The sequence below is a fragment of the Amblyomma mixtum genome, chromosome 10, assembly GCF_055824585.1.
Source record: "Amblyomma mixtum isolate Tamu chromosome 10, ASM5582458v1, whole genome shotgun sequence".
Classification (NCBI taxonomy): Eukaryota; Metazoa; Arthropoda; class Arachnida; order Ixodida; family Ixodidae; genus Amblyomma; species Amblyomma mixtum.
In genome coordinates, this window is record NC_143021.1 from 45,570,206 (window position 1) to 45,858,563 (window position 288,358).

The following is a 288,358-nucleotide window of genomic DNA, read 5'->3' on the forward strand; positions in this document are numbered from 1 at the left end:
AATACATTCTTAAAACAGTTAGCGAATCTACAAAACAACACCCCGAGTCATGCCACCCGTTACAGCGAATACTGGGATGTAAAAACATACCGCGCAACATATAGTCATCAAACACAGCAAAATCAGCTGCCGAGGTTATTAAATAAACTAAAAAGAGAAAATGTACAGTTAGAAATACATGTATTTATTAATTTATTTATTTATACAAAATGACTGTGGCTAGAGTTCCGTCCAGACGGAACTACAATTTGCGCTAGAGTTCCGTCCGGACGGAACTGTATGTAGCGATGGGGTTCCGTCCAGTCGGAACTGTATCTGACACCATACAGTCAGTGAGAAAGGGCAATAGAGCGAGTTTTGGCTTGGGTTTGTTGGTGCGTTTGCATAATGCTTGTTGACCGTTTGTGTACGTCTTAGTCTTTTTCGCGCTACGTCATCTTGCAGCACAAACAGACAGTGCTTCACATAACTTCGCGAAGAGTTTCTGCAATCTGCTTCTAACAGTATCATTTTCCCGATCCTGCATGCATGCACGGAAGTTATACTTTCGAGGATGCAACTACGCGGAAAGATATTTTGGTGCCGTATACATGCGTAGAGAGAACATCTGGATACAGCTTTGCCAACTGGTTATTCCAGAGGCAAAGAAGTGCTTTATATGTTAGAAATCACCCATTTTGTATCGTATGGACAGTACGGACATTAGACAGTTTTAGTTTTACGTACGTAGAACCTCCACGCACTTAAACGTGAGCAGTCTACGTAGCGTACGCTCGTGTCCCTTCGTACAGTTTTAGCTACACGTACGGGAAGCAAACTGTGCAGATCTGCCATAGAACCTAAAAAATCCGCTAGCATGCTGCGCCACGCCATGCAGTACAGATAAACAAAACTAATTTTGTTTAGTCGAGCTGCTTGGAGCGGAGCTAGGCCAAGCCACAGTGCGGGCGGTAAATACTTCCCCCTTTCTTCTAACAAACGTTGAGCGATTTCATTCCACCGAACTGTATGTTGCATGTTGTATTCAAAGGGATTGCATTCCCTCACGTCCCGCAGCATATCTAAATCATCGCTTTTCGAGAAGCGAAGGCGCGCTGGTGTCCCACTCAAGTCGTTGACGTGTGCGTATGGAGCCAAAACGTGCGCCGTTTTGCTTTTCCCGCTGGCTGTGCCGAGGGTCTCGCAATATCCCGCGAGGTTTTGAGTTTCGCGTGGTCTCGCAAGACCGTCGGCACACTCGTTGCTATGACGACCACAAACGCTTCTCCGTGAGGCTTAGGAGCTGCTGAAACGGATTTATATCTGGACAACAAAAGCTAGTTCTCACCTAAAACTTCATGCGAGAGCAAGAATGGACCAACTGAAGGTAAATACAGCAGTTTACAGCCCGATACCACGTCGAGAGTTTAGCGACGAAGCTGTTATCGTTCTGCGCATGCGCACTGGTGACCCGTAAGCGCTCTACTTACGTGAGGCTTCTACGTACGTGAAACTAAAACTGTCTATTGTATGGACGGAACTCTAGCTGCAGTAAATATTCCGTCTGGACGGAACTGCAGCAGCAGCAAATGTTCCGTCTGGACGGAACGCTAGACACACCGATACAAAATACCCCTAAAGGCCTTCGAGAGGGTATTACATAGGGGGTACAGGCAATTGATCAGAATAAAACAAAACCACAAATATAAAACAGCAAAACCACAAATAAAAGACTTATCATGACATAAACAAGCAAAAGAATCAAAAGTATGGGAGCGCGGCAGAGTGAAAATTACTACAGTATGAAGATTACACAAACAGAACAACACTAATGCAAGAATCATTTTAGTAACATACCCTGCAAAAAAAGAAGCCATGAACAAATAAAATGACAATGTACGCAAAGAGTTAAGCAGTAGTTATTGAACATATAAGATTAAAATATTTAACAGGATCAGTGGTGGTTGCGATATGTGAAGGCAGAGTGTTCCAGTCAGATATTGTGCGTGGTTAGAATGAATGCGCATAGTTAAATGCTCTGCACGTGAAATGCCTAACTTTAAAGGGATGATCGCGGCATTCTAAAATCGAAGGAGGCAAAGAAAAAAAGTCGTTATGAAGTGACGGATGATGATACAGTTTATGGAAAAGTGATAGTCGTGCAACTTTGAGGCAGGGAGACATAAATCATTCAGACCTGCGCGCTTCTTCAAGGCTGTAATTCTGGTAGCAAGTTAATAATCGGAGTAAATAAAACGAACTGCGCGGTTCTGCAATCATTCAATGTTATTTATCAGGTACGATTGGTGAGGGTCCCAAATTGCCTAGGCATATTCAATTTTAGGCCGAATTAGAGTGGTATAGGCATGGGCACGGAGGTGAGGAGGAGCATGCTTTAGGCTATATTTAGTGAAGCAGCGCTACGAGACAGGGCCAAAGGGAAGAAAGGGACGAACACAGCGCTGAACTGACAACAAATGTTTATTCCGGCCATGTTAAGAACGCGGCTTGCCACATAGGCATTCACTGTCGTGAGTGCTCATGTTACCCAGAATTCAAAAACAGCCAAGTAGTTACTACACACAAGGATAAGCTCATACATGAGAGATTATCGAGGCATCTGAGATCATGAAGCTGGGTGCGAATTGTATCAGCACTCCTTCCGTTGCCATCTCGTTGAAAGAGCACAACTTCCTGATTTAAAATGATCGATGTACACGCGATACAGCTGCATGCGCATAGTGACTGGGATTGATACTTTCTGTGCTTCTCTGTTTCTTTAGTTTTTTCCAAGGTGCAAAAGTGTATATATATATATGCTGTTAGCATCCGGAATAAGCATTTGTTGTCAGTTCAGCGCTGTGTTCGTCCCTTTCTTCCCTTTGGCCCTATGCCATAGCGCTGCTTCACTAGATATGTCAGACCAACTCGCCCACCAGTTGATGTTATGCTTTAGGTTATGTTTTAAGGGACCTAATGACCGATTAGCAGATGCAAGCATACGGTTAATATGGTGGTTCCATATTAGGTCTGAATGAAGGCGAAGTCCGAGGTACTTATAAGTGGTGACTAGCTCGAGTGAGCTATTATTTAAGAAGTATGCTGTTTGAATTCGAGATATTCGGTTAGTAAAAGACATCAGTTTTGTTTTGGAATGATTAAGTTGCATAAGCCAGGTTGAGCACCATCAAATCAAATCAAATCAAATTTATTTTCCAACAAGTGGATGGTCGCCTGGGCTAAAAGCTGTACAAACACCTTGACAAAGGCCCAGGAAACCAGTACACAAAGTAGCAGGAGCAAACAGCAAATTTCGAAAGTTCATTAAAAGTGATATACAATGGATACATTACTGTAGCACGAGCTGAAAACAAAATAAAAAAGTTGATCAATAATAAAATCAATGGAAAAAGCTCAACAAGGCAGAAAGTTTGTAAATGCGAGTATAATATGTAATAGTATAATAAGTATAATAAGTAAGTATAATATGTAATAGTATAATAAGTATAATAAGTAAGAACACATGTATGGATAGATTATATTTGCACGAAGTAGGTTCTCAGTTGCTTAGGACTAAAACCAACCGTGTCTTTATATTTGTTGAGAAAAACGGGAAGATTATGAGCCAAGGATTGTAATGTGCAGTCTGTTCTAAAATGTGGTAGGGGACATGTGTCAGTGCATCTAGTGTTTACTATTGCAGTGCGGTGTTCAAGAGATGCAAGTTTTACCAAGAAATTACCCATACCTGCCGAACCGAAATAAGTTGATTGTAACAAGCGATATTCATAAATATTATCCACACGGATCATATTAAGTGATGTTATTATGGGTTGAATATTTGACTTTGGTTCTAAGTTTACGATGAGACAAGTAATTTTTCTTTGCAAGACAAGAAGCTTGTTCATAGTTGTTTTAGTTGTTGTTGCCCATACTAGAGTACAGTAGTTAACGTGAGAAAGGAACAGAGCATAGTAAATTTGCAGTTTAGCACTTATGGGGAGCAATTTGCGGCAGCGTGAGATTACACCAGCAACACTAGAGAGATATTTAGAAATATGGTTCATATGAGTGTCCCATTTAAGATGCGAAGAGAAGTATACACCTAGAACCTTATGCTCACGAACTATCCCTATGTGCTCGTCTTGGAAAATGAGTGGATCTAGGGGAGGAACTTCTTTATTATAAACTCGAAATATAATGGCTTTGGATTTAATTTGGTTTACCTTGATTTTATTTGCTTTGGTCCAGGCTGAGAGTTTAGTAAGGACATCATTAGATCTTGACACTAGTTGGCTGATATTATTCGCAGAAATAAGTAGGGTACTATCGTCGGCATAGGTTACAAATCGAACTGAGGTGTCAATGTTAACAATATCATTTATATATGCGTTAAATAAAAGGGCGCCCAGAACACTTCCTTGTGGTACGCCACATACTGCTGGTAGGAGAGATGACCTTTTGTTGCTGATGCATACACACTGCTGCCTATTTTCCAGGTAAGATTGCAGTAGAGCCAAAGCTGTTCCACGAATTCCGTAAGATGAAAGTTTATTAATGAGAATACTGTGATCGGGAGTCAAACGCTTTGCTGAAATAAATAAATATTCTGGCTGTATGTAAATTATTATCAATATTTTCCAAAATTATTTCCTTCAGGCTTAGCAAAGCAACCTCAGTCGAGCGACCCTTCCTGAAACCATACTGTGATTCTGTTAAAATTTTTTGTTATGAAAAAAGTTTGTAATACGAGAAAAAATTAGCTTTTCTAATCCCTTGGAAAACTCTGGGAGTACGGAAATTGGCCTGTAATTGGATACTAGATTGTGGTCACCTCCTTTATATAATACCGACACCCTTGCACATTTCATAGCAGCGGGAAATATACCTGACTCAAGTACCCGATTGAAAATATGAGCTAAAGGAGATGTTAGCAATTCTAATACGTATTTAACGGGTTTAATTTGAATGCCGTCAGCATCTAATGACCTACTGTTGTTTAGACCCATGAATGTGCTGTATATTTCGTTTTTATTAGTAGGATCAAAAAATATGCTTTCAACACTGTTATAAGCTAGGGCAGCTGTGTGTGATGGAGTACAAGTTGGTGTTGCCGTGTTTACAAAGTAGTGGTTGAAGTGTTCTGCCAAGTCACGATCTTTGAAATCACACCCATTAACGGTAATTGTTCTTGGAATTGAACAGGAGCCATCACGTCCAAGAACATTATTTATAATTTTTCATGCAGCGCCAAGCCGTTGTCTGTTGATATTTGCAAACAGGTTTGCATAATATGCATTATTTGCCCGCTTAATTAAGCTCCGCGTTTACTTGATTGCTTGTTTTTTAAAACTCCTTTAGCACAGCTTGGCAGCGCGATTGGAGAAATGAATGATAAAGGCGGTTTTTATTTGGAATCAATTTTAAATGCTGCCGGTTAACCCATGGTTTTCTTGTTTTATTAGATGGTTTTCCTGATACTAACGGAAAATGTTTTGCATATGTATTCACAAAGAGTTTCATAAATTCACTGTATGCCTCATTCGGATCTGTTTTGCTGAAGACCGTAGACCAATCACAAGCCATTATGTCTTGTCTGAACGATTCCAGACTAGCCTGGGTGGTGGACTGAATTATTAGCGACTCCTTGCGTTCCCTTGCTCTTGTTGAATTAGTCTGATAGATCATAAATACAGGGAAATAGTAACTTATGTCAGATGTTAGAGTACCAGAGCTGTAAACTACAGTAGTATTATTTGTCAAAATGAAGTCGAGCAATGATTGAGTACTGACAGTGATTCGTGTAGCTGTTGTTATTAAGTTGAGAAAACCAGTAGAATGCAACACTCTGTTAAAGTCCCGACTAGCTTTAGTATCATCAAGCACATTTATGTTAAAATCGCCACTGCACACAAGGCGGAAGTTGTTGCTGCATACGTGTTCGAGCAAGAGCCCAAAAAACTGCATGAAAGAATTCATGTTACCTCCTCGTGGACGATATACAACTGAGATGGTTTCATTTTTGCTCTGTAAGGTTATTATCTCATAGTCGGACGTTACTTTACTAAATTCAGGTACAAATTCACAGCTCTTACTCAGCGTAACATAAACCGCAACACCACCGCCCCGTCTGCCTGTACGATTTAGAAAGAAATTATTATAATCTTTTAACATTTTGCACCCATCACAGTACTATGTTTCTGATAACATCACAATGCTAAATTCTAACATGCTAACATCACAATGCCAAATGCTAACATCACAATGCCAAATGCTAACATCACAATGCCAAATGCTAAAGGCAGCACTGAAATGGCAAGCTCGATCTGTTTCGTTAGTTAGCTACAGGAGGGCATGGTCAATAGAAATGAACAGCAGCAGCGACAGCAGAAAAATGGAAAAAAAAAGAAAACACCGTAGTGACTGGACTTACCTGCACAAGAATAAGGGGCAACGTAGATGCTGTACACTTTGCTGTCGCCGCTGCTGTTGTGGTGATCTGCTGATGGCGGCTTGAATTTATAGACAGGGGCTCCCGGAAGGCCAGCAAGACTGTGTTGGGCGTGCGCAGTTGCAGAAAACCTTGCACGTGTCGTCGGTTCCTAAGATGATGCGGCTGGTAGGTGCTGTTAGCAGGCGAGGGCGAGGATGGGATGTGAGCTCAGCTGCGTCGGGAATCGGCCTGCACAAGAATAAGGGAATAATAGAATTATTTAATAGAATTAATAGAATGAATTTTGCGATAAATTACACAATCATCAATAAAAAGTCTGATATGGGAAGAAATGGAATCCGGTAAATCGTTGATAAATATTAGCAAAAGTAAGGGGCCAAGCACACTTCCTTGCGGCATGCCAGAGTGTACTTGGCTGAAAGAAGAAATGTGGTTATTGACAGTTGTAAAATGAGACCTGGAAAAGAGAAAATCTTTAACCCATGCAATGACAAGAGGGTGAATATTAAGCAGTGCTAGTTTCATTAATAACCGGTTGTGAGGTACCCTGTCGAAAGCTTTAAAAAATCAAGAAATATGGAGTCGACTTGAAAGCCAGCATCAATCGATGAATGTATGTCTTGAATGAATCCAGCAAGTTGCATTTCGCACGAGTAGCCTTTACGAAACCCATGTTGATATTTAAAGATAATATTATGTTCTTCAATATAGCTAATTACCTGCGAGTGAATTACGTATTCAAGAAGTTTACAAACAGTGCTAGATAGTGAAATGGGTCGGTAATTTAGTGGTGAGGAACGATCGCCAGACATGAAAATTGACACAACTTTAGATAGGCGCCAGTCCAGCGGAATCACGCCAGATGATAGAGATTGCGAAAAAATCGCGGACAAGATGCGATGAATACCATCAAATGAATTTTTGAGTATTTTGTTATTAAAACCTAGGGGATCTGATGCTGATGTCGTTTTAAGCTTCCCTAGTAATGATAAGATACCGGTCTCACTGATACATATTTCGGACATTGACGTATTAGAACCGCTGATAGAAATAGGGGGTAGAGGGAGAGATTCACGGGTAAAAACGGATGTGAATGCGTTATTGAAAAGTTCGGCGCATTCGGCCACTGGAATCCTACTGCCTTCCGCGTTCATAAGAGTAATGTCAGGGTGATTAGGGGGGTTTATTATCTGCCAGAATTTCCGTGGATTATTTGTTAGCATTGCCAGTAGATCATGTGTGAAGAAGTGCCTACGTGCAGATATCAACTCAGTGTGATATTCCTTATCACATAGTTTGTACCGTTGCCAAGATTCGGAGTGTGTGTTCTTGTCGGCCTGTCTGTAAGGACGCTTTTCTTGTCATTGAGGCGACGTAGATGCCTATTAAACCAAGGCGCTGTGTTAGTGCATGGGATACTGATGACGGGTATGAATCTGTCAATGAGAGTAGCAAGTATCACGCTGAACAGGTTCCAGTTCATTTCCACGGAGCTTGAAGAAAATGATCAGCAAAGACTGACAACTGAACGTTTATTTCACTTAAGTTTGCTTGGTTGTAGCACTTCATTTGTTTAGTACGAGTTGCTTTTTTATGGAGCACAAAATTTAGATTTCCCGTGATTATGGAATGGTCGGAAAGGCCTTCTAAGTGCGCAATGTTGGAGCAAAGGTAAGGATTATTTGTCAGTATAAGGTCGAGAATATTGGCTGTAGTGGCGGAACGACGCGTAGGTTCAGAAATAAGTTGCTGCAAAGAGAAATCGAGACAGGACTGGAGACAGGACTATATACATTCCAATATACATTCAAAACAATCAGAAAATACTGCATGTCCAAATGATCATGCCTGATTGTCACTGACATTCCGATATTACACTTGTTTTTTTGTTCCTTAATACTTGAGTTTGTTTCTATACCTATGTCCATTTGAAATGAATCATTTCTCATTGCACCAAGTTACCATGTTTACCTACCGGTTATTTTATTGTATTGTATCTATGCTATTTCCCCCTGACGAGGGAACTGTAATTTTGACCGTCTTTTCTTTCCTTCCTAGACTATAACCGCATATGCATTTTTGTTCTTATTAGTTCATAGAATTTGGTTTGGCATACCTTAAATTACGAAAATTTTATGTTCTATCCATCAGGTTGTATGTTCTATACTATCTATTAACTTATGCCGTATATCACAAAACTGTATCCTGTCTAGAAAAATGGAATTTATTTATCAGGGTACACTGAGAGCTATATTGAGTATTGTGTCTTTTTTTACGTGTAAGCGTTGCCGCTGTACCGTCGCCAAATGCATGGGGGCCTGCGGGTGTATCAAGCTGTTGTTTGTGACAGCTTTTACTGCCGGCCTCCTGTGTCGACCGTGTACCCTACGACACAAATAAAGACATTATTATTATTATTAACTTCGATAGCTCTGCTAGTTCTATCCTGTCTGTGGAGTCCTCATGCTTTGGCATTTCTTAATCAGATCTTTAGTCTCCTGAGATAGCTTGCCGGGATCCTGTCGAACCATCCTACCGCGTACTTCTACGGCGCACTCCAAAATGATAGCTGCGAGATTATCGTTGATGTTTCAACATTACGGTCGTCTCCTTCAGTTAAAGCGGAAAATTTATTCTGCAGCGAAATCCTTGATTTCTCTACTTTCCCTCATAACGCTAACTTGTAAATAGCCTTCCGCTTCACTAGTTTCTTCCGTTCCATGTTCAAATCTAAGCTAATACGAGACCTTACTATTCTGTGGTCGCTACAACGGACGTTCCCGAGGACCTCCACATCCTCTACGATGCCAGGGTGTGCACACAGTATGAAGTCTATTTCATTTTTAGTCTCACCATTGGGGCTATTCCACGTCCACTTCCTGTTTGCTCGTTTGCGGAAAAAGGTAATCATTATCCTTAAATTATTTTTGTCTGCGAACTCTGCTAATAACTCTCCCCTCCTGTTCTTAGCACCTATGCCATAGTCGCCTAGCGCCGGGTCTCCAGCCTGCTTCATCTTGCCTACCTTCGCATTGAAGTAACCCCTCAGTACAGTGTACAGTGATTTTACTTTGGTTATTGCCGATTCCACGTCTTCATAGAAGCTTTCAACGATCTGGTCATCATGGTTGGACGCAGGCGCGTAGGCCTGCACCACCTTCAGCTTGTGCCTCTTAGTAGTCCTAGATACGATAGCTGCTACCCTCTCGTTAATACTACACAACTCCTCTATGTTTCCAGCCATACCCTGATTGCTGAGGAATCCCACGCCTAGCTTCTCATCTGTCCGCTAATCCGCGATAGCACAGTACGTGCCCGCCCTTTAGTATTGTATACGTCTCATCTGTCCTCCTAACCTCACTAAGCCCTATGACATCCCATTTAATACCCGCCAATTCCTCCAACAGTACTGCTAAGCTAGGCAGTTACGACCCAACTTGAGACCCGTGATGATCACGGTGGCGGATTCAACAGCGGAAATTTCGAAAGGTCATTTGACCCCACGATGACCCCGTCGAAAAGGATGACTAGCTGGGAAGGGGTCGATGGAGCTCTTCCCACGCTCGGCTCGGTGCGAACGACCTTCCCTTCTAGAAGCGACCGACGATGGACCGACGACAAGGGAAGAAAGGATTCACCTCGTCTGAGAGGAACCGGAACGAATCAGAGGAAGCCAGCGCAGCTGCGGCCGCGGCGCCATCATGCCACACCTTTGTTCGATAGACACGTGCTGTTCGCAGTAATCTTGCACCGCAGTGCGAAAGAGCCGCAGACGCGTTTCCTCCTCGCCAGTTCCCACGCGTGGACTCTGCACCAGGTGCCTCCGTGCTGTGCTGTACTGTGCCGATCTGTGTGTCGTGTTGATTCGCCGCCTGGTAAAGGGGTAGGCTATTTAACCAGCACCGAAAGTGGGAACGGACGCTCTGGGCCTTGGGGCTCATCCAGTCGCTCGACGTCATGAACTCTTGAAATTTTGACTCTTTGCTCCTTTGTACAGTATGTAAATAAGTGCCATTAAACCTGCTTGTTTTCGTATCCCCAACCGTCGAAGCTCCAGACCGTTTCCTCATCCCGGACGAGCCCCAGGGATGCTCATACCCGCCCCGTAATAAGGCTCACTGGATAAAGTTCTAGTGTTAAGCGCTGCCAAGTTCAGTTTCCAATGGTGGGCTGTCCGGAGCCAGTGATTCTTAGCAACCTCCGCTGCGTCACAGGTCTTAAAGCCGCCTTGATCAGTTGCTCCGTAGCCGCTGGGGACTGAGGGCCGAGGGTTAATTGGTTTGTTCATGGAAGGTTGCGGCCAAGTACTGCACCAGGGTGGCCAAAACCTGTTGTGGTGAGGAAGTGCGTTGTCGCTTCTGGTCACCGAGATCAGGCCGCACCCCAGGCCTGGTTATGCAATTCCATCGACATTCTTCTAAAAAGCCGGTGGAGAATTGCGTAGCACCGGGATTCGAACACCGGTCCTCTTGCACGCGAGGCGGATGCTCTACCTCTACGCCATCGCTGCCCTTTGTTTTCAGGGTGTTGCTGCGTCTGCAGCTTTTTCCTCAAACTTGACCGTTCTCAAATGTATATTGCTAACGAAAAATAAAACACTTTTACTTTTCTTATTTACTTGCTTAATTACTTATTTACTTACTTATTCTTCTTACTGACTTGCTTACTTATTTACTTCACCTTACTGACTTTACTTACTTAGTTTACTTACTTGCTTACTTTACTTATTTACTCAACTGTAATCCCACACCTTATGTAATAGCGCCTTGAATCGGGGCCTTTAAGGAAATAAAACTGGACTGAACTGGACTCAGAGTGGAGTGTAGCAAAAAACAGTCACATTTTCCATCGGTCGACCTCTCTGCCTTTCGTGTCATTAAAATTTTCTCTCTCTTTCTCTCTGCATAAGTTTTTTTTCTTTCTTTCTGTTCATCCCAAAGGCTCCCATACATAAATGCCAGGGGTGTGATGGAACTGCTGTGAAAAAGCGCAACGGTAAACTGCAAAGAAAAGAAAAAACGGCTGTTGCAAATGGCTCGTGTGTACAGGGCTTCCGTGCCCCAGCATTGATGAAATGGTCACCGATTCAGCTCCACACTCAGCAAGAGCGAATCACCTGGTTAGTCACGTGACACAACTGGCGAGAGCGAGCGGTCGGAGCGGCGGTCGGCGCAGCGGTGGAATGAGCAGTGAAAAGTGGTATGACGTCGCAGCCACACCTCCGGCGAGCCTCCAGTTAGAGGTCAAATCCAGGCCCGATTTCACCTTAAGCTATGCGTGCGAGAATTGGAGCTTTTTACTCGAAAAAAAAGGGCGAGGAGGGGGGTCAAAGGTAGGGGAGGAAGAAAAAAAGATATTGAAATGGGGAGGAAGGCGGTGCGGAAGATTACCAGGAAGTACCAGGAGTACCAGGCGTTTCGCTAAGACCTCGAGTAGTATTAAACTTGTTGACAAAATAGGAACCGCGTTGCTCACGTTCTCGCGTGTTTTGAAGCCCCCTTGAAGAATTGTTACTTCTAGTGCGTCAAATGAGTGCTCTTCTGAGTTTACATGCTTGGATGAAGGAAGATTTCGGAGAGACTTGGTGTGGGCGCGGTGATTGTTAAACGACTGTGGAAATGAATGTCTCCCTGTCCTATGCACTGCTGGTTCCACAGAGTACATTCAAGGAGATAAATGAGTTTTATGAGTCGCAGTCGAAGTTGCCGTTAATTGTTGTGAAGGTGTAGGTTGCGCAAACACGGGACGAACCACAAAGAAAAGACACAGGGACACACACAAGCGCTTGTGTGTGTCTCTGTATCTTTTCTTTGTGGTTCGTCCCGTGGTTGCGCAACCTACACCTCCACAACAACATGTACCAATTAGGCCCAACCGAAGTTTTATTGCTGTTGATTGCATGCCGGAAACCTGGCCTCGTACTCGTTGCGGAACACGTGCTCTGCATGCGTTTGCGAACTCTGTAGCGACCTTTACCACAGCGGCGACGTCCATATTCTGGGGTCTTGTGTTCCTCAGAGTGGACTAGATGGTTTTGAATGTTTTGGTCACACCTGTAAATCACGCGGGGTGCGCATGTAAATACATTAGACAGCCGTTGACTACGTTGGAGGATAACAAAGTGCTTACTGAGAATTTTGTTTATGTTTGGTGCGTTACTAACAAAGGTGAGAATGAGATTTGTAGTGTGATAATTTCGGTTATCTTTTTCGTTTGCGTTGAGTATTTCATTACGGTTCAGATATGAAGCTCTGATTACGGCGTCAGCAAGAAAGGAAGGGGGATAGCGCTGCGTTAAGAGCACGTTGCGCATGTGTTCGGAGTTGTGGTGAACGTCTACGTCGTATGAGCAGATTGTTCTAAAATGACGGGTCTGCGAATAAGGGATGCCGGTTTTGCCCTGACGGGGATGGGACCTTGGGAAATGTAGATATTTATGGGCGTCAGTTAGTTTTCTATAAACGGTTGTACGAACTGACACCTTGTCCATCAGAATGTCGACATGAAGGAAATTCATTTCTCTGGTTGAGTACGTGGTAGAATGTGTAAACTGTGAAAACGTCAGAAAACACTTATTCAGAGAGGGCACGGCACCTGGACAATCGACATTATGTCTAAGCCTCCGATCCTGCCGTTACAGGTCCTGCCGTGGATTGTTGCCGCAAGCGTTTCCACCTGTGGAACGGATGAAACACCGTTTTTCTACGCGACCCATCACGACAGCGATATCGGCGATAACCTGTTCAAGGGGCGTCTTCCGTCGATGGCAGTGACGTCACCCGCGGCTAGCCTACAAAAGGAACTGCGCGACGCCGGAGCATTCAGAGGGAACGGCACCTGGACAATCGACAACATGTCTAAGCCTCCGATCCTGCTGTTACAGGTCCTGCCGTGGATTGTTGCCGCAAGCGTTTCCACCTGTGGAACGGATGAAACACCGTTTTTCTACGCGACTCATCACGACAGCGATATCGGCGATAACCTGTTCAAGGGGCGTCTTCCGTCGATGGCAGTGACGTCACCCGTGGCTAGCCTACAAAAGGAACTGCGCGACGCCGGAGCATTCAGAGGGCACGGCACCTGGACAATCGACAACATGTCTAAGCCTCCGGTCCTGCTGTTACAGGTCCTGCCGTGGATTGTTGCCGCAAGCGTTTCCACGTGTGGAACGGATGAAACACCGTTTTTCTACGCGACCCATCACGACAGCGATATCGGCGATAACCTGTTCAAGGGGCGTCTTCCGTCGATGGCAGTGACGTCACCCGTGGCTAGCCTACAAAAGGAACTGCCCGACGCCGGAGCATTCAGAGGGCACGGCACCTGGACAATCGACAACATGTCTAAGCCTCCGGTCCTGCTGTTACAGGTCCTGCCGTGGATTGTTGCCGCAAGCGTTTCCACCTGTGGAACGGATGAAACACCGTTTTTCTACGCGACCCATCACGACAGCGATATCGGCGATAACCTGTTCAAGGGGCGTCTTCCGTCCATGGCAGTGACGTCACCTGTGGCTAGCCTACAAAAGAAACTGCGCGACGCCGGAGCATTCAGAGGGCACGGCACCTGGACAATCGACAACATGTCTAAGCCTCCGGTCCTGCTGTTACAGGTCCTGCCGTGGATTGTTGCCGCAAGCGTTTCCACCTGTGGAACGGATGAAACCCCGTTTTTCTACGCGACCCATCACGACAGCGATATCGGCGATAACCTGTTCAAGGGGCGTCTTCCGTCCATGGCAGTGACGTCACCTGTGGCTAGCCTACAAAAGGAACTGCGCGACGCCGGAGCATTCAGAGGGCACGGCACCTTGATAATCGACAACATGTCTAAGCCTCCGGTCCTGCTGTTACAGGTCCTGCCGTGGATTGTTGCCGCAAGCGTTTCCACCTGTGGAACGGATGAAACACCGTTTTTCTACGCGACCCATCACGACAGCGATATCGGCGATAACCTGTTCAAGGGGCGTCTTCCGTCGATGGCAGTGACGTCACCTGTGGCTAGCCTACAAAAGGAACTGCGCGACGCCGGAGCATTCAGAGGGCATGGCACCTGGATAATCGACAACATGTCTAAGCCTCGGATCCTGCTGTTACAGGTCCTGCCGTGGATTGTTGCCGCAAGCGTTTCCACCTGTGTAACGGATGAAACACCGTTTTTCTACGCGACCCATCACGACAGCGATATCGGCGATAACCTGTTCAAGGGGCGTCTTCCGTCGATGGCAGTGACGTCACCCGTGGCTAGCCTACAAAAGGAACTGCGCGACGCCGGAGCATTCAGAGGGCACGGCACCTGGACAATCGACAACATGTCTAAGCCTCCGATCCTGCTGTTACAGGTCCTGCCGTGGATTGTTGCCGCAAGCGTTTCCACCTGAGGAACGGATGAAACACCGTTTTTCTACGCGACTCATCACGACAGCGATATCGGCGATAACCTGTTCAAGGGGCGTCTTCCGTCGATGGCAGTGACGTCACCCGTGGCTAGCCTACAAAAGGAATTGCGCGACGCCGGAGCATTCAGAGGGAACGGCACCTGGACAATCGACAACATGTCTAAGCCTCCGATCCTGCTGTTACAGGTCCTGCCGTGGATTGTTGCCGCAAGCGTTTCCACCTGTGGAACGGATGAAACACCGTTTTTCTACGCGACCCATCACGACAGCGATATCGGCGATAACCTGTTCAAGGGGCGTCTTCCGTCGATGGCAGTGACGTCACCTGTGGCTAGTCTACAAAAGGAACTGCGCGACGCCGGAGCATTCAGAGGGCATGGCACCTGGATAATCGACAACATGTCTAAGCCTCCGATCCTGCTGTTACAGGTCCTGCCGTGGATTGTTGCCGCAAGCGTTTCCACCTGTGTAACGGATGAAACACCGTTTTTCTACGCGACCCATCACGGCAGCGATATCGGCGATAACCTGTTCAAGGGGCGTCTTCCGTCGATGGCAGTGACGTCACCCGTGGCTAGCCTACAAAAGGAACTGCGCGACGCCGGAGCATTCAGAGGGCACGGCACCTGGACAATCGACAACATGTCTAAGCCTCCGATCCTGCTGTTACAGGTCCTGCCGTGGATTGTTGCCGCAAGCGTTTCCACCTGTGGAACGGATGAAACACCGTTTTTGTACGCGACCGATCACGACAGCGATATCGGCGATAACCTGTTCAAGGGGCGTCTTCCGTCGATGGCAGTGACGTCACCCGTGGCTAGCCTACAAAAGGAACTGCCCGACGCCGGAGCATTCAGAGGGCACGGCACCTGGACAATCGACAACATGTCTAAGCCTCCGGTCCTGCTGTTACAGGTCCTGCCGTGGATTGTTGCCGCAAGCGTTTCCACCTGTGGAACGGATGAAACACCGTTTTTCTACGCGACCCATCACGACAGCGATATCGGCGATAACCTGTTCAAGGGGCGTCTTCCGTCCATGGCAGTGACGTCACCTGTGGCTAGCCTACAAAAGAAACTGCGCGACGCCGGAGCATTCAGAGGGCACGGCACCTGGACAATCGACAACATGTCTAAGCCTCCGGTCCTGCTGTTACAGGTCCTGCCGTGGATTGTTGCCGCAAGCGTTTCCACCTGTGGAACGGATGAAACCCCGTTTTTCTACGCGACCCATCACGACAGCGATATCGGCGATAACCTGTTCAAGGGGCGTCTTCCGTCCATGGCAGTGACGTCACCTGTGGCTAGCCTACAAAAGGAACTGCGCGACGCCGGAGCATTCAGAGGGCACGGCACCTGGAGAATCGACAACATGTCTAAGCCTCCGGTCCTGCTGTTACAGGTCCTGCCGTGGATTGTTGCCGCAAGCGTTTCCACCTGTGGAACGGATGAAACACCGTTTTTCTACGCGACCCATCACGACAGCGATATCGGCGATAACCTGTTCAAGGGGCGTCTTCCGTCGATGGCAGTGACGTCACCTGTGGCTAGCCTACAAAAGGAACTGCGCGACGGCGGAGCATTCAGAGGGCATGGCACCTGGATAATCGACAACATGTCTAAGCCTCCGATCCTGCTGTTACAGGTCCTGCCGTGGATTGTTGCCGCAAGCGTTTCCACCTGTGTAACGGATGAAACACCGTTTTTCTACGCGACCCATCACGACAGCGATATCGGCGATAACCTGTTCAAGGGGCGTCTTCCGTCGATGGCAGTGACGTCACCCGTGGCTAGCCTACAAAAGGAACTGCGCGACGCCGGAGCATTCAGAGGGCACGGCACCTGGACAATCGACAACATGTCTAAGCCTCCGATCCTGCTGTTACAGGTCCTGCCGTGGATTGTTGCCGCAAGCGTTTCCACCTGTGGAACGGATGAAACACCGTTTTTATACGCGACCCATCACGACAGCGATATCGGCGATAACCTGTTCAAGGGGCGTCTTCCGTCGATGGCAGTGACGTCACCCGTGGCTAGCCTACAAAAGGAATTGCGCGACGCCGGAGCATTCAGAGGGAACGGCACCTGGACAATCGACAACATGTCTAAGCCTCCGATCCTGCTGTTACAGGTCCTGCCGTGGATTGTTGCCGCAAGCGTTTCCACCTGTGGAACGGATGAAACACTTTTTCTACGCGACCCATCACGACAGCGATATCGGCGATAACCTGTTCAAGGGGCGTCTTCCGTCGATGGCAGTGACGTCACCCGTGGCTAGCGTACAAAAGGATCTGGGCGACGCCGGAGCATTCAGAGGGCACGGCACCTGGACAATCGACAACATGTTTAAGTCTCCGATCCTGCTGTTACAGGTTCGTTATTTGACTAATATTGGAAGTGCTAGGAGTGACAACCGCTTTCTGTTAGCTCTGCCGTGCCCTGGAAAATTGTTGACCGTTTTGACTGTTTTGAGTGACTCTTGGTCTAGGTTATTGTCTTTGTTGGTTTCTGGTGATATTGAGGAAAACCCGGGGCCAAAAACTGCTGAAATGTTGCAGTTAAGTCTAGAAAACCAGGCCCCGTCGGATGCTAAAATAGATAAACTGAGAACAGAAATGACCGAACTTAATGCAAAATGCGATAGGATGACTAGATTTCTTGATATTATTGAAGAAATTAACAAACGAATGCAAAATTTAGAGACCCTTGTTCGTCAACAGGCAGATAAGTTGACTGATTACGAGAACAGGAGCAGAAGTAATAATCTTTTGGTTTTTGGTGTCAAAGAAGCAAAAGACGAATCAGATTCCGATCTGAGGGTAGCTGTGGTTCAGAAGATATTTAATGAAAAATTGGGCGTTCAGGCGAGAACTATAGAAAGAATTCATCGTATAGGCAAGAGAAAAACTGGTAGCCATAGACCTGTCATTATGCACTTTTTCGACTCTAGAGAAAGAGAGTTGGTATTTAAGAATTGCGGGAAGTTGAAAGGCGGCCCGATAAGTGTAAGCCCAGACTATGCGAAGGAAACAGTAGCAGTACGAAAAAAACTGTGGCAAAGTAGTAAAGCAGAAAGAGACAACGGAACAAAGGTCAAACTGATACATGATAAACTTAAGATTAACAACACCATTTACACATGGGATCATGAACGACAAGAGCGTTGTCTGTACCGAACCCAGCTATAGGACGACCCAAAGTTAACGATCAGTCGGCTGGTCATAGTTCACTATCCCCGGCCAAATCAACTGCAGATTCTGATGATCATAGCGATTCCTCGCAAATATAGCTCAGAATTATTCTGTTAAACGGCCGCAGTGTAGCAAACAAAACAACTGATTTAGAACATTTGCTAATTTTCGAGAACCCTGACTTATTGTTAATAACCGAGACCTGGTTACATGAGGGAATTGGTAACGATAGCATTTTCCCACCAGGCTACTAAGTTTTTAGATTGGATATAAATTCTAAAAGAGGAGGTGTCGCTATTTTTATGAAAAGCACAGTATCTGCAGTCACTCTTAACTGCAGCCTTTCTGAAATGGTGTGGTGCAAGGTTTCTTGTGGGAACCTTGTACATTTAGTAGGTGTTGTGTACAGGCCGCCTTCTACATCTCCTGAATTTTTGGATGAATTGCTTTTGTTCCTTAACTCTCATGTAAATGAGAACACCAGACTGATAATGGCTGGCGACTTCAATTTGCCACACATTAATTGGGAAACTTTGTCAACAGGTAATGTAGAAATAAGCAGTGCGAATAAAATGATGGAAATTATGTTTACTCATAACCTTAAGCAAATAGTAAAGGATTATACCTGTCGAGCCGGGTTTATCTGACCACAAGATGATCTGTTTGAGCGTGCGGTTGAACACACAAACTGTAGAAGAACTGCAGATTGGGCTAGTTGGTGTAGATTCATAGTGATGGTTCAACAGCGCAAACACACACAGACCAAGAAGGAGACAAGACACACACAGCGCTGAACTTACAACTGATTTTTTATTAGGAAGAAGCATGTCATAATATACACACACGAAAACAACACACATGAAAAAACAGCGCACATGCGCAATGTCAACAATCTCATAGAACTAAAAAAGGTAAAAACCGCTTTACAAGCACGTGTGTATCCACAGATCCACTATCCACTGTGTAGCATTTTCATTTCCCTTACAGATAATTTCATTTCATTTCATTTTATTACCTTAAAGGCCCCTTAAAAGGGGTGTTACATAAGGGGTGGCAAGAGTAAAAACACAAATTCACAATGACAGGAAGGTTTCTACGTTATCGGTGAAACGACTTGGGCAAGTGATGATGGCAACGTTGTTCGGAAGGCCGTTCCAGTCTGCGGCTGCACGAGGAAAGAAGGAATTAGAAAAAGTGACGGTGCGTGATCGTGGACGGGCAACTTGTAGGCGATGGCTGGTGCGGTGAGATATGCGTGCGGGTGGAAGAATATAAGGTGCGATGTGCATAGGGCTGTGGAAGAATTTGTGAAATGAAGACATGCTGGCAATGCGACGGCGGAGCGATAAGGGTGATAATCCGGATGCTGTTTTTAAGGACGAAACACTGATGTCATAAGAGTAGGATGAGTTCCTGTTAATGTGAAAGCCTTTCACATTAACAGGAAAGATAAAGGGTGCGTGAGTGCGCCATCTGTAACATTATCTGTAAGGGAAATGAAAATGCTACACAGTGGATAGTGGATCTGTGGATACACACGTGCTTGTAAAGCGGTTTTTACCTTTTTTAGTACTATGAGATTGTTGACATTGCGCATGTGCGCTGTTTTTTCATGTGTGTTGTTTTCGTGTGTGTATATTATGACATGCTTCTTCCTAATAAAAAATCAGTTGTAAGTTCAGCGCTGTGTATGTCTTGTCTCCTTCTTGGTCTGTGTGTGTTTGCGCTGTTGAACCATCACTATGAACACACAAGTCCGCAAAAAATCGCATGTTTTAATACTGGTCAAAGATTACAGCCGGACAGACGATACGTCTATCTTAGACGTCTTAAAAGAAAAGTTGAATCAGTTTGAAACTGCATCACACAATGAAAGCGTCGAGGAATTGTGGCAACGTTTTAAGGGCACACTAAAATATTGCATTGATAGATTTGTTCCCACTCGCTAAAAAAAATCGAAGCAGCTCAGGCCTTGGATCACTAGAGAGATCATTTAGTTAAAGCGCAAGGTAAAAAGGCTACGACAGAAAAAAAAAGCAGAACTTTCAAACATCAAAAAGAAGCTCAAAACCGTGCTACTAGATTTGAAAAAAAAACGTTCTTCAATACAACACTGACTAATTTTCTCACTAGCTCACCGCAAAAGTTCTGGCGATATTTTTCAGCGAAAAAGAACGCAATCACACAGGTAATGGATGGGAACGATGAAGTGACTGATAAAAACGATATTGCAGATCTGTTTAATGATTTCATCCAGTCGGTCTTTAGTAAGGATGATAATGACATTGAGAGCGATCATACAACAATTTACACGTTGCCATACTCAATGCACGAGATTCGCATCAACAGGGAGGGCATTTGTCAGCAGCTGCTGTCTCTGGACCCGAAGAAATCGAGCGGTCCCGATGAAATACCGACGGAATTCCTTAAACGGTATGCTGAGTGGTTATCATATTATTTGCAAATTTTATTTGAAAAGTCATGGCGGGATAATTCTTTACCTCGCGACTGGCGCAGCGCAATAGTATTTCGGTTTTCAAAGGCGGTAATCTACTTCTTGTAAAAAACTACAGGCCAGTTTCACTCACTTCCGTATGTTGTAAGGTTCTTGAACACATAATAGCTAAACACATCCTTCATTTTTTGGAAATAATGATCTATTGTGTCCATTCCAGCATGGTTTTCGGACCGGCCTTTCGACAGTGACGCAGTTAATTGAAACAGTGAACGACTTTTACAAGGCTATAGACGAACGTCAGCAGGTAGATGTGGTCTCTGTGGACAAAGTTCCGCATCATAAGCCTCTTTTTAAACTGCGCAGATTAAGAATCGCTGAAAATATAGTGCTACGGATTCAGGCCTATCTAAGTACCCGTTGTGAAGTCGTCAAAATAGAATGTGCAGTATCAGATAGGCGTGAATTTCTGTCGGGGGTGCCACAGGGCTCCGTTTTAGGTCCCCTTTTGTTTTTATTTTATATAAATGATATTTCTGCTATCGTTGAATCGCCTGTCAGAATAAAACTTTTAGCCGATGATTGTTTAATTTACTCTCCTGTAGCTTCCCCGGCAGATCAGATGAACATAAATAGGTGTCTTCAGTCGTTAAACTCGTGGGGCCTGAAATGGGGTATGGAAATAAACTTTTCAGGAGGACACAGGGGCGCAATAAAAGACACGGACATAGAAGTAGACAGGGACGCCGCCGCGGTGGCTCAGTGGCTATGGTGCTCGGCTGCTGACCCGAAAGACGCGGGTTCGATCCCGGCCGCGGCGGCTAGAATTTCTTTGGAGGAGAAATTCTAGAGGCCCGTGTACTGTGCGATGTCAGTGCACGTTAAAGAACCCCAGGTGGTCGAAATTTCCGGAGCCCTTCACTACGGCGTCTCTCATAGCCTTAGTCGCTTTGGGACGTTAAACCCCATAAACCAACCAACCAAGTAGACAGGGACGAGCGCTCACTATCAACAGGCTTTATTCGACGTAGACCGTTAATATACCTTCGCATTACCCAAGCGCCACTATGCGAATCACAAGCACGTGGGTTCCAGAGAACCCGAAAAGAATTCCGAAGGCAGGCAGATGACTGCCTGGTTCTGTTAAAGGAAGGTGATATTAGTTTTGACGAGGCCGTAGCTGATGTTTAAGATACGTTTGGAAGGAAAGGCATGGGGCTCACCTTTACCCATGAAAAGCCAAGCAGTGATAACCAACTGCAGTTTTTAGATATCACCTTAACATTTAACCCTTCACATGTTTGCTGGCGGTATTGTCCGCGCGCAAAGAAATATTTGCTACCATTTCATTCCAGTCATTCTAAGACGGTCAAAATGTATTTCTTCTGCACTAACGAAGTCCTGTCACCACGCTGTGCTCGCTGGCTTCTTGTCACAGGTCTCAAGGCTGGAAAAGGCAGGCTTCCCTGATTCCCTCATTGTTGCTGTGACGCAGTCCTTGGTAAAAAAAATTGAAGGGCAGCAAGCGCAGCAATGCGAATGACCCAACGAAGTGTTCAAGGCCGGAGGTGGTACCATACGTACACAGAACTTCCCACAACATCAACAAGGTAGCCAAGAAGTACGGAGTAGAAGTGGTTTTTTCTTCTCCGCGAAAGTTGTCCGGTCTATGTGTGGCGTAAGCCCCACGTGACCTGAAAGAAAGGAGTTGTATATGAGTTCCCGCTCACTTGCGGGAAGGTTTACGTTGGGCAAACTGGACGTTGCCGCAACCAGCGCCTTCTGGAGCACAAGACCTCTTTAAAGAAGACAGGCTCCCATCTCCCGGAACATTGCCAAGAATGCACTAAGAAGACCAAAGTCGCCTGTTTTCCCCGCTTAGCGGACTGTAAAGCATTGTTGAGAAGCCGCGATCAGATTGAACGGGAACTGCTAGAAGCCTATTACATTAGAAAAAAAGGAGATAACTGCATCAGTGATTCATCTGCGATACCTCGCCGATCTGAAATGGTTTTCTTAGATAGATTTCTGTAATCGCCTGCCTTTGGATTTCTTTTGGTGTTCTCTGGTACCCACGTGCCTGTGATTCGCACAGTGGCGCTTGGGTAAAGCGACGGTATATTTACGGTCTACGTCGAATAAAGCCTGTTGATAGTAAGCTCTCGTGCCTGTCTACTTCTATGTCCGCGTCTTTTATTGCGCCCCTGTGTCCTCCTGAAAAGTTATGAACCAACACGCCCAAATACAAGTACTTCTGATGGAAATAAACTACCAAAAATCTAATTACATGCAAGTAACAAGGAAGCAGAATGTTATGATGTTTCGATACAATATCGGTGAAAATTCCTTAGTTGAAGTAAAGTGTTTCAAATACTTGGGAGTGACACTAACAAATAATCTTGACTGGCGCACCCATGTTGAAAATGTCTATTTAAAAGCCTACCAGAAGCTCTGTTTCCTGTGGAGGAAGTTGCCGAATGCGACTAAAGAAAATTAAATTGATTGCATATAAGACGTTCGTGAGGCCAATCATAGAGTACGCAAGTTGCAGTGTGGAGTCCTCATCAAAAGGGTTTCAAACGAAAACTGGAAAGATTGCAAAGGATGTCAGCACGATTTATATGCTCTAAATACCGCCGCACTAATTCAGTTACAGCAATGCTAAAACAGTGTCAGTTAGGATCACTAGAAATAAGAAGAACAAAGCTTAAATTGAAACTTTTTTTTCTGATAGTGAATGATAAAGTCAAAATTAAGAAACAACACTATGTTACACCTCCCCTGAAGCGTTGCCCACAGAAAAATCACAGTAAGGTATTGCAACCTATTATTACACGTACTGATGTCTATCGCTACTCTTTTTTTCCCGATGCTGTTGAAATTTGGAATCCACTACCGAGTGACGTTGTGGACCAAACAGATGTAGACAAATCTGTGATAGGTGTGAACACTTTCCTGGAAGATTGCTGTGCAAATCTGTAATTCTGTGTATTTGAGTGTTTCTTAGCGAAGAGAATAGCAATTTTATCTATATATGTTTCCCTCCCTGTAATGACCCTCATACAGAGGGTTAACAGTATGAATAAATAAATAATAATAAATAATATAATGAAATTCTATGAATTAGAGTTTTCTGACGAAAGAAAATGGCGGAGTAACTGTCCAGGTGAACACCTCAACCGTGGCTTGTCAGAAGGGAGGCGTATGGAAGCGACAGAAGTGTCGGAGTGGAGGCCTGCGGAATATTTCCACCACCTGGGGACCTTTAAAGTGCACTGACATCGAGCAGCACACGGGCGCCTCTTGCGTTGCGCCCCCATCGAAGCTCGGCCGCCGCGGTCGGGTTCGAACACCGGTGCTCCGGCTCAGTGGCCGATCGCCCTCACCACTGAGCCAACGCGGCGCGTAAAATTTATGGAAGTAATGAGGTTATGGCTTCGCGATACTCACCATATTCCCAAGTGGAGGGGTTAACTGAATGTTTTGGCAAGAGAAATGTCTAAGTGTATGCGGCGCCAAATGTCTGCTCTTTCAAATAAATGACGGTTACCTTGAACCTTGAAGGATTTTGAGCAGTACGAGAGTTCAGCAAAGCATCCTTTTTTCCGATTTGTTGGTGATTACTCGTGGCACACGGTCGGCAACACCGTACAACCTTCCCCGAAACAAACACCGTACTAAGCGGCGGGCAACGCGCACACATGCTCTGGGAACTCCGTGCTGAGAAACTTTGGATGGCCTGAAACAGCTCAATGTTCTAATCGTCCGGTGATGACGACTACGTTCTACACGCATGTAGATTTGTAGTTACCTCCCCAAAACTCCAGAACTTGTCTTCTTTCAGACACTGTGCATAATCGCATAGCGAGGCAAGTGCTCCACTTCACTTGGTGTCACTGGTGTCATAACATACTGTTGTTCTCCTTTTCAGCTACCTGGAACTTCTGTTCCATGAGTGAAGTGTACAAAGGCTTTCTTCCCAAATGCGCCTGTTTGCGGCTCTGTTGGGTTCACCCTACATCCTCGTCATCACTGTGCACTGGTCACGAACATCGCCGCTGGTTTCCTTCCGCTTCTCGTGGAGGGCGAGCGGAGTGTAGAGCAAAGCGGCGAAGAGATGCAAAGCCGCCAGCAGTCGGTACATGTGGTCGTATGAGCCCAGGCTATCTCGGAAGAATCCTGGAATGCACAAGAGGTGTTCATAAGCAAAACCTTAACGGGAACTTTCGTCAGGGGCGCGTGTGGCTTCTTTGCAACGTGCGTTTTATCCTTGTTTCAAAATTTATCACTATTCACATAAAATCTGTCCTGACTGCAGTTATACTATGAATGGAACATGCACTATGCAGTTGGAACTCGCCACCATTATCCTATACAGACAAGAAGGGCAAGACACAGCCCGACTCCAGCTCTCGTGGCCTTGCGGCAAGACAGGAAGTGACTACTAAGCAATAAAAAAAGAACGAAAAATGGAGGTTGGTTTAGTGTGGATAGGCGTAATGCGAAATAGATATGGTAGCACTTTCATTTCGGTTCCGGTTGCAGGCTGGGCTTTCAAGGTCAAGCAGCGTTCAAAAAAAGATAGGAGAAATCGGTTATGACGCGATAGCTTCATTTGGTTAAACAGGGTGAGCTCACGGGCTAGTTGGTTATTCATAATAGTTTTTTCAACAGCGCATGCTAGGAAACACACACACGAGCTCTGACTGCAACTTTATTTGAGAAAAGGCGCCAACCTCAACATATATACCCTCAAGGAAGCGCCCACTAGGGTAAAACCTAAATTCACTGCGCGTGTCAAGCCACAAGCAAGAAAAAATATTCAAGAGTTAAGCATACAATACAAGGGTGACCAAGACCGCAAAAAAGAAGAAAGATTACAAGAAGCAGCGAGGAGAAATTATTTCACTTGCCCTTTTTTTGCGTAACAAACAGTGGGCAGAAATCGTTTTTAAAAGTGGTAAAAGCACAAATCGCGGTAACTAAGCATGATGATGACCGGGGCGAAAAAACATCTGAAGTGCATGAGGGCCAACAACTAACACGGCTAAAAAAGTGGTGACAAATGAGATGTAAAAAGTGCTAACACGAAGACTAAAAGAGATAAAACAGAGGTACAAAAAGGAGGGTAAAAGCAAAAGTAAAAACGAAGGAAGAACTACCGGAAAAAATCAGGTCAAAATCACATAAAACCAGACAGGAACGCTATCTCTTTGTTTGAAAGAGAAACAGAAGGCGTACTAACGCATTCACTCTTGAGGTTACAAATCTTGGCTGCTTCTATTAGTTGCAGTCAGCGCTCGTGTGTGTGTTTCCTCGTCTTGTGTCCTTGTGTAGCATGCGCTGTTGAAAAAACTATTATTCATTTGGTTAGCCCTTTAATGCCCAATGTTGCTCAGAGGTCAAAACTTGAAAAATAACTTTTTCAGAGGCCTTAAGTTTTGCTTTCTTGTATTAAGGTGGAAGCCTTTAATGCCTCATCGTTGTAAGCAGGAGTTGTCGACAGAAATGTCACGCTTTTCAATTAGTCGAAACAGTCGTGACGTCCCAGTGCGCGAGTTTCAAACAGGGCCAAGTGTACTTTGGCTAGTAACCATGCAACCAATTATAGGGATCGTATAGTGATGCTCCAATAAGTGGGACTGAGTTTAGTTAATCGCTTAATTAACCAATTAGCCTAATTAACCCTTCTAGGCAAGTCAGATAAATAAATAAAACCGAGTAGGCAATTAGTCGAGTTCGGGAATCGAACTCCGGTCTCCGGAGTGCGAGGCGAGCATGCTAACCGCACCGCCATGCCAGCCCGATGGTTCGGAATGAACAAGGCCGCGTCTAGTCAATACGGTGTTTTCTTTAACTCCCATCTTTCTCCCTTCCCGTTACGGCGAGGTTTAGGTGTCCACTCAAATATGCGAGACAGATACATTTCTTTTCCTCAAAAACCAATTTACAGACGAGCAAGGCGTAGAACCGAACGGGCGATGTCGTTCTATGGACTCCCTGTCAGCGTTGCAAGACGGACGCTTAACATCTTAACCACACATCAGTGACACAAGCAGCAACACCACGCTTAAGGCTTTCACCTCACCGCACTTTAGACCAACAAAGTGTCTCCCCCCCCCCCCCCCCCCCTCCCGGAATTTTTCCTCCTTTGGTGTTCTTCTTCCACAGTTTGATCGGGAGAGAGGGTAAAGTTTAATTCGGTGAAAAGCTCGAGTTGTCGGGGAGGAGTCCAGGACCCCAGTGGCCCGAGTTATCAGCTGGGCTCGGGTGACAAGCTCAGCATCCAAGTCCGAGCGGGACAACTCCGCCGTTACGACACCATCATATGGCTCCCTGGGCTGGAGAGCTTAGCTGGGAATGGAAAGTTCGTGGTTTAAGGTTTGTGGGGATTTAACGCCCCAAACCGACTCAGGCTATGAGGGACGCCGTACTGAAGAGCTCCGTAAATTTCGACCACCCGAGGTTCGCTAACGTGCACTGACATCGCACAGTACACGGAACTCAAGAATTTTGCCTCCATCGAAATTCGAGCGGCGGAATGGAAACTTCAGTAAAACGGCAACCACACCCTTGGCAGAAGAAACAAACTTTAAATCATGATTTATTTGACACGCTCTTTTTTTGTTTTCCGCCTTTTTTTTTGTCTGTCTCTTTTTCTTTTAAGCAAGACAGAAAAGAGAGAAAACAAAAAAAGCGCTTCAAGTAAATCATAAAGTTCGTCCCTTGTGCTAAGGGTGTTGTGTATAGAGTTCCCTTCAAGTGCGACAAGAACTATATATGCCAGACGAGAAGGTGCATGAATATGCGCTTACGTGAGCACACTTCTGTGGAACGGGCCCCTTCGTCAAACCTAGCCATGCGCTCACATGGCGCAAATTTTGCCTAGCTTATTAGATGCTGAAGAAAGTACGTCTACCCCACGTCTGCGGCGGCCTAGCTGCGACCCACCATGACTGAAGTTGACACCGTATCAGTGTTGGTGTAGCTGATGTGTGCTCTTGGTTCTTAAGAGAGTATATTTTTTGAGTTCCTTTGCAATCAACCTTAAGTTGCTAGTCAGCGCCTGTCCCGTTTTATCTCTTGTCCCTGTTGCTGCGCTGTTTTCTAGTACGTACCAACTCGCCGTTTCACTGAAGTGTATTTCTTGAACGTACAGCCCTGTTCCGTGCGTTAATCGCGCTCTATTTATCAACCAGGGCACCTTGGCGTCCCTAATGGCAGTGAGTCCCTAATGGCAGAAGCGGCCATGGTGTTAACACTTGCGAGGTAAGTAACTGTGCTTGAAAATTACTTTCAGGGTGTTGCTGTGGGATGACTAAACCGCATTAACGCAGTTGTACTCTGTTGCGCTACTTGTTTGCCACGGAGTGGAAATTGCAAGCACTATGCATTAGCTGCCGCAAACGCGTTTCTCGTGTTTGTGAAAAAAAGTTGAGACGGTGTGTAGTTGCATGGTGTGAATCTTAAGGCAATTGCGCGTAGGTTCATAATTACGATAAAACAGAATGCACGAAAAGTATAGTGCCAGGACGGTGTTAGTTTTTCAGTGCTTCGCGACTTAGTTTTTCTTACTTTTCTGTTGCCTTTGCAGTGTGGATGTGGCCCGGCTACGGAGTGTATTGGTGCCTACATTAATTATGCCAAGCCGTGGAAAGCACAGGTAGGTTGAAAATGTCATATAAAAGTTGTGCATACTTCCACAGCTTATCAATTTATTTATTAGGCTTGCCAAATGGAAGTCTCCAACCATCCACTCACTACACAGTACTTTGCACTGTGCAGTAGCATTGTTTAGTACAGCTTAACTGTCGTGTTAAATTTGCGAGCTTCAGTCACATTTTTCACTTACTTCCCAATCACTGAGTGCAATGAGCTCTTGCAGTGCTTTGGTATAACTTTGCCAAACATGTTATGCCCTCAGGGCTCAATGCTGAGCCAGATAGCAGGACCATATATGACACCCCTAGAGCCACATGTTCCTGGATTGTGACCAGACCTCTCTTCCTTACTCCTGTGCAGCTGTGGATCATCAAATATGCTGTCAGTGCCCTGATGCGTGATTCATCAGTGAACCCTGTGGGCATTGTAGTTTCGACAGAGATTGTGTTTTGCTGCATCGTTGACAACGTCCAGTATAAGGTGCTCTCTCGTACTTTATTTTCTTGTCCATACAGTGTGGATGTGACTGACCTAAGCTAGCAGCTATATAGTACCTGCAGCTTACAGCAGCAACCTTCAGGTAAGTTTGAACTACAGTGCAAGTTTCACCCTGTCACATAATGGATACTTTCCTTCTGTTTGCTCTGTGCAGCGGAGGGTATCTAGCTATACTGCAGTGTACTTGTACAATAATGGATAAAAATTTGTGGGATGAGAGTAGTGCACTGCACGGGCTCGGGCCGGCCCGAAAGCCCGGGCCCGACCCGGCCCGCGGGCCGGGCCGGGACATGATCTGTTTTGCCGGGCCTGGGCCGGGCCCGGGCCTGAAGTTGCGGGCCCGGGCCGGGCTCGGGCTTAAAGCTGCCGAAGCGAGTGGGGTTTGGGTCCGTACAGAAACGGCTGGTGTCCGACTATTCATTCGCTATTGCAGAGTGAAGTACACAACTGCGACATTGGAGCAGCGACGCGGATGAGCTATGGGTTATAGTACGCGCTGAGAAAAAAACTAAACTTTATTCATTGACTTATTGATTTCCTTATTTCCACGCCGTGGTGGCTTAGTGGTCAAGGCGCTTGATTACTGAGCCGGGGAACCAGGGTTTGCTCCTATCCTCGGCGGCCGCATTTCTGTTTAGGCGGCAAGCATGACAGCCATGTCCTTTGTAGTATCATTGCTCGTTGAGGAAACCCAGGTGGTCGAAATGATCCGGAGCCCTTTGCTTCGGTATCTCTCACAGCCTGACTCCCCTTGGGCCCTTAAGCCCCAAAAACATAGCTTTAATTTTACAGCTATATTTTTCTCATGTGAGAAAATTCACAAACTAAAGCGCGTTTGATTTTCTTTTTGATGAGCTGACCGGAACGTCTCGTAAATGAAATAGCCACAAAAGCTAACGAGAGTTTGTAAATCTCATCGAATAAGCACATCTATCTCTCCTCGCTTCTTCAGCCTGGTTGTCATGACAAGGGTTTTGCCCTGTAAGTTATAACGTCGTTCGCACGTTATCTTCTGCTCCACCAGTAAGAGTAAAATTGTTGTGTTTTGTTGGGTTTATTGGCGCATAAGCAGCTAAGGCTATCATGCGCCAAGAACAAGGTATGGAAAAATTGGCTTGAGCAGAGTGTGAAAGCAAAGTTGATAAAAACGGTGGTGTAAAGGGCCTAAAAGTTATTTTTATTACCTGGCTGATTAAATACAAACTTTTTAGAAATGGCTGTTTGCAGAAGCTTTTAAAAGTAGGTTAACCTCCGTGGACATCCTTGGCTTGCCAAGGATATCGAGGCCCCCAACTACTCATAAAAACCTCAGCCTCCTTCTCAGGACTGAGAAAGTGGCTGAGGTGTATCGTTCTAAGTAGAGAAGCACAGGGTCAGAACATTACAGGTTTTGAAGAACACCGGCTTCCCTTAAAAAGCTAAAAACATCAAGTATACTAACGGGTGCATGTTCAGCTAAAATCAACGCTGGATGAAATGGGATATGTTCTTTGTAAAATGTAGCAAAATATTTTTTCCTTAATGATTCAAGTTTTGTGCATGATAGTAGTATGTGGTTTACAGTAAGTTCATGTCCGCATTGCTCGCAAACAGGTTTGTCTTTGTTTGTTAGCAGGAAGTTGCGGGTGAGATGTGTGTGTCCAATACGGAGACGGCATAAAATAACTTCGATGAATCGTTTTTGGTGTGAGCATGATTTCCATTCGTCTAGAATGGGTTTTACTAAATGTAGCTTATTATTTCTTTCGATATTCCATTGCGACTGCCATTTATTTCTTAATTTGCACTGCACCAACTTCATACCATCTTTGTAGGGAATGTACACTTTCTTTATTTCTTTGTTCCGAGCTTTTCCAGCACATTCATCTGCCTTCTCATTGCCAGTGATTCCAATGTGACTGGGAACCCAGCAAAATTTTATGTCTTGTCCCTGTATTGTGGCGCTTGTTATGTTGTGTATGATGTCACCAATTAGTGGTGTCACTGCATTTCTATGTGAAGTGAGGTTAGTATGCTCAGAGAATCAGTGTAAATGATACTGTTTTGAATGTTCTCATTTATTATTTTTTCTACAGCCACCGAGACTGCGTAACACTCGGCGGTGAAAATAGATGCGCAGTCAGGCAGGCGTACTACTTTTTCCCAATTAGTCTGAACCACAGCACTTCCGACATATTGTGCTGATTTTGATCCATCAGTATAAAATGCTTCGTATTCTCCGTATTTTTTGTTTAGTGCTAAATACTCTTGTAATGTCTGTTCATGTGGTGTATGTTTCTTCCGAAATTGTGTTAATGTGAAGTCGCACACAGATGGTAGGCAGTACCAAGGCGGGAGTGGATCAAGTTTGCAGGCAATATTAGGTAATATGTTCATTATGTCTAGTTCTTGGCATTTCTCTTCAAAGCAGAGAAGAAGTGGCCTGATTGCGAGGGGTCTGTTGGTAAATAGTGTTCGAGATGGACACTTTGTAAAGAGTGGGTAACAGATGTGTTTAGGCTGGGAACGGATCTTTAAAATGTATAAGCATGTGAGCGTTGTTCTTCTGTCTGCAAGTGGTGATTCATTAGTTTCTACGTACAGGCTTTTTATGGGTGACGTCCTGTATGCACCAGTTGAAAGACGCCATCCCAAATTGTGCACAGGATCCAGTCGCTTCAAGAGTCGCTTCAAGTAAGAGTAAAATTCAACCGGTCTTAATTGGCCACTGAACATTCGTCATCCCAAAGTTTAGGGCGCTTATAGTCTTCAAAACACGCACCATGAAATACTCAGGTCTTTTAGCTTTTCGTTTCTGCTGAAAGGCGACCAGTTCGGCTACGATTTCAACCTGCGAGATCGCGTTCACTAAAAAAATGTCATCCCACTGCTTGCTAGGCAGCTTTAATATTTATTCTTCCGGGCGGCAAAATATAACTGATTAAAATCATGGGGGAATGCAAAGTAGTCTATTACGCGCGTATGCAGCCCTTTTTATTTCGCTTTCGGAACTTCAAAGTTTATCTTTGCGCACCTACACGAGATCACTGTCCAAAAGAGGGCCTGGCGAGCTCTACTCTTAACCATTTCCTTCTGGGTTAAAAATAACCAACTTTCAGCAAGCCAAACTGCGGTTTCAGAACCTTTGTCGGTCAGTTCCTTATCGGTCTATAGTCGGATACAACTTAAGTCTGCAGTGAAGCTCCGCCCACATTCAGCCCCCGCGCACAGAATTCCTCCACGACGAAAACGTAGTCCGCTGCTTAAACGTTTCTTGTTACGTAAACAATAAGTTTTATCACAAGAAAAAAATTATGAGCTCTAAAATTTTGATACATGGATTGTCTGATATAGTCAAACATTAAAAAGTAGATTTCGTTTACAGTTGCGATTGATCAGCGGAGTAATACAAGACGCCGCGGACCACGGCCCAGTGTTAGCAACTGCTGTTTTTTTAAGTTGTATCCTACTATAGTAGCAGTCTACTTGCTCAGAGTGAGCAGTGTACCTCAAGCGTTACTGTGAAACGGGCCGGGCCGGGCCCGGGCTGGGCTTCACTCCGGGATTCAAGGGCCGGGCCGGGCTCGCTACAGCGATAATTTATCGGGCCCGGGCCGGGCCCGGGCTTGAAGCCGCGGGCCTGGGCCGGGCTCGGGCTTCAGGTCTCGGGCCCGGGCCGGGCTCGGGCCCCAGATTCAGGCCCGTGCAGTGCTCTAGATGAGAGTTCTTTGTGAAACATTTTCTCTGTGCTGTTAGCCAGAGCAATTTAATCAAAAGCCTAGAATCAGGAGGGGAAATGGATACTCGATCTTATTGAACACATTTCAGCTGACTGCCTGGCGAGGCAATGCAAAAATAAATATTTTCGGAAAATCGACATCCAGCAAACTTTTCTCTATGAGTGTACCTTGTGCCCAACCTAAGTCATTAGCTAGCTTGCAACGATGTGGTAAGGATCCCTACTCTTGCACTTGAATTTTTTTGATCATCAGTGTGGAAGTGACTGCCTGTGGGAGTAGCTGTGGTGTCTTGCAATGTAAAAGACAAAAGAGCTACTACTGGTGCGAGTTGGAAATACATACTTGAAGGAATTGGTGAGCGCTATAGAAACACTGAAAAGGGACAAACGCACAGGACGAAGCGCTTTCTAACTACTGTTTAATCTCAGAAGAAACATGACTATATACACACATTTGACGACAAGAATGAAGGAAAAACAAGTAAAAACTATGCGCGCTTACAACAGCCGAAGATTACTGTTCTTGAGGGAGGTTAATTCTGTTCCCCCTAACATCTTGACAGTGAAAGCGCTCAAAAGGACAAGGGCGACATAGAAGGAAAGACATACAAAGCGCTTACTTTCAACTGATTTTATTTCATGCGAAAAACAACTTTATACTCATAGTAATCACTTGCGCATGCTTACAAGAACATTACCAACGAGTGATAGCTGGCACGTTCTTTCAGATAACCGGCATGCCCGATGTAAGATAGGAAATCTCTTTATCCGACAACAAAATTGACGGACCGCTTACGCAATCATCGCCCGCTCGTGCTATCTCAAGAGCCTCCACAATCTCTCTCGTTATTTGACATCTACTTTTAAAAAGTACCTTACACCTGTGAAAATCGGGACGGCAACCTTCCTTGCTTTTCTTGCTTTTCCATTTGCACTTTAGACAATGGATACTCAAGTGCCCACCTCTTTTGTTTTCCACGTTGTAACTATGCTCTCCTAACCTCTCATTTATGCATCTTCCCGTCGGTCCTATATAACATTTGCCACATGTCAAGGGCACCCTGTACACGACGCCTTCTACGCATCTGACAAATGGCTTTTGGTGCCTGATTGTGCAAGCAGCCTTTCCCTGGTTTCCAGAAGTGCTTTTCTTGCATAGGGCGCTCAACTTATTCGGGGCTGAAAACAAAACGTTTACATTCTTTCCTTTTCTGTCGTCCTTGTCCTTTTGAGCGCTTTCACTGTCAAGATGGAAAACCAACTCGCCCACTCAATTCCATTATTCAATTACCCCCTAACATCACTGAAGGGGAGCTGACGCATTGTTTATCTGGTTTGGTTTGCTTTGGTTTGGAGCAATGTGCATTGCAAAAGCTTTGATAATTTCTCGTTCCCGTCTGTTTCTAGCCGTACCTATTACCTTGGTGTTTTTTAGCAAGGGTATGCATTTACAGTGTGCGAAATGAGGTGCCAAATTCCCAGACTTTGCAAGTTGTTCACTTGATGTTTCGTGTTCCCGGAGCCTCTTGTTAAGGCATCTTCCCGTTTGCCCTGCGTAAGTTTGTCGGCAGCTGAGCGGAATGCTGTAAATTACGTTTTCGTCACACTTTACATAGGTGTTTTCGTGTTTCATGTTGCACCCTGGTTTCTTCTTGTGGTCTTCATTCTCGTTGACCTTTTTACACATTCCAATAAGCTTATTGGCAGCTGAAAAAACCACCTGGACTCCGTACTTGTTAGCTGTCCTCCTTATTCTGTGGGAGATATTGTGAACATACGGCATCACGGCAGGGCATCCCTTGTAGCTCATTTTCTTAGTTTTGTGGGTCCCAGTAACTTCTCTTAGTAAGCTTTCAGCAATGCCGCAAAGTAACTGCTCCGGATAACCGCTCTCCTTCAATTGGGAGACCTGTTGGTCTACGCTGTGAATTATCGAGTAGGGGCAAGATTTTTTTATAGCTGGTTTCAGGCAAGACGTAGCTACTGCTCGCTTTACAATACTGGAATGACTGATAATTCACAGCGTAGACCAACAGGTCTCCCGATTGAAGGAGAGCGGTCACCCGTAGCAGTTACTTTGCTGTACTGCTGAAAGCTTACTGAGAGAAGTTACTGGGTCCCACAAAACTAAGAAAACGAGCTACGAGGGACGCCCTGCCGTGATGCCGTATGTTCACAATATCTCCCACAGAATAAGGAGGACAGCTAACAAGTACGGAGTCCAGGTGGTTTTTTCAGCTCCCAATAAGTTCACTGGAATGTGTAAAAAGGTCAACGAGAATGAAGACCACAAAAAGAAACCTGGGTGCAACATCAAACACGAAAACACCTATGTAAAGTGTGACGAAAACGTCATTTACAGCATTCCGCTCAGCTGCCAACTAACTTACTTAGGGCAAACAGGAAGATGCCTTACGAGGCTCCGGGAACACAAAAGATCATGCGAACAACTTGTGAAATCCGGGAATCTGGCACCTCATTTCGCACACTGTAAATGCATACCCTTGCTAAAAAACACCAAGGTAATAGGTAGGGCTACAAACTGACGGGAACGAGAAATTATCGAAAATTTTGCAATGCACGTTGCTCCAGATAAGCAATGCGTCAGCTCCCCTTCAGTGATGTTAGGTGGAACAGAATTAACCTACCTCAAGAATAGTGTCACGTTGTAGTGACGGCAGTCCAGTGGTCAGGAAGACACCAGCCAGTCTTGGAAACGAAGCTCTTTATTTGGGCTGACTTGCGCCCGCAAAAGAACTGACTCACTCGGTGGCGGCGTAAGCAACAAGCGTGCTCGTCAATCGTCGAACTACGAATGTCCGCCGCTCGCGGCATCGCTCAATTTAAAGCCGGCAAGGAAACTTCCAGATAACAAGACAGGATCATCTACAGAAATCTGGAAAAACCTAGATGCAGCCTTTCATGGCTGCGATCAATCGAGATTAGTGTGGTCGCTTCTCGCGTTACGAACAAAAGTGATAAGAACCCTTTCCTGCAGCCTTGAGCTTGAACGAACAAACACTACAATGATACGTGGCATTACCCCCCTTCCAAAGAAGCATCGTCTCGATGCTTTATAATGAAATTAAACACGGAGAATGCTTCGAGAACTTAGAGTCCTTTAGCGTTCCTAATAAGGTGTAAGGGCAGCGGTAAAAGCTTTAAGTCTGGCCGTGTCGTCGTCGTCGTCGGTGTTGTCGTCGGTGTTGTCGTAGTTTTTGTCGTCGTAGTAGTCGTCGTCATCGTAGGGATCGTCGTCGTCGTAGGGGTCGTCTTCGTCGTAGGGGTCGTCGTCGTCGTAGGGGTCGTCGTCTTCGTAGGGGTCGTCGTCTTCGTAGGGGTCGTCGTCTTCATAGGGGTCGTCGTCGTCATAGGCGTCGTCGTGGTCATAGGGGTCGTCGTGGTCATAGGGGTCGTCGTCGTCGTAGGGGGCATGGTCTTCTGTTTTCGTCGATGGAGGATCTTAGTTCTTGCGCTCAGAAGCAACCTCACCTCCAGAGGCTTCTTTATTCAGTTTAACCTTCGGGGGCTGGGGAAGCGTCCACGCCCTGCGTAGCCTCGGCTAGGAGATACTTAGCGCGGTGACAATGGCGACGGAGAACGCGATAGGCGGCTCGGCGATGAGTATCCTTCCCGACGCAAAAAATCCTCGATTTCGGCTGGTCGCTGCTCGGGTCGGGGTCGTGGGGCGTCGTAAGGGAACCCTCGGATGCCCATTCTCCTGTATGGGCAGTACCGGAGAATGTGACCGGCTTCTCCGCAGCGGAAGCATTGTGGGCGGCGCTGGTCGGGTGTTCTCCACTCGACGCATTTCCTCGGCCGTGTACGACGCTCGTAGGACGGGCGAGTTGGGGCGAGAGGGCGGCGCTCCAGCGCAGCTGGCTAAGGGCGATAGGGGCTTGGGTCCCGTCGTCGAGGTACAGGACGGAGCACTGCTGCGGCGTAAGTCATGGTCGGAGACTCCAGAGGCTGCATGGTAGACTGGAGTCAGGTCTTCCGGCGAATAACTCAAAGGGCTGGCGTCACGACTTGCAGGGGTTGTCCGGTACCTGGAAGGCTACCCAGCACCTCCACCAGATGTCACGTTGTAGTGACGGCAGTCCAGTGGTCAGGAAGACACCAGCCAGTCTTGGAAACGAAGCTCTTTATTTGGGCTGACTTGCGCCCGCAGAAGAACTGACTCACTCAGTGGCGGCGTAGAAAGAGAAGTTTATTTTTTCTGTTTTAACATAGAAAATACAAAACAAAACAGATGAACTTAATTCTCTGATCAGTCAAGCACATGCGCAGTGACGCAGCACTGAGCACGTCAGTAATGCAGTGGCGGTGGCGGCGTAAGCAACAAGCGTGCTCGTCAATCGTCGAACTACGAATGTCCGCCGCTCGCGGCATCGCTCAATTTAAAGCCGGGAAGGAAACTTCCAGATAACAAGACAAGATCATCTACAGAAATCTGGAAAAACCTAGATGCAGCCTTTCATGGCTGCGATCAATCGAGATTAGTGTGGTCGCTTCTCGCGTCACGAACAAAAGTGATAACAACCCTTTCCTGCAGCCTTGAGCTTGAACGAACAAACACTACAATGATACGTGGCAATAGTAATCTTCGGCTGTTGTAAGCTCGCATAGTTTTTACCTGTTTTTCCTTCATTCTAGTCAGCGCGTGTGTTCCTCCCTCTTCTGTGTATGATATGAAGTCAAATGTGTGTATTTAGTCATGTTTCTTCGGAGATTAAACAGTTGTCCTGTGTGTTCATCCCTTTTCAGTGTTTTTATAGCGCTCACCAATTCCTTCAAGCTTGCAATGCACACGCATTTTTCATGAACTGGTACAAAGCTTTGCAGTGGGGCATTTGTTTTTGCAGTTTTTTTTGGAAAAGTAAAATATTTTGTATTCCAATATTCTAAGAAATATTCTCTCCTCTGTTGCTTACAACTTACCAGTTGTTCAAGATGTAAACATGCTTTCGGAGCTGCAGGTGACTAATTTACTTGGCACGGTGGAGTTACTGCATACAACTGAATGGTGTCTGTCAAATTCGCTTGCTTTAATGACATATTGTGAACTTAATGTTTACTGTTTTCTGCAGAAGACGTCCCCGGCTTGTCTACAAATTCGTCATGGTCTGTACAGTATCCTTCCTGCTGCTGTGTATGGCCGGCTTGATGAATTCCTCATGAAGACTGAAGACGGCATTTATGTCATAATAAAATCATCCCGACTGATATGCTTTGCCATTTTGGTCGATTACTTTACAGATTCATGCAGATTACATACAGCAAGGTGTATGTCCGATTTCAGACACTCTGTGGGCTTTTAATAAGCCCAGTGGGCCTGGGAGGTGCACTGATTGGTGGTTGTAGTTCTGGCTTGCCTCATAATGGTGAAGAATGCATTACCTGCAAATATCCTCAAAAGATCCGCCGGCGGATATCCGAGATGGATATCTGTCGGCAGTCTAAATAATTATATTTGTACCTCCGTCGGAGGTCCGTGTGAGAGCCGTTGGACGTCGGCGGATCTCCCACGGATATCCGTATATCCAGTAAAGGACATACCTCGGACGTCCACTGAATGTACACTGGTTGATTGGGCGTGACTTACTCCGCAGCAATGCGCTGCCCTGAACCTCGACGACAGGACCCAAGCCCCTATCGCCCTCAGCCAGCTGCGTTGGACCGCCGCCCTCTCGCCCCAACCCGCCCGTCCTACTCCTACGAGCGTCGCACACGGCCGAGGAAATGCGACGAGTGGAGAACTCCCGACCAGCGCCGCCCACTAAGCTTCCACTGTGGCGAAGTCGGTCCTATCCTTCGGCACTGCCCACACAGAAGAATGGGCATCCGAGGGTTTTCTTACGACAGCCCACGACACCGACCCGGCCAGTGACCAGCCGAAATCGAGGAGTTTTTGCGTCGAGAAGAATGCTCATCATCGAGCCGCCTGTCACGTTCTCCGTTGCCATCGTCAACGCGCTTTGTATCTCCTAGCCGAGGCTACGCAGTGCGTGGACGCTCCCCCAGCCCCCTAAGGTTAAACTAAATAAAGCAGCCTCTGGAGGTGAGGTTGCTTCTAAGCGCAAGAACAAAGATCCTCCATCGACGAAAACGCAAGACCATGCCTCATCTACAACGACAGCACCGACGACGACCACGACGCGGCCAGACTGGAACCCTTTACCGCTGCCAAGAACAGTAACATTGGAGTACGCCTACCGCAGCCTCACTACTGGACGAAGCTGAGATCGGACACCGAATACAACGTGCTTTACAAGAACGTGAACAAGTGACCTTGAAGGTACGGCCGACGGTCACGCGGTTGCTGACTACTCCATCATGAGCGGACCACTCGCTGTCCGACTGGAAAGTATCAACAACTCGGGATGGCCCGCTGATCCGCACCGAATCTTATTGTGCCTTCAGGACACTGCACCGCCAGTGTTACAGTAAATAGGCGAACCTATGCTACAACGGTGAATACAAGGGGGGTACTGCGCACAAAAAGACACGGACAAGAAGGTAACACAACAAGCGCAGACTCGCGACTCTTCCCGAGGTAACACAACAAGCGCGGGTCTGCGCTTGTTGTGTTACCTTCTTGTCCGTGTCTTTTTGTGCGCAGTACCCCCCTTGTATTCACCATGATTGACCGACTAGCCCAACAACGTACGCTCTTAAACTATGCTACAACCTTCCTTGTCTTACAGCAGTACTCGCGAGACGTGATTTTGGGAATGGACTTCCTGAATGAACATCGGGCGATCATGGACCTTCGATATAAGTCGATCAAGCTTTCCACAGAAAAAGCCATACCTGTTGCGACGAGGGCGACTGATGACGTTACCTTAATCGTCCTCGACGAAGCATTGAGCTTGCCGACCCGATCAAGGGCCGTCGCCTGCATAGGCACTGGACACATCGAAACTGCCGAAAGCGCCGTCGAGGGAAACACCCTGTTAGTCCTGGATGGAGGACTGGGCGTCGCAAGGGGAGTCGCCTAAATCCGAAATGGCCAAGCCCGGGTGCTGCTAACCAACTTCACCGAAGAATACCAGCATGTAAACAAAGGTACGACGATTGCTTTCCTCGACGAGCTGGGGCAGACATCAGAGACATATTTGCCCTACTCGACCAACCCGCAGAACCATCTCACCAAGGCCATCAACCCACGTTTGATATCAACCCAGCATTACCCCGGAGCAGAGAAGACCGAATACGCAGTCTTCTTCAAAGGTACAGCGATTGCTTCTCATCAGCGTCGAATGCGCGGCGAACCCGGCTTGCCAAGCACCGCATTGTCATAGACGAACACACCCGACCATTGAGGCAGAGCCCCTACCGCATATCGGCGCTAGAACTCCAAGCTATCTGCAAGCAAGTTGAGGTAATCCTTCGTGACGACGTCATTCAGCCATCGAGGAGCCCAGATCAGCGGCAGGCAGCAAACCGGAAGCTCTGAACAAGATGTCACATGCCTACTGATTCCGATGCTGTTTGCGGCTCTTATCCGTGCAAATCCCTCGTCAGGAGGACTCCCAGAAGTAGAAGCTGTCCTTGCAATGGAGCCGTTGGTGTCGGTCTCCTACGCTCCGCAGGGGCTTAATACCACACTTCAGTAATCATGGCTTCCACAATGAGAACTTCACCGCAGCTGACAATCCACAACATCTTTCGTACATGCACCATTTTCCAGTGGAACGCTCGCGGGCTACGCTCTAAACTCTCAGATTTCCGACAGCTCGTGCGAGCGTACCGCTTCCCCTTCATAGTCATCTGTGAATCACGCGTCGAGGAAACTTTCCGACCCCACGGATACTATTTTCATCATTCACAACGACCAGATAATGTCAGCAGATTGCTGATAGGCTTTCGCAAGGATATCCCGGCCTCGCCGGTTGATGTCCCGCCACACAGCGACAATGAATACGTGTGCGCTGTCACAATTATTGCCGGACAACAGTACACTCTGATTGGAGTTTATCTTGAGCCAGGCACGCCATTTGATGCTTTGAGACTTGAAAACTTGATAACAAGGACGCCCTCTCCACGTATTATTTGCGGAGACTTCGATGCTCATAATGAAATTTGGGGCAGCTCACATACATGTGCCCGAGGTGCCAAGCTTGCAAAACTTCTCTCCAAGCATTCAGTTCAGCCATTAAATGACGGCAGCATCACCTACCTCCGAGGCCCGACGACTACCAGCAGCATCGACGTGACGTTTGTCACAAGTTCATTCGCCCACAACTTTGGCTGGTGCACTGATTTGGAGACACGCGGAAGCGACCATTACCCAATCCTCATATCGGCTTTCCATGCGCAGAGGAACCCAACGAAATTCCTTTTTAAATCTACAAGCTGGGACGCATACAAGGACGCTGTAAGCAGAGGAGTTACTGCGGCAACTCGCAATGAGGAATTAGCATCGACAATGGCGTATTGCCTGAGAGCGAGTACACAAATTACAGCTAAGAATGATAACCTACCTTCAAATGATGACACATTCCAAAGGCTTTGCGCTATACGCAGGCGAGCTGAAAGGAAAGCTCTGTGCACAAAAAGCCTCGATGACCTACGTGCATGCCGACGGGCACAACGTCACATTCGACGCTACATGGATAAACTCAGTCAGCAAAAGTGGCGTGAGTTTTGTTCTACGCTGGATGTGCACCAACCAGTAACCAATATTTGGCTGATAGTTAGAGGTATGCGCACGCCACTTCAACAACTCCACCATTTCGCGGCACTCTCCCTTCACGAACAAAAATCTATAAAAGAAGTCTCAGAAGAATACTGCAGGCTAGTGTCGGCAGGGTCAGGGCATTCGACACTCTCCGCAGATGGTCAAACAGGCATCTCAAAGGCCAGCGTTTGACCTGCCATTCACAATGGAAGAACTATCCACAGCTATCGCGGAGACAAACAGACACACGTCTCCGGGTCATGATGAGGTGACCTATGACGCCATTGCAAAGCTACCCCACACCTCCCGTCTTCGACTCCTGGAGTATTACAATTCTTCCTGGATGGCTGGTGAGGTCCCCACGGAATGGAAGCTGGCAAAAATTGTGCCCGTTTTGAAACCCTGTAAGCAGCCAACAAGCTACGCATCATTCCGGCCCATTGCCCTACTGAGCTGCGTAGGTAAGCTCATGGAGCGCATGATCTGCAAACGCATAACTTGGTTCCTAGAAAGCCGAAATGAGTTCCCCCAAGAAATGAACGGGTTCCGTCAAAACAGGTCTGCGACTGACAATATCATCGCCCTCGTCTCATCAATTGAGGAGTACCTTCATGCTGGGTACATCCCGACAGCCGTTTTTCTAGACATCAAGGCCGCCTTTGACTCTGTCTTTCACCATGCAATTCTCGCAGCCTTTGGCAGTCTTGGCCTTGGAGGAGGGCTATACAAGTGGATTGGGCATTATTTAAAAGAACGGCAAATTTTTATGACCACTCCAAACGGTCCAACACGCTTTCACGCAGTGGAGAGGGGCGTACCACAGGGAGCGGTGCTCAGCCCTCTCCTGTTCAATATTGCCCTTATACACATAAGAAGAAACCTTCCGCGAGGGGTCCGTATAACAATTTATGCTGATGACATCTGCATCTGGACCGCAACACGTTCGCGCTATATCACCCAGCAACGTCTACAGAGAGCGCTATTGCACATTTCGATGTACCTGGCTTCCAGAGGTCTTCGTCTCTCGCCAGAAAAGAGTTGCAATGGCGTTTACAAGAAAAACGATGACCCGATATCCGCTGCTCCTAGGCGGACGATCGCTGCCATATGTACGATCTCAGCGATTCCTGGGTGTTGTAATCGACTATAATCTGTCATGGACACCTCAGATCAAAAAACTCCGCGAGAGGATCACTGCAGCATCGCAAGTGTTTAGGTTCATTGCGGGAACAAGGTGGGGTAGCAACTGCCGATCAATGATTCTGCTTGAGAAAGCCTACGTTGAAGGAACCTTGCGCTACTGTCTACCAGTGCTTCAAAGATTATCTACATCAAGCAATAACACTCTCAATACCGCACGGAACGACTGCCTGCGAATATGTCTTGGCCTCCCAAAGGGTTCCTCTGCATCAGGAACAGTAGCGGAGGCAGGATGTCTCCCACTAGAGGGGATTGCCGCCCAGGAAACTTTGTGTACCCATCTCCGCTATGTCCTGCAAGGGAAGAAGCACTTCCTAAACCATCTTCATCATCATCTACACCTGACTATACCCACTACACCCACTGCAGGGCAAAGGCCTCTCCCATGTCTCTCCAATTAACCCTGTCCTTTGTCAGTTGCCGCCACTGTATCCCCGCAAACTTCTTAATCTCATCCGCCCACCTAACTTTCTGCCGTCCCCTGCTACGTTTGCCTTCTCTTGGAATCCACTCGGTTACCCTTAAGGACCAACGGTTATCTTGCCTTCGCATTACATGCCCTGCCCAAGCCCATTTCTTCCTCTTGATTTCAATTAAGATGTCATTAACCCGCGTTTGTTCCCTCACCCACTCCGCCCTCTTCCGATCTCTTAACGTTACACCTATCATTTTCCTTTCCATAGCTCGCTGCGTTGTTCTTAACTTAAGCAGAACCCTCTTTGTTAGCCTCCACGTTTCTGCCCCTTAGGTAAGTACCGGTAGGATACAGCTGTTGTATACTTTTCGCTTCAGGGATATTGGTAACCTACCATTCATGATCTGAGAGAACCTGCCATATGCGCTCCACCCCATTCTTATTCTTCTAGTTATTTCCCTCTCATGATCCGGATCTGCGGTCACTACCTGCCCTAAGTACACATATTCTATTACTACTTCCAGCACCTCACTACCAATTGCGAACTGCTGTTCCCTTGCTAGGCTGTTGAACATTACTTCGGTTTTTTGCATGTTAATTCTTAGCCCCACCGTTCTGCTCTACCTGTCTAACTGATTGATCATGCTTTGCAGTTCTTGTCCTGAGTGGCTTAGCAAGGCAATGTCATCAGCGAATCGCAAATTACTCAGGTATTCTTCATTAACCCTTATGCCCAACTGTTTCTATTCCAGTCCCCGGAATACCTCCTGTAAGCAGGCAGTGAAGAACATTGGCGAGATCGTGTCTCCTTGCCTGACACCTTTCCGTATTGGAATTTTATTGCTGGCTTTATGAAGAACTATAGTAGCTGTGCAATCGTTATAAATATCTTCCAATACTTTCACATAAAACTCTTCTACACCCTGATTCCGCAATGCCTGCATGACAGCTGAGGTTTCCACGGAGTCAAATGCTTTCTCGTAATCAATGAAGGCTATATATAAGGATTGGTTATATTCTGCGCATTTCTCTATCACCTGATTGATAGTGTGAATGTGGTCTATTGTCGAGTATCCTTTACGAAAGCCTGCCTGATCATTTGGTTGACCAAAGTCCAAGGTTGTCCTGACTCTATTAGCGATTACATTAGCAAATACCTTGTACGCAACGGACAATAAGCTGATTGGTCTGTAATTCTTCAAGTCCTTGACGTCTCGTTTCTTATGAATTAAGATAATGTTAGCGTTCTTCCAAGCTTCTGGTACTCCCGAGGTCACAAGGCGTTGCGTATATATGCTGGCTAGTTTTTGTAGCACAATCTCTCCTCCGTCCTTCAACAAATCTGCTGTTACCTGATCCTCACCAGCTGCTTTCCCTCTTTGCATTGCTCCTAAGGCTTTCTTTACTTCCTCCTTCGTTACTGGCAGGATGTCCCATTGCTGTGCTCGACTGCCTCCCTCAGTAACTTGATGATTACATTCGCTACTGTATAGATTTGTGTAGAACTCTTCGGGTAATTCAACTATCTTATCCATATTGCTGATGACATTGCCCTGTTTGTCTTTTAGCGCATACATGTGGTGTTTACCTATGCCCAGTTTTCTCCTCACTGATTTTAGGCTACCTCCGTTCCTTAGATCATGCTCGATTTTCTCCATGTTAAACTTTCTTATGTCGGGTACCTTGCGCTTATTTATTAACTTCGATAGCTCTGCTAGTTTTATACTGTCTGTAGAGTTAGACGTCCTCATGCTTTGGCGTTTCTTAATCAGATCTTTAGTCTCCTGAGATAGCTTGCTGGTATCCTGTCGAACCATCCTACCACCTACTTCTGCGGCGCACTCTGTAACGATAGCTGTAAGATTATCATTCATTGTTTCAACACTACGGTCGTCTTCTTCAGTTAAAGGGGAAAATCTGTTTTGCAGCGACATTCTGAATTCCTCTACCTTCCATCTTAATGCTAACTCGTTAATAGCCTTTCGCTTCACCAGTTTCCTCCGTTCCCTCTTCAAATCTAAGCTAACACGAGACCTTAACATTCTGTGGTCGCTACAACGGCCCTTACCGAGGACCTCCACAAACTCTACGATGCCAGGGTCTGCACACAGTATGAAATCTATTTCATTTTTAGTCTCACCATTGGGGCTCTTCCACGTCCACTTCCTGTTTGCTCATTTGCGGAAGAAGGTATTCATAATCCGTAAATTATTTCTATCTGCGAACCCTACTAATAACTCTCCCCTATTGTTCCTAAAACCTATGCCATAGTCACCTACCGCCTTGTCTCCAGCCTGCTTTTTACCTACCTTTGCATTAAAGTCGCCCATCAGTACAGTGTAATGTGATTTTGCTTTGGTCATTGCCGATTTCACATCCTCATAGAAGCTTTCAACGATCTGGTCCTCATGTCTTGATGTAGGCGCGTAGGCCGGCACCACCTTCAGCTTGTACCTCTTATTAAGCCTAATTACGATTGCTGCCACTCTCTCGTTAATACTGTAAAACTCCTCGATGTTGCCAGCTATATCCTGATTAATGAGGAATCCCACACACTTCCTAAACCGTGTCCACCTAACTTACAGAAACTGTAGCTTTGGCCAGGCAGTACAGCTCCTGCCCCTTCCTACTATTAATCAGCCACAGAAACTACTACCTCTGGCCTTTCCTCCATGGACACTCTCTCCTCTAAAGGTGAAGAAGTCTGTTCTAGGTGGGAATGCAAAGAGCCGCATGCCACAGGCAGCGCTTCTGCAAGCTACTCTCGCCTACTTAATCGAAGAATATACGCAGCACACCCATATTTTCACCGATGGTTCAACTACTAAAGAAACCTCTTCTTGTGGCCTTTATGTGCCCTCAACAGGCCATGCCCTTTCTTACCGGCGACAGCGGAGGACATCCTCTACGACAGCTGAGCTTCACGGCATTAAGGAAGCTGTTTCTTACATCCTGCGCCGAACCGCCGGCCATTGGGTTATCTTCACCGATTCAAAAGCATCTCTGCAGATCCTGGCCAACCTGCTGAAGAAAACGAATCACCAGCCAGTTTCCCTGGACATCGGCTATATACATCACTTAGCTATTGCCACAGGCCACTGCATAACATTTCAGTGGGTACCTGCTCACTGTTGCATTCTGGCTCTAATGAAAAAGCAGATGAAGCGGCCCGTAAGGGCCATCAACATCGGAGATACATTCGAGCCTTTTTCACGAAATCTGATGCGTCCCAAATGGCTAAAAGTTTTGCTTACGAAGAAACGTATCGGCTTTGGAGTTTGCCAACACATGAGTACAAATTTCTTCACTCAATCGACCCACATCTTAGATCAAGACTCTCACCCAGAATTTCTCGACAACTGGAAACACTTTATCACCGACTTCGTCTGAATGTTGCATATACAAACGGCTTGCGATACCGTTTTGTACAAATGAACAGTCCGCATTGTGACAACTGTGCCTCGATAGAAACTGTGGAACATGTCTTGCTTGAGTGCCCTGCGTATGCTAACGAGCGTGCGTACTAGGAACATTGCATGCAGAAGCTCTGCCCAGTGCCCCTAACAATGGACAGAGTTTTAGGTTCCTTAGCCTACTTCAGGCAACAGAGACTTGCAATGAACTTTCTTTTTACATATTTAAAAGACATTGGACATTTTGATAAGCTCTAAATTCACTTGCACGTTACCTTCATGCATTTCTTCACGCAGTTAGCTTCATCTTGAGAAAAACAGCGCTTGCAGACGAAGGACCAGAACAAGAAGGACACACAACTGCGCTGACAAACAACTTTTATTTCGGAAGGGAGCCGATCCGTGCCTTTTATACAGAACTGGAGGGAATGATGCGCACGCGCAAAGATCAGCAAAGTGGGAGCACGGAAAGAGCCAACACATAGACCAACTATTCTTATCGTCACTGATAACCAATAACGCAGCCAAAACAAGCGAGAAAATAAAAAAAAAACGCGGGAAACAAAGGCAGACAGCGTAAAGAAACAATTCCAAAAAGTTCTAAAAAGATCCCGAAGAAGCCAACAACCAACACGGTTAAACGAATGACGATGAAAGGTGACAAAGATGATGGCACTAAAAATTGAATAGACTGAAGCATAAAAGGTGCAGGAAAAGCCTGCGGAAGATGTAAAAAATCGGCACGGCTAAAAGATGACGGAATTAAAAGCGTTAAAACAGATAAAAGCATAAACCTTAGAAGCCAATGAGAATAAAAACAAGCAGGAAAGGCGGTCACTAAAAAATGAAATTGAACAGACAACAGATCTCTAAAAAGAAGCAATGAATCGTAAAAACGTGTGGGCGATAAAACCTAAGCTTGGATAACAGAGAAGTTTTTACAGAAAAGTGTAAGACGGAAAACATCGTAAAAAGTGGGCGCCAACAAAACATCACGGGATAAAACCAAAAGAATGCACTGAATCAAGTCGAAGCAGAGAGGAATGAACACTCTTTGTCTAACAGGGCAACTGACGGTGTGTTAACGCACTCATCTTTTAGCCTGGTACTAGTGGCTGCTTCAATAATTTCTCGGGTCAGTTGACTTAAAGGTGCACTGAAGAGGAATCTGAACTTGTCTTCTTGCCGCGGGAACTCGATCTACATGTTCCGAGTTTTCTTAGAAACTGCGATTTACTGCCCTGTGTGGCCGATTTCCCCAATTAAATCGAATTAACGTCCCGCTCCCGGCTTTTTTTTTTTTAATTCTGCCTCGTACGGTGGGCGGAGTCGACCAACGCGCCGAGCGCCTTTCACCCAGTCCCGTGGCGGCTTGCCACTCTGACATCGGCGGAGTAATACGTAGTAGTCCGTAGTAGCAAATAGTCCGCGCGTATCTTTATTTCTTCGGGCTTATTTTGCGGCTATATTATGTGCGAATGAAACTATTTATTCATGGGAACCTAAAAAAACAATATAAAGCGAAAGCAAAGCCTCGGGACTGGGTGAAAGGCGCTCAACACGTTGGTCGACTCCGCCCACCGTACGAGGCAGAATTCAAAAGAAAAGGTGGGAGCCGGAAGTTAATTCGTTTTAATTGGGGAAATCGGCCACACAGGGCAATAAGGCACTGTTTCTAAGAATGCTAGGAACGTGTGGATCGAGTTCCCGCGGCAAAAAGACATGTTCAGAATCCTCTTCAGTGCACCTTTAAGTTTTTCGCCAAAATATCTGTTTCCTTGAAAGTGGGGGAGATGCGTCGGCAAGGACTGCAATCACGGCAGTCGATGGCCAAATTGCCGGACCTTTTATCCTCAGCATTAGCTTTATGCTCTAATAACCGCTTGTTAATACATCGGTCTGTTTGGCCGATGTACTTCCTGCCGCAGGGTTAAGGGATCGAATAGACAACGCCCGACGAGCATGCTGCGACGAGCACAGCAAGAAAGTTGTGCCAACGGTTGAACCTCGATAAACTTTCCCGCTCGATAACGGATAGCAGAAAAATGTCCCTAAGCTTATTTTTTACTGCAAAAACACATAAACCCGAGTGCCCGCTCCGTGTAATAGTTTCAGAGAATGACACTTGGCAAAAATTGGTTGCTAACTTTCTTCAAGGCAATCTCAGCTTTCTCGCCGTAGAAGACCCGTTCCTAGTAAAAACCTCAAATGATACCATCCACTTCTTGCGAGAATATAGAAGCAGGGCCTACCCAGGTTTCTCCGTTGACGTGAAAGACCTCTACTATTCCATTCCGCATGACGATATCCTCCATTGTGTGAATGATTGCATCGACAAGCACGGAGTTGTGGCCTTTCAAAATGCATGTGGCGTTTCTGCTAGTGGCTTTTTAGAATTATTGTCTGTCTATCTCAGGTCTACTTATGCTGAGTGGAATGGATCTCTTTTTATACAGAAGCAGGGCGTATGTATTGGGTCGTGCATCGCCCCTATCCTGAGCGACCTCTTCTTGGCCATGCGTGACAGAGAAGTAAGCAAAAAGATTGTAAATTTGCCGGTACAAAAGATATTCAGATATGTCGATGATTATCTTATTTTTCTCGAATGTCCAGGCAATGCTTTCATGACCGAAGTTTCCAAGGTACTAGCCATTTTTAGAGAGTCTTTTCATCCCCTCGTATTAACGTATGAAGTTCCGGAAAATAGCTGTCTTCGCTTTCTTGAACTTAAGCTGCACTTCTCACCCGATCACGTATGCTGGATCTTCAAACCAAGGGCCAATAAGCCACTTTTACCGTTTGAGTCAACGCATTCGAAATTGGTCAAACGAAACATAATCCAGGCCACCTTCAATAATGCATTACTCAAGTCTTGCGAGCACAGTCTCGAGAGCAGTTTCTTTAACCAAGCACAGAGGCTTCTCAGTTCTGGGTACCCGGCCTTACACCTGTCCTCAGTTGCTCAGAAAATGTTGAAAACGAGGCAAGGAAAGAACCTAACCTCAAGGGAAGGGCAGAGTCGTAATTAAAAGGTAGCTATAATACCCTACATCCACCAAGCGTCCCACAATCTAAAAAAAATGGGAAAAAGGGCAGGGGTAGACGTTATTTTCTCCGCTCCTCACCGTCTTTCTAGACTCTGCAGATGGGTCAACGGCTCTGGGGAAAAAATTCCAGGCTGCACAGTTAGGCATCGGGATCCGTTCGTAGCATGCTCGTCGGGCGTTATCTATTCGATCCCTTTACCCTGCGGCAGGAAGTACATCGGACAAACAGGCCGATGTATTAACAAGCTGTTACTAGAGCATAAAGCTAATGCTGAGGATAAAAGGTCCGGTAATTTGGCCATCCACTGCCGTGATTGCAGTCCTTGCCGACGCATCTCCCCCACTTTCAAGGAAACAGATATTCTGGCGAAAAATTTTAAGTCAACTGACCCGAGAAATCATTGAAGCAGCCACTATTACCAAGCTAAAAGATGAATGCGTTAGCACACCGTCAGTTGCCCTGTTAGACAAAGAGTGTTCATTCCTCTCTGCTTCGACTTGATTCAGTGCATTCTTCTGGTTTCATCCCGTGATGTTTTGTTGGCACCCACTTTTTACGATGTTTTCCATCTTAAACTTTTCTGTAAAAACTTCTCTGTTATCTATGCTTAGGTTTTATCGCCCACACGTTTTTACGATTCATTGCTTGTTTTTAGAGATATGTTGTCTGTTCAATTTCATTTTTTAGTGACCACCTTTCCTGCTTGTTTTTATTCTCATCGGCTTCTCAGGTTTATGCTTTTATCTGTTTTAACGCTTTTAATTCCGTCATCTTTTAGCCGTGCCGATTTTTTACATCTTCCGCAGGCTTTTCCTGCACCTTTTATGCTTCAGTCTGTTCAATTTTTAGTGCCATCATCTTTGTCACCTTTCATCGTCGTTCGTTAAGCCGTGTTGGTTGTTGGCTTCTTCGAGATCTTTTTAGAACTTTTTGGAATTGTTTCTTTACGCTTCCTGCCTTTGTTTCCCCCGTTTTGTTTTGGCTGCGTTATTGGTTATTAGTGACGATAAGAATAGTTGGTCTATGTGTTGGCTCTTTCCGTGCTCCCACTTTGCTGATCTTTGCGCGTGCGCATCATTCCCTCCAGTTCTGTATAAAAGGCGCGGATCGGCTCCCTTCCGAAATAAAAGTTGTTTGTCAGCGCAGTTGTGTGTCCTTCTTGTTCTGGTCGTTAGTCTGCAAGCGCTGTTTTTCTCAATATGTACCCCAACCAACTCACCCAGCAACACACCTTGCTCAGTGAACTTCATCAGCCCATTTGTCGGACTATGCACTCCATCATACCATAGGTTACATCAATACTCGCCATTGCATCCTTAGTACCCATTTCATGACCTTATTTTATCTTCGTTTTTTTTTCTTTTACCTCTTCCACGCTGCTCTCCTGTTTTTATATCCCAAATTCCCCTCCCTACGCAGAGTAGCAAGCCAGCGATATTGAAACGCCGGCTGAATTCTCTGTATTTCATTAAAGAGTCTCTCTCTTTCTCTCTCCCAAGAAGGATGTCTACCCCCTCCCCCGCATCGACGACACATTGGATCGGCTGTACAACGCTAAGTACCTCTCATCGATGGATCCGAGGAGCGGCTACTGGTAAACTGAAGTCGAAGAAAGAAATCGCGAGAAAACTGCGTTCATCACACCAGACGGACTCTTCGAGTTCAAGGTGATGCCATTCGGCCTCTGCTCTGCCCCAGCGACGTTACAGCGAGTAGTGGAGACAGTGCTCGCAGGCTTGAAGTGTCAATTTTGTCTCGTCTACTTAGATGAAAATTTTGACTCCTCCTGAAGCTTTCAAGACAACCTCAGAAGGCTTCGAATAGTGCTGGAAACAATCAAGTCTTCAGGCCTAACACTGAAACCAGAGAAGTGCCACTTCGCCAACGAGGAGCTGCTGTTCCTTGGTCACGTCGTAACTAAAGCTGGACTTCGCCCAGACCCTCAGAAGGCGGCAGAGTTTCCACAGCCTAATGACGAGAAAGCAATGGGCAGATTCCTTGGATTGTGCGCTTATTAGCGGCGATTCGTCAAGAACTTGTCGAGCATCGCTGAACCTTTGACTCAACTTATCAAGGCTGACGTGCTTTTTAAATGGGAAACGGCGCAAGTGGAAGTTTTCAAAGAGCTGAAGCGCCGCTCACAGTCCCTTCCTGTGCTCGGGCACTTTGATGAAAACGCCGAAACCAGAATTCATACCGATGCAAGCAGTGTGGGCATAGGAGCGGTCCTCGTTCGGAAAAATAGTAGAAAGGAGAATGTTAACGCGTATACACTAGCCGTTCACTGTCGAAAGCCGAAGCCAACTATTCGACGACCGAGGAAGAATGTATCGCCATTATTTAGGGCACGTCGAAATTTCGCCCCTATATGTACGGACGGCCATTCAAGGTTGTGAGCGATCACTATGCTCTGTGCTAGCTAACCAATTTGAAAGGTCATCTGGCCACTTTGCTCGTTGGAACCTGCGTCTTCAAGAATTAGAACTGCATTGTACAAATCTGGCCGCCAGCATTCCGACGCAGACTGCTTCTCGCGAGCCCCCGTCGACGAAGCACCGGAAGAGGAAGACGACGGCGCTTTCTTAGACGCTCAGCGGCAGCGCTCGGACCCTGAGTTGCAAAGCCTAGTTGATTATCTGAAAGGCAAGACCGCATCTCCTCCCCGAGGGTTCAACCACCAACTGTCATCCTTGGCCTTTCACAGTAATGTCCTCCTGAAGAAGGACTTCGCGCTCAACAGGACAGTGCATCTTCGTGTCGTGTCCAAAAATATCAGGCAAGAAATTATGCGGGCATGTCATGATGAGCCGACTGCAGGGCATCTGGGGATTACTCGCACTTTGCACCGTATACAGAAGTGCTATTGGACGCGGCTAGCTCTCGACGTTTCCCATTACGTGAAAGCGTGCAATGAGTGTCAGCGACGCAAAACGCCTCCGATTAGACTAGCCGGACTCCTGAACCCCTTACCACCTTCAACTAAGCCGTGTCAGCAAATAGGAATGGACCTCCTCGGCCCTCTTTCCGACTTCATTATCGGGTAACTAGTGGATCATCATGGACACCGCCTACATGACCCGCTGCGCCGAAGCAAAAGCGTTGCCTAACGTTACCGCAACAGAAGTCAGAAAATTTTTTGTCGAACGAACGCTCCTGCGACACGGTGCCCCCGAAGTGCTTACAGACAGAGGAACGGCATTTACAGCGGAGCTGACGCATGCCATCTTAAACTACAGTCAGACAAGCCATCGGAGGACAACTGCCTATCATCCGTAAACCAACGAATTCACAGAGCGTCTGAAGAAAACCATCGCCTACATGTACATTGACGCCGAACACAAGACGTGGGACATCATTCTGCCCTACGTGATCTTCGCCTATAACACTGCCGTCCAGGAGACAATCAGGTCTACCTCATTCCAGCTTGCATACGGCAGGAAGCCCACGACAACACTCGACGCAATGCTCCCGCAGGTTTCAGACGAAGACAACCTCGACGCCACCGCCTGCGTTCATCGCGCCGAGGAAGCCCGAAGACTTGCGCGGCTTCGCATTCAAGACCAGCAGCACACCGACACCCGACGCTACAACCTGCGCCGACGAGACACGCATTACAAGCCAAGTGACCGTGTTTGAATATGGACGCCAATTCGCCGACGTGGATTGAGTGAAAAGTGGCTGCGACGCTACTTTGGCCCGTACAGGGTTCTCCGCCACATCGGTGACCTAGACTATGAAGTCATCCCCGACGGCACGACCAGTGACGATGCACATGCCCGGAAGTCGTACATGTCGTACGCCTTAAACCTTACTATGAACGCTAAAGAACTCGAAGTTTGCATTCTCCGTGTTTATTTTCATTTTAAAACATCCAGGAAATGCTTGAGAGAGGGCTAATGCCACGTATCATTGTAGCGTCCGTTCGTTCGAGCTTAAGGCTGCAGGAACGAGGCGTTATCATTTTTGTTCGTGAGGCGAGAAGCGACCGGACTAATCTCGATTGATCACAGCCATGAAGAACTGCATCTACGTTTTTCCAGATTACTGTAGTTGATTTTGACCTGTTATCTCGAAGTTTCCTTGCCGGCTTTAAATTGAGCGACGCAGCGAGCGACGATTCGACGACTGACGACTGACGAGTTCGACGACTGACGAGCACGTTTGTTGCTTACGACGCTGCCATTCTGTTTAGTTCTTTTGGCGGGCGCAAGTGAGCTCAAATAAAGTTTTGTTTGCAAGTCTTGTTGCTGTCTTTCTGACCGCTGGACTGCCGTCACTACAACGTGGCAATACGATGTCCGAGGTCGAGTCTAGGCGCCTTGTAAGGTTTCTCATTGCAATGCATTAACACTTCTTTTTGGGCGAGTTGGTGCATACTTGATTTGAAGAAAATAGCGCCAGAGCATGCAAACCACGAAAAGACAAGGACGAGACACAAAACTCTAACTCACAACTAATTTTATTGAAACCAGGCAGCGCCTTTATATGGCGAAGTTTCACTTAAAGAAGAAGGAGGAGGGCAGGAATGGTAAAGATATCGAAGCGACCATCACAGCGAGCACACATGGGCAAGCGGTAACCAAAACAAAAACAAAAAGTGAACAAAGATTATTTAAGGGCGGCATCTAAAATTCGAACCCGGATGAGAAAAGTGAAACAGATGGGGTGCTGACACACCTATTGCCAAGTTTCCTTATGTGAAAAGCCTCCAGACATTCACGTGCCTTCTTATCTGCGCTTTTGCCAAGAATCTTAGTCTGACTGAATCGTGCCTCGCATCCGTCGCAACCCATAATGTGCGCTACCAAATGTGCATATTTATTCTTTAAATCTGATAAATTTCGGCCATGTTCCCCCAAGCGCTCGTTGATGCAGCGCCCAGTCTGGCCAACATAGGTCTTCCCACACGTTAAGGGGATAGCATGGACCACTCCTGCGGAACACATGATGAATGTTTTTGTTTTGGTTACCGCTTGCTCATGTGTGCTCGCTGTGATGGTCGCTTCGATATCTTTACCTTTCCTGCCCTCCTCCTGCTTTTTTCAATGAAACTTCGCCATATAAAGGCGCTGCCTGGTTTCAGTAAAATTAGTTGTGAGTTAGCGCTTTGTGTCTCGTCCTTGTCTTTTCGTGGTTTGCATGCTCTGGCGCTATTTTCTTCAAATCATTGCAATGCTTTTTTGTGAAGCTTGAGCGCAGACCCCGTTAGCCGATGGTGGCCGTCCTGTAAGCCAAGAAGACCAGGTAACAGGTGAAAATGCATTCCTCATAATGGCGTCGTAGGCTACGTTGTCGAAGGCCCTTTCGAGCACCCGTTAGCCTTCTTCATTTAGGAGTAGGAATAGGCCAGGTTCGAACCTTTGTACCGCGGCGGCCGCGTTTCGGTGGAGGCGAAACAAAAGGCGCCCGTGTACTGTGCGATGTCAGCAGTGCACGTTAGAGAACCCCAGGTGGTCGAAATTTCCGGAGCCCTCCACTACGGCACCTCTTTCGTCCTCTCTTCTGTCACTCCTTCATTTATCTCTGCTCTTACGGCGCAGTTTAGGTGTCTACCGAGATGTGAGACAGATACTGCGCCATTTCCTCCCCCCCGAAAAAAAAAAACGATTTTCAATTTTTGACACACGTTACCACCTACAAGAGGCAGTACGCAGGTCGGGCAAATCATCCCCTAACGACGCAAAGCGTCTATGCGCAGCCCGGTCAGCAGGCAGAAATACGGCCGATGTATCTTTTCTGTAGTGACCTGAATAAGTCTTGACCTCCTCCGTCTTACCGGTAAGCAATGCTTCAAAGCGGTTGGTTTTGGCTCGGATTTTTCGGGTAGATGGGACTGCGTAGGATTGTCTATGTCCTAGTCGTGGCCAGTGTGCCTCTCAAGGAATTACAATATTGTCGCCAGTTTAGCTGTGCCAGTTGGTTGGTGTATTTCTGTGCCTTCGCCGTGAGCAATGCAATTTAGACATTTAGTTCTTCATTTGCTTTTTGTTCTTTTTTTTCACCTTCGTATTAACCCCCCCCCCCCCCCCCCCCCTGCGCTTCCCAGAGATGCATAAGGCGCCAACACACCTCCGGGGCTTCCGTGGTCTTGGTAACCCACTGAAGTAGATAGCGAAGCTGCTTGCTTCAGGTGCCAATGGAGCTTACCAGTACTGTCTGCTTCGTAAACATTCCGGTACGCTTCCCAATCGGTGATCCTTATTTGGCCTAATGATCGCTTGGATTTGCTTGTTGCGGTCAAGATGCTGATCATGCCGGGATCACTTCCTAAAGCCTCGTTTGTGTTCCTTTAAGGCACATCTGTGGCATTCCTCGTGAAAGTAAAACCTTGGTATGCGTCTCGGCTGAGAGTTTCCCATACGAGTAGGCGGTGTGAAATCCGTCACCAGCTGAAGCCCCACGACGTCGGCGACCCTAGCTTAATTTCTGCGCTTACAGGTTTCCCTGTCGTATTCCCAGTCCTTGCCGGGAGCGATTAAGTCTCCTACAATTACTATACAGTTTCCGGCCGCTGCTACTTTGATAGCCTGTAAAAGTGGCCCAAAGTCGCATCTCGCCTGCCGGGGAGGCCTACGAACGTGAAAAAATGAAGTTCATTTTCTTGCCCCGCTTTTGCTGTACTAGCTCCATCAGGACCTGTGCCATTTCTGTCTTGAAGGCCGTGCCTTATTTAAACTTATAGCATTCGATATGAGCATGGCGACCACGGTACCCGTGTCTGCATGGCAGGCGTATAGTATCCCGAAAGAGTAGGAGGTGATCCCGTTTCCTGGAGACAGATTACGTCCGGTAGAATAAAGCATTTCTAATGTAGTGGTTTGAGCTGGCTTTCTTCACTGCGGAAGCCGCAGCAGTTCCACTTCCAGATTTCGAGGCGTTCCTGAGATTCTCGTTGGTGCCGTCGTGCCCCGGAGCCCAAAGTATGTGGTGTTTTCTTAGCGTTTTACACCGGCCTTATAGATGCCGGCCGGTTTTTAGCCAATCCTATCGGTAGTGAACCGCAGGCAAGGTTGTTGAGAGCCTGTGATAATTAGTAGTGACCGCCCATACCTGTTGTTCGCAGCGACCGCTAGAGCAGTGGCGGATTCCTCGGCGTCAGACACGGTGCAGTTAGCGATGCGGCGACCGTCCCCTTTAGCTGGGAGTCTACCACGGTCACTATCGCATCTCTTCCGTTTTCGGACAGTACCGCATCTATGTAAGTGATCTTCTTGTTTTGATGGGTCTTGGTTAATGCTTCCACGCTGGCCGTACGCCTGCTTTCATGAACGAGAGAATGTATGTGCTTGGGAGCAGGCGCTATCATGTCCGGTGTCTGCCGGCTGCTCAGTCTCCTGTATATTGTAATAATAGCCCAGTACCAGGAGGAGAGCTCGTATCGTCGTTGTTCATTGCAGCCTCATCTTTTGAGATACAAGTTTCGCTTCCATGCGCTCTTCGTACGTGTTTATGTACACTAGCTTTGCGCTTGCCGTTCTTGTTGGCAGCTTAAAAGAGGACACCGCGAACGAACGTACAACACAGGCGTTGACTTACAACTGAAGGTTATTCTAAAGGTGCACACACATTAAGTTTGATTTACTGGTGTTTAACGTGCCAAGGCGACTCAGGCCATGGACGCTGCAGTGAAAGGCTCCGGAAATTTCGACCACCTGGGGTTTTTAACGTGCACTGACATCGCACAGTACACATTAAGTTGTCTCAAGACAAGCTGTACGCCGAGTCAACGGCAGGGGCGGTGTAATGGGGCGGATAAAAGCGATAAATTCTTAAAAGCTATGAAAGTTCTAACAATAAACGATGCCTGTGGGGATAGTGGCATGAGAAAATGAAGACACAAAGATGCAGGTCACGGCAGGTTAATGGAAGCGCCAGCGCCCTCTTGTACGCCTTGAAAATCGCCTATACTGGTTCCCTATCCTTCTGGTGCAGGTGTTCATGAGAAAGAATGTAAGTTGCTGTGGTCACCTCTAGCACCCTCACTAACTTCGACGTGTCTTCTTCCTACATCCCCTTCCTTCTGTTCGTCACTCTCGCAATCCTTTTTGGTATTTTGGCCGCAGATTCAGACAGCTGCCTGGTCGTGTGACCCGTCCTCGGATTGCACTGAGTCCACGTTCCCAGGATTCTGAGCACTTGTACTTCTGGTATGCGACTTCCAGCTACATTGTTATGAGGCTCACTTTAAATTCATATATAGGTGTATTTTCTCTGAGTGGTTCAGACCTTCCGAGCGAACATGACTGCCCCATTGTCCTTCCGTAGCAGTCGACATAGGCGGCGGCAGTTTTGAGCTTCTCCATCTTGAGACCCAACGAGCGCTCCGTCGTCCAAATCTTTGTATCGTCGGCATCTCCATAGTCGCTATATTGTCCGTAAGGAAGGCCTTGAGGCAAACATGAATCTTTCTTCCCCGCTTGTATGGCTTTGGGGCTAACGTTGTCGAGTGCCCTCTCTTGAGGTCGAGGGCCATGATCACGTGCTCTCCATACTTTGGAACGTTGCTAAGAATTTCAGTGAGGAGAAGAAGGACGTCTTGAGCCGATAGCTTAGGCCGTGGCATGAGGTCATTGTCCTCCAAATAGATTTCAAGCCTCAATCCTCTCATAAAGTTTGCCTAAGGACGAGGTCAGTGAGATAGACTGAAGATTTTCGAAGCTCGGCTTCTCACTTGGCTTGGGGATGGTGCTGATCTCTTCGAGCCGCCACTCCTCCGGCGCAGTCTCTGCCTCGAGAAGCCGTTTAAAATTTCGTGATGCTCCGAAGGAGTTGCGCCCTTAGATTTCTTATAACGGAATTGCCGATCTTTCGCGCCTCCGTGTTCTTGACAGCCATTCTGACCGCCGCGCACATCTCTCCTTTCGTCAAGGAACGGTCGAGTTCCTCATTTTCAATCCCTTGATACGCTTCCGTGCAGCCGGGGATGTCCACATCTCTCACGTACTTTTTTTTATCATGTCTAATAATTACAAATCGTAACCCGGATAGTTATGGGCGATTCTGAGAAGCGCCTTGCTACTTTCCGCTTTAGATTTGGTCGGATCGATAAAATTCCTCAGCAACACGCAAGTCTTGGCCATCCCTAGCGTTCCCTTGAGTGAGTCGCAGAGTTTCCTCCAGGTTTGCTCAGAGAGCGCCTTCGAATACTGCTCTGCCTTGGCGATGATCTCGGTAATCTCTAGCTTGGGCTTCCTATTGCCGCTCTGTCTCCTCAACCTCTTCTTCCCATAAACGGAGAAGGTTACCAATTTTAGGAACACCGTCTGTCCTTTTCACGGTCTTGGTGGTTCTTTGGTACTCCTTGCGGATTCCCTTGCTCCACACTTCGATGGCTTCAATCGGATCCTTTTCGAAATCCGCTCTTAAAGCATATCAGTCTGTTATTTTTGCTTCTCCGAACCTTCAGCTGACCCTTACTGTGGCCAACGATACCATCAGGGTGGAGTCAATGCCAAGGCTCTTGGTCGTGTTTTCCCCTGAAAAGTCGTTGGTGCTGTTCTCAAAGGGGAGCCCTGGGTACGTGTCCCTTATGACACTGTTTCCAGTTTAGTCGGCTTCGTAGAATCCGTTACCAGGTCCCTGTCCGCTTGTGCAGCCGTCAGAGCCTGGTTCTTGCCCCTAGTGGTTTAGCCTACCCGTCCCCAACTCTTGTGTTCTGCGCTGAAGTCTACTAAGATCGCCAGACCATTGTCCTAGGTTATTTTTCTCGCATCTTTTATCCGTAGCTATAGACAGCGCGCCTTTTCCCTGGCGGGCTGTACACATTAAGGAATGGTATGCTCCCCTTGCATCTCTTGTGCGATATGATCTGTTAGCGCGTGCTCGATGTCCATGTTGTACTTAGAAGATCAGGAAGTTTTACTGCGCAAATTTTTTCAGTATTTTATTTATTTATTTATTTACACATACTGCAGTCATAGAGACCAAGCAGGGGGGCAACATTCAAAAAGCAAAAATAATATCAAACACTACGCAAATCCAGCGTTCCGGCAACAATAAAAGAAGAAAACCAAACAGAGGGCAATGATATTGTTAAGTTTACACATACAATAAGACACTCTTTTCAAAAGCAGCGGCATCCTGAGTCGAAAAGACATTTGCTGGCAGTGAGTTCCATGTTGTGATTGTTCGGGGAAAAAATGAGTTTTTGAACGTATTTGTGCGTGCAAAGTACGGGGTAAGGTTATGGTTGTGGCTATTGCGTGTCTGTCGGGTAGAACGGGGGGATATATAGGGAGCAGCATTAATATTAAATTGACTAGAGTAAAATGAGTACAGAAATTTAAGCCTTGCGAGTGCTCTCCTTCTTTCTAGAGTGGATATGTTCTTCGTAGACATCAGAACGGATGGCGAGATAGAGCTATGGTAAGCGTTAAAAATGAAACGGACGGCTTTTCTTTGGATCATTTCAAGTTTCTTTATATCCTTTTTTAAGTGCGGATCCCATACGACGGAAGCATACTCAAGTTTCGGACGAATTAGTGTGTTGAAGGCAAGTTGTTTAAGTTCAGAGGGAGCGTGTTTTAATTTGTGTCTTAGAAGGCCGAGGTTCCTTGAAGCAGAGGTTCCTTGAAGCAGTATCCATGTTGAACGCCGGGTGTTAGATCGCAGTCACCGTTGTGGCTAAAAGGGTCACCGCTTTCGCCGTTGTCTGATTCGAATAATGTAGAACTTCTTGCTGGGCGAGTTGGTGCATAGCTTTCTTGGGATGGCGTTGCGCACACGAACAAACGAACACAGGAAGAGGCAGAAGACAGAAAGAGCGCAAGTGCGCTCTTTCTATGTTCTGCCTCTTCCTGTGTTCGTTTGTTCGTGTGCGCAATGCCATCCCAAGAAAGTCTGATTCGAAGACGCATCGTACCCCGTTAGAGTAGGAGAGCAGCCAGCTTCCTGCAGCGATACCGGGCTTGACGAGAACCATTGAGCATGTTGTAAATGTTTGAACTGTTTAGCGTCACAAGCAATAATTTCCATTTGTGAGTATAGAACTTCTAGGACTCAAAAAATTGTTTAAGGGTCTGTGAACAAGTTTGCATCCCTGAACAATGGTGCTATGGAGGGGGATTTTTTTTAGATTTCTGTACTTTCTACGGAAGCCATGGCAGTTCCAATGCCTGATTTCTAGCCTTTCTGTCTCTCCCTTACCGTGTCTGGTCATTATGCCTGGAGCTGACTATCCTGGGTCGATTCGCTGTCGCTCGCCGTGAGCGAAGGTCTCTCCTCGACCTTTCCTTGACTTTCTTGGGGGGGGGGGGGGGGGGTATTTCTTTCGCCGAATGGTTACATTCTGCAGGAGGTCAGTCGACTGCTGCTCGGCCCTCGGGGCTTTCGCCGGTGGCGAGGAACAACATACCTTTGTCCTCTCTGTTCTCAGTGTCCATCGCTTCCTGGCACACCGCGTTATCACCCCTGCCTCTTAAAGCTTTCATTAACTAATCTGCCTTGCCAGAGAGCTAGTTACGTACACTTCACTTGCGTAACGACGAGCTCCCACCTAATACCTCCACACTCATTACACTTATATTGTGTTGTTCGCATGCTCCCACTGGCGTAGCAGTGCGCTTGAGCTTGACTAAGCGCACCGGCGACACGCACCAAAGAGATTAGGAAGAATTTCAAAGCACTGATCTTACTTCACCGTAAATTTATATAAGGAAAGAGAGTGGCGTTTCGATGCCGCTGCGAATCCATGGACGCGTGGACTATGTATTGGGCACAAAAAATCTAGTATAAAACTTTCAGAGAAGCCAAGAGCCACAGAAACCAAGGGGCACAGGGGTTTTTTAATTTGTTTACTTATTTTGTGGTGTTGATCAATTTACAATATTACTGAATGTGTCATCGCTTAAAGCTAATTGATTAGAAAAGCAGAAGAAAAAACAACCACATGCCGCCGGTGGGATCCGAACCCACGACCTCCGAATTACGCGTCCGGTGCTCTACCGCTGAGCTACAGCGACGGCTGTCAAACCTTCTGCTTTCAGGGGTATTTATGTTTAAAAATAACCTAACCTTGGGAGTGTTCACCAGCGCCACCCACGTTCTTAAGCGGCGGACGTAGCACGTCCTTTTACCGCTGATGTGACGTAGAACGCCATCGAACGGCGAGGGTGGAAGCTGTGTGAGAACCCTCTTCAGCGAGAATTCGGCCCTGCGCGTCCCTTCCTCATCCCCTCACCCGGTGTGTAGACGGGTGGGGATTGCATAAAATAAATTACGCTAATTGTGCTTCTAAGTGCCGGACAGCACCGCCATATAACCTCTAAAATGACGCAATTACGCACGCAGCTTTCAGCTTAAACGTTCACTTCTAAACTCCTGGATTGCATAGATGCAAAGATAATCTCTACCACACGTTCCCAAGCATGGTTGGATATCGCGTCATACCCGTCCTATTCATAGCGTAGCCGCACTTACCTATGATCGACGGACTAATGAGTTGCATGGGGACGAGTAGCACTCCGGCGGCCGCCATACAGATGGGAACCTGGACTGCGCCGAAGAATTCAGTCATTATAGAGCACCGCAGGGAGCTGGTGGCAGCGACGAACATCACCAGGAAGGCGTCCACAGCTATGTACGGCGCCGCCCACTGCGCGTGCGGCGCGAGCGCGTAGAGGACCGTAAGCAGCGCAAAGCACAATGTCACCAGCGTAGTACGACGGATAACGTTCAAGTCGGCGATGAGAGGTACGGCCACGTAGCCCACAATTTCCAACACTGTCGCGTACGTAACGGTCATATCGGCGTCGCTCTGTGCAGCGCCCTTGTCGACGGCGTAGTTGTCGATGGTTTCCAGGAACGCGTTGTAGCCGTATATCTCGACGACGGCGCCAACCACGACTACGTAGAACCGGGGGGCTGTTAAAATGGAGAATTTCTCAAGGAAGGACTCATCTGGTGTGCCCTCGGACCGGAACAAGGGCCACGATGCTCGAGCGCCATGTGGCCCGCTCAGGGGTGCCTCGGTGGCACTGGTTTTGTGCGCAGGCGGAGGAGATGCGCCTGCTGGCTCTGCGCGGATGGTGGCGGCCGTGTGTTCCGCTCGCAGCCATAGGAAGAAGGCCACGACAGTGACGTGCATCGACAGGCCACTGTAGATGAGCAGGGTGCCGCGAAGGCCGTACTTGAGGTCGAGGAAGGAAAGCAGCGAGGGAAATGCGAAGGCGCACAGGGTGGTACCGGCGTCCCGCACGCCGCTGGCTACGCCCAGGTACTTGTCGAAGTGCATGCCAAGGACCACCATAAGGCTCACCAGGACAATGCCTGCGCCAGCACCTGCGGCCGAGAGAATTGCCCCGTCAAGTATAGGACTAGTCCATTTCTACAGCTACCCGCCCTTGCAGATCAAACCGCAGGGTTATCTCATTACGTGTCGCTCGGCATATTGATAAGAACCCCGGTGAACAGCTTCGACAAACAATATTCATATTCGCTGCAGCAGTTGATATGAGCCCTTGACTACTTTCTGCTTCACTATATCCTCCTAAGGTCTGGAGTTGAAATTGTGTCGGCGATCTTCCTCGAGTGCGCCCCGAAACACGATTAACATATCTTTTACTAGATATAGAGAGAAATAAGGAACATCTGAAGCGCGGGGGTCAATTAGAGCCCCTTATTCTCTAAAAGTCGATGCAGCGATGGCGTAGAGGTAGAGCATCCGCCTCGCATGCAAGAGGACCGGGGTTCGAATCCCGGTGCCACGCAATTCTCCGCCGGATTAAAAAAAAAAACTCCGCGTGTCGATGGAATTGCATAACCATGCTTGGAGTGCGGCCTGATATCGGTAACCAGAACCGACAACGCACTTCCTCACCAGAACAGGATTTGGCCACCCTGGTGTAGTACTTGGCCACAACCTTCTACGAACAAACCAATTAACCTTCGGCCCTCAGTCCCCAGCGGCTGCGGAGCAACTGACCAAGGCGGCGGTCAGATCTGTGACGCAGCGCAGGGTGCTAATAATCTCTGGCTTCGGACAGGCCGCCATTGGAAACTGAACCTGGCAACGTTTAACGCAAGAACCTTATCAAGTGAGGCTAGCTTAGCAGTGCTATTGGAGGAATTAGCCGGTATTAAATGGGATGTCATAGGGCTTAGTGAGGTTAGGAGGACAGATGAGGCGTATAGAGGGCGGGCATGTACTGTGCTATCGTGGATTAGCAGATAGGCGAGAACTAGGAGTGGGATTCCTCATTAATCAGGATATAGCTGGCAACATCGAGCAGTTTTACAGTATTAACGAGAGAGTGGCAGCTATCGTAATCAGGGTTAATAACAGGTACAAGCTAGAGGTGGTGCAGGCCTATGCGCCTACATCAAGCCATGATGACCAGGTAGTTGAAAGCTTCTACGAGGATGTGGAATCGGCAATGACCAAAGTAAAATAACAGTACACTGTACTGATGGGCGACTTCAATGCAAAGGTAGGTAAAAAGCAGGCTGGAGACAAGGCGGTAGGTGACTATGGCATAGGTTCTAGGAACAGTAGGGGAGAGTTATTAGTAGAGTTCGCAGATAGAAATAATTTACGGATTATGAATACCTTCTTCCGCAAACGAGAAAATAGGAAGTGGACCTGGAAGAGCCCCAATGGTGAGACTAAAAATGAAATAGACTTCATACTGTGTGCACACCCTGGCATCGTAGAGGATGTGGAGGTACTCGGTAAGGTCCGTTGTAGCGACCACAGAATGGTAAGGTCTCGTGTTAGCTTAGATTTGAAGAGGGAACGGAGGAAACTGGTGAAGCGAAAGGCTATTAACGAGTTAGCATTAAGAGAGAAAGTAGAGGAATCAGAATGTCGCTGCAAAACAGATTTTCCGCTTTAACTGAAGAAGACGACCGTAGTGTTGAAACAATGAATGATAATCTTACAGCTATCGTTACAGAGTGCGCCGCAGAAGTAGGTGGTAGGATGGTTCCACAGGATACCAGCAAACTATCTCAGGAGACTAAAGATCTGATTAACAAACGGCAAAGCATGAGTACGTCTAACTCAACAGACAGGATAGAACTAGCAGAGGTATCGAAGTTAATAAATAAGCGCAAGGTAGCCGACATAAGAAAGTTTAACATGGAGAAAATCGAGCATGCTCTAAGGAACGGAGGTAGCCTAAAATCAGTGAGGAGAAAACTGGGCATAGGTAAAAACCAGATGGATGCGCTGAAAGACAAGCAGGGCAATGTCATTAGCAATATAGATAAGATAGTTGAATTAGCCGAAGAGTTCTACACAAATATATGCAGTAGCGAATGTAATCATCAAGTTACTGAGGGAGGCAGTCGAGCACAGCAATGGGACATCCTGCCAGTAACGAAAGAGGAAGTAAAGAAAGCCTTAGGAGCAATGCAAAGAGGGAAAGCAGCTGGTGAGGATCAGGTAACAGCAGATTTGTTGAAGGACGGAGGAGAGATTGTGCTACAAAAACTAGCCACCCTGTATACGCAATGCCTTGTGACCTCGACAGTACCAGAAACTTAGAACAACGCTAACATTATCTTAATTCATAAGAAAGGAGACGTCAAGCACTTGAAGAATTACAGACCAATCAGCTTATTCTCCGTTGCCTACAAGGTATTTACTAAGGTAATCGGTAATAGAATCAGGACAACCATGGACTTTAGTCAACCAAATGATCAGGCAGGCTTTCGTAAAGGATACTCGATAATAGACCACATTCACACTATCAATCAGGTGATAGAGAAATGCGCAGAATATAACCAACCCCTATATATAGCTTTCATTGATTACGAGAAAGCATTTGACTCAGTGGAAACCTCAGCTGTCATGCAGGCATTGCGGAATCAGGGTCTAGAAAAGTGTTATGTGAAAATATTGGAAGATATTTATAACGATTGCACAGCTACTATAGTTCTCCATAAAGTCAGCAATAAAATTCCAATACGGAAAGGTGTCAGGCAGGGAGACACAATCTCGCCAATGCTCCTCACTGCCTGCTTACAAGAGGTATTCCGGGGACTGGAATGGGAACAGTTGGGGATAAGGGTTAATGGAGAATACCTGAGTAATTTGCGATTCGCTGATGACATTGCCTTGCTAAGCCACTCAGGACAAGAACTGCAAAGCATGATCAATCAGTTAGACAGGCAGAGCAGAACGGTGGGGCTAAAAATTAACATGCAGAAAACCAAAGTAATGTTCAACAGCCTAGCAAGGGAACAGCAGTTCGCAATTGTTAGCGAGGTGCTGGAAGTAGTAAGAGAATATGTCTACTTAGGGCAGGTAGTGACCGCAGATCCGGATCTTGAGAGGGAAATAACTAGAAGAATAAGAATGGGGTGGAGTGCATATGGCAGGTTCTCTCAGATCATGAATGGTAGCTTACCAATATCCCTGAAGAGATAAGTATACCACAGCTGTATCCTACCGGTACTAACCTATGGGGCAGAAACGTGGAGGCTAACAAAGAGGGTTCAGCTCAAGTTAAGAACAACGCAGCGAGCTATGGAAAGGAAAATGATAGGTGTAACGTTAAGAGATCGGAAGAGGGCGGAGTGGGTGAGGGAACAAACGCGAGTTAATGACATCTTAGTTGAAATAAAGAGGAAGAAATGGGCTTGGGCAGGGCATGTAACGCGAAGGCAAGATAACCGCTGGTCCTTAAGGGTAACGGAGTGGATTCCAAGAGAAAGCAAACGTAGCAGGGGACGGCAGAAAGTTAGGTGGGCGGACGAGATTAAGAAGTTTGCGGGGATACAATGGCAGCAACTGAGAAAGGACAGGGTTAATTGGAAAGAAATGGGAGAGGCCTTTGCCCTGCATGGGTGTAGTCAGGCTGATGATGATGATTCTCTAAAATGTGTCCTTAAGTGTAGAGTTTCACTCTTACGAGCTACAGTAAATGTTAGCAAGGGTCTGCTTAAATGAAAGTGAATCCGCTTGCTTTCTTGGACCGTCGCCATAAAGCGTGCTCATGCTGATCTCACTTTTTTGAGAGCTGGTAATGACAAGGTTAACGATACGACTTTGAGAACCATGGTCACTAGATTGCAGCCCAAGTTCTAGAATTAGCTGACAAAGAGCAGTTTACATGCACCCAACCTCATCCCATTTCTGTGGCGCCGGCTTTTCGGTTGTCCACTTATGATGCATTCGCCATTCGAGGTCGCGGGATCTCCTGGCGGGGGTGTCAGGCATCAACCGAGGAACTGAACTGCTCCCAATGGTTCCATTATCTTATTACTACCACCACAGTCAAGGAATTGAGCAAAGAGCACTGTCCTCTCAAAAACGGTTTGTCCACCTCGAGGTACCACGAAGGGTGGTTTAGCTTTCTAGCTCAGGTAATCTCCCCTCTCCGAATGGGGGAGGGAGATAGTGCGACGAACCAAATCATGAGCTTCGATCGTGCCTTTGTGAAAGGTAATCGAAAATGCACTGTTGGACTGCTTGCTAAGCGCATGTTTGGCACGGCGCTTTGCTTGCACCGCTTCATACGAACGGACGACAAGGTGGCTTGCCTGGGCCGAGACACTGCTCTCGATTTATCTGCATAGTTCGGTTTTACTGAAGGAGAGAAGCACGCTGCGGTTTGCACATCTCAGCAACCCAATAGGACATCCCGCGCGTCTTTTGAGTTCGGCCTGAAAGCGGCTGCTTGAAAGAAATAAAGATTAGGGCGTCTGTAATGTTGGATAAAAATAAATCTATCGCTTAAAGTTGAGGTTTTCCTTGATTTTCTGTCAGGACGCGTGGGAGTGTTCTCGTAGGTTAGTGCCCTGCTTCCCGCTGTATCCATGCCGCTCGGGAGTGCGTAAATTCTGCCGCGCAGAAGAGCTTCGCCTGTCCTGAGCCAGAAAAACCGCGTTGGTCTGGTCTCCTAATTTATTATTCTTTCAAGCGCCAGCTTTGAACTTGAAACGCGTACGAGCTCCACGCCGGAGATAAGCAAACCGGACTGTTTTCTGCGTGCGCCTCAGAGCGCTGCCACGAGCGGAACGCAGGCGCGCCCTCTCCCCGCCCACAGGCGACAGATTGAACGGCGCTCCAGTTAACGCCAGCCGCCGGCAACATGACGATCTCGGCAACGCTTTTTGATGGAATCAGTTAGAAGACGGGAACCGCGAAGGCAGGCCTGTTATGTCGTAGTTTTAATCGGATGGATGGATGTTAAGATAGGCGCGTTCCCTTTTCAAACGGGGTGGTGGCAGTGGCCGCCATGCTCGGCTTTTTTATTTTCAAACGAAAGGTTCACTACGGGACCTTCGATCACGGCCAGTGTAAATTTGACCTTGTGCTGAGTTAGAGGTCAAACCAAGAAAAAGAGAAAAAGAAATTGAATCCATGACTGGGAGTGGAAACCGTGGCTGCGCGAACAGACCTCCGGTAAGGGCCGCTCAGCGAGGCAGCTAGGCTATCGCCGCTTTTTTTTTTCTTCAACATGGCATTTATTACAATGATGCGATGTTTCGTGTACATGAGCTATGTGTAAACAGTGGCACATCAACACACAAGCACGAGAAACGAGTGAATTCGGAGCACATAGCGAACACACCATGACACGACACATCTAAGCAACAAAGAACTAGAAAAAAGGCAATGAACAACACATCACTAAGAGTGAGTGCCACTTCGGTTGGTACTCGGTCTGGCCGTATAATTCTTTTAGGTGTACAATAATTCTACCAAAATGGTCTTTGGAAGAAAGAGATTCACAATGTCGGTCCATCATGCGTGTTTTCCGCAGGCTATGTAATCAAATTAAGCGAGCATGAGAAGTCATGCCAATCCGAAATTGCGGCTGCCAAGGACAAGTTTTACAATACGGACATTTCAAACATGCTTCAAACCAACACAAGAAAATTTCGGAAAATTATTAATCCCAACTACTCAACAATCCTATGCCCCTCCTGCTTGGGCCAACGCTGGCCTGCAGTATTTTGAAATAAATAAATAAATAAATAAAACAAGCATCAATATCTTTAGCAGACGAAGGGGAACTTATTTCTTCGGCCGAGGTCGCAGCCCATTTTAATGACTTATTTTGCTCTGTATTTACTGATGAGACTCCGATACCAACTGATCTTCCTTTTCCGACCCTGGATTCCTGCATGCCTGACATAACTGTCACTCCTGAAGGTATATCATCCGCCATTGATCGCCTTCCGACAAATGCGGCACCTGAACCCGACGGCATATGCCCCAAGTTACTTAAGATAGCTAAACCTGGAATTTGTTCTGTTCTTCCATCTATCTTCCAACAATCTCTCGATACAGGATGTGTCCCAAGCGATTGGAACGTTGCTCGCGTCATCCCTATTTTCAAGTCTGGTGACCCATTAAATCCCACAAACTACAGGCCTATATCATTAACTAACACATGTTGCAGATTACTGGAACACATTATTTCATCAGCTATTATGAATTACCTCGACCGAGAAGACTTTTTCTTCGTTAACCAGTATGGATTTTTGCGAATACGGAATACGAACACCATGGACAGCTGCACCGTTTATAACACTTACACGAAGTGGCTCCAAGTATAATGCGGTCAGAAGCGGAGACAGCGGGCAACTCTGCTTCACAGACGACTGAATTTGAACTGGTTGTGAGAGACAGCCATTAACAATTAAGCGCGTGTAACAGTTTTTTTTTTTAACAAAAGCGTATCCCAGTAGAAACAGCTGTACCAAGATTGACGTGATTTAGAAGAGAAAACAGAAACGACTGGGACATCCGATCGAACGCTTTTGCCAGGTCATTTGGCAGCAGTGAATTTGCAGCTAGGCTATAGCCGCATCCAACACGCCACGTGCTAAACTACGTCACACTCTCGCGCTGTGCACTGGAGAACGTCGTTTTCATCAACTTCCGTCTGTTCCGTCTCGCGGTACTGCCTGCTCACCGTCGTTTTCTACGCAGCACAAACCCGTGCTTTCGCTTCGATTTGAATGTAGTAAACATTCTCTGCAGTTTATATTTTTTGTAAATTGTTATTAAACTTCGCCATTTTCTTTCAGTATGGTTTCCTACACTTCTACACTTTCCTACACTGCATTTGAAAATGAAAAAAAAACCAGTCACACAAGACAAGGGACAAGAGGAGAGTACACGCCACAACGACTGCATTTGAGCCAGCAATCTTCCAATCGCTTTTTGCTAACTTACGCCGCAGATTTATTTACATGACCACTATTATCTCTGAACCCTAGGACCTCAGGAACTGTGACTGCGCCTACATCCACATCCGGACGGATACCATCACATTTGAGTATCAGGTGTTCAATTGTTTCCACAGATCTACCACACACTGCACATGTGTCATCTTCTTCGTTAAATTTCTTTCTGTAGCTGCGCGTTCTAAGACACCCTGACCTAGCTTCAAAAAGTAGGGCACTGCCTCTTTAGTTATCATAGAAAAATTATTTCCTGATCTGCCTTTTCCAGTATCGATATAGTTGTACACTATGTTTCTTTTCCATTGAATTCATCCAATTTTTAACTTCCGCTTTTTTAACCTGTCGTTTAATGCTCTTTCTTTCTCCGTCCTCGTGTCCGGCATACTTACTAGTTCGTTTTCTAGTTCTTTTCCGCCACTCTGAGTCAACGCTCTTTCTGTATAAGTATTTAAATACCTTAGCTGCCCACCTGTTATCGTCCAATTTCCTCAGGCGTTCTTCATATAGTATTTTACTCTTAGCTTCCCGTGCTTAGAACGATGCCCAGCCCATATCCCCCTGTACTGCCTCGCTTGTGGTTTTGTCGTGGGAACCTAGTGCTACCACATAACTGCAGCGTAAAAAATGACCACACAGTAAAACAGCGCGCTTACACGGGACGAAGAAAGAAGACACGCACACACACAGCGCTGAACTTACAACTGCATGGTTTATTGCATTGCTCGCAATAAATACCGGAAAGGAAAACAAAAAACAACCAAAGGAAGGCGAGGAGATATCCTCCTGTCGCATCATGTTGTCAAAGGTTATTCAAGATATTTAATCTCTTTTCTTGTCAGTGCCATCGATGGAGTGCTAACGCATGACGCGCCTTTCCTGTCTATGATGAATGCTTCATATAGTTCACGTTTGTGCTGATGATTGTACCGCCTCAAAATCTGGCTTCGTCCAAGGTTAGGTGTGCAATGACAGGCAGATACATGTTTTGCCAGCGTGCTGCCGTATCCCGTGCGGATGTTAATGGCGTGCTCTCGTAGACGGTCGTTTATGCAGCGTCCACTTTGGCCCACATAAGATGCGCCGCATGACAGCGGTATCTCGTAGATTACCTCCGTGTCACAGGTGGTGAACATTTTTTCATGTTTCTTACTGCACCGCGCTGGTTTTGGGGCATCTTCATTCACCATTCTGCAAAGCATATTGAGCTTTCTGGGTGCGGTTAGGACCAAGTTCACTCCAGCACGCCCTACTATCTTCTTCAACGAGTGGCTGATCCCGTGCAGATACGGCATAACAGCCATCTTCTCTCTCTCTTTGCGTGGCCTCATCGGGCGGCTAGATAGGCGGAGATCCTTCAGGAGCTTGAAGCCGATCCCTGAAATGAGGGCATCCGGGAAACCCGCTTCGCGTAGACGTTTCAGCTGAGATTCCATTCTAGCTTGCTGTCGGTGATGGCACGATCTTTTGAGGGCATTGTTCAAGGCGCCCAAAGCTATTGCTCGTTTGACAAGCTTGGTATGCGCGGACGAGTAAGGCAGAAGGCATTTCTTAGACCTCGGAGCATAGCACCAACACAGATGGTCCTCACTCGAGAACAACCGTAGGTCAAGGTACTGAAGTTGGCCTTCGTCAGGCAGTTCTTTCGTGAGTTCAAACTCACCCAAATTTTCAGAGAAGACCTTGAAAAGAGCCTCCACGTCCTTGCCTGGGTCCTGATCCGACTTTTTGTAGACAACGAGGAAGTCGTCGACAAAACGGAAAACCCTTATCACGCTGGTGTTCAGCAACGCTTCTTTTAGCCGACGATCAGCCTTCGAGATTAAAATATCTTGAGATTAAAAAAGAGATTAAATATCTTGAATAACGTTTGACAACATGATGCGACAGGAGGATATCTCCTCGCCTTCCTTTGGTTGTTTTTTGTTTTCCTTTCCGGTATTTATTGCGAGCAATGCAATAAACCATGCAGTTGTAAGTTCAGCGCTGTGTGTGTGCGTGTCTTCTTTCTTCGTCCCGTGTAAGCGCGCTGTTTTACTGTGTGATCATGTACCAACTGGCCCGGCAACTATCCTTAATGCAGTAAAAAATGACGAGCACAAAGGAAGAAACACCTACGACACGGACAAACGCTGCACCAACAACAGATTTTATTTCGCCAGCAATGGGAAATATAAAGGTTCCGCCGCGAATGTGCGGGCAGGAAAGTACACGTGCCACCATCAACAAAAAAAAAACATTATCACACCGTGAGACACATCTTATCGTGTGCCAGCGAAAAGGTCACATTCTGCTTTATACAAATAAATAGAAGTATTTGAAACAGAAATGGTAATAGCGCTGCAATAAGATGTACACAAGAAAGACTGATACAGGGCACTTTTTTCGTGAGTGAACACCAACCCCCTCCCCTCTTCTTGGATGTTGGCTAAAATTGTGCTTACACAATCCATGTAGGTCAAGTCTTTCTGTTTTTTAAAAACAACTAGAAAATCGTCAACATACCTAAATACTTTTAGTACTCCCTTCCCTGTTAAACTTAGTTTTAGGGCGCGGTCAATAAATGCTAGAAAAATGTTAGTAAGCACTGGAACTACGCAGGATTCGACGAAAATCCCTTGTCTTTGGCGGTAAAATTTGTTGTCAAATGAGGCAAACGTCACACTAAGATAAATATCAAGCAACTTGATAAAATCACAAATTGAAACGCCTGAGGACTTCTGGAATTCAACAGCACCGCTACTTTCTATGACATCCCTCACGGAAGTTAACAAGGCATCGTGGGGCACCGAATAAAACAAGTCTGCTGCATCCACGGAAAAAACATTCATCATTTTTTTTATTTATAACACACTGCGGACCAAATATGGTCCAAGCAGGAGAGGCACAGTACAAAACACTAAAGTACAAAACTTCGACCTTAAAAAAAAGAAGAAAAAACATACATAACGACGAGACAAGTATTAAAAAAGAACGACCAACACTTATACCACGCTAAATAGGCACAGGAGGAAGGAAGCAACACGCAGTGTCAACAACCCAGCGCGTCACATGCAGCGCCAACCGACGGTTGAAATTAATCAGGGGACGCAAGCAAGGGAGAATCCTGAGGCAGTGCGTTCCAATCATTATTCGTATTCGGAAAAAATGAATGCTTATAGGCATTCGTGCGGGCAAAAGTGGGTTCAGTGTAGTGTTTATGCTTATGACGAGATTTCTTAGAAGTCTGTTTAGTTATGTAATCCTGGAGGTCTATGCCTAGCTTTGAAAAATACAAACGACCAAGAAATTTAGTTCGAGCCGTTTTTCTTCATTCTCTTAAGCCTTCAAGCTTAGCTTCATGCAGCATAGCAGATGGAGAGTCCCGGCGTTTATAGCGGTTATATATAAGGCGCGCGCTAGCCTTTGAACTTTTTCAATTTTTTCTATATCTACCGTTGTGTAAGGGTCCCACACAATACAGGTGTACTCCAACGAAGGCCTCACTAGAGCTTTGTACGCCTTGCTAATCGGTTCACTTCATGATCTTCCTAGTTTGTGTTTTAAGAAGCCTAATTTTTTACGAGCTGCAGAGCATATGTTATTGATGTGCGCCGTCCATTTAAGCCTGTTTGTAATTGTAACGCCTAAATACTTATATTCCACTACTTGTTTTATCATATTGCCTGCCATGTTATAAGAAAATTAGTTTTTTCTTTTATTAGTAACACACATATGCACAGCCTTTTCAATGTTAATCATCATATCCCATTTATCACACCAATCTCTCAGGTACATTCCAGGAAAGTAAAAACAGCGCTAAATTCTACACGAAGCACACAGAAAGACGGACAGGACGGGCGCTGACTCCAACTAAGTTTATTGAAATCGACGTGTAGCATATATATAGCCCGAAGAAGGTGAACGCATGCGCATTCCTTACATGGCAAAAAACACACACACACGGACGATAACCTCTCATAATCGCATATTTTTTAACAATCTGTGCTCACTTCCTCGTAGGGAGATATAAGTGGTGCTGACGCACCTGCCACCCCTCTCTTTGATAAAAAAGGCTTCTGCCAGTTCGCGCGCTTATCTATCTTTACTTCTGGTTAGAATTTTAATGTCCTCAAGTCATGGTGCACAGTTCTTTTTATTTTTATCAATGCAAGAGCGGCAATGGGCGGGTAGGTTTTCGAACGAATCTGATGCGTTCCCTAACGACCTTCTATGTTCCCCGGCACGCTCGTTGACGCAGCGTTCAGTCTGGCCGACGTACACCTTGCCACATGTAAGGGGGATCTCGTAGACCACTCCCGTGGCACACTTTACGTAGGGCTTGGAGTGCTTCCTCCCACACCCAGATGTTTCTTTCGCACCGCTACTAATCTTGGGGCACATCTTGGCCAATTTGCAGGGGGCGGAGAAGAACATGGGGACTCCGTACTTGTTGCCAACTCGTTTCTAATTGCGGGACTCTTTGTGCATGGTTGATGGTTCATGTTTGAAAACAGCGCACAAAAGCGCACACTTTGTGCATATACGGTATCACCACTGGTTTGGCTTCACCGAAAGTTTCACCAAGAAAGATTTTTTACTGTATGATTCGGCTCAGTCTAAAACTGTCAAGAGGGCTATCGCCACCCTTTCTATGGAATCAGCACTCCTCAAGTCGTGCTCTCACATGATGCAGGTGACCTTCCAGGGCGAGGTGAACAGACTGCGTAAAGCAGGGTTCCCTGACCACGTCTTGGCTGCTGTAACCGAGGCATTGCTGCAGAAACTTAAGGGCAAGCCAAAGGGGCAGCGCCGGAAAGAAACTTTCGGTGAAGCCAAACCAGTGGTGATACCGTATATGCACAAAGTGTCCCACAGTTTGAAACGAGTTGGCAACAAGTACGGAGTCCCCATGGCCTTCTCCGCCCCCTGAAAATTGGCCAAGATGTGCCCCAAGATTAGCAGCGGTACGAAAGAAACATCTGGGTGTGGGAGGAAGCACTCAAAGCCCTACGTAAGGTGTGCCACGGGAGTGGTCTACGAGATCCGCCTTAAATGTGGCAAGGTGTACGTCGGCCAGACTGGACGCTGCGTCAACGAGCGTGCTGGGGAACATAGAAGGTCGTTAGGGAACGCATCAGATTCGTTCGAAAACCTACCCGCCCATTGCCGCTCTTGTATTGATAAAAATAAAAAGAACTGTGCACCACGACTTGAGGAGATTAAAATTCTAGAAGTAAGATAGATTAGCGCGCGAACTGGCAGAAGCCTTTTTTATCAAAGAGAGGGGTGGCAGGTGCGTCAGCACCACTTCTATCTCCCTACGAGGAAGTGAGCACAGATTGTTAAAAAATATGCGATTATGAGAGGTTATCGTCCGTGTGTGTGTGTGTGTGTGTGTGTGTGTGTGTGTGTGTGTGTGTGTGTGTGTGTGTGTGTGTGTGTGTGTGTGTGTGTGTGTGTGTGTGTGTGTGTGTGTGTGTGTGTGTGTGTTTTGCCATGTAAGGAATGCGAATGCGTTCATCTTCTTCGGGCTATGTATATGCTACATGTCGATTTCAATAAACTTAGTTGGAGTCAGCGCCCGTCCTGTCCGTCTTTCTGTGTGTTTCGTGTAGAATTTAGCGCTGTTTTTACTTTCCTGAACACAATGTCACACCAACTAGCCCAGCAAAAGGTACTGTTATACATTCCAGGGTTAGCATAATTTTAAATTAACAAATGTCTTGCACGTGGTCAGACCATTTCCTAGAACCTCGCATAAGTATATTATCGCTCTTTGCCCCCTTCCCACGTCATATCTTCCACCACATTTCCGGCCTTCTCACCCTCTCCCTTTGTTCACCTTTTTTTCTTCTTTCTCCTAATCCCCTACTATCAGTTCTCGCAAACCATGACATTCCTGTCACCCCCTCCGCCCCCACCTTCTGGCTTTCTCTGAACTCGAGCCATTCCCCCCCCCCCCCCCTGCCTTGTCCTTCCTTGGAAATGCCCCCCCTTTCTTTCTCCTTCCAGTACCAGCCTATTTTGTTTGTCGTGTTCTCATTTCCCTGTACCACGCTGACTAATCCTCTTATCTGAGTTTTTCAGGTCCACCCAGCGCCAACCCCCCGTCGCAGCGCCTTCAAAGCCTTTGTTCATTACACACCCCCCGGATATAAGTTTTTACACTATTGCAGCTTAACGAATCAAGATTCACCTCCCTCCCCTTCCTGACACGCATCCCCTCTCACACCTCTTTCCTTCCCCACCCCCGGGGCCTTCCTCCTCGGAGCGAAGGCCCTATTTAATCCCTGCCAATGTTGAACGCTTTGCCCAGACGAAGACAAGTCCCCTTGTCGAAACGTTGGCTCAAGCAACCTGAGGTTTTCCCCTCCCTTGTTCATTTTGTGATCACCATTCTGCTAGTAATTTTAGATTTGCGTTCAGCTCGAGTTGGTCCGTAACAGAATTTATGGTTTTAAAAATGACGCAGTGGTCTGCGAACAGTTTAACTGATACAGGGGTCCTGACAAAGTGGACCAAATCATTAATATAAATATTTAATAAGGCTGGTCCTATTACACATCTCTGGGGCACTCCCGAGTAGACATCTAAATTTTCAGAACAAGAGCCGTCTATGTCTATATATTGTTTTCTGTTACTCAAGTACGATATAACCCAATTGATTATTTTGGAAGGTATACCAATTGTTTTCATCTTCAGGATTAATTTATTATGAGGCACCCTATGAAATGCCTTGGAGAAGTCCAAAAATAATATGTCTACCTGGCCATTCATGTCCAGAACTTTAGCGATTTCGTTGATGGTTGCCATTAATTGCGTGTTGGTGGAAGAGCCGTGCCGGAACCCATGTTGCGCTTTATTTAGGATCTTGTTAGTATCTTAGAAGGTATTGAGATATTTCACAGTAATATGCTCGAGCATCTTACAAGAAATACACGTAAGTGAAATAGGTCGGTAGTTACAAATTTCCGCCGGGCAACCTTTCTTGAAAACCGGAACAACACGAGCCAGGAGCCAATCAGTCGGTACTTTACCAAATTTTAAAGACTTATCAAATATTATTCGAAGAAATTTACCTACCAGGTTTGCGTATATTTTAAGAAAAATGGCTGGTATTTTATCCGGACCTGTCGATTTATTTGCGTCTAGCCGTAAAAGCAGTCCAACTACACCTTCCAAAGTTATGGACAGGGTGTCTGATCCATCCGTTGCTGCTGTGAGATTACAACTATTGCGCGGCTTCGAAAACACGCTTTGAAAGTGAGAGTTAAAACAATTCCGCTATTTGCCTGGAGTCTGTAACGACATTGCCGCCTGTCACTATCTGCTCGATTCGTCGAAGACTTTTCTTCCCTAGGAACTGCCAGAATTTTCGTGGTCTGTCGGCAGCAAAACGGCCGAGAGTGGCAGCGAAACAACGTTCCCGAGACTCTCGCAACTTAACTGTGAGTATAGTTTTTAGTTCTGTAACCACCTCGTCATCAGCTCGCTGTAATTTGCTACGGCGCTTCAACCTACGTTTTCTCTGGAGCAGATCTCTGCTTATCCAAGGGTTCCCTAAACCAACCTTTTTCAACTTTTCTGGGATAAAGTTTTGTATGCAGTAGTGACACGAAGATTTGAACTTAGTCCATAATGTGTCAACATCATCGTCAGTGAGGAAGAAAAGGCATTCCTCTAAATAATTAGTAATATGAACATCATCTGCAGCAGAATAGGTTTTAACAACAACAGGCTTCGGTTTACAGGAACTCGCCTTTCTTGGAAAAACACAGGTGAAGTAAATAAGTTTATGATCGGAAATGCCATCTTAAACCTCCGTTACACGTTCCTGAATATGGTTAGAACAAAATAAAAGGTCTAAGATTGAGGAAACAGAATCTGTTACACGCGTTGGAGAGAATACTGTTTGATTAAGGTTAAATGCAAGCAACATATCAAACAACACTTGGAAACTATGGACGTCAACAGGGCCAGACTTCATTTCCGGCCAGTTAATACTGGGAAGGTTAAAATCTCCAGCAACTATTATGTTTTGATCGCGGTACTTCTCTAAGTGATCGTAGAGTTTTGACAAGAATTCTGGCGTGAAACCAGGTGACCTGTAAACACCAGCAATAATGACACTGCTGCCACTAAATTCAACTTTGCACAAAACGCTTTCATGATCTTTATCAACTGCAGGGATCGGGAAGGATAACAGTCCACATTTTACAAGAATTGCAATACCGCCACCTTTAGTTTCACGATCTTTCCGATAACAAACATATGAAGGTGGAATTATGCAACTATATGGGATATCAGCGGGAAGCCACGTTACTGTGATGATGGCTATGTGATTTTGGTTTGGCTTATGGGGTTTAACGTCCCAAAGCGACTAAGGCTATGAGAGACGCCGTAGTGAAGGGCTCCGGAAATTTCGACCACCTGGGGTTCTTTAACGTGCACTGACATCGCACAGAACACGGGCCTCTAGAATTTCGCCTCCATCGAAATTCAACCGCCGCGGCCAGGATCGGACCCGCGTCTTTCGGGTCAGCAGCCGAGCGCCGTAACCACTGAGCCACCGCGGCGGGGATGGCTATGTGAGGATCATATGATAGCAAAATGCATTCAAGCTGTTCTGGCTTATTGCGCACACTTTGCGCATTCAAACAAACGATACGAAGAAGTTTCCGCGAAGGCTCTTGCTTAGTGCAGGAGCATCATTTATCTGTTGTGTTCTTCGTACGAAGTAAGACTTTGCAGTTCCTGTTATTGTTTCACACATAGACATCGTCGTTTCCACGCGTTTGAAGATCCAGGAATCCAAAGCGCATGCCCAGGCAAACCAGGCGGATCAGGTCGGCTGAAGCTTGACGACGGCAGCACGAAGAAAAGGTTAAAAAATGCAGCGCGAAAATACGAGGACAAACGAAGAAGTGGACAGGACAGGCGCTGACTACCAACACATTTATTCAAAGAAACGAGCAGCTTTTATAATGTCATCCAAGGCCCACGTGACCAGATAAAGCAGCAGGCGCGGGAAATCTATCTAACAATGACACAACGTTGCACACAACATGGAAGTAACAGCACATCAAGGCGACGCAACGTCAACCCGGTGCCCAAAAAACTGCATGGCTAAATGACTGGGATGACCAAAAAAAAAAGAGTAACAAAAGAATCAATTACCGTCTACTGCTGTCCACTTATCGTGATGCAATTGGCAGAAAAAAACAACAAAAGCCGAAACAAAACAAAACCGCAAAACTGTGTTGAAGTCGAAGCATATCAGAGTCAAAGAGACAATACAACAAAAAGGAACGCTACGCGAAAGCTGTGTCAAATGCTGGAAGCCATACAGAGTCTAATAGAGGTCTAAGGAACATGTCAAAAAGTTCTAAAGAACAAAAGTCAAGAAAACAGAGACGTAATTAAAGCGGGCCAAGAATACTCAACCCCTTGTCTAAAAGTAAAATTGAAGGGGTGCTAACGCACTTGTCTCCAGCTTTGGCGATCAACCGTGCTTCAATGTTGACTCTTTCTATTTCGGACTTCGCTCGTGCTCTGATGACCGTGCGCTTGAAGAATGGCTCGCACCCTTGGCAAATCTTGCAATGGTCCTCTAGGTGCCCACCGCTTTTGTTGCGCACCTTCCGGCGGTGCTCAAGCAGTCTCTTGTTCAGGCACCTGCCGGTTTGCCCAATATAAACGCTCCCACACTTCAAAGGTATCTCATAGACGACACATGTAGCACACTACGTAAACGGATCAACATGTCTTATAGGGCAAACCTTTTTCTTCTGCTTTGCCAGCAAGGTACAAACTTGTGATAGTTTGCACGGGGCTGAAAAGACGAGATTAACATTGTTTCTTTTTGCGACCTTCTTTAAGTTATGGGACAGCTTGTGAAGATATGGGATTACGGCCAGGGGAGGCCGTTTAGCCTGTTCAGGTTTGCCTGCGTCTTTGCCTTGAACTTTTACCTTCTGTAGACGGGTCTCAGACACACTACGCACCAGTGCTGGTGAGTAGCCAGCACCGTAAAGACGTTGGACTTGTTTCGCAACGCTGCTCTGCATCGTATGGGCACAGATTTTCGTGAGCGCTGCCTGGATGGCGGATGAAAAAATGCCTCGCTTGATCAATTTCGTGTGTGCGCTGTCATGCGGAAGAAGTCCCTTCTTAGAGCGAGGGTTATACGTCCAACAGAGGTGATTTTCTTCAATGCTAAACAGCAGGTCCAAAAACTGTACAGCCTTGCCGCTCGGAGGTTCGCGCGTAAAATTGAGTCCTCCAGAGTGGGATTTGAAAAGGGACCTGCACAGCGATCCCGACATGGTGAAACATGTTGCTTTGATGAGCGCTGCCGTGCCCTCTGAAGTGAGCCGAAGAATCCGGGCCTTTTGTAGTCTTTTCCGTCGACGTCACGCAGCCGTGAATCCAATGCAACGTTCCATTTTAAGTGATAACAGGAGCGGTATCCTGTGACCAAGGCAGTTGTTTCCACGTGTTTGAAGATCCAGGAATCCAAAGCGCATGCCCAGGCAAACCAGGCGGATCAGGTCGGCTGAAGCTTGACGACGGCAGCACGAAGAAAAGGACCTGCACAGCGATCCAGACATGGTGAAACATGTTGCTTTGATGAGCGCTGCCGTGCCCTCTGAGGTGAGGCGAATAATCCGGGCCTTTTGTAGTCTTTTCCGTCGACGTCACGCAGCCGTGAAGCCAATGCAACGTTCCATTTTCAGTGATAACAGGAGCGGTATCCTGTGACCAAGGCAGTTGTTTCCACGTGTTTGAAGATCCAGGAATCCAAAGCACATTCCCAGGCAAACCAGGCGCGTCAGGTCGTCTGAAGCTTGACGACGGCAGCACGAAGGAAAGGACCTGCACAGCGATCCAGACATGGTGAAACATGTTGCTTTGATGAGCGCTGCCGTGCCCTCTGAGGTGAGGCGAATAATCCGGGCCTTTTGTAGTCTTTCCCGTCGACGTCACGCAGCCGTGAAGCCAATGCAACGGTCCATTTTCAGTGATAACAGGAGCGGTATCCTGTGACCAAGGCAGTTGTTTCCACGTGTTTGAAGATCCAGGAATCCAAAGCGCATGCCCAGGCAAACCAGGCGCGTCAGGTCGTCTGAAGCTTGACGACGGCAGCACGAAGGAAAGGACCTGCACAGCGATCCAGACATGGTGAAACATGTTGCTTTGATGAGCGCTGCCGTGCCCTCTGAGGTGAGGCGAATAATCCGGGCCTTTTGTAGTCTTTTCCGTCGACGTCACGCAGCCGTGAAGCCAATGCAACGTTCCATTTTCAGTGATAACAGGAGCGGTATCCTGTGACCAAGGCAGTTGTTTCCACGTGTTTGAAGATCCAGGAATCCAAAGCACATGCCCAGGCAAACCAGGCGCGTCAGGTCGTCTGAAGCTTGACGACGGCAGCACGAAGGAAAGGACCTGCACAGCGATCCAGACATGGTGAAACATGTTGCTTTGATGAGCGCTGCCGTGCCCTCTGAGGTGAGGCGAATAATCCGGGCCTTTTGTAGTCTTTTCCGTCGACGTCACGCAGCCGTGAAGCCAATGCAACGGTCCATTTTCAGTGATAACAGGAGCGGTATCCTGTGACCAAGGCAGTTGTTTCCACGTGTTTGAAGATCCAGGAATCCAAAGCGCATGCCCAGGCAAACCAGGCGCGTCAGGTCGTCTGAAGCTTGACGACGGCAGCACGAAGGAAAGGACCTGCACAGCGATCCAGACATGGTGAAACATGTTGCTTTGATGAGCGCTGCCGTGCCCTCTGAGGTGAGGCAAATAATCCGGGCCTTTTGTAGTCTTTTCCGTGGACGTCGCGCAGCCGTGAAGCCAATGCGACGTTCCATTTTCAGTGATAACAGGAGCGGTATCCTGTGACCAATGCAGTTGCGTCCACGTGTTTGAAGATCCAGGAATCCAAAGCGCATGCCCAGGCAAACAAGGCGGATCAGGTCGTCCGAAGCTTGACGACGGCAGCACGAAGAAAAGGACCTGCACAGCGATGCAGACATGGTGAAACATGTTGCTTTGATAAGCGCTGCTGTGCCCTCTGAGGTGAGGCGAATAATCCGGGCCTTTTGTAGTCTTTTCCGTCGACGTCACGCAGCCGTGAAGCCAATGCAACGTTCCATTTTCAGTGATAATAGGAGCGGTATCCTGTGACCAAGGCAGTTGTTTCCACGTGTTTGAAGATCCAGGAATCCAAAGCGCATGCCCAGGCAAACCAGGCGGGTCAGGTCGTCTGAAGCTTGACGACGGCAGCACGAAGAAAAGGACCTGCACAGCGATCCAGACATGGTGAAACATGTTGCTTTGATGAGCGCTGCCGTGCCCTCTGAGGTGAGGCGAATAATCCGGGCCTTTTGTAGTCTTTTCCGTCGACGTCAGGCAGCCGTGAAGCCAATGCGACGTTCCATTTTCAGTGATAACAGGAGCGGTATCCTGTGACCAAGGCAGTTGTTTCCACGTGTTTGAAGATCCAGGAATCCAAAGCGCATGCCCCGGCAAACCAGGCGGATCAGGTCGTCTGAAGCTTGACGACGGCAGCTCGAAGAAAAGGACCTGCACAGCGATCCAGACATGGTGAAACATGTTGCTTTGATGAGCGCTGCCGTGCCCATAACCAACAGAGGCGTTTCCCTCCAGAAGCCTAACAACATCTTTTGAACTTTTTGTAGCAAAAGGATCATGAACATTAAGCGAGCTCAGATGTTTCTGCAGGAATTTGCTGAGAACAACCTGCCACGTACCATTCTCACTGACCACAGTTCTAAAAGGTATGGATGGTTTGTGCGTTTTTGCTGTAAAAAATACAGAAAGAGCATTGCATTTATAAGTATGAGTTTATTTCAAACAAGCATGTGTGGATACATGTTTTAGGTGTATTGGAGTAAAAGCCGCTCAAAAACAGCTTGACAAAGCTCCCATTACCCTTCTATACTCGGCAGTGCAGGACAGAAAACACAGATCACACTAAAAGATAACAGATAACAAAAATCAGCCAGAAACAGTACAGTAGAACAAAATTTGTGCAAATACAACAATACAAGACAATATTATATGTGCACTTTATATTGGTACTCGTGCAATCAATTTACCGGTGCATTAGAAAAAAAGTTCGTTTAAACTTTTAAAAGAAAATGAAGACCTGGTAATATTTCGTTGTGCAACTTTAAATTTATTTAATGCGTATGGCAGTGCATAGAAAAAATGTTTCAAAGCCATAGTTTATGCGCGGATGTGGAACGTGCCAGGGTTCGCGGCATCGTGTTGTGTAATTTGAGGGATTTTCATGTAATTTAGCGATGTCTCTAAATAACATATTGTTTTCTTTAACCTGAACGTTATAGGACCTAAGAATGCGAAATTCATATATTTTTTCGGTTTTCATGATGTGGTATGTTGAGAAATGGGAGCTAATGTGGGACATAAAAGATACATTCGCTATGGCTCTCATTGCAGCCTTCTGCAATTTCAGATATTTTATTTTACACGCAGACGTTGTGGTTTCCCACACCAAGTTACAGTAGTTAATATGAGACTCGAATAAAGCATGAGATATTGCGATCTTTGTTTTAGTTGGTAATGCGGGTGGAAATTTTCTCAATACTCCTACAACACGACCCAGACAACACCAAACGTCCGCAGGACGTCCCAAAATTAACGCACGTCCCACATCCCTAACGGGACGTCTCTGGGACATCCGTATGAAGTCCGCACTGGGATTATCCCGGAAACAGTCGCGGTTATACGGACATGACGTCCGTATAAAAGCCGCGGTGGGATCATCCCGAAAACAGTCGCAGGTCGGATGTTATAAGGAAGTGTTTATAATCAGAGGGTCAGAATCGTGCAGGTGGCCATACAATTCTCATGAGCGCTCGAGTGGCACGCTCCACTGTCCTTTTCTGACGTCTTTGGCTAGCGGGCTTGATACAGCTGTTTGGAACAAGTAAACAATAATCCATGTCACAAAGTAATAGAAAACCCAGTACTTATTTTTTGAAAGAGCCAAAAAAGCCGTTAAAAGCAGGACGAAAATAAGCAATTCCAAAAACATCCATTAGCTGAAAACAGAAACCCTAAGCTTTAAAACTTCGAAATTAGGGAAGGGCGACCTAATTACTCTAACTGAACCTGGCTCAAATAGCCTAATTCTTGTTTTGTCATAGCTATCGAGGGTGTGCTTACACAATCTTCTCCTCCAAGCTCACAACATAACCACCTTGACGCCAACTGTATTCCCGCCTTCCGACCATAACAGCCACTGACGACGACGGTGACACCACAGCAAAAACAACTGGCCACCTGTTCGTGCTCTTAGAGCAGTGATTGTAAAAATTATTAACACATATCCTTTTTTGCAGTTAATTTTTGTTTTTATTTAGGATCACAGTTTTATTTTTGTCTTAGGTGCATGTTGCATAAAAATGCTCTTTGCTCATTAGCTCAGTGGCACCCCCATCGTCATCGCACTACTGAAACAATGCAAGTTATATTTGCTTAGCTTGGTTATTTGAGACGTGTATTAGCCAGTTCTCCGTTTTTTGGACCAATATTTCAGGTAATTATTGACGTTCCTACTGCATGTTGGTTGAGTAACGAGTGTATTTTTTTTACGTATTCAGCAAGGTTCAAGCGGCGGGAAACACGGATGGCACATGCGGCAAGTGAAGGTAAGTGGCAGTCGGTAGTCCTTGCCTGGTGTGTGAGCCGTGTAGTGTGATTTCTAGCTTTTGAAGTAATTTTAGCGGCGGTATTAAAGTTTAGTGATTAATGCTGGCTCAACATGAGCAGAAGCTTACTGGTGACCAGTATATTAATCTGGTGACACCTTAATGACTACGGTGCCGAGGAGTACTGCTTACAGGCGTGCACGCCGAGGGGCACGTCGTGATAATGAGGTAATAGCGTCGGCTGCTGGCGATGGTGTTGCATACAACCCTTCTTAATCTGATACGTGTGCTGCTGCAAAGCCGCAAGAGCAACTAGATCCTAGCTCGTCGCATGTTCCGTGCCTTCATCATTCGACTGAATATGCGCCTAAAGTTCCAGTTTTAATTTTGATCTCGTTTATTGGTTTGTTCGTGTTGAACGTCCCAAAGCAACTCAGGCTCTCAGGGACGCCGTAGTGAAGGGCTCCGGAAATTTCGACCACCTGGGGTTCTTTAACGGGCACTGACATAGCACAGTACACGGGCCTCTAGAATTTCACCTCCAACGAAATTCGGCCGCCGCGGCGTGGATTGAACCCGCATCTTTCGGGACAGCAGCCGAGCGCAGTAACCACTGAGCCGGGGCGGGGCGGTTTTAATTTTGTATTCTGTTTATAACTGCTGCATGCGCACAGACTTTCTTTTATTAGTTTGTAACCTAGATATATATAGTATTGAAGAGAACTGTTGCAATTTCATTTGAACTGTATGTGTTGTTTGGGCCTTTTGCATCCAAACAATGAGGACATGCATGTTTTTACATATGAATTTTTAGCTGGCGAGGGCCAAATCTGCCCCTGTGTCATATGGAGGGCTCATAATGGAGGGCATATGCATGTTTAATTGTACCACCTAGGGACACCTTACAACAGCGTGCCAGCTGCCTTCAATATGATCAAAACTGACTATAGCAAATGAGTTCCCCACACTGTTAACTTGAGAAATCCTGATTTTATTTTTTGGTCTCATTTCGAACCTAATTCTGTTTTGATCTAGAGAAATCACACGACTGTGCAAGATGGAGACACTGCAATAGAAAAGACATCTCGCATTCTGCGAAGTATTCTAACATGTTCTATTTTACGGTATAGATGATCCAGAGAAGTCGTAAACTTGGGAGGAGTCTGAACGTCTCGTAAATGACTTTTGTAAAGAAAAACTTGGGCTTACTGTTGAATCTGTTTCCAGAGCACATCGCGTGGGACGCTTTTCTTCCGAGAAAAAGCGGCCTATCATAGCCAAATTTTTTAATGAAAGGGAAGTTGACACTGTCATGAGCCGAGGCTATAAGTTAAAAAACACTAATTTAAGCATCTCGCGCGATTACTCCGAAGCCGTTCGCGAAAAACGACGGAAGCTTCTCCAGTTTTCAAAATCTATTAAGAAAGATGGGGATAAAGTGCGACTCGTTTTCAACAAGCTTTTCGTTAACGATGATCTTTACATGTGGAACACCAACGAAAGTCGAGCCATTCTTGTATCAGGGCGCGAGGATGGCGAATGACGTCCTCCCTCCGTTTCCGTTAACCTGAGTTCATCGACCACCTCACCTGCCAAATTACATTGTGGTAATGATAACGAATGGCTGTTTTTGTACACCAACATTATAAGTGTTGTAGCTAACGGTATTGCACTATCATCTTTCATTGATTCATGTCAAGCTTCTTTAGTGGTACTAACTGAGACGTGGCTGAACGACACTATTCATGATGTCAACATCTTTACCAGTGCATGCAATTTTAAATTTTTTCGCTGCGATAGACAATTGCGAAGGGGGGGCGGTGTTCTCATCGCGATAAAGGAAGATTTCATTGCCACACCTATCGTTATCGATTCTTTCCTTGAATGTGTTTGGGTTTCTTTGAATGATGGTGCATTTCATGTCATCATCGGCGTTTTCTACCGTCCTCCCGACATGTCTGGTGCGTTTTCAGATGAATATCATCGGGTGCTCAGTGAAATGTATGCGCGTTTTCCCAATTCCGCTGTTATTATATTTGGAGATTTTAATTTTCCAAGAATTAATTGGTCAACACTTTCCGTAGTGGACACAGATGCAGAAGCACATTCTTTTCTCAGCACTTGCTTTGATTTTTCATTAACACAACTCATTAACCAACCAACACGATCAACTAAAGCCTCTTCCAATGTACTTGACTTAGTTCTCACAAACAAACCTGATATATTTTCAGGCATAACTCATGAGGAACGCATCTCTGACCACGATGTTATCACTGGGCACATTAAATTTCGCGCTAGTAAAAAGATAACTACTAAAAAGAAAATAAGATGTTACGGCAAAGCAAATTTTGATCCAATTAATGCAGAATTACTAATGTTTTCTGATAAATTTTTGCATGATTTCTGCTCTCGTTCTATAGAGCAAAACTGGATCCTTTTTAAAACTGCCCTCAATGATCTCATCGACCAGTTCATTCCCATGTTAACCATTACCTGTGATAGCAGTTCTCCTTGGTTTACCAACCGTCTTCGGCGGCTGAACAACAAAAAGAAAAAACTATACAGACAGGCAAAACTGAATGGTCTTGTGAGTTCACATGACAAATACAGAGCATGTGAAAAGGATTATAAGGCACTATTAAAATCTACTCGGCGCAACTTTTTTTCTCATGACTTGTCTTCCATGCTGAAAAATAATATTCGCCGTTTTTGGCGTGTGGTAAACCCAGTAATTCGACCTGACATCACTCTTACAGATTCTGTTGGTGTTCCCATCCCTGATTCAGAGTGTGCTCAACTTCTTAACGATGCGTTTGTAACTGTGTTCACAGATGAAGATATTACTTCCTTGCCTACATTAAGCGCACTAGTGGAACTAACTATGGACGAGATAGTCATCAGTGAGCCTGGTGTTTTATCTCTACTAAACAATCTCAAAACATCTTCTAGCGCTGATCATATGGGCTTCAATAATAAAATTTTAAGGAATACATCACATAACATTTGTTCCATGTTAACCGCATTATTTTCCCAGTCGCTATCAACTGGCACCATTCCTAACGACTGGCGCATAGCTAAGATAATACCCATTTTCAAATCAGGTGATCGTGCTTCTCCGCTTAACTATCGTCCCATCTCGTTAACAAGTACAGTTTGTAAATTACTCGAGCATGTTATACATACTCAGGTCATCAACTACCTTGAAGATCATAACATTATCTTCGATCATCAGCACGGTTTTCGCAAGGGCTACTCATGCGACACCCAACTTGCCGGTTTTATTAACGATATTCATGCACTGATTGACGCTGGTTTTCAAGTTGACGCAATATTTTTAGATTTTTCTAAAGCATTTGATCGCGTTCCACACCAAAGGTTGTTGCTTAAACTTTCCCAACTGAACATTCACCCTAATATTATTGCATGGATAGCAGATTTTCTCTCATCTAGAATTCAGTTCACATCAGTTAACAACTCTAACTCATGTTACGCTAATGTTACGTCTGGAGTTCCACAAGGCAGTGTACTGGGACCTTTACTTTTCCTCATCTATATTAATGACTTACCCAATTGCGTGACGTCCAGAATCAGACTATTTGCTGACGATTGTGTGCTTTATCGACGTATAACCTGTAACACTGACAGCCAGCCACTGCATTTTGATCTTGAAGCGATAAGCACATGGTGTTCTAATAGGTTAATGCCTTTAAATCTTTCCAAAACTAAGCTCATGTCTTTCACCAACAAGCCACGTATTCCTACCGCCTACTTTCTTGATAACAATAGTGTAGAATTCACCACAAGTTACAAGTATCTTGGCATTAACCTTCAATCCGACTTATCATGGAATCATCATATTAATCTCACTCTTGCCTCCGCTAACCGTACTTTCGGACTTCTCAAACATAATTTAAAAGAGGCCGCGACACATGTAAGAAAACTAGCGTACACCACATTAATCCGTCCGAAACTCGAATACGCGTCTGCCATTTGGGATCCTCATCAGAATTATATCATCAGTAACATCGAAGCCCTGCAAAACCGTGCTGCGCGATTCATCTTTTCTGATTATTCATGTTACACCAGCGTCACCTCATTGAAGACTAAAGCCGAGTTAGATAACTTAGCACTGCGCCGAAAAATTTCCCGTCTATCACTCTTCCACAAGCTTTATCACCATCCTTCCCTTCATGATGAATTCTTTCAGCCACCGCCAGTTATCTTTCCACGTCGCGATCATCCTTACAAAGTTAAACGCATTAACTGCCAGTCATTCCATTATGCCTATTCTTTTTTACCACGCACAATAACCGAATGGAACGCTTTGCCATCAGAAATTGCCACAGAATCTGATCTAAATAAATTCCAACATCTTATGCACTCATGTTTCAACAACTAAAAAGGTATTTTTTTGAGCGTTCTTTTCTTCCGCCCTTGTCTTCTTTTTATTTTATATTTTTTTTGTACTTCAGCGCACCTTTTCCAGTGTCGTCTTTTTCTTTATTTATTTATTTATTTATCATCATACCCACAGCGCCATTGGCTGGCATTACAGTGAGGGGGTAGAAGAAAAAGTACACAAATGCCACCGCGTGCAGGTGGTTACAAAAAAAAAGATAACAATGAGATAGAAAGAACACGGAATTATTATACACAAAAAATGTCACAGCATGGAAGAAAATGAATCATTTGATAATATGGACACTACTTCCTCAGGCAGCTTGTTCCATTCCGAAACAGTTTTGGGGAAAAAAGACATTTTAAAAAGGTCAGTCCGGCACCTGTATTCTTTAACTTTAAGTGAATGATCTCTACGTAAAGACACGTAATCAGGGTTGGCTATATATTTGGTTCTGTCTATTCCAGTTCAAGAATGAAATATATTATGAAATAATTTTAAACGCAGTACCTTCCTACGTTTTTGAAGTGAGTCCCAACCCAAAGATTTTTTCGCGCTCGTTACACTAAAATATCGCCCATAGTTATTGAAAACAAAACGAACGGCCAAATTCTGAACTCTTTCTAGCTTTTGAACGTCAAGCAAGGTTTTCGGATCCCAAACTGTGCAAGCATACTCAAGTATGCTTCTAACGTTTGTATTATACAGCAGTTCTTTAGTCTTTAAAGGGAAAAGTTTAGCGTTACGTCGCAGGAAACCTAAAACACGACAGGCTTTGGCAGTAACGAAATGAACGTGACGATGCCAAGACATTGAACTTGTGAAATATACACCAAGATATTTGAATTCCAACACTGAAAGCAGTCTGCTATTATTTATGTTATAAGTGAAAATATGGGGAACCTTCTTTTTAGTGAAACACATATGTACAGATTTTTGTAAGTTAATATGCATTCTCCAGTTCTCACACCACTGGGCCACTTTACACAAATCCTGTTGTAATGCATCGCAGTCACTTTGATCGTTAATAATTCTATACAATACACAATCGTCCGCAAAAAGACGCATGTATGAAGAAATACCTGAAAAGATGTCATTCATGTAAATTATGAACAGTAATGGGCCCAAGACGGATCCCTGAGGCACCCCTGATGTTACAGCCACCTCATGCGATTGTTTCCCGTTGACAACAACACATTGACGCCTAACGCTCAAATATTCCTTTATCCACCTAATAACGTTCTCATTTATGTTGTACCAGTATAATTTTTGTATTAATAAGGAATGTGATACAACGTCAAAGGCCTTCTTAAAATCTAGAAAAATACAGTCAACAGAATATCCCTTATCTAAAGCACTTGACAGGTCATGTACAAATTCGGTAAGCTGGGTGACACACGAGTAACCACTGCGAAAGCCATGTTGATTAGTATTTAATAATGAATGTATACTAAGATGATTCATAATACTAGTATAAAACACATGCTCTAAAACTTTGCATAATACACTGGTCAAGGACACTGGTCGATAATTTGAAACAACATTCCTAGGTCCCGATTTATGTATAGGTACAACATTGGCAAGCCTCCATTCATCAGGCAAGGAGCCTTCCTGTAATGACTTTGTGAAAAGAATTTGAAGGTACCTTGACAACGCAAAAGCGCAAGAAGAGAGCAGGATCGTGGGTAAGCCGTCCGGACCGGTGGCACTGTTATCTTTTAAGCGTTCTAAGAGCGACACAATTCCTCGCTGATCAAATTCAATGTTCTCCATGGGTTCCGTACAGTTCAAGGCAAGGCGAAAATCGGCAGGGCTATTGCTGTCCTCAGCAGAAAAAACTGAGCTGAAAAACGTGTTAAAGCACTTGGCTTTCTCCAGATTATCATGAACGATACTTCCGTTGTGATCGAGTGGCGGGATAGACAATTCATCCTTTCTGTTTTTTTTTATGTACTGCCAAAATTCTTTAGGGCGATCCTGGATACGCATGTCGAAAGACTGAAAGTAGGTAAATTTAGCCTCTTTGACCGAAGCATTCATATCCTTTGCAATCTTTTTTAACTGATCCATGTTATCTTCCGACGGATTTCTTTTGAAGCGCGCATATAGTTGTTGCCTCTTTTCAACGACTCTGCGCAGCGCTTTTGTGAACCATGGCTTGCTTTTGCTGCGACGTTTCGTCATCACCCATGACGGCACATGCTGCTCACGCAAATCAAAAAGTTTGGCTGTCAGTGTGCGCCACAGCTCATCAACGCTGAGTGAATCAGACAATGTTTCGTACACATCGACATAGGATTCAAGTGCCCAGGCTATCTCGGGGAAATTTGCCTTTCGGTAACTGTAAATGCGCCGATTGCCACAGTCTTCAAGTTTAACATACTGAAAGCTCATTTCCGCTAAAACACAACTGTGATCACTGATACCGGGCACTACAAGGGTAGAACAAGCTGCCGATGGTTGGTTAGTGAATAACAAATCCAAAACATTGTTGCCACGGGTTGGCTGCAGCACTAATTGGGATAAGCTGAATGAATTGCACAGATTTAACAATTCTTTGCCTACTGCGGAATTGGCTCTAGACGGAAGACATCCTGAGCTCCAGTCTAATTCAGGAATGTTAAAGTCACCTCCAACAACTAAACAGTCAGTTTTAACAGTTTCAATCATATCAGTTAGGTCGCTGATGGGTTCAAGCTGATTTCCAGGTGGCCTGTAAAACGAGCAAACTGATAGTAATTTACCATTTAAAAGTCTAATTTGAGCCCATACTGCCTCACATGTCCCAACATCAATTTCCATCTTACGAGAACTAACTAAGACGTCCACCAGTATAAATACGCCTCCTCCGTGCCTGTCTCGATCTTTTCGATAGCTGATATAGTTACTCGGAAAAACTTCGCTATCGCTAACATCCCCATCCAGCCATGATTCACATCCGATCACAACGGAAGGTCTCGCCATGTCAATTAGACCATGTAGCTTGTCCACTTTATTCTTAATACTTCTGCAGTTTAGTACTAGAATCGACAAAACAGAGTGATCCGGCTTAACTTGTCAAGAGGCTCGAACTACCTGCCCCTGAGATTCGTCGTAAATGTACTTGACATTATTCAAGTAAAGGACATCGTATTTCAGATGTGCTTTGCCATTGGGTCCCTTGCGAGGTTTGGCGTAGTCCCATAGCATTTTCCTCTTGTTTCGTACTAGTTCAGAGAAGTCCTCTGAAATGCTAGTAGAACTTCCTTTCAATTTCTTCGCATTTGACAGAACAGCCTCTTTCTCTTTGAATGAACTAAAATTAACAATTATTGGGCGAGTTCCTTCTGAACGGAACCGTCCGAGACGATGGGCACTTTCGATTCTGGGGTCAATTCCCAGAGTAGATCTACACAAATCTAGGACAAGTTTTTCAGAAATTGGTTGTGACTCGCGTTCATCCTCGTCCTTAATTCCATAAAAGAGCAGATTGCACCGTCGAGATCGATTTTCAAGATCGTCCACTTTCTTCATCAGAGTCTGCCACTCGGAACGCTGTCTTTCACTACTCGCCCTACAGTCCTCGACAGCGGCCCTCATTTCCTCAAGACCTGCAATCTTTGCTTCTAAATTGGCCATACGGGCATTCAGATCCGACATAGCTGTTTTGTTTTCATCCTGATAACTCTCGATAGTTGCAAGTTTTTCCTTAATTTCTGTCTGGCCTTGCAAAAGCTGCTGCAGGATTGCATCGCTAGGTCCTGGGTTAACTTCTATGTCGCCGCACAAAACCAGAAGCAAAAGTAAAACGCAGCTCTTCGAAATAAAGAAAAACGACACCTTCTGCGTAACATGGGTCTGTGTGCTACAGAATGAGAAGAAACGCATGCATACAATACAGGGGGTGGAACCGGCAAAGCATACACTAAACATATATTGAAATATGTGTCACTAACCTGCGTGAAAAGCAGTAAATGCGTGAGCGGCAACGCCATTTCGGTATCGCCGGTTCCACGCCCCAACGATGAAGTGACGATTCCCGCCTTTTGTAGAGTGTAGTGGCACGGGCTGTAAAACCATGGTGGGTTGACTGGCACCGCACAATGTCCAAAATCGGCTGCGAGGCACACACAATCGTTTAAGTCGACCGTGGTTAGCACAGGTGAAAGCTTGGTGAAGGAACCAGTATCCAGCGTAGACGAATCATGCACAGCAGACAATTCCTCGGCATGAAAGCAGTGACTTGAATAACCAGCGATGAATACCTGCGTGAAAAGCAGTAAATGCGTGAGCGGCAACGCCATTTCGGTATCGCCGGTTCCACGCCCCAACGATGAAGTGACGATTCCCGCCTTTTGTAGAGTGTAGTGGCACGGGCTGTAAAACCATGGTGGGTTGACTGGCACCGCACAATGTCCAAAATCGGCTGCGAGGCACACACAATCGTTTAAGTCGACCGTGGTTAGCACAGGTGAAAGCTTGGTGAAGGAACCAGTATCCAGCGTAGACGAATCATGCACAGCAGACAATTCCTCGGCATGAAAGCAGTGACTTGAATAACCAGCGATGAATACCTGCGTGAAAAGCAGTAAATGCGTGAGCGGCAACGCCATTTCGGTATCGCCGGTTCCACGCCCCCTTTTTCTTTTTCTAGCGGTGCTGTTATTTGTGCTCAAATTTTGCTGTTATGTGCATTGTTGCGACCCTTTCTGTGAATGCCTATTTATGATTAATATTTTGTGATTTCTATTTTATTTTAGTGCAATATTTTTAACCTTATAACAATGCTTTGTACTTACTCCCCCCCCCCCCCCCCCCATGTAATACCCTCAAATGAGGGCCTTTGGGGGTATTTTGAATAAATAAATAAATCTGAACTGGCTTCAGCTACAGCTGGTATGGCGACAAGGGAAGAACAGGCTCTGTGAGCTGAATATATGCAAAATCATGTGCGGTAAATATTATTTGGAGGAAGCTATTTCAAATCTTAAAGGAACACATATATAAAATTTTAAACTCAAATAAGTGATCCGATCTGTGTCTGGGCACAAAGGATTTTACTATTCCAAATTCTCTGATTTCACTGATTCCACATGCCAAAAATCATTGACAGAAGAGCTGTTAGCCAATGCTGACATCGATCACCTATATATGGACTGGTTGGCAGAGTCACTAGCAAAACATGGGGTAAGTCCTAACCATGCCATCACATGATGCCATAATGGACTCCTGCACTGGCATTGACCTGACAGAGACCAAAAGTACTCATATAAAACAGTTTAACTTTTCACACTGTGGACTAGATATTTAAGCTCATTTCCAGGATTAATAGGCTTTTACGTCTCATTAAAAGCAGAAAAATGAACACCCCAAAACACTGTGTCTGTATCCTTTTAAGATTTCAAATATAAATCAGATCACAGAATCAATATCTACAGGAAGTGTTTATAATTGAATTTGTAGGTCTTGGTAGGATTGCGTCAAGACCACTGATATTTGCTTCGAAAAAAAAAGCCAAATTTTCATTGTTTATTTTCATTCTGCACATTCACGCACTTCACAACTAGCCACATGGATTTTTGTTGTCATCTGGTTCATTGGCTCATTGCTGCATTGCCATGAATGTTACCACAGGTTAGAACAAGCTAGAATTACAGCTTTCATAGTGTACATTTGGGATTGTTTTCATACTGCCTGCACAGAAGGTCCAGCAATGGAGTTAGTGATAAGATGTGTAGAAATATGCCATCCTTTGTTACTCAAGCCCATGCCCTTTGCCTGCTGGTTCAAAATTAAGGAAATGCAGTAAAGTTTGGCTACAAAAATTTTTAAGGGTGAGATATATTTTTCTATATTCTATATTTTCTATATTTCTATATTTTTCTATATTTATTCTATATTTTCTATATTTCTATATTCTATATTTCTATATTCTATATTTTCTATATTTTTCTATTCACTTAAAGTTAAAGAATACAGGTGCCGGACTGACCTTTTTAAAATGTCTTTTTTCCCCAAAACGGTTTCGGAATGGAACAAGCTGCCTGAGGAAGTAGTGTCCATATTATCAAATGATTCATTTTCTTCCATGCTGTGACATTTTTTGTGTATAATAATTCCGTGTTCTTTCTATCTCATTGTTATCTTTTTTTTTTGTAACCACCTGCACGCGGTGACATTTGTGTACTTTTTCTTCTACCCCCCCACTGTAATGCCAGCCAATGGCGCTGTGGGTATGATGATAAATAAATAAATAAATAAATAAATAACATATACCCTCTCATTTGTATACAGGTTGCCTAACCGACCAGCAGACCTCAACTCAGGCACAGCAAACTACGCTGAAAGAAATCGAAAAGGCAGCCATGTCATGGTTTCGGCATGCAACTGAACGGGTAATGCGCAAGAAAACTGGCGAACAAAGCTTTGCTCCTGAGCAAAACTGAATGGTGAGTGTGTTGCTTGTGCTACATTTTTTTGTCGATATTAACATCTTGGGTCGAGGATTTTTCATTAGAAACTGTTGATATTTTTCCTGTGACACTGTGCTGAGAGGTGACCGGTTTTGAGAGAGCACACAATTCAGTAGATCATTTCAATAGATACTGTCAAAACTTCTGCATATCAGCCTGTGTAGTTAGGTAGAATCATGAAATGTGTCTTTAGGTTAACTTGGGTATTCTTTGCCTGCTAAGTCCTCACGCACCTCTCTTTACTTGGCTGTCTGTTTGTGGTGGTTTTACTCCTGGAAGTATGTACATTTACTTGTGCAAGGATTAATTCCTTGCCGCAAGTACCATTTGGTGCCAACACCATGTGAAGATGCTGCAATTTGTATATTGTGCTGCAAGTTTCTTTTTTTTTTTCAAATGCAGTCAGTGATGGAAAAGAAAGGGGAACTGAATGAAGTGTCTATATGTATTGGGTCTTTTTTTGTCTTCCTTCCAGCAAGGCAGCCTATTTCAGCTTTGACCCACGTGGCAGGATTTCTGCTCTGTGTGTATACATGACTGTTCTTTTCAATGACACTACAGCAGAATCGAAAAGAAGACTGCCTAGAATGAGAAGCCAAGCAATATCTTGAAAATGTGTCACTTTATTGATACCTAGCAGTTGTAGTATACTTAACTGTCTAGAAATGCGATGCTTTGTGCATGAACAATTTTTTTTCTCTGACCAAGCTGGGCATTTTGTTGGCCATCTGAAATTTGCTTGTATCGAGCTATACTTCTTGAATAAACAGCGCGAACGAAGACGAGCACAAAAGACAAGAAAATGGACGACACAGCGCTGTGTCATCCATTTTCTTGTCTTTTGTGCTCGTCTTCGTTCGCGCTGTTTATTCAAGATGCTTAACCAACTAGCCCGCCAAAACGTGTTAGAGCTATACTTGCTGTTTTGGTCTGTAGTCTCACTATGCTTGTGTAAATTAAATTTGTTCCTGACTGCTACTACTAAAGTTATTTTTCACCCCCATAGTGCGTTTGTATTGCTGTTCCAGCAAAAAAAAAAGAGGATATGTGGATTTTAATGACTTTTATGGTCTATGTAAGAGACGACCATAATTCCTGTGGCTTGTAGCAGTCTTATAACTTGTTAAGGTTAATATCATATTATATGCAGCGTGTTTTATATTTTTTTCTTCTGGCCGTGCTAGTTGCCTTAAACCCCATCTACTCCTTGTGCACACTTGTGTGCTTTTTATTTCTAGTCCTGTGCTTGCTGAAATGTGATTCTGAATGGTAGTGCTTGTGTCAAAATTTTAACCTCTGATCTGTGTGCATGTATTGCTGTTATAGCAAAAAAAGGCTCATTTGTGATTTAATAATCTTTATTGTTTTGAGTGAGACAAGCATAGTTCCTGTACCTTGTAGCAGTCAGACAAGCTGTCTTATTTTATTCATTCCACATGCAGCTTAACTGAAGTGTTTATCTTCTGGCCATGCTAATTGCCTTGAAGGCCACCTACTACTTATGCACAGCTATATACCTCTAGTTGCATGCTTGCTGAAATTTGATCCTGACAGATAGTGCTTATGTTATTATTTTTATCTCTAACCTGTGTAGTTGGGTTGTATTGCTGTTATAGCAAGAAAGGGTCATTTGTGTTTTAAGAACATTGATTATTCTAAATAAGACAATAGCTCCTATGCCTTATTGCAGTCACATAATTTGCCTCATTTTAGCTATGCTATGTGCAGTGTGATCGAGATTTTTTCACCTCTGCTGCGTATGCTCGTATTGTTGTTTCAGTAAAAAAAAAGTTGCGTTTGTGTTTTTAGTTTGGTTTTTTGGCGTTTTACATCCCAAAGCGAACCAGGCTATAAGGGATGCAATAGTGGAGGGCTCCAGATAATTTCGACTACCTGGGGTTCTCTAGTGTGCACTGACATCGCAGAGTACACTGGCCTCTTAACTTTTCGCCTCCTTCGAAATGGGACTGCCATGGCTGGGGATCGAACCCGCGTCTTTTGGGTCAGCAGCCGAGCACTATATGACCAATGAGGCACTGAGGGGCACATTTGTGTTTTGTTGCGTTCATTATTTATAAGACAGTCATATAATATTTATGCCGTACAGTACGCCGCTACTGTTTGTTTTAATGTCATGCCCTTTGCAGTGCAATTAATATTTTTTGTTCTTACCAAGATAATCATCCCGAAGCCTGTTTAGACCTTATATGACTTATAGGTATATACCTGCTGTTTTAGCCGTATAGTTATTTTACATCTCTCTATTTTGCAACTCTGCATCTGGGGTTGGTTTGGTTGCTTATTGTATTTTAATCCAACTGCTTCAAGTTTGAAAACGTGATAATTTTGGCTCATACTAACCAGACAAGCTAAACAAAATTAATGAAGCCTATTACACACATTGCGAAGGAAGGTCTAAGTGCCCACCATCTATGACCTTGCTCTCAATAACGAGAAATGCCTGAGAGGAGCTGTTAAAGCTGTGTTAGTGCTTCCTTTATGTGAGTTGTTCTGTTTCATGTGCTGTTATTAAAAAGTAAAATTCAGCTGAGACGTAGCATTCGGCCTGATCATCAGCATGCCCCATATATTTGAATAAAACTATTTTAGCCAAAGCTTTGTGTTTTAAATCACAGTGCAGCATAATCCAGGCCTGTGTTCTAACTTTGTGTCGTTTTTACTATAGCATCGCTCTCGGCCATATGCAATTGGCTGAAATGCCAGAAGCTGAAGCTGGTTCTGTTGCGGCTATGAGGCACTGCTTCTGCTTCTGGTATTTTGGTCAGTCATGCGTGACCAGTAGCGACACCTTTGAAAAGGACACGAGGTTCTATTGGGTCCTGGCGAAGGAAAAAATAAAAATAGTAACGTCCTATTGCAGTCCGGCGAAGGTCCTAAAAATGTACTCGTCAGACATCCGAAGGACTTCTTTCGGCGTTTCACTTCGGATGTTTTCAGAATTTTTTCGGGACATCCGCGGGATGTGCGTAAAGTCCTGCCGCGGACTTCCCAAGGACGTCCTTAGGATGTAGGTGTGTTGTCTGGGCGAGCTAGCTTAGTGGTTATCAGGTCGACGTGATTGTTCCATAGCATGAATTCGTTAAAATAAACGCCTAGTGTTTTTACAGCACTAACAATTGCTATTACTGTTACTGATGCCGTTTACCAGCCTACTTAATTCTAAGTCCTTACACATCAAGATCGCCTTCCCTTTTACCCTCGTTGCGCTAGGTTTGAAAGCAACAAAGTTCTTGGCAATCGCTTCACCTGCTCTTGTTCGGAACCCTGCCTCGGGGAGCACCACGAAGTCATCACCCTTGTCAGCTTGGAGAAGCCGGCAGCAGTGCTGTCTGAAGTAGGACGCAACTTTTGCCATGGGATCCTTGCCTGGTCCAATGGAGCAGCGACTTGTAGAAGTATCGCTTACGCAAAAATCGCCCTTTTTCTTTATATGGTAAGCTTCCCGTAGTTTACGTGCAGTTTGATCTTTACTTTTGCCTAGAATCCTTGCACCTTCAAAATGCGGCGAACAATCCTGGCAAGACCTGCAATGTTTTACCAAGTTAACATCTTCATCTCTCTCTAAATTTCTTTCATGCTCCCTCAATCGATCGTTGACACATCTGCCAGACTGGCCGACATGGGCTTTTCCGCATGAAAGTGCATGGAATTTCATATACCGCTCCTGACTGGCACTGTACATGGGGCTTGGTATGCTTTTTCCCGTATCCAGCTTTAGTAGCCTCCTTACGGCAGATACGAGGGCATAGTTGGCCGAGCTTTTTCGGATCCGAAAAAACGAGCGGCACCCCAAACCTGTTCGCTACTTTCTTCAAGTTATGCGAGACTGTGCAGGTAGGGGGCAACTTCCGGCGTTCGTCCTGTTCCGGCGTTCGTCCTGTCTCGTCTACCTTCGGCCCTGTCTTTTTAGCCGCTGGAATGTCTCACAATAGAACTTCCGGTCACACAGTGCGCTCAACTTCCCTCGTCTTCGTGGACGTCGCGCTCTTCTTCACCTTTTATTGCGAAAGCATTACTACGTCAGGTGTCGCCTCTTCGTGGCACCGCAGCCCACCCTTCACGGTCGGTGGTCGGCCATGTGACTACTGACGTCGTACCAGAGCGAGAGATGGGGCACCAAGTCGGCTCTTCAGCGCGCCGCAGCTAGAACTTCGCGGCCGGTCGACCACCTGGGAACGGCGGCAAGTGATTGACGTCATACAAGTTGCAAGAGCTTGCAGGCCTTGCTGCGGTGATGGATGTGTGTTGCAGGTGTGGTATGACGTCATCCGCAGACATCCGGGCTCTATCGGGTGCAGAGAAAAGTACCGGCGCCTGCTCGCCGGTTCTTCGGTATAGCTACGGAAGACTTCGGACGCGAGTCAAGATTCTTGTGTTGTGTTACCGTTTAACCTGATGGAGGCTATGGATATCGAAGATGCTACAAGTTACACCATATTGCTTTCGCAAGGCTTAACCAAAGCTAAGCCCCAGCAATTTTTTCAGAAGGGTTTCGGCCACAGCCATCACGATCGACTGAGCATGGAAAGGGGCTGACCTTCACTTGCGAAGCTCCAAACGAGAATTTTCTACAGTTTTTAGATATTGGTTTAAAGTTCGGTGGGGATCACGTGCGTTGGCGGTACTCTTCACGTGTGCAGAAACGACTTTTACCATCTGATTCTGCACACTCTAAAATAATTAAAAGAAGCACTGCCAACTTATGCCTAGAATCTGCACTGGATAAATCGTGCGAACATGAAATGCAGGCCAGCTTTGACGGCCAATTGACAAGAATATTGGATTCGGGCTGCCCTCAGTCGATCGTGACGGCTGTTGCCGAAACCCTTTTGAAAAGGCAAAGAAGAGCGCGACGTCCACGAAGACGAAGGAAGTTGAGCGCACTGTGCGGCCGGAAGTTGCCCCCTACCTGCACACAGTCTCGCATAACTTGAAGAAAGTAGCGAGAAGGTTTGGGGTGCCGCTCGTTTTTTCTGCTCCGAAAAAGCTCGGCCAACTATGCCCTCGTATCTGCCGTAAGGAGGCTGCTAAAGCTGGATGCGGGTAAAAGCATACCAAGCCCATGCACAGTGCCAGTCAGGAGTGGTATATGATATTCCCCTGTCATGCGGAACAGCCTATGTCGGCCAGTCTGGCAGATGTGTCAACGATCGATTGAGGGAGCATGAAAGAAATTTGGAGAATGACGAAGATGTTAACTTGGTAAAACATTGCAGGTCTTGCTAGGATTGTTCGCCGCATTTTGAAGGTGCAAGGATTCTAGGCAAAAGTAAATATGAAACTCCATGTGAACTACTGGAAGCTTACCATATAACGAAAAAGGGCGATTTTTGCGTAAGCGATACTTCTATTCTTTTGTATAAAGCAGAATGTGACCTTTTCTCTGCCACACGATAAGATGTTTCTCACGCTGTGATAATGTTTTTTTGTTGATGGTTACATGTCTACGTTACTGCGCGCGCATTCGCGGGGGAACCATTATATTTCTCATTGCTGGCGAAATAGAATTAGTTGTTGAGTGCAGCGTTTGTCCGTGTCGTGGGTGGTTCTTCCTTTGTGCTCGTCATTTTTTACGGTGCAGTTATGTGGAAGCAAAGTAACCAACTTGCCCACAAGCTCGTTTTACTAAAACCTAGTGCTAATCTTCCGACAGCTCTCTGATTTACTTCTAATCTTGACTGAACTTCTGCCCTTAAGCACAGAACCGCGTTCCCGAAAGTAAGCCCCGGCACCATTATTCATTTCCAAATACCTCTCAGTACTTCATATTTGTTGTACCCTCGTAAAGCTCTATGTTTCATTATCCCGTCATCTCTTCGTCCTTTTGCCCTAAGAGACTGTTCGTGCTTTTTCGCGTAATATGTCCTTGGTTTAACCATATACCGAGGTATTTGTATTCGGCCACTCTGGGTATTTCATGGCGTAGCATTGTTAGCACCTGATCAATTGTATCGTTGGATATCATCACACCTGACTTAGTTTTCGCTAAAACTGAAAGCAAGAGCGTCTCCTTCGTCTCCACAACAATTAACCAGAGCTTCCATACCTTCCCGGCTATCTGCTCACAGTGCAATATCGTCCGCATACATTAAACTCTTCAGTCTTTGCTCAACGACATTTCGCCCTAATCTTTAAGACAGATTATAACCTAGATTACTTGCTTGTACACTTCTTTCCATATTTATCACATAACGCATGAACAGCAGCGGTGATATAGGACAACCTTGCCTTAATCCTTTGTGTACCTCTACTGTTTTTTTATTTTATTTGTTTATCAAATACTGCCAGCTGTCCTTCGGCGGCCAAGGCAGGAGGGGGTACAAACAAAAGATAATAAGAATACACTCTTGGCGTTCGCATGAAGTAATAAAAAGAACACTTCATAACCAAAAGAACAACATCAAAAGAAGTTAAGCAGTACATGGTAGATATGCTGTTGGGGGGAGAGCAGATATGAGCAGCAAGAATTGTGATGAAGCACGAAGAAAACACATGCACAAAAAACAACAAGACAAAAGGTACAGGCGCCCAATTCTTTAACTGGCGTGCGCGAGCGGCGACTATTCTGTGCGTGAGCGCCATATGACGGGACGAAGTTGGAAACAGGATGAGGCTAAGCGCATGCTCACAAAGCACGCTCGGCTGGGCCCGTCGTCTGCCAGGCTGTTCCTTCTTAAGGACGTCACCCCTTATTAGCGCGTTTCGACGAGCAGTCAGCGTGAGTAGACGAATGGTTTTGCTCGCATTTTACGTTCCGAAGAACAGCGTTGTAGAAACCAAGCGAAGAAATAAAACTGAAAGTTAGGCCGAACACTCCCAATCATGCGATAAGCCCGAGAACACATATCGTTCATGTGTTATTTGCTGACGCGAAAGCTTTTTTTCATCTGCACGAAGGGCGCTTATCAACACTCTGCGTGCTTTATGCTTCAGCGTGGCGACGAAACTAAAAGGCCGCTGTGAAACTGAAGTGAAGCTGCTCTGCAGCCGTGCTCGCAGCAGTTCGGAACAGTTATCATGATGCCACTACGTGCATGTGAAGCGACAAGGCTCTGAATTATAGGGATGTCATTGGGCGGCTCATCGCAGAAGGAGATGCTAAAGCAACTGGAGTGGCTGGGGCTTCAGTGGGCAGAATCATACGTGCCTACTGGGACGAAGGTCGGATCGAAGATGCTCCTCGCTACCTCACCAGGAAAACAAAAGAAGACTTGCAGATTGTTGCCTGAGCTAGTGATAACCCTTTCATAACGATAATGACACATGTTCTCCATTCATAATGATAACGACCCGTGTTCTCCGATGAGGAATTTAGAGCGCAAAAGAAACAAAGACAATGTGGAGACGTGGACGAGACAAGCGCTCTAACTTCTTCATCATGAACTACCCCAAGCAACCACCAATATCCTTCAGACGGCCGACAGAGGTCTATTTCGGATGTTCTGTACGTCCGCTGAACATCCGCAAATAGCCGGTAGATGTCCGTCGGCCGTCCGAAAGGTGGCCAAAGGTAAACGGTTCGCCCGCCGACGGACGTCCAGTTGAGTACGTCCATTGGCGGATTTTTCTCGAATATTCGCATATATGGTGCATGCGTGCTTTTTTCACTCCGCGCAATGCAATAAAACCAAGAACAATTTGATGCATAGCACGCATATTTTATTGTGGTTGATGATACATCAGCAGAGCAATGGGTTACATTCGGAAAATTTCTTAAATGTGACTCTTCAAGTGTGGCAAGCTTGGGACACACATCCGTAATCTTCCCACCCACAGGATTTCTGAAATAAAAAAGAACGCGGCTAACATCAGTCATGTGAAACAAATGGCACAATGCAGAAGCCCAAGTAAAAACATTGGAACCAATTAATAGAAGTGTTTAATGCTGCAAGTATAACAGACAATGCACTTTAACAAACACCTCAATAAATATAAGTCAATAAGAGCTCTCACTTTTCCACACCATATTTTACAATGTATCCGTTCTTTATTTATTATCATGGGCCTTAGGGCACTAAGCTGCGCAGCACTGTACGCGACTGTGCGCAGAAAGCCGCAAAGCTTCCGTTGCGAACCACTGCGACCTCACGTGCGAACATAGCGATGCCTTAAAGATTAACAAGATGCGAAAACACTCCGTCCCGAAACTTTGAAGAGGAGTGGGAATTAGTCGCGCGAGCTGAGGGCTCCCGCAGCTGTGTGATGTAGGCTCCCGAAAGTGTGAGAACAGCACACACTTGGGGAAGCCATCTCCTCGCGCTTACTGCTCCCACTGTCCTGTGAACGAATGTTATATGAGCATGCTGCATTGTCCTAGAAGCAAAGTTCCAAGAAGTGTACTGGATACATACCTTCGTAGGCAATCACATGTGCACTAAGCCTTCTTTACACCAAGGTGGACGCAGTACGGGATTCCGGTGTTCCAGAAGAGCTTCAGGCGCTTCCCGTATCTTTCGAATTGCTTAAGTTACATTCAACTTTCGTCCACAGACAGAACAAAGCCACATTTTATAATAACAGAGCTATAAAGATCTGCGCGGCAACACTACGCGACATATCAACAACAGCGCTACGGAGCCGTACTGATGGATTGGATTGGTCTGACCGCGAACTGACATCTATGATGATGGTGATAGCAGAATGCACGGGAGTTTTGATGCTTACGAATGGTTTCAATGGCAAGTTTAGCTAGCAAAACAGTGGACATGTCGCGCAACTCCTCTAATTTGGAGAAGTTTTATAAATATAAAACTAGTCATTGAGTTCTTGCAATATTCTGCAACACCTGCTTCTCCTCTTCGATAAATTTAGCTCGTTGGCGGCTCTTGCACTGCAGGTAGGAGTGGAATCGTACCAATTTACAAATGTCTTCGCGTCAAACCCTCCAACTGATGCAAATAAAACAGTATACATACACGAAAGACTCGAATTTTCTGTGAAATAAAAAACGTCCATACTCATGGCCTGGGATAATACTCGACCTTGCATCCTTCGGACGTCCACCTCGTCTCTCATGCGGATATACAAAAGTGGACACTGTCCGTACGTCCGGCGGATGTACGAATACGGATATCCGAAATCGGATTGTGTTCGTACGTCCGATGGACGTCCGATCTCGGCAAAGGACGTTCGGATCTAGCTCGTACGTCCGACGGATATCTGTGGTTGCTTGGGACCAACAGGCCCAAATTACTACTCTGCTGAACCATGTTCTCCGGCTTATTGCATGATTTGGTGTGTTCGGCATATCTTTCAGTTTTATTTCCTCGCTTCGTTGCTACAACGCTGTTCTTCGGAACGTAAAATGCGAGCAAAACCACTGGCCTACTCACGCTGCCTGCTCGAAGAAACGCGATAAAAAGGGATGACGTCCTTAAGAAGGAACAGCCTAGCAGACGACGGCCCCAGCTGAGCGGGCTTTGTGAGCATGCGCTTAGCTTCATCCTATTTCCAACTTCGCTCCGTCATATTCCGGTGACGAACAGAAAAGTCGCCGCTCGCGCACGCCAGCTAAAGATTTGGGCGCCTGTACAGTAGAGTGCTAGGGATCGTTTTGCCAGCTATCGGAAGGAGCACTTTCTGCAATGCTTATGTGCGCGAAAAATGAAGCAACGATATGGCGCGTTATGCGAAATGATTTTTTAGAGCAGTTAAAAATGAGTCGATCGATGACATGTTCACTATTTCAGGTGGAAGTGCATTCCATTGTGCTATGGTTCTCGGAAAGAAGGAGAAGCGGTGCGCGTTGGTTCTAGTTAGTGGCATAGAATTGTTTTCTCATATTACCATCTGGTTAATCTGGTTCTGTTAAACTGTATGAAGGTGTTAACACCCATTTTTGTTCTATTGTTGTTTATGTTATGAAGCATCTGCAACCGATGAATCCTACATCTTGTTTCGAGTGTTGGAATGACGTTTCTGTCCCTAAGATTACTGACAGATATATTGCCGCCTAGTATTGCCAGGTGGCGCATACGAAGTAGGGCGACGACGACGAAGTAGGGCTCGCGCCGTGTGGAATCTGTCGCCTTTGCTGCCCCAGCTTGCCTGGCCTTCCCTTTCGTGCCTGCTATTAAAGCCCACTTCGTCAGCAAGTACGCTACAGTCTGGTGGAGGTGCGGGGTTCCCGCGAGCCCATGCAAGAGACCCCTCCAGGCAGCCGTCGCGCCTGCCCTGTACCGCTTGACACCCCGGTACATCGCTTCAGTCGGAGGATCCAGGGACTGCCTTCGGAGGTTGGACCATTAGAGAGCGGCGCCACGGCGACAGCCGCTCCTCCTCCTCTGCAAACCGCTGCTGCCGCGCCATCCCACTACACCTTGAAGACTCCGCAGATTCCCAAAACGTCCGTGGGGAAATTTTTGAGGATGTGGAGGACTGGCTCCTCCACTTTGAACGCGTAGCTGCGTTTGACCAATGGGACGACGCAGCCAAACTCCAGAACGTTTACTTCAGCCTCGAGGATGGTGCTCGCACCTGGTTTGAAAATCGAGAGGACGTTTTAATCTCGTGGCATGAGTTCCGTCGTCGGCTGCTGGAGGCCTACACAAGCGCTGATCGTCGCGAACGAGCTGAGCGTGCGCTACCATCCCGCATCCAGCTGCCGAACGAAAGCGTTCAGATGTACGTCGAGGACATGACGCGCATCTTTAGAAGAGCTGATCCGGCCATGCCCGAAGAAAAGAAACTCCGGAATTTGATGCGTGGCGTCAAAGAACAGCTCTTCGCAGGCCTCGTGCGCAGCCCACCATCGACCGTCGCTGCATTCCTTGCCGAGGCCGCGACGATGGAAAAGGTTCTTCAACAACGTTCTGCGACTTACAACCGGCCCGTGCATGCTGCTGCAGTCACCGAATCGTTTGCCACCGCCGGGAGCCACCCTGACGATTTGCGCGAACTGATTCGCACCATAGTGCGTGAAGAGGTCCTCAAACTTTGTAGCCCTTCGCAGTCTGCGCTTGGTTCGATTTCCGCTCTTGTTCGCGAGGAGGTGCAACAGGCGTTCAGGGGTCCTACCGCCGAAACACCACCTCTGCCGGGAGACTACAGCCGCCCCACCTATGCCGAATGTATGTAGAAAACCAGCGAAAAGGACGCATTCACAAGGAGGAGAAGTACACAGTACAACGCTGGTCCGAAGTCCGAACGCTATGGTCCGAACGCTATGCCGAAGTTGCGAGACGCCCGGCTGCAGCTTCGCCACCGCCGATTCCAGTAACGCCTCCTGCACCGCTGTTCCCAGTTCCACCAGTCCCGTATTTCGACGATCGCCGAGCGCACTTCCGGAAGGCCGATGTCTGGCGCATACCTGACAACAGGCCACTCTGCTTTCACTGCGGAGAACCAGGTCATCTCTACCGCTTGAATCATATTTGCTAGCGCTTAGTAAACACACGGGACAAGAACACAAATACACAGGACAGACGCTAGTCTTCAACTGCCGTTTATTCGAAAAACAATCAATATATGACATCTCAAAAATAGCTGAACTCACACATGCGCAGTTGCAACGCCACGCCTCAGGAACATGATTTCTTTTTTTGACAGATTAACAGACGGAGTGCTGACGCATTTTGAACCTTCACTATTAATGCACATAGCTTCAAAAATTTGACGTTTCGCTTGAGTTTTCATTGTGCCTAGAATGATTGTTTCTGAAAATATTGGTGTGCAACGTACAGGGTCCGGGTCGCCAGGGTACCGTTCGATAAAACAGCGTTTGCAGTGCGCAGCGAGATTCCCCCCCGCCGATATGGATTCCGTTGCCAAGCGATGCTCTCTCAGTCGTTCATTTATGCATCTTCCTGATTGCCCAATATAAGCCTTGCCACAAGTGAGCGGGAGTTTGTAGACAACACCGACTTTGCATGGAACGAACTTCTTTTGGTGGTTCGTAGTGCACACTGGCTTTCTTACCTCGCCGTTCACGAGCGGGCACAAGCGCACAAGTTTCCTCGGGGCAGTCAATACAAGATCGACGCCACACTTCTTCGCCACCTTTTTTAGACGGTGCGACATATTGTGCACATACGGCATAGCCACAAGTTGAGTGCGTCGTTGGGGATCTTCACGGTTTTGTTGCCTCCCATATCTCACTTCCTTTAGCAGCTTTTCTGCAACAGATGTCAGAGTTTCATCCGGACACCCGGCGTTCTCTAGGCGAAGCTTTTGCAGTGTCACACTTTCAGTGATGCAATGCTCGCACGACTTATGGAGAGCAGCGCGGAAGGCATTCATGGCAATACCCCTTTTCACAAGTTTAGAGTGCGCCGATTGATAACTGAGAATTTCTTTTTTTGTTCTCGGCTGATACATTCAGCAAACGCGTGATTTTTCAAACCTAATGCATATATCAAGGAACTGTAGCCTATCGTCGTTTGGAATTTCTGTTGTGAAGGTTAGACCGAAGCTACAAGAATTAAAAACATCGAGCACATTTTTCACCACATCGTCCAGTTTGTCAGACTGAGTTAGATTTATTACTACAATGTAGTCGTCAACGTATCTAAAAATGCGTTTAACTTTGTCAGTGTTGATCCGCGCGACAATGCGTTGGTCAATGTATGCTAAAAAGACAGAGCTAAGAACAGGGGCGATGCAGGACTCAATGCATATGCCGTCCTTCTGTACATATTCTGCACCTTCATGCTTTATGACAGTCGACGACAGGTAAAATGAAACAAGGTTTAAAAAGCTTTCAATTGGCATGCCAATAGAATTCTGAAATGACAATGGGGTTCCATTTTCAATACAGTCACGCCACGCAATCATGATTTCTCCCTGCGGCATCGAGTAAAAAAGGTCTTTTACATCTACTGAAAAGGCAAAATTAACTTGCGAAGAGTCTTCGTGGTTCTTAAGATAGTCCACTACCTCATTAGAATTACTAACTAGAAACGGGTCTTCAATTTTCAAGAGACTTAATTTCTCTTGCAAGAAATTACGGTTTAAAAAACCCGACCCGGACCCTGTACCTTGCACACCAATATTTTCAGAAACAATCATTCTAGGTACAATGAAAACTCAAGCGGAACGTGAAATTTTTGAAGCTATGTGCATTGATAGTGAAGGTTCAAAATGCGTCAGCACTCCGTCTGTTAATCTGTCAAAAAAAGAAATCATGTTCCTGAGGCGTGGCGTTGCAACTGCGCATGTGTGGGTTCAGATATTTTTGAGATGTCATATATTGATTGTTTTTCGAATAAACGGCAGTTGAAGACTAGCGTCTGTCCTGTGTATTTGTGTTCTTGTCCCGTGTGTTTACTAAGCGCTAGCAAATATGATTTCAAACGTTTTCCAACTAGCCCAAGTTTCCGCCTTAATAAGTGTCATTTCTAGTACGCTACGCTCCGACCGTGAACAGATAGCACCGTCATCTGACCAAGACAGCTCCGTTTCCTTGGACATACCTGTTCTCGACGGTCACAGAGTCAGTGCATTAGTGGACACCGGGGCCGACTATTCAATTATGAGTGATGATTTGGCGAGTCTTCTAAAAAAAGTGCTTACGCCTTGTTCTGTAGTGCATCTCCGTACTGCCGGTGGTCATCTCGTTACTCCCAAGGGTATTTGCACGGCTCGCCTGTAGCGTACTTGCTGACGGAGGGGGCTTTAATAGCAGGCACGAAAGGGAAGGCCAGGCAAGCTGGGGCAGCAAAGGTGACAGATTGTTGTTGTTGTTGTTGTTGTTGTTGTAGCCTATGACAGAATGGCACATACCCACTCTGGGGGATCGGCCAAGAATCGGGAGGTAAAGGTTGGTATTCACCTGTACGTAGTAAAGGCAAAAGGAAAGCACACGGGAGAGGAACACCGGGGGAGTCTACCACAAGAAGGGCACGGAGAGGATGAAAAAATAAAAATTAAAAAATAAAAAACAAGAAAAATAAAAATAATAATGATAATTGTAAATAATAATAATAATCATAAATATATATATATATATATATATATATATATATATATATATATATATATATATATATATATATATATATATATATATATATATAAAGGAGTTTGGATCGGAGAGAGAGTGAAAGAGAGAAATGAGAGAATTATTCGAAAAATAATGAATCATAAAAAGAAAATACTGAAAGCTTTAGCAAGGTAGTCGATGAGATTCCAGCAAGAAATTTCCACACGGCGCGAGCCCTACTTCGTCGTCGTCGCCCTACTTCGTATGCGCCACCTGGCAATACTAGGTGGCAATATGCCTGCCATACGCGTTATAGATGAATCTTATCGCTCTTCTCTGGACACGTTCAATGGCATTGATATCTGATTTAGTGTGTGGGTCCCAAATAATATCGCCAAATTCCAATAAAGGACTTATTAGTGATGTGTAGGCCACTAACTTGGTGTCAGATGTGCAATGTTTCAGGCGACGTTTCAACAGCCAGAGCTTCTGAGTAGCCGCCGAAACAATATGCTTAATGTGGCTACTCCAGTTTAGAGTTGACGTAATATGGATTCTGAGATATTTGAACTCAGTGACGGCTTTAACTGCGACATCGTTTATTCTGTAAATATAGGCTAGCGGGTTCTTTTTGCGAGTTAAGGTCATTTGAGTGCATTTTGAGATATTTAGTTTCATGTGCCACGTAACACACCAACTATTAATTAAGTCCAACAAGTCATTCAGGACGAGTTGGTCAGCCGGAGTCTGTATTCTTAGGTACACTACTTGCACTAGTTGTCGTACTTTTTATCCCTTCCCAATTTGAACTTTATTATCTCGGTATATTTCCTGTATAAAATAAGTTACCGACCGATTGTCACGACTTCGCACACTTGTGGCGTGCGTTCCCGGCACCCTTCCAGCGTGTGCGGGTAGAGGTCTCAATCACAAAGGAGGTGCTCTCTGTTGAGCGTGGCAAGCTCTGACAGACACCAGCTACCAAGTGACAAGGGGGCGGCAGTTTGGTTTCCCGCTGTCGCCGGTCGAAGCCTCTGGGTCGGAGCCAAAGGTTCACAAACAAAATAATGTTTATACAGCAAAGAGACGATACAGAGGATTGCGCACGGACTAGTACGAGCACATACAAAGTGATTTGCAGTACAATGCAACTCGTGCAAAGTAACACTGGAGGGAGACTAGAATACAATTGAAATATTGCACCTAAAGTGCACTAACGCAAGATAGAGACAAAAAAGCAAAAGACAAATTGTTCACCGGGCACTGCGACAGTCCGACAGCCAGAGGCTCACGGCGAAGCCGTCCCGCAGGCTTTATCACGCTGCCTCCTTGGTCCGTGGGTCTCTAAGCTTCTTTCGTGAGTCACTGTCTTCAGCGACCCTGCCCTCCGACTGGCGAACGGCACGTGTAGTGCCACTGCCTAAATAAGGGGACTCTCTTCTCTATTGGTTACAAACTACCGGCCAATATCGCTAACCTAATTCTGTTGCAAGATGCTTGAACATATCATAGCTAACTGAGCATAGTGTGACGAAGACGTAGCTGGCAGTGGCGCGGGACGGAGCGCTCGCGCTAGGCCAGTGGCCAATAAATCATCTCTTGTTCATGGTTCATCACGCCTCGTTCTTCGGCTGGCTGCCACGTTACATTTGGTGGAGGTGCTGGAGTCCCTTCACCGCCATCCTGGTCCCGGAGCTTCGGTGTCCTGCGCCTGCCGTGGACGTCGGCCGTGAGTGGCTGGTCCGCGCCGCCCGGCCGTGCCCCAGCCCGCCCGACCTGAACCGACCTCGCCGCTCACCTCAGCCCCGTCCCCCGCCCGGACCACAAGACACGACGAACCAAGACCCGACCAACCCGAGACCCCACCGACTCAAGACCCACACGTGAAGACACCGCCCCCCTGCCCCTGCCGTTCGGTGCGTCCACGGACCTCGGCTCCTGGCAACCTCCGGCCCGGATGCTTCGTGGACCGGGACTCATCCTTCGATCATCTCATCTACTGTGGCGGCCAGCACCTCACCACTTTCTCCTTCCTGTCCCAACATTCTCCGGAGCCCATCACCATTTCGCCCGTCTGTTCGTCACCGATCGGGACGATCGCTCGGTGGCCCCGGGTAGTGTGATGAAGACGAAGCTGGCAGTGGCGCGGGACGGAGCGCTCGCGCTAGGCCAGCGGCCATTAAATCAGCTCTTGTTCATGGTTCATCACGCCTCATTCTTCGTCTGGCTGCCACGTTACAATATCACTCAGCCACCCCACCGCGGTGGCTCTGTGGTTATGGTGCTCGGCTGCTGACCCGAAAGACGCGGATTCGATCCCGGCCGCGGCGGCCGAATTTAGATGGAGGCGAAGTTCCTGAGGACCGTGTGCTGTGCGATGTCAGTGCACGTTAAAGAACCCCAGGTGGTCGAAATTTCCGGAGACTTTGTGGGTTTTTTGCGCAAAAGACACGACACAAAGGAACGAGGTAGACAGGACAAGCGCTTCACTGCAGCGTCCCTCATAGCCTGAGTTGCTTCGGGACATTAAATCCCAATAAACCAAACCATGAACAGAACTCTTCTAAACGATAACATATACTTTCACCTGTGCAGCACGGTTTTCTTAAGAGAAATTTCTTTACGGCCACACAATTGGCAACTATAATCTATTGCTTCGCTCAAATTATAGAAAAATCTAGCCAAATGGATGTTATTATTTTAGACTTCAGGAAAGCCTCTAATCTTGTCTCTCACTCTAAGCTTATAAACTTAAAATGGTTAATCTTCCATCCTTCACCATTAACTGGATCGCTGCTTACCTTATTGATCATAGAAAGTTTGTTAATTGCTCCACTTATTGCTAGACTTATTGCTCCTGTGAGCTTCCAGTAACTTCCGGTGTACCTCAGGGCAGCGTCTTAGGACACTTGCTATTTTTGATTTACATTATTGATATTCTGAGTGTAATTACAGAACTGTCCAGCAAGGATGATCAGATAGACGTAAACAATAATCTTCCAAACATTGTTTCCTTGTGCAGCCTTTGGGAATGAAACTGAACGTTAACAAAACTGTATGCATGAAAATAAACAAGAAGCTAAATAACCTTTCTTTTCTCTACACCCTAGGCACAGAACCTTTAACCGAAGTGAATGAGTATAAATACTTTGGTGTCACGCTGAGAAATAGTCTCAACTGGAATACTCACATAACTAATGTGGCGACGATGCCTTCAAGAAATTTTCCTCTCTGCGCCATTAACTAAAGTATGCTCCTGCCGAAACTAAAATTTTAGCTTATATCGCCACGGACCTGGTTCGAGCTACCTTCGCACTAAGCCGTGACGAGGACGAAGCGGTCGCGTTCGCGTGAGGCGTGCTCGAGCTGGCTCTGGTCTGGGCGATTCTGCGGTCCCCCTCTACTTCTACGACTGTGCTCCGTCTGGCCTGTGACATCTGGCGGAGGTCGCTTGGGTACTCTCGGCTGACGCTCCATCCTTCCTCGGAGAGCCGAAGCACCAGCCCAGTGCCTCTTGTGCGAACCCCCGTCCATCGTGTCAGCCGTAGGCTCCGCGGCTTGTCTCCGGAATTCGGACCCCTGCCTCAAGAGAGCGCACCCATGGCTATGCCCACGGCAGCAAGGTCAGACAGCGCCCCGTTCATTCCTGCTTGTTTTGTGAGCATGCAAAATCCCCGGATCCCGAAGATACTCGGAGGACTCCCAGGACTGGCTTGATCAGTTCGAGCGCGTTGCGCGTTTCAACGGCTGGGACGACAGTGCTAAGATCCGAAACGTCTACTTCAGCTTAGAAGACGCCGCTCGAATCTGGTACGAAAACTGCGAGACGAGTCTTCCGACGTGGGCTACAATCACCACCAGTACTAGCCCATTTTGACGATGATGCCACCACTGAAATTCACACGGACACCAGCAACGTCGGTCTTGGAGCAGTTCTCGTCCAGCGTCCGAACGGTGCCGAAAAAGTGATCGCTTATGCTAGCCGTGCACTTTCACGCGCAGAGTGTGACTACTCTACAACTGAGAAGGAATGTTTGGCCGTAGTACGGGCCATCACAAAGTTCTGCCCCTATCTGTATGGCAAGCAGTTCCAGGTAATTACTGACCACCACTCATTGTGCTGGTTGACAAACTTGAGGGACCCATGTGGCCGCCTAGCACGTTGGGCGTTACGTTTACAGGAATTTGACTTCACTATCATCTCTACAAGTCTGGTCGCAAGCACACCGACGCTGACAGCTTGTCGCGTTTACCCGTGCAACCTTACCAAGGTAACGCAGAAGACGATCCGACATCATCGCACAACAACGTGCGGACGACGAGTTGAAGCTGCTCATAGAGCATCTAGAAGGTCACCATCCCTCGATACCCTCCCACCTGGCTCGCAGGCTTCCATCCCTATGTCTTCGAGGCGGAGTGTTGTATAAGAAAAACTCCAGTGGTAATAGTTACCTCCTGGTAATACCAGCCGCCCTCCGCCACGAGATCCTCCTCGCCTGCCACGACGAGCCGACCTCTGGGCACCTTGGGTTCACGCGAACACTTGCCAGAGTGCGGCAGAACTACTATTGGCCCAACCTTGCCTCATGTGTGAAGCGATACATTCGGACCTGCCGCGAGTGCCAGCGTAGGAAGACGCCGCCTCTGAAACCGCCTGGCATGTTGCAGTCTATCATGCCTCCTAACACACCCTTTGAACAAGTCGGCATGGACCTCCTCAGACCACTTCCTATGTCGTCGGGAGGAAACAGATGGATAGCTTTTGCAACAAATTACCTGACGCGTTACGCCGAAACGCAGGCTCTCCCTCAAGGCACAGAGTTCGAAGTTGCGCACTTCTTTATGCGTACAATAGTGCTTCGACACGGCGCTCCGTCCGTCGTAATTTCAGATCGAGGGAAGGCATTCACAGCTCAGATTGTCCACGACATCTTTGAGCTGAGTGACACCAGCCATCGAACTACGACAGCATACCATCCCCAAACAAATGGGCTCACAGAACGCCTGAATAAAACACTGGCCGACATGATTTCCATGTATGTGGATGTGGAGCACAGAACCTGGGACCAAATACTCCCTTACGTCACATTCGCGTACAACACTGCGACTCAAGAAACAACCCGCTTTGCATCATTCCGTCTAGTCTATGGAAGAGAAGTGCGGGTAATGCTGGACGCCATGCTCCCGTGCGTGGATGATGACTTGACACCAGATGCGGGGTTCTTTGTCGAACAAGCCGAGCAAGCTCGCCAGCTTACTCGCTTGCACATCACAGCTCAACAAGACAGGGACTCCAGACGTTACAACCGGCGTCACAGGGAGGTTAACTACAACACCGGTGACCGTGTGTGGGTGTGGACCTCCGTCCGCCAAAAGGGATTGTCCAAAAACGGCTGCACCGATGTTTCGGACCTTATGAGGTGCTCCGTCGTGTTGGCACCGTGGATATTGAGGTTGTTCCACGTGGAACTGTGGCTACCGGTCGTCGGCAACCACGGACTGTGCATGTAATGCGACTTAAGCCATACTTGTCGCGTGAGAGCGATGACGCTCCACTTTAAACTGTGTTCGTGTTCTGCGTTTTAATTTATTTTTTTTGTTCGTTTTTTTAACATTGTCTTCCTGCTTTTCCTGGTCGTTTTCTGCTTTGTACATACCCTCGCATCGAGACGATGCTCTTTTTCGGGGGACTAATGCCACGGACCTGGCTCGAGCTACCTGCGCACTAAGCCGTGACGAGGACGAAGCGGTCGCGTTCGCGTGAGGCGTGCTCGAGCTGGCTCTGGTCTGGGCGATTGAAACCTCGGTCGTTCTGCGAACCCCCTCTACGTCTACGACTGTGCTCCGTCTGGCCTGTGGCAATGCATCAATAATAAGACCAAAGCTCGAATATGCATGCATTGTATGGACCCCTACACTAAAGCTAACATCGACGCCCTTGAAAAAATACACCGTAGGGCAGTTAGGGTTATTTTTCGAAGTACCGTGCAACTGACTCCCCAAAAGCTCTAATGAGTCAACATGGAATCCACACTCTTGAAATAAGAAGAAAAATACAGCGTCTAAAATTTATCTTGCTTCTTAAAAATAACCTTAAAATAACCTTCTTAAAATTAACACTGAACGCGCAACACGTCATCGACACCATGGCTCTCACTCCATATAGCACCGGAACAAACGCTTTTAAATATTCTTTTTTCGCCACAAACATTAAGGAGATGGTACAAGCTACCACAATCGCTACTAAGCAGTGTTGATGTCATTGAAGGTTCAAATCAATAACATCACACAGCTGCATTTTATTACTTCTCGTTTGCAATGCTTTTTTGTGTGCGGGAATATTTTACGTGTAGCTGTTGCATACGATTTCAATTCGTTTTTTAGGCATTTCCACGTCCTTTGCTCAAATACGATCAGAGCTGTGTGACTGTTTTCGCTTTGCTCTGTCCCAAGAACTGCATTTGCCATGTGTAATTGCAGTTTGTATTTCTTAATTGTATTTGATAACTCTTATGCCCCTCCTATTTGGACCACAAGGGCTGCAGTATTGAGCTAATGAATAAAATAAATGATGTCTTTCGAGATTTTTGTTTGTCTAGCTTCCATGATCTTCCCCTGTTTTCTATTACTGCTAATGGTTTTGCTTAGAAGAACTTGTTGTTGGGCTAGTTGGTAGTTATTCATAATTAAATTCAAAGGCGCCAAACCATACGCACACACACACACACAGGAGAAGAAAGAAAGACGAGACAGAGCGCCACTCACAACTGATTTAATGTGCAGAAAGACACGTACATATATGTCACTGTCGGCGCATGCGCAAGGAAGACATTCAGCTTCGTGAAGATAAGCAGCGATCAAAAAACGCTTTTTCAGCCTTATACAGGTTTATCGACGTTTCGCTGACGCACAAGTTGCCCCTCTTTTTGATATGGAATGCTTCTATCAGTTCTCTGGCTTTTGTCACACTACTCTTTGCCAAAATCCGCACATCAGAAAAGCATGGTTCACAAGTGCGCGACGGGCAGGTTCTGATGTGCACGAGCTGCTGCCGCCCTCAATGTTCGGCTTCCGACTACATTTGTCAGCACAGGACGTGCTGCTCCAAATCAATAGAGAAGCCATCGACCCCCCCCCCCCCCCCCCCCCCATCGGGAACTCGGCGGACAGGGCTATTTTGGCCCTGGACCTGAAGGGGGCTTTTGACAACGTTAAACATAGCAAAATTCTCGAGAATTTCAACGCCACCAATTGCGGCGAGGAAACATTCAGATATGTACAGAACCTTTTAAACAATAGTAAAGCTTTTATACGACTTGGCAATGAAAAATTCGGGCCCATCGAGATGGGAACCCGAGGGACGCCTAAAGGAGCAGTTATCTCTCCGCTGGTTCTTTAACGTTGCCCTCATGGGCCTCCCCGAGAGGCTCAATGCCGTGGATGGCGTACGCCACGCCATCTACGCAGGCGACACTACTATTTGGTCGTCCCGGGGCAGCGTGGGGCAGATGGAGGGGGCCCTCCAAGAGGCCGCGTCGGTAGTGCAAGACTACGCTCGGGAGTGTGGTCTGGAATGCGCTCCGAACAAATCAGAACTTCTACACATTAACACGGATAAAAATTCAGGTGAGACCATGCAAATTTACGTTAACGACACCCAGATACCAGTGGTGGAGACGCTTCGAGTATTGGGATTACAAATTAACAACCGGGGTAACAATGCGACGGCCTCGCAAAAAATAAAGTCCACCTGCTAACAAATTAGTAGGATGATTGGCAGGATATCCGGGAAGCATGGTGGACTTCTGGAAAAAGAAACCGTTCGCCTGGTTCACGCGTTCATCGTCAGTCGCGTGGTTTATGCGGCGCCCTACCTCAAGCTGAGGAAGAACGACCGCGGGAACCTCAACGCGATGTTTCGGGCAGCGGTTAAAAAAGCGCTAGGACTCCCTTCCAAAGCGTCCACTGAGCGCCTGCTCCAACTTGGTGTGCACAACTCTGTGGAGGAGCTGATTGAGGCCCACAGAACAATATTTGTACAGATATAAGGCAATGGTTACCTCTAAGCATGAGTTATTGGAAAATAGAACGTTTACACACAAATTATCGTCCTTTGAAAAATGCACTGAAGCATACATAGCCGCTAGAAACAAAAATTGATTTTCATAACTCCGCTGACAACTAACTAATAGAAAAACTGCCATTCACCTGGCCCACACTCTTGAATCGTTGCGGCAAAACTGGTGTTTTCCTTGTAAAAACAACTAAACGCTGCCTCAGCGCATTGCGTGCCTAAACTTTTTTCGTTCATATTCCTTTTGCGCTATTGTTTACAACTGTATATTTTTTCCACTTTTGTATATGCTATTTTCGTGGCTCAATTTTCTTCATCGAGGTTGTTGTAGGTGGTGTAAGTGTTAGGAATTTTTTTATATGTTAAGTCAAAAAGACTAATTTTTGCAGCTTTTATTCCCAATGCTTACTGTCGCTTTGCACACCTTCCTTAACCTGCTGTTCATCCCTCAGCTTTTACGCACAGCCTACTCCATCTTTTCAATAGAGATAAACATTTCTTATAATCAACTGATAGGGCACAGCAGTGTGCCCTATTCTTACCGTGCAGAGCGCCCAGGGCTAGTGTCAAGCACGCGATGTTGGGAGCGAAGGCGGCACCGAGAACAGGCGCCCACAGCAGGAGACTCCCAAGCAAAGTAATCTGTGACACGGTGAAGAACTTTTGAAGGATAACCACGAAGCAGCCTGCGAAGAAGGCGGTGTGATAACGTTTGGTCAGTATAAGAGCATGCCACTCAGAATGAAGAAAGTCAGCAAAATAATAACAAGCCAGCGAAAATGTGGCAGCATCGAACTTGAATTTGCAGCTTTTATTTTTTAATACAGGAATGAATTCAGCGTCAATCTTTTCACCTCGCTTTGCAAATTTTTGTCTGTCCCCCAGTAGCACAAGGTGGCGGGCCCTTGCGGGTCCGACATGGGCAATAACGGTTGGTGGCTGCCCGCAATAAACCCACATGGGTCCCCCGTGGATGCAGTGCTGGCACAAAAGGCTGGGGCTGCCCACTTCGTGCCTGAGTGGGACCCTCGTCGGCTATGCATGGGCTTAAACAGACTGGGCAGCCCATTTAGGTCCCACCGCAGATACATGCGGGCAAAGATTAAAGGGACAGTGAGGAGAGCTCTATTGATATTTTTTTAAAAGCAAAATCCGATAGTTCGGCATTTCATTGCTTTGTTGTCACCTGGCCGGCAGCGAAAGATGCATTTGTTTCTAAGAAATTTGGATTCGAAGTTGAAAAAGTTTTTCCCGCCGCTCTGATTCAAACTTGGGATTCACTTATGACGACACAGCACTAAGTGACGTGAAACATGATGTGCACATTACGTAACGTAGACTCCGTGATTTCTGGCTGCCAGCAGTGCTGCCTAGCAGCAGCCGAAAAGAAAGCTACCGCCGGCCACACGTTGAAGGCATCTATCGGCTAATTCGGCCGTCGCCAGCGTCGCTTCGTTTACGTTTGCACCGGCGTTTTGCCAGCGTTACGATGGATCCCGCTGTCGAAGTCGTCAACAAAGTTCTCGCAGATAGACACCTTTAACATACCGTGTACCTTGTTACCGTTAGCGGAATACCAGGAGCCAGCCTATTGCCGGTGAGCAGGTGCTGATTGGTCCCGATGCTGCAGGCGTGCGCGTGGCTGCCGGGTACGTGGCGCCATCTGGCGACGTCAAGGAGATTTGCACATGCATTGGCTGCGCCTCAGTGATTCCTGCCTTCTCGTGTCTTCTCGTTACTAGAACTATTGGTTCTAGCAACACTGTTTTGTCCTATGACGTCATCACGCTTGTACTTGCGAGTTTGGCCTGTGGCGGCAATACCTGTCTTTTGGTTCTTGCTCTTTTCTACGTTACAAGAGCTTTGTTGTAAGTATGAGTGGCGTTTTTGTAATCAGGAGCTGGTATTCTGTCGATACAAGCCAACTTCAATTTCTCCTCAGTGTCCCTTTAAGGTGGAGTGCGAGTGACCCCCAAAAGGGGTTGCCCGTACATCCCGTGTGGGAGCCGCAGTGGTTTTGAGTGGGCTTTGAGTATTCCTGCCTTCAACCTACATGGGTCCCTCGTAGAAAATACAGGGCCCTAAACATTTGCCTCACAGTGGCGAAGCGTGATAGGCATGTTGTTTGGGCTGTTAACAACACCTACGACGGACCCGCATGGGCTGGGCATGGGCACATTTGCCATTCCCACGTCTTCACCGCCTGTATCCTAAGTCGGGTATGCAAGGGGTAATCATGGGCTGCGTGCAGTTCATGTGCATAAAAGATGGGGCTACATTATGGTAAAGTGCGGGCACCCCCAAAAGAGGCTGCCCGTGCAGCACACAGACGGAGCCAATGGGGCTGTGTGTGGGCTAACACCAGTATTCCCGCCTGTAGCCTACAGGGTCCTGCATAGAAAATACATGGGCTGGGCGTGGGCACATCTGCCATTCCCACATATTGCCCGCATGTATCCTACACATCTGCTAGGAAAGGGCTGCGCAGTGGTGAAACATGCATTGCGGGCGTGAAAGACGCGGGCTACATGTCAGTGAATTGCGGGCAATCGCCATACGGGCTGCCCGTGCAGCACCCTGACAAAACCAAGGCGGCTGTGTGTGGGCACTCAGTCCGTATATTTCCTCCTGCAGCTTTCGTAATTCCTGCGCAGATTACTATGGCTTTAAGAATGCAGAGACGTCATGCTCCATTCTCGAGTTGCCGAGCAGCACATATCGACAGTCCCATGTACACTCGCCGTCAAAAGTAAGTGGAAGGCAACTTTGCCAAAATTTTTTTCTCGGCTAATAGAGTAAGGACAACCTTAGACTTCAATCAACCGACACTCAACACTAGACAATATTCACACTATCAACCAGTTGATAGAAAAATGCGCAGAATTTAACCAACCCCTATATATAGCCTTCATTGTTTACGAGAAAGCATTTTATTCAAAGGAAACCTCAGCTGTCATGCACGCATTGTGGAATCGAGGTGTAGAAGAGTTTTATGTGCAAATATTTGAAGATATCTATAACGATTGCAAAGAAGTGGGCTTGGGCAGGGCATGCAATGCGAAGGCAAGATAACCGCTGGTCATTACGGGTAACTGAGTGGATTCCAAGAGAAAGCAAACGTAGCAGGGGACGGCAGAAAGTTAGGTGGGCGGATGAGATTAAGAAATTTGCGGGAATACTGTGGCCGCAATTGGCGAAGGACAGGGTTAATTGGAGAGACATGGGAGAGGCCTTTGCCCTGCATTGGGCGCAGTCAGGCTGATGATGATGATGATGGTAATGATAACGATTGCAGAGCTAGTACAGTCCTCTATAAAATCAGCAATAAAAAAAATTCAGGGGGCACTTTGGCTTTCTAAAGTGCACGGCAAAAACGTTTCCTGGCGCACTGTTTGTTTCTATTTATTTTTATTGTATTTTGTTTTTCTATTTTTATTTTTTATTTTCTTGGTTTTCTTGTTTTTATTTTTCTTATGTTATTTTTATTTTCTTTATTTTATTTATGAAACCCATGCATTCACTAGATGCGCCTTTATTCATGCGCAAACGTTGAGCCTTCGTGGCGGAGTGCTAGCGTCTCCACTTGTTTCAATTTCCTGAAAATTGTGGTGCATTACAAGGAATTTCACATTGCTTCAATTTCTTTAAAATGGTGGTGCAATACCAGGAATTTCATATTGTTACAATTTCTTGAAAATGGCAGTGACCTAGTGACCTATCAGGAATTTCACATTGTTTCAATTTCTTGAAACTGGTAGTGCACTACCAGAAATTTCACAATGTTTCAATTCATTGAGAATGGTTGTGCGGTAACAGCAATTTCATAATATTTCAAATACGGGAGTAATTACTCATTGACATCCACCCGAGCGCAGCCATACGGCTACAAAGGAAAGCTATACAGCTTTCTCAGAGACTTCGTAGTTAAAAAAAATTTGTCCCGGTCCGGGGTTCGAACCCGGGACCACCGCTTCAACGGAGCAGTCGCTCTACCAACTGAGCTAACCGGGACTTTTTTTGTCTTTATTGCCTGTTTAGGGCGATAGCGAATTGATCAATAACTCGAAGTAGAAACTGTTGGTCAAATCATATTATTTCAATTACTTGAATTTAGTGGTGCGATAGGAGGAATTTCACATCCTTTCAATTTGTTAAAAATGGTGGGGCGATACCAGGAATTTTACAAAATTTCTACGACCCCCCATAGTCATCCTGACAGAAACCTGGTTGCATGACGGCATTTCTAGCGACACAATTGTTCCTCCTGGCTACAAAGTTTGCAGGCGTGACCGTGTTCTCGTGGTGGAGAAGTGGCGGTCATAACGAAGTCCTCTGTAACGGTTACTGTTTTAGACCAAATAGCTGAACATGAGAGCTTATTTTTGTACGCATCCCTATGGAGTACATGTTTTTTACTTTGTTCTGTATATCGTCCACCCGACTCTGCAGATTTATTCCTTCAAAGTTTGTATGATCACTTGTTGCCGGGGCGTGAATGTAATAATATCATATTAACAGGTAATTTCAATCTCCCTAGTATGGATTGGAAGTGTTTGGCTTATGGGAAATGTTAATCTAATAATGTGATCTTGGATATTATGGTGGCTTTGAATTTGCATCAAATAGTTCGGGAAACCACCCGTGAAAGTGCTCTTATTGATTTGTCTTTCGTGAGTGAAGTTTTTTCCGATGGCTGTTTCAGCATTGAACGAGGTATTTCCGATCACGACTTGTTATCGTTTTGTTGTCCTCTTAAGTATGAAGAATGTTCTCGGAATATACCACCTGTATGCATACGAGACTTTAGTCGAGCTGACGACACAGCTAAATTGACTATCTACAAACTTCCCTAATTAGTAGCGACAGCAACAGCATTCATGTTTTGTGGAATAGATTTAAAGAAACAGTACTGTTTGCTATTGCTAGTTTTGTTCCTCTGTGATAAATTAGACCGTATCGAAGGAATCCCTGGGTCAGCCGAGAGGTTATTCACCTGAAACGAAAAATCAAGCGTCATCGTAGGCAACACAAAAGTTCTACGGCCTGCTTTCAGGAATTAAAGCACGTACTAGCGCGAAAGTTAAAAACATCAAATAACCAGTACTACAAAATTACATTTCCGTCATTTTTAGCTTCTAATCCTTGCAGATTTTGGCGTCACCTCTGTCAGAAAAAGGAAGCGATAGATAAAATAAAAGTTAATGAAACTACGTTAACTGAGGGCCAGAAAATCGCGTAATCCTTTAATCATTACTTTTAAAGCGTTTTCACTGCGAACCCCGGCCTTAGGAAGCCAAAAGACTGCACTACTCCTTCTGATATTCATTTTATCTCAGCAGACGGTGTCTTATCATTGCTACGTAAACTTGATATTAAGAAAGGCTGCGGAGCTGACGGTATTCCAAACACATTCTTGAGAAGCCATGCTTCACATATAGCGGAATTCTTAGCCAACACGTTCGCAGCTTCCTTGCGTTCAAGTGATTTGCCTTCTGACTGGAAAGTCGCACGGGTAGTACCAATTCATAAACCGGGTGATCGATCAATTTAGTGAAATTATCGTCCTATATCAATAATTAACAGTTGCTGCAAATTTTAGAACATATACTGGCTGGTATTATAAGGGATTTTCTCACTAGCAAAAACATACTGTCACCTTTTCAACATGGATTCCGAAAAGGAATGTCAACAGTTACGCAACTTGTGACTACCATTCATGACTTATCTTGTGTTCTTGAAAATTCGGGACAAGTTGACATACTGTTCCTAGACTTTGCCAAGGCCTTCGATACGGTCCCACACAATAAACTTATTTATAAATTAGAGCTCATCGGTCTTCTTCTTTACATAATCCAATGGATTGATGCATATTTAGAAATCAGGAGTCAGTTTGTTGACGTCAGTGGTGCAGTTTCCGATTCCCTGGGCGTGACTTCTGGTGTACCGCAGGGAAATAAATGTATTGGGTCCTTTATTGTTTCTCCTGTAGATATATGATTTGCCTGGTGTTGTTCCAAATACTGTATCCATGAGATTATTTGCTGATGATTGCATATTGTTGAAAGAGATAAGGGAATCGTCAGATCATGGTGTTGTCCAGGATTCTCTGGCAGCTATTTATCGATGCTGTGTGGATTGTAGCATGGGTCTTAACATCAAGAAAACTATAGGGCTACGTGTAAGAAGAAAAAAACATATTAGCACATTCACTTATTCTCTTCAAGGCTCTAACATTCACGAAACTGCCAGCCATAGACTTAGGACTGATACTTACCAATCAATTGAACTGGTCAGCGCATATTACAAATTTGCTCTTCAGTATTCTCAACATTGTGTTTCCTAAAACGAAAACTGAATTCCGCTCCCTCTAATATTAGGCTTTTGGCATATAACAGTTTTCTTCGGACGAAGCTCGAATACGCATCTATCATTTGGGATCCGCATACGAAAAAGAACATTATTTCCATTGAAATCATTCAAAGGACACTTACAACGGACAACGTACAAGCAACTGGGGAGAGGAAGGACAAAGAAAAGAAACTCGACGAAACACCGCGAGGAGACCCAGAGAGCAAAATAAAGAGGGCTTTGGGAGACCCGCCGCTCTCCTCTCCCCCCCCCCTCAAATAGATTGGGTAGCAAAAACCAAGAAAAGAATTTTTTTCAAGGCGAAGCCATGACTTAGACATGTGACGCACTCCACCAGACACCACACCTCCCGCTAGCATCGGAGGAGAAAGGGTGCTTTTCCCATGCCGAGCCTACTCGACGAGGCGTGAGCGAGAAAAATCCCGAGGAGGGAACGGAAGGAGAGGAGAATGGCGAAGTAGTTGATTATGATGGCTGTAACTACGCTTTCGACCAGAGGGTAGTCAGTTGCCCTTAAACTGACTACGTGGACGTATTCGTGCGGAGCGAAGAGTCTTCCGCAAACCACCACACTCTTTACCGTTGTGTCACGAAAGCCGATGCTTTGGAGCCAGACACGATTCATAATCTCCTGGAAATCTGTGCCGGATCGTGGTTAGACTCCAGTCGCTGCGTGCGCATCCAACGACGACACAGCGTCGTTGCATTTTCTCCGCACACTGAACGATCGAGAGGCGCGATCGGCTCGACTACCTAAACTTGTTAGCGAGCACATCCTTTCACACATCTGTTTGTCAACCCTAGTTAGCGAGCCACTTTTTCATTTTTATGCGAAGCATATTGCTAGAGCTATGCCCCACGCCGTCACCGTGGCTGTACGCGTCCAACCACGTGACACGATGACGTCACACCACGTGACAGGATGACGTCATGACAGATGAGAAACAGGTCCCCCACCTCGCGCCGTCGCTCGGAGCTGTACGCGACCAACCACGTGACACGATGACGTCACACCACGTGACAGAGTGACGTCACACCACGTGACACGGTGATGTCATGACAGATGAGAAACAGGTCCCCCACCTCGCGCCGTCGCTCGGAGCTGTACGCGACCAATCACGTGACACGGTGACGTCACGACAGATCGCTGTCACGCGCTGGGAGAGGGAGAACGATGCCATCGCACAGACGCCGGAATGTCCTCGAGCGGCATTCCCGCGCATTTCGAACGCGCGTTCACACTCGGTGTAGGTGAAACGCTCGCTCCACCGGGCAGGCGGACGCGGCTTCCGTGGCAATCCAGGCGCTCACCCAACGCGCGTCTCGGGGTTAGTCGGCGTTCCGCTGTAGCCATGCCGTTGTCTTCCCCCACGACTAAGGCTTCTAGTGGTTGTATTAAAATGACGAAGTATTCAACCAAGGAAAGCCATGTATTACCAAGCCTAGCCATCAATATGCTTCACATTTGACAAGGCTTAACCTTAGCTAAGCCTCAGCCATTTTTTTAGGCCTCCCCATCGTTTCACAACCGGAGGGGCGGGAGTCGGTTTTGTTCGAAACACTCGGCAAAGCGCGGACCCGGCAACCGCCCGTTTGCTTTTCTCCATGTGTGTTTTTGTGTTCTGTGTGTTTGTGTCGTTTCTCCGCTCCTATAATAAGCTCATGTCGTTCAACGGAATCAAGGCGTAGGCAAGATGCACGGCGGATAAGCCGTGTGTGTGCGGAGCGGTCGAGTTTGCGAGCGAAAGGCTCCACTACACACGACACGGCATACGCACAAGTAACTAAAACCTTGTTTTGGGGGGCCTGCATGGAGGGAAAAAAACTTAAAAGGAGGGCGCACGACGTGATCACGGCGGAGAGGAACCGACTCTCACACTTTTACTATTTTTTTACTTTTTATGACTAGGGTTAAAGGCTGCCGCCGGACGCTCCCTCCTCAGTTTTTTTTCCTTCATGCGGGTTTGTAGGCATTGTTGGGATCGGGGTAGCGTGATCGGGCCGGAGAAGGGACGAGGAAGTCGTCGATGTGGTTAAGATGAAAACGAAGAAAACTTTATACAGGCTATTTACATGATTTACAGAAGAGCAACTGAGAGGGACTCTCAGTGGATGAGGACTGCTTCGCTAGCGGGAGTGCACTGGAGTCTCAAAACAAAAGCCGTTAAATAACGCACGGATTCCCCAGATCCCTGTCTGGGGAAATAGTTCGAGGAATGACGTGTCCAATCAGGCGGACCGTTGTGGATACTGTTGATACCGCCCACGGCAGGGCGGCGCTGGGCCGTGGGGCTCTCCCGCAGCTCGGTTGATGGGAGAGGGTAGAGGCTCAGTAATTAAACACTGCTGTCTTTCACTCAGCACACCACCACTCTGTTCGTTGACCTGAGGGTCGACTCGGCCACGGAACGCCGCCATCGTCGCCGCATCTTCGGCCTTCGGCGGTCTTTGACCTTCGCCGCTGCCACCTTGGTCCCACGGTCCTGGAAGTTCGCTGCCTTAATCCACTTAGGCAGGAGGGGAGGCATCACAGGCGCTACAGCACCCCTGCCGCCAGACAATGCGTCTTGAAGATGAGCCGCTCCTACGTTGCTCGGCTGACTGGACGTCCCAGGAACAAGTTTCTCTCTTGAAGTCTTCGGACGACGTTCAGCACTGCGTCTCCAGCATCGCCTCTGCTCGTCTAGATGGCCGTTTTAGGGATTTATCTGCAAGGCTAGCCAAAGGGGCTCACAGACGCCAAACCACACCCCCGGCAAAACAAGTGCCCGCAGAACCCACCCATCCAGCCAGACCAGAACTCGAAGCAAAACTGCAATTAGCTAATAAGCTACAAGTAAAACATGAAGAGAATAATCATTTTGCCTGAATGAACACATGGTGTCTGCCCGACGAAGTGTTTAAACGCGGACCTGCCCAAAGGCGTAAGGTCCCGCTTGAGGTACACTTAACAAACGGGAGGGAATCCGCTAAATGGAATCGAGCTGGTGCTCAGAGGGTACGCGGAAAGCGGTAGGCGACAGGTTTTGGCCGACGAGGCATTCAATTTTGTCCCCTAAGACCTCACAGCCAAGGTACAATACACAATGAGCTCTCCCTTATCAGTGGCAGAAAAGAAGGAAAGCGTACTCCTAACTATGCTACACGGATTACAAACGAAATGAGTGAAAAGAAAGTGGGTGGTATGCTCTCAAATAAAAAGAAAACATTTAAAAGTAGAAGAACTGGTGAGCACCCCGCCTCCCTTTTTTTTTGTAAAATCTTTACGATGCACTTAAAAAGATCGGCTTAGCCCGTCGGCATTTGTGTGGAGCTTGCCTTTCTTGTAGCGGACCACGAAGCTGTGGTGCTGGAGGGCAAGGCTCCAGCGCAGTAGACGACCATTTTTGGGCGACATATTGTGCAACTAAGTCAAAGGGCAATGGTCCGTTACTACCGTGAAACGTGACCCAGAGACGTAGCACGACAGCTTGTCAATAGCCCAAACGAGGCATGCGCACTCTTTTTCAGACGTGCTATACGCCTCTTCACGCGTGCTGAGCTTGCGGCTCAAGTATAGGACAGGCCGCGTGTGGCCGTCGTCGCCTTCTTGGCAAAGAATCGCGCCTAACCCTCGGTTGCTTGCGTCGGATTGTATGATAAAGGCCTTTGAAAAATCTGGTGCTGCCAGTACTGGGCGCTCGCTTAGAGCCGTTTTTAAACTCTGGAACGCTTTCTCCTTCCCTTGGTCCCACGAGAGGTTGGCAGGCTCAGTTTTGCGGAGTGCGTTGGTCACGGGAGTGGCTAAGTCAGAGTAATGTTTTACATAATGTTGATAATAGCCAGCTAGGCCAAGGAAAGCCCTGAGTTCAGATTTTGTGGTTGGCCGGCGGTAATCTAACACGGCGGCAACTTTAAGTTCGGAAGGCCTGCGCTGACCTTGTCCAACCACGTGCCCGAAGTAGTTCACTTCGGCGCACCCCAAGTGGCACTTCCCGGCTCTTACAGTTAAACCAGCCTCGACCAGTCGGCTCAGCACAATACGCAAGTGTTCAATGTGCTCCTCCCAGGTTTGTGAGAAAACAGCCACGTCGTCAAGATAGGGAAGGGCGAAATCTGCAAGCTCCCGCAACACTTGATCCATTAACTTTGAAAAACAGTACGGAGCATTCTTCAAGCCGAGACTCAGCATTACAGGGCGAAACGTGCCCAATGGCGACACAAATGCTGCGTACCTGCTGGCGCGCTCAGTTAGTGGCACCTGCCAGTATCCGCGAACCAGATCCAATGTTGATATGTATCTTGATTTAGCGACTGTTTCAACCCTCTCCTCGATGTTTGGGATTGGGTAGGTCTGGTCCAGTGTGATTGAATTCAGCTTCCGATAAGCAACGCAAGGCCTCGGATCCTTGCCAGGAACCTCTACAATAATGATCGGCGACGTGTAGTCACTCTCACAGGGCACTATGATGCCCAGTTAACGCATACGGCGGATCTTCGTTTCGATGATTTCCTTTTGCCTTGGAGAGACCCGGTACGGTTTGCTCCTAATCGGCTCTTCGCTGGACAGCTGAATGTCGTGTTCGATCAGCTTCGTTTTTCCTGGCTTATTGGAGAACACCGCCTCAAAGTTCCTGACGGCGTTCTTCATTTCTTCTCGCTGACTTTCCGTCAGACGCGGCTCTCTGTCGATTGAATCTAGTGATGGTTCAACAGCGCAAACACACACAGACAAAGAAGGAGAGCAGACACACACAGCGCTGAACTTACAACTACAGTTGTAAGTTCAGCGCTGTGTGTGTCTGCTCTCCTTCTTTGTCTGTGTGTGTTTGCGCTGTTGAACCATCACTATGAATCTACACCAACTAGCCCAATCTGCAGTTCTGCTACAGATTGAATCTAGCAGCTCAGTGGCTGCATGCTCATCCTCGTGTGGGAAATAGGGTATTTCTGGGATCTCTTCGTCTGGCATGTTCAGTGCCATGTTGACCAGTGCCTGACGGGGCACATAAGGTTTCATCAGATTGCTGTGCATTATCCGATTGTGCTGATTCTTGAACTGCACTTCGTAGTTGGTGTCTGAAAGTTTGGACACTACCTTAGCTGGTCCTTCCCATTGCACCTGAAGCTTGTCCTTTTTGGACGGGCGCAGCAACATCACCTGGTCGCCAGATTGAAAGGTGCGTTTACGCGCAGATTTATCGTAGTACACCTTAGAAAGTGACTGCGCTGCCTTGACATTTTCCTCCACGAGGTCTCTGGTTTTCGCAAGTCTCTCCAGTAGCTTCAAAACATACTCTACTACACAGGGATCCCCTCCGTAACCCTCCCACGACTCTCTCAGCATGCGCAATGGGGTCCTCAAGTCTCGCCCGTAAACGAGTTCAGCGGGGCTAAATCCTGTACTTTCGTGGGGAGCAGATCTGATTGCAGAGTGCAGCTGGAATGCAGCCTTCCCAATCCCCCTTATGTTCGAAGCATAGAGACCTCAGAATCCGCTTTAGCACTGAGTGCATGCGCTCGACGGGATTTGACTGAGGGTGATGAATAGAACTGCGGATGATCTTAATGCCACATCGTTCAAAGAACGTTGTTGTCAAGCAGCTCGTGAAGACACTCCCGTTGTCGCTCTGTATTTCTGCAGGGGACCCCACTCGAGAGAAAATAGACAAGAGAGCGTCTACAACGCATGCCGAATTTAGTTCCTTCAAGGGAACGGCCTCTGGAAATTTGGTAGCTACGCACAATGTGGTTAGAATATAGCGACAACCAGAGTTGGACTGCGGCAGTGGGCCGACAACATCTATCACAAGATGCCGAAAGGGCTCCGTAGTGATGGGAACAAATGTCATTGGCGCTTTCCACTTGTCCGTCGACTTGCCGACCCGTTGGCAGGTGTCGCAAGACCTAACGAGCCGTTCAACGTCTTTCCAGCAGCCAGGCCAGTAATACTCGAGTGCTAACCTAGCTTTGGTTTTCTTTATGCCCAGGTGGCCCGCCCAGGTATTTCCGTGCGCGAGTTCTATGAGCTGCCGCCGGTACTTCTCCGGTACTAGAAGCTGCTTATATGCGCGTCCCTTTGAGTCGCAGTATCTCCGATACTTAAGGCCCGATTTTGCGTAAAACCTGATGTTCTTTCTGGCTACTCCCTCCCTCACGTTGTTGCCTAGAGCTCTTAACGATGGATCGCTTTTCTGCTCTGCTATAAGTGTTTGTATCATTTGTATCACGTCTGCCTGAAATAAATAAACTTCAAGTGTTTCTCGATCCACCTTTGTCAATTCCTCCCAACAAGCCGAAGCAGGTGTTATTGTCGAACCCTCCGAGTCAGTCTCTGTTTCCCCATTCCCTGCGGAATCGACAGTTCCTTGGATGTCGGGAACTACTGTTGGTTCGGGAACGGCTTCATAGTCATGCGGTTTTGACGGATCAGTTTTCCCGCAAGAAGTCCCCGGCTGGTTGCGAGAACGGTTCAGTGCCTGCTCACTTATCGGGACGCAGTCAAGTTTCTTTGAGAGCTCTCGCGCTCGAGACCGTGTTAGCGCCATGCAAGCTAAACCCGTGGTGAAAGAGAGGCCTTTGTCTTTCAACAGCTGCTCAGATTTATTCGAAAAAAGGTAGGGCAGGTGTGTCGGCAAGTTTGCGCTAACTGCCGCTTCTGTGTCTAGTCTGCCAAAAGCCCCCTCTAGGGTCACCTTCGCTATTGGCAGGCACGCGCTCTGTTCCTCGGCGACCTGTCTAATCCAGGCGCATTCGCCGGTATAGTCCGCGGAGGAAACACAGGACGGATGTGCAACATCCATGGTAGCTGCTGAATCACGCAGTGCTCCACATTTCCTCCCATTTATTACTACGTCCTGCATGTATGGCTCCAGCAATTTCAGGTTTTCCTCGGATTCTCGCATGCTCGCGAACACAATCCTTCGCTGTTGGCAGTTCAACGATAAGTGGCCCTCCTTGTTGCAGTTATAACAGACAATGGGCTTTCGCGCTTCAAACGCGCGAGTTGCATGTCCCTGCTGCCTCGGAGAATCGACAGACTTGGGTGACTCTATCTTTTTTTCGCTATCTCCCCTTTTGATCCCAGATCCTCTGTTCGGTGATCCAGGCGTGCTGGCGGCACCCTTCGGTCAGGGATCCTTCTTGAAAAAGTTTCTCCCTTTCCTAACTTGTTATCGTGCCCTGCCTTGCTTTGGAGATTTCGGCGAACATAATACTCGTCTGCGAACTGCGTCGCTTTGTCTAGGTCCGTATCCGTCAGCCTATCCTGCAGCCATACCCTCAGATCTTCTGGAATCGCGCTGTAGTACTGCTCTAATGCGATGCACTCCAGCACCTTGTCGTGGTTTCCGTGCACCTCAGCGGTCTTAAGCCACTCTTTTAAGTTGACCTTCAGCCGGTACGCGAAGTCAGTATGCGACTCTCCGCCTTTCTTTGCCCGCCTGAATCGCTGCCGAAAGGCTTCAGCAGAAAGTCGGTACTTTTAAGCAGTGCGCTCTTTACTTTCTCGTAGTCGTCGCACTCTTCCTGTGAGAGACGAGCCACCACTTCGGCCGCCTCGCCCGGAAGGAGAGGAAGTAGCTTCTCCGACCAAACGCTCTTGTCGATGTGCGCCTTCCCGCATGCGCGCTCGAAATTTACCAGAAAGAGTGCAATATCGTCTCCCACTCGGTATGGTGAGACGCGATCCTGTAATCTCTGCCTCCCCTGCTCCTCTGCCGAAGCTACGGGGCTAGGACCCGCCGTATTCTTTCCGTTCGACGCGATTTCTAGCTCCTTCATTTTCCGAGCATGTTCTCTCACTTTTTCCTCTGCCTCACGGACCTCCCGTCTCTCTTGAGCCAAGCGAAGCTCTTCTTGTTCTTTCTTCTAGCGCAGCTCCCTTCTTTCTTCAGCCAAGCGAAGCTGTTCCTGTTCTTTCTGTTCGAACAGTTCCCGTCTTTTCTGCTCTTCTCTGCGTGCGACAATCGTTTACCGAGCCTCGTCGACCTCCTCAGCCGTTACCTCCTGCTCCTGCATAACCTCTAGAATATCTTTTTTTCTTTTCGCACAACCTAGCGAAATTCCAAGCTCCTGGCAAATTCCGAGCAGCTCCTGCACTTTTAACTTCTCCATCGTGGTTTCCACCATGCGTTACCACGCCCACTAAAACAAAAGCCTTAGCTTAATGTGAACAAAACGGTTTTCCTTAAATCAATTTCCCAGATAACAGATCCGCACCTAACATCTGCCTGTGCTAGTACGGTCTGGCGAAATGAGCGGAAAACATTGGGCACTCACCCTGCCAAGGTATAGCTGACGCCCGTCAGTCCCGTAGCTGCCGAGGACCGTTGGAGCCGGTAACTTGACGTGTCCATCCCGTAGCTGCCATCCAGTTGTTGGGATCGGGGTAGCGTGATCGGGCCGGAGAAGGGACGAGGAAGTCGGCGATGTGGTTAAGATGAAAACGAAGAAAACTTTATACAGGCTATTTACATGATTTACAGAAGAGCAACTGAGAGGGACTCTCAGTGGATGAGGACTGCTTCGCTAACGGGAGTGCCGGCGATGTGGTTAAGATGAAAACGAAGAAAACTTTATACAGGCTATTTACATGATTTACAGAAGAGCAACTGAGAGGGACTCTCAGTGGATGAGGACTGCTTCGCTAACGGGAGTGCACTGGAGTCTCAAAACAAAAGCCGTTAAATAACGCACGGATTCCCCAGATCCCTGTCTGGGGAAATAGTTCGAAGAATGACGTGTCCAATCAGGCGGACCGTTGTGTATACTGTTGATACAGGCCACGGCAGGGCGGCGCTGGGCCGTGGGGCTCTCCCGCAGCTCGGTTGATGGGAGAGGGTAGAGGCTCAGTAATTAAACACTGCTGTCTTTCACTCAGCACACCACCACTCTGTTCGTTGACCCGAGGGTCGACTCGACCACGGAACGCCGCCATCGTCGCCGCATCTTCGGCCTTCGGCGGTCTTTGACTTTCGCCGCTGCCACCTTGGTCCCACGGTCCTGGAAGTTCGCTGCCTTAATCCACTTAGGCAGGAGGGGAGGCATCACAGGTGCTACAGCATGTGCCAAAACGGAAGGCGCTGCGAAAAGCGTTGCGCAGACGACGCGACGCCCAGGCTATGCCAAACCTTCTCCCGTCAGTCAGAAGGACGCACCAATGAAATGCCTTTAGCGAAAGGGTCCCGTATGGCGCCAGACGAGTAAGAGTAGAGGGCGTGATACGTTTTCTTGCGGAAGGAAAGAACGAGCGGGCTTTCATTTTAATTTTTACAGCTTTTCGGGGCGCGCATGGCTCTAGTATTTCGTAGAGGTTATCTTCGATGCCTCGTCTATGCTGTGGGCTTGTTTTTAAAAAAATGTCCTGACACAGGGCAGGTGCCCTTTAAGGCTGATTCAGACGACGGTCCGCTCGCACGTGGCGTTACCACCCTATTGGCTCTGTTATACTCCGATGTTCTCGGCGCGCGCAAGCGCGGCGGTTGTGGTCAGACACGTCACGTCGGCGGCGCTGCGTCAGGCTGAAATTCCCCCCCCCCCCCCCTACACTCCAGCCGCGTCGACGCGAGACAACGCTGAGCGACAAGCGGTGCGCATGCGCAGAAGTCCATTCGCCCGGCCTGCTGCCTCCGAGTAGCGGAGCCGACGAGCGCGGTGCATTCTTGGTTCGCGGCTTCGACGCGCCCGGCGCAGAATAGGCACATATTCCATTTCCACGCCGGCAGCGTCAGAGCGCGCCGAATCCGTCGAGTACGTCGTTGGTCAAGCGGCGTCGGAGAGGGTCTCGCTTTGGCCAACGTGATGTGGCAGTGCCGCGCGCGCGTTACGTCGGAGTATAACAGAGTCCCAGAGAGGCGTGCTGTCGACCTGCGGACTGGTCAAGCAAGGAAGCTCAGGTGCCTCTGCCCTCGGCGGCCCGCAAGGATGCGTGCACTAGCTCTCGCAAGATGGCCCAGGTCACAGAGGACAAAGGGCCTACTCTGCACTTAAATTAAGTCTTTCTTTCATTCAGTTGCCCAGTTATGGGTCGGGAAGAAAAACCAGTTCCACCAGCGTAGCCAAACACTTCGAAATAATCTGGCAACTGTGGTACACCCAGCGTGTCGTAAGCTATTTTGGTACGTCGCATCCGCTTGACGTCCTCGTATCGCAGGCCAGTTTTTAGTGGCGTATGAACAGGAAATGCGAGCGCCGCGGGCGAACGGACCGTCGTGTGAATCGGCCTTAAGCAACCACTCTGGGCGTACTGCTTGCAAAACCGACGGGCAACGTAGCTTCTACGAATGCATTAACAGCGCGATTTCCGTGAAAGTTAAGATGAGAGTCTGTGCGTGGTTCGATAGGAGTTGTGCGCAATTCAGAGGCATTTTTGCAAGAGTGGTGCCGTAAAATAGAATTTAGGTTTGGTTTATGGGGGTTTAACGTCCCAAAGCGACTTAGGCTATGAGGGACGCGTAGTAAAGGGCTCTGGAAATTTCGACCCCCTGACATTTTTCAACCTGCCCTAACATCGCACAGTACCTGGGCCTCTAGAATTTCGCCTCCATCGAAATTCGACCGCCGCGGCCGGGATCGAACCCGCGTCTTTCGGGTCAGCAGCCGAGCACCATAACCACTGAGCCACCGCGGCGGCCTGGAAGAATTTCGTTCGAACCGTCGTGCGGGGCACACCGCGGATGCGGGCATTTCTGCACACCAGCCCGTCCTCGTCGGAGGCATTAGCCATCTTAACCCGCTACGACTCCCGCTGTCGTGGGACTCCATCGTTTCCCGCGGAGGCAGTTTGCGCGTGGCAGTATGTACAGACGTGCCCACCGGCATCTGTGGCGACCGTCACGACGTAATGGGTAATACTTGTGCTGCTGATGCTGCTGCTACCCAGCTCTGCGGTGGCCGCGATTCCATCCTGCGCCTCTGTGTGCCCGCTACGCTGCAACCCGCATCGCTCTGCTCGTTTTTGGATTGCCCTCAAACTGCTTCTTGTACTGTGTGGTGGTTGCTGCATAGCCATTGTGTGGGAACTGACTGCTGTGCGTGTGGCAGTTTGTACAGACGTGCCCACCGGCATCTGTGGCTACCGTTACGACGTAATGGGTAATACTTGTGCTGCTGCTGCTACCCAGCTCAGCGGTGGTCGCGGTTCCATCCTGCACCTCTGTGTGCCCGCTACACTGCAACCCGCATCGCTCTGCTCGTTTTTGTATTGCCCTCAAACCGCTTCATGTGCTGTCTGGTGGTTGGTGCATAGCCATAGTGTGGGAACTGACTACTGTGCGTGTGGCAGTTTGTACAGACGTGCCCACCGGCATCTGTGCGACCGTCAGGACGTAATGGGTAATACTTGTGCTGCTGCTGCTGCTACCCAGCTCTGCGGTGGCCGCGATTCCATCCAGCACCTCTGTGTGCCCACTCGCTGCAACCTGCATCGCTCTGCTCGTTTTAGGATTGTCCTCAAACAACTTCATGTGCTGTGTGGTGGTTGGTGCACAGCCATAGTGTGGGAACTGGCTACTGTGCGTGTGGCTGTTTGTACAGACGTGCCCACCGGCATCTGTGGCTACCGTTACGACGTAATGGGTAATACTTGTGCTGCCGCTGCTGCTGCTACCCAGCTCTGCGGTGGCCGCGATTCCATCCTGCGCCTCTGTGTGCCCACTCGCTGCAACCCGCATCGCTCTGCTCGTTTTTTGGATTGTCCTCAAACAGCTTCATCTGCTGTGTGGTGGTTGGTGCATAGCCATAGTGTGGGAACTAACTGCTGTGCGTGTGGCAGTTTGTACAGACGTGCCGACCGGCATCTGTGGCTACCGTTACGACGTAATGGGTAATACTTGTTCTGCTGCTGCTTACCCAGTTCTGCGGTGGCCGCGATTCCATCCTGCACCTCTGTGTGCCCACTCGCTGCAACCCGCATCGCTCTGCTCGTTTTTTGGATTGTCCTCAAACAGCTTCATCTGCTGTGTGGTGGTTGCTGCATAGCCATAGTGTGGGAACTGACTGCTGTGCGTGTGGCAGTTTGTACAGACGTGCCCACCGGCATCAGTCGCTACCGTCACGACGTAATGGGTAATACTTGTGCTGCCGCTGCTGCTACTACCCAGCTCTGCGGTGGCCGCGATTCCATCCTGCGCCTCTGTGTGCCCACTCGCTGCAACCCGCATCGCTCTACTCGTTTTTGGGATTGTCCTCAAACAGCTTCATCTGCTGTGTGGTGGTTGGTGCATAGCCATAGTGTGGGAACTGAAAGCTGTGCGTGTGGCAGTTTGTACAGACGTGCCCACCGGCATCTGTGGCTACCGTTACGACGTAATGGGTAATACTTGTGCTGCTGCTGCTGCTGCTGCTTACCCAGCTCAGCGGTGGCCGCGATTCCATCCTACACCTCTGTGTGCCCGCTACGCTGCAACCTGCATCGCTCTGCTCGTTTTTGGATTGCCCTCAAACTGCTTCTTGTGCTGTGTGGTGGTTGGTGCATAGCCATAGTGTGGGAACTGACTGCTGTGCGTGTGGCAGTTTTTACAGACGTGCCCACCGGCATCTGTGGCTACCGTTACGACGTAATGGGTAATACTTGTGCTGCCGCTGCTGCTGCTACCCAGCTCTGCGGTGGCCGCGATTCCATCCTGCGCCTCTGTGTGCCCACTCGCTGCAACCCGCATCGCTCTGCTCGTTTTTTGGATTGTCCTCAAACAGCTTCATCTGCTGTGTGGTGGTTGGTGCATAGCCATAGTGTGGGAACTGACTGCTGTGCGCGTGGCAGTTTTTACAGACGTGCCCACCGGCATCTGTGCGACCGTCACGACGTAATGGGTAATACTTGTGCTGCTGCTGCTGCTACCCAGCTCTGCGGTGGCCGCGATTCCATCCTGCACCTCTGTGTGCCCACTCGCTGCAACCTGCATCGCTCTGCTCGTTTTAAGATTGTCCTCAAACAGCTTCACGTGCTGTGTGGTGGTTGGTGCATAGCCATAGTGTGGGAACTGGCTGCTGTGCGTGTGGCTGTTTGTACAGACGTGCCCACCGGCATCTGTCGCTACCGTCATGACGTAATGGGTAATACTTGTGCTGCCGCTGCTGCTGCTACCCAGCTCTGCGGTGGCCGCGATTCCATCCTGCGCCTCTGTGTGCCCACTCGCTGCAACCCGCATCGCTCTTCTCGTTTTTTGGATTGTTCTCAAACAGATTCATCTGCTGTGGGGTGGTTGATGCATAGCCATAGTGTGGGAACTGACTGCTGTGCGTGCGGCAGTTCGTACAGACGTGCCCACCGGCATCTGTCGCGACCGTTACGACGTAATGGGTAATACTTGTGCTGCTGCTGCTGCTACCCAGCTCAGCGGTGGTCGCGGTTCCATCCTGCACCTCTGTGTGCCCACTCGCTGCAACCTGCATCGCTCTGCTCGTTTTAGGATTGTCCTTAAACAGCTTCATGTGCTGTGTGGTGGTTGGTGCATAGCAATGTGCGGGAACTGACTTCTGTGCGCGTGGCAGTTCGTAGAAATGTGCCCACCGGCATCTGTGGCTACCGTTCCGTCGTAATGGGTAATACTTGTGCTGCTGCTGCTGCTTACCCAGCTCTGCGGTGGCCGCGACTCCATCCTGCACCTCTGTGTGCCCGCTACGCTGCAACCTGCGTCGCTCTGCATGTTTTTGGATTGCCCTCAAACTGCTTCTTGTGCTGTGTGGTGGTTGGTGCATAGCCATAGTGTGGGAACTGACTGCTGTGCGTGTGGCAGTTTGTACAGACGTGCCCACCGGCATCTGTGGCTACCGTTACGACGTAATGGGTAATACTTGTGTTGCTGCTTCTGCTATCCAGCTCAGCGGTGGTCGCGGTTCCATCCTTCACCTCTGTGTGCCCGCTACGCTCGCAACCCGCATCGCTCTGCTCGTATTTGGATTGTCCTCAAACAGCTTCATCTGCTGTGTGGTGGTTGATGCATAGCCATAGTGTGGGAACTGACTAGGTGCGTGTGGCAGTTTGTACAGACGTGCCCACCGGCATCTGTGGCTACCGTTCCGACGTAATGGGTAATACTTGTGCTGCTGCTGCTTACCCAGCTCTGCGGGGGCCGCGACTCCATCCTGCACCTCTGTGTGCCCGCTACGCTGCAACCTGCATCGCTCTGCTTGTTTTTGTATTGCCCTCAAACTGCTTCATGTGCTGTCTGATGGTTGGTGCATAGCCATAGTGTGGGAACTGACTACTGTGCGTGTGGCAGTTTGTACAGACGTGCCGACCGGCATCTGTGGCTACGGTTACGACGTAATGGGTAATGCTTGTGCTGCTGCTGCTTACCCAGCTCTGCGGTGGCCGCGATTCCATCCTGCACCTCTGTGTGCCCACTCGCTGCAACCCGCATCGCTCTGCTCGTTTTTTGGATTGTCCTCAAACAGCTTCATCTGCTGTGTGGTGGTTGCTGCATAGCCATAGTGTGGGAACTGACTGCTGTGCGTGTGGCAGTTTGTACAGACGTGCCCACCGGCATCTGTGGCTACCGTTACGACGTAATGGGTAATACTTGTGCTGCCGCTGCTGCTGCTACCCAGCTCTGCGGTGGCCGCGATTCCATCCTGCGCCTCTGTGTGCCCACTCGCTGCAACCCGCATCGCTCTGCTCGTTTTTTGGATTGTCCTCAAACAGCTTCATCTGCTGTGTGGTGGTTGGTGCATAGCCATAGTGTGGGAACTGACTGCTGTGCGTGTGGCAGTTTGTACAGACGTGCCCACCGGCATCTGTCGCTACCGTCACGACGTAATGGGTAATACTTGTGCTGCCGCTGCTGCTACTACCCAGCTCTGCGGTGGCCGCGATTCCATCCTGCGCCTCTGTGTGCCCACTCGCTGCAACCCGCATCGCTCTACTCGTTTTTGGGATTGTCCTCAAACAGCTTCATCTGCTGTGTGGTGGTTGGTGCATAGCCATAGTGTGGGAACTGAAAGCTGTGCGTGTGGCAGTTTGTACAGACGTGCCCACCGGCATCTGTGGCTACCGTTACGGCGTAATGGGTAATACTTGTGCTGCTGCTGCTGCTGCTTACCCAGCTCTGCGGTGGCTGCGATTCCATCCTGCACCTCTGTGTGCCCGCTACGCTGCAACCTGCATCGCTCTGCTCGTTTTTGGATTGCCCTCAAACTGCTTCTTGTGCTGTGTGGTGGTTGGTGCATAGCCATAGTGTGGGAACTGACTGCTGTGCGTGTGGCAGTTTCTACAGACGTGCCCACCGGCATCTGTGGCTACCGTTACGACGTAATGGGTAATACTTGTGCTGCCGCTGCTGCTGCTACCCAGCTCTGCGGTGGCCGCGATTCCATCCTGCGCCTCTGTGTGCCCACTCGCTGCAACCCGCATCGCTCTGCTCGTTTTTTGGATTGTCCTCAAACAGCTTCATCTGCTGTGTGGTGGTTGGTGCATAGCCATAGTGTGGGAACTGACTGCTGTGCGCGTGGCAGTTTTTACAGACGTGCCCACCGGCATCTGTGCGACCGTCACGACGTAATGGGTAATACTTGTGCTGCTGCTGCTGCTACCCAGCTCTGCGGTGGCCGCGATACCATCCTGCACCTCTGTGTGCCCACTCGCTGCAACCCGCATCGCTCTTCTCGTTTTTTGGATTGTCCTCAAACAGCTTCATCTGCTGTGGGGTGGTTGATGCATAGCCATAGTGTGGGAACTGACTGCTGTGCGTGCGGCAGTTCGTACAGACGTGCCCACCGGCATCTGTCGCGACCGTTACGACGTAATGGGTAATACTTGTGCTGCTGCTGCTGCTACCCAGCTCAGCGGTGGTCGCGGTTCCATCCTGCACCTCTGTGTGCCCACTCGCTGCAACCTGCATCGCTCTGCTCGTTTTAGGATTGTCCTTAAACAGCTTCATGTGCTGTGTGGTGGTTGGTGCATAGCAATGTGCGGGAACTGACTTCTGTGCGCGTGACAGTTCGTATAAACGTGCCCACCGGCATCTGTGGCTACCGTTCCGTCGTAATGGGTAATACTTGTGCTGCTGCTGCTGCTTACCCAGCTCTGCGGTGGCCGCGACCCCATCCTGCACCTCTGTGTGCCCGCTACGCTGCAACCTGCGTCGCTCTGCATGTTTTTGGATTGCCCTCAAACTGCTTCTTGTGCTGTGTGGTGGTTGGTGCATAGCCATAGTGTGGGAACTGACTGTTGTGCGTGTGGCAGTTTGTACAGACGTGCCCACCGGCATCTGTGGCTACCGTTACGACGTAATGGGTAATACTTGTGTTGCTGCTTCTGCTATCCAGCTCAGCGGTGGTCGCGGTTCCATCCTTCACCTCTGTGTGCCCGCTACGCTCGCAACCCGCATCGCTCTGCTCGTATTTGGATTGTCCTCAAACAGCTTCATCTGCTGTGTGGTGGTTGGTGCATAGCCATAGTGTGGGAACTGGCTGCTGTGCGTGTGGCTGTTTGTACAGACGTGCCCACCGGCATCTGCCGCGACCGTTACGACGTAATGGGTAATACTTGTGCTGCTGCTGCTGCTGCTGCTTACCCAGCTCTGCGGTGGCCGCGATTCGATCCTGCACCTCTGTGTGCCCGCTACGCTCCAACCTGCATCGCTCTGCTCATTTTTGGATTGCCCTCAAACTGCTTCTTGTGCTGTGTGGTGTTGGTGCATAGCCATAGTGTGGGAACTGACTGCTGTGCGTGTGCCAGTTTTTACAGACGTGCCCACCGGCATCTGTGGCTACCGTTACGACGTAATGGGTAATACTTGTGCTGCCGCTGCTGCTGCTACCCAGCTCTGCGGTGGCCGCGATTCCATCCTGCGCCTGTGGGTGCCCACTCGCTGCAACCCGCATCGCTCTGCTCGTTTTTTGGATTGTCCTCAAACAGCTTCATCTGCTGTGTGGTGGTTGGTGCATAGCCATAGTGTGGGAACTGACTGCTGTGCGTGTGGCAGTTTGTACAGACGTGCCCACCGGCATCTGTCGCTACCGTCACGACGTAATGGGTAATACTTGTGCTGCCGCTGCTGCTAATACCCAGCTCTGCGGTGGCCGCGATTCAATCCTGCGCCTCTGTGTGCCCACTCGCTGCAACCCGCATCGCTCTGCTCGTTTTTTGGATTGTCCTCAAACAGCTTCATCTGCTGTGTGGTGGTTGGTGCATAGCCATAGTGTGGGAACTGAATGCTGTGCGTGTGGCAGTTTGTACAGACGTGCCCACCGGCATCTGTGGCTACCGTTACGACGTAATGGGTAATACTTGTGCTGCTGCTGCTTACCCAGCTCTGCGGTGGCCGCGATTCCATCCTGCACCTCTGTGTGCCCGCTACGCTGCAACCTGCATCGCTCTGCTCGTTTTTGGATTGCCCTCAAACTGCTTCTTGTGCTGTGTGGTGGTTGGTGCATAGCCATAGTGTGGGAACTGACTGCTGTGCGTGTGGCAGTTTTTACAGACGTGCCCACCGGCATCTGTGGCTACCGTTACGACGTAATGGCTAATACTTGTGCTGCCGCTGCTGCTACCCAGCTCTGCGGTGGCCGCGATTCCATCCTGCACCTCTGTGTGCCCACTCGCTGCAACCTGCATCGCTCTGCTCGTTTTAAGATTGTCCTCAAACAGCTTCATGTGCTCTGTGGTGGTTGGTGCATAGCCATAGTGTGGGAACTGGCTGCTGTGCGTGTGGCTGTTTCTACAGACGTGCCCACCGGCATCTGTCGCTACCGTCACGACGTAATGGGTAATACTTGTGCTGCCGCTGCTGCTGCTACCCAGCTCTGCGGTGACCGCGATTCCATCCTGCGCCTCTGTGGGCCCACTCGCTGCAACCCGCATCGCTCTTCTCGTTTTTTGGATTGTCCTCAAACAGCTTCATCTGCTGTGTGGTGGTTGATGCATAGCCATAGTGTGGGAACTGACTGCTGTGCGTGTGGCAGTTTGTACAGACGTGCCCACCGGCATCTGTCGCGACCGTTACGACGTAATGGGTAATACTTGTGCTGCTGCTGCTGCTGCTTACCCAGCTCTGCGGTGGCCGCGATTCCATCCTGCACCTCTGTGTGCCCGCTACGCTGCAACCTGCATCGCTCTGCTTGTTTTGGGATTGCCCTCAAACTGCTTCTTGTGCTCTGTGGTGGTTGGTGCATAGCCATAGTGTGGGAACTGACTAGGTGTGTGTGGCAGTTTGTACAGACGTGCCCACCGGCATATGTGGCTACCGTCACGACGTAAGGGGTAATACTTGTGCTGCCGCTGCTGCTGCTACCCAGCTCTGCGGTGGCCGCGATTCCATCCTGCGCCTCTGTGTGCCCACTCGCTGCAACCCGCATCGCTCTGCTCGTTTTTTGGATTTTCCTCAAACAGCTTCATCTGCTGTGTGGTGGTTGGTGCATAGCCATAGTGTGGGAACTGACTGCTGTGCGCGTGGCAGTTTTTACAGACGTGCCCACCGGCATCTGTGCGACCGTCACGACGTAATGGGTAATACTTGTGCTGCTGCTACCCAGCTCTGCGGTGGCCGCGATTCCATCCTGCACCTCTGTGTGCCCACTCGCTGCAACCTGCATCGCTCTGCTCGTTTTAAGATTGTCCTCAAACAGCTTCATGTGCTGTGTGGTGGTTGGTGCATAGCCATAGTGTGGGAACTGGCTGCTGTGCGTGTGGCTGTTTGTACAGACGTGTCCACCGGCATCTGTCGCGACCGTTACGACGTAATGGGTAATACTTGTGCTGCTGCTGCTGCTGCTGCTTACCCAGCTCTGCGGTGGCCGCGATTCCATCCTGCACCTCTGTGTGCCCGCTACGCTGCAACCTGCATCGCTCTGCTCGTTTTTGGATTGCCCTCAAACTGCTTCTTGTCCTGTGTGGTGGTTGGTGCATAGCCATAGTGTGGGAACTGACTGCTGTGCGTGTAGCAGTTTTTACAGACGTGCCCACCGGCATCTGTGGCTACCGTACCGACGTAATGGGTAATACTTGTGCTGCCGCTGCTGCTGCTACCCAGCTCTGCGGTGGCCGCGATTCCATCCTGCGCCTCTGTGTGCCCACTCGCTGCAACCCGCATCGCTCTGCTCGTTTTTTGGATTGTCCTCAAACAGCTTCATCTGCTGTGTGGTGGTTGGTGCATAGCCATAGTGTGGGAACTGACTGCTGTGAGTGTGGCAGTTTGTACAGACGTGCCCACCGGCATCTGTCGCTACCGTCACGACGTAATGGTAATACTTGTGCTGCCGCTGCTGCTACTACCCAGCTCTGCGGTGGCCGCGATTCCATCCTGCGCCTCTGTGTGCCCACTCGCTGCAACCCGCATCGCTCTGCTCGTTTTTTGGATTGTCCTCAAACAGCTTCATCTGCTGTGTGGTGGTTGGTGCATAGCCATAGTGTGGGAACTGACTGCTGTGCGTGTGGCAGTTTGTACAGGCGTGCCCACCGGCATCTGTGGCTACCGTTACGACGTAATGGGTAATACTTGTGCTGCTGCTGCTTACCCAGCTCTGCGGTGGCCGCGATTCCATCCTGCGCCTCTGTGGGCCCACTCGCTGCAACCCGCATCGCTCTTCTCGTTTTTTGGATTGTCCTCAAACAGCTTCATTGCTGTGTGGTGGTTGATGCATAGCCATAGTGTGGGAACTGACTGCTGTGCGTGTGGCAGTTTGTACAGACGTGCCCACCGGCATCTGTCGCGACCGTTACGACGTAATGGGTAATACTTGTGCTGCTGCTGCTGCTGCTGCTTACCCAGCTCTGCGGTGGCCGCGATTCCATCCTGCACCTCTGTGTGCCCGCTACGCTGCAACCTGCATCGCTCTGCTCGTTTTTGGATTGCCCTCAAACTGCTTCTTGTGCTGTGTGGTGGTTGGTGCATAGCCATAGTGTGGGAACTGACTGCTGTGCGTGTGGCAGTTTTTACAGACGTGCCCACCGGCATCTGTGGCTACCGTTACGACGTAATGGGTAATACTTGTGCTGCCGCTGCTGCTGCTAACCAGCTCTGCGGTGGCCGCGATTCCATCCTGCGCCTCTGTGTGCCCACTCGCTGCAACCCGCATCGCTCTGCTCGTTTTTTGGATTGTCCTCAAACAGCTTCATCTGCTGTGTGGTGGTTGGTGCATAGCCATAGTGTGGGAACTGACTGCTGTGCGCGTGGCAGTTTGTACAGACGTGCCCACCGGCATCTGTGCGACCGTCACGACGTAATGGGTAATACTTGTGCTGCTGCTGCTGCTGCTACCCTGCTCTGCGGTGGCCGCGATTCCATCCTGCGCCTCTGTGTGCCCACTCGCTGCAACCCGCATCGCTCTTCTCGTTTTTTGGATTGTCCTCAAACAGCTTCATCTGCTGTGTGGTGGTTTATGCATAGCCATAGTGTGGGAACTGACTGCTGTGCGTGTGGCAGTTTGTACAGACGTGCCCACCGGCATCTGTCGCGACCGTTACGACGTAATGGATAATACTTGTGCTGCTGCTGCTGCTACCCAGCTCAGCGGTGGTGGCGGTTCCATCCTGCACCTCTGTGTGCCCGCTACACTGCAAACCGCATCGCTCTGCTCGTTTTTGGATTGCCCTCAAACTGCTTCTTGTGCTGTGTGGTGGTTGGTGCATAGCCATTGTGTGGGAACTGACTGCTGTGCGTGTGGCAGTTTGTACAGACGTGCCCACCGGCATCTGTGGCTACCGTTACGACGTAATGGGTAATACTTGTGCTGCTTCTGCTATCCAGCTCAGCGGTGGTCGCGGTTCCATCCTTCACCTCTGTGTGCCCGCTACGCTCGCAACCCGCATCGCTCTGCTCGTATTTGGATTGTCCTCAAACAGCTTCATCTGCTGTGTGGTGGTTGATGCATAGCCATAGTGTGGGAACTGACTAGGTGCGTGTGGCAGTTTGTACAGACGTGCCCACCGGCATCTGTGGCTACCGTTCCGACGTAATGGGTAATACTTGTGCTGCTGCTGCTTACCCAGCTCTGCGGGGGCCGCGACTCCATCCTGCACCTCTGTGTGCCCGCTACGCTGCAACCTGCATCGCTCTGCTTGTTTTTGTATTGCCCTCAAACTGCTTCATGTGCTGTCTGGTGGTTGGTGCATAGCCATAGTGTGGGAACTGACTGCTGTGCGTGTGGCAGTTTGTACAGACGTGCCCACCGGCATCTGTGCGACCGTCACGACGTAATGGGTAATACTTGTGCTGCTGCTGCTGCTACCCAGCTCTGCGGTGGCCGCGATTCCATCCAGCACCTCTGTGTGCCCACTCGCTGCAACCTGCATCGCTCTGCTCGTTTTAGGATTGTCCTCAAACAGCTTCATGTGCTGTGTGGTGGTTGGTGCACAGCCATAGTGTGGGAACTGGCTACTGTGCGTGTGGCTGTTTGTACAGACGTGCCCACCGGCATCTGTCGCCACCGTCACGACGTAATGGGTAATACTTGTGCTGCCGCTGCTGCTGCTACCCAGCTCTGCGGTGGCCGCGATGCCATCCTGCGCCTCTGTGTGCCCACTCGCTGCAACCCGCATCGCTCTGCTCGTTTTTTGGATTGTCCTCAAACAGCTTCATCTGCTGTGTGGTGGTTGGTGCATAGCCATAGTGTGGGAACTAACTGCTGTGCGTGTGGCAGTTTGTACAGACGTGCCCACCGGCATCTGTGGCTACCGTTACGACGTAATGGGTAATACTTGTGCTGCCGCTGCTGCTGCTACCCAGCTCTGCGGTGGCCACGATTCCATCCTGCGCCTCTGTGTGCCCACTCGCTGCAACCCGCATCGCTCTGCTCGTTTTTTGGATTGTCCTCAAACAGCTTCATCTGCTGTGTGGTGGTTGGTGCATAGCCATAGTGTGGGAACTAACTGCTGTGCGTGTGGCAGTTTGTACAGACGTGCCGACCGGCATCTGTGGGTACGGTTACGACGTAATGGGTAATACTTGTGCTGCTGCTGCTTACCCAGCTCTGCGGTGGCCGCGATTCCATCCTGCACCTCTGTGTGCCCACTCGCTGCAACCCGCATCGCTCTGCTCGTTTTTTGGATTGTCCTCAAACAGCTTCATCTGCTGTGTGGTGGTTGCTGCATAGCCATAGTGTGGGAACTGACTGCTGTGCGTGTGGCAGTTTGTACAGACGTGCCCACCGGCATCTGTGGCTACCGTTACGACGTAATGGGTAATACTTGTGCTGCCGCTGCTGCTGCTACCCAGCTCTGCGGTGGCCGCGATTCCATCCTGCGCCTCTGTGTGCCCACTCGCTGCAACCCGCATAGCTCTGCTCGTTTTTTGGATTGTCCTCAAACAGCTTCATCTGCTGTGTGGTGGTTGGTGCATAGCCATAGTGTGGGAACTGACTGCTGTGCGTGTGGCAGTTTGTACAGACGTGCCCACCGGCATCTGTCGCTACCGTCACGACGTAATGGGTAATACTTGTGCTGCCGCTGCTGCTACTACCCAGCTCTGCGGTGGCCGCGATTCCATCCTGCGCCTCTGTGTGCCCACTCGCTGCAACCCGCATCGCTCTACTCGTTTTTGGGATTGTCCTCAAACAGCTTCATCTGCTGTGTGGTGGTTGGTGCATAGCCATAGTGTGGGAACTGAAAGCTGTGCGTGTGGCAGTTTGTACAGACGTGCCCACCGGCATCTGTGGCTACCGTTACGACGTAATGGGTAATACTTGTGCTGCTGCTGCTGCTTACCCAGCTCTGCGGTGGCCGCGATTCCATCCTGCACCTCTGTGTGCCCGCTACGCTGCAACCTGCATCGCTCTGCTCGTTTTTGGATTGCCCTCAAACTGCTTCTTGTGCTCTGTGGTGGTTGGTGCATAGCCATAGTGTGGGAACTGACTGCTGTGCGTGTGGCAGTTTTTACAGACGTGCCCACCGGCATCTGTGGCTACCGTTACGACGTAATGGGTAATACTTGTGCTGCCGCTGCTGCTGCTACCCAGCTCTGCGGTGGCCGCAATTCCATCCTGCGCCTCTGTGTGCCCACTCGCTGCAACCCGCATCGCTCTTCTCGTTTTTTGGATTGTCCTCAAACAGCTTCATCTGCTGTGTGGTGGTTGATGCATAGCCATAGTGTGGGAACTGACTGCTGTGCGTGTGGCAGTTTGTACAGATGTGCCCACGGGCATCTGTGGCGACCGTCACGACGTAATGGGTAATACTTGTGCTGCTGCTGCTGCTATCCAGCTCTGCGGTGGCAGCGATTCCATCCTGCACCGCTGTGTGCCCGCTGCGCTGCGAACTGCACCGCTCTGCTCGTTTTTGGATTGCCCTCAAACAGCTTCTTCTGCTCTGCGGTGGTTGGTGCATAGCCATAGTGTGGGAACTGACTGCTGTGCGTGTGGCAGTTTGTACAGACGTGCCCAACGGCATCTGTGGCTACCGTTACGACGTAATGGGTAATACTTGTGCTGCCGCTGCTGCTGCTACCCAGCTCTGCGGTGGCCGCGATTCCATCTTGCGCCTCTGTGTGCCCACTCGCTGCAACCCGCATCGCTCTTCTCGTTTTTTGGATTGTCCTCAAACAGCTTCATCTGCTGTGTGGTGGTTGATGCATAGCCATAGTGTGGGAACTGACTGCTGTGCGTGTGGCAGTTTGTACAGACGTGCCCACCGGCATCTGTCGCGACCGTTACGACGTAATGGGTAATACTTGTGCTGCTGCTGCTGCTACCCATCTCAGCGGTGGTCGCGGTTCCGTCCTGCACCTCTGTGTGCCCACTCGCTGCAACCTGCATCGCTCTGCTCGTTTTAGGATTGTCCTCAAACAGCTTCATGTGCTGTGTGGTGGTTGGTGCATAGCAATGTGCGGGAACTGACTTCTGTGCGCGTGGCAGTTCGTACAAAAGTGCCCACCGGCATCTGCGGCTACCGTTCCGTCGTAATGGGTAATACTTGTGCTGCTGCTGCTGCTTACCCAGCTCTGCGGTGGCCGCGACTCCATCCTGCACCTCTGTGTGCCCGCTACGCTGCAACCTGCATCGCTCTGCATGTTTTTGGATTGCCCTCAAACTGCTTCTTGTGCTGTGTGGTGGTTGGTGCATAGCCATAGTGTGGGAACTGACTGCTGTGCGTGTGGCGGTTTGTACAGACGTGCCCACCGGCATCTGTGGCTACCGCTACGACGTAATGGGTAATACTTGTGTTGCTGCTGCTTCTATCCAGCTCAGCGGTGGTCGCGGTTCCATCCTTCACCTCTGTGTGTCCGCTACGCTCGCAACCCAAACGCTCTGCTCGTATCGGGATTGTCCTCAAACAGCTTCATCTGCTGTGTGGTGGTTGATGCATAGCCATAGTGTGGGAACTGACTAGGTGCGTGTGGCAGTTTGTACAGACGTGCCCACCGGCATCTGTGGCTACCGTTCCGACGTAATGGGTAATACTTGTGCTGCTGCTGCTGCTTACCCAGCTCTGCGGTGGCCGCGACTCCATCCTGCACCTCTGTGTGCCCGCTACGCTGCAACCTGCATCGCTCTGCTTGTTTTTGGATTGCCCTCAAACTGCTTCTTGTGATGTGTGGTGGTTGGTACATAGCCATAGTGTGGGAACTGGCTGCTGTGCGTGTGGCTGTTTGTACAGACGTGCCCACCGGCATATGTGGCTACCGTCACGACGTAAGGGGTAATACTTGTGCTGCCGCTGCTGCTGCTACCCAGCTCTGCGGTGGCCGCGATTCCATCCTGCGCCTCTGTGTGCCCGCTCGCTGCAACCCGCATCGCTCTGCTCGTTTTTTGGATTGTCCTCAAACAGCTTCATCTGCTGTGTGGTGGTTGGTGCATAGCCATAGTGTGGGAACTGACTGCTGTGCGCGTGGCAGTTTTTACAGACGTGCCCACCGGCATCTGTGCGACCGTCACGACGTAATGGGTAATACTTGTGCTGCTGCTGCTGCTACCCGGCTCTGCTGTGGCCGCGATTCCATCCTGCACCTCTGTGTGCCCACTCGCTGGAACCTGCATCGCTCTGCTCGTTTTAAGATTGTCCTTAAACAGCTTCATGTGCTGTGTGGTGGTTAATGCATAGCCATAGTGTGGGAACTGGCTGCTGTGCGTGTGGCTGTTTGTACAGGCGTGCCCACCGGCATCTGTCGCGACCGTTACGACGTAATGGGTAATACTTGTGCTGCTGCTGCTGCTGCTGCTGCTTACCCAGCTCTGCGGTGGCCGCGATTCCATCCTGCACCTCTGTGTGCCCGCTACGCTCCAACCTGCATCGCTCTGCTCGTTTTTGGATTGCCCTCAAACTGCTCCTTGTGCTGTGTGGTGTTGGTGCATAGCCGTAGTGTGGGAACTGACAGCTGTGCGTGTGGCAGTTTTTACAGACGTGCCCACCGGCATCTGTGGCTACCGTTACGACGTAATGGGTAATACTTGTGCTGCCGCTGCTGCTGCTACCCAGCTCTGCGGTGGCCGCGATTCCATCCTGCGCCTCTGGGTGCCCACTCGCTGCAACCCGCATCGCTCTGCTCGTTTTTTGGATTGTCCTCAAACAGCTTCATCTGCTGTGTGGTGGTTGGTGCATAGCCATAGTGTGGGAACTGACTGCTGTGCGTGTGGCAGTTTGTACAGACGTGCCCACCGGCATCTGTCGCTACCGTCACGACGTAATGGGTAATACTTGTGCTGCCGCTGCTGCTGCTACCCAGCTCTGCGGTGGCCGCGATTCCATCCTGCGCCTCTGTGGGCCCACTCGCTGCAACCCGCATCGCTCTTCTCGTTTTTTGGATTGTCCTCAAACAGCTTCATCTGCTGTGTGGTGGTTGATGCATAGCCATAGTGTGGGAACTGACTGCTGTGCGTGTGGCAGTTTGTACAGACGTGCCCACCGGCATCTGTCGCGACCGTTACGACGTAATGGGTAATACTTGTGCTGCTGCTGCTGCTGCTTACCCAGCTCTGCGGTGGCCGCGATTCCATCCTGCACCTCTGTGTGGCCGCTACGCTGCAACCTGCATCGCTCTGCTTGTTTTTGGATTGCCCTCAAACTGCTTCTTGTGCTCTGTGGTGGTTGGTGCATAGCCATAGTGTGGGAACTGACTAGGTGTGTGTGGCAGTTTGTACAGACGTGCCCACCGGCATATGTGGCTACCGTCACGACGTAAGGGGTAATACTTGTGCTGCCGCTGCTGCTGCTACCCAGCTCTGCGGTGGCCGCGATTCCATCCTGCGCCTCTGTGTGCCCACTCGCTGCAACCCGCATCGCTCTGCTCGTTTTTTGGATTGTCCTCAAACAGCTTCATCTGCTGTGTGGTGGTTGGTGCATAGCCATAGTGTGGGAACTGACTGCTGTGCGCGTGGCAGTTTTTACAGACGTGCCCACCGGCATCTGTGCGACCGTCACGACGTAATGGGTAATACTTGTGCTGCTGCTACCCAGCTCTGCGGTGGCCGCGATTCCATCCTGCACCTCTGTGTGCCCACTCGCTGCAACCTGCATCGCTCTGCTCGTTTTAAGATTGTCCTCAAACAGCTTCATGTGCTGTGTGGTGGTTGGTGCATAGCCATAGTGTGGGAACTGGCTGCTGTGCGTGTGGCTGTTTGTACAGACGTGTCCACCGGAATCTGTCGCGACCGTTACGACGTAATGGGTAATACTTGTGCTGCTGCTGCTGCTGCTGCTGCTTACCCAGCTCTGCGGTGGCCGCGATTCCATCCTGCACCTCTGTGTGCCCGCTACGCTGCAACCTGCATCGCTCTGCTCGTTTTTGGATTGCCCTCAAACTGCTTCTTGTCCTGTGTGGTGGTTGGTGCATAGCGATAGTGTGGGAACTGACTGCTGTGCGTGGTGCACTTTTTACAGACGTGCCCACCGGCATCTGTGGCTACCGTTACGACGTAATGGGTAATACTTGTGCTGCCGCTGCTGCTGTTACCCAGCTCTGCGGTGGCCGCGATTCCATCCTGCGCCTCTGTGTGCCCACTCGCTGCAACCCGCATCGCTCTGCTCGTTTTTTGGATTGTCCTCAAACAGCTTCATCTGCTGTGTGGTGGTTGGTGCATAGCCATTGTGTGGGAACTGACTGCTGTGCGTGTGGCAGTTTGTACAGACGTGCCCACCGGCATCTGTCGCTACCGTCACGACGTAATGGTAATACTTGTGCTGCCGCTGCTGCTACTACCCAGCTCTGCGGTGGCCGCGATTCCATCCAGCACCTCTGTGTGCCCACTCGCTGCAACCTGCATCGCTCTGCTCGTTTTAGGATTGTCCTCAAACAGCTTCATGTGCTGTGTGGTGGTTGGTGCACTGCCATAGTGTGGGAACTGGCTACTGTGCGTGTGGCTGTTTGTACAGACGTGCCCACCGGCATCTGTCGCCACCGTCACGACGTAATGGGTAATACTTGTGCTGCCGCTGCTGCTGCTACCCAGCTCTGCGGTGGCCGCGATGCCATCCTGCGCCTCTGTGTGCCCACTCGCTGCAACCCGCATCGCTCTGCTCGTTTTTTGGATTGTCCTCAAACAGCTTCATCTGCTGTGTGGTGGTTGGTGCATAGCCATAGTGTGGGAACTAACTGCTGTGCGTGTGGCAGTTTGTACAGACGTGCCGACCGGCATCTGTGGGTACGGTTACGACGTAATGGGTAATACTTGTGCTGCTGCTGCTTACCCAGCTCTGCGGTGGCCGCGATTCCATCCTGCACCTCTGTGTGCCCACTCGCTGCAACCCGCATCGCTCTGCTCGTTTTTTGAATTGTCCTCAAACAGCTTCATCTGCTGTGTGGTGGTTGCTGCATAGCCATAGTGTGGGAACTGACTGCTGTGCGTGTGGCAGTTTGTACAGACGTGCCCACCGGCATCTGTGGCTACCGTTACGACGTAATGGGTAATACTTGTGCTGCCGCTGCTGCTGCTACCCAGCTCTGCGGTGGCCGCGATTCCATCCTGCGCCTCTGTGTGCCCACTCGCTGCAACCCGCATCGCTCTGCTCGTTTTTTGGATTGTCCTCAAACAGCTTCATCTGCTGTGTGGTGGTTGGTGCATAGCCATAGTGTGGGAACTGACTGCTGTGCGTGTGGCAGTTTGTACAGACGTGCCCACCGGCATCTGTCGCTACCGTCACGACGTAATGGGTAATACTTGTGCTGCCGCTGCTGCTACTACCCAGCTCTGCGGTGGCCGCGATTCCATCCTGCGCCTCTGTGTGCCCACTCGCTGCAACCCGCATCGCTCTACTCGTTTTTGGGATTGTCCTCAAACAGCTTCATCTGCTGTGTGGTGGTTGGTGCATAGCCATAGTGTGGGAACTGAAAGCTGTGCGTGTGGCAGTTTGTACAGACGTGCCCACCGGCATCTGTGGCTACCGTTACGACGTAATGGGTAATACTTGTGCTGCTGCTGCTGCTTACCCAGCTCTGCGGTGGCCGCGATTCCATCCTGCACCTCTGTGTGCCCGCTACGCTGCAACCTGCATCGCTCTGCTCGTTTTTGGATTGCCCTCAAACTGCTTCTTGTGCTCTGTGGTGGTTGGTGCATAGCCATAGTGTGGGAACTGACTGCTGTGCGTGTGGCAGTTTTTACAGACGTGCCCACCGGCATCTGAGGCTACCGTTACGACGTAATGGGTAATACTTGTGCTGCCGCTGCTGCTGCTACCCAGCTCTGCGGTGGCCGCAATTCCATCCTGCGCCTCTGTGTGCCCACTCGCTGCAACCCGCATCGCTCTTCTCGTTTTTTGGATTGTCCTCAAACAGCTTCATCTGCTGTGTGGTGGTTGATGCATAGCCATAGTGTGGGAACTGACTGCTGTGCGTGTGGCAGTTTGTACAGATGTGCCCACGGGCATCTGCGGCTACCGTTCCGTCGTAATGGGTAATACTTTTGCTGCTGCTGCTGCTTACCCAGCTCTGCGGTGGCCGCGACTCCATCCTGCACCTCTGTGTGCCCGCTACGCTGCAACCTGCATCGCTCTGCATGTTTTTGGATTGCCCTCAAACTGCTTCTTGTGCTGTGTGGTGGTTGGTGCATAGCCATAGTGTGGGAACTGACTGCTGTGCGTGTGGCGGTTTGTACAGACGTGCCCACCGGCATCTGTGGCTACCGTTACGACGTAATGGGTAATACTTGTGTTGCTGCTGCTTCTATCCAGCTCAGCGGTGGTCGCGGTTCCATCCTTCACCTCTGTGTGTCCGCTACGCTCGCAACCCGAACGCTCTGCTCGTATCGGGATTGTCCTCAAACAGCTTCATCTGCTGTGTGGTGGTTGATGCATAGCCATAGTGTGGGAACTGACTAGGTGCGTGTGGCAGTTTGTACAGACGTGCCCACCGGCATCTGTGGCTACCGTTCCGACGTAATGGGTAATACTTGTGCTGCTGCTGCTGCTGCTTACCCAGCTCTGCGGTGGCCGCGACTCCATCCTGCACCTCTGTGTGCCCGCTACGCTGCAACCTGCATCGCTCTGCTTGTTTTTGGATTGCCCTCAAACTGCTTCTTGTGATGTGTGGTGGTTGGTACATAGCCATAGTGTGGGAACTGGCTGCTGTGCGTGTGGCTGTTTGTACAGACGTGCCCACCGGCATATGTGGCTACCGTCACGACGTAAGGGGTAATACTTGTGCTGCCGCTGCTGCTGCTACCCAGCTCTGCGGTGGCCGCGATTCCATCCTGCGCCTCTGTGTGCCCGCTCGCTGCAACCCGCATCGCTCTGCTCGTTTTTTGGATTGTCCTCAAACAGCTTCATCTGCTGTGTGGTAGTTGGTGCATAGCCATAGTGTGGGAACTGACTGCTGTGCGCGTGGCAGTTTTTACAGACGTGCCCACCGGCATCTGTGCGACCGTCACGACGTAATGGGTAATACTTGTGCTGCTGCTGCTGCTACCCAGCTCTGCTGTGGCCGCGATTCCATCCTGCACCTCTGTGTGCCCACTCGCTGGAACCTGCATCGCTCTGCTCGTTTTAAGATTGTCCTTAAACAGCTTCATGTGCTGTGTGGTGGTTGGTGCATAGCCATAGTGTGGGAACTGGCTGCTGTGCGTGTGGCTGTTTGTACAGACGTGCCCACCGGCATCTGTCGCGACCGTTACGACGTAATGGGTAATACTTGTGCTGCTGCTGCTGCTGCTGCTTACCCAGCTCTGCGGTGGCCGCGATTCCATCCTGCACCTCTGTGTGCCCGCTACGCTCCAACCTGCATCGCTCTGCTCGTTTTTGGATTGCCCTCAAACTGCTCCTTGTGCTGTGTGGTGTTGGTGCATAGCCGTAGTGTGGGAACTGACAGCTGTGCGTGTGGCAGTTTTTACAGACGTGCCCACCGGCATCTGTGGCTACCGTTACGACGTAATGGGTAATACTTGTGCTGCCGCTGCTGCTGCTACCCAGCTCTGCGGTGGCCGCGATTCCATCCTGCGCCTCTGGGTGCCCACTCGCTGCAACCCGCATCGCTCTGCTCGTTTTTTGGATTGTCCTCAAACAGCTTCATCTGCTGTGTGGTGGTTGGTGCATAGCCATAGTGTGGGAACTAACTGCTGTGCGTGTGGCAGTTTGTACAGACGTGCCGACCGGCATCTGTGGGTACGGTTACGACGTAATGGGTAATACTTGTGCTGCTGCTGCTTACCCAGCTCTGCGGTGGCCGCGATTCCATCCTGCACCTCTGTGTGCCCACTCGCTGCAACCCGCATCGCTCTGCTCGTTTTTTGAATTGTCCTCAAACAGCTTCATCTGCTGTGTGGTGGTTGCTGCATAGCCATAGTGTGGGAACTGACTGCTGTGCGTGTGGCAGTTTGTACAGACGTGCCCACCGGCATCTGTGGCTACCGTTACGACGTAATGGGTAATACTTGTGCTGCCGCTGCTGCTGCTACCCAGCTCTGCGGTGGCCGCGATTCCATCCTGCGCCTCTGTGTGCCCACTCGCTGCAACCCGCATCGCTCTGCTCGTTTTTTGGATTGTCCTCAAACAGCTTCATCTGCTGTGTGGTGGTTGGTGCATAGCCATAGTGTGGGAACTGACTGCTGTGCGTGTGGCAGTTTGTACAGACGTGCCCACCGGCATCTGTCGCTACCGTCACGACGTAATGGGTAATACTTGTGCTGCCGCTGCTGCTACTACCCAGCTCTGCGGTGGCCGCGATTCCATCCTGCGCCTCTGTGTGCCCACTCGCTGCAACCCGCATCGCTCTACTCGTTTTTGGGATTGTCCTCAAACAGCTTCATCTGCTGTGTGGTGGTTGGTGCATAGCCATAGTGTGGGAACTGAAAGCTGTGCGTGTGGCAGTTTGTACAGACGTGCCCACCGGCATCTGTGGCTACCGTTACGACGTAATGGGTAATACTTGTGCTGCTGCTGCTGCTTACCCAGCTCTGCGGTGGCCGCGATTCCATCCTGCACCTCTGTGTGCCCGCTACGCTGCAACCTGCATCGCTCTGCTCGTTTTTGGATTGCCCTCAAACTGCTTCTTGTGCTCTGTGGTGGTTGGTGCATAGCCATAGTGTGGGAACTGACTGCTGTGCGTGTGGCAGTTTTTACAGACGTGCCCACCGGCATCTGAGGCTACCGTTACGACGTAATGGGTAATACTTGTGCTGCCGCTGCTGCTGCTACCCAGCTCTGCGGTGGCCGCAATTCCATCCTGCGCCTCTGTGTGCCCACTCGCTGCAACCCGCATCGCTCTTCTCGTTTTTTGGATTGTCCTCAAACAGCTTCATCTGCTGTGTGGTGGTTGATGCATAGCCATAGTGTGGGAACTGACTGCTGTGCGTGTGGCAGTTTGTACAGATGTGCCCACGGGCATCTGTGGCGACCGTCACGACGTAATGGGTAATACTTGTGCTGCTGCTGCTGCTATCCAGCTCTGCGGTGGCAGCGATTCCATCCTGCACCACTGTGTGCCCGCTGCGCTGCAAACTGCACCGCTCTGCTCGTTTTTGGGTTGCCCTCAAACAGCTTCTTCTGCTCTGCGGTGGTTGGTGCATAGCCATAGTGTGGGAACTGACTGCTGTGCGTGTGGCAGTTTGTACAGACGTGCCCACCGGCATCTGTCGCGACCGTTACGACGTAATGGGTAATACTTGTGCTGCTGCTGCTGCTACCCATCTCAGCGGTGGTCGCGGTTCCGTCCTGCACCTCTGTGTGCCCACTCGCTGCAACCTGCATCGCTCTGCTCGTTTTAGGATTGTCCTCAAACAGCTTCATGTGCTGTGTGGTGGTTGGTGCATAGCAATGTGCGGGAACTGACTTCTGTGCGCGTGGCAGTTCGTACAAAAGTGCCCACCGGCATCTGCGGCTACCGTTCCGTCGTAATGGGTAATACTTTTGCTGCTGCTGCTGCTTACCCAGCTCTGCGGTGGCCGCGACTCCATCCTGCACCTCTGTGTGCCCGCTACGCTGCAACCTGCATCGCTCTGCATGTTTTTGGATTGCCCTCAAACTGCTTCTTGTGCTGTGTGGTGGTTGGTGCATAGCCATAGTGTGGGAACTGACTGCTGTGCGTGTGGCGGTTTGTACAGACGTGCCCACCGGCATCTGTGGCTACCGTTACGACGTAATGGGTAATACTTGTGTTGCTGCTGCTTCTATCCAGCTCAGCGGTGGTCGCGGTTCCATCCTTCACCTCTGTGTGTCCGCTACGCTCGCAACCCGAACGCTCTGCTCGTATCGGGATTGTCCTCAAACAGCTTCATCTGCTGTGTGGTGGTTGATGCATAGCCATAGTGTGGGAACTGACTAGGTGCGTGTGGCAGTTTGTACAGACGTGCCCACCGGCATCTGTGGCTACCGTTCCGACGTAATGGGTAATACTTGTGCTGCTGCTGCTGCTGCTTACCCAGCTCTGCGGTGGCCGCGACTCCATCCTGCACCTCTGTGTGCCCGCTACGCTGCAACCTGCATCGCTCTGCTTGTTTTTGGATTGCCCTCAAACTGCTTCTTGTGATGTGTGGTGGTTGGTACATAGCCATAGTGTGGGAACTGGCTGCTGTGCGTGTGGCTGTTTGTACAGACGTGCCCACCGGCATATGTGGCTACCGTCACGACGTAAGGGGTAATACTTGTGCTGCCGCTGCTGCTGCTACCCAGCTCTGCGGTGGCCGCGATTCCATCCTGCGCCTCTGTGTGCCCGCTCGCTGCAACCCGCATCGCTCTGCTCGTTTTTTGGATTGTCCTCAAACAGCTTCATCTGCTGTGTGGTAGTTGGTGCATAGCCATAGTGTGGGAACTGACTGCTGTGCGCGTGGCAGTTTTTACAGACGTGCCCACCGGCATCTGTGCGACCGTCACGACGTAATGGGTAATACTTGTGCTGCTGCTGCTGCTACCCAGCTCTGCTGTGGCCGCGATTCCATCCTGCACCTCTGTGTGCCCACTCGCTGGAACCTGCATCGCTCTGCTCGTTTTAAGATTGTCCTTAAACAGCTTCATGTGCTGTGTGGTGGTTGGTGCATAGCCATAGTGTGGGAACTGGCTGCTGTGCGTGTGGCTGTTTGTACAGACGTGCCCACCGGCATCTGTCGCGACCGTTACGACGTAATGGGTAATACTTGTGCTGCTGCTGCTGCTGCTGCTGCTTACCCAGCTCTGCGGTGGCCGCGATTCCATCCTGCACCTCTGTGTGCCCGCTACGCTCCAACCTGCATCGCTCTGCTCGTTTTTGGATTGCCCTCAAACTGCTCCTTGTGCTGTGTGGTGTTGGTGCATAGCCGTAGTGTGGGAACTGACAGCTGTGCGTGTGGCAGTTTTTACAGACGTGCCCACCGGCATCTGTGGCTACCGTTACGACGTAATGGGTAATACTTGTGCTGCCGCTGCTGCTGCTACCCAGCTCTGCGGTGGCCGCGATTCCATCCTGCGCCTCTGGGTGCCCACTCGCTGCAACCCGCATCGCTCTGCTCGTTTTTTGGATTGTCCTCAAACAGCTTCATCTGCTGTGTGGTGGTTGGTGCATAGCCATAGTGTGGGAACTGACTGCTGTGCGTGTGGCAGTTTGTACAGACGTGCCCACCGGCATCTGTCGCTACCGTCACGACGTAATGGGTAATACTTGTGCTGCCGCTGCTGCTGCTACCCAGCTCTGCGGTGGCCGCGATTCCATCCTGCGCCTCTGTGGGCCCACTCGCTGCAACCCGCATCGCTCTTCTCGTTTTTTGGATTGTCCTCAAACAGCTTCATCTGCTGTGTGGTGGTTGATGCATAGCCATAGTGTGGGAACTGACTGCTGTGCGTGTGGCAGTTTGTACAGACGTGCCCACCGGCATCTGTCGCGACCGTTACGACGTAATGGGTAATACTTGTGCTGCTGCTGCTGCTGCTTACCCAGCTCTGCGGTGGCCGCGATTCCATCCTGCACCTCTGTGTGCCCGCTACGCTGCAACCTGCATCGGTCTGCTTGTTTTTGGATTGCCCTCAAACTGCTTCTTGTGCTCTGTGGTGGTTGGTGCATAGCCATAGTGTGGGAACTGACTAGGTGTGTGTGGCAGTTTGTACAGACGTGCCCACCGGCATATGTGGCTACCGTCACGACGTAAGGGGTAATACTTGTGCTGCCGCTGCTGCTGCTACCCAGCTCTGCGGTGGCCGCGATTCCATCCTGCGCCTCTGTGTGCCCACTCGCTGCAACCCGCATCGCTCTGCTCGTTTTTTGGATTGTCCTCAAACAGCTTCATCTGCTGTGTGGTGGTTGGTGCATAGCCATAGTGTGGGAACTGACTGCTGTGCGCGTGGCAGTTTTTACAGACGTGCCCACCGGCATCTGTGCGACCGTCACGACGTAATGGGTAATACTTGTGCTGCTGCTACCCAGCTCTGCGGTGGCCGCGATCCCATCCTGCACCTCTGTGTGCCCACTCGCTGCAACCTGCATCGCTCTGCTCGTTTTAAGATTGTCCTCAAACAGCTTCATGTGCTGTGTGGTGGTTGGTGCATAGCCATAGTGTGGGAACTGGCTGCTGTGCGTGTGGCTGTTGGTACAGACGTGTCCACCGGCATCTGTCGCGACCGTTACGACGTAATGGGTAATACTTGTGCTGCTGCTGCTGCTGCTGCTGCTTACCCAGCTCTGCGGTGGCCGCGATTCCATCCTGCACCTCTGTGTGCCCGCTACGCTGCAACCTGCATCGCTCTGCTCGTTTTTGGATTGCCCTCAAACTGCTTCTTGTCCTGTGTGGTGGTTGGTGCATAGCGATAGTGTGGGAACTGACTGCTGTGCGTGGTGCACTTTTTACAGACGTGCCCCTCGGCATCTGTGGCTACCGTTACGACGTAATGGGTAATACTTGTGCTGCCGCTGCTGCTGTTACCCAGCTCTGCGGTGGCCGCGATTCCATCCTGCGCCTCTGTGTGCCCACTCGCTGCAACCCGCATCGCTCTGCTCGTTTTTTGGATTGTCCTCAAACAGCTTCATCTGCTGTGTGGTGGTTGGTGCATAGCCATAGTGTGGGAACTGACTGCTGTGCGTGTGGCAGTTTGTACAGACGTGCCCACCGGCATCTGTCGCTACCGTCACGACGTAATGGTAATACTTGTGCTGCCGCTGCTGCTACTACCCAGCTCTGCGGTGGCCGCGATTCCATCCTGCGCCTCTGTGTGCCCACTCGCTGCAACCCGCATCGCTCTGCTCGTTTTTTGGATTGTCCTCAAACAGCTTCATCTGCTGTGTGGTGGTTGGTGCATAGCCATAGTGTGGGAACTGACTGCTGTGCGTGTGGCAGTTTGTACAGACGTGCCCACCGGCATCTGTGGCTACCGTTACGACGTAATGGGTAATACTTGTGCTGCTGCTGCTTACCCAGCTCTGCGGTGGCCGCGATTCCATCCTGCACCTCTGTGTGCCCGCTACGCTGCAACCTGCATCGCTCTGCTCGTTTTTGGATTGCCCTCAAACTGCTTCTTGTGCTCTGTGGTGGTTGGTGCATAGCCATAGTGTGGGAACTGACTGCTGTGCGTGTGGCAGTTTTTACAGACGTGCCCACCGGCATCTGTGGCTACCGTTACGACGTAATGGGTAATACTTGTGCTGCCGCTGCTGCTACCCAGCTCTGCGGTGGCCGCGATTCCATCCTGCACCTCTGTGTGCCCACTCGCTGCAACCTGCATCGCTCTGCTCGTTTTAAGATTGTCCTCAAACAGCTTCATGTGCTGTGTGGTGGTTGGTGCATAGCCATAGTGTGGGAACTGGCTGCTGTGCGTGTGGCTGTTTGTACAGACGTGCCCACCGGCATCTGTCGCTACCGTCACGACGTAATGGGTAATACTTGTGCTGCCGCTGCTGCTGCTACCCAGCTCTGCGGTGGCCGCGATTCCATCCTGCGCCTCTGTGGGCCCACTCGCTGCAACCCGCATCGCTCTTCTCGTTTTTTGGATTGTCCTCAAACAGCTTCATCTGCTGTGTGGTGGTTGATGCATAGCCATAGTGTGGGAACTGACTGCTGTGCGTGTGGCAGTTTGTACAGACGTGCCCACCGGCATCTGTGGCTACCGTTACGACGTAATGGGTAATACTTGTGCTGCTGCTGCTGCTGCTTACCCAGCTCTGCGGTTTCCGCGATTCCATCCTGCACCTCTGTGTGCCCGCTACGCTGCAACCTGCATCGCTCTGCTCGTTTTTGGATTGCCCTCAAACTGCTTCTTGTGCTGTGTGGTGGTTGGTGCATAGCCATAGTGTGGGAACTGACTGCTGTGCGTGTGGCAGTTTTTACAGACGTGCCCACCGGCATCTGTGGCTACCGTTACGACGTAATGGGTAATACTTGTGCTGCCGCTGCTGCTGCTACCCAGCTCTGCGGTGGCCGAGATTCCATCCTGCGCCTCTGTGTGCCCACTCGCTGCAACCCGCATCGCTCTGCTCGTTTTTTGGATTGTCCTCAAACAGCTTCATCTGCTGTGTGGTGGTTGGTGCATAGCCATAGTGTGGGAACTGACTGCTGTGCGCGTGGCAGTTTGTACAGACGTGCCCACCGGCATCTGTGCGACCGTCACGACGTAATGGGTAATACTTGTGCTGCTGCTGCTGCTGCTACCCAGCTCTGCGGTGGCCGCGATTCCATCCTGCACCTCTGTGTGCCCACTCGCTGCAACCTGCATCGCTCTGCTCGTTTTAAGATTGTCCTCAAACAGCTTCATGTGCTGTGTGGTGGTTGGTGCATAGCCATAGTGTGGGAACTGGCTGCTGTGCGTGTGGCTGTTTGTACAGACGTGCCCACCGGCATCTGTCGCTACAGTCACGACGTAATGGGTAATACTTGTGCTGCCGCTGCTGCTGCTACCCTGCTCTGCGGTGGCCGCGATTCCATCCTGCGCCTCTGTGTGCCCACTCGCTGCAACCCGCATCGCTCTTCTCGTTTTTTGGATTGTCCTCAAACAGCTTCATCTGCTGTGTGGTGGTTGATGCATAGCCATAGTGTGGGAACTGACTGCTGTGCGTGTGGCAGTTTGTACAGACGTGCCCACCGGCATCTGTCGCGACCGTTACGACGTAATGGATAATACTTGTGCTGCTGCTGCTGCTACCCAGCTCAGCGGTGGTCGCGGTTCCGTCCTGCACCTCTGTGTGCCCACTCGCTGCAACCTGCATCGCTCTGCTCGTTTTAGGATTGTCCTCAAACAGCTTCATGTGCTGTGTGGTGGTTGGTGCATAGCAATGTGCGGGAACTGACTTCTGTGCGCGTGGCAGTTCGTACAAACGTGCCCATCGGCATCTGTGGCTACCGTTCCGTCGTAATGGGTAATACTTGTGCTGCTGCTGCTGCTTACCCAGCTCTGTGGTGGCCGCGACTCCATCCTGCACCTCTGTGTGCCCGCTACGCTGCAACCTGCATCGCTCTGCATGTTTTTGGATTGCCCTCAAACTGCTTCTTGTGCTGTGTGGTGGTTGGTGAATAGCCATAGTGTGGGAACTGACTGCTGTGCGTGTGGCAGTTTGTACAGACGTGCCCACCGGCATCTGTGGCTACCGTTACGACGTAATGGGTAATACTTGTGTTGCTGCTGCTGCTATCCAGCTCAGCGGTGGTCGCGGTTCCATCCTTCACCTCTGTGTGCCCGCTACGCTCGCAACCCGCATCGCTCTGCTCGTATCTGGATTGTCCTCAAACAGCTTCATCTGCTGTGTGGTGGATGATGCATAGCCATAGTGTGGGAACTGACTAGGTGCGTGTGGCAGTTTGTACAGACGTGCCCACCGGCATCTGTGGCTACCGTTCCGACGTAATGGGTAATACTTGTGCTGCTGCTGCTTACCCAGCTCTGCGGTGGCCGCGACTCCATCCTGCACCTCTGTGTGCCCGCTACGCTGCAACCTGCATCGCTCTGCTCGTTTTTGGATTGTCCTCAAACAGCTTCATGTGCTGTGTGGTGGTTGGTGCATGGCCATATTGTGGGAAGTGACTGCTGTGCGTGTGGCAGTTTGTACAGACGTGCCCACGGGCATCTGTGGCTACCGTTACGACGTAATGGGTAATACTTGTGCTGCTGCTGCTACCCAGCTCAGCGGTGGTCGCGGTTCCATCCTGCACCTCTGTGTGCCCGCTACACTGCAAACCGCATCGCTCTGCTCGTTTTTGATTGCCCTCAAACTGCTTCTTGTGCTGTGTGGTGGTTGGTGCATAGCCATAGTGAGGGAACTGACTGCTGTGCGTGTGGCAGTTTGTACAGACGTGCCCACCGGCATCTGTGCGACCGTCACAACGTAATGGGTAATACTTGCGCTGCTGCTGCTGCTACCCAGCTCTGCGGTGGCCGCGATTCCATCCTGCACCTCTGTGTGCCCGCTACGCTCGCAACCCGCATCGCTCTGCTCGTTTTTGGATTGCCCTCAAACTGCTTCATGTGCAGTGTGGTCGCTGGTGCATAGCCATAGTGTGGGAACTGTGCTGTGCGTGTGGCTGTTTGTACAGACGTGCCCATCGGCATATGTGGCTACCGTCACGACGTAAGGGGTAATACATGTGCTGCCGCTGCTGCTGCTACCCAGCTCTGCGGTGGCCGCGACTCCATCCTGCACCTCTGTGTGCCCGCTACGCTGCAACCTGCATCGCTCTGCTTGTTTTTGGATTGCCCTCAAACTGCTTCTTGTGCTGTGTGGTGGTTGGTGCATAGCCATAGTGTGGGAACTGACTGCTGTGCGTGTGGCAGTTTGTACAGACGTGCCCACCGGCATCTGTGGCTACCGTTACGAAGTAATGGGTAATACTTGTGCTGCCGCTGCTGCTGCTATCCAGCTCTGCGGTGGCCGCGATTCCATGCTGCGCCTCTGTGTGCCCACTCGCTGCAACCCGCATCGCTCTAATCGTTTTTTGGATTGTCCTCAAACAGCTTCATCTGCTGTGTGGTGGTTGGCGCATAGCCATAGTGTGGGAACTGACTGCTGTGCGCGTGGCAGTTTTTACAGACGTGCCCACCGGCATCTGTGCGACCGTCACGACGTAATGGGTAATACTTGCGCTGCTGCTGCTGCTACCCAGCTCTGCGGTGGCCGCGATTCCATCCTGCACCTCTGTGTGCCCACTCGCTGCAACCTGCATCGCTCTGCTCGTTTTAAGATTGTCCTCAAACAGCTTCATGTGCTGTGTGGTGGTTGGTGCATAGCCATAGTGTGGGAACTGGTTGCTGTGCGTGTGGCTGTTCGTACAGACGTGCCCACCGGCATCTGTCGCTACCGTCACGACGTAATGGGTAATACCTGTGCTGCCGCTGCTGCTGCTACCCAGCTCTGCGGTGGCCGCGATTCCATCCTGCGCCTCTGTGTGCCCACTCGCTGCAACCCGCATCGCTCTTCTCGTTTTTTGGATTGTCCTCAAACAGCTTCATCTGCTGTGTGGTGGTTGATGCATAGCCATAGTGTGGGAACTGACTGCTGTGCGTGTGGCAGTTTGTCTAGACGTGCCCACCGGCATCTGTCGCGACCGTTACGACTTAATGGGTAATACTTGTGCTGCTGCTGCTGCTGCTTACCCAGCTCTGCGGTGGCCGCGATTCCATCCTGCACCTCTGTGTGCCCGCTACGCTGCAACCTGCATCGCTCTGCTTGTTTTTGGATTGCCCTCAAACTGCTTCTTGTGCTCTGTGGTGGTTGGTGCATAGCCATAGTGTGGGAACTGACTAGGTGTGTGTGGCAGTTTGTACAGACGTGCCCACCGGCATATGTGGCTACCGTCACGACGTAAGGGGTAATACTTGTGCTGCCGCTGCTGCTGCTACCCAGCTCTGCGGTGGCCGCGATTCCATCCTGCGCCTCTGTGTGCCCACTCGCTGCAACCCGCATCGCTCTGCTCGTTTTTTGGATTGTCCTCAAACAGCTTCATCTGCTGTGTGGTGGTTGGTGCATAGCCATAGTGTGGGAACTGACTGCTGTGCGCGTGGCAGTTTTTACAGACGTGCCCACCGGCATCTGTGCGACCGTCACGACGTAATGGGTAATACTTGTGCTGCTGCTACCCAGCTCTGCGGTGGCCGCGATTCCATCCTGCACCTCTGTGTGCCCACTCGCTGCAACCTGCATCGCTCTGCTCGTTTTAAGATTGTCCTCAAACAGCTTCATGTGCTGTGTGGTGGTTGGTGCATAGCCATAGTGTGGGAACTGGCTGCTGTGCGTGTGGCTGTTTGTACAGACGTGTCCACCGGCATCTGTCGCGACCGTTACGACGTAATGGGTAATACTTGTGCTGCTGCTGCTGCTGCTTACCCAGCTCTGCGGTGGCCGCGATTCCATCCTGCACCTCTGTGTGCCCGCTACGCTGCAACCTGCATCGCTCTGCTCGTTTTTGGATTGCCCTCAAACTGCTTCTTGTCCTGTGTGGTGGTTGGTGCATAGCGATAGTGTGGGAACTGACTGCTGTGCGTGGTGCACTTTTTACAGACGTGCCCCTCGGCATCTGTGGCTACCGTTACGACGTAATGGGTAATACTTGTGCTGCCGCTGCTGCTGTTACCCAGCTCTGCGGTGGCCGCGATTCCATCCTGCGCCTCTGTGTGCCCACTCGCTGCAACCCGCATCGCTCTGCTCGTTTTTTGGATTGTCCTCAAACAGCTTCATCTGCTGTGTGGTGGTTGGTGCATAGCCATAGTGTGGGAACTGACTGCTGTGCGTGTGGCAGTTTGTACAGACGTGCCCACCGGCATCTGTCGCTACCGTCACGACGTAATGGTAATACTTGTGCTGCCGCTGCTGCTACTACCCAGCTCTGCGGTGGCCGCGATTCCATCCTGCGCCTCTGTGTGCCCACTCGCTGCAACCCGCATCGCTCTGCTCGTTTTTTGGATTGTCCTCAAACAGCTTCATCTGCTGTGTGGTGGTTGGTGCATAGCCATAGTGTGGGAACTGACTGCTGTGCGTGTGGCAGTTTGTACAGACGTGCCCACCGGCATCTGTGGCTACCGTTACGACGTAATGGGTAATACTTGTGCTGCTGCTGCTTACCCAGCTCTGCGGTGGCCGCGATTCCATCCTGCACCTCTGTGTGCCCGCTACGCTGCAACCTGCATCGCTCTGCTCGTTTTTGGATTGCCCTCAAACTGCTTCTTGTGCTCTGTGGTGGTTGGTGCATAGCCATAGTGTGGGAACTGACTGCTGTGCGTGTGGCAGTTTTTACAGACGTGCCCACCGGCATCTGTGGCTACCGTTACGACGTAATGGGTAATACTTGTGCTGCCGCTGCTGCTACCCAGCTCTGCGGTGGCCGCGATTCCATCCTGCACCTCTGTGTGCCCACTCGCTGCAACCTGCATCGCTCTGCTCGTTTTAAGATTGTCCTCAAACAGCTTCATGTGCTGTGTGGTGGTTGGTGCATAGCCATAGTGTGGGAACTGGCTGCTGTGCGTGTGGCTGTTTGTACAGACGTGCCCACCGGCATCTGTCGCTACCGTCACGACGTAATGGGTAATACTTGTGCTGCCGCTGCTGCTGCTACCCAGCTCTGCGGTGGCCGCGATTCCATCCTGCGCCTCTGTGGGCCCACTCGCTGCAACCCGCATCGCTCTTCTCGTTTTTTGGATTGTCCTCAAACAGCTTCATCTGCTGTGTGGTGGTTGATGCATAGCCATAGTGTGGGAACTGACTGCTGTGCGTGTGGCAGTTTGTACAGACGTGCCCACCGGCATCTGTCGCGACCGTTACGACGTAATGGGTAATACTTGTGCTGCTGCTGCTGCTGCTGCTTACCCAGCTCTGCGGTTTCCGCGATTCCATCCTGCACCTCTGTGTGCCCGCTACGCTGCAACCTGCATCGCTCTGCTCGTTTTTGGATTGCCCTCAAACTGCTTCTTGTGCTGTGTGGTGGTTGGTGCATAGCCATAGTGTGGGAACTGACTGCTGTGCGTGTGGCAGTTTTTACAGACGTGCCCACCGGCATCTGTGGCTACCGTTACGACGTAATGGGTAATACTTGTGCTGCCGCTGCTGCTGCTACCCAGCTCTGCGGTGGCCGAGATTCCATCCTGCGCCTCTGTGTGCCCACTCGCTGCAACCCGCATCGCTCTGCTCGTTTTTTGGATTGTCCTCAAACAGCTTCATCTGCTGTGTGGTGGTTGGTGCATAGCCATAGTGTGGGAACTGACTGCTGTGCGCGTGGCAGTTTGTACAGACGTGCCCACCGGCATCTGTGCGACCGTCACGACGTAATGGGTAATACTTGTGCTGCTGCTGCTGCTGCTACCCAGCTCTGCGGTGGCCGCGATTCCATCCTGCACCTCTGTGTGCCCACTCGCTGCAACCTGCATCGCTCTGCTCGTTTTAAGATTGTCCTCAAACAGCTTCATGTGCTGTGTGGTGGTTGGTGCATAGCCATAGTGTGGGAACTGGCTGCTGTGCGTGTGGCTGTTTGTACAGACGTGCCCACCGGCATCTGTCGCTACAGTCACGACGTAATGGGTAATACTTGTGCTGCCGCTGCTGCTGCTACCCTGCTCTGCGGTGGCCGCGATTCCATCCTGCGCCTCTGTGTGCCCACTCGCTGCAACCCGCATCGCTCTTCTCGTTTTTTGGATTGTCCTCAAACAGCTTCATCTGCTGTGTGGTGGTTGATGCATAGCCATAGTGTGGGAACTGACTGCTGTGCGTGTGGCAGTTTGTACAGACGTGCCCACCGGCATCTGTCGCGACCGTTACGACGTAATGGATAATACTTGTGCTGCTGCTGCTGCTACCCAGCTCAGCGGTGGTCGCGGTTCCGTCCTGCACCTCTGTGTGCCCACTCGCTGCAACCTGCATCGCTCTGCTCGTTTTAGGATTGTCCTCAAACAGCTTCATGTGCTGTGTGGTGGTTGGTGCATAGCAATGTGCGGGAACTGACTTCTGTGCGCGTGGCAGTTCGTACAAACGTGCCCATCGGCATCTGTGGCTACCGTTCCGTCGTAATGGGTAATACTTGTGCTGCTGCTGCTGCTTACCCAGCTCTGTGGTGGCCGCGACTCCATCCTGCACCTCTGTGTGCCCGCTACGCTGCAACCTGCATCGCTCTGCATGTTTTTGGATTGCCCTCAAACTGCTTCTTGTGCTGTGTGGTGGTTGGTGAATAGCCATAGTGTGGGAACTGACTGCTGTGCGTGTGGCAGTTTGTACAGACGTGCCCACCGGCATCTGTGGCTACCGTTACGACGTAATGGGTAATACTTGTGTTGCTGCTGCTGCTATCCAGCTCAGCGGTGGTCGCGGTTCCATCCTTCACCTCTGTGTGCCCGCTACGCTCGCAACCCGCATCGCTCTGCTCGTATCTGGATTGTCCTCAAACAGCTTCATCTGCTGTGTGGTGGATGATGCATAGCCATAGTGTGGGAACTGACTAGGTGCGTGTGGCAGTTTGTACAGACGTGCCCACCGGCATCTGTGGCTACCGTTCCGACGTAATGGGTAATACTTGTGCTGCTGCTGCTTACCCAGCTCTGCGGTGGCCGCGACTCCATCCTGCACCTCTGTGTGCCCGCTACGCTGCAACCTGCATCGCTCTGCTCGTTTTTGGATTGTCCTCAAACAGCTTCATGTGCTGTGTGGTGGTTGGTGCATGGCCATATTGTGGGAAGTGACTGCTGTGCGTGTGGCAGTTTGTACAGACGTGCCCACGGGCATCTGTGGCTACCGTTACGACGTAATGGGTAATACTTGTGCTGCTGCTGCTACCCAGCTCAGCGGTGGTCGCGGTTCCATCCTGCACCTCTGTGTGCCCGCTACACTGCAAACCGCATCGCTCTGCTCGTTTTTGATTGCCCTCAAACTGCTTCTTGTGCTGTGTGGTGGTTGGTGCATAGCCATAGTGAGGGAACTGACTGCTGTGCGTGTGGCAGTTTGTACAGACGTGCCCACCGGCATCTGTGCGACCGTCACAACGTAATGGGTAATACTTGTGCTGCTGCTGCTGCTACCCAGCTGTGCGGTGGCCGCGATTCCATCCTGCACCTCTGTGTGCCCGCTACGCTCGCAACCCGCATCGCTCTGCTCGTTTTTGGATTGCCCTCAAACTGCTTCATGTGCAGTGTGGTCGTTGGTGCATAGCCATAGTGTGGGAACTGTGCTGTGCGTGTGGCTGTTTGTACAGACGTGCCCATCGGCATATGTGGCTACCGTCACGACGTAAGGGGTAATACATGTGCTGCCGCTGCTGCTGCTACCCAGCTCTGCGGTGGCCGCGACTCCATCCTGCACCTCTGTGTGCCCGCTACGCTGCAACCTGCATCGCTCTGCTTGTTTTTGGATTGCCCTCAAACTGCTTCTTGTGCTGTGTGGTGGTTGGTGCATAGCCATAGTGTGGGAACTGACTGCTGTGCGTGTGGCAGTTTGTACAGACGTGCCCACCGGCATCTGTGGCTACCGTTACGAAGTAATGGGTAATACTTGTGCTGCCGCTGCTGCTGCTATCCAGCTCTGCGGTGGCCGCGATTCCATCCTGCGCCTCTGTGTGCCCACTCGCTGCAACCCGCATCGCTCTAATCGTTTTTTGGATTGTCCTCAAACAGCTTCATCTGCTGTGTGGTGGTTGGCGCATAGCCATAGTGTGGGAACTGACTGCTGTGCGCGTGGCAGTTTTTACAGACGTGCCCACCGGCGTCTGTGCGACCGTCACGACGTAATGGGTAATACTTGCGCTGCTGCTGCTGCTACCCAGCTCTGCGGTGGCCGCGATTCCATCCTGCACCTCTGTGTGCCCACTCGCTGCAACCTGCATCGCTCTGCTCGTTTTAAGATTGTCCTCAAACAGCTTCATGTGCTGTGTGGTGGTTGTTGCATAGCCATAGTGTGGGAACTGGTTGCTGTGCGTGTGGCTGTTCGTACAGACGTGCCCACCGGCATCTGTCGCTACCGTCACGACGTAATGGGTAATACCTGTGCTGCCGCTGCTGCTGCTACCCAGCTCTGCGGTGGCCGCGATTCCATCCTGCGCCTCTGTGTGCCCACTCGCTGCAACCCGCATCGCTCTTCTCGTTTTTTGGATTGTCCTCAAACAGCTTCATCTGCTGTGTGGTGGTTGATGCATAGCCATAGTGTGGGAACTGACTGCTGTGCGTGTGGCAGTTTGTCTAGACGTGCCCACCGGCATCTGTCGCGACCGTTACGACTTAATGGGTAATACTTGTGCTGCTGCTGCTGCTACCCAGCTCAGCGGTGGTCGCGGTTCCATCCTGCACCTCTGTGTGCCCACTCGCTGCAACCTGCATCGCTCTGCTCGTTTTAGGATTGTCCTCAAACAGCTTCATGTGCTGTGTGGTGGTTGGTGCATAGCAATGTGCGGGAACTGACTTCTGTGCGCGTGGCAGTTCGTACAAACGTGCCCACCGGCATCTGTGGCTACCGTTCCGTCGTAATGGGTAATACTTGTGCTGCTGCTGCTGCTTACCCAGCTCCGCGGTGGCCGCGACTCCATCCTGCACCTCTGTGTGCCCGCTACGCTGCAACCTGCATCGCTCTGCTTGTTTTTGGATTGCCCTCAAACTGCTTCTTGTGCTGTGTGGTGGTTGGTGCATAGCCATAGTGTGGGAACTGACTGCTGTGCGTGTGGCAGTTTGTACAGACGTGCCCACTGTCACAAAATTCGGCGCATTTTAGGAACAAACAAAGAAAAACCGCCGCGCGCACGGCGTCTCGCCGGCGCGAGCCCGACGGGGGAGAGGGAAAGTCCCCGCCGAGCGCGTGCCTCTCTCTCCACCGCCGCGGAGTGCGCCGAGGAAATGAGTCATCCCCGCCGATTATTCTCGAACATGCGAGTCGGTTCTACAGCTGACGGGGGGAAGAGGGGGAAGCCTTGCGTGCACTAAGTCACATCCCCCTCCTCTGCACTCGGACGTCGGCGACGCGGCCACGACGGCGCCACGCTAGAACACGCTGGAACCTTCGCGAAACGACTCCTGACTCTGACCAATGGGGACGCGCGGCCAGTGAGAATAGAGAGGGGAGTCAGCACTGCAAATGCTGCGTGTATGTGCGCGCCTACTCTGGCGCGCTGAACAAACAGACGTGGAAGCGAGCCTATAAAAGAAGGCATTGACCGCTATCAGTCAGTCCGGACCGCCGTTTAAGCTTCGTCGAAGCGCGCCCGTTCGACTCCCTTCAAAACACCACTCGGCCAGCATCGGACCAACGAGGCAACGGTCGCCAGTCTGCGGGACGGCATCGTCGTGGAACTCTGGTCGTCGGACTGCCGCAGTGCCCGGTGAACAAATTGTGTTTTGTTTGTTACCTCTCTCTCGCGTGTTAGTGCACTTTAGGTGCAATATTGCCTTTGTATTGCATTCTCTCTCGAGTTTAACTTTGCACGAATTGCATTGTTTGATAATCACTTGGTATGTGTTTGTACGAGTGATTGTGAAATCCTCTGTATCGTATCTTTGCTGCATAAACTTGGTTTTGTTTTGTAAACCTCTGGCTCCGACCCATTCTCTGGCTGGCGACCAGCGAAAGCTGGGCACCGAACGGCCAGAACCCTCTTGTCACTTGGTGGCTGGTCTCCGCTGAGCTTGCCACGCTGAGTCGAGGGCAGCTGCTTCGAGTCCGAGACCGCTACCCCCACACGCTCTAAGGGTGTCTGGGAGCTTCCCACTAAAAGTGCGCGAAGTGTGGGTGACAATATATTCTACTGTTCTCGCACGCCAGAATGTATTGTCACCCAGACTTCGCGCACTTTTACGTGGGAAGCTCCCAGACACCCTTAGCGCGTGTGGTGGTAGCGGTCTCGGACTCTAAGCAGATGCCCTCGACTCAGCGTGGCAATCTCAGCGGAGACCAGCTACCATGTGACAAGAGGTATTTGGGCGTTCGGTGCCCAGCTTTCGCTGGTCGCAAGCCAGAGAATGGGTCGAAGCCAGAGGTTTACAAAACAAAACAAAGTTTATGCAGCAAAGATACGATACAGAGGATTTCACAATCACTCGTACAAACACATACCAAGTGATTATCAAACAATGCAATTCGTGCAAAGTTAAACTCGAGAGAGAATGCAATACAAAGGCAATATTGCACCTAAAGTGCACTAACACACGAGAGAGAGGTAACAAACAAAACACAATTTGTTCACCGGGCACTGCGGCAGTCCGACGGCCAGAGTTCCACGACGATGCCGTCCCGCAGACTGGCGACCGTTGCCTCGTTGGTCCGATGCTGGCCGAGTGGTGTTTTCCCGGGAGTCGAACGGGCGCGCTTCGACGAAGCTTAAACGGCGGTCCGGACTGACTGATAGCGGTCAATGCCTTCTTTTATAGGCTCGCTTCCACGTCTGTTTGTTCAACGCGCCAGAGTAGGCGCGCACATACACGCAGCATTTGCAGTGCTGTCTCCCCTCTCTCTTCTCACTGGCCGCGCGTCCCCATTGGTCAGAGTCAGGAGTCGTTTCGCGAAGGTTCCAGCGTGTTCTAGCGTGGCGCCGTCGTGGCGGCGTCGCCGACGTCCGAGTGCAGAGGAGGGGGACGTGACTTAGTGCACGCAAGGCTTCCCCCTCTTCCCCCCCCGTCAGCTGTAGAACCGACTCGCATGTTCGAGAATAATCGGCAGGGATGACTCATTTCCTCGGCGCACGCCGCGGCGGTGGAGAGAGAGGCACGCGCTCGGCGGGGCCTTTCCCTCTCCCCCGTCGGGCTCGCGCCGGCGAGACGCCGTGCGCGCGGCGGTTTTTCTTTGTTTGTTCCTAAAATGCCCCGAATTTTGTGACACCCACCGGCATCTGTGGCTACCGTTACGACGTAATGGGTAATACTTGTGTTGCTGCTGCTGCTATCCAGCTCAGCGGTGGTCGCGGTTCCATCCTTCACCTCTGTGTGCCCGCTACGCTCGCAACCCGCATCGCTCTGCTCGTATTTGGATTGTCCTCAAACAGCTTCATCTGCTGTGTGGTGGTTGATGCATAGCCATTGTGTGGGAACTGACTAGGTGCGTGTGGCAGTTTGTACAGACGTGCCCACGGGCATCTGTGGCGACCGTCTCGACGTAATGGGTAATACTTGTGCTGCTGCTGCTGCTCCTGCTGCTACCCAGCTCTGCGGTGGCCACGATTCCATCCTGCACCTCTGTGTGCCCGCTACGCTGCAACCCGCATCGCTCTGCTCGTTTTTGGATTGCCCTCAAACTGCTTCTTGTGCTGTGTGGTGGTTGGTGCATAGCCATAGTGTGGGAACTAACTAGGTGCGTGTGGCAGTTTGTACAGACGTGCCCACCGGCATCTGTGGCTACCGTTCCGACGTAATGGGTAATACTTGTGCTGCTGCTGCTGCTTACCCAGCTCTGCTGTGGCCGCGACTCCATCCTGCACCTCTGTGTGCCCGCTACGCTGCAACCTGCATCGCTCTGCTTGTTTTTGGATTGCCCTCAAATTGCTTCTTGTGCTGTGTGGTGGTTGGTGCATAGCCATAGTGTGGGAACTGACTGCTGTGCGTGTGGCAGTTTGTACAGACGTGCCCACCGGCATCTGTGGCTACCGTTACGACGTAATGGGTAATACTTGTGTTGCTGCTGCTGCTATCCAGCTCAGCGGTGGTCGCGGTTCCATCCTGCACCTCTGTGTGCCCGCTACGCTCGCAACCCGCATCGCTCTGCTCGTTTTTGGATTGTCCTCAAATAGCTTCATCTGCTGTGTGGTGGTTGCTGCATAGCCATAGTGTGGGAACTGACTAGGTGCGTGTGGCAGTTTGTACAGGCGTGCCCACCGGTATCTGTGGCTACCGTTACGACGTATTGGGTAATACTTCTGCTGCTGCTGCTGCTGCTGCTGCAACCCAGCTCAGCGGTGGCCGCGGTTCCATCCTGCACATCTGTGTGCCCGCTATGCTGCAACCCGCATCGCTCTGCTCGTTTTTGGAGTGCCCTCAAACTGCTTCATGTGCAGTGTGGTCGTTGGTGCATAGCCATAGTGTGGGAACTGACTGCTTTGCGTGTGGCAGTTTGTACAGACGTGCCCACCGGTATCTGTGGCGACCGTCACGACGTAATGGATAATACTTGTGCTGCCGCCTGTCGTCGCCGGGTCGCTCTGGCCGAGCATGCGGTGTCCGCGTCCTGTGCGGACTCCTTCGTGGATTATGCCGCCTGATGGCTCAGGCGACACCTTGTTTTTGTCCTTCTTCCATCCCCTTGAGCGGGGGGATTGCGTTACGGTATTACTATACTGTAATTAATAGAGGCTGACTTTAAAACCTCCTCGTGGGCATGAAAAAAGTCCCGTCAGCACCTTTTACCAGTTCCTTGAAGAAAGTAATAGTATTCCCTTTTCTTCTGGAAGGAAACCTGTCTGGGCGGGCGTAAATTATTAATGTGAGGAAAGAAATGAATTCCCAAAAGGAAATTCGCTAGAGGACAACCCTATGTGTTCATCTTTTTGTTTTGAGTTTGATGCATCGGGTCGTACCCAAGGCATTCGCGGCTTCTAACCTAAACTGCCGCAAATAGTTGTCCAGACAAAGAGCTAATTGTGGCTGACCGGAAGAGTATTCGGCGGTAGAAAAGGCTGGAGGCCTTCATTTGAGCTCAGTCGACACTTTCGCCTCCATGATTGCTGCTGCTACGCATCAACTTGATGAAATTTATAAGGGCACTTTGCCAATATTTCCATTATTGATACGTCGCATACGCGAGACCAATTTCTTACTGTCAGGCTAGTTCTATAGTGATATTTTGCCCCTCAAAAATGTGTAGCCTTGGTAAGAGTAACACGTTCTGAAAATAATTTTGAGCCTTTCATTACAAGCCGCTTCGTAGCCCATACTGCTGTGTGAGGACGTCCAAATTCATTATACTGCTGGCGAAAAGTAATCCGGCGTTCAAATAGAAGAAAACAACTATAAAAACGCTTTTATATTTTTTTCGTTTGACCGAATTTGCGGCAGAATAAAAAAATTTTGCTTGCCTCACTGGTCGTACCATTTCGGCAGTTGGCGACCAATAAAAACCACCTTGTGATTCGCAGACAACAGGTTCAAAAGGCCAATTTGACCAACTGGCACTTACTTCCCAGATATGTCATGATCGTGAACACACTGCCGGGCCAGGCGGCCTCCGTGTGGTTCGCGGTGAAGGTTTCCATGATGGCGACGAAAAAGAAGCCCGAGTTGATCTGCGTGGCGAGATTGAAGAAGGACGCGGCAGCTGCGGCCCCTGCTATGCCCCAGTGTGTGTCTTTCTGCCGGCTGCAGCGTCCCACTCTTTCCGATGACGACAGCGTGAAAACGCTGCTTGACCTGCGAGATATCAGGGAATAATGTAGACGACAACTTCTGCAAACCGTTCACTCGAACGTTAACCGAACTGCCCCATTTTTCTGTTGCTATGAAAAAACGGATTAGGTTCAGTATTTTTGAGTCGGCCAGTTAGATAACATGTGCAGTTTTTTTTCCCTGACAAACAGTATTCTTATCATTACGTCGTGTTTTCTGCACCTCTTCGGTTCAGTGATGTACAGCTTCGTTTAACATGATACGTTGGGTTTTGTGCAGCTGGGCTACTGAACTGATTGTCCGAACTGCCGGGCACTGGCTGTCGAACACGCGTGCGGCTTCGGCAGGCCCGTACAAGCATTCCCTCACATGTATGACGTAATTCGGGAGATCAAAGCATTATCTTTTCAATTTATTTATTGTTGTAAATAATTAGTGGTGCTTGCACCGTAATTGCTGATTAGGGTTCTTACGAAAAAATAAGCGAAACTGTCGCGTTAGTGGTCGTTGAAAGCAGCCATTCAAAGGGATGCCATCCGAGGACAAGTGCAGCCCAGCTATACTTACCAGCCCCTATATACTATAGCGTTCATTGATTACGAGAAAGCATTCGACTCAGTGGGCTTCATTGTGTGCTTGGCGGCACCGGCGCGAACAGAATGAACAATTCACTTCTCACCCTTCTCCAGGTGGTGGCCTATTCTGCACAAGTTCTACCGGAACATGGCCTCGTCAACGTATCAACGTGGAATACGGCTTTACTTTGCGCCGCACAAGAAACAGGAGCAGCTGCAAGAAGCTTTGACGAATGGCAATGGACCGGCAACCGCTGCGTCGGCACAGCACCAGGAGCACCGACATTATCGGCGGAGGCGTTTTCCTTGAACCTGCCTGTCCCTGATTTCGGCAGTGGGCTTGGCGGCACCGGCGCGAACAGAATGAACAATTCACTTCTCACCCTTCTCCAGGTGGTGGCCTATTCTGCACAAGTTCTACCGGAACATGGCCTCGTCAACGTATCAACGTGGAATACGGCTTTCCTTTGCGCCGCACAAGAAACAGGAGCGGCTGCAACAAGCTTTGACGAATGGCAATGGACCGGCAACCGCTGCGTCGGCACAGCACCAGGAGCATCGACATTATCGGCGGAGGCGTTTTCCTTGAACCTGCTTGTCCCTGATTTCGGCAGTGGGCTTGGCGGCACCGGCGCGAACAGAATGAACAATTCACTTCTCACCCTTCTCCAGGTTAGTGAAAAACGTCATTACAGCAGTATTAGGGACGATTGTCCTGGTTTGCTAGTGCTGCCGAGCCCACATGCCCTCTTGTCTATTGCTGTTGAGTGTTGCGATGTCATTTCTGGCATTCTGCTGTGTTGTGGCGATATTGAAACGAACCCGGGGCCCGACACGGCGGCTTTGTTGCAAACTATTCTTGATGGTCAAAACGAAATCAAGGCGGATATATCAGAAATGAAGCAGAAGTTGTCTAACATGGAAACGGTGGTATCTCATGTGACCGAATTGGCTAAAAGGCTTGAGGAGTCTGAGAAAGAACTTTCTAGTTTGCGTGCAAGCATGGATAACATGTTGAGAAAGATCGACGACCTCGAGAATCGTTCTCGTCGAAACAATGTTGTCATTCACGGTATTCGTGAGGTTCCAGATGAAACGTACCAACAGCTAAAAACCAGTGTAGTGAGCGGTGTTTTTCATGAAAAACTGGGCGTTTCCGTGGCGAGCACCGAACGTATTCATAGGATAGGACGACCAAGCACAGAGCGTCCCAGGCCTGTAATTGTGCGTTTTGGCAACTACAATGAAAAGGTAGAAGTTCTAAAAAATACCAAGAAGTTGAAGGATACAAATTTTTCCGTTCACGAAGATTTCTCAAGTATCGTCAGGAACAGAAGGCAAAACCTTTGGAAGAGTGCTGCAGATAGCCGAAAGAACGGACAAAAAGTGGCTTCAATTTTTGACAAGCTGAAAATAGATGGTGTCATGTATGCTTGGAATGACGTTACAAGCGAACGTTATCAGGTTTATCAGCCGCTATCAAATGCTTCCACGTCTGCCCGAGAGAGTGCTTCTACGCCTACCCGGGGGAGTGATTCCCCATCTTTTCAAGACTGACCGACAAGCAGAAATGAACTTCATATACTAAACATAAATGCACGCAGTCTTGTTAATAAGGTAGAGGAGCTGGAGCACGTTTTATTAGAACACCAACCTGATGTCGCAGTTGTCACGGAAACTTGGCTTCACCCTGATATTTTGGATGCGGAGATATGCCCCCTGGGTACGGAGTTATCAGATTTGACCGCAGCAGCCGAGGGGGAGGCGTAGCTATTTTCATTGACAATACGATACAGCACACGGTTATTTCAGGCCCTCATAACATCGAATCCGCTTTTTGCCGAGTCTATCGCGGAACGCATGAAATTTTAATTGGCGCTGTGTATCGTCCTCCGGGCGCAACTTCAGACGTCATTGACGCATTGAACCACTTTCTACACCATTTGCGAATTCAAAACAAAAACGCGATAATCGCGGGGGATTTTAACGTTGCGGATGGGAAATGGGATGAAATGATGCCGGGGCAACGTGAACGAGAGGCAGCGCTCGGTCTTCTAGATTTGTGCTTTTCTCGTGGGCTTCAGCAGGTAGTACGAGAGTACACAAGAGTACGGGGTAACAGCAAATCAGTTTTAGACCTTCTTTTTCTAACTCAAGGTCTTTTGTCACAGCCCGTCGAGGTAGAAGTGTTACCTGGTCTTTGCGATCATTGTTTAGTTAGTATGAAATTGTCCCTTGCTTCTTTTCGAAAGAAGACGATTGAAGTGTCATCTTATAGAGATTTTAACAGGGCAGACGACACCGCCGTACTTGACGAGCTAGATTACTGCTTTGGCCCGTTTGAAGAACTAAGCTGCAACGAATCAGTGACTGTTAATGAACTATGGTTAGAATTCAAATCTTTAGTCCATAGGTGCATAACTCGTTATGTGCCACTGGTCACAAAAAAGAAAGGTGCGTGCAGTCCGTGGATAACAAGGAACATTATTCAACTAAAAAGAAAAATCGGCAGGCGTAGGAAAAAGTACCGACGCACACTCGATCTGGCTGCGTTGAGTGACGTGCTAGCTCTAAGTAGTAATATGAGGTAATATGAGGTCACACATAAAAGAATCTAAATTTAAGTTTTATAACGTTACATTGGAAAAATTTCTACGAGAATCACCTCAAAAGTTTTGGAGACACTTGGCAGTACCAAAGAAAAAAGTCGCGGAGATAAGCTCAGAGAGCGGACCTATAAGTGATAAGACTGAAATGTGCGATCTTTTCAATAGATACTTCGCAAGTGTTTTCAGTGAAGACGATAACAAGCCAGCGGATACTAGGTTCGCTGCTGAAACACGCGCAATTGACGACATAAGCTTATCGATAGAAGGCGTACTGAATTTATTGTTGAGCCTAAAAACATCAAAATCAATGGGCCCTGATGATATTCCTAATCTGTTTTTGAAGCTATACGCAGAATGGTCAGCTAGATACCTCGTACTAGTGTTTAGGAAGTCACTATCAACAAGCACGGTTCCCGATGATTGGAAAACTAGCAAAATAGTTCCTATTCTCAAGACTGGAGATTCAAAAACGGTCAGTAATTATCGTCCCATCGCACTAACGTCAACCTGTTGTAAGCTTCTAGAGCACATTGTCTCAAAGCACATTCGACAATACTTAACAGATATTGAATTCTTGAATAGGTGTCAGCATGGTTTTCGACAGGGCATGTCGACGGTTACACAATTAATAGAAACTTTGCACGATTTTAGCGAAATCATTGACCAGAAAGGGCAAACTGACATAATATTCCTAGACTTTAGGAAAGCCTTCGATCAGGTAAATCATAGAAAACTTTTAAGCAAATTTCAATCAGTACTCAAAAACTCAAATATAGTTCGTTGGCTGGAAAGTTTTCTTGTGGGCCGCAGGCAATTTGTAAGTATTGACGGGAGCGCATCCCAAGTGTGTGACGTGACATCGGGAGTACCACAAGGCTCGGTACTCGGACCGTTATTGTTTCTTGTTTACATAAACAACCTCATTGAAGATTCAGAAATCAAGGCCAGATTATTTGCAGACGATTGCATTATTTATACTAATGTTAATTCAGTTGAAGATCAAGTTAAGCTTAATGGTTACCTGCTCGACATTAGCGAATGGTGTAGAAATTGGCAAATGTCTTTAAACCCCAGTAAAACAGTATGTATGACAATCACACACAAACATCAGCCACTCGAATTTGACTACTCAGTACAAGAAAACAAACGTAATCCAGTAACAGAATATACATACCTGGGAGTGACAATTACTTCAGACCTGCGTTGGAACACTCACGTACATAACAATGTTGCTAAAGCAAATAAAAGATTAGGATTCATTAGACGGTCACTTAAGCATGCTACACAGGATACTAAACTTACGGCTTATAAGATGCTCGTACGCCCGATAATGGAATATGCGTGTGAGGTGTGGGATCCCTACACTCAAACACTTGCAGCTGAACTGCAGCGAGTGCAGCGACGTGCACTTCGCTTTATCTATTCTCGCTTCCGAAGACAAGATCAGGTAACCCCACTTTACACTTTAGCGAACTTGCGCCCTCTTCAATGTCGCCGGAAACAAAAGAGACTCATTCTTTTCTATAAGATTATGAACAACATGATACATATCAATAAGCAGCAATACATAAGCGAAACTACTTCACGTATCACTCGGGGTAAACACTGCAGACACGTAAAAGAACAAAAGTTTTCTAAGCACTGCTACAAGCATTCCTTCTTCCTGTCCACAGCGAGAGAATGGAACAGACTGCCAGAGAATGTGGTGCTCGCATCGGGTGTGGATGTGTTCTCTGCTGGAGTTCGTGATTGGTTGGTATAGTGCCTGATATAATGCGCCTTGCATTTGTGTTGGACATGGATTTCACATTGTTTTCTGTTTCGTTGCAGCGATATTTCTGCGCATTTTTTATTTGTTGCTTAGAGGTCAATTCCATTTTTTGATATGTTAAAACTTGGCACCGACTGGATGGTGCTGGTGTTTTGTTTGTCGTGTTCCGCCTTTCTAATCTGTACCTTGTATCACTCCTATCTTGGTCCTGACCGGACTGATAGTATCTCTAATAAATAAATAAATAAATAAATAAATAAATAAATAAATAAATAAATAAATAAATAAATAAATAAATAAATAAAGTTTCATGCAAAATTTTCAACGCAGAATCGTCCACCATCTAGTTCGTAATATAAAAGCTCTCCTATATCAACTGTGGCGGCCCCGTGTGCTCCCAACCACCGGGATCTTCCTACGAAAGCTCCAACGAGCGGCCCCCTTCATCATTCAGTGGAGCAGGAGCGGTGGCGATAGCGGAGTCCCATGTACTCCCCCTAAACCTCTCTTTAAATTTCATGCAAAATTTTCATCGTCTACCACCTACTTCGTCGTATCAAAGATCTCCTATATAAACTGTGGCAGTCCAGCGTGCACCCAACCACCGGTGTCTTCCTACAAAAGCTGCAACGAGCGGCCCCCTTTACCATTCAGTGGAACAGGAGCAGTGGCGATTGCGAAGTCCCATGTACTCCGCCTAAACCTGGCTTCAAATTCATGCAAAAGTTTCTACACGGAGTCATCCAGCATCTATTTCGTCATATCAAAGCTCTCCTATATCAACTGTGGCAGCCCCGTGTGCTCCCAACCACCGGGATCTTCCTACAAAAGCTGCAACGACCGGCCCCCTTCATCATTCAGTGAAGCAGGAGCGGTGGCGATAGCGTAGTCCCATGTACTCCGCCTAAACCTGTCTAAACCGCCTAAACCGCCTAAACCGCCTAAATCGCCTAAACCGATAATGGAATATGCGTGTTAGGTGTGGGATCCCTACACTCAAACACTTGCAGCTGAACTGGAGCGAGTGCAGCGACGTGCACTTCGCTTTATCTATTCTCGCTTCCGAAGACAAGATCAGGTAACCCCACTTTACACTTTAGCGAACTTGCGCCCTCTTCAATGTCGCCGGAAACAAAAGAGACTCATTCTTTTCTATAAGATTATGAACAACATGGTACATATCGATAAGCAGCAATACATAAGCGAAACTACTTCACGTATCACTCGGGGTAAACACTGCAGACACGTAAAAGAACAAATTTTTCTAAGCACTGCTACAAGCATTCCTTCTTCCTGTCCACAGCGAGAGAATGGAACAGACTGCCAGAGAATGTGGTGCTCGCATCGGGTGTGGATGTGTTCTCTGCTGGAGTTCGTGATTGGTTGGTATAGTGCCTGATATAATGCGCCTTGCATTTGTGTTGGACATGGTGTTTTCACATTGTTTTCTGCTTCGTTGCAGCGATATTTCTGCGCGTTTTTATTTGTTGCTTAGAGGTCAATTCCATTTTTTGATATGTTAAAACTTGGCACCGACTGGATGGTGCTGGTGTTTTGTTTGTCGTGTTCCGCCTTTCTATTCTGTACCTTGTATCACTCCTATCTTGGTCCTGACCGGACCGATAGTATCTCTAATAAATAAATAAATAAATAAAAACCCCAGCAGTCATGCAGGCATTGCGGAATCGGGGTGTAGAAGAGTGCTATGTGAAAATATTGGAAGATATTTATAACGATTGCACAGCTACCATAGTTTTCCATAAAGTCAGTAATAAAATTCCAATAAGGAAAGGTGTCAGTCAGGGAGACATGATATCGCCTATGGTGTTCACTGCCTGTTTACAAGGGGTATTCCGGGGACTGAAATGGGAAAAGTTGGGGATAAGAGCTAATGGAGAATACCTAAGTAATTTGCGATTCGCTGATGACATTGCCTTGCTAAGTCACTCAGGACATGAACTGCAAAGTATGATCAATGAATTAGACAGGCAGAGCAGAACGGTGGGGCTAAAAATTAACATGCAGAAAACCAAAGTAATGTTCAACTGCCTAGCAAGAGAACTGCCGTTCGCATTTGGTAGCCAGGTGCTGGAAGTAGTAAGAGAATAGAAGAACTTGTTGTTGGGCTAGTTGGTAGTTATTCATCATTAAATTCAAAGGCGCCAAACCATACGCACACACACACACACAGGAGAAGAAAGAAAGACGAGACAGAGCGCCACTCACAACTGATTTAATGTGCAGAAAGACACGTACATATATGTCACTGTCGGCGCATGCGCAAGGAAGACATTCAGCTTCGTGAAGATAAGCAACGATCAAAAAACGCTTTTTCAGCCTTATACAGGTTTATCGATGTTTCGCTGACGCACAAGTTGCCCCTCTTTTCGTTTTGAACTTAGAAAAGCGCAATAAAAAGACAGGGACAACAAGAAGAAGAAGCACGCAGGACAAACGCTTGACATCAACTAGTTCTTTACTCGGGAAAAAACACATATATACAGATACATAGAGGGCGGAAACAAATTATAAACCAAGCAATGAATCGGCTTTATCACAAGTGTGTTTAGCGTGAACAGGTATCAAGGAAATTTCTTTCCTTGATACCTGTTCCAAAACTTGACAAGTTTATCTATTGACAACTTCTTAGAAGTGCTTCGTTTTTACCTTGCATCAACATTTGTTATTCATAACGGACAGTCTTTCCTTCAAAAAGAAGGCATATGCATCGGTTCCTGCCTTGCCCCCATTTTAAGTGACGTCTTTGTAGCCCATTGTGACAGGCGCATTAGCGACAGCCTTGATAAATCTGTTGTTGTCAAAGTGTTTAGGTATGTGGATGATTATCTTATGGTTATGAAATCGTCAGAAGGTGGCCAAAGTAGCAATGCTATAAAAAATGTCATCAAGGTGTTCGAAAATTGTTCCCACGGTCTGCAGTTTACATGTGAGGATCCTATCAAAGGCAGTCTGCAGTACCTTGACGTTTGTTTAACTGTAGATAAGGATAAAGTCTGCTGGGTGTATCAGCCGCGTACCAAAAAATGCATTTTGAACTATGATTCGGCCCACTCAAATGTAGTAAAGGGGGGGATTGCCCTAAATTGCATACGTGAGGCCCTCAACAAATCGTGTAGGCACAAAGTCTCGGCAAGTGTGCAGATGCAGTCACAGCGCCTGAAAAGGGCTGCTTTCCCAAAAGAAATCATCGCCTCTGTGGTGGAAAGCCTAGTGAAGGAGCTAAACTCTGGGAAGCGAAAAGAAAAGGAACCCCAGACTAGGCGTCCGGCGGTGATCCCCTACTTACACAACGTGTCGCACCGGCTTAAAAAAGTGGCCGAGAAGTGCGGGGTATCCGTCGTGTTTTCAGCGCCCAATAAGCTCTCACAAATGTGTCGAGCTGTCAACGAGGTGAATGACCATCCTGGGTGCACAACGAAGCATGCCAACCGTTTCACAACCTGCGTCACAGGGGTGGTCTACCAGATTCCGCTCTCGTGCAAGAAATCGTACATTGGCCAGACAGGCAGGTGCCTGAACGATAGGTTGAGGGAACACCGTCGTGCTGTGCAAGCTGTAGCAATGGATGGGCACCTAGCAGAACACTGCAAGTCATGTAAAAAATGCAAAGCAAATGAGCCGCAGTTCAATGCCACACGCACGTGCGGTAAAGGAAAAGAGAGGCTTGACAGAGAAATTATAGAGGCCTATCATATTGTAAAGAAAGCTGAAAATTGTATCAGCACTCCTTCCCTGACCTTATCACGAAAGGAAATTGCTTTCCTTGATACCTGTTCACGCTAACCACACTTGTGATAAAGCCGATTCATTGTATGGTTTATAATTTGTTTCCGCCCTCTGTATCTGTATATATGTGTTTTTTCCCGAGTAAAGAACTAGTTGATGTCAAGCGTTTGTCCTGCGTGCTTCTTCTTCTTGTTGTCCCTGTCTTTTTAGTGCGCTTTTCTAAGTTCAACATGTATTACCAACTCGCCCAACTTTCTGCATTGCTTGAAGTCCCTCTTTTCGATATGGAATGCTTCTATCAGTTCTCTGGCTTTTGTCACACTACTCTTTGCCAAAATCCTCACGTCAGAAAAGCATGGTTCACAAGTGCGCGACGGGCAGGTTCTGATGTGCATGGGTAAATGGGGGCCATCTTTATTTTGTTCTACATTTCTTTGGTGTTCTCTGATCCGCTCATTCACACATCGTCCGGTTTGTCCGATGTAGGAACTGCCGCAGGAGAGGGGAACTTCGTACACAACCCCTACCGCACATTTCGTGAACGGTCGCCCATGCCTGGTACCGCAGCCACTTTCTTTTACTTTTTCTTTTCTTTTGGCTATTCGAGAGCAAAGGCTTCCGAGTTTTTGGGGAGCGGTAAAAACGAGTGGCACCCCATGCCTACTCGCAACCTTCTTCAGGTTGTGGGCCAACTTGTGCGCATACGGCACAGCCACCGGTCTCACCTCTTCTCGAGGGACCTCCTCCTCTGCTCCTACTACCTTCTTCTTCAACTTCTGTAGGAGGCTTTCGGCAACCTGTGTCACGACCGAACCAGGGAACCCGGCTGAAGCCAGCCTAACCAATTGATTATCAAAACTCTGTCGCATCTTGTGAACACATGACTTCCCTAGAGCAGACTCAAGGCAAAGTGAAGCAATTCCTCTTTTAACTAGTTTTGAATGCGAAGAGTCGAATGGCAGAAGCCCCTTTTTTCCACGTGGAGCATATGCCCAACAAACCTGATCCATACAGAACTCAATGTTTAAATCTAAAAACTGTAAACAATTGTTTTCAGGCAGTTCATAAGTAAACTCCAAGCCTTTTCCATGTTGTCTAAAAAGGGATAAAACACTGTTTACTGTACCAGCGAAGTTAGAGCTGCCGTCCTTAGTTAAAACAATCAAGAAATCGTCAATGTATCTAAAAACTTTAAAAACATGGTTAGTTGGCAAAACCAGCAGAAGCTTTTCGTCAATTTGTGACAGAAAAATGTTGCATAAAACTGGGGCGACACACGAACCAATGCAGATACCGGCCTTCTGCAGAAAGAAGTCTTGGACAAAAAAATAAAAGTAGACTCTAAATAAAACTTTAACAAACTTAAAAAGTTATCAGTAGAAATACCAGCTGAGTTCTGAAAGGAAACAGGATCATTTCTTTCAATACAGTCCCGAAGAGAAGTAAATAGGGCATCATGGGGCACGGAATAAAATAAATCAACAACATCGACTGAAAAGGCACGCCCAATCCCAGTCTGAGATTTCAGGAAATCACAAACATCTTCAGAATTCTTGGTAAAAAACGGGTCTTGTAAATCTAGCTTGCTCAAGTGCTTCAACAAGTAGAGACTATCATGCTTCTGCCACGACCCCTTTTCCGTAACTATTGTTCTGAAAGGTAAACCAACCTTGTGTGTTTTCACCGAGAAGAACACATTCAGGGCGTTATTTTCGGTATTCTTGATTTCCTTAGCAAGGCTGGACAAGCCCAAACACTCGCACATGGATACTGCACGGTTTTTAAATTTTGTGCACTTTACAGGGACAGGCTTAAAATTCTTCTTAATCGCTTCATCTGCTTTTTTCTAGAAGTTATCAACGGACAAAACGACAAAACCACCCTCCTTATCAGCTTGAAGAAGAGTTAAAGAATTTTTGCTGAAGAATGACACGATATTTCCGCTAAACATTTCGCTGCGTTGAGTAGGTTTCGGGTAGCCAGATTTAAGAAGGCAGTCAACACCCTCCAGTAGACATTTTTCTTGCTGCTCTGAATCAGCTTTTCTAGCTATTCTACGATTCACAGCAACCAGTTCATGTGGGGGCACATTTGGCTCAACACCGAACTTTGGACCTTTTTGAAGCACGGCCTCTACCTTCTCAGGCAAAACAATGTCCCCTTCAACCACCAAGCCACTCCCACCTTTCTTCTTGTCCTTTTTTGTCACTTTGAGGAGACTGTTCAGCATGCACAACCAGAGTCGCTCGGTCATCTGGGAGGCCAACCTCTAGGCAGATCGCATGTTGTTTCCAGCAAGCCAAGGGGGATATTGCGCAAAACAAGCACAGCGAAGGAGATCGTCCAGCAGGCGAATTTGGCGCCACAGCTCAGACTTCAGAATCTTGCTTGTGCGCTTCACATGTCCCCAGGAAGGTAGCACCGGACGGTGGCGCCAAATTCGCCTGCTTGACGACCTCCTTCGCTGTGCTTGTTTTGCGCAATATCCCCCTTGGCTTGCTGGAAACAACATGCGATCTGCCTAGAGGTTGGCCTCCCAGATGACCGAGCGACTCTGGATGTGCATGCTGAACAGTCTCCTCAAAGTGACAAGAAAGGACAAGAAGAAAGGTGGGAGGGCCTTGGTGGTCGAAGGGGACATTGTTTTGCCTGAGAAGGTAGAGGCCGTGCTTCAAAAAGGTCCAAAGTTCGGTGTTGAGCCAAATGTGCCCCCACATGAACTGGTTGCTGTAAATCGTAGAATAGCTAGAAAAGCTGATTCAGAGCAGCAAGAAAAATTTCTACTGGAGGGTGTTGACTGCCTTCTTAAATCTGGCTACCCGAAACCTACTCAACGCAGCGAAATGTTTAGCGGAAATATCGTGTCATTCTTCAGCAAAAATTCTTTAACTCTTCTTCAAGCTGATAAGGAGGTGGTTTTGTCGTTTTGTCCGTTGATAACTTCTAGAAAAAAGCAGATGAAGCGATTAAGAAGAATTTTAAGCCTGTCCCTGTAAAGTGCACAAAATTTCAAAACCGTGCAGTATCCATGTGCGAGTGTTTGGGCTTGTCCAGCCTTGCTAAGGAAATCAAGAATACCGAAAATAACGCCCTGAATGTGTTCTTCTCGGTGAAAACACACAAGGTTGGTTTACCTTTCAGAACAATAGTTACGGAAAAAGGGTCGTGGCAGAAGCATAATAGTCTCTACTTGTTGAAGCACTTGAGCAAGCTAGATTTACAAGACCCGTTTTTTACCAAGAATTCTGAAGATGTTTGTGATTTCCTGAAATCTCAGACTGGGATTGGGCGTGCCTTTTCAGTCGATGTTGTTGATTTATTTTATTCCGTGCCCCATGATGCCCTATTTACTTCTCTTCGGGACTGTATTGAAAGAAATGATCCTGTTTCCTTTCAGAACTCAGCTGGTATTTCTACTGATAACTTTTTAAGTTTGTTAAAGTTTTATTTAGAGTCTACTTTTATTTTTTTTGTCCAAGACTTCTTTCTGCAGAAGGCCGGTATCTGCATTGGTTCGTGTGTCGCCCCAGTTTTATGCAACATTTTTCTGTCACAAATTGACGAAAAGCTTCTGCTGGTTTTGCCAACTAACCATGTTTTTAAAGTTTTTAGATACATTGACGATTTCTTGATTGTTTTAACTAAGGACGGCAGCTCTAACTTCGCTGGTACAGTAAACAGTGTTTTATCCCTTTTTAGACAACATGGAAAAGGCTTGGATTTTACTTATGAACTGCCTGAAAACAATTTTTTACAGTTTTTAGATTTAAACATTGAGTTCTGTATGGATCAGGTGTGTTGGGCATATGCTCCACGTGCAAAAAAGGGGCTTCTGCCATTCGACTCTTCGCATTCAAAACTAGTTAAAAGAGGAATTGCTTCACTTTGCCTTGAGTCTGCTCTAGGGAAGTCATGTGTTCACAAGATGCGACAGAGTTTTGATAATCAATTGGTTAGGCTGGCTTCAGCCGGGTTCCCTGGTTCGGTCGTGGCACAGGTTGCCGAAAGCCTCCTACGGAAGTTGAAGAAGAAGGTTGTAGGAGTAGGGGAGGAGGTCCCTCGAGAAGAGGTGAGACCGGTGGCTGTGCTGTATGTGCACAAGTTGGCCCACAACCTGAAGAAGGTTGCGAGTAGGCATGGGGTGCCACTCGTTTTTACCGCTCCCCAAAAGCTCGGAAGTCTTTGCTCTCGAATAGCCAAAAGAAAAGAAAAAGTAAAAGAAAGTGGCTGCGGTACCAGGCATGGGCAACCGTTCACGAAATGTGCGGTAGGGGTTGTGTACGAAGTTCCCCTCTCCTGCGGCAGTTCCTACATCGGACAAACCGGGCGATGTGTCAATGACCGGATCAGAGAACACCAAAGAAATGTAGAACAAAAAAAATTACCGACGATTACGTTACTTCCTAATGCGAAATTTGAGCGCAGCAAATAAGCTGTTTCACCTTTTCGATAGTGAGTCAACCCCAGCTGCGGAGTTGGTTTCAGGGACAACGCCGCCGATGCCGACACAAACAATATGATACCCTCGCTTCCGCAGCGCTAAGAACCAGGTCTAGCCGTGGGAAGGTGGTCACGTATTCGTCGACGTGCCGGGGCCTACGTGAAATAACCGGCGCGTCGGCAACTGAAGAGCACCCTATCCGCCACACAAGAACAGGGGGGGGGGGGGACCCTTTCCTCCTCTTTCTGCATGGCGGCGACGGTGTTCTATGCAGTCACGTTATCGTGACTCTCTAGCGGCGTCGGCGGCATCCAGCGGTATCAGTCGGTTGTTATCAGTCGGTCGCTGCTAGCGCTGGGGGGGATGAAAGGGGGGCGGAGCTGGTTACGAGGCCGACGACGACGCGAAACCCAGGAACGGACGCCAAAGAGCTGCGCTCTAATAAAGATGGCCCCCATTTACGCATGCACATCAGAACCTGCCCGTCGCGCACTTGTGAACCATGCTTTTCTGATGTGCGGATTTTGGCAAAGAGTAATGTGACAAAAGCCAGAGCACTGATAGAAGCATTCCATATCGAAAAGAGGGGCAACTTGTGCGTCAGCGAAACATCGATAAACCTGTATAAGGCTGAAAAAGCGTTTTTTGATCGCTGCTTATCTTCACGAAGCTGAATGTCTTCCTTGCGCATGCGCCGACAGTGACATATATGTACGTGTCTTTCTGCACATTAAATCAGTTGTGAGTGGCGCTCTGTCTCGTCTTTCTTCCTTCTCCTGTGTGTGTGTGTGTGTGTGTGTGTGTGTGTGTGTGTGTGTGTATGGTTTGGCGCCTTTGAATTTAATGATGAGTAAGAGAATATGTCTGTTTAGGGCAGGTAGTGACAGCTGATCCAGATCATGAGAGGGAAATAACTAGAAGAATAAGAATGGGGTGGAGCGCATATGGCAGGTTGTCTCAGATCATGAATGGCAGTTTACCAATATCCCTCAAGAGAAAAGTATAAAACAGCTGTACCTTACCGGTACTCACCTATGGGACAGAAACGTGGAGGCTAACAAAGAGGGTTCAGCTTAAGTTAAGAACAACGCAGCGAGCTATGGAAAGAAATATGATAGGTGTAATGTTAACAGATCGGAAGCGGGCGGGGTGGGTGAGAGAACAGACGAGCGTTAATGAGACCCTAGTCGAAATCGAGAGGAATCCCGCCGAAAAATTAGTCGGCTCGCTTTTTTGCATAACTGCGTCTCAGGTACGCTGAGGTTAAACATGCCAGACTGTGTTAAGCCACATTGTACCAGGAAAACTCGACACACACACCCTCACTCCTTGGCTCCAATTTTTGCACGAACTAATACCTATAAGCATAGTTTTTTTCCCAGGACTACCAGTGAATGGAATTCCCTGCCTTCGCACACTTTCGCAGCCAGCGACTTTGTTAAAGAACTGGAGCGTCAATTCTTGCACTGTTAATAGTACTTCGCTCGTTATGAAATTTTTGTGTGAAATTTGTTTCTGACCAGCTGCATGCTGGTTAATGTGTACTCATGTTTTTGCCGCGGATGCCCCTCCTGCCTGGGCCATGTATATGTATGGTCTGCAGTATCTGCAAATAAAAAAAAAATTTAAGAAGTGGGCTTGGGCAGGGCATGTAATGCGAAGGCAAGATAACCGCTGTTCCTTAAGGGTAACGAAGTGGATTCCAAGAGAAGACAAGCGTACCAGGGGTCGGCAGAAAATTGGGTGGGCGGATGAGATTAAGAAATTTGCGGCAGTATGGTGGCCGCGGCTGGCGAAGGACAGGGTTAATTGGAGAGACATGGGAGAGGCCTTTGCCCTGCAGTGGGCGTAGTCAGGCTGATGATGATGATGATCCATAGGAATGGCAGCAGTCTTAAAGACACGACACACAAGTTGGCCACAACACTGGTGCTATGCATCCGTACTGAGGAATGCCGCTTGTACAGGTGCTGCTGCTGCTTATCCTGGACCAGCTGCCGAGCCGAGCCTATTTCCTGGATGGGCCTAAAATGAACGTCTGGAATAGCGGCGCTGCAGTCTACTTTGCAGAGCCGTTTGACACCTACTGCCTCACCACGCGCATTACACTTCACCGCTAGCTCTGGAAGCCACTTCGCAGTTCGTCGAGCAACATGGGGCCACGTCACCTATCCCAACGTTACTAGATTACCTGGTGAATTTGCAAACTCCCCTGCAGTTCGGCGGCCAAACGCGGTCCCATTCGGCTCCCTTTCGACGCTGTTGGCCCGCTCCGGCCTGTCACACGAACTATCGCATCGCTATGAGACGAGCGCGCCGTGTTTCAAGCAACTTTCAATTTCAATTTATTTTCCCATGTACACATGGTGAGGGCCGAGGGAAAAAAGCCAGAAATTGTGGCTTGACGTGCCCCTCGGCCCCTACATTGCAGGGCAGCAGGTAGCATATAAGTGTTCTAGACAAGTAGCATCCAAAAATGCAAACAGTAGTTATCAAAAATGGTTTGGCGCATTATTAGAAAAGATGACAAGGAATGAAGTGTACACAAAAAATGGTAACAAAATAGGATACAAAAATACACGTCATCGAAAAACAGGAATTCGGTTATTCAAATCAGGTCAGCACTATACGGCAACGAAATAGATAAAGAAGCAGTGAATATAAAAAGTAGCACATACATCGTGTATATCTTTGCGGCATGCTCGCTAAAGATAAACTTTTACAGCCTGAAACTTATTTAAAAGACAGGGCAACTTGTTTGCTAGACTATGTGTGCCATATATTGTGCGGCATGTTGGAATATGCCACAGTTCGCTGTGTCTTCTAGGATAAACTTGAACATTTAGTGAAAGGTGGGCCGTGTCACGCAAGTAATACATAGTTTGTTTTATCTCCTTCTTATATCTTTCGCCGCTAATTCCTGTTTAGCGGAGATATTTCTAAGATAGGGCACAAATATTTTTCTGAATGTGCAACTACAGTGGCATTAAGGATGCGCGAACGGTCCTGGGCGGCGGAGGTACGTACGATCGGGATGTCTGAATCATTACCTATTTCGATGAGACATCTGGTTCTTGGTTGGGTATAGTGTTTTGTTTCATTTACTTCCCTAAAAACTGAATGACTCTTTGCTTACGGCGAGCCACGGCACGGTAAATTTATTTATTTATTTATTCAAATACCCTAAAGACCCGAGCGGGCATTACATAGGGGGGAACAACAGAAAAAATTTCCGATGAGTACAAAATTCGTTGGCCGGGAACACATTGTTGAAAAGCATCAAACACTCAAAATATAAAGGCACATGACAAAGAACACTCAGGTTTCCTTCAAAAGCAGTGCTTCAACAAGAATGCAAAAATATGAAGGTTACAGCTCGAAGTGACGTTTTAGAGCGGTTACAAACGCTTCGTAATCATTGGCAGACGCAATGGTGCCAGGGAGTAGATTCCATTGACGGATGGCGATGAGGAGAGGCGAATGAAAGAAGAGATTAGTTCTAGCAAAAATGGGTTCTACTTTCAGTTGGTGATCAATTCGTGGGAATATCCGATGAGCCGGCTTGATATGGTACGAAACAAAGGAAGAATGACTGTGATATAATTTGTAGAAAAATGACAGTATGGAAACCATTCTCCGTTTTTCGAGAATAGGTAAATTTAGAGCTTTTTTTATTTCAGTTACACTCGCTGATCGAGAGTAGTTCTTCGATATGAACCGGGCGGCTTTATTTTGCAGGGACTCCAATTTTGTTACTAGGTATGCTTGATGGGGGTTCCAGATCAAAGAGGCGTAATCCAATTTCGAGCGAACTAATGTAGTGTATGCTAATAGCTTTGTGCCTGGCCGCCGCGGTGGCTCAGTGGCTATGGTGCTCGGCTGCTGTCCCGAAAGACGCGGGTTCGATCCCGGCCGCGGCGGTTGAATTTCTTTGGAGGAGAAATTCGAGGCCCGTGTACTGTGAGATGTCAGTGCACGTTAAAGAACCCCAGGTGGTCGAAATTTCCGGAGCCCTCCACTACGGCGTCTCTCATAGCCTTAGTCGCTTTGGGACGTTAAACCCCATAAACCAACCAACCAGCTTTGTGCCTGGATTAGCTAAACGCAGGTTACGTCTGAGGAAGCCGAGTGTTTTGGAAGCTTTGTTAATAACTGTATCGATGTGCCTGTTCCATGAGAGGTCTGCTGCTAAATGCAAACCTAAATATTTTATGATGGGTGCCGATTCTACTCGCACATTGTTCAAAGTGTAACGACAAGGTTCGGCGCTAGATATTGTGGTAAATCTAACAACTTTTGTTTTTGAGGTGTTAATCTCCATTTGCCATTGTGTGCACCAGTCATTAATTTTGTTAAGGTCTGATTGTAGACGAGTAGAGTCAGAAGGATCAGTAATCTGTCTGTATATCACGCAATCATCTGCAAATAATCTGACCGTGGAATTTAGGTTATTACTTATATCATTAATATAAACTAAGAACAAGATAGTGAGGTGCACAATATAATGAGGTGCATGTTGCCGAAAATGTGGAAACCTAAGGCCAAGTACCATCGGTTTGAAGCAAGACAGTCAACGATGCATGCGTGCTTTTTAAAGGGAGATGCCGGACTACCACCGTGAAACTTCGACCTTATTAAAGTCATAAAACACGAAAAATGACGGTAATAGCACAGGTCAATTTGAAAGCAGTTTGTTCAATTCATATAGGAAAAAAGCATATACAACTTAATGGGAGCCACTTTTAATGGGCCAAACAGTTACAAGAGACGTGCTTTTACAAGAGACGAGACACGTGCTATAGAAAAAGTGCATTCTTTTAGCAATAACAAAATTCAGTATCTGACTACTGAATGCCGACACGTGCTCAGCACAACGCAAGCGAGCAAGGCTGCACTTCTATAGCTCTTCCAGCACTTTCCAGAAAATGTTTGCAGCCTTGGCGATGGCCAGTGTGAATTTCGGTCGCACACTGCGTAGAACGCTTATCTTGCCTTGGTTTGGGAGCAGACAGGTCGACAGCTCGGCCGCACCGAGTCACGGACGCATAGCTCGGGTGCACGGACGCTGTTGGGCTTCTGTGTTGAGTTGCAGCCGGAGCCAACGCCGCACGAGCAGCGTCACTCGAAACGCACTTATATAAATGTGGCAAGGACACCGACGAGCAGCGATCAACTTGCAGCGCAGTTTAACCCAACAAAGAAACTCCTGGCACAGAAACGCTTCGCTGTAGTCTTCGCTGACGTGGTCAGCGCGGCTACTGTATCGAGAAGCCGGTCAAACAGCGACGAGAGCGCCCCCGCTCGGCGGTACAGGCAAGGGCGACATCCGCGGCGTCGGAGTTTGCAAACTGAAAAAGTAATCTAGTAACGCTGACCTATCCGGCTGCTTGAAAAGGGCATCATTCCTGCTGACCCCGTTGGCCACGACACTGCTGCTATGCATCCCTACTCACGAATGCCGCTTGTACAGGTTAGTTATCTTGAAACTCAGTGTTATCGTGACAATAATGTCTGCCTATTTGCGATGTCGTGGCCCCCTGGTGTAGTGGATCATGTGACGTATGTTCCTGCTGCTGCATTCGGCGCCGTTTGGTTCTTGGCGGTGACGTGGAGGTAAACCCAGGCCCTATGACTGAAATGCAAGAAGACAAGCTTGACGCTGTAGCTTTAGCCGCCCAACGTCTTGAGGCGAGCAACTCAAGCCTTCTTGAATCGATAAATCAAGCCTTGAACCTCCACGTCACCCTTAGGAACGACATGGAACAGTTGACTAAAAGAGTTAATGAATTGGAATGCAAAATTGAATCTCTACCCTCCAGTCAATCTGATGCGGATATCTCTAAAACAATTCAGGGGAAAGTTGATGGTCTGGAAACTCGCTCAAGGCGGTCGAACCTATTGTTTTTTGGCATCGATGATTCTGATCCATCTGAGCCTTGGGAAGACTGGGAGCGGTATGTAAGAGAATTTTGCACGGATAAACTAACTTGGCGTTACTGTCACTTCCGTTGCCAGAGCTCACCGCTTGGGGCGTCTTTCGACTGAAAAGAAACGTCCCATTATTGCCAAATCTTATAATAATAAAGTAGAATCTGTTATTAGCCGTGGCTACAAACTAAAGAACACCAATTTGAGCATATCACGCGACTACTCTGAGGCTGTTCGTGATAAGCGCCGCAAACTGTGGCAGTTTTCTAAGACGATAAAGAAGGAGGGGGACCGCATTCGTCTGTATTTTAATAAACTTCATGTAAACGACGACGTTTATCTATGGGGCACTACTGGCAACCGGGCTGTGCGTCTAACTGAGCCTTCTACCAATTGACAACATTAAAATAATCATAGTGCTTCCGACCATGCACTGCCAATCTTGCCGGGACCGAAGTGTTTAGATAACATTTGCTTCCTATGTACTAACATCAGAAGCGTTACAGCGAAAAGTGGTGCCCTCTCCTCCCTCATCGACTCCTCTGGAACCTCGTTAATAGCATTAACTGAAACGTGGCTAACCCATTATATCTCAGATGATGACATCCTTTCATGCGAATCATGTTTTAAATTTTTTCGGTGCGACAGAAAGAACAGAAGAGGAAGTGGTGTGCTTATTGCGATTAAGCAACAGCTGAAATCTATACCAATCGTTGCTTCTACTTTCCTCAAGTGTGTATTCGTCCCCTTGAAATGTACTACTACGAACATTATTGCTGGTGTGTTGTATCGTCTACATGACCTGTGTGCTGGCTTTGCAGATGAATTTTGTCGCTTACTGGCCGATGTATGTATGCGTTTTCCAAATTCTGTCCTAATTATGTCTGGCTACTTTAATTTCCCAGGTATCAATTGGGAAACACTATCTGTTTCTCCAAATGGTAAGGATGCGCACGCTTTCCTACAGACTTGTCTTGATTTTCACCTAACTCCGCTCATTACAAAGCCCACGCGATCCTCAGGTACCACTGCAAACATTTTCGACTTGATTCTAACTAATAATCCCCATGCTTGTTGTAAAATATTTCACCTTAACGGTATTTCTGACCATGACATTATTACTGGGTGCATCAATGGCAGAATTATCGAAAGAAAAACTGCCACCAAGCTAATCGGGTGTTACAGCAGAGCTAATTTTGACCAAATGTACCATGAATTAAGCTCTTTTTCTGGGCGGTTCTTGGCTTAATCTTCATTCCGTTCCATTGAACAGAACTGGATATTGTTTAAAACTACTCTAATTAACCTCATTACAAAATACATACCGGTTATCAGAATTAAGTGCAGAAAAAGTGCGCCCTGGTTCAGTGGGCGGCTACGAATAGCTAATAATAAGAAAAAACGTTGGTTTAGGCAGGCAGTTGCTAACAACCAATTTAACTCATGGGAAAAATACAAACAAAGTGATAAAAATTACCAAAAAATGCTTAAAGCTATCCGTCGCCAGTTTTATAGTGACGTTCTTGCCCACCACGCTATGTAATAACCCCCGCGGATTTTGGAGAGTAATTAACCCTCATTCGCGTGCTGATTCTTTTTTGACAAGTTCTAATGGTGAACATTCAAGACAGGTTTCAAAGCGCGACAAGACGGAGACGAAAGGGAAAGAACACACACGACAAGTGCTTACTAGCAACAAAAAACGTTTATTGCAACGCTGTCGGAGAAGGAACGAGCGTTTTTAGATAGTAATGGCTAATCTCTTTTTCTGTCTTGTTATTTTATGGTTCTTTATGTTTTCTGTGAATCCTATTTATTCCCAGCGTTGCAATAACCGTTTTTTGTTGCTAGTAAGAGCTTGTCGTGTGTGTTCTTTTCTTTCGTCTCCGTCTGGACGCGCTTTGAAACCCATCATGAATGTCTACCAACGTGCCCAACTTTTTGCCCTCCTTCTAATGGGGACCAGCTGGACGATGTCCACTCTGCTCAACTCTTCAACAATGCCTTCTCATCTGTTTTCACTCAAGAAGTCATCACTACCTCTCCAGTTCTCAACCCATCATCAGCCTGACTACACCCACTGCAGGGCAAAGGCCTCTCCCATGCCTCTGAAATTAACCCTGTCCTTTGCCAGTTGCGGCCACTGTATCCCCGCCAACTTCTTAATCTCATCCGCCCACCTAACTTTCTGCCGTCCCATGCTACGTTTGCCTTCTCTCGGAATCCACTCCGTTACCCTTAAGGACCAGCGGTTATCTTGCCTTCGGATTACATGCCCTGCCCAAGCCCACTTCTTCCTCTTGATTTCAACTAAGATATCATTAACACGCGAATGTTCCCTCACCCACTCCGCCCTCTTCCGATCTCTTAACGTTACACCTATCATTTTCCTTTCCATAGCTCGCTGCGTTGTTCTTAACTTAAGCTGAACCTTCTTTGTTAGCCTCCACGTTTCTGCCCCGGCTGTGGCTAGAGTTCCGTCCAGACGAAACAACAATTTGCGCTAGAGTTCCGTCCAGACGGAACTGCAAGTAGCGATGGGGTTCCGTCCAGACGGAACTGTATCTGACACCATACAGTGCCGTCCAGCATTATCTGCCACAAGAGTTATGTCAAAACGGAATTAAAGCTGGCGTTAGGGATTGGGAAACCAGTTTGCTTTCAGACTTTTGCATGTCCGTTTAAAAAATAGGCAATCCTGTTCCGCCTAATGTGTGACAGGATATTCTGCTGCATTATTTTATTTTCCTAGCAGTCAGTGAGAAATGGCAATAGAACGAGTTTTGGCTTGGATTTATTGGTGCGTTTGCATAATGCTTGTTGACCGTTTGTGTACGTCTTAGTCTTTTTCGCGCTACGTCATCTTGCAGCACAGAGACAGGGCTTCACATCACTTCGCAAAGAGTTTCTGTACTCTGCTTCTAACAGTGTCCTTTTCCCGATCCTGCATGCATGCACGGAAGTTATATTTTCGAGGGTGCAACTAAACGCAGTACGCGGACAGATATTTTGGTGCCGTATACATGCGTAGAGAGAACATCTGGATACAGATTTGTCAACTGGTTATTCCAGAGGCAAAGAAATCCTTTGTGTGGGTAGACATCACCCATTTTTTATAGTATGGACAGTACGGACATTAGACAGTTTTAGTTTTACGTACGTAAACGTGAGCAGTCTACGTAGCGTACGCTCGTGTCGCTTAGTATAGTTTTAGCTACACGTACGGGACGCAAACTGTGTAGATCTGCCATAGAACCTAAAAAATGTGCAAGCATGTTATGCCGCGCCATCTAGTACAGATAAAAAAAAAACTAATTTTGTTTCGTCGAGCTGCTTGGAGCGGAGCCAGGCCAAGCCAACGTTGGCCAAGCCACAGTGCGGGCGGTAAATACTTTCCCGCTTTCTTCTGACAAACGTTGAGCGATTTCATTCCCCCGAACTGTATGTTGTATGATATCTTCAAAGGGATTGCATCCGTTCACATCCCACAGTATATTTAAAGCATCGATTTTCGAGCGATGCTTTAAGCGAAGGCGCGCTGGTGTCCCATTCATGTTGACGTGTGCGTATGCAGCCAAAACGTGCACCGTTTTGCTTTTCCCGCTGACTGTGCCGAGGGTCTCGCGATATCCCGCGAGGTTTTGCTTCGCGTGGTCTCGCGAGACCGTCGCCACACTCGTTGCTATGACGACCACAAACGCTTCTCCGTCAGGCTTAGGAGCTGCTGAAACGGATTTCTAACTGGAAAACAAAAGCTAGTTCTCACCTAAAACTTCATGCGAGAGCAAGAATGGACCAACTGAACGCAAATACAGCAGTTTACAGCATGATACCACGTCGAGTAATTAGCGACGAAGCTGTTATCGTTGTGAAGCGGGTGGGCAGGGCGCCGCCATCTTGCCAACGCCACGTACGCAAGCAGCGTAAACACCGCAACGCAAAGATCCGAATCTCACTTACGTCCGTGCGACTCACGCAGACACTTCTCGTTCTGCACATGCGCACTGGTGACCCGTAAGCGCTCTACTTACGTGAAGCTGCTACGTACGTGAAGCTAAAACTGTGTATTGTATGGACGCAACTCTAGCTGCAGTAAATATTCCGTCTGGACGGAACTGCAGCAGCCGCAAATGTTCCGTCTGGACGGAACGCTAGACACTCCGCAACAACAACGACTCCTACGCAGCCATTCGGGGCTAAAAATACTAGAAAAGCTAGGCTTCGAACCTCGAGCGCGGCCCAAACACACGGAGAATATCCCAACAGACATAAGGAACAAAATTAGAATCCCACCACTCCCAAGGAATATGCATCCGGTGCACCATGAGGGTAGGCGAAAGGACAGAGCGAAATCTCTACAGAAAACGTTAGCCAACAGACAGGACGTGGTTTACACGGACGCGGCGGAATATGAAGGCAGAACGGGTTTCGTAGCCCTAGTGACCAGGGAGGGCGGAGACCGAGTCTCGTGCTGCAGCACCCAACAGAGAGATGCAACAGCGGCTGAGGAGGTAGCCATTGCGCTGGCTTTAACTCAACGGAATGTCAGGGTGATTATAACAGATTCCAAATCGGCTATCCGCAACTACAACGTAGGCAGGGTATCTGTAGAAGCAGTCAAAATTCTGACTGCCGGCCCGACACCGGCAGAACTAATTAACCTTGTTTGGACTCCGGCCCACGAGGGCCTCCGGGGAAACGAGACAGCGCACGCATTGGCCCGAGGACTCACACACCGGGACCCCAATGCGGTCTCGTCGAGCAGAGAGCCCCTTCAGAGGGACAAGGAGCTGAACACGTACCAAGATATTCTTAGCCATTACACAATTAGAAAGACAGACACTGCCTGGAGGATGCAAGGGGCTCAGCAAAAAGGAAGAGGTCATATGGAGAAAGTTACAGGCGGGAGTTTTTCCGAACCCACTCGCACTAAGCAGATGGCATCCGGCGATCCAAGACCCGAGGTGTAAACAGTGTAATGAAATAGCAGAAATGATCCACATGGTGTGGACATGCCCTAGCCACAACGAACCAGACAGGAATATAGGGTCCTGGGAGGCTTTAATGGCCAGCCAGAAAGAAGAACAACAAAAAGAAGTCATCCGTCTGGCCCTGGACACCGCTGAATCCCAAGGGATCCCAGCCTGCTGAAAGGGGAGGAAGATGGCGGCGGTCAAGGCTCAAGTCTTCATCGCCCTCTGATTTCTTGACGGGTGCAAATAAAGTTATTTCATCATCATCTATCACCTGATTGATAGTGTGAATATGGTCTATTGTCGAGTATCCTTTGCGAAAGGCTGCCTGATCATTTCGTTTACTGAAGTCCAAGGTTGTCCTGACTCTATTAGCGATTACATTGGTAAATACCTTGTAGGCAACTGTCAATAAGCTGATCGATCTGTAATTCTTCAAGTCATTGACGTCTCCTTTCTTATGAACTAAGATAATGTTAGCGTTCTTCCAAGCTGTCGAGGTCACAAGGCATTGCGTATACAGGGTGGCTAGCTTTTGTGGCACATTCGCCCCTCCGTCCTTCAACAGATCTGCTGCTACCTGATCCTCACCAGCTGCTTTCCCCCTTTGCATTGCTCCTAAGGCTTTATTTACTTCCTCCTTCGTTACTTCTCAACCATTTCATGATTATTCTATGCCCCCAATAGTCATTAGAGAAGACTGTATTCTTTCTTTGTTAAGTAATCTTAAAATTACCACAAGCGCGGATCCACTGGGCTTTTACAGCAAAAAAAAAACTAAAAACATAAGTACAGAAAGTTGAGCTAGTTGGTGTGGATTCAGTTGACAGTCTGTGCTTGTGTCGTGTCTCCTCGTTCGCTTTGGTCCTCGTTTTTTGTGCTGCTAAGTATGGTACTAAAAACATATCTCACAGTATTTTCCAAGTCTTGTGTGCACTTTTTTCTCACTCTTTATCATATGGCTCCATCCCTCAGGACTGGCGTATAGCCAAAGTAATTCCAATTTTCAAATCTGGCGTCCGCTCTGATCCTCTAAACTATAGACCCATTTCATTGACTTGCACCTTCTCCAAGCTCCTTGAACACGTCCTACACACTATGATCATTCATGATCTTGAAGATCATAACATCATATTTAAATATCAGCACGGTTTTCGCAAGGGCGTTTCTTGCGACACTCAGTTCGCCGGATTTACTAACGACTTATTTACTTCTTCGGATGCAGCAATTCAGGTCAGCAATTCAGGTCGATGCATTGTTTTTAGATTTTTCGAAGGCATTTGATCGGGTTTGACCCCATAGACTACTTCTCAAGCTATCGCATCTTAATATTCACCCTCAGGTACTAGCATGGATTAAAGACTTCCTTTCATCTCGCGTTCAGTTCACTTCTGTTAATGATTCTAACTCAAAATGGCCCATGTCACATCTGGTGTGCCCCAGGGGGTGTGCTTGGTCTCCTGCTCTTTCTAATATTTATTAATTACTTAACAAATTGCATTTATTTACAAATTGGACTGTCTCCTGACGACTGTGTTGTGTACCGAACCATTACAAATGACTCTGACCGACAGTCCTTACAAACTGACCTCGATTCTATTAACACTTGGTGTCAGCAGCGTCTTATGACACTATATCGCTCTAAGACAAAGCTCGTCTTCTTTACTAGAAATTCTTATCGCATCCCAACCACATATTCTCTTAATGACATAGCAGTTGAGACAACTTCCACTTACAAGTATCTAGGTGTTTACCTTCAATCAGACTTAACCTGGAACTATCATGTTAACTTCATTGTAGCAGCTGCTAACCGTTCTCTTGTCCTTTTAGAACGTAACCTTCGACATGCTCTGGTTTGTGTGCTTAAACTTGCTTATATTACATTAATTCGACCTAAAATTGAGTACGCTTCCGCCATATGGGACCCAGATCAAGGCTACATAAAGATAACATATATAGAATCCCTGCAAATCCGTGCTGCTCAATTAATTTATTCTGACTACTCACGTTTTACTAGCGTAACGGCGTTAAAAGCTCTTGCTGGACTTGGCAGCCTTTCCCATCGTCGTAAACCGGCCCGCCAAACTTTTTCACAAAATTTACTATCATCCGTTGCTTCACGACGATTTCTTTCACTTACCCTCAGCAGTGTTTCCACGCCGTGACCCTCCTTTCAAGATCAAACGCATCACATGTCACACTTCAAGATTTGCCAAATCATTCATACCCAAAATCATTATTGACTGGAACCGGCTGCCTTCCACAATTCCAACTGAAACGAATGCGACATCATTTCATGAACTTTTAAAAAATCAAAGCGATGTTTGGTTTGGTTTGGTTTATGGGGTTGGTCAAATGTTTAGGGGAATCCCCCAAGGTGGAGTAGATTGGTAATAAGGGAGTAATTACTCATTGGCATCCACCCAAGCGCAGCCATACGGCTACAAAGGAAAGCTATACACCCAAGCGCAGCCATACGGCTACAAAGGAAAGCTATACAGCTTTCTCAGAAACTTCGTAGTTAAAGAAAAATTCGTCCTGGTCCGGGGTTCGAACCCGGAACCACCGCCACACCGGAGCAGTCGCTCTACCAATTGGGCTAACCGGGACGGCAAGCTGGGGACGGATGGGGTTTAACGTCCCAAAGCGGCTAAGGCTATGAGAGGCGCCGTAGTGGAGGACTCCGGCAATTTCGACCACCTGGGGTTCCTTAACCTGTACTGACATCGCACAGTACACGGGCCTCTAGAATTTCTCCTCCAAAAAATATTCAAGCGCCGCGGCCGGGATCGAACCCGCGTCTTTCGGGTCAGCAGCCGAGCACCGTAACTACTGAGCCACCGCGGTGGCTTTTTTTTTTTTCTTTCATGGTATTTATTTACATGGTTTTGTATACAAAGCATATATATACATATATGTGTCTGTATATACACACACCAAAACAACTATTTACAGAGCACCTAGGTAGGCGCTACGTGGCAGAAACATAATAGTAACATATTATAACTAAAAGGCCGGTAAGGATATACAGCGCATCAGGAGAGGAAACCAATCCGGTACAAAGTCCAATTTTTTGTAAATGTCCGTTACCTGCAGCAACATTCGGCTAAAGTGAATTCTGGGCGAAACAACAGGTTCAACGTTGCGATCTTGCATGCGCGTTTTCCAAAGACTATGAAGTCAAATCAGAAGAATCATATCATAAGGATTCGAGTCAGGCTGGGAAACAACAAGGTAGCGCACACTGTAGGAATTTAGGAGAAAATCTTTCTGTAGCGTCCTTTGCAACACATCCCAAAACAAAATCGCGTCTTTGCAGTCTATAAAACAATGTTCAATTGTTTCAGGCACATTGCACAAGCGACAGTTTACAGAAGACACAAAAATGTTTTTCCTATCGAGCCACGTCTTGACAGGTAGAGTTTCAGTGTGTAATTTATAGAAAAATGTTTTGGTGCAAGGAGAAATTGGTATTTTACGCACTCGCTTTAAAACATCATGACCCATGAGCCCAAAGTAGACGGAACGATACAGTGGGGGCGGGAAGAGCATGGATATCAAATCCCTGTACACATTTTTGCGCGAAACAGAATATAAGTACTCATTTGAAAACCGAACTGTCAAAAAACGCACGGAGGCATAAACTTCCTGCATAAAGCCTAGTAAACGGGGTCGTTCAGTAAAATTGGAAGAAACTACTAAGTTCGGAAGTAGAGTCATGAAGCTAACCTGCAAGAATGTTCTAATAATCGGAAGGGAACAAGCACGAAAAAAGAAGAAACGGGCAACCAACTGTCTCACATACAGGTGCTCTAGGCCCAGGCCTCCTGCACAAACCGGCCTGAAAAGGTTATCGCGCCGCATGGGCTAAAATTTGGAGGACCAAATAAACGTCGCAAATATACGATGGAAACGCTGTATGTGACGTCTGGCGCAGTGAAGGACCTGGAGTACGTAATAAATCCTTGTTGCCTTGTTGCAAGCCTGGACTCGACCAAAAATTGGAGGCGATGCGGTACAAACGTCTGAGCATAACGCTCAACAGCCGGAACTCGCTCTCTCCAGTAATGGGCACTGGATTTGTAGGCATGAAGTGGAACGCCAAGATATTTAGGAGGCACACAAGACCATTCTATGCCAGCGTACAGAGGTGGAGTTGTGCCCCATGAACCAAACCATAGGCCAGAACTTTTGGAGCGATTCATTTGAGCACCAGAAACGATGCCGCATTGATCTATTGTGGACAACACATCATCAATGCTGGGCTTGTCAATGCAGAAAAATGCAAGGTCGTCAGCATATGCCAGCAATTTGACTTCATTACCCAAAATAGGGAACCCATGGATATTACTCTCACGCAAAACACTCAAACAAAGCGGTTCCAGGTAAAGAGCAAAAAGCAGAGGAGACATCGGACAGCCTTGCTTCACAGAAGAGCGGATTGGCACAGGGTTCGAGAGCTGGCCATTAATGATCAATCGTATTGAACAGTTGCTGTAGCAAAGTTGCACCCCTTTAAGTACAGTAGAACCCACGTTTGCTCGCTCTAGAAGTGAAAACAGAAATGAATGGCGAACGCGGTCAAATGCTTTCGCAAGGTCAATCTGAAGGAGGGCAAGCTGCTCATGACAGCTGGAGGAATATTCAAGTATTGTCCGCGCAATGTGAACATTACTTTGAATGGAGCGGCCTCTCAAACCGCAAGTCTGGTGAGATCCAATGAGTACCGACATTGCAAATTGCAGGCGATTTGACAAGACTTTAGCAAAAATTTTGTAATCCACATTTGCCAATGTAATGGGCCGATAACCTTCTACGGAGCGCAGTTTTCCTTCATCAGTAGTTTTCGGAATTAGGACTGTGTGGCTTTTTGTAAAAGACTGAGGAAGGGCTCCAATATCGAGCCCCACTGTGAAGACCCGCAGCAGGACAGGAGTGAGAATACATTTAAAAGCCTTGTAAAATTCGCTTGAAATGCCGTCAGGACCAGGCGTCTTTGAGACAGGTAACTGATCACTTGCATGTTCCACCTCTTCCTGTGTGAAAGAGCCGCTAATAACAGAACAATCATCTTCTGATAAAGGGCTCACTAAGGTGTTGAAATACGCCAAAATTTCCGAATTATGCACATCAGGTGAAGCACTAAACAAGCCTGTGTAATAATCTACAAATACGGTCATCACCTCATTTGTACTGGACACTAGTGCGCCATTGGACATCATCCCCGAAATAAACTTTGCAGTCGCATGACGGCGCTCATCAAGCAAAGCCTGTCGTGTCGGTTGCTCACATTGCAGATCACGCTTGGTACGAGATCGAACACGGGCACCCCGGTAACGTTCTGCATCAAATCGTTGTAACTCACGTTTGATACTAGCTAATTCATCCGTATATAAACCAGGTGCTTCGCATTCCATTTCATACAAATTGTACAAATTTTTCCTGAGTGTCTGCTCCTGATGTTTCCTGTGAAAGGACCGCACGGAACCAATTTCTATAGCTGTAGCACGCACGTCTTGCTTAAACATTTCCCAAGCGGCGAACAACGGCATCTTGCTCGAGAGACAGGATTCCAGTTGCCAGCGGACACGAATGACAAACTCTTCATCATTAATTACTGAAGAGTTCAGCTTCCAAAGCGCCCATTTCGGCCTAAATTTTGAACCAGCACTGCCTCCGAGGCGAGCAACCACCATGCAGTGATCAGAGAACGAAACTGGTACAGTCTCACAGACCAATCCTCTGGAGACAAGTGAAAAAGATGCATAAATTCGATCTAGGCGAGCGTGAGAATGGCCCTGAATGCGTGTGAATAAGCGGAAACCGGGACATGAACTTCCGGTATCAATGAGCCCTGCATCTTCCGTAACAACAGACAAAAATTCACCGCTCCTATCCCTGGGTGTATCAGGACCGGCACGATCAGCTGGGTCGCACACACAATTAAAGTCACCCATTAGCACAACGTGCCGGTCACAGTCCAGTAAGCTGGCAATGCATTCAAAAAGAGTAATGCGCTGTGGCACAGTATTAAATGCATAGACATTCATTAGTCGCCATGGCTTTCCATAGAGAAGAAAATCGCAGCATATCAACCGGCCCTCATTATCGACATTATAGGTCAAGCCCGAACAGGGCAGTGTCTTGCGCAGAAACAACCAGCAACCCGCCGACAAGCCCACAGCATGCGTTACGAGAACATTATATTCTGATAAAAAGGGCTGCAGGGCCACCTCAGTATCCTCCTCACTTTCAATTTTCGTCTCCTGGACGGCGATAACATCAAGCTGCCTGCTGCAGAAGAGTCGGCGGAGTTGCACCTGCCTCTGGCGAGACCTAAGGCCACGTACATTCAGTGTTGCGAATACTAACTCTGCGGAATCAGCCATGATGACTGTAACTAATTATGCCTACAGTTCCCTGTTCTTGTCGGTGGACGGCGATGCCGCCTGAGAACCACCGCCAGGCCTCCTGGACCGCGAACGTCGGCACTGCTCCTTGTGCCTCGACGCACGACGCCGACGGCGATGAGTGCTGCGCACCGGGTCCTCATCGCCACTCGTTTCGGAAGCGCAGGACGCACGGCGCTTCTGAAGCGGCTCGTCTGCGGAACCAGGTTCAGCGTCCGCTGGAAGAAGGCCCTTATCCGGAAGCTGCTGGCCAGCATTGACAGGAGGAAGCGAAGTGTCCGCTGTGGCATCCGTAGGGGCCTCAAGGACGGCCACTGGTTCTCCTCCACCAGCAGCAGAATCCGGCGCCTCACGGCGCTGCATGGTCATCCGCCGGCTCTTTACACTCTGCGGCAGCACTTTGGGGAACAACCGGTGCACTGACACTCGAAGGCTCAGCTACAACGGCGGCTGGCAAGTCCCCAGTCGCGTCAAGTACTTCTGTAGCGTCCATGATGTGCTCCTGTAGAGCGTCGTCAGGGGGCCGCACACGATGCCGCAGCTTGTCAGCATACGTCACGACGCACTCCTCCGTTGTGTGGCCGAAACGCCGGCAGTCGTCACACCGCGGCGTACGACAGTGCCGACGAATGTGGCCAACACGGTTGCAACGTAAACACAGAGGTGGTCGGCCCGGAATTAGAACAAGGCTCTGAACGCCGCACACAGTCAGCTGATGCGGAACGTCACTAACCCCGACTCCATCCGCAAGAGACAGGACGACATCACGGCTTAGAGTTCTCATCTGCTCCATGTCTGAAACTTTCCAATTTTCCGCCGAGATAGTTGTCACCTTCCCGTACGCCTGAAGTGCCTCACGGGTGAAGCAATCTTCCAAGCGCTCGGGAAGCCACAAAAGCTTCAGCTTCACCTCCTTCGGTTCCGGGTCAACAACAACGCAGCGGCGGCTCTTCACCAAGAGATCGCCGCACGACACGAGCTTTTCTTTTGATTGCGCAGATTTGCAAGTCACCATCCAGACGTGAGACATCTGGAATTGTCCGATGGAGCTAATTTCTTTGAGGTCTATGACGTTTCGCAGCGAGTCTCTGAAATCCTGTGCCCTGTACGGGCGTCCGGCAAGATCTGCATGCAGGAAAACGGAGTCGGTCACAAGCTTACCGGTTAGGAGTCGGGGCAGAACGATACGGTAGTCATTACTGCCAGCAAAAGCCTGAGCAGTACCTCGGCCAGGGGCCGATTGAACCTTTTGTGCGGAGAACATCGAGGAACGCGTCCGCTTCGAACAACGTCTTCTTTTTTCTGATCGCGGAAGCGGTGGCTCAAAGCGATGTGTAGTTTTCTTCTAGTTCTCTTCTGCTCACCGTAATATGTTTGAGTTTTGTTTTTTCGTTCTGTTTATTCCGTTGTTTTTATCTTTGTGTTTTTTCTTGTTTTTTTTTCATTTTGTTTATTTTGCGTCTTGTTCCGCCACATTTTGATTCTTGCTGACTACCAGTTACTGCTCTTTTCTTGCTTCTTTTTTTGCCGTGTTACTCATGTTAGATGTTCCTTCTATATATTCAAGTTGTAATTTTTACCATCCCCTATTACCACACCCTCGTGAAGAGGGCCTTTAGGGGTATCTTGAAATAAAATAAAAAAATAAAGTAAGTCGGAGGATTTCTCGTCTCGCATTCAATCAGCACGAACAAAGCTTTGGGCGAGTACGAAAGAATATGAGTAGTGACAAAGTCATGCTATGACAAACAAACATAGACGGCAAACGGTATCGACGTCCGGGCGTACAATGTCCCCTGTGTTTTATGTGACGGTCCAATTTCTAGATCCGGTGCGCTAAAAGTGTCCTTCATATTTTAAAACTGCGCGAACAAAAACAAGGACCGGGCAAGAACACAGAAACACACACAAGCGCAGACTTCAAACTTTTATTCGAAAAGATTGCCGCAGTCATTTTACACCCTCTGTGGATACCATCACCACTCCCCAACCCATCCGTAACATTTGAAACACGTGCGCTTATCTCCTCTGAATGTCCCAAACATTCCACGATAATGGACAGGCGCCTTAACAGCACACAAGTGACTAAGAAAACACGCGCAAATTTTTACCTCAATAAAACGAAGATCGCGAGCCACGTGCCTTGTCCACGACATGTCGAACACGCCATGAAGCATAGATAATAACAACGAAAAGAAGACATATGATAAGCATGACACCCAACATGAACATGGTAAAAGGCAATGGAGAGATCACTAAAACCTGAGCAAACAATGCGAATCCAACAGGAACGCGGAAAAACAACTCTGAGGCCACTAAAGTGGAGCTACACAATAAATAATAATCTCATTCCTCAATGAACTAAAGCCATCTAAAATATGAAACAAGTGTAAAGTGAGAACCTAAATATAGAAAGCTAAAATAGTGACGCATGAACCCAGCAGGACTAAGAGGAAGGCGAAAATCTAACCATGACGGTATGCATTTCTCCCTTTTAGAAACTCGATTTCTTTATCTGAAAGGTGAATTGACGGCGTGCTCACACATCGATCTGCACTCTTAGCAATTAGAAAGGCCTCAATTATTTCTCTTTCTGTCTTTCCTCCCGCTTTTGCAAGGAATTCAGCATCTTCTAAAAACGCTCCACAGTCGCGTTTTGCGCACTCAAGCAGTGAATGTCCATATTGCTTCCTGATTTACTTGACAAATTGCGCTCATGCTCACTCGCCCTTTCATTAAAGCAACGCCCTGTTTGGCCGATGTACATCTGGCCGCACTTTTCGAATAAAAGTTGGAAGTCTGTGCTTCTGTGTGTTTATGTGTTCTTGCTCGGGCCTTATTTTTGTTCGCGCAATTTTAAAATATGAACGATTCAGACCAACTAGCCCGCCAGAAGATACTTTTGAACTAAAAGTGTCACGCAAATCTCAGGAACACTGACCGCACACACACCCTTGTACTCGTTTTCGGTGCAGCGTCCGGTCGTAGTATGTCCGCTTTCTTTGTGCAAAATGGCATCGTCGTGAAGACCTTCGCCTTCAGTAGGACCGTCGTCGTCTCCTCGTCGTTCCAAACAACCTAAAAGAAGACATCCTGCTGGCTTCGTAGGACGAACCAACACCTGGGTTCACCCGGCACTTCCACCAGACGTCACGTGGGGGCTACCGCAGTCCGGAAGTGAGGAAGAAAGCGCGGAGGCTTCCAAATCAATCTCCTCTTTGGGCTGCCTCGCACCCACAAGTAACTGCACAACTCGACGGCGACGATAGCAGCAATCGCGCTCCGCGACCGTCGAACAGAATCACCGCTACACTCGGCCGCGCTCATTTTAAAGCTGGCGGAGAACCTTCGAGATAAAGCGCGAAAAACAGCTGCAACAATATCGATAGATGGATTTATTGATTGATTGAGAGATTGACTGATAACCTTTAGTTAGTTTACTGGGGCTTAACGTCCCAAAGCGACTCAGGCTATGAGGGACGCAATAGATAAACTTTATTGACTGAAACAGATAAAATGTGGTTTTAGGTGGCTGACATAAACCTTTTTGCGGACGACGCGGCAGCCAAAATTTTTCTTTTTGTCATTTTCGCAAATGGATGCGCAAATGCCGTTGACAAACCGACCAGAGTGAGTTCCACTACCAAGTCTTTAATTCACCTCTTTATAGCAAGTTTTGACAGTGACCATTTCGTTTCCGCAGTTTTCTGCTCCGAGATCAGTGACCGTCTTCCAGTTCTGTTCGCGGTTAAAGTGAGAACAACGCCCTGCAATAACCTCGTATGTTTCAAAGACTTACTGGCCTTGCAGCTTTCCAAGAAGCCATTGCTACTGTGAATTGTCATAATGTTGTAATTTTGACGTTGAAAAACGGCATACAATACATTTTTATTGCGAAAGCAATACTGCTCTCACTTTCGAGCTATTAGCGTGGTCGTGGCGCTTCCTCCATTGACCTTTAACTTACCCCTGAGGTGACGTCACGCCAGACCAAGAGAGACAGGGCCCCAGCTCGCGCGGTTAGCATGGGCGCGGCGGAGCTCCCACAGCGCACTGCGAAGCTGCCGCGAGAGGGCGTGCTTTGCTATGACGTCACACCAGGGGGGATAAAGGTTTCTTGTGAAACAGCGCAACGGCACAAGGCCAGAGGACAAGAAAGGACGAGACACAGCGCTGCGGGGGAGCAGTTGTTGCTCCCAGTTGCCGTGGTGGAGCTACCTCGGTATGTCGGGTGATGTGTATACAACGAAATGCAGCAGCCAGGAAGCGCCGGCGCGCTGAAGAAACAGATGAAGAGGTGGTGGCTCGGCTCGAGCCAGTAGGCAGGCCCGTGCATTTCTTTGTCATCCTTCTCCAGTCACAACAACACCAACAACCGTCGGCGCAGAGCGGCGGTAGACACGACGGATGCGGGCTGCAGAAACGGATGAAGTTGCTTTCGCAATTTCCGGGCTTAACCAAGCTGAGCCTCTGCCAATTTTTTTTGAAAAATATCTTCACATATGCGAAACACTCTTCCCAAGTAGGAAGCATGATAGAGCAAAGAAAGCCCGAAAAGATTTATTGCAGATCTACAGCGCTAGATTGGAACAAAGAATAAGATGTTTAAAACCTTTCTGTGAACACGTGAGCCAGACCTTTTTGCAATGTGTAAATTTTATAGAAACAAACTGAATACGTTTTGGTTTCGTTTGTGGGGTTTAACGGGAAAACGGGTTTAACGGGAAGTAATACACGGGAAAAACGAAGCACACAGATAATGCTCAAAAGCCATGATTCCTAATAAGAAGCAGTGCAAATAGACAAAGACAACACAAGCCAAAAGGACTGGCGCTGAACCTCCAACAGTTTATTGAAAGCATGGAGCAGCTTTTATACGCATTCTACAACCCATGTGACATCACGAGACTGAGAGTAACGTAACAAAAGTTATCAAACAAAACATCATCCATCCACTGCCCTAAAAACACGCTAAACCCGTATCTGCAAGAATTTGAAAGCGTCGCACAGCCAAACGTGAGCGGAGTCAAAGAATAGAGGAAGGATGCAAAAAACAAGGAAGGAGACAACATAAAACAAACGAAAAAACTGAAACATCAGCGAGAGCAAAGTCAGGACAACCGTAAAAACAAGGAGAGTCATAAGTAAAAGTCAAAAACAGCATTAATAACAAAGTCAAACAAGTCGGAGAAAAAGCTGTCAAACCCGCGGACTCCGGGTGAACGGACACAGGCAAATCCAACCAAAACAAAAAATTGGCTGAAGGCTTAGCTTGGTTAAGCCTGGCTGATTGCGAAAGCGATAACGCTCCGCACTGCTCATAGATTCTTTTTCGGCATTAAGAGCGTCCATGAAACTACCCTCGTTTAAACTTGACTCTGAACGTGTAGATGCACCCGCAGCAAGCCGGCGTGCTCGCCATTCTGCAGCATACGCACGTTGCTTCGCCAACCGTTGTTCCCTTTCTTCGTCTGTTTCTTCGGCACGGCGCCGTCGCTTGGCCGCGGCACATCGTTCCAGCCTCGCCTTGTACGCATCCTCCGACATAGCACAGCACTGCGAGGAGCACAGCCGCAGCCCCGTTTTATCCCAGTCTAGCGAGTGCGCTCACTCGGCAGCTGCGCCGGAGCGGAGGAGGAGCCTCCATCGATGAGATGAGTTGGGCCCCCAGCTCTCCTCTTGTAGTGACGTCACGCGGTCACGTGGTAGCGCGCCGCAGCTCCGCCGGAGCGAAGGACGAACCTCCATCGATGGCAGAAAAGTGCAAGCAGTATTGCTTTCGCAATAAAACGAAAGCAACCATAACGCAAAAGCAGTGTCAATATATCGAAGCCAAAGCAGGGTCACAATTTGAAACCCTGCTAAAAAATCTAATTCCTTGTCGATCTAAAACTAAAGTTGTGGTGACACACCTGGTCTTCGGTCTTAGCAATCGGCACTGGCTCACTGCCTCGCGCGTTCTGCAGTGTTCATCCAAATGGCTGCCGGTTTTGTTATGTACCGTCGGTGTTCAAGCAATCTCTCATTGAGGTCCCGTTTGACGGATTGTAGTTTTTTACCGGCGCGAAACAGAGCGGAAATCGGGAGAAGGAACGCGCATGCGCGCCATTATGCCGCTGGTAGGTCTGCTTGGCTGTTCTGTTTCGCGCGAATACCCCCTGCGAGGCAAATTTCTTAGGCCGACTTCTGAGAGCGGTTGTTTCGCGCCCTATCTGCTGAGGCTCCGGAAAGGTGGAAACGCGTGGAGTTCCAAGCACGACTCCAGGCCCCGGTGGCATTTGCAGTTACCGTCTCGAGAGCATTTGCTTTAAAGCGGCCACAGCGAGGGTCCTCTTCAGTAAGTTTTCGTTAACAAACCTATGCTCTTTTCAGAATCACCCGCGTTGTATGCAGCGGATAAAAGCAATCACTGGCAGCTTCTTGGGGCTCCGATGCCCAACAGCCGTTGATGGGCAGGGGTTGCTTCGCAGTTATCACAACAGCCTAGCAGGCTAAGCTTACTGCAGCAGCACGAATTGTGGGCATGTTTTGCCCTCGCACGCTTTCTCCTCTCCTTCTTCCGGCACAACAGCGTCGGGCAGTCGACGCTCGCGAGTTCATGCTCAAAAATTGGAGGGGTGTAACTACTAGAGCACTGCACGGGCCTCAATCTGAGGCCCAAGCCCGGCCCGGGCCCGAGACCTGAAGCCCGAGCACGGCCCAGGCCCGCGGCATCAAGCCCGGGCCCGGCCCAGGCCCGCGGCTTCAAGCCCGGGCCCGGATCAGACCCGCTAAATTATCGCTCTAGTGGGCCCGGAGTGAAGCCCAGCCCGGGCCCGGCCTGGTCCATTTCACAGTAACGCTTGAGATATACTGCTCACTCTGAGGAAGTAGACTGCTACTAGACCGATAAGGAACTGGCCGACAAAGGTTCTGAAACCACAGTTTGGCTTGCAGAAAGTTGGTTCTTTTTAACCCAGAAGGAAGTGATTAAAAGTGGTGCTCGCCAGGCCCGTCTTTTGGACAGTGATCTCGTCTAGGTGCGCAAAGATAAACTCGGAAGTTCCGAGAGCCAAATAAAAATGGCTGCATACGCGCGTAATAGACTACTTTGCATTCCCCCATGATTTTAATCACTTATATTTTTCCGCCCGGAAGTATAAACATTAAAGCTGCCTAGCAAGCAGTGGGATATTATTTCTTTTAGTGAACGCGATCTCACAGGTTGAACTCATGTCCGAACTGGTCGCCTTTCAGCAGAAGGCTTGAGTGTTTCATGGTGTGTTTTGAAGACTAGTAGTAGTAGTAAAAGACTTTTATTCGACCATAATTTATAGGCCGAGAATGTCGACCGCCTGGGCGACCAGAAGCCGCTGTTCTTCCCCTTCAGCGCCAAGCCAGTCGAGCCAGGTGGTGATGGATAGAGAGGGCGGGGGGAAGGAACCCGACTGCTGAGCAGCCGGGCAATAGAAGAGGCAATGGGCCAGGTCCGCATAGATACAGGGGCAGTTGGGACAGGAAGGGTCCGATCGATAGCGATAGAGGAAGAGGCGGGACGGGGTGATAACAGCATTCATCTGAATGTGCCGAAGAAGGCGAGACTCCGGCACCGTGAGTGATGGATGAGGGGGAGGGTAAAGGCGTTTGTCGAGGCGGAGCTCAAGGTAGACCTATTTTATGGTGCGGCGAAGGGTGAGTCTCCCACCGTCGTCCGGAGGGCTTGGGCCAGGGGATCAACGGTGCCCGGAAAAGTGTGTCGCGGGCGAGCTGATGGGCCAGCTCATTGCCGTCAATCCCTGAATGCCCAGGGACCCAGCGGAAGAAAACGATGGAAGGCTGCAGTGCGGAGACCGCTCGTTCGACCTCCTGTTGGAGAGAAGGGGTCAGGGTGCGTTTCTGTATGTGGTGTATAGCGGCTTGTGAGTCTGAAAAGACTGAGTACTCGTGGAGAGAGGGAAGGAGGGCAAATGACTGGAGGGCATGCGCAATGGCGAGGACCTCGAGGGACAATGCGTCTGGAGGGTGTAGATGCGGCCCGCTGGTGTGGGTTTCAGGAGCAGGGAGGTGGGGACGGTACAGGGCGTAGCCGCAGGAACCTCGAGGAGCCACGAAGGAGGCATCCGTGTAGGCTACACCCTGGATATAAAAGGGAGGGGGATGGTGCTGCGCGGCCGCATGACGACAGCCGCCGTGCAGGACGGGGGACATGTTGGTCGGGAGGAGAAGGATACGAAGATTGGGAGCGGGGGTGGGAATAGGAGAGGTAAACGGAGAGATTGGAATGGGCGAGATACCCGCTTGAGTCAATAACCACTGACCCTGACGGGTAAGGGAAAGCCGGGCAAGCTGCGAGTCACGATGGAGACTGAGAAGAGAACGAAGAGGATGGAAAAGGCCTGTGGCAAAGAGCTTAGTGGTGGAGGTAGGGATAGGGAGGTTGAGAGCTGCCTTGTAGAGGCCCACAAGGGCAGTCTCGAGAGCGTTAAGTTGAGTCTGAGTGAAGGAAGCGTAGGGTGCAAAGTACAAGACCTTGTTGAGGGCCAGCGCGTGGGCAACTCGGCACGCGTGAGCCTCGTGGAGACCTGAGCGCCGAGTGACCACGCGCCGCAGGAGGTGAGTTACAGAGTGGCAGGTGGTGACAGCGCGGTGGAGGGCTTGCACATTCTTAGCCGCATGCAAAGGGAAGCCAAGAACTTTGTACTGTGTGACGACAGGAATGGAAGAGCCAGAAAGGTGGAGAGAGACGAAGTGGTTGTGTGAGCGCTGGCAGGAGGAATGGTTGAGGAGGAGAAGCTCGGATTTCTCAGGAGCAGGAGAGAGGCCAGCGGTGGTGAGAAAGGAGTCGATGAGATCTAGGCCACGTTGTAGGGTGTCCTGTACGTGACCGGGAGAGACAGATGAACACCAGAGAGTGATGTCATCGGCGTAAAATATATGATGCAGGTCGGGACGGGAACTTCAGCTAGCTGGGAGGCGAGAGGGGCCATAGCGAGATTGAAAAGGGTAGGAGAGAGAACAGCACCTTCACGAGTGCCACGGGTGAGGTGGTGTGGGTTAGACAAGTGGGTATCTACTCGAAAGCGAGCCACACGTTTATAGAGGAATGAGCGGATATAGGAGTACATGCGGGAGCCACAATCCAAAGAGGCGAGTTGAGAAAGGATGTGATCGTGGCAAACACCGTCAAAGGCCTTGCGAACATCGACGGTCACAAGTGCGTAAATTTGAGTGGGTGTAGGGGATAGGAACGTTTGCTGGAGAATCAGAAACATGTCCTGTGCACAGACGCGGCGTCGGAAGCCAATGAGAGAATGGGGGAAGAACTCCCGTGCCTCAAGAAAATTAGAGAGGCGAGTCAGAGCCATCCGCTCAAGGGTTTTACCAACGCACGACGTCAGGGATATTGGGCGGAGGTTAGAGAGAGAGGGAGGTTTGCCTGGCTTTGGAATCATAGAAATAAGGGAGGATGTCCAGGAGCTCGGCAAGCAGCCGCTCTCCCAGGCCTCATTGTAGGTCTGAAGGAGGAATTCTTTGGCGCAGTCAGGAAGGTTACGAAGTGTGGTGTATATAATGGCATCCTCACCGGGAGCCGAGCGTGTAGCATTAGCAGCCAGAGCAGATTCGAGCTCCCGGAGAGTGAAGCATTGGTCAAGGTCGGGGTTAGGTCCACCTGAGTACACCGGGTAGGAGGGTGCCAGAGGGGGCGGGAGGCAGAGAGAAGAGAGTTGATCAAAAAATTGCGCCTCTCCCGTAACCGAGAGTAGAGTAAGCATGATATGTTTACGGGCCTAATACAGGCTCCATTGCTCGGCTTAAGCAGCTGTGACGGTGGCGGCATTGAAATCCAGGACGATGCAGAAGCGTACGCGGACATGACGAGACGCAGGCCCGAAAAGAATGTATATGCAGCGCGTTCGGATACTCCGCGAGCGTGTATACATCTGCCTGCCCGAAGGGGAAAGGGCATGAAGGCCCTGCGGCCGGTCTTTTACATGCGTGAGTGTAGGACCGCAGCGCCATCCTTAGGGAAAGCGCGAAAGCACGCCCTGGAGCTTCCTTCTTTCTCTAAGCGGCCTTTTTATTTATTTTTTTTATTTATAAATACTGCTGTCTCTGAGGAGAGACATAGCAGGAGTGGGTGAATACATGAGTAAAAACAAATAACATGGGTAGCATAGAAATAGATAACACAGAAATATTAAAAAAGGCCTTCTCTCAAAGCCCTTAATAGATCACGTATGACAACGAAGTGTATTGTGGCATGTATGTGCTTTTTGCACGCGTTATTAGAAATCGGAAATTATAATTCCGTGCATTATCAAATGCACAGCTCGACTGATATCTTGATAAACATTGAGAAGACACTGGCAGCAGTTATTTTTTGTGACTCGTTCAACCGGCGCTTGTATGCCGGTCCCGTAGGAGGGCTTAGAGAGTCTCGTTGAATCTCGAGAAGTCTCGTACGGTGCCCGGATGTTCTCGTTTCAGAGCCCGGATGAGTGGATTTCAGTGCCCGGATGATGGCTCTCGGTCTCGGCGTGACGTCACCACATTGCCGACAACGGGAGCTAAAAGCATTTCATGCTTAAAACTTCGGAGGGAGTCCCCTGAGTGAGGGCTTTAGCTAGAGTGGGAGCAAGGGCAGGCTTAGTGCCAAGGAGGGATTTAAAGAGAGACCATGCGGATCGCGAGTGCAATGCAGAATCAAGGCCATCACAAAGAGCACTCCAACGAGAGTGCTCGAGGGAAGCGCAGTGGGCGACGATCTCGGCCAGCAGAGCTGTGATCCAGGAGGAAAGTTGGGCATTGTGTGGTTGGGAGCGAAAGGAGCGTTGAAGACGTTTACGGCGACGCCATAAACGGAGAAGGTGAGGATCTGGGTCTTGGATTGGGTAACGAGAGCGAACGCGACGGCTACTGGACGTGAGCGCTGCAGAGATGCGCGACGTCCAGAGTCGTCGTAGGATTGAAAGGAGTCGGAGGCGAGATTAGTGCGAAAAGCATGCCAGTCAGTGTGAATAACCCGATGACAGCGATGGATGTGGGAAAGAGAGGTGGTGATATGGATGAGAAAGTGGTCACTTAGAAGAGTTTCGGCTGTCACCTGTCAGTGAAAGGAAAGTGAACCCCGAGAGAAAGTGAGGTCGGGTGTTGTGGGGCGTTGTGAGGCAGTGCCCGCTCGAGTAGGAGAGCCAGGAGTATTAAGAAGGGTGAGGTGGCGTTCCTGGGCCAGACAATGGAGGAGACGGCCGGGTTTGAGGGTTTGTGGGTAGCCCCAGAGTGTGTGAGGGGCATTAAAGTCACCACCAAAGAGGAGATGGGAGGTAGAAGGAAGAGAGTGAAGGAATTTGCCCAGAGCAGAGAATAAAGAGGAAGTGACAAGGGGTTGTAAAAAGACAAAAGGACGAGTGAAAACGGGAAGAAGGGTGGTAATAAACCACACCAACTAAATATTTAAGGAGGGTGGAGGGGATGTCAATTTGCTCTACGAGCACGTCACTGCGTACATAAATAGACGCAAGTGGTGTGGCCGTAGTGGCATGGTAGGCGCGGTAGCCTGGGACATTGCGGGCCGTCCGGGTCTCCTGGAGAAGGAGAAAATGAGGCAGAGAGGGGCGGGTGAGTAGATACTGGTGGAGGGGGGTCTTATTGCGGCAAAGATTTGGGCAGTTCCACTGCACAATCTCGAGGTCCTCGCCAAACGCCATTATGATAGTGGAGAGGTACGCGATGGTACGCGTTCTTTCTTTTGTGCCGGGGGCAGTGACCCATGGACGGATTGGAGCACAAATGTGAAGGATTCCAATTGCATTGATTGTGCTTGGAGGATGGTAAGAATCTGGAGAACCGAAGTTTCCAGCTGAACCAAGCGAGTGTGATGTGCCTGTGTGGTGGTTTCGACACGGTCAGCCAAAGGGCCGACCTGGGCGCTGGAGGAGGGAGTGGTGAACCTGGCAAGGTGCTCATTTAGCTTGCTAAGCTGGGAGGTAAGAGAGGAGGTGCTTGTCTGGAGGGTTTGAATCAAGGCATGTATCTGCGGTTGTAGATCGTGGGAAATGCGCTGTTGCTCTCGCTGCAGGCGTTCCAGCATTGCGAGCCGGAGGTCGAAGGAGCGGCTCTCGTCAGTCAAGGATGGAGAGGGTGGTGTAGTGGAAGAGAGGGACGCTTGCACCGAGGATCCTTTAACTATGGCGGCGTAGGAGCCTGGTGGTGACGTGATCGGAGCTGATGGAGATTCATGATTAGAGGAGGAGGAGGAGGGTGTGGTGGATTGAGTGGCCCGGCGCAAAGCTAGGCGTCGGAGGCATGCAGCTTTAGCACACTCGCGTTATTTAGCAAGGAGGAAGGGGCAAGTGGGATCGAGGGAGGGGTGGGTGTTCACCTGGCAATGAACGCAGCAGGGCTGGGCACACACATGAGCGGAAGGGTCAGCGGGTAGAGGAGCAGCACAGCGACGGCACTTGGCCGGAACGCTGTGCTAGGGGCATTGGTGAGCGCGGTGGCCTAGAGTGAGGCAACGGGTGCAGGTGGGAGGCTTAGGTTTATGAGGAAGGCACCGGAAGGCAACGCGTTTGAAATATACAAAGTGGGGGATGATGGTACCAGCGAACGTTATCAGCACTGATTGAGTGGATCCCATCATGCGAGCAGCAAGAATATCTGTTTTGAAAGAGTCTAGATCATGCATGAGCTCATCAGGAGTGAAGTGGCCACCGACGTTATGGATGACGCCGAGGCATGAGATGGGAGGATGGGGGGCATACGTTTTGATGCTGACAGGCTTACCGTGAAGGTGAAGGTGCGTGATAGAAAGTAGGAGGTGGGCGGTGAGAGGAGAATGAGTTTTTAAAAACAGAAGGCTTTGGATTTGGATTGAGCTTAGGATTGAGGGTACCAGGAGGGAGTTGTATGCCAACAGTGATGAGCTCGGAGCGGGGTCGGGTGGCGGAAGCAGGCTTACGGCTGGCACCGATGGTGCTCCAGCCGATTTCCGGCGATGGTGTGTCGTCTACCGGGGACGCCATGAAGTCCATGTCTGCCGACGAATCGTCAGCCTGAGGCGCAATCTGCGACGCTGGTACCGGGCTGCAGGTCTTGGTGTCAGCGGGTAATGCGGCTGGAGTAGGCGCGGCCGCACCGGCGGCGTCGACGAACGCAGGCGGCTGCGACGCGTCTATAACTCATATGTTCTTCCCGAAAGCATTTCTAATAGTGTGTAGATATGTTTTGGGATGACGAACGATCAATGGCGAATTAAAACCGGTCTTGCTGGTGGAGCAGAAGATAACGTGCGAACCACGTGATAACTTACAGGGCAAAACACTTATCATGAAAACCAGGCTGAAGAAGCGAGAAGGGATAGATATGGTTATGAGATGAGATTTACAAACCCCTGAGCTTTTGTGGTTAGTTAAGAATAACTTCTTGTTGGGCGAGTTGGTGCACAAAAGACACACACAGGAAAAAACACGAGGGAGACTGAAAGAGCGCAAACTATCAACTGGTGTTTATTTGATTCAGTGCCGCTTTATAGGCAGTGTGCACACGTGCCTATAAAGAGGGGAAGGAGAGGATAAGGAGGCAAATCAACCCTGCGTGACAATCCATCAAAAACGCTCCGAAAAATTCTTTTCGGCGTTGTACAATGAAACGGAGGTGTCACTCACACAGTTATCACCTCCTGCCTTGATGTGGTATGCCTCTAGAAGTTCACGGGAAACTTTGTCATTACTCCTGCCCAGAATTCTGATATTATTTAGCAGTGGCTCACAACCGTTGCATGCAATGCAATGAGCAGGCAAATTTGCTCCTTCTCTGTTCCTAATTGAACGCTGATGCTCCCCTGCGCGTTCATTCACGCAGCGTCCTGTCTGGCCCACATACACGCGACCACACTTGAGCGGGATGAGATACACAACGCCCGTGGCGCATTTTACAATACGAGCTCTGTTAGAAAAGTATCCGACTTTATTTTTTTTTTGCGAACACCTGACGGATATGAAACAAGCGCGCTTGCATCACGTGACCTTGAACCTTCGTGCGCATGCACGAATTTTTTCCCGCCTGCCGATAGCGTCAATCGCTGGGACCCAGCATTTGAGTGAGTCGGTACGCAGTGCTCTCGTCGGTTTTTTATTGCAAAGAAAATGGCGGAGTGACAGGAGCAGCGCTACTGCATCAAATTTTGCCATAAACTGGGCGACAGCCAAGTGGAAACCATTCGGAATAATAAGACGGCTTTCGGTGACGATGCTATGAGCAGCACACAGATTAAGCAGTGGTACAATTGATTTGAAGGGCGATGGGTGAAGGGCGATGGCGTAGAGTGAAGGGCGATGGCTTAGAGGTAGAGCATCCGCCTCGCGTGCAAGAGGACCGGGGTTCGAATCCCGGCGCCACGCAATTCTCCACCGGATATATAAAAAAAAACTCCGCGTGTCGATGGAATTGCATAACCAGGCTTGGAGTGCGGCTTGATTTCGGTGACCAGAGCCGACAACGCACTTCCTCATCAGAACAGGATTTGGCCACCCTGGTGTAGTACTTGGCCACAACCTTCTATGAACAAACCAATTAACCCTCGGCCCTCAGTCCCCAGCAGCTGCGGAGCAACTGACCAAGGCGACGGTCACATCTGTGACGCAGCGGAGGGTGCTAAGAATCTCTGGCTCCGGACAGGCCGCCATTGGAAACTGAACCTGGCAACGTTTAACGCAAGAACCTTATCAAGTGAGGCTAGCTTAGCAGTGCTGCTGGAGGAATTAGCCCGTATTAAATGGGATGTCATAGGGCTCAGTGAGGTTAGGAGGTCAGATGAGGCGTATACAGTACTAAAGGGCGGGCATGTACTGTGCTATCGTGGATTAGCAGACAGGCGAGAACTAGGAGTGGGATTCCTCATTAATCAGGATATAGCTGGCAACATCGAGCAGTTTTACAGTATTAACGAGAGAGTGGCAGCTATCGTAATCACGGTTAATAACAGGTACAAGCTAGAGGTGGTGCAGGCCTACGCGCCTACATCAAGCCATGATGACCAGGTAGTTGAAAGCTTCTACGAGGATGTGGAATCGGCAATGACCAAAGTAAAATAACAGTACACTGTACTGATGGGCGAATTTAATGCAAAGGTAGGTAAAAAGCAGGCTGGAGACAAGGCGGTAGGTGACTATGGCATAGGTTCTAGGAACAGTAGGGGAGAGTTATTAGTAGAGTTCGCAGATAGAAATAATTTACGGATTATGAATACCTTCTTCCGCAAACGAGCAAACAGGAAGTGGACGTGGAAGAGCCCCAATGGTGCGACTAAAAATGAAATCGACTTCATACTGTGTGCACACCCTGGCATCGTAGAGGATGTGGATGTCCTCGGTAAGGTCCGTTGCAGCGACCACAGAATGGTAAGGTCTCGTATTAGCTTAGATTTGAAGAGGGAACGGAGGAAACTGGTGAATCGAAACGCTATTAACGAGTTAGCATTAAGAGGGAAGGTAGAGGAATTCAGAATGTCGCTGCAAAACAGATTTTCCGCTTTAACTGAAGAAGACGGCCGTAGTGTTGAAACAATGAATGATAATCTTACAGCTATTGTTACAGAGTGCGCCGCAGAAGTAGGTGGTAGGATGGTTCGACAGGATACCAACAAGCTATCTCAGGAGACTAAAGATCTGATTAAGAAACGCCAAAGCATGAGGACGTCTAACTCCACAGACCGGATAGAACTAGCAGAGCTATCTAAGTTAATAAATAAGCGCAAGGTAGCCGACATAAGAAAGTTTAACATGGAGAAAATCGAGCATGCTCTAAGGAATGGAGGTAGCCTAAAATCAGTGAGGAGAAAACTGGGCATAGGTAAAAACCAGATGTATGCGCTAAAAGACAAACAGGGCAATGTCATCAGCAATATGGATAAGATAGTTGAATTAGACGAAGAGTTCTACACAAATCTATACAGTAGCGAATGTAATCATCAAGTTACTGAGGGAGGCAGTCGAGCACAGCAATGGGACATCCCGACAGTAACGAAGGAGGAAGTAAAGAAAGCCTTAGGAGCAATGCAAAGAGGGAAAGCAGCTGGTGGGGATCAGGTAACAGCAGATTTGCTGAAGGACGGAGGAGAGATTGTGCTACAAAAACTAAGGAACTAGCAATGCCTTGTGACCGCGAGAGTACCAGAAGCTTGGAAGAACGCTAACATTATCTTAATTCATAAGAAAGGAAACGTCAAGGACTTGAAGAATTACAGACCGATCAGCTTGATGTCCGTTGCCTACAAGGTATTTACTAAGGTAATCGCTAATAGAATCAGGACAACCTTGGACTTTAGTCAACCAAATGATCAGGCAGGCTTTCGTAAAGGATACTCGATAATAGACCACATTCACACTATCAATCAGGTGATAGAGAAATGCGCAGAATATAACCAACCCCTATATATAGCCTTCATTGATTACGAGAAAGCATTCGACTCAGTGCAAACCTCAGCTGTCATGCAGGCATTGCGGAATCAGGGTGTGGAAGAGTGATATGTGAAAATATTGGAAGATATTTATAACGATTGCACAGCTACTATAGTTCTCCATAAAGTCAGCAATAAAATTCCAATACGGAAAGGTGTCAGGCAGGGAGACACGATCTCGCCAATGCTCTTCACTGCCTGCTTACAGGAGGTATTCCGAGGACTGGAATGGGAAGAGTTGGGGATAAGAGTTAATGGAGAATACCTGAGTAATTTGCGATTCGCTGATGACATTGCCTTGCTAAGCCACTCAGGACAAGAACTGCAAAGCATGATCAATCAGCTAGACAGGCAGAGTAGAACGGTGGGGCTAAGAATTAACATGCAGAAAACCAAAGTAATGTTCAATAGCCTTGCAAGGGAACAGCAGTTCGCAATTCGTAGTGAGGTGCTAGAAGTAGTAAGAGAATATGTCTACTTAGGGCAGGTAGTGACCGCAGATCCGGATCATGAGAGGGAAATAACTGGAAGAATAAGAATGGGGTGGAGCGCGTATGGCAGGTTCTCTCAGGTAATGAATGGTAGCTTACCAATATCCATGAAGAGAAAAGTATATCACAGCTGTATCCTACCGGTACTCACCTATGGGGCAGAAACGTGGAGGCTAACAAAGAGGGTTCAGCTTAAGTTAAGAACAACGCAGCGAGCTATGGAAAGGAAAATGATAGGTGTAACGTTAAGAGATCGGAAGAGGGCGGAGTGGGTGAGGGAACAAACGCGGGTTAATGACATCCTAGTTGAAATCAAGAGGAAGAAGTGGGCTTGGGCAGGGCATGTAATGCGAAGGCAAGATAACCGCTGGTCCTTAAGGGTAACGGAGTGGATTCCAAGAGAAAGCAAACGTGGCAGGGGACGGCAGAAAGTTAAGTGGGCGGATGAGATTAAGAAGTTTGCGGGGATACAGTGGCGGCAACCAGCAAAGGACAGGGTTAATTGGAGAGACATGGGAGAGGCCTTTGCCCTGAAGTGGGTGTAGTCAGGCTGATGATGATGATGATCATGACAATTGATTTAAAGATGGCCGCACATCGGTGGGAGCGAGCCACTCTCCAATCGGCCATCAACATGCCGAAATGACCAGATCATTGCCGAACTGAACGCTGTGGTGATGCGGGACTATCGCGTGACTATCCGAGAAATTGAGGAAGAGGTGGACATGAGCAATTTTTCCGTACATTCCATTATCACCGAAGATTTGGCCATGGAGAGAGTTGCGGCGAAATTCGTGCCGAAGCTGCTCACGGTGGATCAAAAACAGCTTCGTGTTGAAGTCTCACAGGACATGCTGGATTCCGCGAACAGTGACCCCGACTTCATAAACATCATAATCACTGGTGACGAGTCTTGCGTGTACAGGTACGACCCGGAAACCAGATCCCAGTCGTCACAGTGGAAGCATTCCACGTCACCAAGACTTCAGAAGGCCCGCCAAGTGCGCAGTAATGTGAAAGTGATGCTGACTGCTTTCTTTGACACCCTCTGTGTGGCAGACCACGAGTGCGCACTCCACAGGGTCAAACAATGACCAAAGAGTGCTACAGGGATGTCCTTTGTTGCCTACGTGATGCTCTGCGGCGCAAGAACCCGGAGTTGAGGTCAACAGGAAAGTGGCGCATCCATCACGACAATGCTCCTGCACATGCCTCGCACTTGATTCAGTCTTTTTTGGCGAAAAACCAGACTCCTGTAGTTCAACAGACTCCTTACTCTCTTGATATAGCCCCTGAGATTTCTGGCTTGTTCCCAAAATCAAAAGGCCATTGAAAGGAGCGCGATTTCAGACAAGGAAGAACATTAGGGCTGCAACGACAGCTGAGCTAAACTCCATTCCGAAAGGGGCCTTTTCGGAATACTTCCCAAAATGGCAGCACCGCTGGAAGTGTGTGGAGTCCCAAGTAGACTACTTTGAAGGTGACTAGGTTTGGAACGCTCCAGTTATGCAAGTTTTTTTTCTACAGCCAAAGGTCGGATACTTTTCTAACAGACCTCGTATGTGCCGCATGCTTTATCACGCATGCTCTTCGTCGAGCGCCTTCCGCGCTGATCCTTGGGCACAACCCGGCGCCGAAAACACCACAGGGACGCGATGCCTATTTGCCACTTTTTTTTTATGTTGTGGGCCACCTTGTGCATATACGGGACGACCGTAGTCTTTCTTCGCGGCAATCGCTCCTCGTTGTTGGCGCGGTTTCCTTTTTGCTAATTTCATTTACGAGACGTTCCGGTTCCGGTAAATGGCTAATTTCATTTACGAGACGTTCCGGTCGGCTGATCAAAAAGAAAACCAAACGCGCTTTAGTTTGTGAATTTTCTCACACGAGAAAAATATAGCTATAAAATAAAAGCTATGTTTTTGGCGCTTAAGGGCCCAAGGGGAGTCAGGCTGTGAGAGACACCGAAGCAGAGGGCTCCGGATCATTTCGATCACCTGGGTTTCTTCAACGAGCAATGATACTGCAAAGTACATGGCTTTCATGCTTGCCGCCTAAACAGAAATGCGGCCGCCGAGGCTAGGAGCAAACCCTGGTTCCCCGGCTCAGTAATCAAGCTTTGCAGGAGAGTTGGAATCTGGGTGAGTTGGTACATACTTAAGAAAAAACCAGCCGAAAAGATCAGTAATCAAGCGCCTTGACCACTAAGCCACTGCGGCATCGAAATAAGGAAAGAAATAAGTCAATGAGTAAAGCTTAGTTTTTTTTGTCTCAGCGCGTACATAACCCATAGCTCATCCGTGTCGCTGCTCCAATGCCGCAGTTGTGTACTTCACTCTGCAAAAGTAAAGGAATAGTCGGACACCAGCCGTTTCTGTACAGACCCAAGCCCGACTCGGGTCCGCAGCTTTAAGCCCGAGCCCAGCCCGGGCCCGCAACTTCAGGCCCGGGCCCGGCCCAGGCCCAGCAAAACAGATCATGTCCCGGCCTGGCCCGCGGGCCGGGCCCGGGCTTTCGGGCCGGCCCGAGCCCGTGTAGTGCTCTAGCACATACTCACGGCCACACCAACGCGATGTAGAATGTTGGCGAAGGCTGGGCCCAAAAACGGTTTAGCGCGACTGCAGCACAGCCACAGTCTGTGGGGCAAAACACTCATGTAAAGAAATACTAAAGGACAGAGAAAAATGCTATACAACAACAAAAAATATATATTTTAATGCTGATTTTATAAAATAGATAAATTATTTTACGTCGAATTTCGAACATTACGCCGAATTTCGTAATTTTTTGTAACGATCTTGTTGCGCCGCCTGTTTATGAGTGTTCGGTGTATTTGCAGCTCGACTTTGCAGGCCTTGTTTCGGTTTGCGGCCAGTGGCGGAGCTTGAGAATGTTGCGAAGCGATTCCTCGTCGCTAGCTGTCTGCAACGACGCGTCTGGGAAAGCGTGTTAACTAAGTTCGCCGGTCTTGAAATGGGCCCTTTGAGAAGGTTTTGTCGTCCTAGCCTGTCGCTTCGCTGTCACCGTTTGGTTAGATTTGCACCCTGCTGCACCGCTGTAGCAGTTTTATTGATTCTATCCTTTCCTTCGGTGTACGGCCAGTGAGATACCGTCGCTGTGTCACGCCCGCACGGTTCTTTTGAAGCTTTTCATTTCAAGATGAGCTCGCAGCATGTGGAAGGCGTGAAGAAACTTTGCTCCGTGGCACATTGCGACAGCGTGGACTGTGCCGTCGGTTTCTTATTACACCGCTTCCCACTGTACCTGGCTGTACTTTCACAGGTTGCCATTGTCGTCTGCTCCAGATATGATTTTGTCGGTAACACGTTCTCCTGGGCGAGTTGGTTCATCTTGGTAAAGTGAAGGCTTTTAGCGCAAGACGACTAAGAAAGGACGGGGACAGAACACAGACACAAAGGAGCGCTACTCTAAACTAAATTTATTGTCATATGAAACAGTCATTTTATACACTGGTTCCAGTACAGAATCTGCTCACATTCCAAAGACTGCGTGAGTGCGCACACGCCGTCGGGCTTGTCGGGCTTTTCGCGTCAGTTTAGCAGCTGTAACCGTTTTATGCGTACTTGGCTTCATGTTATCGGGAATATTGAAGTAAACCGCAGGTCGCGCACTTGCAGTCCTAAGGTGGGCGAAAGAGGCCCACCACTTGTCTTATTTATAGTTAGTTTCGGGCAGCCGACTGCCACCGACGTGAAGTTGGTGCCGTGCTCTCAGGAGCAACCACGTGCCTTCAACTGACCGCAAGGCCAACTGCGCTGCCTAACAGCTCTGAGCATGGCGTTAGTGGGTTTTCCAACGCCGTGAAGCCACTTTGAGGATCCCCTCGCAACTGACAGTATCGAAGCTCAATGTGCGCCGTCTTGGCGGGGCCTTAACTGAATTGGTCAGCAGTGGTTATTGCCGTCCTACATATACATCAAAAGTATCTTCTGGTGGGCTAGTTGGTTTGAATCATTCATAATTAAAACTGCGCGAACAAAAACAAGGACACGAGGAAGAAAACAGCAACACACACAAGCGCAGACTTCCAACATTTATTCGAAAAGATTGCCGCAGTCTTTTTATACCCTCTGTAGATACTATCAACACACCCTCAAACCCATCCGTAACATTTAAAACACGTGCGCTTATCTCCTCTGAACGTCCGAAAACAATCCACGTTAATGACCAGGCGCCTAGCGGCACACAAGTGACTCAGAAACACGCGCAAATTTTTCCTCAAAAAGACGAAGGTCATGAGCCACGTGCCTTGTCCACGACATGTCCAACACGCCAAATAATCACGGATAAAGCAACGAAAAGAAGACAAAAACAATGAATGAAGACCTAAACATGGAAAGGAGAGATCACTAAAACCTGAGCAAAAAATGCGAAACCAACAGGAACGCGGAAAAACAACGCTGAGGCCACTACATTGGAGCTAAAAAATAAAAAGGAGCTAAAAAATTTTTAATCTCATACCTACATGAACAAAAGCCATCTGAAACATGAAACAAGTGTAAAGTGACAACATAACCATAGAAAGCTAAAAGGGTGACATGAAACAAGTGTAAAGTGAGAACCTAACTATAGAAAGCTAAAAGGGTGACGCATGAACCCTACAGGACTAAGAGGATGGCGAACATCTAACCATGACGGTATGCATTGCTCCCTTCTAGAAACTCGATTTCTTTATCAGACAGGTGAATTGACGGCGTGCTCACACATCGATCTGCGCTCTTGGCAATAAGAAAGGCCTCAATAATTTCCCTTTCTGTCTTCCCTCCCGCTTTCGCAAGGAATTCAGTATCTTCTAAAAACGCTCCACACTGCGCTTGTGTGTGTTACTGTTTTCTTCCTCGTGTCCTTGTTTTTGTTCGCGCAGTTTTAATTATGAATGATACATATACATGACCGTCAATGTAGTTTTAAACTCATTTCGCTGCTTCGCTCTCGTTACTCTTTGAGAATAGAAAAGCAGCTAGCCGCGTGGTATCAGGCGAGCGTAACCGCACTCTGGAGCTTGGCGCGAGCATTTACTTTCATAGTTAAAGTACATGTATATTGCATTTAGGTGAAAGGAATCATGGCGTATTGACGTTTGGAGTATATGGTATTCATTTGGGTGCAGTTGTATAACGTGCACGCTGCACCATGTCCAGGTGCAAAACGTGGGTGCAGTCCTGCCGCAGCCTGGAGAAGACTCCGTGCCAGCCGCGAGACCTGAGGGTTTGTTCCAAGCACTTCGAACCGTCTGCGTATCTGCACCCAGAATGGCTGCGTCACGATGCGGTGCCTACTCGAGGAAGGACTGGATCTATTGAATGTCCTTGCACTTCACGGTAAACTGCACTTCGTGTATGTTTTAGTTTGATTCGAATTGCTGCATATTACTCCGGTTAGCGACAAGAAGCAGGTCTCGAGGTTGTGCGCAGACCCTATGTATGGTGTAATGCTCTAGCGTTGAGCAGATTTGTTGATGCTAAAACTTGCTTTTATTATTGTCATGCAGGTGTAAACATAGCTGCTACATTCTTTTAGTTGAAGAAATGAAATGTGAAGAAAAGTGTCAGTGCTCCACGCCCCATGTGTATCTTGGTGCGCCTATTTGATGTCATTTTTACCTCAATTGAAGTTGTCATAGTATGTTTTCTGTACATTTAAATATTTCAACTGGCAACATTTGTAGCACTTCAGGGATTTTTCCTGTCTGCACTTCGACCATTGACATTATTAGCCAGCATAAACACTGCTACTGTTTGTGTTGCTTGTGACATGCGTTTCTATTGGTGCGCTTTATCACTGTATTTGTTTGGTTGATGTAATAAACCATCAATATGAAAGCGATACTTGCCGTGCACTCTGTTGTGAACTGTGCACATGAGCCAGTGCTTTGGGGATCATAGTTTGCTATACTCAGAGACCAAGTACTTGTAAAGGTACTGTATTTGCGCTGTGAAATATGCATGCCTAGCCTGTGTCTGGAAGGGATGCTGCCTTTCTACGCTGTCTTCTTTGCCAGAAACTTTCATTTTCTTTCAAATTGCTCATAAACAAGGACATGACTAGCACGAACTCGAGCACATTTGACTGGGAAAGGTTGGCGCGCATTGAAAGGTAACAACCTCCAAGGGACGCGGTCTCGAAAATGTGGTTTCTGCAAAAATACTGAATACGAACAAACACACGGCCTCCCTCGTAGCCTTAGTTACTTCAGGACGTTAAACCCCAATAAACCAACTAGTAAGTTTGCAACGGGGTGAGATTCACACCACTACGCTTCGCAACCTTCTTTAAATTGTGGGATAAATTATGGATTACAGCTAAAAGTCGCCTATTAGTTTGTTTTTGCTTGTTACCGACTTTTCCTTTGACCTTCTTAGCAGGGACTCCGAGACACGACGCACAAGGTGTACAGGGTAACGTGCACTGTGAAGTCGTAGCACCTGTGTTTCCACATTGCTGTGCATGCTGTGCGGACAACATTTTGTTAGCGCATCCTGGATAGCTGATGATTAAGCGCGGCATCGTTTCATCAGCTATACAAAATGCGCTCACAAAAAAAGTTGCCCGCACAGCGTGCAGAGCAGTGTGTAAACACAGGTGCTACGACTTCACAGTGCACGTTACCCTGTACACCTTGCGCGCAGCGTCTCGGAGACCCTGCTACAGAAGGTCAAATGGAAAGTCGGCAACTACAACGTTGAACGATAATTAAAGCTTGGGCTGGGACTGATGTCGAAAATGTCCTCATTGAGGCACTGTTGGTCGCTAAAGCCGTAGACCTGTGTGTCAGCACCCCTTCAGTTTTGCCGACTGACAAGGAACTAGATTTGTTAGAACGGCTTCAAATTGTGTGACTGCTTTGGCTTCGATGTATTGACACTGCTTTGGCGTTAATGGTTGTTGTCGTCTTTGTTTCGGTTGGATGTGCCTCGTGTCCGTTGATCCGGCGTCCACAGGTTTGACTCAGCTTTTCCTCCGACTTGTTTTATTTTGTTGTTGAAGTCACGATGGCACCCTGGGAACAATTATGCACGGGCAAAAGAAGCACGTGCGTTTGCTAAACATAAATGCTCGAAGTGTCATTAATAAAACAGACAGCCTTTACTCCAATACGATCCTCACATCGCTGTAATAACAGAAAATTGGCTTCGCAGTGAAATATTAGACTACGAAGTTTTTCGTCCCACATATCAGGTATTCCGAAACGACAGGTCATCTAGGGGAGGTGGTGTGGCCGTGCTTGTTAAAAATCAAATAGATGCTTTTATTCTGGACGTTGTCGCTGACCTTGATTGCTTGCGCCTAAAACTGATATGCTGGGGTTATAGCTTAGTTCTGTACGCAATCTACAGGCCTCCTGATTCCCCACCGAGCTACTTAAGCAAACTGCAGATACATATGTCACAATTCCAAAAGAGCCGAACTCTTCTAACTGGGGATTTCAATTTACCTGGCGTCAACTGGGAGCTGTTTCAAACATGTTCGCATCATAACCAAAGCATCGATGTCATGTTTGATATAACGCTAGCGCATGATTTGATTCAGGTGGTAGATAAGCCAACACGCGTACATGGTTCGAGCAGTTGTGTTCTAGATTTGGTATTTATAAAACGTGACATCGCTGAATATTCTGGGCAAGTTGGGCAGGGGCTCTCTGATCATTATTTAGTAGATGTTAGCTTTCCTCTTTTATCGCCTAAGAAACATCAAAGATTACTCCCGTGCCAATGAAGCATGCATAGTAGATTATATGGAAAGCTGTCTGACTGAATTCGGTGACACTGACGTCTGCATCCGGTGTGTTTTAAGCGCATGTGCCACTGCTGCCTTGATAACTTTGTGCCGAGCGAACGTAAGAAAGTTAACAAACAGACTCCATGGATGACGCGTGACATCATACACCAGAAGCGCAAAATAAAACGATTAAAAAAGCAGCGAATGCATTGACCAGGGTGGAAATTTGGACAAGTCGGTATTGATCCATAACATAAGAGTTTGGACAAATGCTCAGTCGTTGCTAAGAGTAGAGATAAGCTAACTCGCGAAATTGTGGAAGCTGCACAGATTGCTGCCTTACAAGATAACTGCGTTAGTACTCCGTCCATTTCCTTGTCTAAACGAGAGCTGGCCTTCTTGGGTTCAAAACATCCGTGATCTCACATTGTTTATCGCATTTTATCGCACCTTTTTTTTCTCTCTCTTAGGTCAGTGCATGCGCTACTTTTGCTCAGGTTCCGTTCACTTGGTTAGGTTTGGTTTTCTTCGTCAGTCGGAAGTTAGCGCCTGTGTTGTTGGTGTGTGTTCTCTCCCCTTGTGTCCGTCGTCCTGGTTTTGCGCTACTCTTATGTTCAGCGAGTGCAACCTGGCATAATCAAGAAACTACAGGAGAATCTTTCACAGTCAGTCCGCGATTCGAAAAATTACTATTTCAGTACGTCTGTACCAAACTTTATAAGAACGCACCAGAAAAGTTCTGGAATTACATAACCGGAAAATGCTGTTGTGTCACAGATATCAGTCAACAGTTCCATAATCACAGACCAGAGAGCCATTGCGCAGCATTTTAATACATATTGTTACGTGACGGCAAGCGATGAAGAAAGGACTGCATGACCGATGGCGATGATATGATTTTAATGGCTGCGAGCCTAGCACGAGCGCTCCTGCCCATGCCACTGCCCTCTTCGTCGTCTTCTTGTCCGTCACATGACTCGGGGCCACGAAGCGATCGTCCCGATCGCGCGAACTAGAAGAATGCCACAGACGATGACAAGCAGGACGTGACGATGGGCGTGGCAGAACATATGAACAGAGAAGAGAAGATGAAGGGCTTGCCGTCACGATGAAAGAGATGATGAGCGGGTGAAGCCAGGTCCACGAAGACTGAGGAGCCGCCGGTTGTTGGAAGTCAACGTCGAGGCCCGTGGACGCACCCAATGGCAGGGGCTGGGGTACTTGTTTCTCGTGTGAGTGTCGGTGGTCAATGGGTTCTCTGGTCAGTGGCGGCGGTCTCGGTTCAGTGGGGTCGTAGGTAGTTGGGTCTTATAGGACCGTTCTCATGTGGGTTCTCATGTGGGCGGTGAGTGGGGTCACAGGGCAGTTGCGGCGGTCGTTGTGTCGTCGTGTCTTCTAGTCGGGGCTTGGGGCGGGGCGGTGAAGAGCGGCGGCGTCGGGGCATACCTGGCAGGCTGGGCAAGCGCCGGGAGGTGCGAAGCCGTGAGCTCTCCACAGAAGACCTCGGTGTACAGCAGGCTCCTAAGCTCCGGGACCGGGATGAAGAAGGTACCCCGCACCTTACACCAAATGTTACGTGACGGCAAGCGATGAAGAAAGGACTGCATGACCGATGGCGATGATATGATTTTAATGGCTGCGAGCCTAGCACGAGCGCTCCTGCCCATGCCACTGCCCTCTTCGTCGTCTTCTTGTCCGTCACAATATTTTCAAAGCGTGTTTTAGGATTCCAGATCATGTACCCCAACAGTCGCACAGTTTCATGACACCGAAGTCAGTTTTGTTCCTTATGCTGGGATATTGTCTATGCTACTGAACTTGAAAACCAAAAAAGCATGTGGCCCTGATAGCATTCCTAACATTTTTCTGCGAAGATATGCCGAATCAGTTGCAAAGTCTTTGTATGTACTGTTTCAGGCATCCTTGCGAACTGGGAAATTGCCTGGTGACTGGGAGACCGTCCGAATCATCCCTGTACCTAAGAAAGGAGATCGTTTAATACTGTCAAACTACCGCCCAATCTCCCTTATTTCATCTTGCTGTAAATTAATTGAAGACGTCATTGCTGATCGCATAAATGAATTCCTAAATCGGCATTCCATTTTATCCAAATTTCAGCATGGTTTTCATAAAGGATATTCAACAGTAGCCCAATTAGTAACAATTGTTCACTCGATTGCATTGACCTTAGACAGTAATGGCCAAGTTGACCTAATATTTTTAAATTTTAGCAAGGCTTTTGACAAAGTCCCTCATGATAAATTAATTCTAAAGCTTCTATTGGCCTTCCTGAGATATTAGTTACCTGGATTTCAAACTATCTAACTAACCGTAAGCAGTATGTCTCGATTGATGGAGAGGAATCGGACACTTTTAGTCACTTCTGGAGTGCCTCAGGGGAGTGTACTTGGACCTTTATTGTTCTTACTACATATTAATGACATCATCGATACAACTGTTCCGGGCGTTGAGATTCGATTGTTTGCGGATGATTGCTTGCTGTACAGAGATATTACATGTTCAAATCACCATATTGACCTAAACACTTCTCTAACATCCTTACATGGTGCCAGAAATGGGGCATGGCTTTAAACCAAGAAAAAACAAACTTCCTTCGCGTGACACGTAAAAAAAAAATATTTTTGAGCACAGATATCTCGGACAAACACCACTACAGGAAGTTCGCAGTTTTAAATACCTGGGTGTAACATTAACTAACAATCTGTCCTGGAATTCACATGTGGAAAATATATCTTCGTCCGCCTTTCGCAAACTCTATTTTTTAAGAAATAAACTTTCCAAAGCTCCCCCTCAGGTTAAACTTCTCGCGTTTAACTCACTAATCAGGCATAAGCTCGAACATGCATGCGTGGTGTGGGATCCGTATACTAATACCAATATTAAGAAAATTGAAAGAATCCAAAGAAAAGCCATAAGATTTATTTATTCTAAATTTTCACCTTTTGATTCTCCGTCTGAGCTAATGAAATCTAACCGTATCCAACCACTTGAGGTAAGAAGAAAAAATATTCGACGAGAATTTCTTTCCTTGCTCATAAATAACAAACTGGCTCTTGATCCTGCACCCTATTTATCGTTTTTAGCTACACGCATCACACGTCCCCATCATCCCGGTTCAGCCGCCGCGGTGGCTCAGTGGCTATGGTGCTCGGCTACTGACCCGAAAGACGTGGGTTCGATCCCGGCCGCGGCGGCTGGAATTTCTTTGGAGGAGAAATTCTAGAGGCCCGTGTACTGTGCGATGTCAGTGCACATTAAAGAACCCCAGGTGGTCGAAATTTCCGGAGCCCTCCACTACGGCGTCTCTCATAGCCTTAGTCGCTTTGGGACGTTAAACCCCATAAACCAAACCAAACCAAACCATCCCGGTTCACTTACCCCGTACTTTGCTAGAGCTGACACTTTTAAATTTTCCTTTTTCCCGAGTACCATCAGTGAGTGGAATTCTCTGACATGATAAAATGTAAGCGCATAGTCATCCTGCATGCCTTTTTATTTTTAGTTTTTCTTTTTATTTTACTTGTTACCCGTGTATCTGTGTTATCTTGTTCTGCTTGGATCTGTAAGATGGTCTGCAGTATGAAATAAATAAATAAATTGGAGTCAGACTTCGGTCAGAGACAGGGGAGTCGTTTCGTGGTGGTGCGTAACCGGATGGGCGCTGAGACGATGTGAAGACACGGTCATGAACAGGCGCATTGAAACTCGGGCGAGGGTACGACCATTGGCGCTGGGAGCGGGAAAACTGGCCCCGGCGACGGCAGAATCTAGAGATGTGACCGATCAGACCACAGCGGTAACAAAGTGGTGGGTCGCGGGGGCACTCGGGATAACACTCCTCGTAGCCAGTATCGAAGCGGCCATCGTAGTCCGGCTGCCGCAGGTGGCGTTGCGGACGAGCTGGCGCACTGGGGCTGGGGCGCAGGGTTGCCAGATTGGGCTATTAATAGCCAAATTGGGCGACTTTTTGCCCGAGTTGACGTCAGAAATTTCGTTTTGGCTATGTGGCTACTTTTTGGCTACATCTTTTTCATGCGTCAAAAAAAAGTTAAAGTAGTTATAGTGTGCTCTTTTACAATTATACGGTGACAGAAATAAAAGGCATGCTGGAATCAAAATGCAGGCTATGGCAGGATAAAGAAATTGAGCGCGTCTGCTACAAAATGACAATTTGTAAACGCTGTGTTCGAGAAAACTTATGTGTTTCAGGCGGTCAAGGATCATGGCCTTTCGATTTCTTTTATAAAGAGTCGACACTACGTGAAAGTTGCCCCCGGAAACACTTCACGGCCTATAGATTGCACTCCATCCGCGAACTGACGCCACCCGCGCACGCGCGCCACCGAACATACCCTGCTGCCGTCTACACATGTGAGCGTTCTCCCATTGACGGTGCACCGCGGGTGACCATGGTACCAGAATAGAGGGAAAACACTAAGAGAACATAAGTCTCCCTACATGGTGCGAATGTGTAAGCATTAAATGCTACTGTTTCGTTTCTGTTGTTTGGTTTCGTGATCCTCACATGTTAACCGTTAACCGTAGACGTGGCCTAGTGGTTTGGGCGTCCGCTTCGGCTGCGGTAGGTGGCTGGTTGGAAACCCATCGCCAGGCATGTCCTTTTCTTGTATAGTTTATTCTAGTTCTGCGGACACATTCTGCTCAAGATATGCATGAGGCAAGTAATGCATTAATAACGTCTTTTTCTGTTTCTTCCTATTCTCGTGGTGGACACACCAAGCGCGCCACACGCAAGAGTCTACGCTTTTTCTGCAGCCTCAAGCGGCACACGTGCAGCCCTCGAGATTCATTGCGAGCGACGCCAGAGCGCCGTGTCCGTTGCGTATTCTGCATGCACTGATGCGGAGCCATGGAGCCATCCTTCGGCGCAGCGCGGAACGCACTGTAACTAACGAAGGTGGCGGAAGTTAGAGGCATGATATGGCATTAGATCCGTCGCTACGAGAACTTTCAGAATGGGCAGCTGGGTGATGTACATCCATAACTACAAAAAGAAATGAAAAAAGGAGCCGTAATTCAAGGGTAATATGTTTTTCTCATTATTGTGAACGTGCTGTTAGACTGAAGATAGATTGACATAGATTATCATGTAATGGCATATATCCTTGATTTATTCTGGGCTCATGCATATCGTAGAATGTAGCTTCAAGAAGGCGCATGCTGGATGCTTTGAGGTGACGCTCTTAGTGAGAACCTTTCTCTTAAAGCATAAAATTGAAATATGAGGCTGCGTAAGTATACAGTAAGGTATTTTCACTGTCGATGTGTCTAATCTGCGCGCGAACATTTAAAAGGTGAAATATTCCTAAACTAGAGCTGCGATTGCGTTATATAGCGCCGCCGTTCTTTTCCGCGTGCAGACTGGCTGTCGTCATCAGCCTCAGGTGATATGGCCTACCGCCGCGCCTGCGAAGTGGAACTGCGGCCCCATCTTCAGGACCTGGTTAGCCGCACTGGTTAGCGCGCGTGACGGGTGCGAAACGTAACAACGGAAAGAACAAGCCGTGCGCACCTCCTCAGACATCATGTGCGGGAAAGAAATCTAATATGTAAATATTCCTGCCGAAAATAATTAAATAAGCTTAAGAAATGTCGTCACAAAAACAAATATTTTGGTTACTTTTGGGCTACGCAAAAATTTCGCTTTTGGCTACGTTTGGGCTACTACGGAGGCCAATTTGGCTACCTGAGGTCGGAGCCATCTGGCAACCCTGCTGGGGCGGGTGATCCGGGGAGCGTCGCTGTAATCAATTCGAGTAGCACAGGTAGGGGCCTGACTGGACAAACTCCAAGGGGAGGAGCGGTAGGCTGGAGCCGCCTGCAGAGAGCAGCTCTCATACGGGACTTCACTGCGGCGCCCAATATCTTGATGCCGGGAGAGTTCGTCACGCACGATTTGACGAATGACGTCAGGGAGAGAAGCAGCATTCACAGGCTCGTGGAAATCCACGCTGGCGACGGTGGTGACGTTAGGCAGGCGGCTGAACTTGGGAGTAATTCGACGCAGCTTTAGGGCTTCAAAGGTGCGGCAGTGCTTGATGATATCCGTGGGCGAGTCTAAATTTTCTTTACTGATAAGAAAGCTGTAGACGTCCTCTGCGATGCCTTTAAGGAGATGGCCAACGCGATCTTCGTCGGACATACTGGGATTAACGACTTTGCACAGCTTCAAGACCTCTTCTATGTAAGTCGTGCAGGTCTCCCCTGGCACTTGCGCTCTTTGAAGCAAAGACTGCTCAGCGCATTTTCGTTTGGCAACGGTATCCCCGAAGCTGCTGCGGAGCTCTTCCATGAAGCGGTCCCAACTCGTTATTGATGCCTCATGGTTTTCGAACCAAGTTAGCGCGGTGCCATCGAGGAAGAAAACGACGTTGGCCAGCTGAAGAGTGGCATCCCAGCCGTTGTATTTGCTCACCCGCTTGTAATTGGTGAGCCAATCATCCACGTCTTCACCAGCCTTCCCGGAAAACGTCCGCGGCTCACGATAGTGCTGCCAAGCGGGCGTTGCTGCGCCGGTCGGACGTGCTTCGGCTTCCTTGGGCATTTGCACGGGCAACGGCGGCAATCCGGCGATTCTTCGGCTGCAGCGGTTTCGAGAGGGGTCCGTGGTGATCGACCCAGCGCCTCCACCACACTGCTACAGGTTCTATTTAAAAATGCTATTTACAAGGCAGGTCGAGAAGAGCCTGGTGCGCCGGCGGCAGGATACTGGACTTCCTCCTTTTCTTCCAGCCTGCGCATATCTTCTTTGTTCCTAAGGGCCCATGCGTAGCACGTGACAATATATAGCAGAAGGTGACGTCACGCACTCCAAACCGGGGCGACGCATCCGCGGCTGAGAGCGCGCTGACAGCGCCTGCTCATCGTATTGTAATCACGCGCTATAACAGTTGTTAATGCTGTCTACAACTTTTACTTATGATTCTGTTTTTACTACGATTGTCCTGACTGCTCTTGCTGCTGTTTTAATTTTTTCGTTTGTTTTTCGTTGTCTCCATGGATCCTTGTTCTTTGGCTCCGCTTGCGTATGGCTGTGCGACGCGTTCAAATTCTTGCAGATAAGGGTTTAGCGTGTTGTTAGGGCAATCGATGGATGATGTTTTGTTTGACTATTTTTGTTACGTTACTCTCAGTGTCGTGATGTCACGTGGGTTGTGGGTTGTGCTGCTCCCTGCTCTCAATAAACTGTTGGTAGTTCACCGCCAGTCCTGTTGTTTTGTGTTCGTCCTTGTCTATTAGCGCTGCTGGTTTTTTGTGACCAACCAGCCCAAATCAAGACTCTACTCCGATTCTTCTCAGGCTGATACTGCCGCGAATCTCTGTAGCGTTAGTTTGTTCATTCTTCAAAGCTGCCGGAATGCCGCTTTATCGCTTTGTCTGTGATGCAAGACGCGACCAGTTTTATCTCGATTGATCGCATCCAGACGGAGCCGAGTGTTCCAGGAGGTTCTAGTAGCTTTGCACGCTTTATCTCGAAAGTTCGCTATCATCTTTAAATTAAGCACGACCGGGAGAGGCGGGCATTCTGTTCGACGACCGCCGAGCTCGCATGTTGCTACGCATGTTGCTATTCAGTGCTTTGTGGACTCAAGTCCGCCAAAATAAAGAGTTTTGGTTTGGTTTGGTTTATGGGGTTTAACGTCCCAAAGCAACTAAGGCTATGAGAGACGCCGTAGTGGAGGGCTCCGGAAATTTCGACCACCTGGGCTTCTTTAACGTGCCCTGACATCGCACAGTACACGGGCCTCTAGAATTTCTCCTCCAAAGAAATTAAACCGCCGCGGCCGGGATCGAACCCGCGTCTTTCGTGACTGCAGCCGAGCACCATAACCACTGCGCCACCGCTGCGGCTAAAGAGTTGTTTAGAAGCCATTTTCGCTGTATTCCTGCTCTCCGGACTGCAGTCACCACTGCGTGACAGTATAGTCGTAGATTACCAGGTAAAACTAGTGGGAAAGGGCATGTGTGAAGCTCTCAGTGTATTTTCGTTGTGAATGCAAGTCATCTCTAGTGTAATGCACAGAAATTTCTCATAATCCAGTACATGGGCTATCGCGGGCAAATGTAACACTCACCCTCCCCTCGAACTTCTTACCGCTGCCACTCGGCATGGGGGCGCCACCTGACATACACTTCTGGTGTCGAGACCGGTGCAGTGGGCACTTTCGCAACCGGCAGAAATGCTTTGTCACGTGGCACCCCCACGTTACTGGCACGGGTCGGAACTTGGAGGGGAAGTCTCTTAATTTTGCCCGAGATAGTACATCGCAACCTAGTATTGCCAGGTGACGCATAGCTGACGACGACAAAGTAGGGCTCGCGCCGTGTGGAATCTGTCGCCTTTGCTGACCCAGCTTGCCTGGCCTTGTCTGTCTTCGTGCCTGGTATTAAGGCACCCCTCGTCAACAAGTACGCTACATCTGGTGGAGGTGCTGGGTACCTGTGAGCCCGTGCAAGAGACCCCTCCAGGCAGCCGTCGCGCCAGCCCTGTACCGCTTGACACCCCGGCAAATCGCTTCAGTCGGAGGATCCAGGGACTGCCTTCGGAGGTTGGACCATTAGACAGCGGCGCCATGGCGACAACCGCTCTTCCTCCCCTGCAAAACGCCGCTGCCGCGCCATCCCACTACACTTTGCAGACTCATAGTGATGGTTCAACAGCACAAACACACACAGACCAAGAAGGAGAGCAGACACACACAGCGCTGTGTGTGTTTGCTCTCCTTCTTGGTCTGTGTGTGTTTGCGCTGTTGAACCATCACTATGAATCTACGCCAACTAGCCCAATCTGCAGTTCTTCTACACTTTGCAGACTCCGCGGACGTTCCGTGGGGAATTTTTTGAGGATGTGGAGGACTGGCTCCTTCACTTTGAACGCGTAGCTGCGCTTAACCAATGGGACGACGCCGGCAAACTCGAGAACGTTTACTTCAGCCTCGAGGATGGTGCTGGCACCTGGTTTGAAAACCGAGAGGACGTTTTAATCTCGTGGCATGAGTTCCGTCGTCGGGTGCTGGGGGCCTACACAAGCGTGGATCGTCGCGAACGAGCTGAGCGTGCACTACAATCTCGCATCCAGCTGCCGAACGAAAGTGTTCAGTGCGTCGAGGACATGACGCGCCTCTTCAGGAGAGCTGATCCGGCCATGCCGGAAGAAAAGAAACTCCGGCAGTTGATGAGTGGCGTCAAAGAACAGCTGTTCGCAGGCCTCGTGCTCAGCCCACCATGTGATCGTCGCTGCATTCCTTGCCGAGGCTACAACGAGGAAAAATGTCCTTCAGCAACGTAGTAGTAGTAGTAGTAGTAAAAGACTTTTAATCAACCATAATTTACAGGCCGAGCATTTCGACCGCCTGGGCGACCAGAAGCCGCTGTTCTTCTTCCCCTTCAGCGCCAAGCCAGTCGAGCCAGGTGGTGATGGATAGAGAGGGTGGGGGGAAGGAACCCGACTGCTGAGCAGCCGGGCAATAGAATAGGCAATGGGCCAGGTCCGCATAGATACAGGGGCAGTTGGGACAGGAAGGGTCCGATCGATAGCGATAGAGAAAGAGGCGGGACGGGGTGATAACTGCATTCATCTGAATGTGCCGAAGAAGGCGAGACTCCGGCACCGTGAGTGATGGATGAGGGGGAGGGTAAAGGCGTTTGTCGAGGCGGAGCTCAAGGTAGACCTCTTTTATGGTGCGGCGAAGGGTGAGTCTCCCACCGTCCTCCGAGGGCTTGGGCCAGGGGATCAACGGTGCCCGGAAAAGTGTGTCGTCGGCGAGCTGATGGGCCAGCTCATTGCCGTCAATCCCTGAATGCCCAGGGACCCAGCGGAGGAAAACGATGGAAGGCTGCAGTGCGGAGACCGCTCGTTCGACCTCCTGTTGGAGAGAAGGGGTCAGGGTGCGTTTCTGTATGTGGTGTATAGCGGCTTGTGAGTCCGAATAGACTGTGTACTCTTGGAGAGAGGGAAGGAGGGAAAATGACTAGAGGGCATGCGCAATGGCGAGGACCTCGAGGGACAATGCGTCTGGAGGGTGTAGATACGGCCCGCTGGTGTGGATTTCAGGAGCAGGGAGGTGTGGATGGTACAGGGCGTAGCCGCAGGAACCTCGAGGAGCCACGAAGGAGGCATCCGTGTAAGCTACACCCTGGGTATCAAAGAGAGGGGAATGGTGCTGTGCGGCCGCATGACGACGTCCGGCGTGCAGGACGGGGGACATGTTGGTCGGGAGGGGAAGGATACGAAGATTGGGGGCGGGGGTGGGAATAGGAGAGGTAAACGGGGAGATTGGAATGGGCGAGATACCCGCTTGAGTCAATAACCACTGACCCTGACGGGTAAGGGAAAGCCGGGCAAGCTGCGAGTCACGATGGAGACTGAGAAGAGAACGAAGAGGATGGAAAAGGCCTGTGGCAAAGAGCTTAGTGGTAGAGGTAGTGATAGCGAGGTTGAGAGCTGCCTTGTAGAGGCCCACAAGGGCAGTCTCGAGAGCGTTAAGTTGAGACTGAGTGAAGGAAGCGTAGGGTGCAAAGTACAAGACCTTGTTGAGGGCCAGCGCGTGGGCAACTCGGCACGCGTGAGCCTCGTGGAGACCTGAGCGTCGAGTGACCACGCGCCGCAGGAGGTGAGTTACAGAGTGGCAGGTGGTGACAGCGCGGTGAATGGATTGCACATTCTTAGCCGCATGCAAAGGGAAGCCAAGAACTTTGCACTGTGTGACGACAGGAATGGGAGAGCCAGAAAGGTGGAGAGAGACGAAGTGGTTGTGTGAGCGCTGGTAGGAGGAATGGCTGAGAAGGAGAAGCTCGGATTTCTCAGGAGCTGGAGAGAGGCCAGCGGTGGTGAGAAAGGAGTCGATGAGATCTAGGCCACGTTGCAGGGTGTCCTGTACGTGACCGGGAGAGCCAGATGAGCACCAGAGAGTGATGTCATCGGCGTAAAATATATGATGCAGGTCGGGAATTTCAGCTAGCTGGGAGGCGAGAGGGGTCATAGCAAGATTGAAAAGGGTAGGAGAGAGAACAGCACCTTGAGGACTGCCTCGGGTGAGGTTGTGGGGGTCGAACAGATAGGTGTCGACTCGAAAGCGAGCGACACGTTTAGAGAGGAATGAGCGGATATAACAGTACATGCGGGAGCCACAGTTTAGGGAGGCGAGTTGGGAAAGGATGTGGTCGTGGCAAACACCGTCGAAGGCCTTGCGAACATCGACGGTCACAAGTGCGTGAATTTGAGTGGGGGTAGGTGACAGAAACGTGTGCTGGAGAACCAGAAACATGTCCTGTGCACAGACGTGGCGTCGGAAGCCGATGAGAGAATGAGGGAAGAACTCCCTCGTCTCGAGAAAATTAGAGAGGCGAGTCAGGGCCATTCGCTCAAGGGTCTTACCAACACATGATGTCAGGGAGATTGGGCGGAGGTTAGAGAGAGAGGGAGGCTTGCCCGGCTTTGGAATCATAGAAATGAGGGAGGAGGTCCAGGAGCTGGGCAGGCAGCCGCTGTCCCATGCATCATTGTAGGTTTTAAGGAGGAATTCTTTGGCGCAGTCAGGAAGGTTGCGAAGTGTGGTGTATGTAATGGCATCCTCACCGGGAGCCGAGCGTGTAGCATTAGCAGCCAGAGCCGATTCGAGCTCCCGGAGAGTGAAGGATTGGTCCAGGTCGGGGTTAGGTCCACCGCAGTACACCGGGTAGGAGGGTGCCAGAGGGGGCGGGAGATAGAGAGAGGCGAGCTGATCAAAAACATCGGAGGGAGTTCCTTGAGTGAGGGCTTTAGCTAGAGTGGGAGCAAGGGCAGGCTTAGTGCCAAGGAGGGATTTGAAGAGAGACCATGTGGATCGCGAGTGCCATGCAGAGTCAAGACGGTCACAAAGAGCACTCCAACGAGAGTGCTCGAGGGAGGCGCAGTGGGCGACGATCTCGGCCCGCAAAGCAGTGATCCGGGAGGAAAGTTGGGCATTGTGTGGTTGGGAGCGAAAGGAGCGTTGAAGACATTTACGGCGACGCCATAAACGGAGAAGGTGAGGATCTGGGTCTTGGATTGGGTAACGAGAGCGAACGCGACGGCTACTGGACGTGAGCGCTGCAGAGATGCGCGACGTCCAGTCGTCGTAGGATTGAAAGGAGTCGGAGGCGAGATTAGTGCGAAAAGCATGCCAGTCAGTGTGAATAATCGGATGACAGCGAGGGATGTGGGAGAGAGAGGTGGTGATATGGATGAGAAAGTGGTCACTTAGAAGAGTTTCGGCTGTCACCTGCCAGTGAAAGGAAAGTGAACCCCGAGAGAAAGTGAGGTCGGGTGTCGTAGGGCGTTGTGAGGCAGTGCCCGCTCGAGTAGGAGAGCCAGGAGTATTAAGAAGGGTGAGGTGGCGTTCCTGGGCCAGACAATGGAGGAGGCGGCCGGGTTTGAGGGTCTGTGGGTAGCCCCAGAGTGTGTGAGGGGCATTAAAGTCACCACCAAAGAGGAGATGGGAGGTAGAAGAAAGAGAGTGAAGGAATTTGCCCAGAGCAGAGAATAAAGAGGCAGTGACAGGGGGGTTGTAAAAAGACAAAAGGACGAGTGAGGTGCGGGAAGAAGGGTGGTAATAAACCACACCAACTAAATATTTAAGGAGGGTGGAGGGGATGTCAATTTGCTCTACGAGCACGTCACTGCGTACATAAATAGACGCAAGTGGTGTGGCCGTAGTGGCATGGTAGGCGCGGTAGCCTGGGACATTGCGGGCCGTCCGGGTCTCCTGGAGAAGGAGAAAATGAGGTAGGGAGGGGCGGGTGAGTAGATACTGGTGGAGGGGGGTCTTATTGTGGCAAAGATTTCGGCAGTTCCACTGCACAATCTCGAGGTCCTCGCCAAACGCCATTATGTTAGTTGAGAGGAACGCGATGGTACGCGTTCCTTCTTTTTTGCCGGGGGCAGTGACTCATGGACGGATTGGAGCATAGATGCGAAGGATTCCAATTGCTTTGATTGTGCTTGGAGGGTGGTAAGGATCTGGAGAACCGAAGTTTCCAGCTGAACCAAGCGAGTGTGATGTGCCTGTGTGGTGGTTTCTACAAGGTCAGCCAAAGGGGCGACCTGGGCGCTGGAGGAATGAGTGGTGAACGTGGCAAGGTGCTCATTTAGCTTGCTAAGCTGGGAGGTAAGAGAGGAGGTGGTTGTCTGGAGGGTTTGGGTCAAGGCATGTATCTGCTGTTGTAGATCGTGGGAAATGCGCTGCTGCTCTCGCTGCTGGCGTTCCAGCATTGCGAGCCGGAGGTCGAAGGAGCGGCTCTCGTCAGTCAAGGATGGAGAGGGTGGTGTAGTGGAAGAGAGGGACGCTGGCACCGAGGATCCTTTAACTATGGCGGCGTAGGAGCCTGGTGGTGACGTGATCGGAGATGATGGAGATTCATGATTAGAGGAGGAGGAGGAGGAGGAGGAGGCGGGGGAGGGGGGAGGGTTGGTGGGTTGAGTCAAAGCCACCTAGACACTTTGAGTGGCCCGGCGCAAAGCTAGGCGTCGGAGGTATGCAGATTTAGCACACTCGCGTTGCTTAGCAAGGATGAAGGGGCAAGTGGGGTCGAGGGAGGGGTGGGTGTTCACCTGGCAATGAACGCACCAGGGCTGGGCACACACATGAGCGGAAGGGTCAGCGGGTAGAGGAGCAGCACAGCGACGGCACTTGGCCGGAACGCTGTGCTGGGGGCATTGGTGGGCGCGATGGCCTAGAGTGAGACAACGGGTGCAGGTGGGAGGCTTAGGTTTATGAGGACGGCACCGGAAGGCAACGCGTTTGAAATAAACAAAGTGGGGGATGACGGTGCCAGCGAACGTTATGAGCACTGATTGAGTGGATCCCATCATGCGAGCAGCGAGAATATCTGTTTTGAAAGATTCCAGGTCATGCATGAGGTCATCAGGAGTGAAGTGGCCCCCGACGTTATGGATGACGCCGAGGCATGAGATGGGAGGATGGGGGGTGTAAGTTTTGATGGTGACAGGCTTACCATGAAGCTGAAGATGCGTGACAGAGAGTAGGAGGTGGGCGGTGAGAGGAGAATGAGTCTTTAGAAACACAAGGCTTTGGGCTGGCCTGGCCTGAAGGGTGATGTCGGCACTGGTCTTCGAGGAAAGTTGTGCAGCGGAGGCGACTGCGGCGAGTACGTCGTAGAGAGGTAGCTTGGGGGTGAGGGTTCCAGGGGGAAGCTGGATGGAAACTGTGATGAGCTCGGCGCGGGGTCGGGCTGCGGTGGCAGGCTTACGGTTGGCACCGATGGTGGTCCAGCCGATTTCCTGGGAAGGAGTGTCGTCTGCCGGGGACGTCGTAAGGTCCATGTCTGAGTCCTCAGCCGGAGTCTCAGTGTGCGACGCGGGTGCCGGGCTGGAGGTCTTGGTGTCAGTGGGACCTTTGGCTGGAGTAGGTGCAGCGGCTCCAGCGGCGGCGACGAACGCAGCCGGCTGCGACGCGTCTATGGCCCCGAAGCTCTTGGCGTCCCTTGTAGCGTGGAGTTGGCTAGGTGTGGACGCTGCGCCGACGACGAACGCTGCCGGCTGCGCCGCGGCCGTCGATCCGGTGCTCCCAGCGTCGCTCAAGGCGTGCAGTGCGGCAGGAATGTGCTCGGTTGCGTGGGCGGCGTTGAACGTACCCGTTTGAGAGACGGCTGTCGACGTGGTTGGAACAGGCCCCGCGGTGGCGGCATCGGTGGGTCTGGGCTGCAGGGGCTTGGTCAGACGCTGCATTGCGGCGGTGGAGGCGCGGCGCGTTAGGTTTAGCGAGGCGCCGCGCCGCTTCACAGTTTTGGAGACGCTTGGAGGGCCAGTTCGGCAGCGGGCCGTGATGCCGATGGTTTCCACGTGCTTCGGGAGCCTTCCTGAAGCGATGGAGTGTAAATCCAGGGGCGGGCGAGGCCCTGGACCAGGCCAGGGGCAGGTTAAAGCAGAGCGCGGTAGGCAGCCAGCTAACCAGGGCGGCGCCACCTAGCGGAATCACCTTCAGCAACGTTCTGCGACTTACAATCGGCCCCTGCATGCTGCTTGCTGCAGTCACCGAATCATTTGCCACCGCCGGGAGCCACCCTGACTATTTGCGCGAACTGATTCGCTCCATCGTGCGTGAAGTTGTCCTGAAATTTTGCAGCCCTTCGCAGCCTGCGCTGGGTTCAATTTCTGCTCTTGGTCACGAAGAGGTGCAACAGGCGTTCAGGGCTCCTGCTGTCAAAACACCACCTCTACCAGAAGACTACCACCGCCCCACCTATGGTGAAATTGCGAGGCGCCCGGCTGCCGTTTCGGCACCACTGTTTCCAGTAACGACTCCTCTTCCGCTGTCCTCAGTGCCACCAGTGCAGTATTTCGACGATCGCCGAGCACCCTTACGGAAAGCCGATGTCTGGCGCACACCTAACAACCGGCCACTCTGCTTTCACTGCGCAGAGCCAGGCTATCTCTACCGTCATTGCTCTTATCGACGCCTCGGTCTGCAGGGCTTTCGAGCCGATTCGCCCAGACCCCGTTTGGCCACCGGCCTCCTCGATTGAAGACTACCTCGCGGAACAGCGAATTTCAGCACGTGCGCCGCATCAGCCCCGCTTATTTTCTCCGAGGCGCTCTTCCCTGAACCCCCACAGCTCCTCGCGAGCAGCACAGGGTCGCTGGCCCAGCCCTCGCCGGGAAAACTGAGACCAGCGACCTTCGGGGGCGAGGTCGCTGGGAGTCGCTGCGCTGAAGACCTCCCGTCGCCATCGCTACGCTCCGACCGTGAACAGATGATACCGTCATCTAACCTAGACAGCCCAGTTTCTTTGGACATACCTGTTCTTCTCGACGACCACAGAGTCAGTGTATTAGTGGACACCGGGGCCCACTAATCAATTATGAGTGATAAATTGGCGACTCTTCTGAAAAAAGTGCTTACGCTTTGTTCTGTGGTGCATCTTCGTACTGCCGGTGGTCATCTCGTTAGCCCAAAGAGTATTTGCACGGCTCGCGTCCAGATTCACGGATCTACGTTCGTCGTCACTTGTGTTGTTCTGTGCAATTGCTCACGCGACCTCATCATCGGCATTGACACCTCCCGTTCTTTCGCACTTCGACGAAGATGCCGATACCGAGGTCCACACCGACGCCAGTTACATCGGTCTTGGCGGTGTCCGTGTTCAACACCAAGAGGGCCTTAAGAGAGTTGTCGCCTATGCTAGTCGCAGTCTCTCCCGCGCCGAGAGCAATTAATCCTGCCAAGTGTCGGCTACAAAAGCATCTGAGCAGCACTGTAACGATGGGGCGTGGAACCGGCGAAATGGCGGTGACCCTTACAAGTTTTCTACTGCTCGCGCTGGTTGGTATTTTTCGCCCTTTGAAACCGTCGCGCTACATTTTGCCGGTTCCACCCCAAATGCTTTATCTTACTTTTTCCTGTAAGCCACGCGGTTTTGTGTTGCCAAATCGTCTGTATGTTAAGAGGAATTTTTCAGTTTTTCGTAGCCCAGCATTTTATCTGCTAATGTTGTTGCTTTGTGGCGGGGATATTGAGAGTAAACCTGGCCCAGCAACAGCTGAACAATTTCAAGAGCTGCTGAATGGTCAAACCACAATTCTTTCCAAGTTATCGCAGCTTACCACGGACGTGACTGACGTAAAAGCCCGGCTTGTTGCATTGGAAACTAGGCTAGGAAAAATTGACGCAATTGAAATAGCCCTAGCCAACGTTGAAGATCAGCAACGAAAAGATCATAAAGTTCTGACAAGCATGATTGCAACAATAGACGATTTGGAAAATCGTGGAAGGCGTAATAATTTGATTTTTTACGGCTTAACTGATTCTGATGCCAGTGAGACGGCAGCCAAGTCTGAGGAGCTCATCATAAGTCAGTGCACTCAGAAGCTGGATTTGTCTTCCGTGTCTATTGAACGTGCTCAAAGGCTGGGCAAATTCTCCCAAGGAAAAAATCGGTCTATCATTGTGCGCTTCAATTCCTTTAAAGACCGCCAGGCTGTGCTTGCAAATGCATTCAAGCTCAAGAGATCCAGTGTTGCTATATCTGAAGACTTTTCCCGTACTCTCTGTGATAATAGAAAGAAATTATGGGATTATGCCAAACAAAATGGCGAAAAAGGTGTGAAAGCAGTTCTGAAATATGATACGCTTCATTTGGGTAGTAGGCGTTTCCAATGGGACAGTGAAGCCGGCACCGTACGAGAACAATGACAAACCACTGTTCATTCTGCGATGTGCCCATTCAGCATTTTGTCAATCATTTGCCGCAGTATAAAAAGTAAAGTTGATGACTTTCACTTTCTTCTTCGTACCGTCCAACCGACCTTTGTTTTGGGAACAGAATCGCGGCTCGATCCGACCATCTCAAGGGGTGAAATATTTCCTGACATATTTCCTGTTTTCGTCGCGACCGTTGTGCACGTGGCCGAGGAGTGTTTATTTTGGTCCATAAAAGTGTCCCATGCGCTCAAATGGAATTCTCTGATAGTGAGACTGAATTGATTGTTTGCTAAGTACGACTGCCGAACGGGAAAGCAATGGTTCTTGGGTCATTTTATAGGCCTCCTGGTCCTTCTGTAAAGCCGCTAGTTGGCTTATCTCATTTTCTTGAAACCATTAACACTGAATGCCTTGTTTTAGGGGGAGACTTTAGCCTTCCGGACATTGACTGGTCAGCTGACGAACCAAGAGATATAGCTCGAGGGAATCTATACTCAACTTTTTTTGACATTTTAGATTCCAACACCTTTTGTCAGTATGTGCATGAGCCATCACGAACGGACGGAACTGGTCACGTACTCGACCTCTTGCTGTGTAACGTGCCTGATGTTGTATGCAATGTACAAATGTTGCCTGGTTTGAGCGACCACAATATTATTCTAGCAGATTTATTAGTTCACTATGTGAATGTTGCAAAACCACCTAGGCGAAAGATTTATGTCTACAGCAGGGCCAACTACGAGGCGATTAGCGCTGCTTTCGATTCGTTCTTTCCAACTTCTGATGAACTCGCGGATAACTTAAATATCGAACAGCTATGGAATACATTCAAACAGAAACTGTTCGAATTACGCGAAGCTTTTATTCCATCAAGCGTTATATCAAGTAAGAGAGCTCGAGATAAGCCCTGGTTTAACACCGAGTTACGGGCCCTTGTTCGCAGACAGCGACGAATGTATCGAAGATGCAAGTTGTCTAAATCGCCAGAGTGTTTGGCCTTGCTGAAAACAATAAAAAATGAATTCAAACAGAAGTCTCACATCGCTAAAGACTTGCATTTTTCGAATTTAGGAGAAAAACTTGTCAGAGATACCAAAGAGTTTTGGAGATATGTGAAGCGTAATGGCGTAATGACAGCTCAGTACCTGCTCTGAAAAATGATAAGATAATCATCCATGATGATGAGTCTAAAGTTGAAATGTTTAGCCTTTATTTTTCATCTGTGTTTTTGCCACCTAGTTCACGTTCTGTCTGTTTTGCATTACCTCTTGAAATAGATTGCATGCCGGAAGTTACTTTTTGTGTTGACGGTGTGCGTAAATTATTCAAGGATTTGAATCAGGCTAAGGCTTGTGGCCCTGATGACATTCCTGCCGCAATTTTAAGGAATTGTGCGGATACATTATGTCTGTATTTCACCCGGCTGTTCCACAAGTCCCTTAATGAAACCTACTTGCCTGCTGATTGGAAGGTAGCGCGTGTCGTGCCCATACGTAAGAGTGGTATGCGAAACTCCGTTCAGAACTACAGACCCGTTTCCTTAACCAGCATAACCTGTAAAATTATGGAGCATGTAATATATAGTTGCGTTATGGCCCATCTCACCAAACACAATCTCCTATGCACTAGTCAACATGGTTTCAGGCGTGGATTTTCCTGCAGTACGCAGCTGGTAGAGTTCGTTCATGATTTGGCATCGGCAATCGATAAGCAAAGACTGGTGGACTGCGTTTTCTTGGATTTCCGCAAAGCATTTGATGTTGTCGCGCACAGTCTTCTTCTCTCCAAATTGAAAGCGTATAACCTGGATTGTAAAATAATTGCGTGGACTGCAGAATATCTGTCGTTACGAAAACAGGCTGTTGTTCTGAACGGTATTTCTTCACAGTATGCACCAGTTACGTCGAGAGTTCCCCAAGGCTCAGTATTGGGACCACTTTTGTTTTCGCTGTATATTAGTGATATTTCAGTTGGCATACAGTCTTCATTTAGGATGTTTGCCGATGATTGTGTTGTTTACAGAGTAGTAAATTCCACTTTTGATTCGCAAATCCTGCAAACTGATTTAGATACTGTAGCAGACTGGTGTGTACGTTGGGACGTGTCCTTAAATATAAACAAAACTGTTCACGTCACCTTCACAAGAAAACGTGCTAATCATCCGTATAGGTATAGAATTAATGATTTTACTCTAAACATAAGCAAGTCATTTAAATATCTAGGCGTCTTTTTTACATCGGACTTACGATGGAATAAGCACATTAATTATATTGCGAATAAGGCAGCATCACGTTTGGGTTTTCTACGGCGGAATTTTAGCCATTTACCAAGTAACTTAAAAACACAGCTGTATTTCAGTCATGTACTTGAATATGGATGTGTTGGCTGGGACCGACACACATCTGAGTGTGTAGGAAAAATAGAGAAAATTCAGAATAGGGCAGTTAGATTTGTTCTTGGTAATTATAATCGGCAAGTTAGTATGACGGAAAGCAAGCGAAAACTTAACTGGCAAGAGTTGAAGGACCGTAGAAGGTACATCAGATTGAAATTTTTCCATGAGATTTATTATTCAAAAACTGGCATAAACCGCGAACAATATATCCAGGCACCTCATCATATATCAAAGCGACTGGACCATTGCTTGAAGGTCAGGGAATTTTCTTGCAATGGTGACGTCTTGCGTTATTCTTTTTTTGTTAGAACTGTTCGGGACTAGAACAGTTTGCCATCGAGCATTGTATGTATTACATCTAATGAAGCATTTTTCCATGCACTGCAATAATTGTTTTATACCTATAATGAAGTCTGTGCCCCCCTGCTTTAATGCCCTGCGGGGCGATGCAGGTAACTAATAAATAAATAAAAAATAAATAAATCCACGCCTGAAAAAGAATGTCTTGCGGTCGTGTGGGCCACCATGAAGTTTCGCCCTTATCTATGCGGCCGCTCATTCAAAGTCGTAACCGATCACCACTGCCTGTGCTGACTGGCAAATTTACGAGACCATCTAGACAACGGGCACGCTGGAGCCCACGGCGCCAGGAATTGACATCACTATTGTCTACAAGTATGGCCGCAGACACGGAGACGCCGACACACTGTCGCGTGCACCAGTTGACCCTGGCGACGCAGTACCCGATGACGACAGAGGCTTCCTTGGTACCCTCACCGCCTCCGACCTATTGACCCAGCAGAGGGCAGACGCAGACCTTCGCCCTATCATTGACAACCTTGAAGGTAGCGACACGGCTATACCTCGCCACATCTCTCGACGTCTCGGCTCCTTCTGTTTGCGGCAAGGTCTCGAGTACAAGTAGAACTCGAGAGGCAACGATAGACCTTACCTTCTCGTCATTCCAGCCGATCTCCGGGCTGACATTCTTTTCGCCTGCCACGATGAGCCCACATCTGGCCACTTGGGCTTTTCACGTACGCTCGCCAGAGTGCGGAATCTGTACTACTGGCCTGGACTTTCTGCTGCTGTCAAAAGCTACGTTAAAATCAGAATAACGGCCTTATGGGCGAGTTGGTGCATGATGAAATGAACGCTGGCGCAACAAGGACACTACCAAGAAAGAGACACCACATGCGCACACTACCAACTGTTTATTGCACGGAAAGGTGGCATATTGAAACATTCAGCTCAAGCATGATACTCACCGAATTATCGCTCCGAATCCAACACGTGAAAAAAAGCAGCAACGTCAGGATAACAGACAAGAAACCTTTAACCCCCGCAGATAAACTAACAGATTCTGATAAAAGAAATTAGATGAGGAGGCCATCTCTTAGCAAAAGCAGTGTCAAATGTCGTAGCAAAAGCAGTCATACACGAGAATCAAAAGAATTCAGAAACCAAAAACAAAAAATAAGAGTAAAAACAAATGGCAGTCGCAGCAAAAGCAGTGTCAGAATATGAAGCAAAAGCAGTCAGAACCCGAAAAACAACAAAGAAGGAAAAACAAAACCAATAACAAAATTAACAACAAACAACAGACAGAAATGCAGCGCTGAAAATTCGCACAGTGCATGACGCCACAAAAAACTATCAAGAAAAGGTACTTCATTTCTACGGAGGGATACCGGAGTCGCTAACGCAAGTGCTTCCCTTCTTTCTGATCATAAAAGCCTCAAGAATTTCACGTGCCACTTGATCGTGACTGCTGCGCAGAATCCTTATTCCGTTAAGCACTGGCTCACACTTGCAATTTTTAAAATTTAGAGGCATATTAGACCCGCCTCCGTTTTCTAACGATTTCTCATGCTCCCGTGCCTTGTCGTTAACGCAGCGACCCGTCAGCGCCGGAAGGCGCCACCACTTAAGCCGGCGGGGTTTCTCAAGCCTGTTACAGCCCTTCGCGCTCCGTTCGATTAAATCGGCATGGACCTCCTCGGCCCTTTCCCTTTGTCGCAGGGATCACAATCGCTACCGACTATTTGACTCGCTACGCCGAGACCAAGGCGTGGCACAGCTTCCGAAGTCGCGGAGTTTTTCATGCACAACATCGTCTTGCGACATGGCGCCCCTTCGCACGTGATTACAGACAGAGGGATGGCGTTTACAGCGCAGCTAATCGACCACATCTTTCGGCTGAGTTGCCCAACGCACCACAAGACCATAGCCTACCATCCGCAGAGCAATGGCTTGACCGACCAATTAAACAGGACCCTTGCGGACATGTTGTCCATGTACATAGATGTCCAACACAAAACTTGGGATGAGGTGCTGCCGTATGTCACCTTTGCCTACAACACCGCCCTGCAGGAAACTACGCGCTTCACTCCGTTTAGCCTTGTGTACGGACGCGAAGTCCCAACTCACCCCAGACGCCCAAAAATTTGCCCAAAGTGCTGAAGAAGCCCGTCAGCTGGCCCGCGTTGACATCGGGCAACAGCAGAGCACGGATGCCCGCGGTTACAACCTTCGCCACCGACAGGTTGACTACAAACCCGTTGACCAAGTCGGGGTGTGGACTGTTCGTCGCCAAGGCTTGTGTGAGAAACTGCTCTGCCGCTATTTTGGCCCTTACAGAGTGGTACGGCGTGTGAGTGAGGTTAACCATGAAGAGGTTCCGGACGGTGCTGCGCAACCACGACGTCGACAGCCCAGCTGTGACATTGTGCACGTTGTGCGGCTTAAATACTATACACGGTGACGAAAACGTATTGATGTCTTCGCTCGCTTCAGTTGCGGCACTTTGCTCGTTTTTGGTTATTTTTTGTTTTAACTTTACGTCAAAAGCGACAAAGCTCTTCTTTTTCATAAGGGGGGAATAATGCCACCTAGTATTGCCAGGTGGCGCATAGCTGACGACGACGAAGTAGGGCTCGCGCTGTGAGGGATCGGTCGCCGCTGCCATTAAGCCTGAGGACATCATCATCATTATCATCATTGCTGCCTCAGCTTGCCTGGTCTTGTCTGTCTTTCTGCCTGATATTAAAGCCCCCTTCGTCAACAAGTACGTTACAATATAAACCCAACTAGTTGTAATCAAGTATTCTCAGTCTTTATGGCCATATAAAATTGTCCATCGATCATGTGATACTGATAACGTTCAGATAAGACCTGTGAAGTTTGTGATGGATATTTAAGCTCCTGTTCAGTGGGCTTCGTAGCGCAGCCGCAATGCAGCCTCACTCTACGCAACTGCTTTTTGCTCAGATCTTCACCGTGGCCTGCTTTCTTCCTCACGTGCTCGATCGGTACTCTGTTGGAAGCAGGTCCCTGACGCTCGAGCCTCAACGCCTTCCAGTTCAGATTCATCGCTGGCCTCTTCCAGCCTCGCCGCCAGACACAGCCCACTACTGGCCGGCTCCGCCATCTGCCGAACTGCATCGCCTCTGGCTGCTGCCATCGCTGTCGCCTAGGACAATATCATCGCTTCTGCCATCGCTGCTATTTGTACTTGATAAAAGGCGCGTGGAAATCTACGCCGTCTCCAGTGGGCTCGGCAGCGCACCCACAATGCAGCCTGTCAAAATGGGTGCCTGTCAACCTGACGAGAAAAATTCTCAGAGAACCTGCCTACCAAGGAGAATACCAAGGGAAAGAAAACCAGGACATGGACAAACCGATAACAAGAGAAAAAGTTATTCAAGCCATAAGGGCAACGACAAAGAACACGGCAGCGGGGGCGGACAAGATCCAGAACTCGTTGATAAGAAATCTCAGCGATGAAGCGGTAGAACAGCTCACAAAATACTTAAACAAACTCTGGGAAGAGGGAACGGTTCCGAAAGAGTGGAAACACGCGGAAGTCGTTATGATACCCAAACCAGGCAAAAAACTGCAGATAGAAAATCTCAGACCTATCTCGCTAACATCGTGTCTGGGCAAGCTTTTCGAAAGAATCATCACTAAAAGAATACAAAGACACCTAGAATACGGAGGATGGTACCCCAAAACCATGTTCGGCTTCAGGGAACATCTATCGACCCAAGACGTGCTGCTTCAGCTCAAAGAAGAAGTACTAGAAACAATGCCAAGCAAAGGGGAAAACGTAGTCATGGCCGTGGACATCAAAGGGGCCTTCGACAACGTATCCCACGCAGCAATCATGGAAGGGATCAACGCCACCAACTGCGGAAAGAAAACACACGACTACGTGAGAAGCTTCCTCACAAACAGAACTGCAACGGTGGGTTTGGGAGACCTACGAAGCGAGGTCTTTCAAACACCATGCAGGGGAACTCCACAAGGCTCAGTGATATCACCAGTGCTCTTCAACATATCAATGATCATCCTAGCCAAAGAGCTCAGCCAGATACAAGGAATCAGACACGCAATGTATGCGGATGACATCACCATATGGACCAGCGAAGGCTCGCTAGGAAGCAAAGAAGAAAGTCTACAAGCGGCAGCCACCTGCATTGAAGGATACATGAAGAAGAGGGACTAAGGTGTTCCACCGAAAAGTCCGAACTTATCAGAGTAGGAAGGCACCCTACAGAGGCTAACCTCGAGGTGAATCTAGAAGGGCAGAACATACCGGAACAAAGAATGATAAGAATACTCGGTATGTGGCTGCAAGGTAGCAGGAAATGCAGCCACACACTCAGCTTGCTACGCAAAGCGGCGGAGCAAGTAGGCCGAATGATAAATAGAGTAGCCAGCAAAAGGCATGGCATGAAGGAAGAAGACACAATCAGACTGGTGAACAGCCTGATAGTCGAATAACATACTCACTACCATACCACGTAACCATCAAAGCTGAAAGAGAGCAAGCAGAAGCTATCCTTCGCAAAGCGTACAAGATAGCCTTACATCTACCAAGGAACACGTCCAACGAGAAGCTAATGCAACTATGGCTAAACAACACTTTTGAAGAGCTGAGTGAATGCCAAATAAAGGCACAACTTCAAAGACTCAGCGATACAAGAACCGGACGAGCACTTCTGACTAGGTTGGGTCGGGAGACGGAGAACCATCACAACAACAGGGCAAACATACCAGACGCACTAAGAAGAAACATAAGCGTACAACCCATCCCCCGCAACATGGACCCAAACCTCCATGCCAGCAGGAGGAGAGCCAGAGCAGAATACTATGAAAAAACAATAGGGCACAGGGACAGCACGGTATACACCGACGCTTCCCCGTACTATGGTGAACGAGGAATTAAAATGGTGGCGGTAGTCGTCAACCACCAGGGAGAACACATAACGAGCCTCACGGCCAGGGCATCAAATGTAGCAGAGGCGGAGGAGATAGCGATAGCCCTAGCAATGAGGGAGGGGGATAGAAAGGAGAGACCCTTGAATATCTTAACAGACTCTCAAGAAGCGTGTCGAAACTACACAAAAGGAAGGGTAGGCAAAACGACACTCAGGATCCTCAGCGAGGGGACACCCTCGGGGAGGAGAGAGAAACATAACATAATTTGGATACCAGGCCACGCGGGGGTCTGGGGCAACGAAAGAGCAGACGAACTAGCTCGAGGGCTTACTATCCGAGCTGGGGGGTCACAAGCCCCGGAGGAGCTCTGGACTAGCCTAGGGGCTGGGTACTCTGAAACACTAAGTTTATACAGGGGGCTAAGATACAAATACCCCCCACCACACAAAGAGCTAAGCAAGGAAGAAGCCGCAAAATGGCGGAAGCTACAGACAGGCTCCTTCCCCAACTTATATATACTAAGCAAGATATTCCCGACACAATACCGCGCCACATGCCCTTGGTGCGAAGCGAGGCCAACACTATACCACATAACATGGGAATGCGACAGAAACATATCGTTCCACAAACACGACACACCAAGTGCGGAGCAATGGGAGAGCCGGCTCACCAGCTGCGAGCTAGAGGCACACGCAAGCGAGGTGGCCAGACTCAGTGGAGCCCTGGACTAGGGGACCACCGAAGGCTAAGGAGGCAACCTCAAGACTTGAAGAGAAGACTTGAAGAAGACCTCCACCGCAGGCTAAATCTTAGAAATCAATAAAGTTCCTACTCACTCACTCAGAGAACCTCTTTCTCTCTTTCTTCTTTCACTCCCACCTTCCTCCCTTCCCTTACGGCGCGGTTCAGGTGCCCACAGAGATAAGCGACACACATACTGCGCCGCTTCCCTTCCTAAAACAAACCACATTTGCCAACTTGTCTGCTTATGTGGACGAAAGCAAAAGCACGTGCTTTAAGGAAAGGAAAGGACGGAGTAGCTCTCAGATCTCGACATCCCGGTGACACCTCAATCGTGCCTTAAGGCATGCAACTAAAGGTGCATATTGTCACGCAGTGGTGACTGCTGTCCGGCGAATAGGAAAACAGCGATAATGGCTTCTAAATGAAACTCTTTATGTGGGTTGACTTGCGCCCACAAAGAAGTTAATCACTTGATGGCGGCGTCGCAACACGTGTACTCGGCGTTCGTCGAACTGAATGCCGGCCGCTCTTGGCCATGCTCTTTTTAAAGCTGATAGCGAACTTTCGAATTTTAAAGTCCTTTCGTAACCGGCTTACTGGAGAACTACGTCTAGCAAGAGCCTCATAATTTTGAAGCAAACTTTCTCGTGTGCCAAGACAAAAGCCGCAAAACTGTGGCACAAGCTTAATGGTTTAATGAATCGAGACTCGAGGGCAACACCCGAAATGCACATTGCCGTAAACGGCGTAGAAATCAGGGCTGACGCACTTCTAGGTTGTTTTAATGACCATTTCAGCAATAATGGTCGCCAAACTGCTGTTGTGACTGCATGCCGTTATATTAATGCACACTGCACAGAATCTTTCTTCACCTACAAACGAAAGTGAATTAACAATGCTTTTCAAAGAACTGAGCAACAGTACTGCCTGTGATGTCGATGACCTGCAGATCGGGCCTGGGAGGTATGTCCTTGACCTAATTTCGCCTGTTCTTGCTCATTATTACAATATTTGTCTTCCATTAGGCCAATTTCCAAAAAGAATGCAGGTGCAAATGCGCTTGCTCATTTCAAAAAAAGGTGACAAAGCTCAAATTTCTTACTATAGGCCCATCTCCATACTTAGAAATTTTCCAAAGGACTCGAGAATGTCATTTTTTGTAGGCTATATAGCTTTTTTGATACGCATAAGATAACAACCCCGCATCAACACGCCTTCCGCAAAGGCATGTCGAGTGAACTGGCGCTCCTTAAACAGAAAGAGCTAATCCTAAAGAATTTTGAGAAATGGTTATTAACCTTAGGAGTTTTTGTCGGCTTGTCCAAAGCCTTCAATTCCATTGACCACAAACTTCTGCTTTGCAAACTGTCTTATTATGGCATTCATGACATCGCCCTCAACTTGATCGAGTCATACCTAAGTCATAGAATGCAGTTTGTGCATGTGAATGGCGTATCATCTAACGTCCTTCATGTTGTTGTAGGTGTCCCCCAAGGAAGCATGTTGGGCCCTCTCTTGTTTAACATTTTCATCAACGCCAACATTGGCCCGTATACCTCATTCATTATATATGCTAGTAAAATTCACTTCTCTTCTCCTCCAAATCTCCAGATGACCTAACCCTACATGCTAACCACGTGCTTTCTAAGTTATATCCGTTTTCTATCGAAACGGCCTGTTAATGTGCACCGTTAAAACCAAAGCCTTACTCTTTCAACCGAAAAACATAAACACTTGCGTTACCTGGAGATATACCACTAAATACTTTTAAAATTGATGTTCTACGAACATTCAAATGTTTCGGCGTGCAATATGTCGCATAATTCGACGCTTTTTTGAAACAAACAAAGAAAAACCGCCGCGCGCACGGCGCCTCGCCAGCGCGAGCCGAACGGGGGAGAAGGAAAACCGCTGAGCGCGTGGCTCCCTCTCCCCTTCACCACCGCTCACCGTCACGGCGTGCGCCGAGGGAATGAGTCATCCATGCCGAAGATTTCTCTGGAACATCCGAGTTGCTTCTACAGCTGACGGGGGGAAAAGGGCGTAGCCTTGCGTGCACTAAGACACGTCCGTCTCGCCCGTCGGCGACGGCGCCAGCCAGAACACGCTCGAATCTTCGAGATGCGACCCCCGACCTCTGACCAATGGGGACGCGCCGCCGGTGAGAAGAGGCAAAGGAGACAGCACTGCCGATGCTGAGTGTATGTGCGCGCCTGCTCTGGCGCATAGAACAAACAGACGTGGAAGCGAGCCTATAAAAGAAGGCGTCGACCGCTGTCAAATTAGTCTAAGCTTCATCAAAGCGCGCCCGTTCAACTTCCGGGAAAACACCACTCGGCCAGCATCGGACCAACGAGGCATTGTTCGCAAGTCTGCGGGGCGGCATCGTCTTCGAACTCTGGTCGTCGGACTGCCGCAGTGCCCGGTGAACAAATTGTGTTTTGCTTGTTTACCTCTCTCTTGTGTTAGTGCACTTCAGGTGCAATATTTCCTTTGAGTATTGTATTCTCTCTTGAGTTTAACTTTGCACGAGTTGCATTGTTTTATTAATCACTTTGTATGTGTTTGTACTAGTGATTGTGAAATCCTCTGTATCCTCTCGTTGCTGTATAAACTTTGTTTTGTTTGTGAACCTTTGGCTCCGACCCATTCTCTGGCTTGCGACCAGCGAAAGCTGGGCACCGAACGCCCAAAAACCTCTTGTCACTTGGTAGCTGGTCTCCGCTGAGTTTACCACGCTGAGTCGAGGGCATCTCCTTTGAGTCCGAGACCGCTACCCCCACACGCTCTAAGGGTGTCTGGGAGCTTCCCACGTAAAAGTGCGCGAAGTGTGGGTGACACAATATGATCATAATACGGCTTGGCACTCCCATATAAATTTTCTCACCGGTAAACTGTCTCGGGTCGATTCTGTCAGATGCCTTCCTTTTTCCGTAAAACTGTGTGTATTATCTTAATGACTGCTGTCTTATATGGGGGTCAACAACTTGCACAGGCTGCTTTTCATCCAGAATAAAACGTTCTCCGCGTTATATGCAGCAAGCCTCGTGACTTTTATTCTGCGCCGCTTTTCCGTGATCTTAGAACCCTAAAACTTCCCGCCTTATTGAATCACCACCTGGTTTTACCCTACCGTAAAGACTCAAAGATTAGATTAGGTAATCCTTGCTCTCTCGCTAATCTCACAAAATGCGTAGCACCCTACCCTACTCGAGCTCCGGAGACTTGCTGCGTTCCTCATCCGCGAACTAATTAGGGTCAACAAACGTTAGGCTACAGGTTGCCAAAGTTACTAAATGACCTTACTCAATGTAACAGCGACGTGCTCACTTGCTCTGTAAGAAACCTATTTGAAATATTTTTGTGCTCATGACTGTGTGCTGTAATGAGCTGTGTACGGTGTTTTTCTTTTTGTTTTATTTTTCTTCCTTTTTTTACTGTTTGAATTGTATCTTTAATAGGGTTAACTGCTAAGCTAGTTGCTTTTCACACATAATAAATGATATTGCCACGTATTATTGTAGTGTTTGTTCGTTCACGCTCAAGGCTGCAGGAAAGGGCTGTTATCATTTTTGTTCTTGACGCGGGAAGCGACCAGTCTATTCTCGATTGATCGCAGCCATGAAAGGCTGCATCTAGGTTTTTCCAGATTACTGTAGATGATCTTGTCCTGCTATCTGGAAGTTTCTTTGCCGGCTTTAAATTGAGCGATGCCGCGAGCGGCGGACATTCGTAGATCGACGATTGACGAGCACGCTTGTTGCTTACGCCGCCACCGAGCGATTTAGTTCTTTTGCGGGCGCAAGTCAGCCCTAATAAAGAGCTTCGTTTGCAAGTATTTCTGGTGTCTTCCTGACCGCTGGACTGCCGTCACTAAAACGTGACAATATTTAGCGCAAAGGGGTCACAACACAAGAAAGACGACAACACGGGCACTTACTCCAACGGTTTAATCAAGAGACAGCATACGAAATATTTAGCACTCCTAGCGTATGCGCACACGTACAAGGCACCCAAACACACCATACATCTATCTTATCACAGTAGGCGCGACAAAAATTTTTGCTCAGTTTGAGTTTATTACCACAAACAAGAATATGCAGTGTTTGTGGGGGATAGAAGGGAAAAAAGCTTCTGAGGGGCAGCTTGACTGGACCAAGGATTGTATCTTTTTGGTTTTTTTGCAGTTTGTTTTAACTTTCATTCTATTTCATAATCCTTCTCTCTGCCCTGCTGCAGCCACTATAACGGTACTTAGGGCCAGTCAAGCTGCCCCTGGGAAGCTTTTTTCCCTTGTATCCCCAACAAACCTTGTATATTCTTGTTTGTGGTAATAAACTCAAACTCAACTCATATACGCCTCACCATGGCAAGAAGTTCTGGAGCACTTTTTTGGGGCTCAACGGCGTACCTTGGGCCAAGATCCAGCACTTGACGCACATGGGCCGGAAGCTGAGCGCCGCTCATGTTGTGAACCTGGCCAACGAACCCACGATGCTTCTTCGGAATGAGGTTTCGAAGCGCGGGAAGCTGCTGCTGCCAACGGACGTCTGTGGTGGTGTGGACAAGGCGCGTTAGTTCGCGCCACTGGTTCTTCCACCCAGCTGGCTGATTAGAGAGTTCAAAAAGAATCCGTAGGTGGTCCTGGCACAGTAGTCACACCGCCCTCAGAAATTTGCGCATCCTTGCGCTATGGCTGACTGAGGGCAAGAAGCCTCCAAACAACGCTGTTTCAGTTATACCATGCATAGCCAACCCGCCCATCAGTTCTTTTTTTCGCCGTATGTGTCTCTTCTCGGTCCTTGTCCAAGTTTTGCTCCCACTTCATTTGTATCATGCAATGCCAACTTGCCCGAAGCACGCTCTTCTGAGCAGCTTGAGCTCGGGACAACGCAGCGAGCTGTGGCAGGAGAAATGGTAGCTGTAACGTTGAGACCGGAAGCGGGCAGAAAAGGTGAAGGTACAAATGCCGGTTGATGACATCCTAGTCGTAATATAGAAAAAGGAATGGGCTTGGGCAGGGCATGTAATGCGAAGGCTAGATAACCGCTGGTCCTTAAGAGTAACGGAGTGGATTCCAAGAGAAGGCAAGCTGCAGAAAGTTTGGTGGGTGGATATATTTATGATAGTTTGCGGAGATACGGTGGCTGCAGCTGGCAAAGGACAGGGTTAGTTGGAGAGACATGGGACGGCCTTAGCCCAGCAGTGGGCGTAGTCTGGCTAGCTGACGACGAGGATCACACAAAATGGCAATGCCAAATGCATGCACCCGGTGGCATGGGATAGTAATCACGCCCATAAAGATGGCACTCCAATGAAATCCAACTGTGTTGAAATCATTTCGTTATGCCGATTCGTTGAATTGTTCTGCTTATAAAAAAAACTGATGTCAGTCGCCAGCAGGCGGCTTCATCACGCTGTTCTCGGCCTGCTGAATCTTGAATTGCCTGTGTGGTGGCTTATATCTACTTCTCGCTGTCATATTTCTGGTTCTTGGTGCCTTGAGACGAGAGGCTTATGATTGTTAGCGTTTTTTCTTAGAACGCTTCGGCGACGGCCTACGTTGAGCATTGACGACAATCCACCTCGGCTGCATTGGGCACAGGTGGGTGATGATGGGGTGTGAGGCCACGGGTGAAGGTTATTGAAGATGCATTTTTAGCAGTTAGTGCCCGGATGTATGCCTACTCCGAATGGGATTCGTACCAGTGGCAGCGCAACAGAAAACCTCTGTTTAGAGATGCCTTTTAAGCTACTCGGCCATCTCGGAGAATTCTTTTTATCGTTGTTGCATGGAACATTAAGAACATCTCTGACCCTCCTTTTTTCTTGGTTGATCTCGTCGAATTCAGCGAATTCGGCGTAAAGCCTCACGCCAGCATGACTCGCTTACTCCGCCCGCACACCAAAATTCAGGAAGGCGCACACGTCAAGAAAGCACAACTAGTCAGGAGGTTGAACGTGAGCAGCACATCCCTCCTTCGCTGAAGAGCACTGCTTTATGAACAGTGACTTTGCTGAACGCCGCGGTTCTGCGCGCTCATCCATCATGCGAGTTTAACACCCACTAAAAAGTCCTATGAACATGAAGTTCACTCGGAATTCCGCAGTCTTTTCTCGTAGACATCAACATTATAGCGAAGTGCATGGTCTCAATGTCTCTGCTATGAACAGGTACGTACTTGAGCGAAAAAGACGGGACAGAACTATGGAACACGCACGACATATACAGAGCGCTCTGTATATGTCGTGTGTGTTCCTTTGTTCTGTCCCGTCTTCTTTGCGCAAGCACGTACCTGCTCAAAGGTGAACCAACTCGCCCAAACAAGAGTTTTACTTAAATGTCTCTTCTAGGAGACTGCTGAAATATGTCCCAAAGAAATACAGCATCACGACAAAAAAAAATCGCCTAATTGCTCAGTGATTTCTCCTTGCTCGCACGGGTAGCGATTCACTGACCACGGCAAAAACGGCCCCTTGGAGCGAAGGCAAGACCTAACGCGTAAGGTCCATGTCTGAAGCGTGCAAAAGGTTTTTGTGGCCGATTGAAACTACGTCGAACCCGTTTATAACGAACCTAACCGTCAAGCGGATTCCATTCATTATATCTAATGTTCGTAGTAAGTGGACTCTGTGTAATAAAGTCAAAAATACTAGGGCCGCTAAAAGAGGCGTTTATTTCTTATAAAACTGCGTTGTGCGCGCCTACATGCTCAAAGCAGAGCCTCCCGGGGTTTTTTCCAGGCTATCTAGGGCGGTCATTTAATCCTCGTCGGGACCCTTGCTGCCAACTATCAAATTTGAGGACAGTGTATAACTATGCGTGGTTGAAGTGTCCACGGCAGCTGGTGGTAGGTCGGCCACATAAATAAGATCCTGGCAGTATGGGAGTGCTCGTACTCGGTGTTCACTCTCTTCGCAAAACACGCGCTTCTGCCATTTTGTAATCCGCAGGAACGTAGTTATACGAGGAAACATCTGGCCAGCTATGGATCAACGAAGCGCTGTCACAAATCTACATTCGTCTTGTCACGTGCGTTTTCGAGCTGCTTCTGTCGTTCGTGGGCTCATGCAACGACGACAGTAGCGCAGCGTTCGTGGCACACAGGCATCAGTTGCACAGTCCGCTGTATGACGCTGTCTGCACGTGGTAGCAGCGCAAAAGATGGAGCCGACTGGGCGGGCTATGCATACCACGTGACCGACAAGGCTTTGAAAATTCTCAAATCGCTGCTGGTAGTTGATCCACTCCCATGTCCAGCAGCGTCGCTTTCGATGAAGCCCCTTTCTCACGCGCACCGCGCTCCTTCCAGATGGGATGCTCCCATTTGGGATGCAGGCAATGATTGCCCTCGCAGGCCACCCACGCGGGCTTGGCCGGCGGCGGTTACTTACTGTTTCAATGGAGTTACAACATACCGTTACCGTGTTTATATTGCCGTTTACAGTGCTACCGGACGCCGGACTTTCCGATTAGCACTGCACACGGCAGTGCCGCCTTTTATCGCACTTTTGGGTCCACATGTTCTTTCCGGATCGGTGTCGGGAAGGTTGAGAGGCGCTCTTTCATTTCTGCGCTTACTGGAAGCAAGACCTCTTCAACTTCGGGGGTAGTTCACGGCGCCTCCTCGTTCGCTATAACCGAGTGGCGCGGCCAAAGTTGTTCGCTGTATCTACGACGAATTTACATTTTACATAAGGGTAATTTACATTACCCTTATGCACAATTTAACGGTAACAACACACCCCTTCGTAATAAGCGAGCGTCGTTATATCTGCGGCCGTTATAAGCGACTACATCAGCTGAATTCGCTTTAATACTTATTATCAAGAAAGGTTAGGTAAGCCTGCAGATGTATGGGCAGAGGAAGTAGTGACCGATCACAACCTTTGCCATCTGCATTGTGCAGAGGTCGTACAGGTATCCTAATGAAAATCGAAGAGTGAAAAAGCCTTCGCATCAGCAGGAAGTTCTCTCGCAACCATGTCCAGAAAATACAGACGAACACTTAGTCGCCTTTTAAGCACAGCTGCCAGAAAGGTGTGGTGGTTTGTAGTTTTGAAAATACATGCATGCACTAAAACAAATTTTTGGAGAAATGGTGCACGATAGATTCACCAGACTCTATCAAGGGCGGAAAAAATTCTCGAGACGCATAGGCTCGCTTTTTTAGCGTCCTAGAAAAAGTTACATAAATTCTATGTAGTGCATGTATACCTGCTTCCTCGCAGAATCCTATACTTGCAAGAATGTTGCAGCGCAACATCGCAACGAAGATGTTGCCAATTTGTGTCCGTGAAGAAACGAAGCGACTGAACCCATCCAAGCGTGTTTTTTTATTGTACTCTTTTTATGAGAACAAAGGAGGTGGGCGTCATTATAATAAGGCAAAGTCGTAATTTTAAGCGAGAAGCCGCGATTAGGTGTGTTTTGAAGATACTGATCTATACGGGCTCGAGACAAATGACGCGAGTCACAGAGGCGACGTCGAAGAGGTGACTTAAATAAAATATTTTTAGTAACCTCTGGATGTGAGGAAGAACCAGTGCTCCCACGAAGCTCTCGTTGGGTGAGGAATGGGCGGTGGAGGGGTTCTCGTATATTCTCGTACCGTACAGTAAAAAGAGTGCGTGTGTGTGGGGGGGGGGGGAGGGGGGGAGGTCGTCTGGAAAGTCGGTTTTGGGGTGACGGAAAGGTGTCTGTATATAGGTGCCGAATCATGACAGCTTCGTTTCTCAGTAGTGCGCGGGAACGTAGAGGCCGCGTGCGGCGGTCATGTCGGCACCCGCGTAAGTGCATTGCGTACGAGCAATTCCCGACCGACTTGAGCTCAAGAGGCGACCAATTACTCGCGCGACGGGTTCTCCGAAGCTTCTCAAGCTCTAGGGTTTTGTAGATACAAAATCCACCACCTTTTCGCATTGTACCTGATCAGATGGATTATAGCGTACACATAGCCAATTTACATCAATTTCGAGTTCATTTCATTTTGCGGCTCTTACTGCAAATTGTTCTCTTTGACAAATAAAGTGGATAAAGTGCGAACATGTCGCATTAAACAAATTTTGCATTTTTTATTTTATATGTGCCAGAAGAAAGGTTGATCTACGTTCTAATTTTTTTTTGAACCCGTTTCAACTCTGTCCAACCGGTTCATTATTGTCAGAACCGGTTTGAACCGGACGTAATGTCGCTCTGGAGCCTAACCCGTAACTGAACCCGAAAGGCGTGAACCAGAACCTGAACCGAACCCAAAAACATCCGGTTCTACGTCCAGGAGTATGTTCTCACTAACGCCTGCGCACGGCTCTTGCCATATTCCTTCGGTTCCGTGAAATGTGCCGACGAGGAGACATGTATGTTTTTTGCTTGTGTAGATTGCTCAATTTAAAGGTAATAACCGGAGATCACCTGACATGATTTTTGTCCTGCGCTCCATCTAACTTGGTGGTTGTTGACGACCTTTACTGCAAAAAACCTCGGCTGCACTCTTCTACTCGAACTGCTGAACACAGGTGCTGGAGCCTTGCTTTGAATACCCATTAGCCATGGGTACCATAGCGTCTCTAAGCAGCAGTGTGGCCTCATTGGATGTGGCGCGATAAGGGAATGTGTGTCGGATGAGGCGCACAGCATGGCAGCAAAAAAAAAAAATACGCACAAAACAGTTGAGTGCCTTGATTATCGTATTTCTGACTATTCAAGAGTGTAACATCATTTTTTCTTTGCTAAAAGCATTGCGATATCAAGCCCGCTATGCCAGTGAACTGTCCACTCGGATCATGGCGATGTTCTTGTGTGACCCTGGCCGCACGCACTACAATGATTCGGCGGCATTTCGTACCGAGCTGTAAATAAAGCACGACACATTAACATTAAGCGCTGATTAGACGCTTCCAAACAACAGCGGTCAGCTCCTTCCAACCTCCGAGCTTACGCCTCACGTGCAAGAAATAGCCATGGCGATGCGAGTCTTCAGGCATCGTGCCCTGTTTCTCCCGTCACTCATCTATTCATGCAAGTGCCTTGGTCTGTCTTTCTTTTGCGTGAAATGAGGCTGTCATTTCGTGGACATGAAATATTGCTACGGGAGCAGTTATTTATGAATGCTTTCTCATCAGTCCAGTTTTCATTGCATGAAGTTGATTCCGAGATTGCACAAAACTTTACAGCACCGTTGAAAAGCTGCAAAGAGGGCAGCCCACAAGGAACAAGGTGAAGTCAGGTGACAGCAGACTACAAACTCCCGAAAAATAAGGTAACTAACTCACCGTCCCTCTGAAGCCATGACCAGCGCTTCTGGCTCACTCGGGATCAAAAACAATGTGGAAGCTTTTTCTGCCCGTGCTTTGAGTCCATCGCTGCCACAGCTGGCCCTCTTCTGCGCTCATTCGACTGGCCACACCCCGTGTGCACTAATGGAGCTGTCGGTCTCTTTTTCACATTGCTATTGTTTTTATTATTATGTTCTGCGCGGCATGTCTCTGTCCGACAAGCTTGCCTGTGACAAGCATGTGCTCGACAGGCTCCAGCCACAATGCTACAGCTGCGCAGAAGAGGCCTTCGTCCAGCTGCTGCGCCGCAGAATGCCACGGAGGAGCAGTACTGGTAGGCTGTGCCACTTTATTTCGGAGGAAATGCTGAAGAGCAATCACCAACACTTGCAGCAAAAAATTTCACTAATATATTAATATCCCTGCTGTTGCAAGCTACAGCCTGAATGCGACGAAGTGAGCCCAAAAAAAAAGCGCTCGTGATCCGCCATTGCAGCCAGTGGAAGTTCGTTTTCCGCATGCCTCAGTGCGGACAATATGCGCTGAACTTGAACAGCGCAAGGGCTTTGCCGAGCTGCGTTTTTCTATTGCTCAGCCATGCAAAACTCACTCGAGGTAGTGCAGGCCGAGGAAACCTGTTCGCTACTTCCTTCCAAGGCCTTTCGATTAATGCACACCTCTGAGGCGCGCACTACAGGACGTGCAGACTGAGGCTGCCACAGCACAGAGACCTCAAAGAACATACTAGCAGGAGGCCTTGCTCTGTTTCTGCACAAGTCAGTGCGGTTGGCTGCCATCCGGCCATGGAACTCGCGTACTTGGGCCTCAGGTAAGATAAGCACGCTACGCGCTTTTCAACCCTACCGCTTGCCGGAGCCCTCAGTGATCGTACTACGTGCGGCGTTGTCGTGTACAGCGTTAAGAGCCCTGAGGTGGGTTTGGGAGGGGGGGGGGGGGGGGGGGTATTTTTGACTTTCTATTCATAAGCCCTGCCAATGGATTACATGGGTGTGATGATTAAAAGATCAGCACAATGAAAGTGCTCCTGTTTCTCCAATGTCAACTGCTTCACAAAGCCCATTGCATTAAATTTTGTTTTTATTGACACCTTATTTCTGCATGTTCTACAAAACATGCTACGTCCCATATCTGACTAGATAGTAGCAGTGCCGGTTGGTCAATGTGCCACAATATTTCGGCTGCCAGTAAAAGAAACTGAGCCAGAAAAATACTGACATTGAGAACGTCAGCGTCCACAATCTGCAGTGAGCGATAGGAGCTCATAAATTATTTTTACATTACATTTCGACTGTTCATGCAGTGAACAAAAAATACTTCACGAACGCTGAAAAATGGACAGGGTGCGTTGCTGGGCAAGTTGGTTTGACATCCTGAACTTGCAGCGCTGGCAGACGAGGGACGAAGGAGAGACGACACACACAGCTAGGGCGCTGAACTAACAACTTCAATTTCGAAGAAGGGCGATCCGTACGTTTTATACCGCACCCAAAACCCGTGATTGTAAGGAACATACGCAAGTCAAGGCAACTAACAATAAAACCAAAGAAAAACAGAGTCAATACGCGCCTGTTTTTCTTTGGTTTTATTGTTAGTTGCCTTGACTTGCGACGCTGCGCACATGAGTGAGTAGACCTCGGCCTCTTTTTTCAACCGCATGAGTTCGGCTTCGGCAACGAGAGTAAGTTCGTGCTGTGCGTGTTTTTTTTTTATCTGTGGGGCGAACATGCATATTCTGGTCGTGGACACGCGCTGACCCGGATCCTTCCACGACGCTGTCGTCAGGCGCCACTCCGAGGCTGAGGAAGGCCTGCTGGACGATGGCGAAGTTTTTTCTGGGTAAGCAGTAAAAGGGCGCTGTCGACCGTCGGGCGACTTCACTCAGATATACTGAGCTCCAGCACACTGCATTTGCCCTTATCTGCTAAAGCTACAAGAATGAGCCTGGCTAGTTACACCAATGCAGACACTTTACAGTATGGTATTGTGTATTTTCACCCAACTGCAGCAGAAACACAGCACTGATATAACGTTTTTGAAACACATGATATTTCCTGTCTAATGAATGAATGAATGAATGAATGAATGAATGAATGAATGAATGAATGAATGAATGAATGAATGAATGAATGAATGAATGAATGAATGAATGAATGAATGAATGAATGAATGAATGAATGAATGAATGATTATTTTTCGCTTTTTGCCTTACAGAAAGCGTGGGTGACGAAATAAAAGCGGTTCGCAATAACCGCTTGACGGGCTTCGTAACCCGAAAAAGTCGACGATGACACCAGCGGCAGTTCTTGCGGCATACAAATAACAATTCATAGTCCAGAGTTCGACGAAAACTCGTCTGGCGAGGAAATGACATCATTGTGAAAAACCTAACACTCGCCGAGAAATTGAAGAACAGGGTAAAAAAATGACGTTTCGGGACCCCTACGGATCCCTTGTTCACATATGAAAACGAAAAAACGGATCGGCCGTGTTTATATATATGAAGGTCGCTGTAATGAGCATGCGTATGCTGCAGGCAAGGGCCCACGTGTCCGAATAAGTGTGTGCGGAGTTGATTGGATATGGAAGGACTCTAGGAGTAGGCGTGACGACAATGATTTCCGGTTGATATGATACTGGCTGCATGCGTCCCAGGCGATAATGTGACCGGTGCTTTTATGGTGATCTTTTTGTTGCTCGCGGTGATGTATGTCTTTTAGTACGTTTTGCCCTGTATATTTATAATTGTGTTTAATTTTTGCATTGTATCACGCGTTGTTTTTAATTTATTCTTACTACTTGCTTAATCCATTGTTTTTGCCCCCCTTACTCAATGCCTTTCTGGGCCCTGTAAGGTATCTTGAATAAATAAATAAATCTGCCAAGGCGTTTTCCTCGGTGAGCCCCTTGGCAACGTCATTTTTGATGCTGCCTGAGCCGTCTCCTGTAATCCCCCGTTTCGCCGATGTAGGCTGCGTCGCAATCCTGGCAAAGAATCTTGTATACAACCCCGGGGTATCTAGTGCTTTCCCGCTTGTCTTTCACTCGCACAATTTGCTGTCTGAGCTTGTTTGTAGGCACGTGACAGATTTAAACATCGTAATCACGGAAGTTTCTTGCCAGTGTTTCGCTTACACCAACCGCGTAGGGAAGGACGGTTCGCTTCCGCTCTTTTTTCGGTGCCGTGGGTGGATTTGAACATCGGCGTTGCTGCGAGTTTAGGATTTGCCTGGGGTAGCCATTTCTGGAGAGTTGTTCTTTTATCCTTTTTCCTTCTTTCCTTCGCGCTTGTGAGGATGAGCATAGGCGTTGCGCTCGTGTGGAGAGCGCTGACGCCACGGAGCGCTTGTGTCCAATCGGATGCGCAGAGGCAAAGTTCAGGTATTGGCCCGTATGTGTGGCTTTCCGGTAGACCGACGTTACGAGCCTGTTCGTTGTGCGCTGCACTAAAACATCGAGAAAGGCAATGCGACCGGAACTCTCCTCTTCCATGGTAAACTGAATGGTTGGCTGGATAGAGTTCAGATGAAGTAGTCATGCAGGCGCGTCTTCCCGGTTCAACACGCAAAAACAGTCGTCTACATAGCGCAAAAATATTTTTGGGCGACGAGGGAATGAAGCAAGGGCGAGTGCCTCGATGGTCTCCAAGGCAAGGTTGGCGCAAGTGACCGAAATTGAAGCGCCCATGGCGGTTCCTGTAGAACTCGTCATTAAAAACGAAGTAAGTGCTCTGCAGGCAAAATTTTAAAAGGTGGCATAGGTCCACAGATTCAAGCGGAGTGCGGTTGGAAAGGATCTCGTCGTTTTCAAGGACGCCTTTACAGCACTGGACAGCGAAGTCGATTGACACACAGGTGAACCTAGATTTGACGTCAAAGGACACCATGATGTCGTCTTCTTGGATGTCGACGTCCTGTAACATTCTGACGAAGGGTAGCGGAGCGGGCTAGTTTGTGCAGTTTTGATATTTTTCGAAGCGCTAAAACAACATGGACGCAGAGAGAACAGACAGGGACGAGCGCTACCTCCAGCTGTTTACTTCGTAAAACCGCAAGTGCTTTAAACAGTTCTCGAACGCTTTTATGACACGGCAGAAAACTGCACGTGCGAGATAACACAGTATAGCTGCCGAGACTAACAGAACCAAGAAGATAAGCGCGCGATTACGTTGAAACCCTGAGGAAGGCAAGTTCTATTTTTGACAATGAAATAGACGGTGAGCTTACACAAGTGTTACCCAGTTACGCTATGTTCTGTGCTTCTATAATCTCTCGGGTTAGTTGATCACGACTACGTCCGATGATGTGGCACTGATTTAACAATGAAGCACAATTACGGCACTTACTGCAGTGAATGGCTAGGTTGCTTCCGCAGTAATTTTTAACATTGTTGTTGTGCTGGCTTAGCCGCTCAATGAGACAACAGCCCGTTTGCCCAACATACTTTTTGCCACAAGATAGAGGGATGCAGTAAACAACACAGTCTACACAGTCCACGTACGCTGTTTGGTGTTTGATACCGCATAATTGTTTGACAGAAGAGTAAGGTTTCGTCAGCTTGCAAAGCTTGTTTAGCTTGTTAGGGGCCGTGAATACAACTCTCACATCTGCTTTCTGCGCTATCTTTTTCAAGTTGTGGGAAACAGTGTGCATGTAAGGGAGCACAGCAACCTTTCTTCTTTCACTAGACTTATTTGCGATTTCGTCACGACCGTTCAGGTTCCTAAGGACGCGTTCTGCTACCGAGACCTGAAGTGGAACCGGGTAGCCAGCGGCGGATAACCGGTTCACTTGTTTGTGGAAACTACGAGGCATGCAGTCTTGCCACCACTGCATACCCCGTAGTTTCCACAAACAAGCTAAACAAGCTTTGCAAGCTGACGAAACCCTACTCTTCTGTCAAACAATTATTTATTTATTATGTGGTATCAAACACCAAACAGCGTACGTGGACTGTGTAGACTGTGTTGTGTACTGCATCCCTCTATCTTGTGGCAAAAAGTGTGTTGGGCAAACGGGCTGTTGTCTCAATGACCGGTTACGCCAGCACAACAACAATATTAAAAATTCCTGCGGAAGCAACCTGGCCATTCACTGCAGTAAGTGCCGTAATTGTGCTTCATTGTTAAATCAGTGCCACATCATCGGACGTAGTCGTGATCAACTAACCCGAGAGATTATAAAGCACAGAACATAGTATAACTGGGTAGCACTTGTGTAAGCTCACCGTCTATTTCATTGTCAAAAATAGAACTTGCCTTCCTCAGGGTTTCAACGTAATCGCGCACTTATCTTCTTGGTTCTGTTAGTCTCGGCAGCTATACTGTGTTATCTCGCACGTGCAGTTTTCTGCCGTGTCATAAAAGCGTTCGAGAACTGTTTAAAGCACTTGCGGTTTTACAAAATAAACAGTTGGAAGTAGCGCTCGTCCTTGTCTGTTCTCTCTGCGTCCATGTTGTTTAACGAGAACAGAAAATTGAGCAAGTTGGAACGGATTCATCTTAAAGCAGCGCGATACACAGGACGAGAGAAAGAAACAAGAGACAACACGAGCGCAATCTAACAACTGAGTTTTATTCCTAGAAGGGTTAGTTATATACGCACCTAACACAACGATAAAACACAGACACATCGCGATAGCCCCCACAAACCCGTACGTGCATGTAGCGGACTGAAAAAACCGCCTCATCCAAAAAAAACAAAAAAAAACAAAAAAAAGAAGCCATTCAGCATCTTAGCACATGGCAAGCACCTGCAATCACCCTTTCGCCACACATTCCCCGAGAGCGCGAATCTCTTTTTCTACGAGATTAATGGAAGGCGAGGCGACACATGTTTCAGTCTCCTGGCTTATCAAAAACGCCTCAACTAACTCCCTGCAGGTCCTATCTGGATGACAGAACACTGCCGGAAATGCACTGCCGGAAATACTTTGCACTGCTGGAAATGTAAAGATTGTTTCCCCCATTTGGACAGGACTAATATCTTGTTCAGTCACCCAGATAGGACCTGCAGGGAGTTAGTTGAGGCGTTTTTGATAAGCCAGGAGACTGAAACATGTGTCGCCTCGCCTTCCATTAATCTCGTAGAAAAAGAGATTCGCGCTCTCGGGGAATGTGTGGCGACAGGCTGATTGCAGGTGCTTGTCATGTGCTAAGATGCTGAATGGCTTCTTTTTTTTTTTTTGGATGAGGCGGTTTGTGCAGTCCGCTACATGCGCGTACGGGTTTGTGGGGGCTATCGCGATGTGTCTGTGTTTTATCGTTAGGTGCGTATATAACTAACCCTTCTAGGAATAAAACTGAGTTGTTAGGTTGCGCTCGTGTTGTCTCTTGTTTCTTTCTCTCGTCCTGTGTATTGCGCTGCTTTAAGATGAATCCATGTTGTTCTAGCGCTCCGAAAAATGTCAAATCCTAACGAAGTGACTGGAGTCCTTCACATACGTCTCTGTTGTTCCGACCCTGGGGCGCAGGATGCTGTGCAGGTACCGAGAAAGCTTATGCAGGGGGGACCGGGTAAAGTCTACTATTGGCCGTAGAGGCACGTCGGGCTTGTGTATCTTCGGAACACCGTAGATGGCTGGAGCTGAGCCATTATGACATAAGAGTTGGTAATATAAATTCTTGCTTTGCGGCGGAACAAATTTGAAGACGTCCGTCAGCAGTTTTTGCACTTCGCTCTCAATCTTCTTTGTAGGATCTCGTTTGACTTTAGCATATGTGGTCTCGTCTTTCAGTAGTTGAGCCATCTTTGTGATGTAATCCTTGCGGTCCAGCACAACCGTTGCATTACGTTTTTCAGCCGGCAAGAGCACAATTTTTTCAGTCTTTTTTAGGCTCCTGATAGCCATTGTTTCTGCCGGTAATAAAACAGACTTTCTTCCTCTCGGGAGTTTGGAAAGAGCTCCAATGGCGCGCGTGCGAACTTCACTCTGGCGGCAGTGCTCAACTTTGCAGACTGCTTGCTCGACGACACATGCCATCGCTCCCATATTTGGTGCTCGTCCAGTGTTAAAGTTCAGTCCGCGGCTGAGGACACTCTGGTCACCTGGGGTCAAGTGGTGTGACGAATTGTTTTCATTTTTTACCCTGTTCTTCAATTTCTTGGCGAGTGTTAGGTTTAACACAAATAACAATTCACATCTCAAACCAAACAGATTGTGCTGTAATGCTGGTGGGGGGGGGGGGGGCAGATATATTAAACAATGACAAGGGAAGAAAAAATAACGGTCAACATACGTATTTCAGTACTAATACAACCTAACCAATAAAAGTTTCACGAAGTGCATGAAAAGTGATTTTGTTTATATTGTTATAAAGAGAAGAGTTCAAACATCTTGATAGTATATACAGGGTCTGTTCTGAAAGTAGTAGGACTGGTTTTTTCCTGGGCGAACGGGCGGACGAGAGGCAGTCTGCGCGTTGTTGGGACTTTAGGGCATCCCACCGCTGCCATCACTGTTGGGACGGGGAGTCCGAGCCAGGAAACGGTCGAGGCGACGCTGAGTCAAAGGCCTTTTATCTACACTATGTACAAGGGCTTTTACATGATACAAGAGCCAAGAGCACCACGGGCTAGCACAACAAAGAAGGGCGGCCCCGGGGGCGAGCGTAGCTCCAGCGTGATGGCTCTTCTGCTGCCCGTCTGCTGCTCGGGCTCAGCAGCAGTTTTTAAAGCCGCCGGTGCCCGTTGCGGCAGCCAGCAGTTCAAATCCTCCAACCAGGTCACGGCACTGGGCACCGTTCAAATTAGACCAATGGTAGAGAGGCGGGCGGCCGGCGAAGCGTCGTAGGAGTTCGCACCGACGGTGAGGAGGGGAGGACGAAGGGTCCGCGTGGGCGCCGGCGAGGCTGATGATTCACACTGCAAGCCGCGACATGTCCCAGAGAGTCTGGGCCTGCTTTGAGCGACGGCGGGCGCGCAGCGCTGGTTTAGAGAGGCCAGCCAGCGAAATGTGGGCGCCAGCACAACAGCGTGCAGGAATGTTGAAGGGAGATATTGCGAATGCTTGGGAAAATAGGCAGTCGGCTCTCGGCCGTTGAAGAGAGCAGGTCGTTTCTACTGTGTACCCCTGTCGAAACGTACCGTCACGCAGAATCATGGAACGTTTACAGGATCAGCGATACGTGATCAAATTTTGTGTAAATATTGGTAAAACGGGCAACGAGACTCGCGACATGATTAAGGAGGCCTACGGTGACGTTGCCATGGGTATATAAGGCGTTTTTTGAGTGGCACAAGCTGTTCCGAGAAGCTAAGGAAAGAATGGATGACGACGATCGCTCCGGACGCCCTTCGACCAGCAAGACCAACGAAAGTGTGTAGCGAGTGAAACATTTACTGAACAGTGATCGTAGGATGAGTATCAAAATGATTGCTGATGACTTGAGCATTCCTCAAGCCCAAGTCTTTGAGATCGGGACAGAAAACTTAGCCATGAGGAAAGTTGGCGCGAAGTTGGTGCCAGGTGTGTTGTCAGAGGAGCAAAAGGCCCACCGGAAAGCGATCTGCCAGGACCTTCTTCATCATGTGAATAAGGACCCAGATTTTTTGCCCAGTACAAAGCGGCAACACTGCCTCAGGCCCCCTACAGCCCCGACTTGCCCCCCCCAGACTTTTTTCTATTCCCGAGAATAAAATCTACGCTCAAGGGGAAACATCACGGAACGGTAGAGGCGGTTCAAAAGGCCGTGACGAGGGAGCTAAACAGCATTCCGGTCCAGGCGTTCCTGGACGCGTACGAAAACTGGAAAACTCATTGGCAGCAGCGTGTAGGTACTGAAGGGTGCTACTTTGAAAAATTCTAATCGTCTGTACTATTATCATGAATAAATTGTATTTAAAAAAATGAGTCCTACTACTTTCAGAACAGGCCCTGTATTTCAGCATAAGCCATAGTTTGTTCTACATCTGGGTACCAAAAACATTTCAGTGTTTCTAGTGGTATATGGAGTGTTGTGTGGCACCAAGGCAAAATGCACCTGACAGCATTTGTGTTGTGTAGGCAATCATAATGCATCATTGATATCAGTACGATGTTAGAATACTGACCTTATAGCAGTGCTCACTTATATATCGCCATCCTGTGTTATCTGTATGCTCATGAATATCATGTTCTGCAGAGCCTGGCTGTGGGCTACTTGGCATGAGTCTTCCATTATATTGTAGAGCGTCCTGTAAGTCTGTTGAAATCACCGGGAAAGGACATGCTTAACAGCATAATTTTTCGTTATGCAGGAGACAGTGTCTACTCATTGGAGCCAGCCATGGCTGCTTGCACCAGTGGCGTGGCATCACAGACCCCACTCAGCTGAAGACCTGTACAATATGCCACATTCTTTCGTGCTATTAGTGGTTGAGCGCTGCATCGATGAACCGAATAGATACTTCCAGTGCTTTCAAAGGCACCAGACACACCACCGCCAGTGGGAGTGGACAGTGGGAGTGGACAGTGTTCATCATCACTGCATGTGCCGCACTTTACAACCTCTCTTTGGATGCATATACATGTATGTCAGTAGAGGGCACAGGCGACGCTGCCACTGACCTAGAAACAACGGGCCACCTCTACATGCCGGCTGCCTAGTAGAGACAGGATCCCTCCTCGCTTACCTCCAGGGGAGAGCAATGCACTACTGTATTTTCGGCCTCTTAGGACGACCCGTCTCCAGAGGCAGGCGTACTTAGGGATGGTGCAGGGACAGTTGCGGTGGCAACTCTTGCGTCAGGCAATGGCTCACCATACTGGCGTGGAGAGTCATATCACAGTCACTGTGGAGACTCATATCACAGTCACTGTTTCTATTGCCACTGTCATTGCCTCGTGCCGGTGCACAACACACACCGGCAACTGTGTGAGCAACTGCGTGATGTGGTTGTGCCCTCGCCCACAGCCAGCCTCGTTGTCTGAATGGATTGCCAAATACAAGCCTTTATAACTGTGTTTAAACAAGGGCCCCACCAGCTGCCACTTTGTTGGCAGTGTGTTTGCCAGTATACTTCCCAGTCCCTCAACAGTGTGTTGCAGTCTCTCTCTGAAAGCGGAATAGGTGTTGAAACAGCTAGCCCTGTGAGTTAAACGGATCAGTGCGCACTATCTTTTGCCAATGCTTAAGTCGACCCACCTGCCCCTTCCCTGCTATCACTTTCCGCCTTGGTCAGTGCTTGTGGTCATTACCTGTGTGATGAACATGCATAAAACCAAGAGTGTAGTGCTGAGTTAAGGCACTAAATGTTTGTGATGGTTGTTGGAATCAGAAAGCACCACCAACGCTTTTTTTTACTGCAACATACATTCAGTACGTGGGTTTATTGTTTTAGCCACAGCGTTTCACATGACCGTTTTATTGCAAAAGAAGCAGTGTATATACATGCATGCTTTACCTTGATGTACAATGATCATATGGCATTTTCAAGTGCAATTAAGAAAGAAGTTTTGAGTTCAAATTGCCTGTTTTCTTTCATACAGAGGCTGCCTGTTCAATAAGTACTGCATGGAACAGTGTACATGATGCATTTTCAGGACTAGAAAACATTTTGGCATGTATAAAATGCGTGAATACCAAAGATAAGCTTTTAGCTTGATGATAGGTGACTAGGGGTTTTGCTCTGTGTTGAAAGCTAACTACAGCAAGGAGAATGCTGTATAAAAATTCATAATAAATATTGTAAGGTGCAGTGGCCACTGTAAATGCTGAATGACTAGAAAATCCTGTCTGATAGACAAAGGTGTGTCAACATCACAGATACATCAGATGGTGTGTGAGTAGAGGTTATTTTACAATAACAAAACATGCAATACCATTACTGGGAATGCAATGCTCTACAGCTCGAAGAATATACAGGCAGCTCCATTATAGGAAAGTTTCAGCACTCGATGATTGCCCCCATAACTGACACCTAGCTTGGTTTGCGGTAGGACAACGCTATGAAGCCTTTTCCTTGATGACAAAATACTGTGACACTGCCAAATGGCCCGACAAGTTTCTTACGCTGTCGGATGTATGCAACAAGTACACCTTGAACTGCTTTCAGGCTATTTATTTGTTTATTTACAATACTGTCAGTCCCATCAGGGACCATAGCAGGTGGGCAAACAAAAATGACAAACATGATAAAAATTTGAGCAGTGCACGCTGAAATTCATCAAAAAAAGTGAATACAAATCAAACACAGGTGAACAGCAAAATAAAATAAAGCAAAAGCAAAATAAAAGAAAAGGTAAACATTAGCAAGGAAAAAGCAAAATACATGTCTAGGAGCCAGGTGGAGCATTTCCAGAAGGAATTCAATTCACATGAGAACAGAGAGCACATGAGAACACAGGAGCGAAAAAAAGACTTTCTTCACGATTAATTAACAAACTAATGAAGTGTTGAGAGGCTTTGTCAGTGAAACTGCATTATTGGTTAATTGATAAGGGTTCTATCCGTAACGTGAACTGAGATAATGTGGCAGCAGTTATGATTGAGGGATCAAGGCAATTCCATTCTCTGATCACGAGGGGAAAGTAGGAATAAATGAACGTGTCGTTAAGGCATGAGTATTCTGTTATCGCGCGTGCGTGTTTATGCCTCGACGGAAGTGATTATGAGAAAGATATGTATTTATACGTCTATCTTGTAGTAGTTGTGCATCAGCTGAAATAAAAATTTGAGTCGTGCTTGTTGCGCTCTTGATGATAGCGTCGCTAAACCCGAAATAGCCGCTAGGTTAGTTGGTGAATCAGTGCGCTGATATTTGTTGTGTATGAACCGCACTGTACTTTTTCCAGCTTTGTTACATTAGTCACTGAATGGGGGAACCAAACTGTGCTAGCATACTCTAAAACTGGTCAAACGAAGGTAGTATATGCGAGAAGCTTGGTCGATGTGGGTGCGAGGCGCAGACATCTTCGAAGAAAAAATAGTTTTGCGTAATGCTTTCGAGGTTATGCTAGCAATGTGCGCGTCCCATCTGAGGTCAGAAGTAAGTGTGATGCCTAAGTACTTATGCTGGTGAACTTTCATCAGTATTCTGCCATTAACAAAGTCCGGAAAATCATAACGTTGTTTTTTCTTGTTACCGTCATGCAAACAGATTTAGTCGTGTTAATCGTCATTTGCCATGTTTTTCACCATTCGGTTATTTTGTTCAATGAATCGCTGAGTGAAATGTGGTCTTCGTAGCTGTTAATTGTTTTATAGATAATGCAGTCATCGGCGAAAAGTTTGATGTTAGAATCAATATTGTTGGTTATGTCGTTGATGAAAATTAAAAATAACAGTGGCTCCAATACGGATCCTTGAGGTACACGTGATATGACGGGTACTGTCGCAGATTCCATGTTCTGAAACAGTACGAATTGTGTCCGGTTTGATAAGTAATCTGAAATCCAATCTAAAATTTCCCCGTCCCCGATGGCACCCCGTAACTTTGCTATTAATTTGTAGTGGCAGACGCAATCGAATGCTTTGGAAAAGTCCAATAATATAATGTCAGTCTGGCTACAGTTATTGATGGCAAATGCAAGGTCATGCAAAACCTCTGTAAGCTTGAAAGTGGTTCGGACGGCACGAAAACAACAAAGACAAAGGAGACACGAACACAACAGGACGGGCGCCAACTTGCAACTGAAGTTTATTGCACCAGACCTCTACATTTTATGCATCACCCCCGCCATATCTCGCAAGCCTATCACACAACAAAACGAAATTGTCATCAAAAGTCCTAACACCGGAAGTAGGCGCAACTATTACAGACGGATATGCGTTCTGCACTATACACATGATAACAATTTCCTTATTTTATAAGTCTCAAGATTATAAGAGCGCGCAACCCACATGAAAGCAATTCATTCTCAAAAGAAATACACACGCTTGAACAAGGCAACCAGAGCGCAAACTCAACAATCCTGATTTAACACAAATTGTGATAATGAAAGAAAGACCAACAACAAACGTGGAAAATTTTTGGTGGACATGAAAACTCAAACCTTCGGGGAAACCTCCCAGCGTCAAAGAACTATTTCTAGCGTCAAAATCATTGAGAAAACCTCCCAGCATCAAAGAAAACGTTAAAATCTAAAGACAGCCTTCGAGAAAAGCCACCTCAGCGTCACTAATTGAAATTGAAGGCCTACTCACGCATGCACTTCCCGCTTTCTTAATAAAAAATGCCTCCACTACTTCCCGCTCAAATCTGTCTTTACCGCTCTTCAAAAAAACTGTTTGCTTAATTCCGGACTACACTCTTTGCAAGTCTTGCAGTGGTCAGCAAGGAAACTTCCATGTTGTTGGCGCACATTCCGCATGTGTTCGCTGGCACGTTCATTAAAACATCGACCGGTTTGCCCTATGTACACAAGACCGCAGCTTAGAGAAATCTGATATACCACTTGTGATCTGCATTTCGTGAACTGTTTTTGATGTTTAATAGGGCAAACCGGTCGTTTCTTCTCCGGTTTTGACATAGTGCAAATCTTTGACAACTTTGATGGGGCCGAGAACACAACCTGCACCTGATGTTTGCTTGCGACTTTTTTTAATGGCATGGGAAACCTTATGCATGTAGGGAATCACAGGGACCGATTTTTTTCTTGCTTCTAGAAGTTTCTCATCCCGAGGCCGCTTCAATCTCTGAACTAACATTTCAGAAACAGCCAAAATCAAATGGGGCGGGTAACCGGCTTCATGCAATCTCTGAATTTGGGCAGCAAAGCTCGATGACATCCTGTGATGGCACGACTTTCTTAAAGCACTCAGAAGGGAATTAACGATTATTGCTCTTTTTACGAGTTTTGAATGAGCACTATCAAACGGCAACAGCCCTTTCTTTGATCTGGGATTATATGCCCAGCATAGGTGATCCTGCATGAAAACCAATCTAACGTCTAAAACTACAGTTCACGATTCACTGGTAACTCCCACGTGAACTTGAGGCCCTGGCTGTTATTGGTGAAGACTGATAACACACTTTCTGCCGCCGAAGCTAGATCGGACTCATGAACATTCTTCATGATAACCAAAAAATCGTCCACATATCTAAAAATGGATACTACACGTGGGTCTATAAGATGACTTTTAATTTGGTTCCCAACAGCTGACAAGAAAATATCACAGAGTACAGGTGCCACTGAAGACCCTATGCATACATCTTTTTTCTGGACAAAGAAGCTACCTTCAAATGAAATGGCTGTCGAGCCTAAGTAAAATTATAATAAGGTTACAAAACTGTCACTGCTAATCCCAGCTGCATTTTGAAATTGAACTTCACCTGTTGTGATGATCTTTTTTCTGACCGCGCTTAGGAGTTCATGATGAGGAACAGAGTAGTATAAATCTTCAATATCAATGGAGAAACCAGTGTATTCGAGGGAGGGCAAAACGTTCAGTTGCTGCACGACGTACGAAGAACTGCGAACCATGAAAGGATCATCTTCCACCAAAAACCCGAGGTGCTTCTGAAGGTAGCACCTTTCAAGATATGAACCAACTAGCCCAAATCAAAGTACTTCTCTGTAAGCTGTGTGACGGTTGATAGCCCATGACGAAATCCATGTTGGTTTTATGATAACAGATTGTGTGTATCAAAAAATATTGTTAGGTGCTTAAGGATGATATGCTCGAGCATCTTGCAAGCCGTGCTGGTGAGAGATATTGGTCTATAATTCGGTGGTAATGTGGTGTCTCCTGTTTTGTGTATTGGTATGATCTTTGCCTTCCTCCAGTCGTCGGGTAAAGTTGATGACGAGAGAGATTTACGAAATATCAGACCCAAGTATCTGCTGCACCATTCTGCGTATCGTTTCAAGAAATCGTTTGGGATATTGTCTGGTCTAGGTGATTTTTTAGGGTCAAGCGTGAGTAATAGATTAAAAATGCGCGTATCTGATATGATTAAAGAGTCGATGCGTGATGTTTGATTGCCATGAAAGTCCAGGAGATTACCGTCATCTTTTGTGAAACTTTAGTGAAAAAACGTGTTGTACGCATTAGCATTGTTAGCTCTATCCTCAGGAGACAAGTCGGATAACGGGTTTTTAGTTGGGCGGAAATGGTTCCAAAATCTATGCGGGTTGTTTGTCAGAAAGTTAGGCAGCGTTACATTAAAACAGCGTTCCTCTTGGTATGTAATATTCCCTCTTGGTATGTAATATTTTGTAACTTTTTGTACGTAATTTTCCTCTTGGCATGTAATATCCTTTTTCAACTTTAATGTTTCGTCTTTTGTACAAACTGGTTGTTCCTTTCTCTATTGGAGGGGCCTATATACAACGTGCCTCAGCTACGAGGGACCAAGATTGAAAAAAAAAACCAAGTGTTCTTTTGAGCTGATAGAAAGTGCATGTTAGAAGCCATTAGAAGTAAGTAAAGCCCTTCAAACACTGCCCTCACTAAACCCAGCGATACCAACAGGATCACTCCACCTGCTCTGCAAAATGCAATAACATATTGCACACCACTGCACTGTCCTACCTTTATCGCCTTCGCACTACCTCACTGCCCTGGATCATCTGCAAACTTGAACACTGCCTCTACACAGTCACTGTAGAAATTTCAGGTTGCTGTGTACCAGCAAACGCTCAACTGTCCCAACTTTCTGCCCTGTTCTAATTAGCCTTTACAAAAGCCATACAACCGCCCTTCTTATTCCCTGGTTGACCCCTGACCAGTTAGAAGATCAGCAAATGACCTTGGTGGTACAAGCTCGTTTCACCATCGGTGACAATAACAAATTTACCAAATCAAGTGTAGCCGCCGCGGTGGCTCAGTGGTTATGGTGCTCGGCTGCTGACTCGAAAGACGCGGGTTCGATCCCGGCCGCGGCGGTTGAATTTCTTTGGAGGAGAAATTCTAGAGGCACGTGTACTGTGCGATGTCCGTGCACGTTAAAGAGCCCCAGGTGGTCGAAATTTCCGGAGCCCTCCACTACGGCGTCTCTCATAGCCTTAGTCGCTTTGGGTCGTTAAACCCCATAAACCAACCAACCAAATCAAGTGCTGCCTCTCACTCTATACAAACTGAATGGAGCATAAACATCACAATTTCTGAATCTCGCACAGGCACCAAAAAAAAAATACTGCAGCAACTGAACATCAACCAAACGGAACATCAAGTGCTGAGCCCGATGTGAGCGGCATCATCTGGCTACGAGGCAGATGAGTGATTCACAGTAACCGGGCGTGTCGGCTCTCATTTCCCGCGCTGAGATTGCAAGCTCCCAGCAGCTGCACCTGCCTGCTCCCGTCTATCAGCAGTTGCTGCAGAGTGATGATTCATGGTCGTCCGATATTTTCTAAACAAAAATAAACAGAACCACACGTCACCCTTAGAGCACATTTGTCATCGATAGTAGATGCCGACTGAGAACAGGGGCTAAGTTGTCTTCGGCGATTTTTCAGACGAGCGCTCCTGCAAATCGACCTTGGTAGACCCGCGGTAATCACTGCTTTCAAAGAGATTTTGCGCAGTACGCGCTTAGGACATCCGGTCAGTACCTTGATTCTAGACGACGCGTAAAAAAAGCTGCAGAGGCGTGGAATGAGCTGTTTTTCTTTCTGGCTGCCATGTTCACGATGAATGCATATGTGGGTGGATGCATGGAGGAAGAAAAAACTAGGAGGGAGCATGACGTCATAATCTTGAAGCCTAGTCATAAAAAATATAATGAAAAGCATCACGGGAAATAGGCCCTCACGTGAAAAGGCAGCGGTAGCTCTTAGCCGGATTTCGGTTTCGGTTTTGCTCTCTCACTCTACGAGCAACTGCGCGACCGTCTGCTTGTGTTCACTGACGGCTCCGTAGTGAGCGCAAACTGCTCGCCCGCCACAGCGGCCACCATCCCCGAGCGACGCGTGCGCTGACTGCGGCGCATGGAGCCATTGGAGCACATGCTTCTTCGCTGTGCCACTTCTGCAGTGCCGCGTCGGGAGATGGTCGCGGCCTACAGGGCGCTGGGTATCATCCCGGACAGTCTCGAAGCGCTCCTGTGGCCGCAGGGCAGTGCGCGCACCCGTGGCAGAACAATGGTGAGCCTCTGTGCGTTCATCGAGCCGGCGGGCTTGACTTCCCGCTTGCTCTTCGCCAGGTAGTGCACACGTGACACGAACGCTCCGTGGGTGCCACCTCGGACGGTATACGCGGCCGGGCGCCCCACCCCGGCCGCTAGTGCAGTTTGCCGCGCGCGCGATTTGTCCGAGACAGGACGCTACGTGCGCGCGGCTATGTACAATCTTTGTCAAACGTAAACAGGCTGCATGGTTTGATTGCAGCTCGTACAGTGGAACCCGTACAGCTTCCCTGAAGCTGAAATGATCGTTAAAGGTAAGGACTGGGGGTCTTCTTGCCTTCCAACAACTTTTGATGCTTAGGAAAGCCACAAGGGCTCCACTATACAAGCTAGAAGCAAACCATGTAGCCTGGTTACTTTTGACAAAGACTGTACATACAGTTTACTTCTTTTGTTAAGTGATTGTGCGCAGTGGCCGCTCACGGGCACTTATTTTCGGACAATGCTTGGGCATTAGCGCGCGAGCGGTGCGAACTCGATTACTTTTGTATTTTGTAAATAGTGTCACGTGTGGTTGGTGACTGCAGTACGGCGAACAGGAAAACAGCGAGAACGTCTTCGAAACGAAACGCTTTATTCGGGCTGACTTGAGCCCGCAAAGAACTGAATCACTCGGCGGCGGCGGCGTAGAAAGAGAACTATTTTTTCTAATGTCAACAAAAAATACAAAGCAAAACTGCTGAACTCAATGCTCTGATTAGTCAAGCTCATGCGCAGTGACGCAGCACTGAGCACGTCAGTAAGGCAGTAAGAAAGCCGACACTCGACCGCCACGCAGGACGATGAAATATGTCGACCATTTGCGCAAGAACTCAGCCTCACTCATTGACAGTGCGTCCACGCATGCTTGCTCAAAGAGGCGCGTGCGGAGGCGCTGCAACATTGGAAACATTGCTCTTTGCGGACGCCCATTTAAGGAAGCCGCTCCACGCTGCCGCCACAAAACGAACATGCCGACACACAACAGCATATTTGTAAACAGTTCGCGTGAACTAGTGCGCGCTTCGAGGCGGGTTAAAAACATCCGTGACACTAGTACCCAAAAGGTGCGCGCCACTACACAGTCGAACATAGCGTGCCGCAACGTTTCTAAAAGACCGCATTGCGGGCATCGGGCGGAGGGCGCCACGCCCCACGCCGCAAGGCGGTCTCTTGTGGGCAGGACCCGCCAGCCTCGCAGCCAGCCGAAGTCCCTGACATCTGCAGGAAGCGCAGCTGAGGTCAGTTGGCGCCAGCGTGCCCGTCTCGTTTTCTGGAGTTGTTCGCGGGTCAGCTCAGCGACCGTTAGTGCTTCACACATCCTGGAGGGCGGGGTTTCATCAACATCCAGATCGGGCACGCTGGCAGACAACGACGCCAGTGTGCGACGCACGTTAACGAAAAATGCCGGCGGCTGCTCGGCTGTAGGGCCAACCACGTGTTGTGTAAAAAACACGTTACGCGCTGTACCCAGAAAGTATGTGAGGAGTGTTCTCCCGGGATAGTCTGGGTTGCGTACAAGATCTCGTACTCCTCGCAAGGCGAGCACTTTGCACATGGTGCGGATACAAGGTATACCAAACCCACCCATGTACGATGGAAGCCGCATGAACATTCGTGACACAAGTTCGGTTTTGCCCACCCAAACGAAAGAGCCACAGGCCGAGGTTAGCCTGCGAGCAAACGTGCGCGGTGGGTTTGCGACGCGGGCGACAAAAAAACATGCGGCTATAGATTGTAGACTTAACTATATAGCAGCGCTCTGCCATTGAAAGGCGGAAAGTTGACGCCACCGAGAGGCGTTTCTCAGCCTTCGTGCGGAGGTTAGTCCAGGTTTCGCGGGCTACTTCTCCGCTGGCGAGGAATACTACTCCCAGGACTTTCACTCCCTGCACCCACTCCACCTCGCCCGCAAGGTTCGGTGTGAAGGTGCCAAACCTTAGTGCCTTGCTTTTTCCCCTGTTCAATAGGGCCCCCGATATCTCGCTTTACTCGAGAAACAGCCGCGAAAAAGCGGCGTAGCTATCCTCGTCCTTGAGGAAAAGCGACACGTCGTCGGCGTAGGCTGAAACCTTGATTTGACCCTGGCCAGGCAGAGGGAAGCCGCGTATGGAAGGGCTGTTGTTAATGCGCCGGATGAGTGGATCCAGGCATAACACGAAGAACGTTGGGGAGAGAGGGCATCCTTGCCTTATGCCCCGGGTGACTGAGAAGGGAGCACTCTGGTGGCCGTTTACGGAGAGACGAGCATTCAGGTCTGCGTAAAGTAAGCGCAGCCTGCTGACAATTTGCGGCGGGAATCCGAAGGCTTCGAGGACTCCGAACAGATACGAGTGTTCCACCCGATCGAATGCTTTCGCCTGATCAAGCGAAACAAAGCACCCGCTGAAGCCCGTCCTGCTGGCAAATGTGAACAGGTCTCTTGTGAGTGTCAGTGCATCAAACACAGAGCGGTCACGCACGCTGCTGGTTTGAGCCCGGTGGATTAGGTGAGGCAGAATCGTCCGCATTCTTTTGTTTAGTAAAGATGCGACGATTTTGTAGTCTGCGTTTAGGAGGCTTATGGGCCGCCATGCTTGCGGGTCGGAGGGGTCACCGCCCGCTTTCGGAATGAGTATGATGCGACATTCGCGGAAAGAGTTTGGACGTAACCCATCCGCGAGAAAGCCGTTGACCATCTTCAGCAGTGCTCCTTGGATCTGAAAAAAAAACGTTGAATAAAAACTTTTTGGAATGCCGTCTGGACCGGGGGCAGAGGCTGCATTCATACTCTGCAGGATGGCGTGCTGCTCTTGGCTTGTGGCTGGTGCGCAAAGGTTTTCCTGCAGCTCTTCAGCTACTCGTGGCAAGTTTCCAAAAAAAAATTACCGACGATTACGTTACTTCCTAATGCGAAATTTGAGCGCAGCAAATAAGCTGTTTCACCTTTTCGATAGATTGAGGCAAAGAAATCGAGCAACACATGTATGCGCTATCACAGAAATTTTTTTTTATTTTTCACACGTATTCGCAATTTCGGCTCGGGCGGTGCACATATACAGATCCGCCGCCACCGATCTGGCTCTCTGATTGCCACCGCACAGGGGTTGCATTGGAGGAGGAGCGAAGAAAGGAATTAAGTTCGAGCCGGCGCTTTGACAACCGGAGACTCGCAGGAAGAGGGGGGCGGCGTGTACACCCAGCGGCAAACGATGGGGGCAGAAGCGCGCGCAGCAAGCGGACAACACGATAAAGGGAGAAGGGAAGAGATAGCAGCGACTGACTGATGCCGCTGACGCCGATAGCGCTGGGGGGATGAAAGGGGGGCGGAGCTGGTTACGAGGCCGACGACGACGCGAAACCCAGGAACGGACGCCAAAGAGCTGCGCTCTAAAAACCTTTGTAGAAGCCCGTCATACCCATCTTGAAGATGTAGCCAATTGCCCGTCGAGAACAGGTCCGAGAAGTGGCTTGCGAAAATCGCGCAGATGTCGGACGTGATTCTGCTTTTTTGTTGGGGAGGAGGGATAACCGCAAACTTGACAGGACTGAAGATCGAGAAGAGGACAGGACGCTCGTCCTGTCCTCTTCTCGATCTTCAGTCCTGTCAAGTTTGCTGTTATCCCTCCTCCCCAACATGTCTGACCAACTGGCCTAAAGCTTCCCCTTGTTGATTCTGCTTTGTGTGCCGTCTGGGAGGGTCACGAAAGGCACAGTAACGGGAGCGAATTCCTCTGCCGTGCCAGCGCGTACGTGTCGCAGCACAGCCGGGTCTGATATAGGCCGCCCAAGCTGATGTGCGCGACTAGCTGCCCGTGATCACTGGCTGAGCAACACGTGGTAACGTGCTTTAAGTAGGCTCAGGTAATCGCTCATGGCAAAGGTTAAGCGTGCTCCCCTTTGCACTATACGGATGCGCTTGAGGGTATCATTCAGTGCATGAGTTACCAGGCGTCTGCGGTCTTGACCGGCCGCCACCAGAGTTGCCTGCCAACGAGTCTTCAGTGTGTCCCATGAATCAGTCGCAACGAAGCTCTTGCACGATGCGGCCAACGCCGTACGCAGCGACGCCACGCTCTCCGGTCTGCCAGTAGGCTCGTGTCCATGCGCCACGTAACAGTACGTGGGGTGTCCTCACCAAAGTCAAGCCTGACTGACAAGGGGTGGTGATCGGAAATCACCGGCGTGCCTGCAGGGAACGGGAGAACCTCGCAGCTGACGACAAAAGAAGCGAGCTCTGGTGGAAAATAGAATTTGTCTATCCGACTGGCTGACTGCGCTCTCTCCCACGTCGCTCCAAAGGCATCCCCGTGAAGCTGCACCCACGCGTCAGACAAGCGGAACTGAGTCACGAGATCGCGGAGCGCGGGGGCAACGGAATAACGGCGACCATGACCCTGTCCGCGGACATCACGGTCGATGTTAAGTACACAATTGAAGTCACCGACGATGAAAGTGGGGTAAGGATCAAGGAGGAAGGAGTCGAGGCGCTCAAAAAAATCTGAACTACTAGTCTGCCGTGCTGGCGCGTATACAACCAACGCACGTACCCGCCGCTGGTTTAGTTTGAAGTCGACCGCAAGAGTGCGGCCGTCCAGCCCGAAAGTGCAATGAGCACCCGAGCGCAGGCAGGGGTTTACAAAAATCACATCAACACCGCACATATGGGAATCAGTCAACGAAAAATAAGCAAAAACAGAAAACCGGGTGGTGAAATTCAGCACATCAAGTGAAGTACGGAAGTTGCATTCCTGTAAGAACAGGATATCGACGCCCCTAGCCCTGGCAAAGTGCATCACCTCTCTCTGTCTATCTACGGATTGAAATCCCCGAACATTCAGGGTGAGGAGATGCACAACCGCCATGACTGCCAAGAGCACCGACGCCATAGCATACAACCTAAAGAGTGCTGCCATGGGCGGCGCGTGCGCGTGCGGCACTTTTTTGCTAGAACGTTCGTTAACAGTCCCTTCGGATTCCGATGATTGGGGGTGGGCACGTTTGTAGTCGGGTCTTGAGAAGTCCATATTTTCGGGGTCGTCGGCGCTTGTGGCCTCGCTCACCGGTTGCTGCGTGGTCTTGGCGACGCTCGCAGCTGAAGCCGATGCCGACGCCAGGGTCGCCGAAGGGAGGGTGTGGCTGGCTGGTGATGGGAAGCGCGCGTCGTCCGCACCTCGAGGAGTCGTCGGCCCTGACACCTGCCCGCACGTCAAGTCGCCTGTCAGGCGGAGCGGCGTGACTTTGTCTGGTACGTCCACCAGGTCGCCCGACGCCACGCTCGACTCGTCGCTGCTGCTCACGGTGTCGTAGGTGTCAGTGCCGGGAAGCGGCGCCAAGGGTTCGGCAAAAACTGCAGCGAACGGCTCCACCTTGTCTGAAGGCGTCCCCTCGTGCAGCTCCTTCACGGGCACCTCCGTCGCGGGGGCGTGCTCAGGCTCCCTCGGGCTGCTGGTCGTAGGGTCCGCGTCGGCAACAGGCGTCCGGACGATTGGTGTGCTCCGCGTTTCTGCGGCCACGTTGTCCTTGCTCGGTTCCTACATCGAGGCGGCGGCCGCCGCATAGGACCGTGGTCGCAGGCAATCCGCTGTGGCGTGGCTTCCGCCGCAGCGCCTGCAAGCCGCTCCGCATCCGGCCGTGTCGTGGCCGAACACCTCGCAGCGAGCGCACCGCGGCGTTCGACACGCCGCGCCGATGTGGCCATCCTGCCCGCAGCGGGACACCTTTCGTACGCCTCGGTAGTCAAACATGACGCGGTGGCCCTGGACGGTCAAGAAGTTCGGCACCGCCTGCTTCATCTCAATCCGGACCACGCGCGTCCCGTTGCCGACGTGACGACGGCCCTTGAGGACGGGGTGGGTGATGTCCAGCACCTTTCTGTAAGAGGACAGTGCTGCCGCCAGCGCCACATCTCCCACGTACAGCGGCACACGAAAAGCCGTCACGTGGACCACGGCGAGACCCACGCAGGCTACTGGGACGGAAACGCCGTTCACGTTGAAGACGCCTTCCACTAGCATCTTCTCCGCCGCCGCAGCCGAGGCCAAGGCGACGCAGAACTTCATACCTCCATGGTGTTGGAGGCTCTCTAGCCCTTTCGGGCCGACAACAGACTCGATGCCGTCGACGATGTCGTCAGCAGTCGCGTCGGAAGTAACTGAAAACTGGAAACAGTGCGCCTTTGGGGGCGGCGCACGGAACACCGGAGGGGCAGCAGGTCCGGGCCTCCCATGACGTCACGGGCGGCCGACTGGGCTGCTGCTTGAAGGTCTCGAAGTTGCCCGAGCACCGGCAAAGGCACGGCGCCTGGGCTGGGAGGCTGGTTGCGGAACCTCGGGGTCGCAGTGGATCCGAGGCCCGCCTGCACTTCTCAAAACTTCTCAGCAAGCCAGCGCCGAAAAATCTTCGCTGGGTCTGGACGAGCTCGGGCAGCAACAAACGTGCTCGGCGGTCGTCGAACAGAATGCCCGCCGTGTCGGCCGTGCTCTTTTTAAAGCCGACAGCGAATCTTCGAGATAAAAATTTAGAAGTTACTAGAACATTCTGGCACAAACTAGAGTCGGCTCCGTCCGGATGCGATCCATCGAGATAATTCTAGGCGCGTCTTGCGTCACAAACGAAGCGATAAAGCGGCGTGCCGGCAGCCTTGAAGCATGAACAAATAAACACAACAAACAAACGCTATAAAGGCTCGCGGCATTACTCCCCTC

The 288,358-nt window shown here is 48.6% G+C and overlaps 3 protein-coding genes, 2 long non-coding RNA genes and 1 other non-coding gene across 6 annotated transcripts; 3 read left to right on the forward strand and 3 right to left on the reverse strand.

The window, feature by feature from the left end:
- Nucleotides 1–24,491: 24,491 nt before the first annotated feature.
- Nucleotides 24,492–174,506, reverse strand: LOC149325686 (monocarboxylate transporter 2-like). Its single transcript, XM_089564365.1, has 5 exons — nucleotides 174,400–174,506; nucleotides 173,440–173,669; nucleotides 117,340–117,483; nucleotides 61,531–62,391; nucleotides 24,492–24,655 (listed from the first exon to the last, which is right to left on the reverse strand). Exons 1-5 carry the CDS (start codon nucleotides 174,504–174,506, stop codon nucleotides 24,492–24,494), a joined length of 1,506 nt encoding a protein of 501 aa, XP_089420491.1.
- LOC149325687 (uncharacterized) lies at nucleotides 27,711–37,592 on the forward strand. Its single transcript, XR_016285983.1, has 4 exons — nucleotides 27,711–27,745; nucleotides 28,071–28,139; nucleotides 28,654–28,718; nucleotides 37,445–37,592. It is a non-coding gene; the product is annotated as an uncharacterized LOC149325687 (long non-coding RNA).
- Nucleotides 93,791–95,332, forward strand: LOC149325688 (uncharacterized). Its single transcript, XR_016286169.1, has 3 exons — nucleotides 93,791–93,945; nucleotides 94,606–94,760; nucleotides 95,260–95,332. It is a non-coding gene; the product is annotated as an uncharacterized LOC149325688 (long non-coding RNA).
- TRNAN-GUU (transfer RNA asparagine (anticodon GUU)) lies at nucleotides 120,735–120,808 on the reverse strand. The gene has a single exon. It is a non-coding gene; the product is annotated as a tRNA-Asn (tRNA).
- Nucleotides 174,507–174,952: 446 nt separating the features above from the next.
- On the forward strand, nucleotides 174,953–175,777 carry LOC149325690 (uncharacterized). Its single transcript, XM_089564366.1, has one exon. The coding sequence runs from the start codon at nucleotides 175,118–175,120 to the stop codon at nucleotides 175,775–175,777; it is 660 nt and encodes a 219-aa protein (XP_089420492.1). The 5' UTR covers nucleotides 174,953–175,117.
- Nucleotides 175,778–204,448: 28,671 nt separating this feature from the next.
- LOC149325691 (uncharacterized) lies at nucleotides 204,449–205,363 on the reverse strand. Its single transcript, XM_089564367.1, has one exon. The coding sequence runs from the start codon at nucleotides 205,361–205,363 to the stop codon at nucleotides 204,449–204,451; it is 915 nt and encodes a 304-aa protein (XP_089420493.1).
- Between the last annotated feature and the right edge of the window lie 82,995 nt (nucleotides 205,364–288,358).

Bases quoted from the DNA above. Each gene is read 5' to 3' on its own strand.
- LOC149325686 (XM_089564365.1), bottom strand. From the start codon at position 174,506: ATGTCGGTGCTCCTGGTGCTGTGCCGACGCAGCGGTTGCCGGTCCATT. The intron at 117,484-173,439 runs GTAAGTGCCAGT...CCTTCTTCGCAG, and splicing joins GATCATGACATATCTGGGAA to GCTGCTTCGTGGTTATCCTT. The intron at 62,392-117,339 runs GTAAGAATAGGG...TCTCGGCCGCAG, and splicing joins AGCCCTGGGCGCTCTGCACG to GTGCTGGCGCAGGCATTGTC.
- LOC149325690 (XM_089564366.1), top strand. From the start codon at position 175,118: ATGAAGCAGAAGTTGTCTAACATGGAAACGGTGGTATCTCATGTGACC.
- LOC149325691 (XM_089564367.1), bottom strand. From the start codon at position 205,363: ATGTTCTCCGCACAAAAGGTTCAATCGGCCCCTGGCCGAGGTACTGCT.